Source organism: Neolamprologus multifasciatus, chromosome 10 (genome assembly GCF_963576455.1).
Source record: "Neolamprologus multifasciatus chromosome 10, fNeoMul1.2, whole genome shotgun sequence".
NCBI classification, from domain to species: domain Eukaryota; kingdom Metazoa; phylum Chordata; class Actinopteri; order Cichliformes; family Cichlidae; genus Neolamprologus; species Neolamprologus multifasciatus.
In genome coordinates, this window is record NC_140448.1 from 7,234,424 (window position 1) to 7,522,781 (window position 288,358).

At 41.3% G+C, this 288,358-nt stretch overlaps 8 protein-coding genes and 2 long non-coding RNA genes across 35 annotated transcripts in view; 6 read left to right on the plus strand and 4 right to left on the minus strand.

Annotated features, from left to right (window-relative positions):
* Positions 1 to 7,956, minus strand: part of LOC146509498 (scavenger receptor cysteine-rich domain-containing group B protein) — a 9,488-nt gene extending 1,532 nt beyond the window's left edge. Inside the window, exons 1-10 of one of the 2 annotated variants that reach the window (XM_085175398.1) lie at positions 7,381 to 7,956; positions 6,541 to 6,573; positions 5,902 to 5,940; positions 5,120 to 5,422; positions 4,950 to 5,018; positions 2,663 to 2,781; positions 2,467 to 2,557; positions 2,148 to 2,216; positions 1,748 to 1,825; positions 1,278 to 1,592 (exon numbers count right to left, since the gene is read on the minus strand). In XM_085175398.1, coding sequence (XP_085031524.1) covers positions 1,278 to 1,592; positions 1,748 to 1,825; positions 2,148 to 2,216; positions 2,467 to 2,557; positions 2,663 to 2,781; positions 4,950 to 5,018; positions 5,120 to 5,422; positions 5,902 to 5,940; positions 6,541 to 6,573; positions 7,381 to 7,516 — 1,252 coding nt within the window. In that variant the 5' untranslated portion in view covers positions 7,517 to 7,956. Of the gene's footprint in view, positions 1 to 1,277; positions 1,593 to 1,747; positions 1,826 to 2,147; positions 2,217 to 2,466; positions 2,782 to 4,949; positions 5,019 to 5,119; positions 5,423 to 5,901; positions 5,941 to 6,540; positions 6,574 to 7,380 lie in introns of both variants that reach the window. The other variant, XM_085175397.1, reaches the window with a different exon arrangement.
* A 14,580-nt stretch (positions 7,957 to 22,536) lies between these two features.
* Positions 22,537 to 99,533, plus strand: tspoap1 (TSPO associated protein 1). 18 transcript variants are annotated; one of them, XM_085175809.1, is made up of 36 exons: positions 22,537 to 22,751; positions 23,508 to 24,540; positions 57,590 to 57,697; positions 57,944 to 58,072; positions 60,619 to 60,795; positions 61,434 to 61,616; positions 67,453 to 67,617; positions 72,278 to 72,361; positions 72,503 to 72,592; positions 72,722 to 72,844; positions 72,931 to 73,035; positions 73,273 to 73,323; positions 74,086 to 74,118; positions 77,091 to 77,271; positions 77,744 to 77,848; positions 78,271 to 78,476; positions 79,773 to 79,879; positions 79,969 to 80,078; positions 80,164 to 81,039; positions 81,863 to 81,889; positions 82,076 to 82,227; positions 82,329 to 82,802; positions 84,945 to 85,334; positions 86,431 to 86,586; positions 86,920 to 87,729; positions 88,241 to 88,340; positions 90,876 to 91,018; positions 91,633 to 91,801; positions 92,457 to 92,525; positions 93,155 to 93,202; positions 93,965 to 93,991; positions 94,088 to 94,209; positions 94,295 to 94,366; positions 94,539 to 94,643; positions 94,851 to 94,885; positions 95,160 to 95,275. In XM_085175809.1, the coding sequence occupies exons 2-35, from the start codon at positions 23,650 to 23,652 to the stop codon at positions 94,881 to 94,883; spliced, it is 6,621 nt and encodes a 2,206-aa protein (XP_085031935.1). In that variant the 5' UTR covers positions 22,537 to 22,751; positions 23,508 to 23,649; the 3' UTR covers positions 94,884 to 94,885; positions 95,160 to 95,275. The 18 variants fall into 18 exon arrangements, with proteins under 18 accessions (XP_085031935.1, XP_085031938.1, XP_085031919.1 ...); XM_085175812.1 differs by lacking the exons at positions 93,965 to 93,991; positions 94,851 to 94,885 and adding an exon at positions 30,605 to 30,874 and having other exon boundaries at positions 95,160 to 99,533; XM_085175793.1 differs by lacking the exon at positions 94,851 to 94,885 and having other exon boundaries at positions 22,538 to 22,751; positions 95,160 to 99,533.
* Positions 99,534 to 110,012: 10,479 nt separating this feature from the next.
* supt4h1 (SPT4 homolog, DSIF elongation factor subunit) lies at positions 110,013 to 116,416 on the minus strand. Of its 2 annotated transcripts, none has more exons than XM_085175817.1 (5): positions 116,306 to 116,416; positions 111,868 to 111,974; positions 111,730 to 111,785; positions 110,271 to 110,324; positions 110,013 to 110,180 (listed from the first exon to the last, which is right to left on the minus strand). In XM_085175817.1, exons 1-5 carry the CDS (start codon positions 116,330 to 116,332, stop codon positions 110,113 to 110,115), a joined length of 312 nt encoding a protein of 103 aa, XP_085031943.1. In that variant the 5' UTR covers positions 116,333 to 116,416; the 3' UTR covers positions 110,013 to 110,112. The 2 variants fall into 2 exon arrangements, with proteins under 2 accessions (XP_085031943.1, XP_085031942.1); XM_085175816.1 differs by lacking the exon at positions 116,306 to 116,416 and adding an exon at positions 113,029 to 113,210.
* hsf5 (heat shock transcription factor family member 5) lies at positions 116,331 to 120,297 on the plus strand. 2 transcript variants are annotated; one of them, XM_085175814.1, is made up of 6 exons: positions 116,331 to 116,805; positions 117,437 to 117,757; positions 117,837 to 117,928; positions 118,027 to 118,398; positions 119,491 to 119,602; positions 119,699 to 120,297. In XM_085175814.1, exons 1-5 carry the CDS (start codon positions 116,331 to 116,333, stop codon positions 119,566 to 119,568), a joined length of 1,338 nt encoding a protein of 445 aa, XP_085031940.1. In that variant the 3' UTR covers positions 119,569 to 119,602; positions 119,699 to 120,297. The 2 variants fall into 2 exon arrangements, with proteins under 2 accessions (XP_085031940.1, XP_085031941.1); XM_085175815.1 differs by lacking the exons at positions 119,491 to 119,602; positions 119,699 to 120,297 and adding an exon at positions 118,771 to 119,418.
* Positions 120,298 to 120,398: 101 nt separating this feature from the next.
* On the plus strand, positions 120,399 to 223,132 carry rnf43 (ring finger protein 43). Its single transcript, XM_085175813.1, has 9 exons — positions 120,399 to 122,234; positions 193,110 to 193,223; positions 217,257 to 217,331; positions 217,462 to 217,593; positions 217,747 to 217,848; positions 217,934 to 218,104; positions 218,199 to 218,301; positions 218,857 to 220,365; positions 220,487 to 223,132. Exons 1-9 carry the CDS (start codon positions 122,013 to 122,015, stop codon positions 220,510 to 220,512), a joined length of 2,454 nt encoding a protein of 817 aa, XP_085031939.1. The 5' UTR covers positions 120,399 to 122,012; the 3' UTR covers positions 220,513 to 223,132.
* Positions 152,460 to 155,832, minus strand: LOC146509503 (uncharacterized). 2 transcript variants are annotated; one of them, XR_014876592.1, is made up of 3 exons: positions 154,018 to 155,400; positions 153,699 to 153,794; positions 152,460 to 153,253 (listed from the first exon to the last, which is right to left on the minus strand). It is a non-coding gene; the product is annotated as an uncharacterized LOC146509503 (long non-coding RNA). The 2 variants fall into 2 exon arrangements; XR_014876591.1 differs by having other exon boundaries at positions 153,699 to 155,832.
* On the plus strand, positions 159,912 to 175,462 carry LOC146509504 (uncharacterized). The gene is made up of 2 exons (XR_014876593.1): positions 159,912 to 171,309; positions 172,224 to 175,462. It is a non-coding gene; the product is annotated as an uncharacterized LOC146509504 (long non-coding RNA).
* A 6,052-nt stretch (positions 223,133 to 229,184) lies between the features above and the next one.
* On the minus strand, positions 229,185 to 234,572 carry hpda (4-hydroxyphenylpyruvate dioxygenase a). Its single transcript, XM_085174787.1, has 14 exons — positions 234,468 to 234,572; positions 234,218 to 234,244; positions 233,938 to 234,000; positions 233,521 to 233,625; positions 233,387 to 233,429; positions 233,199 to 233,281; positions 232,255 to 232,344; positions 232,053 to 232,159; positions 231,710 to 231,787; positions 231,276 to 231,438; positions 231,103 to 231,174; positions 230,871 to 230,993; positions 230,664 to 230,780; positions 229,185 to 229,514 (listed from the first exon to the last, which is right to left on the minus strand). Exons 1-14 carry the CDS (start codon positions 234,468 to 234,470, stop codon positions 229,401 to 229,403), a joined length of 1,188 nt encoding a protein of 395 aa, XP_085030913.1. The 5' UTR covers positions 234,471 to 234,572; the 3' UTR covers positions 229,185 to 229,400.
* A 1,534-nt stretch (positions 234,573 to 236,106) lies between these two features.
* Positions 236,107 to 281,601, plus strand: mtmr4 (myotubularin related protein 4). Of its 5 annotated transcripts, none has more exons than XM_085174783.1 (19): positions 236,107 to 236,215; positions 241,232 to 241,336; positions 260,332 to 260,421; positions 264,340 to 264,456; positions 265,448 to 265,477; positions 266,031 to 266,113; positions 266,737 to 267,096; positions 270,395 to 270,508; positions 270,605 to 270,795; positions 273,093 to 273,221; positions 274,004 to 274,115; positions 274,539 to 274,734; positions 274,876 to 275,061; positions 275,305 to 275,475; positions 276,531 to 276,685; positions 276,832 to 278,245; positions 278,385 to 278,495; positions 278,631 to 278,719; positions 279,892 to 281,601. In XM_085174783.1, the coding sequence occupies exons 2-19, from the start codon at positions 241,334 to 241,336 to the stop codon at positions 280,067 to 280,069; spliced, it is 3,729 nt and encodes a 1,242-aa protein (XP_085030909.1). In that variant the 5' UTR covers positions 236,107 to 236,215; positions 241,232 to 241,333; the 3' UTR covers positions 280,070 to 281,601. The 5 variants fall into 5 exon arrangements, with proteins under 5 accessions (XP_085030909.1, XP_085030910.1, XP_085030908.1 ...); XM_085174784.1 differs by lacking the exon at positions 236,107 to 236,215 and adding an exon at positions 239,136 to 239,649; XM_085174785.1 differs by lacking the exons at positions 236,107 to 236,215; positions 241,232 to 241,336 and adding an exon at positions 250,920 to 251,107 and having other exon boundaries at positions 266,737 to 266,903; positions 267,000 to 267,096.
* Positions 281,602 to 286,396: 4,795 nt separating this feature from the next.
* Positions 286,397 to 288,358, plus strand: part of ca4a (carbonic anhydrase 4a) — a 6,805-nt gene continuing 4,843 nt past the window's right edge. The window contains exon 1 of the mRNA XM_085175255.1: positions 286,397 to 286,551. Coding sequence (XP_085031381.1) covers positions 286,488 to 286,551 — 64 coding nt within the window. The 5' untranslated portion in view covers positions 286,397 to 286,487. The remainder of the gene's footprint in view (positions 286,552 to 288,358) is intronic.

Consider the following 288,358-nt stretch of genomic DNA (forward strand, 5'->3'; position numbering starts at 1 on the left):
CTCAAAGTACTATAGTCATGCATTGCAACTGGCCAGCCCAGCAGGGTGGGTGTAGATGACTAGATACATAGGTGGTATGGGCTTTTAGGGGAACTCATGACTTAAGAGTCATTCATATGTTCATATGCAGTGTTGGGGAGTAACGGAATACTGGTACCGCCGTTACGTATTTAAAATACAAGATATGAGTAACTGTATTCCTTTACAGTTACCGTTTAAAAAGGTGGTATTCAGAATACAGTTACTTTGCTGAAATAAAGGGATTACACGGCGGTATTTTCCTGTTTCATATGTTTGGCTATGCCTAACTATAGCCTCTCTATTTTTGACAGAACACGCATTAAGATGCTCTACTGCCTGTGTCTCAATCTCACGGCCCATGTCACACCTACTAGCGGTCCGCATATTGACGTGAAGAAATATTTTAAAAAAATATTCACAAAAATGATTTAATATGAAGACAATAGGCAGAGTGTTACAGGCATCGCCCTAAAGAATGTATCCTCATGGGCAGTGTAGTCCGTGCTGCAGGGAGAATGGACTGCCATACCCGTTATGTGTCTGTGAGCGAGGGAGGGAGAAAAAGGAGAGTCGAAAAGTATGAGTTGTCACAGAGCAGAAGCGGGAGATGGAAGCATGCAAATATAATAACCACTGCAGCCAAAAAGAGTGCCTGACGAGCCCAGTTGTAAGTAAGCTATTAAGACTCGACTGTACACAAAGTTGATCCAGACAACAAAGTAAAGCTAGTTTTCATCTACGAGCCTGACACGGAACCCGACGTATTAGCCAGAGGTCCCTTTACTACGGTTCGGAGCCGTGGACCTGTTTTATATACGCGTGAAACAGTTTTCTATACCAGATCGCTGCAAAAAGTGCAGCCTTACCTAATGTCCACCCTACTGTTACTCATTTTATATTAAGATTTTAAAAATCTAATCGGTATTGGTATGGCGAGTAACATTCAGTAAAAGTAATAATTCACACAGCAATAGTACATTCATGTAGTTGTAAAAAGCATGATAATATAATAGGTAATCCAAAGAATACGTTACTCTCATTGAGTAACATAATGGAATACGTTACGAAATACATTGTGGGGCATGTATTCTGTAATCTGTAGTGGAATACATTTTAAAAGTAACCTTCCCAACATTGTTCATATGACTATAGTACAGACATTACAGACATTTACCAAGTTCAGTATATGCAAGTGCTATAAGTGTATGTTTAATGAAGCCTAGTTTAGTGCTGCGAGAAAATAAATAAGGTCTTACGTGCGCAGATAACTCCAGCATCCTCATGATGGCCACAGTTGTGCTGACCCCACCCCAGGTGGAAGCACTGGGATAGCTCTAGTTCAAATCCACTACATTCCACATTGTCCAGCAAGATTGGGCCCGAACCATGGCCAAAGAAGGCATTGGACTTGGCTGCAATAGGTGCGCCACATCCAAGCTGCCTACACACTACTTTGGCATTGGGCATGTCCCAGTCATCATCACACACTGTCCCCCAAACATTTTTGTAGAGGACCTCTACACGACCCTGGCAGCTACTGTTGCCATTTATCACACGAACGGCTGACGTAACTGCAAGAGGCGAAACACACGGATGCGTTATTGCAATTTTAGACTAGAAATTCTTTTCTTTGTAGATTACATTGCTGATGGTGCACAGTGTTCAATACTAAAAACACACACACACACACACACATTTAATTTTTATACATCAAACAGAATGCTACCTCTTGTTTGGGTGGTTATTGTTGTTGTTGTTGTTGTTGTAACAGTTGTTGTTGTGCTTGGTGACATGGTGACTGGAACTTTTTGTGTAGTTGTAGGGGAAGACAGAAAAAATACAATTACTTGATACATGAATACACCAGACAACCCGTTTATGATGGCAGGGTTAGGTTATGGAACACATGCACCACTTTGTTTTGTGGCACTGTGGTGCAGCATGTATATGATCAACAGGGGAAGAATGGCTCACCCTGTTGGTCATATATCAAAATGCACATTTTGTTCCTATTATTAATTATTAACCCAGGACAACAAATGGAACAGGCTGGTGAACAGAAGCAATAATCACTGAGCTTGTTTGCACAAAGTTGAACATAGTGTGTAGTGAATGGTACGCTTTACCTTCAGTGTTCAATGTTCCCCACAGCCCTTTCTGGGCCCCTGTTGCTACTGGTGGTACAGTAGTGAACCCTAAAGTGGGTGAAAAATAAAATTTATACCAGTGCTTTATGAAATGCAACTAAATTCTGTGCAGACATTTTTGCTGTCCAGCTAAGATGAATCTGACTGATTTTCTGATACTTGCTAAATTTTTGCCATAAGTTTCACTTCCATAACATAACTTTCACTCTGGCAGGCTATCAAGCTAAAGTGTAATTGTGAACTTAATATCTTAGTTGCAGGTGTGCTACTCATGCTAATGTGACAGTTCTAAGAGTACCGGTGCAGGTGACCCCAGCGTCCTCATGATGGCCACAGTTGTGTTTACCCCAACCCAGGCTCTTGCATTTAGTCAGGTCCTGCTCCGTGCCCTGGCAGTTGACGTTGTCCAGAAGAATTAGCCCGGTACCGTAGCCAAAGTAGGAGTTGGTGTGTGCAGAGACAGCACTGCCGCAGCCACTCTGTTGGCATACTACCTTGGCATTGTTGAGGACCCAGTCATCATCGCACACTGTCCCCCAGTTTCCCTGGTAGAAGATCTCGACTCGGCCCTGGCACGAGTTCTGTCCATTAACCAGACGGATGGTGCCATCTCCTAAAGTAAGCAGGAGAGGGAGGGATTTGTAGGCACTAATCTTGATAAAGCTTTTTCTTTACAGAGCATATTTTTATACTGTGTAAGTTTTTATTAGATTCTCTACATATTTCAATTTGGGGGTATCAAAGGGAGCAGCAGCTGCTGTGATTTGACACTGATACACAGAAAGAAGGCAATACAATGCACACTACAGAGTGCAGAGGAAAAACCAAAAGTGAAGCGCTAAATTGACATCTAATATTGCACTAAGCACAGATGTTGTCATCATATGCCTCTTTGTGGACAAAAACAAGGAGACAATAGCCATTCTTATGTGTCCATCATTTAAGAAAGCCCTGAATTTGGAGGCCTTTACTCAATTCCCACAGGGTTACATAGTGGTTAATGGAAAAGTAGCTAGATACGTCAACTTGTTAACTAAATTCTTCTTCTTCTTCTTTTGGTCTCTCACGATTCTTTGGGGGATTATGAGAAAACACAAGAGGATGACTGCTACAAAGGCAAACCCAGCAAACAATAGGTATGACCTGGAATTCATGAGGCCTTTGGGGCGTGTTCAAAGGTTTCCATTATCCCACAAGTCTTTGAAGGTGAACTGAAATAATATATTGCTTCAGTTGTATTTGTGTTCCTTGATTAATGAAGTTGTTCATTTTGTGAGTCTTCCCGCATTTTTGACTGAGCACAATGACAAAATAAACCATTGTTCATTCTTTAATGCAACCTGCCCTTGCATTTCATGGCAACATCTGGCATACCACCTGTCAGCAACAATTTGATTAGGGCGTGAAAACCATCTAAAGAAAAACTGATCTGATGGGGAATTCTTTACAGTATACAACATAAATTAAATGTGTTCCCTGTGGTCTGTGTCATACTTTGTTTGTTTATATACTACTTTTAAAATTTGTATTGCACTGATGTATATGAAAAACCCAATCTGTTTATTTAACAGCGAGGCAGTGTAGCATCTTTTGCTTAAAGCAATTTCATCAGTTTTGTCCCCTGAAGATTAACTCCACATACAGGTGTGGAGTTAATCTTCACACCTGTTGGTTTACATGCTTAAACCTACGACAATAGATTTGCTTGGGTGCATGATGGTATGGAGAAAAACAAAAAAACCCCTCTCTGCTATGTAATCAAACATTCAATTTCAAATTCACACACATCTGCTAGCTGCACATCCAACCAAAACAGAGTAATATAAGCAGGCATGCTTCTGGCCACCAGATGAATTCAATTTGTTGGTTTTAGTTCGTTCTCCCTTTGCTCGGGGTGTCACGGTCCATAGTTTAAAGTATACTTTAAGTTTGAGCAGTTTTTTGTTTCATTTGAATCTTTAGTCATCCCATGACCTGGGTTTTCTGTGTCATATATGTTTAGAGTTGTTGCTTTAATCTAGTTCTTTGTGCTATATTTTGTGTTTTGTTTAGAGTTTGTTTTCTAGGCTTGTTACTATAATCTTTCTTTCAGTTTATGGTTATTGGTTATTCATATTATTCTTTGCTTTCAGTTTACCTTGAGTTTTTGTCTCTGTGCCCCGTTTGTCACTCGTGTCCTGCTTTACTTTGCTAGTTAGTTCTCTCCTGTATTTGGTATTAAGTTTTATATCCCCTGTGCTGTTATCATTCATGTGTTTCACCTGTTCTTTATTTTCCCCAGCTGTTGTTTTTTCCAGGATTAGTCCCCGGCATTTAAAGCCTCAGCTGGGCTTAGTTCTCTGTTGTGTCATGCTGTTTTTGTTCACTGTTTTTTTCCTGCATGGCTGCTTGTGAGTATTCCCTAGTTTTGGACGTGCTATGCTGGAATAGAGGTTATGGGCGTTTGCTTTCTGCATTTGGGTCCACATCCATCATGAGAGAAGGACAAATAGCAAAAAGTGCAGTAAAACAGCAAGTATGAACTGAAAGTGTCTACAAGACAGAGAGAAACTTGAGTTTTGAGGATCATTTTTCTGTAGGTAAATGATTATAATACAGAGTTAACACACTCACATACAAATGACTTTGTATAAACCTATGTATACAAATTAGTGCAGCTTTAATTTTTATATGAACAAAGTGTCAGTCATGACATATTTATTATATTCATTTTCATGTATCTATCTATCTAAACACTGGCAGAAGACCAGTCTCATTTTCATAAAAGCAGAGGGCACTTACGTAATCCAGATATGGACTGGGGTGGTGTGCTGGGTTCCTCAAAACCTCTGAACCCCAGCAAGGTTGGTTCTAGCGGCCGAATGAAAAGAAAAGCAGCAATTTCATTATGTTTATTCCTTTTTCTCCTCCTCCCACTTGGGGTTTTATCCACTTAGAATTTTGCATTTTACCTCTGCAGGTGACACCCACATCTTCATAGTGGTAACAGTTGTGGATGCCCCACCCCAGACTACGGCACTGGCTGAGCTCCATTTCACTTCCTCTGCAGTCCACATTATCCAACATGATGAGCCCAGTGCCCTGTCCAAACTTAGAGCTGCTGGACACTGCCACAGCCACCCCGCATCCCAGCTGACGACACACAACATTTGCATCCACCATGTCCCAATCGTCATCACACACGGTGCCCCACGAGCCGTTGTATTGCACCTCCACTCTGCCCTCACACCTGCTCCGCCCATTCACCAGTTGTACTTCAGAGAGATGAGCAGAAAATATTTGTCAGGCTTTCTCTCTCAGAGGAGACGTTTTGAAAACATGTGCTTCTGATATGAAGAAAAGAGACTGGCCAGGCTCTAATGTAATGACAGGTAATAGGAAAGAAAAAATTCCTCTGGGAAAAAAAAAGTCTAATCCTAAATTAAGGCTATCAATAAGCCACATGACTCCTTGGAAGTGAGTGAAATGGATGCAGGAGGAGGATAGGAGGTTATATAGCAATTAAGTAGGGATTAGAGAAATGGAGAGCTGGGAAAGTGACCTTGTTTAAAGAGCCCCAGGCGCTGTGCTACCTTCTGTACTTTCTTTCACTGACATACAGCCAGACGCTGATAGGTTTTCATGACGTGACTAGGATGCAGATAATTTTTTCACCTTGAATGTTTTAGGCTGTTACCAGATGGATGTGAATGTGTGGACTGGATGTGGAGGACACTGTATATTTCAAACTTACCTTGATACTCCGTCTTCACTGGGCTTTGCACGCCACTGTCTGAAAACAAAGGGAGGATGTGAAAGAAAGTGAGAGTGTATGGTTAAATTATTTGATGAAAGGTGGTTTTTGTTGTTCTATAGTTACTGTACACTATATCTACTATATCTGTTGTCCTGTAACATGAGAGACAGACTGAAATCACAACAGCAGGCCTGTTCAGACTGTACCTGCTGCTACAGAAATATGTTAGCATCCTGCTTTAACTTTTGCAAATACTCTCATCAAGTACAGCTTACTTTATATTAAGCTGACTACATTGAAGCATTTTCATGCTTAAGTATATATATTGCTATGCAAAACACAATGGGTCCATGTGCAACACTGTGATGTGAGGCTACATCCCACAATGGATGGAGGACAGTCTATGCCCGAAGACTAATACAATATCTCAGATTTCAGCACTGAACAAAGACACTGAAGAGATAACCATTGCACCCAATGTGGGTCACTTCACGGGCTGGTCCCGTGTGTTTGTGACTCTGAAACATGAACATACATGAAACCCAAGGTCTCATGCAGGGTTTGCATTTGTTTTCTGGAAGAGTGAAACGCAAGGAAATAGAAAAGTAAGTGGCGATTAACTTGGATGTTACTTACCGGGTAAAGCCCGTCTGCTTATTTTGATGTCCCCTGAAATTAAATCACAAAATTAAAAGGTTAGTGAGGCACACGTTTCGTCATCTGTTGGCTCTGTCCAGAGACAAAAGCAGTCATGTGCTGTCAGCACATTTAAATAAGTTGCTGTGCCCACGTGTTGATTCAGTGAGTCAAATTGATCTTATCTCACTTCAAAATCAACTGCAGGGCTTTTAACCAGCTATTGCTGTGGAAACACTGGCCAGGCAGTGGCTGTGGACACAAAAACACTCATCTACAGGGCGTTTACTTGCAAGTACACCAGGTTCTTGAGCATTATTAGTGCCTCGAATGTGCTTAAACAGTGGCACAGAAGAAATCATCTCATGTGTCACAAACTGGCTCAATTCATCTCCATGGGAACATTTTCTGTTTTAGGAGATGTCCCAAATCTCAAAGTGAATTCATGTATGTTTTTTTCACTCACTGAAAAAAAAAAATCTAATGGAAGTGTACAGCATACTTAAGATTTTAGACTTCTTACAGCCACAGTCCAGTCTTTGGTTAGTGGGAATATGTCCCCTATGGGAAATGACATAATTTAATAAGCTGCTCTATCCAAAACTGGTCACCGAGAATCTGAAAGAAAAGCATAAACTCCTTAAGCTTTTCCTTTTGTCACATTGTAATGGACAACAATGCACAGCAATGATGATGCAGATCAAACATAATTTGTTGTCTACTATCACATGACATGAAGTAAAGCTTTCTGCATTAATACATTCAGGTAGCATCATGAGTGAACGGTCTTCCCTTATGTGCAGCAATTCATTGAATGTACTCCCATTTCCAAGTACTCACCAAGTCTCAACAGAATGCTGACGGCTACCAAGATGAGGGTTCCCAGCAGAGAAACCAGGAGCCAGACGGCTGGGTTCCAGCACCTGCATTCACTCTCCACCACGCGCTGGCCTCGCATGGCTCCCTGACTGGCCATCCGCCTGCAAAACACAGATTCACACTCGCTCAGTCCCTCTAATTTGGTGTCCCGTAATGTTGAGATGTAACCAGTGGGCAACACTTTTCTACTACAACATAGCAGCCAGCTGTTTTTAATCTTGGTTCAGACAAGCCTAATTAGTAGTATTGGATTGTTTTCACTGATTAAGCCCGAAGCTGTTGGTATTGTATTGATGGTAGTCTGAGGTCAAGCCTGATAGAAGAGGACAGCTCAGACAAAAATCTTTCCCAGGAATCACATGACGCTGGTTGTTTCCTAAGTGACACGAAAAGGATGTGAGGAATCTCTGTTTTCATTCAACAGCCACCCACGTTTCACAGATATCAGGACATGGCACCATCTATTAATGGTACTGCCAATACAACAAGGAGAATATAGACAACAAAGTGTTGTGTTACATTGCAGTTTTGTAAGCACAAAATGGACACAGTGGTCAGATCTGGCAGCAGGATGACATCTGTTGCCCTCATAGTTGAAAGTGAAGAAGGTTAGCTTGTGACCATTATCAGCAGCTGGAGAAGTCTTGTGTTACAAGCACAGTTGGATACCTGTGTCATTTTTTCAAGGGGTTTTCCATCAGGCAGAGAATATTGTGATTCACCGACAAATCACTCAGTAATCATCGTCAGATAGTAATGTAACCAGATTCTATATACCCTTCATTCTTCGGAACTGAGAAACTGAAATGAATGACATTTATTTAGTACCGCAAATTAATTAAAAGAAAAATGTATAAGGATGCACAGTAGTGGTGCAAAAAGGTTTAAAATTTTCAACATAAACTGCACAGTAGCATTATACTGAAAATCCAGTTCAATTTTATTTATATCTCCTCCGCATCTAGTTGTAGTAGTAGTGGAGACTTCCTCATCATTAGTGTTATTATTTTTTCACCTTAAAAACTTAAACAAATTTAACAATAAATTAAACAATACTGTTTTTACAACATTTTTAAGGACTTCAAAAAAATAAATGTCAGATGTGGCAATACAAGGCAAATTAAAAATCATATATGGAAATTAATTTTTAAAACAAAGTTGTCAGATGGTTCAATAAACTCCCCATTTTTAAAATAATTCGTTGGCCATTATTCATTTCACAGGTCAGGCTTTAAACAACAATCGCCTCAAGGTGTTTTATATTCTAACTTACAGGACCTACAGTAATACAGAAAAAAATACAAAATTTTTGCATAGTAGTATGCTTTATTAATACCAGTGCTGTTGTCTTTGAAGAAAAATAAATACAAACAGCACATTACTGTGTTATGGTATGTTACAGTATAGTTTCAATCAAAATCGTGCCCTTTTACTTTTTAGAAAGTAGTAGTAGGAGACACCGGATTTTACTTTAATTTCACAGGAAAAATTATTATGAGGGCAAGGACAAAGACAAGGGCATTGCAAAAACTTCTAAAATCTGAGTGCTGTGAAACTTATTTGTTCCTTAAAAACAGGACTGGAAGGGAACACAGTTTTCAGTTAAGTATAGAAACACCAGCGAATTGTGTCGTAGATGCATTTAGCTTAGGCTGGACCTAAATTTCCTGAACTGCTCAAATCAGTTTCAGCCTGATCAGAAGGTTTGTGTTCTGTTTATATAATTCAAACATATAAATTTATTAAACACCCTGATCACTTTTTTTTTTTTTTTTAGTATCCAGTTCACCTTGATGTTATAGGACTGGCGTGTGAAGCCTGTTTTCATTTTGCAGACTCAATTCTTCATCAGTGATGAGGAATTTTGCAATTGCTCAATTCTAAATTTCTCATGGAGCTTTCAAGCAAAGAATCAAGAAGTGTCTTTGCTCATGCAGAATCCCCCCTGACCTTACACAGGAATGTGTATTAGGGGATGATGAGGGGAGAATTTGATATTGGCCCCTCGAGATAGTGGACATTCCGGACCTAGGGGGCACAAAAAGACATTTCTGCTTTCTGTGGTCCCCATCGTCAGGCAAAAACGCTGCTTCCTGCAATCTGTCACTAGAAACCTCCAAAATGCTTAGGCACCTGATGACACTGTGGGGGCGCCTCTAGTCTCCTTGGAGAGCGTTAGGCTAAGAGACAAAGGCATGTGAGGGGGACATTAAAATATTTAGCAGCTCTACGGTATAAATATAACGTTTGGGGGCTCGCCGAGGCAAATTTAACACACCACTTTTGCAAGGCCATTTAGTGACAAGAAAGCGTAAAAGCAGAAACTCTGGACTGACATGTTTTCATCCAGGTCAGTTCCATTTGCATTGTCTCCAAAGGTACAGTTCCAAAGGCCAGAAGCCCACAGAGAAGTCATTGTACATCCAATTGGGAGGTGGGGATTTTAACACCAGCGCAGCACTGGAGAACCACGGCTGTCTCATTTGCAGACTGTACCAACAAACCACTTGAAACTCTGGGACAAATGGCTCAGTTATGAGGGATGAAAAATAATCTAGTCCCCAATGTTATGTTTTTCAATACTCCATTCATGGTAGGATGTAGCGCAGATCCGCTGGGGAATAATGTTGCCTTTTGTGTCAGCTCTGCTTCCCCTCCCTTCTCACAGAAATAGCTGAAAGATCTTGGCCCCACAAAAATACCCCTTAATATCGGAGAAAAAGCAGAGAATAACACTGTCAGTCCCTTTAACGGAGACGTTTTTGTGCCACTGAAATAGAGAATTGGTGGGTTTTTAACATATAATCTCACTGTAGATATTAAAAAAGTGATACTTTTGTAGTTTTTCTGACAAATTATGAAAGAAGAAAGAACTCTTAGAGAAAAGTACCTCAACAAATTTAACACTACATGATTTTAATGTTCTGAGATCAGTGTAAATGTACAGTTATACAGCAATGTGCACTTATCGGTCACTTCAGTGACAGATAAAACGTAGATTTAAAGACATTAACATCCACTGACTTGTCAAGTTCGATTCATGTAAAAATGGTCATGATGATCAAAGACAGCATTTGAAATAAAGCAATATAAACTCAGTATTTCATATAAAAAAATACATACCTGATGTAAAAAATAATCTTGCCCCACAACAAAAAATTAAATAAAAATAAAATGTTTCGTCCCGACAAAAAAAACCTACAAAAATGTCATCAGAGCACAAATAGCTGGCAACTTAATTCCAAAAGTCACACAGAATATACAGAAAGTTTGCGTAGAAATGGAGGCAGGGAGCTCAGAGTATCCAGTGCTACGTGTTTTAGGTCTTTCATCTCCTTAACCCTGCTTGACTATAAGTACCTGGATTTAGTGATAGAGATTACGTAAAACAATAAATACCAGAGCATTGTATGTTAATAGTCAAAGGCCCTGTACCTGTCTATGCTTAAAAGAACCAGGAGGGGCAAAAAAAAAGACAAAGACAATGAAAGCTAACCCTTCACTGGTACCCCCGCATCTCCAGTTTCAGGTAGTGCTCTCAGAAGGTGTGGTCCTACTCATCCCTGCACACACTTGCAGAGAGGGACAAGGCTGTGGCTTAGGTCCTGTGTGTGTGTGTAGGACTCTCCCACACAGAGGTGCTCTAAAACAGGAGAGCTGTGGGATTTTGAGGCAATTATTCCCACTGAAAGCTGATGACTGACAAATAAGTGAAAGCATAAGGCAAAGCACTCTGTACCTTCTTGTATGCATGATGGTAAAAACAAGCCTGTTTGTTTGCTACAAAGGCATAACTTATGTGCAGTGTGGAACTTAGATGAATGTTCTGGGTAAAGATTATGTAAAAACTTATTTTTTCTTTTTTCCCCCACAAATTACTGCCTACCTTCCTTAATCTAATATCTAACACTCCAAGTGAGTTGGCTAAGGTGACTCTGTGATTATATTTCGGATACAGAAAATATTTTGTAACTACTTCTGTTATATGATATTGACAAGGAAATGCCTGGAGCCTCTGAATCACAGAGCAGGTTAACAAATTACTGCCAAAGACTAATTCCTTCCTGAGGTGCAGAGAAACGTGTTGGCTGTTCATAGCCTTTGTCTGTGATTTCAAGGACTAATTCAGGGCTCCTTCCTTGAGTGGCACCCAAAACAGTGGCTTAGCAAAAATATAAGGATTAAGTTACACCAGGCTAACTTTCCAAACCTCTCGGAGACGACAAATAAACAATCACCATACACACAGAGCAAGTCTACATATTTTGAGGTGACCAACTGCTCTGTCTTGAAAATCTATTGTTGGCAACTTTTTCTTTTCCATATATGGTGGGAAGCAAACAAATATGAATATGACAATTAAAGAGTTAAAAGTTAGTCACTTCTACACAGAACCACATTTTTAAATGCATTAAGTTTAAGTTAAGAAAGGGTCATTTGCTAGCAAAAAGCAGCTAATATTTTACATCCAGCTCAAAGGCGCACTGTCTTTCATTTGAAGTCAAGTTTCTGGGGAGATAAATATTCACTCATATCTTGCTAATATTTTCTGTCTTTTTTTGCTTTTTTCCTGTAAATTAATGTTAGGTTAAATGAAGGTTTTCAGAGTCTAATTGCATGCGTGCAAACTGTTTTTAACATGGGTGAAAAACCATAATTTAAAATGCTATTTTTAGTTGTTGTCATCATCATGCGTGAAAAATTGCGGTAGCAACTAAACTCATGGAGCTAATGTTTTATTCCTTTGTATTTTATTATGGAATGCAATCATCTTAAATTAGTTAGGGGACAGAAAAGATACCTTATTTCAATTTTCTATTCATGCCACAATTTTCTGTGGACAGTACAAACATCTGATGCAAAATCTCGGCACACCTGAATGAGTGGCAGTTGGAGGAGGAGGAAAAAAACTTAAAACAAAGAAAATGCCCCCATGCTTTCTGGCTAACTGCTGGTATATTTATTAAGTTGTAAAGATGCAGTTGTGGAAAAGAAAATTTACACAAGACTCTATGTAGTCCTATGCAAAACAAAGTTCAACCCATGATTTTTATAGTTTGTAGAACTTAATTAGTCTCTCTTTGTCAAATCTTTGAAGCGAAATTTTGGCCCACTTTTCTTTTATAGCATCTTTCCAGGTCATTGAGGTTTGGGGGCATTTGTTTATCCACAGTTCTTTTAATACTTTGGTATGCAGAGAAGCTCATAGTCAACTCAATGACTGCAAGGTGGCCAGAACCTGTGGCTGCAAAACAAGCCCAAATCATTACCCTTCCACAGTTGAGGTGACTGTGCAGTGTAATTTCAACATCCAGTAAGAACTAATAAGATCAATCTAACTGGATCATCAGTATGACAATATTAATCTCAACTCACGTATAAGTTTAAAACTATTTCATAAACCCAAACATGGCATTTGTCAGAAGTAGAAATACCAAGTCTTTATGTATTAGAATATATGTAGCAAAAAATAACAAATGGAGTAGGTTTAATCACTTTATTCAATAAGTTGGACAGTGCATTAAAACTGTAAAGTTGAAGGATTTAAACAAATAGAATCTGCTGAAAGACAGTAAAATGCTCCTTTCCAGTTGGGGGCAGATATTGTGTCTTTGTAACTATGAGTGATCATTTCAAGTAGCCATGTGATTGACTATTGACTGGGCACAGATCTAAAATAGTTACCAAATAAAACAATAAGACAGTGGTCTACATTAAATCATTGATGTTTAGCAATTTGTAATCTGCACAGATGCGTTATTTAAAGCTAAAAGGGTTAGACTATAACAATATTAGGAGCAATTGATGGAGTCTGCAGACATGTTATACTAAACAATATCTGTTTACTGGAGGAAGAGACTCCACCCTCTTCAGTCTCATTACCAGTTAGAAGACAGAACATAAAACACAAGGGGGAGTAACTGATGCTCCCAGGATGCTGAGAAATGTCTAAAAGAAGTAGGAGAACGTTTTTTTCTCATAGCTTTTCATTACTGCAGTCAGTGTTAAGGATTAAAAAAATAATGACACTGTATTATTTTTAAATACTTAATATTATCATGTTCCATATCCATTGCGTTATGCTTTTATGCAGCACACAGTATACAGGTGACATGTTTTTTTTAACACATTTTTGGGAATTTGCATAAAATATAAAGGGGAAGTTGGAAGAGCACAACCTGATCTGTTTGATCTATGACCTTCACTACAAGTCAGAAATCCCCCAGGATTTGCCAGCACTTTGAAAAAGAATCCCTTTGTTAACTAGGTGACTATTATTTCCTTTATAGTGGTTTTTCCCTTTTATATTGTTAATGTGAAAGACGGATTTTTTGTGGGATCAGCTTACATTAGATTTACGGAAGCATGAAATTAAAAATTAGGTTCCAATGTTTTCTCTATAGCTCGGTTGAAGGCCATTGTGTGATACCTCCATGGGCTGTTTTCCAGCATGGACAGGCCAACTTTCATTTAACTTCCTACCGTAATTGTACTTGATACTGCTGTAAGTCTAACTTTAATTTTTTTGGGTTTTTTGTTTTTCAAAATATTACATCTCTTCACCTTTCCAACAAAGAAGGATGGAAAAAGTATGCAAAAAGAATGATTGATTTACTGATATTAATAACCGTATAAAGCCTTTCAGTTGCTGCAAGTTGCTGCATGCTATAAGGTGCTATAAGGTGGCTTTTTAAAGCCATACATAATTTGTTGAAATGTTGCCATCATATTCAACTGCTAAAGTAAGACAGTGAGCCAGCATGCACTAGGTTAAGTATGGAGTTCCATGGGGCTCCATGCTAGGACCAAGTCTATTTACATTATACATGCTTCCCTCAGGCAGTATTATTCAAAGGCATTGTATACATTTTTGTTGCTATGCAGATGACACCCAGCTTTGTCTATCCATGAAGCCAGATGACACGCACCAGTTAGTTAAACTGCAATAATGTCTTAAAGACATAATGACTTGGATGACCTCTAATTTTCTGCTTCTAAATTCAGATAAAACTGAGGTTACTGTACTCTGCCCTTCAAATTTAGAAACATAGCATCTAACCAGATTCCTAACTAGGAATTATTTTTGACCAGGATATGTCCTTCATTGTGCATACCAAACAAATACGTACGACTGCAGCTTGCATTTGCGCAGTATCTCTAAAATTAAAAACATAATTTTTAGAGCTGCACTGAATTCATTATTATCAGGTTGTCCTAAAAAACTCCTCAAAAGCCTTCAGTTGATCCAAAATGCTGCAGGGAGCTGCACTGACAGAGATTAAAAAACAGAACATAGTTCTCTAATATTAGCTTCTATTTGTTGTGTCCTTATTAAACCCAGAGTCAAATTTAAAATCCTTCTTATCACATACAAAGTCTTGAATAATTAGGCACCATCTTGCCATTAAGGCTTCATAGTATCATATCATGCCAATAGAGCACTTTGCTCTCTGACTGTTGGTTTACTTTTGTTTCCTAGGGTATTTAAAGGCAGAGCCTTCGGGCCCCTCTTCTGTGGAACCAGTTTCCAGTTCGGATTTGGGAGCCTGACAACCTCTCTACTTTTAACATTAGACTTATAAGTTTACTTTTTGATAAAGCATATAGTTAGGGCTGAAGCAGGTGACCCTGAACCCTTAGTTAGAGTGTAAAAGTCCTAGGTTGCTAGGGGCTTCCCACGTTGCACTGTATTTCTTCTTCACTCACCTTTTTAATTATTAATCATTGGCACTCTTCCATAACTCATCTTCTGTCCTGTCTCCCCGTGGCAGATAGCTGCCTAAGCCTAATTCTGCTAGAGGTTTCTTCCTGTTAAAATTTAGTTTTTTCTTTCCACTTACACCAAGTGCTTTCTCGTAGGGAATTTCTGACATTTGCGCCTTCAGGGAACTGTTGTTGTGATTTGACACTATATAAATTGAATTGAATTGAACTATAATTGGCCAATGAGGTTGAAGATTTCTCTAAAAATGAAGTTATAGTAAAAGCCTTCAACAGCTTCTTTGGAAGAAATGAGACAGAGAGTGCTACATAGAGTTTTACACTTTTCTGTATTCACATACAAAATGAACAAGAAATTGATGTGATGTGTAAAGTAAACCACATCAAAACACTTAAAATGATGTGTGAATCATTATGGAAGATAAACGAATTTAAAATAAAAGAATCATCATAAAAGAATCAGCCATTCAAGTTGACATACTGTATTCAACTGGCCTTTCCTCATTTAAAAAGATTGATTATTGTGAAAACGGCACTCCAGCTGGTTCATTTGTGATGAATTTTGTCTCTCTTTTTTTAAATGATAAGATAGATATTCATCTAGCCATATTCCTTTGAACTCGGTATATGTGCGACTCGGATTCAGAACCATTGCGCAGTGAGCTGTGTGCACATCTAAGCTACAGTTTACAGAGAAAGAATGAAAAGAGGAAACAAAGGTACTACAAACAAAAGGCCTTATAAAAGAGAAGGTTCTAGGAAGCACAGTCACTTCACCTATCAGTGAAAATTTCCAAGCAGAAACACACCATGTAAGCAAATGTACCTTCAGCTGGGAATTAAGTTTCTGGAAAACATACCTTTTTAGCCTGTTGATGACTTGGTGAGGGTAGCAGTTATACATATTATTTGTGTCCAATTGAGTCTGATTTATGTTAGAAGTAGGGCATATATAGATCAGGTCTATTTATGTCGGCAGGTTGGAACAATAGATGTCATAACATACAAAGAGCTTACAGAGAAATGACATCCAACCTTCTGGGGTTATGCCTTTGTAATATGGGGTCATGACGTTGAGTTTTCACAAAGGTATTGATTATGTAAGGGATTTTTTTTAACCCCTTGGGTATAAATGTGAGGTTAGAATACAAAAACACTCAAGTGGATCTTGAAAACTGATAGCATTCAGTGTCCCAGAGGTGGAGAAAACATGGTTAGTTAGCTTACTGGCAATTACTTGATGCGGGCTGTCCTCTATTGTCTCCAATTGTGTGAATCCCTCTTTTAGAATCAAATAAAACTGTAATCCAAGGGCGTAGATTTGGTTTTGGCATTGGTGGGGACGGATGATTCAGCCATCAAACCCTGCCCTGTTTCTTTTTTTCCCTTTTTGTCTTTGCTTCTTGATAAAAAAAAAAAGAAGTAAATATACTTGCCTACATATGCTATTCTACCTGCTTTTAAACCATTTAAATAAAATTCAGTTTTATATGTGAATTATATAATGTTAAATTACTATTAAACAAATGACTAAGTATTTTAGACTTTAGTTCACTTCAGCCATATTTCATATAAATCAGGTATCATACAAAAATAAAAACAGCTTCAAATACAGTCATGACAATAAAAGAATATGACTTTAAGGACTTAACAGCATTACTTCAGTTATAGTACACCAACATCTCTTATAGTACTAAGGGAACACTGAATGACCTGGTGGGTTTTTGTCCATAAAACTACTCGTCTAAGATTACCACAAAGTAAAAGATCTCTCAGCAACATTATGCAACATTTTAGGCACTATTGCCCCAATCAAATCAGTGAGCTGGGATTTTTTTTATTCCAAACATGAACTACTGTTACAGCAACAGACATGTACTACTGGTGCCCCACACAACAACTCAATGTCCACTGTGTGAAGGAGCCAAACACATGCCTGCTCCTCTCATTAATCTATAGCACCAAATCATCAGTCAGTCACCTGTGACCTCGCCTCTTCATCTCTGTCTCAGCTACAACATGGCAGAGCTGCCTCTGTCACCTCATAAATAACAGTGAGACATTCCAAATACATGCAGTCACACATGTGCTTCAAATACAGTCATGAACCAACAAGTCATCATCCAGTTTCACCTGTGATCTTGTGTCACCATTGCTCTCTGAGCTTTGTGTTGGTTCTTCTGTCACCTGACAAATAGGACATACATGACAATAAGAATAAAATGTGTAGCTGCTTCAGTGTTTCTGTCAATGTGTGCAGATCTTGACTCATCAGTAATGTTTGTAGGGTGAGTGCATTTTAAAACTGTTCAAACTGCACTACAAGGTGGAATATTTGCACAATCATGACTACCTCATGACATTTTGTCTTAAAAAGTAACCCTATGAATATGTCAGTACCATTAGGATGAAATTATTGTGTCACCAACATTTTAATGTTAGACATATAATTTTAACAGCCTCTGTAAACTAATATCCTGGCTTGCTCGAGGCTGCCGTTTCAATCAAAATTAGAAATGCTGCTCTGAGACTGAGAGAACTAATAGTGCTGCCTGTTGTGCAGTTAGTTTCCAAAACAGGTTATTCATGGTCACATACAGTTTTAGACTGATGTGGGCCAAAGCCTGGCATAGCCTGTAACGTTATTATGACGGACACATTTTATGAGTGAACTTGGCTTTAAGTGACTTTCTTATATCCAGGTTCTTCCGTTTTGCTGCCGTCCTCCTCTCCTCCTGGCAGCGCAGGCTTGCCGCTGCTAAAACTAAACAGAGCTCGACTCCAGTAGAGGATGTAATTTAACTCTTTCTGCACCGCTGGGTGAATGAGACGTTGACAGATCGTTTATTTTTCTTTCTATCGGGTAGTTTTTCTTTACTCGAAGAGATCAAATTATTGGTGGGGACAATTCAATAACCGCTGAATATTGGTGGGGACACGTCCCTCCCGTCCATGCCAAATCTACGCCCTTGCTGTAATCTGTGTCCATGTACAACATATAGGTTCAATGACAAATTCGATATCACATGTTTGCTTAAAGGATTTTGCTAACAAAACACTGTCATAAGATTATGTAACCTTGAGGATATTAAGTTAACCAAAAACAGTAAGGAAATGCCAACTTTCCCTTAAATGCCCTATTTCTCATAGAGATACTGCTGCATGATGTCAATGATGAATGATACGCTCTGAGGCATGATTCACAATAAAACAAAAAAGGCGACTCAAATATTTTGAAAAAAAGGTGTATGCTAGTTCTGTATGTGACTTGAGTCGGTTGTTTTGTGTAAATGAAAACTGTTTGCAGTTGTTTTACTCCAATAATTATTGTTTGAATAAAAACTCTAATGTTGAATCAGTGTCACATTTTGTCAGCAAAGACTGACTGCGAAAAGGTGAATCAGAGTGAAACGCATATAGGTCTACTGATAAGAAAGAAGGAATCAAGTAGCTACGAACTCTAATCTTTGCAAAATTACTATATAAAAATACATTTCTTGCAGACTTATCAGAATGTGTACTGGTAGTTTTACAGAAAGATATACAGAAGGCACATAAATGTCTTAGTATTCAAAAATATTACTGAGATAACTGCCAGAACATACTGTTCCCTCGTTTATCGCGGGAGTTACGTTCTAAAAATAACCCGCGATAGGTGAAATCCGCTAAGTAGCCGACTTTATTTTTTACAATTATGCAAAACGTTTCGTCAACATTGTTGTGTTTGTTGGGGAGAAAACTTGCAAACATACAGTATAGCACTTCAGAGTCACACTACTAGCGATCGAAGATTTATGTAAATTTGACAAGCTGAATGCATTCTGTACTGTACAGGAGACACGGCACGAGATTGATTGACAATGGTTTACAGCCGATCAGGACGCAGAACACAATGCGCTGTTAAAAAAAGAGAAAATAAAAAGCGAAACACCGAGGCCGCGAAAGGTGACCCGCGTTATAGCGAGGAACCACTGAATATGAAAACATGGGCATAGGCTTCAGGTGAGTACAGGAGAAACAGGGCTGATACGATACAAGTATGCAGAAAGCATGTCCAGAAATCTGGTAATACTGTACAAATCACAACTAAGAGGAGGAGCTCAGGGCCGCAGAGAACGTACATGTTTTTAAGAACAGGCTCAAGACCCACCTTTTTAACTTGGCTTTTACTTAACGTTTATTTATTTTATGCTTATTTATTCTATCCTGTTATTCTATTGTTAATTTAGGTTTTACCTAATATTTATTGATTTTATTCTTATTCATTTTTTAATCTTCTTACTCTATTTATATTTATATTGTATCCCGTTCTTATTTATTTTATCTTTTTACCCAGTATATACTCTTATTAGGTCATATCTCCAGTGTTTCCTCAGAGGGCGCTCTCTGCACCGGGGCTGTGATCGACCGTGGCCGCTGGGGCTCTGGGGGTCCTCTCAGCCTGGCTGGGGGGCTTCTTTGCCTCCCTCCTGCTGTGTGCCCAGCCTGGAGGCTGCGGTCTGTGACCGGCTTCCGGTGCAGACGGCTCCCCATGATAGTGTTTCCTCACTTGGCTCATGCGTACCCAGCCCAATTTTACTTTTTAAGTGTGCGCGTGTGTGTGTGTGTGTGGGGTGGGGGGGGAGGGGGGGCTGCTTTTAACCATGTAAAGCACTTTGTGCTACATTTTTTTTTTTTGTATGAAAAGTGCTTTATAAATAAAGATTGATTGATTGATTGATAAGAGATATGTTTGGAATTATCATCACCTTAGAGGTAAAAGATAATTAAAGGAGTTGCAGTAGCTTATAGTTGGATGGCAGCAGTAGATATGATTTCTCTGTCTGTGTATCAGTTTCTGCCTCTTCCCAACAGTCTGCCACACGTGATCAGACAGAGATGGGAATGAAAGAGGGAGCGGCTCAAGGACACCCTGATAACGCATGCTGAGGCTCTCTCTTTCTGTCTGTCTCTGTATCGTTCATCTTCAAACCATTAGAAATCCTGTCAGTTGCTGAGCTTTCATTAGTGATGATTTAAAATAAATAAATAGTGTAGCTCTCTGCTGATACAAACGCCAAACAGTGGAAAGTGTCTGATGGATTCCGGTAACATGACATTGTAAAGGTATATACATACCTTTGAGATTTTACAATATCAGTACCTTTGCCAAATAATGAAACTCCAGGAAGCATTTTATCAAGGTCCAGCAGATCATTTTAAACAGTGCATTCCTGGTGATTATATTATGCTGACACTGGTTTGGTTGCAAAGGTGGGAGGATAATAATAATCACAGGAATCACAGGCTATTTTCAGGCATTTTTGTTTCTTTCTCTTTTCTTTTCAGACAATATTTCATGGCATGTAAAAGTGTAATCAAACTTATTCTAATGGCCTATGAACTGTTTTTACATAATATTACTTGTTTCTCTCTAAAAAGTAGTAGTGAAAGTGTGTAATTAGATAAAATGTTAATCTCAGCTGTTACTAAATAACGATACGTTATCTGCACCTTCTCCTTTGATTTCCACCCACCCACTCTCTGGCTGTGTCCCAATTTAGGGTCTGCACGCTTGAAGTACGCGCACTGCGCGTACTACGTACGGCATGTACTATAAGTACAAGAAGTGCGGAAGTGAGAGGCTTGTGAAATGGGACGGTCTAGCCTTCGTCGCTCTGTTCAGGTTGCCTAGCAACCATGATACTAACCGCGAGAAACGTTACATACAGCTTTTTGTGACATAAATGAAGGAGAAAAAATGTTTTGTTGGTCATTCATTTTTGTCATGACATCACTTTGATTAGTTGAGTATCTGAGGCTGAGACCACGGGACTGTAAAACACGATTGTTGGGTTTCATTTCTGTACTGAACAGTCATTTAAGATTAGTTAGTAAATAACAATTAGCTCATGAGACTAAATTCATCTCACTGTGGTAATGTAAATATAATATGGCCAATATTATAGTTATTGTCAGATTATTATGATATATATATATATAAAAGGCTTTATGTTAACGTTGAAAGTACAAACATCACTAATGTCACACAACTTTGCCACATGTGGCCAACAGCAATGCTTTAATGTTCTTCGTTATTAAACATTCGCACATAAATAAGTGACGTCATATTCAGTACTTACTTTTGACAGTTCACTCTTCGGCTGCTCCCTTCTGCCTTATTTTGCTGGAAAATTATCCACCCCCACCGCAGCGCTATGAATTGTGGGATATATGGGACCACGAAGCGTGCACCGGACTACGCATTTGAAGTACACTTCGAATTGGGACAGCCGTGGTCGCATGGCGGTGACGTAATCACACTTAAAATGCGTACTTCAAGTGTGCAGACCCTGAATTGGGACACAGCATCTTCCTGTCCATAACTGCAGCAGAGCTATCCAGTGCTGCTATTCCACACCTGTCCACTAGTCATTCCCCTTAGTTCTCGGTGTGGCAGTGGTACAGTTAATTGAGTGTAGAGCTTTTCAGTCTGTCCTTCCCTTCATGTGAAAGTTTTTTTAAAGTCATGTGAGCCTGTCACGTCTCAGCGAGCTTGGCTTTGAACTTTGATTTAGTGAGATTTATTTTTAGCCTAGCCTGCTGTGACTTGTGTCTGCCTTCCGTTTCCTCTTTCCTGTTTGCCAGCGATCATGAACAGTGACACAAGAGAAGGTTTGTCAGTATGTTTACACACGTATTCACACACTACCGATGCTTCTCCTTCATTAAAAGTCTCGCTGGCATTTGCTCGATACCTAGTTGCTGAGTCTGAAGCAGCTAAATAAATATTAATAAAAAATTCTGTTTAAACCTGTCCTGCATCTGAAAATTACTTTTGCATTTAGCATTTTGTTAGATGGATGAAGACATTCTGGTTGTATAAAATCACAAGACATAGTTACACTGATTATAATTGTGTTTTGCTCTTGACGTTAGTAAATCACAGAGTCATATCAGATGCTTTGCAATGGGAAGATAACTAAAATAATGACCCCCATTTATAATATTATTATTAATAATAATAATAATAATATTTATTATTATTATTATTATTATTATTAATACATAGAAAATTGGCGGATTTACATCACACTAGCACTGTGTAACCACTAGTGGTCCTTCATCTCCCACAAGTAGAGAGAAGGACGGCTCAAACTCCATGGTTTGTTGCCTTCCATATCAGTAGGTAATACTCCATATTTGGGAGGAGGGCGAATAAAAACAAACACTTCAAATGAGCCCATGAACTACTCAAATCTTTACATAAAATACAGAAATATAAGAAACTGAAGCCATATAAAAACAACTGAAATCTATCCAACCTTGAAAAATTACCAATCTCATATGTCATGAAGCGTTGACATGGTGAGAAAGGACGTGAAGTACGTGAAAGCAGCATTGCTCCTGGCCGGGCCCCCAGGATGACGCTGGACAGAGGCTGAGTGTGACACTGGTGTCTGTCACATAAACAAACCCCTTCTTGCATGGCTCTGTGGACCTTTAACAACTAACGTAGGCGGTATTAGTGTTATTACACAGCTAATTTGAATGCTGACAGAAATACTTTAGTCAAAAGAAGATGTCCCCATTGATGAAAAGTTCATTATAGTAGTTGAGTCTGCTGAGAGGTGAGTTTGAGACAAGTTATGGATAAAAAAAAAACAAAACCTTAAGCTAACACAGGCTAACAGGACGTAGTAGCCAGAAGTGTTCTTTTCGTTTTTTCCCTTTTGCCTTGTTTTGTTTTTTCCGACTCCAGGATGCTAGAGAGTGTTACTCACATTACAGAATAGGGTAATAGAGTTTAGCGTCACCTATTTGAGGGCATGACAGTAACATGCTAAACCAAGATTAAGCTAGTTAATTAGCTTGAATTAGCAGAGTCCCCATCCTCCGTGTAATACGAACCGTACTCTCGCGTCCATATGGGAACCGCTAAGTTGAGCTAGTGATGGGCAAAACGGGTTTCAGTAACGGCAGCTAAGACAGATCTTTTTTTGCATCATATCACTTGTTGCATCCTCAGCTTAATGTTTGACTGCTGTTACATAAACTCCATTGTTCGTACCTTGTTCTGTGTTTGTTAAAATGTTTGAGTTCATCCAGGCAACGTTAGATAAAAACTAATTATTGAGTGCCATATTTATTCTAGGTAAATTTGAAATCTCTGTCCGAACATAACGCAGTCAGCTACCATCACAATGTCCTTTCCTGGTTGCACAAAGATGTTCAGTCTTTCTTTCTCCCTTCATAACAAAACCCTCCCTAAGAAACGATCAATTTCTTAATAATCTAAAAACACTACATTTCATATTTCATATATTACCTTCATCCTTAACCTTCATCTGTCTTTTTTTTTTCAATTTCTCTTACCCCCCCTCTAGTGACCTTATGTTATTTGCATGCTGAATTTCTAACCCACCAAACCCATCATTCACCTGCATGGCCACTCAGTTCTGATACTTAGCCAATTCTTTAGAAGTGAGAACTGTTTGCCCTTCCATGTTGTGCTGTGAATGAGGCATCATGACTGAAGACAGGGATAACCCTGTGGTACTGTCATCTATGAAACCATGGCAGGACCTGTCGGGCTGTGGACAAGACCTAGAGAGCCTGCGTGCTGACTGGGAAGTGGCAAAATCGAGAACACGACAGGCTCATGAAGCGCTCAGTGCGGAGCTTAGATGGCTACGAGAAGAAGCAGAGAGAGAGCAGCAAAGAGCTGTGAGGGAGCTGACAGCCAGGCGAGGAGACCAAAAGGACAGAAACTATAACAGACACAGGTATCTTCTGGCTAAAAAGGTGGACACTGAAAGCAGTAAATGGCACGGTAGCGTTGACTCCACACGGAAAAAGGCTTTTTGTTTTTGCAGCAGACAGACGTATACAAAGCTGGAGCACTTACTGCTAACTCTGTATACGAAGATAAACGGTGAGCAGGCAGCTTATAAATTGCATCACAGGCAGAAATTTGAGCTAGAAAAGGCCATCTTCCTTTGCCACCTGCTAGAAGCTCATGGAAGACTGTTGCAGGGGGCACAGAAAGCAGCACCCCTCAGGCATGTTTTCAAAAGCCTGTCAAGGAAGCCATCTCAGGAAGACAGCAGTAAATACTGTCAGACGACCCCCCTCCTAACCCCCCAGAGGAGCTTGCTACAGAGACCCCATAGCACCTCCCACTCACCAAAAAGCAAAATCAAACTAGATCAGTGGAAGCAGCCTTCAGAGAGGAACTTATGTGCAGCGGACCCCTGTGCCACTCCTACAGTCTTGGACACCTGTCAGAACAGATCTCCGAATATTTGCCACTCTCTCAACACTCCCCATGCAGGCTGGGACGACCAGCCGTTGTCCTGCACTGAGTCTTCTAGATCTGAGGAGTCCTCGCCGTCCAAATGTATGAAAAGAAACATGGAGGTGAGCAACTTCATATTTCCAGGTTAACCTATCCATGTTTGTTTTGTGTTTTTTTAAACAAGAGGTAAATAAAAAACCCACCACATAAAAAAAGTGATAAAGTTAAAAACATTTATCATCTTGTTATAATGCAACAGTCTTCTAGTTCCTGGCAGTTATGACTTTTTTATGGTTGGCATTCAGTATGTTAGTAGAAACTTTTCTATATGAAAATATTTTCTGTCCTTGGTGTCCTCAGTCCATGCTTACTAGTCGTCCTGACTGTCTTTACTTGGACAGTGCTGCATATCTTTGCCTGATCCTGCTCCTGTTGGATCTCATGAGTCAAAAGCTGCACACATGCCTTCCATAAGCATCATGATGCTTTAGAATCATGTGACCACACATGGAAAAACAATTCAATAGTACTTAAATCTGTAACCTGGCTAAGCAACATGAATCTAGTATGGATGGCTTTGTCATTTCCAAGTCAACTTTGTTGTCATATACTGACATGGAAACAGCATATATGCTGATCTCAAAGTCATTGTACAAAATATTTTACATACAGTACATACAACAGTGTGACTTGTAGTGCGGAATGGTCTCAAGTATCATGATCATCAGATCAGTTTACTTAACAGCCACAGGTGTTAATTATAACAAAGTTTCTCTGACTTTATGCGGTGCTCATTTAACTATTATCTGTAATAATTAAATAAAAAATATATTAAAGGAGAAATTTGCTCATTTTTAAGCTCCATATATTATTCTTATTTATCTTATATGTAGGAGTTAAAGCCTCTTCATCTCCCCCTTATTGTGATGATGGGGATTTGTGTGGCCTAGTGATCCTATGAGCTACATTATTGTGAGTATTCTGCTAGTGTCTCCCTAAGCCAGGGGTGGGGGAACTCCAGGCCTCATGGGCCGGTGTCGTGCAGGTTTTAGATGTGTCATTGATCCAACACAGCTGATTAAATGGCTAAATGACCTCAACATGTCTTGAAGTTCTCCAGAGGCCTGGTAATGAACTAATCATTTGATTCAGGTGTGTTGACCCAGGGTAATATCTAAAACTTGCAGGACACCAGCCCTTGATACCTGGAGTTCCCCACCCCTTCCCTAAGCAAACTGTTTTTTGCTGAAACGTCAGACTTGCGAGAACACGCCACGCCTCATGTGGACCCAATACCTGGTGCAATATAGATCAGTGGCAGTCGAGGGTGGGGACCTTATCGGTCTGATCTGCTGCAACCGGCTTTGCTTACATGGAGCATCACTGCTCTGGTGGAGAAGGAGCCTGAACCGGTGCTTGACGCCGAGAGATACCAGCTTGATATAGTTGGCCTCACCATGATGCACAGCTTGGGGTCTGTAATCAGTTTCCTGGAGAGCGGTTGGACTGTTCCATTCTGGAGTTGCTCTTGGTGATAGATGGTGAGGAGGGATGGTGTCTGGTGTTTATTATATCTTACTCCATTTCACATATCAATGGGTTTTTTTCTCCATGTCTGTGAGAAGTATATAAAAAAGGAAAGCTGTGCCTTTAGGTTGCAGACACATTTTTTGATGGGCTATGCAGAAATTGTTTGTGTGTTTCTGTCATGATATTTTGAGCTGCTTGACGAGTTGCATTTGAAATTACCTGAAAATACTTTTAAATTTCCTTAAAATAAACTTTACTCCATTTATGTTCACATTTCTTCTCTAGCTAGATGCTGAACTACCACAACCAACTTTGTTTACATCTCCACCAAAGAGATCTCAGAGGGATGAGAAAAAAAGATTAATTTTTATTTATATAGCACCAAATCACAACAGCAGTCGCCTCAAGGTGCCTTATATTGTAAGGTAGCTGTCCAACACTATTTTCATGGACCGACCTTTAAGATAAATACAACAAAATAAAACCAGTACCAGAAAAAAGAACATTTATTAATAACACACAGGAAAAGACCCAGGGAAACCGAGTTAATGTTAAAAACGATAAAAAATAACGATAAAAACCCTAAAAACCATAAATGTCACACCTGTGTCTCAACTCTCGTGGCCCGGTCCCAAACGACTCACAGTACCGGTCTGTGGCCCGGGGGTTGGGGACCGCTGTTGTAAGGTAAAGACCCTACGGTCCCTATTAAGACCCTACGGTCTTAATAGTATTGTGGGTGGAAACTGGATGTCATTATTGTGTTATTACTGAATAATTTTGAAAAATGACCTCTTTCAAGAGTAATATACATTAACCTACCTATCATGTGAAGGTGCTCGAACATCATTCTGGATTTTTTCGGCCCATTTTAACCTCCATTTATACATATGCCTTGTTGCAGCCAATTATTTTAGCTTCTTGCTTTAGCTCCATTTCTCTTTCTTTTGAGCCAGCTTTCTTCTGTTTGGCTGTTACTTGCAAAGTTAAGTCATAGTCAAAGAACAGATGGATGGATGAAATCTAAAAGATTAAGCTATCAGGAACTGTATTTTGTATATCAGTTGTGCACCGAAACAGTCAAGTAAAACAAAAGGGAAGAAGCAAATATCAGCAAATGTTGCAGCTTTTTAAAATGTCAAAATGATGCAAGATGTGTTAAATAGTTTAAAGTCTGAAACAGCCATTTTGGCCGATATGAGAGCTTAGAAACTTAATTTTCACACTTTCTTAAGATTGAACCGTCTATTGGAGGTGAATATTGCATGATATGTGCAGAGAGGAGGGTGGAGTGTGTGTGTGTTTATGTGTCTCTTGTAGGACTGGCAGAATTGGGTCACTGTGCTTCCATGTCTTAAATTTTGGATAAAGTTTTCATAGGCATGGATTTGAATAATTAATCAAAGCTTGAACTGTGTCTCAAAAGTGGGCAATTACTCATCTCTCTATATTTTTCTTTAATATTTCTTACACGTTGCTGCTAAGGTATTGGACCCAAATACTAATACTCTAACAAGAATGCACTGACTCATCCCTCTTTCTTTTCGTCATGTCTGATCTGCTGATAATATTTTTCAGCATGTGTGGAAAGGCATATTCATTGTTTTTTCTTTTGGGCTTTTTAATCATTCTATATCTTGTAATAATGTTTAAATTTCAATGTGAAGTGTGTGAGTGTAACATAATATTTATTTCCTTGTGAGATGCTCTTCCGATTGTGCCAAAATGAGCATAAAAGGATGTCTCTGCCATTGATCTATGATGCGCCTGGCTGAAGCTCCTTTCTTTGCAGGGGCATATGTGGTTTGACATTTATTATTTTATGCTCAGTAAGATTTTTCATAGTTACTGTATCTTGTTGTAAGCAGGGCTGTAGGGCTGTTCGATATAACGATATATATCGGATGACAATATAAAAACATCTATCGTTTCATTTTACGCTATCGTTTGTTTCGTGGTGTCGCAAAATAAACTGCGGCAATATTTTTTCATCGTTTTGATGGTCACTGTAGTGGCTATATTAATTTTCTTAAAGTTCTCCCTTTCTCTTATATTTAATATAACCACACTATGGACGGACAAGCGGCTGTTTTCATGCGTTGTCGTTAGCAACAACGACGGTAAAACCACTGCGTGTCCGCTTGTTTATTTTCCACATAAACCTTTCACAATAAAGCTCAAGATCCTGTTGAGACTTTTCAAAATAAACTGAATCACGTGAAAGAGTATGCTGAGTATTTATGGATGAGAAGCAAAACAGAGTCGTCAGGTGAAAAAAAATAAACCTTAATAAACTCAAACGTTAGAACAGGCTTTTTCCCGCAGCACGCTGTGTAATAAATACTCACAAAGAAAACGGCGGCCGTTACAACTTATGTCTAAAAATGTATAGTTTCATACATCGTACAGTGTACACGACGCCCAGCTGGAAACACTTCACGCAAGTCGAGCTGCCCGAGATTCAGAGAATTTACAGAAAATGTTACATTTTGTGATTTATATCGTTATCGGGACAATAGATGTCTTATATCGGGATATGAGATTTTGGTCATATCACACAGCCCTAAGCAGTGGTCATGTGTACTGCAGCTCTCTCACATATTATTTAGTTGTTTTGCTGTCAAGAACACTGCTACTAACAAAGGAGCAAATTTAAACTTTCAAAGGAGTTGAAGCAGAATATAGATGGTGTTCAGAGGCACTCATGTGTTGGTTGGTTTGTCTTTAGGCTACTTAAGGTCTTGTGAGCAAACTAATTAATAATGGAATAGGTTGAAGCTGGGGAAACCGATGTTAGGACAAAAAAAGGAACCTTGTGTGTGTGAGCCAAAAGTCTGTGGGTCTCAATTTTTAACCATTTAATGTATCAAAATCTGCACGGTAAAAGAAATGTGAACTTTAATTTTCAGGATGAACTGTATGTGATTTTACTTTTGATTGCACTGGCAACACACCAGAAAAATACCAGGTAGAAAAAAATCTTAAAAAGCCAAAATTACCAGTTAGTCTTTGTTGCTCCTAACTACAGCCTCTCTAATGTCTAAAGTAATGCTTTATACGAAAGTTGCATTTTCACAACTAGAAAAAAAATGCACAGTAAGATAGATTATTTGTTAGATAAACTATCAAAATGCAGCAAAAAGACATCAACAGCATAGCACAGCTGAGATTTCTAGTAAATTTATTACAGTTTACAGAGGTGAGGCTTGTCAGACACTGATTGGCTACAACTTCCTGTGTCGGGAAAGTAAAAATTATTCATAGAGGCCTATTTTAATACTGCATAATTTCCTTAATTTTGGGATTAATAAAGTATTCTGATTCTGATTTCTTTACAGTTTCACATGAAGAAACTTTACTCTTAAGATGAACTTTTCGCCCTCACTGTCTAAAACATACTTTTTTTTTCTCATATCCAGTCAAGTAAATGACTATACGATGTATTTCACATATCCATCTACTCTAATTGCGTCCATTTCCCTAGTGCACAACTACAGTAAAACATTACAGTCAGTTTCTGCTGGTCATGCTGTCTGTCTGCCTGCCTCCTGCAGCCTCCCTCTGTTGCACTGTCTACTGCCCCTTGAACAATCAATAGGCAGCCAACATCATTCCAGCGTCATCTCCATGGAAACGAGCTCTAGTCCCTGTAATGATTGGGTCCCTTCTCAAAACCTGCCTTTTTGTGATAGGACGATGGATGCAGTCCTCCCAGCCCCCTCCTTTCATAGACACTCGGCATCTCACACAACACACACACACACACACATTTTTCTCTTCGTCCTCCTGCTTCACCTTTATAGCGCAGCAACCAAGAAGGGATTAAGCACCCTGTTGAGTCTTATTGCTTCTGGATGAAATGCTTCTTGACGAGGCAGTATGAATACGGAGAGACTCACAGCTGAGGAGTAAGCATGCCACCCACATCTCAACCTTGCTGAGAGAATGAGGGCTGAAGCGAAGACCTGTTAGTCTGTTCTTTTTTTCTCCATCACACGTCTCTTGTCGTGTTCCACTTGATTTGGGACTGCACGGGCTATTTCAACATTACGTAGGGTATGAGTGAACTAGCGTGTCTTCCCTTTTTCTGTTTATGACAACCCTCCCCCTCGTGCAGACGAGCAGCGAGGCAAGAAGAAATGGGTTATTTCAATGTTGTGAGCTGGACTCTGAATCTGAATGCTGCACTGTGATAAATATAACAGTATGCTCAAGAATGCTGCTGTGCTGTGACATTCATTGATTGGTTTTCACAAGCGAAGACCAAAAATATATAATATCCCTTTGGAGCTGATTGTCCTCATTTTGGAAAACGTCACTGCGCAAAGAGAGGAGGTACTTTAGAGATGGACCAGGAGTTATAACTGCTTTTAATCAACCCTCAACATCCAGCACGAGAGCTGTTTTTGTCAGTACCATTTAGCATGGATTTACAAATTAAGAGCTTGATACCATGGCAGTAAGAGTTATTTGCTTGTTTTCAGACACTTCACCTTAGCCTTGAATAAGAGCCCAGTCCTGCTCGTGAACTGGTGGAAGTCAACCTGCGGTCCATGTAATTCTCCTTCAGCAAATGAAACACAAGCAATGGCTTGGTCTTGGCCGAGCACCTCTTGTGGTCATATTGATCTCCTCCGCTCTGTTTAACTTTGACAGAGAGTGATGTACGACTTGTGCACTCGGCCTGAGCAGCCTGAGCCCACGCCGGCAAACAGAGAAATGGAGAGCCGCGAAGAGGCGAAAGCTTTCGGGGCACAACAGCCGGAGTTGAGGGGGTCGGTGGAGCAACATGATAAGCAACCAGGCAGCCTCTCAGACAAGGCAACCCCAACGACAGCTAATGTCACTACAACATCACTGTTAGGAAAGAGGCACCACTCGCTTTACGCAAACCTCAGTGGCTTAGAAATGGAAGGGATACATAAAGTAAGTGCGGAACACCAATGTGTCTTTCTGATGGTTAATGGCTTGGAAATGTTTGGGCCTGGATAGGTGTCAACCTACTATTAGAGAGAAGCTAATGTATGTAGAGTATTACAGGATCATTTTGACAGGAGATTTCAACTCAATACTCAAGGTAATGTTCAGGTTGTGTTGCAAACCATAATATGGGCTAGTTCTGCATATCCTCTGTAACTGAAAGTCACAGAGCCTTTATTTAAGTACAAATCATTTGTATGGGATTACACTGGTGTTGCACTGCTTCTTTTCATTAAAGCTTCTTTATTAAGTTGCTGTAGTAGAAATAGATTGTTAAACAGGAATCTTTCTTTATATGGTGACTTTTTTTAACCTCTATATGTCCTCTAAATATTCAAAGTCAGCACTGAAGCCACAAGATTGTAGTATGGCTAGTAGATACTAATTCAAGTAGCTTCTCTAAGGAGTTGTAGTATAAGAAGCTATTACCACAGCCAAAACATCCTTAGGTAATACAGCTTTGGAATAAAATACCAACAAATGAAACAAAGCGTATCCAAAAATATTTGGAATAACTGAACACGAGTGGTTTAAACTGCTCTAAAAAGTTGGTCAGTTCTGTTGAAAGTTGCAGGCAGTCCCTCGGAGCTGCAGGAAAAACACATGTCAAAACAGCATCTCCATTAAAGTATACATAGACAGCTGAATCAGTCTGGGCCCCGTTGAGCTGCTATAACTTGCTACACCATTTATCTTTGTTTTGCCATGTGATTGTCTTTAGTTTTATCTCTTCAATCACATAGTGTTCACAGAGAAATTTCCACTTTTTTGACAGCATTTTTTCTCCCCAAAAACATTGGCCCTTCCTTGTTTATCTGAGGCTCTGAATGTTTCTGTAGTTATGACACAATTTCATCATTTAAGCAAAGTAGTAATCTGTGTGCAATATTACCCACTCTCTTCCCCACCCCCACAACTTTATTACCCACAATCACCGTTTAGCAAAAGCCCCTAATGAACTGTCAACACACATACTGGCAGAAAATCTGTGGCCACACACCCTGAGAGGGAGCATAAAATGATGCCTAAGAAATGATTATTTGGTCTTTTTATAGTAGCGATCGGCAGCTGTGTTTTCCACCAGGAATCTGCCAGTCTTACATTACTGTATACTACACTGTTATTTGCTGTGCGGGTACCACAGTTGGCCTTTTGTTTTGTTTCCCTAGTCCCGCCCATAATTGATGACTGTCTGCGGTATGTTGTTGTATGCTAGGATGCTTTTATATAACAATGTACTAAATTGTCCCCCCCCCCCCCCCCCCCAAAAAGAAAAAAAAAGAAAAAGAAAAAAAAGAGTAAAATATTGATGTAAGAAACAGAGCATGTTTTGCACAGCAGGCATTAGAAACAGTGGCTGGAACTGCCCTGTGGAGAAAATTGGTTGGTTTTAATGTTTTGGTGTAATTTATCAGATTTTAATTATACAGAGTGGCTTGGCTTAAGAATCAGAAAGTATTTTATTCATTCATTAATTCACAGAAGTGGTGCAGAACTCATTTTACATACATTTTTTAAGAAGTTGCTGCTGTAAACATTTCCATACACAAAAGAGGCATGGTTTTACTTAAGTCTAACAGCATTGTTGACTTTCTGTGCTCTGTGATCTGCACTTTTTAACACCTGCTTTGATTCCATATGTCTGATTGCTAAGTTCCATATGGAGCTACATACAAAATCCATTTATCCGATCACTCTACTGACGCGTGTATCTTTAAAATTGACCCTGCGTTCAGATTACATTAAAGGTCAACAAGCTGTGGTTTCTGTTCAGTTTTACATCGGTTTAATTCCAGCTGCTGAAAACAATGATTATGTATATTTTTCTTGGCCTGAGAGAAGTGCAGTGGTATGCAGTTGTGTTTCTGCTCTGAGAATCTGCTCAAGCTACTCTATCACCTCAGTCACTCTTGAGGGGATATTAACCGCTTTGTAAAATATCCAAATCATAAGAATATGTGTCACTCGGGTGTGTTGTCAGATGTAGTTTGAAAGCCAGTAAATATAGTTTTTGTTACCTTGTCAGTGTGTCAATTTTCCCGCTATGGATGAAGTGGCATAACTGCTACTCAGCGAAAATCTGGTAAGCTGTTTCTTCGTACTCGGATTAGCTCAGTGACACATGCATGCAGGTTTGTCAGGTTAAGAGGGAGATTTAAAGGCCACGTTTTCAGATTTTTGGTCATAGTCATTGTTCACCTCAGCAATCCAAATGAGTCAATTGAGGTTTTAAGTAGTTTATATTTTTTTGTATTTTGTTCAGATGAATGAAATATGGGTGTTGAGTTGCAGTTACCATGTTTGCCCCTGGTTTGTGTAGGTTTTCTTTCACAAACTAAAGACTGTTTGCAGCAATTAAAAACACCATGCAGAGGACAGATGGACAGTTGTATCCAAGTTATTAGTAATGGTTAGAATCGAAGCAATTAAGTAGTTATGTGAAAAATACAATTTAAATATCAGACATCAGACTAATGTATCTTATTTTCTGGGCAATACAAATACACTTGTAATAATAATTATTTTTATTAATTCAGTTTAATTCAATTTTATTTATATTGCGCCAAATCACAACAACAGTCGCCTCAAGGCGCTTTATATTGTACAGTAGATCGTACAATAATAGATACAGAGAAAAACCCAACAATCATATGACCCCCTATGAGCAAGCACTTTGGTGACAGTGGGAAGTAGGGCTGCTCGATTATGGCAAAAATGATAATCACGATTATTTTCACTGAAATTGAGATCTCGATTATTTGACGATATTTATTTAACAATAACAATGTATTGAATAATGACTTTAAAGATTGTCAAAAAATAATATAAAATAGTGTGCAAATACTGATAACAGTGCAAATGTTTGCAATATAAAAAATAAATGAAAAATGTAAACATCTATGTTTAGTGAACTTTGCAGTGTTGCTCTGTGGTGCAGCTACGACACTGTAGCAAAGTTTACACACTATGTCTACTTGATCCACGTCTGACTCCGCGAACCCATAATGTTTCCACACCACTGAAGTTTTTTTTACCTCTCTTTTCAACCAACGGCAGTCACTCTCTTCTCCAAATAACTTCTGCTTAGCTTTCCGAGCTTCCCTCGGGTCCTCTTAATCAGCGGTCCCCAAACCCCGGGCCTCGGACCGGTACCTGTCCGTGAGTCGTTTGGTACTGGGCCGCGAGAGTTGAGGCTCAGGTGTGAAATGTATGGTTTTCAGGGTTTTTATCGGTTTTTATCGTTATTTTGTTATCGTTTTATTTTGTTGTATTTATCCGCGACACCTCAAAGGCCGGTCCGTGAAAATATTGTCGGGCATAAACCGGTCCGTGGCGCAAAAAAGGTTGTGGACCACTGCTCTTAATTGTTGTGACACGTGTTCGAAATGCAGAGAGGTGCGCTCGATTTACCACACGGAGCAGCGCGAGAGTAAAGCACGAGGGAGGGGCTAATAATCGGCTCAGTCATTTTTAATGATCGTTGAAAGCCCAGATCGTAATCATGATTAAAATTCGATTAATTGAGCAGCCCTAGTGGGAAGGAAAAACTCCCTTTTAACGGGAAGGAACCTCCGCCAGAACCAGGCTCAGGGAGGGGTGGCCATCTGCTGCGACCGGTTGGGGTGACAGAAGGAAAACAGGATATGACATGCTGTGGAAGACAGAGATTGATAACAGGTATGATTCAATGCAGAGAGGTCTATTAACACATAGTGAGTGAGAAAGGTGACTGGAAAGGAAAAACTCAATGCATCATGGGAATCCCCCGGCAGCCTATGTCTATTGCAGCAAAACTAAGGGAGGATTCAGGGTCACCTGGTCCAGCCCTAACTATATGCTTTAGCAAAAAGGAAAGTTTTAAGCCTAATCTTAAAAGTAGAGATAGTGTCTGTCTCCCGAATCCAAACTGGAAGCTGGTTCCACAGAAGAGGGGCCTGAAAACTGAAGGCTCTCCCTCCCATTCTACTTTTAAATACTCTAGGAACAACAAGTAAGCCTGCAGTGTGAGAGCGAAGTGCTCTAATAGGGTGATATGGTGCTACAAGTTCATTAAGATAAGATGGGGCCTGATTATTTAAGACGTTGTATGTGAGGAGCAGGATTTTGAATTCAATTCTGGATTTATCGGAAGGCAATGAAGGGAAGCCAATACAGGAGAAATATGCTCTCTCTTTCTAGTCCCTGTCAGTACTCTTGCTACAGCATTTTGGATTAACTGAAGGCTTTTCAGGGAGGTTTTAGGAGATCATGATAATAATGATTTAAAGTAGTCCAGCCTGGAAGTAATAAATGCATAAACTAGTTTTTCAGCGTCACTCTGAGACAGGGTATTTCTAATTTAGAGATGTTGCGCAAATGGGAGAAAGCAGTCTTACATATTTGTTTAATATGAGCATTGAAGGACATGTCTTGGTCAAAAATGACTCCAAGGTTCCTCACAGTGTTACTGGAGGCCAAGGTAATGCCATCCAGAGTAAGAATCTGGTTAGATACCATATTTCTAAGATTTTCAGGGCCGAGTACAATAACCTCAGTTTTATCTGAATTAAGAAGCAGAAAGTTAGCGGCCATCCAGGACTTTATGTCTTTAAGACATTCCTGCAGTTTAACTAATTGGTGTGTGTTATCTGGCTTCATGGACAGATAGAGTTGGGTGTCATCTGCATAGCAGCGAAAATGTATACTATGTCTCCTAATCATACTGCTTAGGGGAAGCATGTATAATGTAAACAGAATTGGTCCTAGCACTGAACCCTGTAGAACACCATAATTAACCTTAGTGTGGGAAGAGGACTCTCCATTTACATGCACAAATTGGAGTATATTAAATAGATATGATCCAAACCACTGCACTGTAATACCTACAGCAGGGGTCGGCAACCTTTTTGATAATGAGTGCCATCTAAAATTTCCTCAGAAGTCAATGTGCCATATGATTGCATTAGCAATAAATTTAATAACGCTCTATATGAACAGCTACACACTATATAGAACAACTTTACAGAATTATATTTGTTCGCAGATGTTGGCAGCTATCAGTGAATAGTTATCAGCTATTTTGAAACAAAAAAAGACACTTTTTATCCATAACAGCAAATGAACTGTACAACAGAAAATGCAAATGCTATGTATGGTCTCCTCACAACGCTGAAAACAAAAATGCTGTTGTGACAATGATGTACAGTCTCGTTGGTATATCTATGATTTCTATACATTTTACATCAGACAAAAACTTTGGTTGTAAGATTCAGATAATTATTTATTAAAAGCGAGACATTTTAAATGAGAATAAGAAAGAGAAGTATTTCTTTGTGCCCCCCTCTCCCTGTTAATGCCCTACCTGGCCCCCCTGGCAAAACTTTGCTAGACCCGCCTCTGCACAGTTACCAGCTGTCAGCTACGTAGAAAAGGATCCTGGTGTTATTTGTCTCTCAGAAACAGTTCATAACTTCAACTCATTCACGTCATCTAAAAGGTAAACCTGTTTCTCCATCACCTGTTCATCTTTGATGATTCAGTAAGGACATCTCCTGGTTTCATCTTCATGTTTCCCTCTCACCAGATAACCAAACGATATCATGACCAGCAGCTTTTACAGCTGTGGCTCCAGCAAACATCAGCTGATACTAGAAATTATTAAATAAATTCTAACAACAGCTGATCAAGCTTAAACGTGCTGCTGTTGTTTAGCGTGACCTCCGCTGGTTTCCTCTTTCTGGCCCAAAGTGGGAGATAAACAAACAAGAGAGAAAAGCCGATCAGCTGATCATTGATCATTTTCATGATTGAAGTAGCAACAGGAGAGGGAGGGGGAGAGAATGAGAGAAGAAGAGACAAGTAAAGACGCAGAATAACTCCAACTTTGTGTCTTTTTCCATTCTAGCTGAAGTATGGGACAAACTGTTCCTTTTCGGCTCAATATGAAACGCGTAATATTTTGGGAACTCTACTAACTAACCTTATGAATAAAATAAAGTTCACTATCAGTAACATCATAGCACCCACCTAGCTGTATAGAAACTCCATCATGCTAGCTAGTACACAGTATGAGAAATTGTAACTGACGGTAAAAAGTCAGCACAACGAAAATAAACTACACCTAAACTTGGTTTATATCTGACCCAGATAGACTGCAGGTCATAACTTCTTACCTGAAGTTCAGTTCACCTGACACTCGGACCGGCGGCCGCCTCGGGTCTCTCCTGCCTCCTGCCTCCCCTTTCCCTCAACCACCTGCTGGCCTCCGTGGAAGCTCCGCCATAGCCACCACCAAACAACAGAGTTATTTTTACATTTTACACATCAGCCAGCATTTGGCCAGTTCACCACCTTTCATTGTTTACACCGTTACAAAAAAACAACAAAAAGCCATCGGCCCATAAAAACAAAAAATCACATCGGCCTACCTGGTGGCCAGTCCAGCTATGGTCGTGCCATCAGTTAACCCTTCACGTGCCACCCAGGGTTGCTGGCCCCTGACCTACAGCGTGCTCTAATCGCGCTAATAGAATATTATGGTCAACAGTATCAAACGCTGCACTAAGGTCTAGCAGGACAAGCACAGAGATGAGTCCACTGTCAGAGGCTTTAAGAAGATCATTTGTAACCTTCACTAAAGCTGTTTCTGTGCTGTGATGACCTCTGAAACCTGATTGAAACTCTTCAAATAATCCATTCCTCTGTAGATAATCTGTTAGCTGTTTGACAACTACTCTTTCAAGGATTTTTGATATGAAAGGAAGGTTGGCGATTGGCCTATAATTAGCTAAGACAGCTGTGTCTAGGGATGGCTTTTTAGGTAAAGGTTTAACTACTGCCAGCTTGAAGGCCTGTGGTACATAGCCAATTATTAGAGATAGGTTGATCATATTTAAGATTGAAGCATTAATTAATGGCAGGAAAAGACGCGCTGATGGTTTGGAGGAAGTAATTATTGAAGTTAACTCAGAAAGATCAATTGGAGAAAAAGAATCTAAATGAATATCAATGGTACTGAAAGTACTGTATTGTTCTTTCTTTGTGATTTTTTTTATGTTTAAATTGTTTATTGCTGGTTTTTAGTTTCTTTTTTGTCTGTTTGGGAGCTGACACAGTCTCTATGGAGATGGGGTTTTTGGGGTGGGGTGGGGGGGTAACAGGAGGAGAGAAGCTGCAGAAAGGCGTGTAAGACTGCAACTCTGCTTCCTGATCCCAACTCCCCAACCCCGGGGTGGCTGTAGCTCAGGTGGCAGAGCGGATCAGCCACTAACCAGAAGGTCGGTGGTTCAATCCCAGGCTGCTCCAGTCTGCATGCCAAATATCCTTGGGCAAGATACTAACCCCATGTTGCTCTCCGATGCATCCATCGGAGTGTGAATGTGTATGAATGTTAGATACTGCGCACTTAAGTTTAGAAGTGCTTGTGTGAATGGGTGTGATTGGGTGAATGAATTAGCTGTATAAAGCGCTTTGAGTGCTCGGACAGAGTAGAAAAGCGCTATATAAGAACCAGTCCATTTACCATTACCATTTAACTCTGGATAGTCATATTTTGGGGGGTTTAATAAATTTGTCCATATTTCTAGAAATGAGAGCTGCTCCCTCCAAAGTGGGATGGATGCCGTCTAACAAGACCAGGTTTCCTCCAGAAGGTTTACCAGTTATCTATGAAGCCCACATTGTTTTTTGGACACCAGTCAGACAGCCAGCAATTTAAGGAGAACATGTGGCTAAACACGTCACTCCTGGTCTGATTGGGGAGGGGACCAGAGAAAACTACAGAGTCCGATATCGTTTTGGCAAAGTTACACACCGATTCAATATTGATTTTAGTGACCTCCAATTGGCGTAACCGGGTGTCATTACTGCCGATGTGAATTATTTACTGAATTTACGTTTACCCTTAGCCAGCAGTTTTAAATTTCCCTCAATGTCGCCTGCTCTGGCCCCTGGAAGACAATTGACTATGGTTGCCGGTGTCTCTAGCTTCACATGTCTGAGAACAGAATCACCAATTACCAGAGTTTGACCCCCGGTGGGTGTGTCGCCGAGTGGGGGAAAACGGTTAGACACATGAACAGGTTGGTGGTGTACCTGGGGCTTCTGTTTAAATCTCTGTTTATGCTTCCTCCTCACCGTCACCCAGCCGCCCTCTTTCCCCAGCTGCTTGGGGTTTGCCGGGGAACAGCTAGTGGGTCCTACGTTATCTTCGGCTGCACCAGCTACAGGGGCCTGGCTAGCTACGGGTGAATCAAGGGTGCGAAGCTGAGTCTCCAATTCAGTATTACTATTATCTATTATGAGATATTCTTGGGTCACATTTATTTGTGTGCTACACCAATCAGAGGTCTAGACGCCCACCTTGCAGGTCAACTGCAACGCTGTTTGGTCCAACTGGGCTTAAAAGCGAATTGGTTTGCCCAAAAGATCTGATTTTATACTAAATTTGACTGTAACTTCCTTAATTCAGTCTTAAAGAGGATGTTTTCACTCCATCTGACTAGAGTCTATGAATTGTGACTAATATACACGATTAATATACACTAAGGGAAAAAATGATTTAAAACCCTGCCGATTTTGTAAGTTTGCCTACCAACAAAGAAATGATTAGTCTGTTATTTCAATAGTAGGAAAAAATCATTTAAAAAAGTTATAAATTAATTTGCATTTTCATGAATGAAATAAGTATTTGATCCCTTTGCAAAATATGCTTTAGTGCTTGGTGGCAAAACCTGGCAATCACAAAGGTCAGATGTGTTTTGTAGTTGGCCACAAGTTTTGCACATATGTCAGGGGGGATTTTGTCCCACTCCTCTTTGCAGACCCTCTCCAAGTCTTTAATGTTTTGTGACTGATGTTTGGCAACTCGAACCTTCAGCTCCCTCCACAGATTTTCGATAGGATTATGGTCTGGAGACTGACTACGCCTATCCAATGCCTTGATATGATTCTTCTTGAGCCAATCCTTTGTTGCCTTGGCTGTGTGTTTTGGATCATTGGCATGCTGGAATACCCACCCACGACCCATTTTCAATGGCCTGGCTGAGGGAAGGAGGTTCTCACCCAAGATTTGATGAGATGTTCAGTGGCAAACTTCAAAACGGGCCTGTACTGTACTGCTTTCTTGAGCAGGGGGATCTTGCTGGCACTGCAGGATTTTAGTGGTACCAAGGGTTTTCTTGGTGACTTGGTGTCCCATTGACAAATTCCTCCAGAGTAGTTTTGGGTTGGTTCACACCTTTCTCATTATCATTGAAACTCTACGAGGTGAGATCTTGCGTGGAGCTCCAGAAATTGGCTGTTATTTTATGGTTCTTCCATTCATGAATAATCACACCAGCTGTTGTCACCTTCTCACTCAGCTGCTTGGCAATGGTCTTGTCACCCTTTCCAGCCTTGTGTAGGTCCACAATCTTGTTCTGACATCCTTGGAAATCTCTTTGGTCTTGGCCATGGTGCAGAGTTTGGAATCTGGATAGATTGATTGCTTCTATGGACCGCTGTCTTTTATACTGGTGTGAAATACACCTGGGACTTGGAAATCTTGCTGATTGATAGTGTTACAGCCGGTCTAGGGGACCCGACCGCAACAAGACGAATGATCCACCCCCAGTTCGACCCCAAGCAGCACATCACACATAAGTTAAAATAAGAAATGGTTTATTTACAGGAACGAAACAAAAACGGGTTTCACAGGAGTCACTCAGGCTTCGGGGTGGACCCACGCCGGAATAACAAACAAAAGGAAAACAGCTCAGAGGAGCGACTGCTTGCCTAGCCCTAAAGAAACATAACCAAATGACAATCAATTACCTCCCTGCCTAACAAAACATGAGAAAACTGCCCAACTGAAAAGGCGATCCACCCCAATTCCTCCTGGATTCACAAAACTTCAGAGAGTCAGCTGCAGCAACCTGCAGAAAAAGCCTGCACGCATTCATTGGTCAGCATATTTAACTGCCTGATCATTTTTTCATAAGCACTTACTTTTTAAGTATGTTTTTTAATCACCCATAAACCCATGAAGGGCATGTCGCAGCCCCAGCTGGTTGGGGTAAAACCGAAGATGGATGGATTGCCGTCCTCAACCCTGACGTTTTATACTCTGCCTCCAGATCATTATCCAATCCGGGCACGCCATCTTCGGGATCCACCACTCCTGGAGGCGCACCTGCACACTCACATTTACTTGTCAGAACCCCAGCCCATGACGGCAGCCGTAACAATAGGGTATCAAATACTTATTTCCACACAATCTTGCCGTTTCTTCAGAAAGAGGCCAGCGCATATCATTACATATTCTAGTGGCGGCGGGGACACCCAAATCGACTAGTAGCTAATCCGAAGACCCCACCAGAACCTGGTCACATGACTCAACCTTGGCCAGCAATGACCACCACCGATCACTTCAGTAGAGAAGATTAAATGGTGGCACCTTCACGAGTGCAAAAAACAGCTAGTGGACACACTTGGGCACTTCATCGTGGACCCCAATGGTCCAGTAGACACCATCTGGGATAACGTCGCCAGTCAGATACACGACGCGGCAGGCAGACCTGGAAAAGGCTTTCACCCGAGTCCCTCATGACCTGATCTGGCACTCTCTGCGATCACACGGGGTCCCAGAGGCCTACGTCGATTGGATCAAGCTCTTGTACAGAAATGTGACTAGCACAGTCAGAAGCCCAGTGGGAACATCACCATCTTTCAACATTACTGTGGGCATGCACCAAGGCTCCGCACTGTCCCTGCTTGTCTTCATCCTCTGCATGGACACCATGACTGCTGACCTCCGAGCACCCCACCCTTGGACGCTTCTCTATGCTGACGGTCTTCCTCGCAGATGGATCCCGAATGGAGCTGCAATGCCAAACACAGCAATGGAAGACACGCCTGAGTGAGTATGGGCTGAGGTTGAACACCAAGAAGACTGAGTACTTAGAAGCCGGCCCCCCAAACCGACGGCACCATCAGCATCAACGGAGAATACCTGGCGAAGGTATCTCACTTCAAGTACCTCAGATCGATGATCAGCAATGACAACGACATCCTGCCAGACGTACGACCCAGGATTAATGCGCCCTGGATGAAGTTGCGCCAAGTCACTGGTGTCCTGTGCGACCGATGAATGCCTGACATCCTTAAGTCGAAGATCTACAAGAGCGTAGTGCGCCCTGTGGCCCTTTACGGATCAGAGTGTTGGCCGGCCACCTCAAAGCACGAACAGGACCTTCACACAGTGGAAATGCGGATGCTGCGATGGTGCCTGGGCCTGACACGATTGGACCACGTCATGAACATCAACATCCAAAAGCGGCTGGGCATTGCGCCGATCACGGAGAAGATGCAAGGAGCGCGACTGCGATGGTATGGGCACGTGGTCAGAAGTGACGAAAACTCAGTGGCAAGAATGCACTGCGACTCAGCCCCCAAGGCCAGCGACCAAGGGGCAGACCAAAAAGGTGATGGATGGACCGAATCAAAGACGACGTGAAGAAGATCGGCGCCAACCTGAATGGTGCTCTTGATCGTGCCGAATGGAGGCGGCTTTGCAGAAAAGCAGACCCCGCAGGAGGAGGAAGAAGAAGCAGAAGTACTGCTGATTGATTTTCTTTCAGTCAGCAAATTGATTATGGAATAATCATGGAGTTTCACGGTCACAGCAGTTGATTTTCCGACAATTGTATCAAGCAATCCAGAAAAATGTAACATGAATTTAAGATTTATTCCTCCATGTGTGGAAATGTGTGTGTTTTATATTGGCCAGCCATGTTATTTCTTGCGAATAATTTATAGGGGGGTAATCCCTAGAGTCCATATACCAGCCTGCACATGAATGTCCCCCTCTCTGTTGTCTGGCTGAAACGGAGATCAAACATTGCGCTGCTTTTACTAACATTGTGGACCCAGTAGACTGGGTATCTGTTCAACACTATATATGTAGGGTAGGGTTGTGTCCTCACACGTTTACTCAGGTTTACTCAGTTGCTCTGGCAAAGCCTGAAATATATAAAGAAAGCTTCTAAAAACTGAAAACACCATAATTTATGCAGTGCTGGAAATTCTCTGCAGCACTGCAGCCAATCTTTAGTGTACATCCTCCATTAGCTAAGAACATCATTTACATATCTCACACTTGGCAGTAGCATTAAAGTTAATATTCATTTTTCTTTCTTTGCTCAACCCATTTGCTCCCTGACCTTTTTTTTCATGCCCTCATTTCCCCCCCTGCAGATAGGATCGAATCATTAGCTCATTTATAGAGAGTTCTTCACTGGTTGTCTCTTTAAGTCTTTAGCTTATATCACACATAGGGCATCTCGTCATCCCTCCTCCTACATCTGCCAGCCTCTATTCACACTCTTGTGTAGTTGGCATTTTTCAAGCATTCTTTGCTGCCTGTGACATTTCTACATCATTGGGTCGTGCTAGCAAGATTAAACCCATGATTACCTATTTTCCACTTCACAATGGGAAATGCTTTTAGCCTGCACGATGAAAGGGAGTCTCATTTTGTTGATCCTGTGGTCATCAGAAAAAGGTCACCTCAGCCTTTAATTACAGGAAAATCTACCAAATTTGGGGTCAAATTTAACCCCATGGTTTCCCTAGAAAACCAATGGGGTCGGCTCTGACCCCATGGGTTCTCCAGGGTTAAAGCTGATCTTGCCTGATCTAATGTACTGCAGAGCAATGTTGTGTTAACACTTGAGGTCAAGGACAGTCCAATCATTCTTTAACGTGACCGAGAGAGTGAGAAAGCAAATATTCAACAACAGCTAACTATGCTTTACTGTGTTTGCACCTGACCTGTCTCTGTCTCTGGGAATCCTGCTGTGATGACAATGACAGAGTGGGAGGGTTGATTTTTGGCAACTCCAAGAGTAGCGACAGGGTCCTTGTGGGCCTGGTTGGAAGTATTTTTTCAATTAATTTTAAACACTTCCATTTCTGGCTGAATGCACTGCAGCTTGTTGAGGTCAGGACAATCTGTAGAATGAAAGTGGCTGAATGGTGTGCCCATAGTTGTCATTTGCTCACTTTGGTTGCAGATAGATAGGCAGTTTAACCGCAGTTGCGTATGCATTTTGGAAGAATACACATGTGGCCATTGTGTTGTCTCTTTGATATTGATTTTCTAAATTCAATACCATGATGACCAACACAAACCACAGAGTTTGTGTTTTGGAAGCAATACAGTATGGACATAATTTTAATGTACAGTATAAGCAAAGCTGTGGATATGAATATATGAGCATGATCTCTAGTCACTTGAAGCTATCTCCATCACACTTCATAAATCCACATAATGACGTATCTATGAGGTTTTAGAGGTGGCTGTAGCTCAGGTGGCAGAGCAGGTCAGCCACTAATCAGAAGGTCGGTGGTTCGATCCCAGGCTGCCTCCTGGCTGCATGCCAAATATCCTTGGGCAAGATACTAGCCCCATGTTTGCCTACTGGTGGTGGTCAGAGGGCCCGGTGGCGCCTGTGTCCGGCAGCCTCGCCTCTGTCAGTGCGCCCCAGGGCAGCTGTGGCTACAATGTAGCTTGCCATCGCCAGTGTGTGAATGTGAGTGTGAATGGGTGAATGACTGAATGTAGTGTAAAGCGCTTTGGGGTCCTTAAGGACTAGAAAAGCGCTATACAAATGCAGGCCATTTACCATTTACCATTTTAAATATAAATTCCGCAAAAACCTCTCTTCTAATTTCCTCAAATTAAGTTGCTTGCTGCTGGGCCATAGCGGGGGGTTAAGGGGCTTGTATGCATATGCAGTTTTCTCCAACAAGATGAAGGATTCTTTTGACGCCCTTGGCATTGATCCCGTGGAGGGGTGGGGGGAGACACAAATCATCTCAACTACATACTGTCTCCCATCAGTCCATTTTCTCTTGACATTGTACTAAATGAAATAATTTAGTGACCCCTCCTTCTTTTCATGTTTGCCTTTTTAAAAGGCCAGATGATGTTCTCTGCATGTCTGACACCTTATTAAGCCTCTGGGGGACGAGGGGGTTGTGACATTTTTATTTGGGGACTTTGAGATGATGGGAAAGCTGTGCTTGTATGCAATCTAATTACTGTGGTCATCTGTGGTCGTCATCTGCCACCCACTACAAATGGTTAAACACAGTCATCATGGCCTCTATATTTATGTCTATACTTGGATCAAACATGGAATTGCTACTGATTTCAGAGTTAAATTAACATGAATGAATACATCATAATATGTGCTTGCATCAGGATTTCTAGTCTGATCGCCAGATGTAAGCTAGAACGTTCAGATCATGTGAAGGACATCAAGGACATGCATTCTTCTTTTTATCCTCCATATATGCTAAATGAAAAGGGACTAACAGCTATCTCCAGACAATGGATTTTGTTTTTGCACAACCTCACCCAGTGGACGTTTGTATGAGCTAGAGGTAGATTGCCGGACGCCTTGTGGGGGGGAGTAATGGGGTGCCTTGTGTTGGCTCTTTGTTCTTGCTGTATGAGAGAGGACCCCCTAATCTGTCACCGTCAGGTACCCTGGGGGAGGTGAGTCGTGATGAATACAGGAAGGGATTTGAGAGGACACTAAAGAGGGTTTCTTCATGACTTATATATGAGTGTAGAGCAAGAGCTGCTGTTTATAAAACACCCCAGGCCACAAACAGCTTTGTTGCTCTTCTCATATTTTTTTTAAAGAGAAAAGCCTCAGCTTTGCTGAACAGCCTTTCCTTTCCTAGGAAACAGCCTTTCCTACAGGCTGCAAGTATGCTTACGCAGTTGCTGTTGCTGTTGCTGTTTTTTTTGTCCTGTAAGTGAGTTAGATATTGGTGACTTTTAAAACACAAGCTTTGAAAGGATCTTTCCAATGATATAAAAATTATGTGCAGATAAAAGTGTATAATTTTTGTGCATTAGCAGGTTTATCTGCAGATAATCAGGACCATATTAAATAATAATACTGTTAAAATTGAAGGAATATGGGATTCAGATTCATGTCTTTTGAGGGTATTTGACAACTTAGCAGTTTACACAACCTCATTAGCAAACCACTCGTGTTGCTGCAGGCCAAGATAAGGAGCATCACTGATTTGACTTTAAATTGTACCGCTTCACTGATACCATAAAGTCCATTAGTATCTGCATCAGGAGAAGGGCTGCCATTCCCAAGCCATCATTACCGTTTTTCTTTTTCTCGCCTGCGCTGGTAATTAAAGCTGTGTTTATGAGTTGTCTGCGCAACCGCTCAGTGATTGAGGGTTGGGTCTGTGGGCGGAGGCTTTTCCCTCTTCCAGTATTGCTAGAAGCACATGAGGCTTCCATTAATTAAGGCACATTTCCAGATTCAGCAGGCTGCCTTCTTCATGCCAATGAATGAAAGTCAGCAGCATGTACATGGAGGTTGTAGAGTGAGTGTTTATAAAAATGAATCTATATGTTGCTAGGGAGGATATTGAATAAAAAAAATCACCGTTAACCTGAATTGACATAACATATGCAGCTCTTTTTTGTTTATTTCCCTTTATTTATTACTTAGTCAGCACTAAGACAGCAAGCATGATCTAAGCCCAGCAAAGAGTTAAGAAAGGCAAAGCATGCCCGTCTTTGTCTTGTAGTCTCCTCAGAGGCTTATAGCAGGAGATTTTTAGCTCAGCTAAAAATGCTGATGTTGGTGTTTCTGTGAAAACCAGACATTTCCATACGGCGTACAAAAGCTCCCCATGGATACAAGACAAAAGAACAATCTGGCTGTTGCAACCTTATGAATATGTAAGAATAAATCTCTGAACATTTAATGATCTGTTCTATCTTCTAAAGTCCTCTTTTGTCTCAAAAATCTAATAAAATGTATCATCTACTACACATGCTCTTCTGCTGTCCTTGTACTTTTTTATATTAGTTTACCATTCCCAGAATTTGTATGTCTGCACTGATATTTGCCTAATATTGTAGTTTTTAATATGTTCAGCAAACATTGCAGCAGAAAAACTGTGAAATGAAATATTAAAGAGGGCTGAGTGAGAAATGAAATGAAATATGGGGATAAAGGGGGTTAAAAGGGAGAAGGTGAAAATTGGTGCCATGTAAACAGCATGTTTATCTTTTAGTAGTGCTAATAAAACAAGTTCATTAAATCCAAGAATAAATAAAAAACGTTTATTCTCATTACATGACCTGTTTTTAATACTTCCCTATTTGACTCACCTCACATATTTATATTTTTTTTACAAGAGTGCTAAATAAAACCTGTCACACGCTCAGAGTAGTTATTTCAGTACAAAGATTATTTATCATAAATTAGTCTCTCTATGCATTTTTTGTGTTGCTTCCCTAGGTAAGAGTTTCCAGTAAAAACCCCACGAGAGGCAGGCCAGAAAGTCCCTAACCCATTTTCATGTCGAACCTTAGAGGCATATAAAACACCAACTGACCCAGATAATCAGAAGGCAATTTAGCTTGTTCTCTTTAAAAAGCTCAACCTTGTCAGTTTTGGCTTGCTCTCACTAATAAAAGCAATTCAAGGGGATCATTTATAAGATCCTGCTTGTTGGGTTTCTCTTGTAAACTTCATTTTTATTGTTACTTTAGGGTTGTTTGACACGAGAAGCAGACTGGGGCACTAATCACAGGGTTGGGGGTTTGACCAAGACCTCCAACCATGACTCAATAAACTGAACCATATACTGTCTTGCATTTTAGTCTGATTAGGTTGTGTAAATGGATTAATGAAAAAACAACAACAACAAAAAAAACCTTATTCTTTGTTCCTGTTAAGTTTGGATGTTGGATTTGTCAGTAAAGACATTTCTCTTCTTCTGTTTACAAGGTCAGTAATGCTAATATCTGCTGGGATGCAAAACTGTAACAGTCATGTGATTGGCAGAGTTTGCCCTTCCTTTGGCGTACTTACAGTCACTTTCACTGCACAGGAAAGTATGGCAGTGTTTGTGTGAAACTATTTTCTGTAAGTGAGTAGTCATTTTAAAGACCTAAAAGTCTATATTTTTTGTAATAGAAAAAAAACCCAGTCGATCTTAAGCTTCGTGATCGTGTGCTATATCAGTTGAAAGATGGAAAACATGAATGAATAGTGGTGTTATTGGTGGATGTTAGTCCAGACTGTTGCACAGTGAGAGAGCTTCAAAACGGATCATATTCAAGCACTTCTGAAGAGATCAAAACAAACCCAAAAGCATGTAGCACAAAATGTTTGGGATTTTATTAGAGAAGATGGTCTCGTTGAGTTGTTTGTATGATGTATCATCTGACTGTTATGATCGACCAAGGTGGACATAGCTTGGAAACAAGAAGCAGTGGGATAAAAAGTCATGGTGCACAATGAGGGTTGCTGTAATTACCCAATGTGAGTGGTACATTTAGTTAGAGAAGGCACAAGAGAAATTGCCTGAAGCCAAAACAGATTCTTTATTAGTATTTTTATTATTATTATTATTATTATTATTATTATTATTATTATTATTATAGCATAAAGTGTTGTCACAGAGCTGCAGTCAATAAAAGTGCTATATAAGCTTTCAGTTTAATACAATTTAATAAGAATGGACTTGTTGAATGAGTCTCATAAAGCCTTCCTTAATATTGAATTAAATTACAGATAAAATATTTTTTGCTGTAGTTGAACATTTCAATTTTATTTTTTTTACTGAAAGATATTACGTTCTGAAAACACTACTATAAATACAACTGAGGGGGAAAAAAGTTAATGTTTTTTGTGACTTTACAGGCTGTAGACTGTAACAGTACTTTTTTATTACTGGGAACCCCTAAGATATATGTGTGCAGTAATAAATATATTCAAAAAGATTCAAACAGAGCACAAGGAGACCGCTACGTCTGTCCTGCCCAGGGCTCAAGATCTGCTGACAGACGTTGGTGTAGAGACCCATGCCCTCTTGTGACCGAGTTACATCTGCCTTGCTTTCCTGAGCCAGGCCTATGTGGAAACGACACTGCTGCCTGAATGTTAATACGTATCCTAGGTCCACCTGCAGCCCTTTTCTGTGGCACTGAGAAAAGCAGGAGTTTGATTGGTTGTAGTTTGCAAACATCATGCCCACGGAAAGCTTCCGGTGCATTTCTGAGCATGATTCCCAATGAACCATTACGCGATGTGGACAGACTCCAAGATCGTTAGAATCAGAATGGAGCCAACTGGAGGCTGAGTTCACGCTGACTGGCTTCCTCTTAGGTGATTGATTAGACTCTAGCATGTTTGTCCTTAGAGGAAGATTGGGACGCTGGGACTGGTCGACTTCTCTAAGTGATGGAAAAGTAACTCTCAAGGACACAAAAATGTATCTGTGAACTGAGGCTAACACTCTTTGTGCCTTCTTTATCATACAAAGAATGTTTGATAGCCTGCCAGTCTAAGGGCCACAAACAGATATTTGTTACACCTTTTACAATGTAAAGTCATCAACTGGAATCTGAGAAAGTGATGTGGGATACAATAGCTTCTTTTAGAGATCATTTTAGAGCTTCAGCATTATGAAATTAGCTGCATTTATTCCCCAATGTACGAATGGACGAACTATATAACATCATTACTGGACTTGAGAACAAAAATCCAGAAGCTACCTTTATTGTGCTGGGAGACTTCAACAGAGCCAACATGAAGAAGGTTCTCCCCAAATACTATCAGCACATCTCCTTCCCCACAAGAGGTGATCAAACACTGGACCATTGTTACACTCCATTCAAAGAGTGCTACAAACCCCTCCCCCGCTCAGCTTTTGGTAAGGCAGACCATTGTTCCATTCTGCTGCTGCCTGCATACAGAGAAAAGCCTAAAACAGGAAAAACCAGCTTCCAGGGTCATCTACAAATGGGACAGTGAGGCTGAGGAGGTCCTACAGGACTGCTTTGACACAACTGACTGGCAGATATTTGTGGATGCAGCTGATGGCAACATCAATGAACTCACAGACTCTGTCATTGGATATATTGGAAAGTGCATGGATGATACCATCACAAAATCCACTGTCCGCATATATCCAAATCAGAAACCCTGGGTAAATAAAGATGTTCGTGCCAAGCTAAAAGTGCCTTTAACTCCGGGGATGCTGATGCATATAAAGCAGCCAGGTATGACCTCCAAAAGTCTATAAAAAAGGCCAGAAAGGAATACAGGAACAAAATGGAGTCCAGCTACCACAGCTTTGACACCAGGCGACTGTGGAATGGAATGCGCTGCATCACTGACTACAAGAAGGACAACACAGTCATTGTTCAGCCCACTGCATCTCTCGCAGATGAGCTCAACAACTTCTATGCTCTATCCTCAGGAGGACAGTGAGGCTGTAACTTTAACTCTGAAAACAGAAGCTGTGAGATGGACTTTTAAAAAGGTCAATCTTCACATAGCTCTAGGACCGGACGGCATCCTGGGCCGGCTTCTCAGAGTGTGTGCCGACCAGCTGGCAGAGGTGTTCACCAACATCTTCAGCCTCTCCCTGAGGCAGTCAGTGGTTCCCACATCCCTCAAAGCATCCACCATCATTCCTGTTCCCAAAAAATCAGTGGTCTCCTGTCTGAATGACTACCGTCCTGTTGCACTGACATCCGTCATCATGAAGTGCCTGGAGCGGCTGGTCAAAGGCCACATCTGCTCCTCCCTCCTTCACACACTGCACCCTCTTCAGTTTGCCTATCGGACAAACAGAGCCACGGAGGATGCCATCGCTCTGGCATTTAACACCCCTCAAAACTTGCCACGAAGCTCGTCGACCTTGGGCTGGAAACACCAATCTGCAGATGGATTCTAAACTTCCTCACAAACAGTCCCCAGGTGGTGAGAGTTGGTAAGCACACCTCCTCATCACTCATCCTAAACACAGGTACGCCACAGGGTTGTGTGCTTAGCCCCCTCCTATATTCCCTGTTCACACACGACTGTGTTGCTAAACACGAGTCCAACATCATCATCAAGTTTGCAGATGACACAACCATCATAGGCCTCATCACAGACAACGATGAGACAGCCTATAGAGAGGAGGTGATGGCACTGTACGTGTGGTGTCTGGAAAATAACCTGACTCAACATCAGCAAAACTAGAGAAATGATAGTGGACTACCGGAAACGACCAGTCAGGGAACACCAGCCCATCCACATCAACGGTGTCAAGGTCGAAAGGGTCAGCAGCTTCAAATTCCTTGGAGTCAACATCACCGAGGACTTCTCCTGGACCCTTCACACAGACACTACTATTAGGAAAGCTTGCCAGCGGCTTCACTTCCTGAGGAGGCTGAGGAAGTTTGGCATGAATGCGAATATCACCTCAAATTTCTACAGGTGTGCGATCGAGAGCTTGCTGACGAGCTGCATTACAGTTTGGTACGGAAGCTGCTCTGCCAGCAGCCGTATATCACTACAGAGGGTGGTGAAGGCAGCAGAGCACATCACTGGCATGAGGCTTCCTGCCATTCAGGACATTTATCTTCAGCGATGCCTCCGTAAAGCACACAGCATCATCAAGGACCACAGCAGCACATCAGCTGTTCTCTTTGTTACCATCTGGCAGGCGTTACAGGAGTCTGTCTGCTCGGACTACAAGACTTAACCATCAAGCCATACGACACCTCAACCAGAACACTTACCACACACACAACACAGTCCACAGGACGCACTCAGAAGCTACCCTGCAGTTTCACAAGTACTCTGTTTAATCTGCACTGGTCACTCCACTTTACTGATATTTATATTGATATTTATATTTTAAAAAAGTGCAATACTGTAATAACTACCACTAAAAAACTTTTGTACTGTTCAGTACTGCTGCTCATTCCTGTGCAATATCCCATTTCTTCTACTGTACCATTTTGCTGAGTGACTGTCATCTGCTCGTCAAATACATTTCATTGCAATGTTGAGCCTGCGCTAACTTGCATATGACAAATAAAAACTGAACAATGTCATCATAGGCAAGAATGAGCAGCTTTTATTTTTATAAAGCAGATTGTACATATATATTTATTATTTTACAGGCAAAGAAAAGGCATTTTAATGCCTCAATTTTTATCATGTGCACATAGATTTTCATAGGACGGTGCAGTGCTGTGGAAAACACTGGAAGCAGTAAGTACACTTCTTTAGCGTGCTTCTAATCAAATACACACATTAATTATCAGTGTGACCAAAGCGGAGATACACAACAATAGGAGCCCAAACCAAATGTCAAACACAGTGAAATGCTCTGGTGAAACCTTAAATGAGTTGCCCCCAAGCCTCAATAAACTGAAACAATGCTGTAAAAAGAAGAGTGGTTAAAATTTTCTCCACAACAATGTGTAAGACTGATTAAGTCAAACTGAAAACCAATACTTTGATTTTCTGCTGTGTAATCATCGTTGTTGGAGATGGCACCCAACTATAAGCTACTGGATTGTGGGGTGTGCTTAATCTCTTTTTTACATGACTGTAGTAGTTTAATACTTCCTGCATAACCAAGGAGTTACTGTAGTTTGTAGATTGGACCGCTAGCAACAATTCTAACAGCATCACCATCAACACAGGAGCCACTGCTCTACTCCCTCTACACTTCAGACTGTGTGGCCACCCATGGCTCCAACACCATTGTGAAGTTTGCTGACGACACAGTGGTGTTGGGTGCCATCTCCAACAATGATGAGGCAGCCTACATGGACAAAGTGAAGAATCTGGCATCATGGTGTCAGGACAACCACCTCCAGCTGAACGTCGGCAAGACCAAGGAGCTGGTGGTGGACTTCAGAAGGAGTCAGCACAGAGACTACAAGCCCATTATCATCAATGGAGCTCCAGTGGAGAGGGTGCAGTCCTTCAAGTATCTTGGTGTCCACATCTCCTCAAACCTGACATGGTCTGCCCACATTCAGGTCCAGACCAAAAAGGCTAGGCAGCGCCTGTATAGAAAAGCATCCTCACACAGAACATGACATCGTGGTTTGGGAACAGCTGTGTGAAGGACCAAAAAGCTCTCCAGAGAGTGATCCGTACAGCAGAACGTTGCTGCAGGATTGCTCTCCCCCCGCTTCAGGACACCTACACCAGGAGATGCCGGACTAGAGCAGCGCAGATACTGAAGGACCCGTCCCATCCTGGCAACAAACTGTTCCAACTTCTGCAATCTGGTAGAAGGTTCCGCAATCATCCGGGCAAGGACAGAGAGACTCAAGAGGAGCTTCTATCCCCAAGCCATCTGGGCCCTAAACACACACACCCGCCCTCTCACATCATCTATAATTGACTGAGACAGGACTCTCTTCCAAACACTCTAAACCCAGGCACAATGTACATTCCAAATTCCTTTAATTTTAAATATGTTTATATTGTCTATTCTGTAAAATTGTCAGATGTCTATTCATATTAATGTACAGAATTCACCTGCTTACTGCTACTACTGCACAGTCACCCAATGTATATTGGGTGACTATATATATATAATGTTCCCCCCCCCCCCCCCCCCCCCCCCAGTTATATAATAATAGGCATTGTCCCTGTGTCCCTGAAAAATTCATGTGTCATCAGCAAGCAAAGAGTCTGAGAATTTTTTTTTATCTGTTCTTTAGACTTAGGTTAGCAATTGTGCCCCACTCTGTCACCTTTACTATAGAGTATTATAGGGTTATAGCATATTATAGGGTTTGCATATTTTCCTCTGGGTGGAAACACTCTGATGAAGGATTGCAGGGATTTTCTGCATTTATTTATGAACTGTGAACTTGATCTGAAAGAAAGAAACATGTGGGAAAACATGAATGACTATACTGCAAGAGTTTTTTTGTTTTATATGTAAAAGCAGCAGATGTCAGAAGGAGAGAGTCACTAAATGTAACTACCCTGAATGGTTATTGCAGAAAAATGCATTGTTTTCTCAAAACCACAGTTTGCTTTGGAAAATCTTGATGTTATCCTCTTAAATGTGAAGTTTTGAAACAGCTTAAGCAGTTCACGTCGCAAACATTTAAGTCAGACTTGTGAGTAATAAAATTCCTTTTGTCTTGGATCATGCCAGCTTAGTTCAAAGAGGACATTCAGGTTTAAGGGGAATGTACTTGCTGACTCTATGCCTGTATTGATTATAAGAACCGTCCGTGATGCATCTTTTTTCCCCTGCATTGATTAGATCGTGCTTTGACTGCAAGCTTTTCGCAACTAATTTAGAAGGTATTGGAAATTGACTAAAGCACATTTGTATTTATAGCTAAATCATGCCTTATCTAGTAACCCAATGCCACACATTCCTTTTTGGTTTTGTGTTTTTTTTTTCCAACCAGATTCTGAAAATAAATAGTAGTTAGTAACCCGCTAACCAGGTAGACAGCATCTGCATTGTTTTATGAGCACAGGAGCCTCAGCTGCTGTCTTAGTAAACAGCTGGCCATTAGTGTTGACTTCAGTAATAGGTACAGTAGCATTAAAATCCCACCAGGGAGCCATTTGATCACCTGTCTGCTGCAGTTACCAAGACAACATAAATGAGATGATGGCTGCATGATTTTTTTAGTGTTTGTTTCACTTTTTTAATCTGAACTGTGTCATGAGGATGTTTTCCTATTGTCTGTGGTGATACAAAAGAGGGTGGTTTTAGGTTAATAATAAGGAGTTTTACATAGACATATTGGTGAGCAGGTGTTCCACACATGGAGACTTCTGCATGCTTCGTACAGTACCTGAAATATGTCACAGTCTTTTTTTGCTGCTGTCATTGGGTAACCGTGGGCAGACTGTTCCATACTAGTTTAGCATATGCTTGGGATCTTCCATGGCAAATATCTGTCTCAGTTGTAACTGCTTTTTCCTTATATGTGAGCAGCCAAACTCAGATTATGTAAATGTGCTGCATTACAGTAAGGATGGAGCTTTTGTTGGGTTTATAGCTATCTGTTCATCTGCTCTAAATGCAGTCATTACATTTGTGGGCAGCAGCTCTAATCTCAACCTTTACGTCTGAGCCTCAGGGCTCATTTAGAGCATCTCTGGCACAGAGGCAGGGTGGTATCACTTCCATTTAGATGAACAACCAATCTGAGGTTTTCCTCTCTTCCAGGCTTCAACCATGTGGCTGCTAAACACCCATGACAGTCTTGATCACCACATTGACTTTCTGCCACATTAACTGCTGATTTGTTCAGCTGCCCCTCACAAGCTCACAGCAATATTACTGCAGCACCTAATTACACTTTATAAACCTCATGGTGCACTTAATATATAACACCTGAATACAACAATTAAATATACATTAGGACTGGGACATGCCATCCTGATTTCAGAAAGTTGAGACACTGTGAAATAAAAACAAAACTGAACCCTATTTACTTGGTTTATTTATTGTTAAAGTAATTTTGAAACCAACATCTTCTATAGAAAGAAAGAAAAAATGGGGGAAAACACTATGGAAATAGGCAGATTTTAGAATACAATTTCTCAGCATAAATTGTGTTAAAATATAACCAAATAAATAAAAAGTTGTGGCAGAATTAGTACCGTATTTCCCGGACTACAAAGCGCACCTGAATATTAGCCGCGCAAGCTAAAATCAGGGGAAACTCCTGTTTTGTACATGCATTAGCCGCACCTGAGTAAAAGCCGCAGGTGTTTTAATGTTTAGTTACCATATGTAAGAGACTATGCACAAAGGGAATTGTCAGGAAAGAGATGGCTGTTTGGGACCACATCCCTTTTATTAATATTTTGAAAAACAAGCTACCAGTACATATTTGCATAACTTTTTACATATATGCACAAGTACCGGTAATTACAAGTACGAAACATGTACTGGGCTTTATAAACGAGTGTGTAACAATAACCTACAGCACACCAGAAAAAGAAATTTGGCCTACCTTTTAGGCTCAGGTGCAGTAACACGGCTTTAACAAGAAGAAAAGTCAGTCATTCACCACCAACTTTCTCTTCTTCCTGCGCACTAAAATCCATAAAGTCCTCTTCTCCAGTGTCGGAAACAAACAGGCTCAGGATGGCGTCATCCGCGTGGATGACGAGCGGCAATAAATCATTCACCAAAACTGGTCGCATGTGAAGAGCAAGTTTTGCCCAAGTCTGCCAGTGGCATCTCCCACTGAACGTGTAGTGCTACTTTGAACGCACGATTCACACTGATGTCGAGTGGCTGCAGGTGCTTCGTTGTGCCTCCAGGAATCACAGCTGGAATCAAGTTTGTGCTCTTAATGGCTGCTTTCACAGAATCTGTGATATGGGCCCTCCTGCTGTCCAAAACAAGCAACGCTTTTTTTGGCGAAAGAATCCTCCAGGTCACTTCCCATAGCACTCTTGCAGCCATTCCTTCATTACGCTTTCCACCATCCACCCATTCTTGTTGACCTTAACAGAGATGCCGCTTGGGATCTCTTCTCTTGGCATAGTCATCCGCTTAAAGATTACCATTGGCGGAAGTTTAAACCCTGATGCTGTGCAGCCCAGCACACAAGTGAAATTCATTCTCTCATGGCCAGTGGTTCTCACCGTGATGGTTGATTCGCCTTGCTTGTTAACAGTCCTAGTGAGGGGCAGGTCAAACGTCAACAGTGCACAGTTGAAACACCTCGCCCGTTTGCTCTCTTTGTGTTCACCCAGTCTTCAATACAGTCTTCAAGTTTGGGCCATCTGCTCTTATTTCCTCTGAAAGCTTTTTTCGTCTTTTTGCACAGAGCCAGTTCATCAAGCTGGCGTCTCCAACGTCTCACCATTGATTCGTTTATACCAAGGGTACGTGCAGCAGCTCTATTTCCCTTGCTGAGTGCCAAATTGACTGCCTTTAATTTGAAAGCTGCATCATATGCATTTCTTTTGTTTGCCATACTGAGGGTTTGTGAATGAAAGCTTCCTTTGCTCCTGTAATACTCCTCTTGCTAATCAAGTTTGTTTTTCGCGCTCCGGACGGACATGTGACCAGCATACCACTCTTGTACTCTTGTGTGTCTGATCACATGCCCTTCCGCCAGGCAATGTAGTGCCGTACAACAGCGGAACAACCAAAACAAATCCTCTTACGATATCACAAAAATCATGGACGATCCATAGAAAAGCCGCACCTGACTAAAAGCCGCAGGGTTCAAAGCTTGTGCAAAAAGTAGCGGCTTATAGCCCGAAACTTACGGTACATAAAAATTCAGAGTTAGCAAAAATCTCTGTAACAAAGATGAGCTTAGCACTAAAGTGGCTTTGGGTCATTAGGAGGGACAGCTAAAATCAAAAATTGCTTAAGAGAGTTAAAGTATCAGTTAATTTGTGTATTTGTTTTTTTTAATGGCCATTTCACGAAGAAGCTAAGTTGTTATATGAGAATGTGACGGATGGAGAAGGTTGTAGGCTATCTCAAGATTTTTGTCTTCTTCTTCATGATGCAGTGTTGCAGAATAGGAGACAGCACTTCTTCTGCCAAGTTGGTCTGTTATAATAGGTGATCAGTGCCTGTTCTGGACTGAATGAGTTGGTCTAATGAAAAGCCTTTTCAGTGAGATGTCATCTGTCAGTCACCATTAGACAGTTCTGTGTAAACAGTGGCTGACAGCAGAGGAGGTTTTCTGCATGTTAGATATAAAACATGGATTAAGCCAGAATGAAAACCAATCCCTTATTTTCACATTTTAACTGAAGGAGACAAAACAAACAGCTGTGCAGTAGATGGTAAACTCTGCATCTATTTTTGGTGTCATTTTGTTTTTTCCAGAATGGTACTGACTACGGGTTCCTGGTGCGTCAGAATTCTGAACTTCTGCGAGCCCTGGATGAGCTGGAGAAGACTTGTGCCACACTAAGGGAGGAGAATGGTCTGCTGGTAAGACTAAAAATATAACAGAGGGCGTGTAGACTTGAGTGAAGGTTTTGTAAGAAAGTAGGCCAGGTGCACAAACGGTGAACAAAAAGATGTAACTCCCTTTGCTTCTTTTCTTCAGTCATTTTATGCAGGTGTTTGAGTTCCAACTTGCAGATTTGAATCATTATTAAGCCTTTCTGAATAACTGCGTGATTTATTTTTTTGCCGCTGCTGTGTTAGCATTTGCTGCATCCCTTTTTTGTTTAGCGGAAGAGCAGTGCCCCAGAGACTGAGGAGAAGGTCAGGCGGCTGAGGAGAAAGAACACAGAGCTGGCTGTTCTAGCAAAGAGGTTGGAAGAGAGGGCTCGGAAACTGCAGGAGGCCAACCTCAAAGTGGTATGCAGCACATATAAAATAGCTCAAACATTCCCACAGCGAACTGAGTCGCCCAACAGTGTGGCTGCAGTGACTCTGAACCAATGGTACATGGACAGGGTTTTTATATAGTGCGTTTCTACTGAGCACACATACAACATGCCTCATTCACCAATTCATACAAGCACTTTTTCTGTGCTTAAGTGTTTTCTATCTAACATTCACACACTCACACGAGTAAATTGAGATTTAGTATTTTGCCCAAGGCATGCAGATTGGAGCAGCCAGAGATCAAACCACCATACTTCTGATTAGTAGACCTGCTGTACCTGCTGTACTACCACACACACGCAGCAAGTGACTCCTTATCAGTCCAAATCACATTGTCATAATGCCTGATAATAAGTTAGAAACAGAGTCACAGAGCATGTGAATAAAATGGTACAAAAAAAAATTCTCAACACAAGAAAACATGACAAAATGAATTAACACCTCACACACTATTTATTAAATATGAAAAAAAAATGAGTTGTGGAGTGTGTGATCTTCTTTTCTTACATGAATAAAAGCAGCCTTGTACACCAAATATTGTAATGCATAGAAATGAGATGCGAAAGAAAACGTTTTCAAACAAAGAAGTTCCATAAGATGTAATTTACACTTTTATTAAAGAGATCTAGCAAAAGACTGTAACTAAACACAGTTGTCAAATACTAAATCCTTCTGGCCATGCATTGTTATTGCTAATGAGACAGCTCATGAATACTGTAAATCTGAGACAGTAACTGCACTGTCCAATGGACTTCCTCTTTTTCTTCACGATGCAGTGTTTGCAGGATAAGAGACAGCACTTCTTCTGCTAAGTAATCCTATTATATTATATTATATTCCTATTGTAGTAGGTGATAAGTGCCTGTTGTGGACTGTATGAGTTGGTCTAATGAAAAGCCTTTTTAGTGAGCTGTCATCAGATAGTAGCTGCACTGTCAGATGGACAAGTACTGGTTGTTAGTTAGATATCATCTATACCAGTGGTCCCCAACCTTTTTTGCACCATGGACTGGTTTATGTCCGACAATATTTTCACGGACCGGCCTTTAAGATAAGATAAGATAAGAAAACCTTTAATAGTCCCACATGTAGGAAATAGGGAAAATATACAGCGTCAGCAAAATGTATATCTGTATGCCCTTTGCTACCTTATGATATACAGCAGTAGCTTTAGATGCCTGTTCTCTGTTTAGTGGTTTTTTAACATAACAGACATTAGACACTGAAACCATCTTATACATAGTCATCATTGGCACCTACACTGTTTATTCAGTATTGTTTTATAGTTAGAAAATTTCACTTATGATTAAAAAGCACTATGTTTGATAAGCAACATATGGATAATCCATAAAACTGGTTACAGAAATTATACAAATCCACTATTTTTTAAATTAAAAATACTAAAATTCACAGATCTGGTTCATTTTCTCACTGCGCAAATTATGTATAACGCAATAAACAACCTACTTCCTGACAATATTCTAAAATTGTTTTCTAAAAGGGAACGGGGGATACAATTTGAGGGGGGGAATTAAATTTAAAACATCCCTGCATCCATACATCACTAGCAGGTTTTTGCATCTCTGTGTGTGGAGTGAAGCTGTGGAATAGACTAAGTAAAGAACTGAAGCAAAGTCCCAGTATGACTCAGTTTAAAAAACGGTTCAAAAATATGGTTTTCTCAAAGTACAGGGAGGAGGTCGGGCTTTGATCGGGTGCTCTCACCCACTACTTTCACAATAGGGATGTATATATAAGTGTGTGTGTGGGTGCACAAGTATGTTTATTTAAGTATATATATCTGTAAATTTGTATATCTTTTGATGTGTTACTAGGGTTATTAAAAAAATCTTTTTTTCTCTGTTGTTGTTGTCATACTATTTTAACATGTTCAAAATAAAGATACAATACAATACAATCAAGGATCTTGGTATGAATTACAGATTATCAGTGAAGCTGCCATTCTAGTTGATGAATCTATTAAATTACATACCACACCATTATCCAGAGTTAGTTGGAATAGTCAGACAGCCCATGACATCAACGCCAGACATAATCATGATAGATCAGCTCATCTCAGTGCCAGTTCAAATCAGTGGATAAGTCAGCTGATACTCTCTTATGCATCCACATGGCAGATCACATATAGGACATGCTCCCTGACTTTCTATGTATGTGCATCAAAGGGTGGGAGAGTTCCAGAGCAGAGCCATGCCCAAAGATGTAAATCAGTTGTGGTAAAACTACACCAACAAAGACTGCACTGGAACTGATTGGCTTGGTACTGTCCTTTGCTGGTCTTTGCCTATTGATGAATCAGTGAGCTACCAGTGCCAGTACTAATATTCCACAAGAGCATTCCTGCAGACCAGAATGAGACTTGGAAAGTTTAAAAGTATTCTACTGATTCTAGTTCTTTTTACAACTGTTGATCCCCTTAGTTTCCACTCATATCTCATGTGTCTTCAGGACTGTATTCCAACATTTCTGCTGATGAATATGTATTTTCTTTGCAGGTCAATTCCCCATCTTTGATGAGACCTGGGTCAGTTGAACAGTACAAGAGGGCATTTGCCCGTCAGCGAGCTCGGGACCTGGCCCAGCATGCCGATGTACTGCTCTCTAAAGACAAGGAAATTGCTGCCCTGCAGCAGGAATGCAGAGAGCTGGAGGCTCGGCTGGGTATCACTAAGGTATTTATAACTCATCTCCTGCTGAGTAAATTCATCCAGCCTAGATTGAAATGTGGGCACTAATTTGGCCTCAATTTTTCAGCTGAAAGCTGATTTAAAGTTTTAAGCAGTATTCCATCTACCAAACTCATTGTCACCACTGCCACAAGCCTGCTCTCTGCTGGACAGCATGGGTACTGCTCATCCTAACCTCCTCTTAAGCCCCTGTTGCAAAGGCTGCGTCACTGCTGATGTCTAGATAGATGACATTGCAGGAATAGGCTGTTCTTAATTACCAGTGACTTGAAAGCTGATTCTCTTGAGTGTGAACATCTGTTGGGTTTCATAATACTGGATGTTGCAGGGTTAGCTGTACATTGACATAATAAAAATGTGCTGACTCTTGTGTTTATCGGAAACTGTAGTGGAACATCCATATTCTTTTATTCTTTAATTTAATATTTAGTACCTGCAGGATGCAGTTTGAAAACAACACAAACAATAATGTGCTAAACTGAAACTGTTGTCTTGTGGCTGTGTTTAATGGATGTGTGTGTGTGTGTGTGTATATATATATATATATATATATATATATGTATGTATGTGTGTGTGTGTGTGTGTGTGTGTGTGTGTGTGTGTGTGTGTGTGTGTGTATGCAGGGCTCCCCTATTCCATCTGGTAGAGGGGAATTTGAGAAGCTTCTTAGGGAGTCTCAGAAGGAGGTGCTGCGGCTGCAAAGGCAGCTGTCGGTCACACCATCCAGAAAGCAGCATGACCATATTCCTGACCACGATGCTGCAGTGAAGAGTGGGGAAAATGTGAAGGAGGAAGGGCGAAAGAAGGTAAAGTCATTTTCATCACACCAGAAAACATTCAGACTCTGCACTGACCCCTGTTGGTTTTAATCAGCTTTAAAAGGGCAAGTGAACTCTGTTTATGCACATTAAAAGTGAGATAAAATTAGCTATTACAAACAGGCCCCATCATGTAGTTAAATCTAGAAACATTTATGGTCTCAGAGTGTAGTTGGAATTATAGGAATGTAAAACATAACGCTGTGAGTACCGAAACTCAGGGTTTGTTTATGTTGTCATGGATGTTTTCCAGTGTTATATAATGGCTTGTTGTTGGACTCTATACTAATCTGTCACAGGCCATAATGAGATGATTCCCTCTCTTGAACTTGGGCCTGATCAAAGACACAAAAGTTCTACACTCTGATCTTCTGTGCATTTAATGCTGTTTTCAGTTCTTAGAAACAGCTCTACTCCAGAGGAGGGATGCTCTGGATATTAGTCACTGGCTGGAAAGTAGAAAAATACACACATCACCTAAATATAGGAAAAGGTTTCTTGTGTGGATTATGTGGATTATTGTAATGGTAAAATTCATTCTTTATCGCTTAACATCTGTAACAGAGAAAAATGTAATTTCTCTGGTCAATTTTAGAGGTACAGTTGCATCATATCCATGTCATTTAAATGCATACATCTAATAATGTTTCTTTATTTTTTGTAAAATTTTCACTGCCTGTGGAGTGAAGTAAATTCTCTGCCTGTGGAGCTCAAATGAGAATGCCGATTGTGGTAATCTCTCATTTGTGGGACGCAAACACGCACTGCCAGTGGCACACGCACACCCAGAAAGGGGCCATGTTGTGTGAACTCTAATCCCCTCTAACAACAGAATGGTACAGTCCAGTAATCCGCTCGCTGTTGCTGTGGCAGCGGTGAGAGGGTTTTGGGTGGTAGGTAAGACTCCAGCCGCAGTAAAGACTTTTCTATCTCGCCCTGCTCTGGATAACTAGCAGGCCAAGGGAACCCTTGACGTTGCCACAGATCACACGAAAGGGGTAGGTCATCTTGTGAGTTTTGCTGTCTCTGGGACTTAGTAAGGTCTGTCTCTTGTAGTGCTTCTGGGCTAACCTCATATGTATGTGTGTGTGCTTGAAGCCGTGCAGGACTCAAAGTTGAGACTTGACACTGAAAATGAGTCAGTGTCATGACATATTGGGAGGGTGAGAGAACTGGCTCGAGGCAGCTGGTGTTTCATTTGCGTTAGATATTAAAATCAGCTGCTTATGCTGTTACATGCCCCATCTTACTATTCCAACTTGAGTTGTATCTAAAGGGATTTGTCTTTAAGGACTTATAGCTTTTGTTTTTTGCTTCTTTTTTTTTTTAAATATTAATTTCAGTAAATCCTGTGCTAAATCCCACCCTTGTCTATGATGGACTGCCACTTTCTTACAGTGCAGAAAGACGGAGCAAGCGTGAGGCCTAGTCAAGGGCAGCCTGTCAACCCAGTTTTGTAACAGTCATATTTCACAGCTTCCAGATGTAGAATTTAGACAGACAGACTTAGTGACATGGTGCTGCAGCGTTTGATTGGTGGACATCGATATGTTCCGTATTAAAAAAGAAAATCAACGGCCAGGCCAATCCATTAAGGTGCTTTTAAAAGAAGTGATCCAGTTACCCGTTTCAGTAGTCTGCAGGGATTACACCAATGTGCTTATGGCATTCAGGGCCTGCTGAATGGGATCTGACCCTGCTTTAGTACGCATGGCCCCAGGGTGTACTTTAATATACATGGACCACATCAGTGTGAAGTGTCCATACCTCATCATGTGAGGCAGGGTGTGAGGAGAGGTGGGGTGTCTGAGCTAGGGCCTGGTCTGATACAAACACAAGAGGCAAACATGCTGTAGTCTCAGCATAAAACAGACGCTAGGTGCACCTGCTTCCTTCATCAGGTCATTTATTGGTAAATGACTTACATGACTGTGTTTACACATCCTGTAGGATTTGAGTATTTACTTAACTAATTTAATTTTCGTTCTTGACTTTATTTAGGGACTCTTTTTTATTTAAACAGTCATTACTTTATTCACCTCAGTTTGAATGTGCAATTCGATAAGACAGTGTTTCTGATTTCTGCAGGGTCAGACAAACACTACCACTTGACAAGCGCTTGATCAGTTATACATCTATGTTGCATGTAAGCTTGGCCTTGAATGTATTAAAAATGGTAGATGGAATTAAAATCTTTTCATGACATTACTGAAGAAAAGAGAAAGGATAAGGTTGCATTGTGCTTGATTAATGATACATTCAACCTCTCAGGCTCACTGCATAGCTATTTCCATGTGTTATCCAGAAGGATTCAACTTAAAAGTTTCTAAATAACAAAATTATCAAGTATCCAGTTGAAATCTGTAGATGACAGAGGTTGGAGTATTAGTCTAACTGATGTTCACAGCCTGTGGCTGTTAAAGAGAACTAATTTAACCACTGTCTTGAAGTAACAAAAAACTCCTGACTTCGATCTGGATATTTTCTAATATCTTCTTTCTACAAATATGGAAGCTCCTTATTCTAAACTGAAGTTCAGTCTGCTTGGATTATTGATCTCATATTTAATTAGACTTTTCACAGAGAGTCGGACCCCTGAAATTGTAGACATTATCAAAGGATGATTTTACTAGAGTATATGACCATTTATGATCTGCTAGTCTGTGTTATATTGAGTTTGTTTTCCCAACTGGCTCAGATAAATGTGTAACATCAGCGTTTTATTGCGGATAGCTGATATGACTACTTGCAGCAGAGATAATGTGCGCTCACTAAATGTGGGACACAACTACCCAAAGTTTTTACTTTTCAAATTTAAATTGGGCAGATGCAAACCACTGCATCTTAAAATTGGACGAGTTTGTCACCCAGAAACTCCAAGCCATGTATTTGATAGAATTTCTTGCAGATGTGTTAAAAAACCCTAAAGAGAGAAATCTCCTATAGGTAACTCACATCATGCCCTGATTTGATTTACTCTGTCTCTCAAGGAAATATCCAGCCATAAATTTAAATAAATAAAAGTGGCTTAAGATAAGTAGCATTTCTTCACTTAGGTGGTTGGATTGAAACAACTGCCGATTCTTTCCTTCACTTGTTTAAGTAAATACAATGCTCAGAGGGTTATTTTTATTTTTTGTTGCAGGATTTACTTTTGATATTTTTTCAAACTAAATTCAGTGTTGCTCAGTTAAACAAGTAAGAATTCTCATGTATTTCATTGGAATAAAGGACTAGAACACCTGTTATGTAATACTTACCAGGTATAATTAATACTGTTGCGTGGGTACCGCCTGCCTCTGACCAAGCATTTCATAATCATCATCATCATATGGGAAAACCCCCACAATAACACAGTAAAGAGAGCATTAATGTCTAGGGTTTGTCTCTAATTAAGTTATAGTTTTGCTGCTGTATATAGGCCAAGATGCAAAGACTCTCACTAGGCTGAGTTGACCTATCCTCTGAATTGTCTGTATAAGAATAGAGACCGAAACTCAACACCATATCTAAGCAAAATCTCTAAAACAAGAACAGCCTGTTCGGTCATAGTAAGTTTTGTTAGGTTAGTGTGTTGGCATATAAACCTTTGAAATGATTCATAATAGCCTAAGCTGTGCTCTAATGCTCTCTGTCAGTTTGACAGCCGCTTTATTCCCCACAACAGTGCATAAATGTGGCATTATGTAATATTCGCCTCTCTGTGCTCATTCGCCAAAACCATGTCAGAATTATATCACACATCACATGAACTCTTATTATATTTGCTTTGAACCCATCATCTCTTTAGATAAAGGCTTGCTCTTTTAGGGAGCTTGACCTGTATTTTAAAAATAATGTAAACCTCCTGATTTATCTCTGTAAACAACATTTTTTTCATGAAAACACCGCAAACATAGTCACTACTTTTGATAAAGTGTGTTGTTTAATAATAAAAGAGTAAAGTTCAGGTATGTAGCATGCGAGCACAAGTGGACTATTATGTTAAAAAAGTTGATAGAAGAGTTAGAGTGTACCTCACCCACCATGCTGTATGGCTGCCAGGTTGTAGCAGAAACTCCACACACTTAAGCCAACCCACTGAATGGGCGTGTACTCCTGCAAGCTAATTAGAAATGACAAGAAGACTGACTAGTTTAATTATGTCAGACCAGTTACAAAGATGGGAATTTTGCCAGAATGATGGGATCATCTAGCCTGTCCTCACTTGAGAGGGTCATGATGGGATGTTAAATGACCACCAAAAGGAACAAGGAGAACAAAAAGCAGCAGCGAGCCTATTTAAAACCCTCTTTCCTGGGCACTTTTTTTGACCGGGGGCCAATGGATTTAGTGCCTCCTGCTGGCCTTTCGTCACCACTACTAACACCATCTGGCCTTGTATCCAACAGATAAACCAGGGGTGGCTTTGCTTAACTTCACAGGCATGCCACTGATTAGATTCTGTCACAATGACTTTTGAACCCCATAGTCTGTATCCACCGTGCAGCCTGAACGGCTTCTTTAAAAAAAAAAAAGGTGGGGGAAACTAACAGTGTGGTGTCAGAATGCTATTTTCATGCTGCAGATGATGGTGTTGATGCTGTGAAATGAGTATCTTGATGTCTAGTGTCTAGTAGAGAGAATCAGCTGCTTTATACAAAAAAGAGCTGTCTCCAGTTTAGAACACTTATTCCGTTATTGGCATGTTGTTTTTAGTGACAGCTTGTGTTTTCTAAAAATAATGATGACTGCATACAGCTGCCAGAAGACAATACTTCTAGTCATTCAAGGCGAAGGTCCTATCACAATCTTGTCATAGTTCCTAGTGAAACTACAACACGCTTCTGTTCATGATGGACGAGTCTGGAGATCATTTGGTTTCAGTTTTAGCTCACTTTCTTTGTTATCGTATGCAGCGGTTGTGGGCAAGAGTCACCCTTATCTCATTTGAATAGTTTCTTAACATAATAAGGTCCAAGAGCATCTTCATCTTGTGAATATGCTACCACATCATTCTTCTCTAGAGACAGCTGATGCAAACTTTGCACAAATCAAAAACAAATACGTTTTTTTGCAAACAGAATCTTACATACACACATATATATATATCGTGTCAGAGAGAGAGAGAGAGATATGGCATAGATCATACTGTTTTTTTTGGCTGTAAATGTTTTTCATACAGCATATGAATTCCTGAAGTAGTCTGCTGATCCCCAGGTGAATCCTATCTTAAACTGGTGCGTCTAATGTCTATAGTAATAGTCTTCCAGTGTAAAAGCAAAGAGATTGTAAAGGAGAGATCCCATTTGCTGCACGTGGCAGAGCGCCTTTGATCCTGTTATTGGGTCCTGGCCTTGGCTACACTAGCACAGTTCTCTAGGCATAAGTAGGTTTGCTCTAAAATTAGATACTGATTCCCGACTCTTAACCTTTAACCAGTGTTAGCCTGTCCCCCCCCACCTGGATATTCATTAGAAGGATCATACAGTGTATGAAGATAAATATGTGACTGTTCCAGAAGTGTAACCTGCTGTGAAACAGTCTAGTCATTGCACGCAGCCTAATTAGATAGGACAGCCTTCCCACCCGTGTGTTCTAGTCTTGTTGGAAGCCAGAGGGAATCCCCCTGGATTACTCATTGATTGTAGATGGAACACTGGGAAGGAGGCTTGTTAATAATCCCTGTTTCACAGTGGGGAATGCGAGTGTAAAGATAACTTAACAGTTGACAGTTATACATTTGCTCCCCATTCTGTAGCTGTGTCAGAACTGTATTTTTTCTTCTTCTTTTTAAATTTTTTTACTTTTACATGTAAAGTGAATGATTCCTCCTGTCTCTCAGGTTGTAGGAGAGACCCCGTGTGTGGTATTAGATGAAGCTCCATCCAGGTCTGAGAGAGCTCCCGGAGAAGAGGAGTCGGGGCTGCGAGTGACGCCCGTACTGGGCCTTAGCCCGCCCCCCTCCCGTAAGGAGGAAAACACCGAGAAGCAGCGTCTACAGTTTCTGGTAAGTGAAGAGGACTGTAGTTTTCATTTCCCTTTTCTCAGACCAATCATTACACTGTAAATAAAGGGACACTTTACTCCACCAGCAAGTCTTTTCTGTTGCAAATGTCAGTTTACTGTCTTAATGAAGACGGGAAATCTTAACAAAGCAGTTTGTATTTAATAACCTGCTAAATATTCATCATGTTCAAATGCTATGTGTATAATAGAGCTGCTTGCTGATATTTAAGAGTTAGTGATACAGACTGTTATTAGATGTCACCTGAATGGCTTTCAAGTCATTCCCTGTCTCCAAAGTCATTCTTACACACCTCGCATTGGCTAAATCTACATATTGAGTGTAATTATAGGGAGGGTTCTATGTTTGTATTTTTATTTGAAACTGAAGCAAGGATATCAGTGCTGTGACTGAGCTGACTTCCACTGAAGGAAAATCTACAGTCAAATTTGTTATGTAATGCTGGGATTATTTTTGATCTTGTCCTTTGGAAAAGTAGCACATCACCCTTTCTGATGCTTCAAGTAGGATACAAAGCATAAATAGACCTTGTTTCCTTCAGCTCTGCATTTTTTCTCAGAATAAAAAATGCAACATATTGGACAATAAAAAACATCAGATAAGTTACATGTGATATATCAGGAACAGCTGAACGCAATTTCATTACCTTTGACACAAACATTTACTTTAATTCAACAATAAACTGATTATATTCTGTTGGTCAGTGGTCAAGATTTGCCTCACAAAACAAATCACATTTGGATGGAAACTGAATTAATGACACAAATCTTCTTGTCTTGTCCATTGATTAAATTCTTTTAAATATATATATGTAAGTAAAGTGCAACTTGGCTATTCAGTTGAGTTCAGTTCACTCGTTTTCTCCACAGTGTTTTGTTTGACAAATAGCTGGTGAAGCCTTACCCCATACACTAACTAGTTTCTTCATAAAGTGACTATTAGTCCAAGGAGGAAGTGGTATCTTGACAGTGGAATATATCATAACAGCAGAGTAAACACTGAAATTGATCAGAAGGTGATCACCATGCAGGTAATATTTTTAGCTTTACTAGTGACAACAGTCAGATCACTGCTTTAGTCCAGACTGAAATATCTCGACAGCTATGGAAAGGAGTGCTTTGGAATTTTCCATTGATATTGATCATGTCCAGAGAATTAATTCATTAGTTTGTTTTCATCTAGCTTCATCATTAAGTCATAATCTTAATTTGCTTAATGCTTTGATTTGTCACCAAATATCGCCAAAACAGATGGCAGTACTCTCAGGCTGAGCTGTTCTTTGTGTTTAGTGCAAATGTTAGCATGCTAGCACTAGCACTGTCATTGAGTGCATGTTGGCATGCTAATGTAGCACTGTCATAAGTGCACTACTGTGCATTAAGAGGAACACACAGACCTGCTTGGATGGCAGCAGATTTTGTTTTAAAGAGAATTTAATCTTTAGCCTGCAGGCCTGTAGATCCTGTTTGACTATGAAGTATTTGCATACAATTAATAACACATTGGTCGTAGGTCCTCCTTAAATGCTGAATTTCCTTCATCATCATCATCATCATCATCATCATCATCATCATCATCTTCTGTGTCAATTACTGGTGCAGATATCTTTATTTGTTTAGAAGGTAAACACCTGGGCTGTAAGCTCTTTTACTCTCTGGCTTATGTTGTTTTTTTTATGATTGGTTTTATTGTACTGACTTTGGTGGTGATGTATTGTATTGTTATTCAAGTGTGTACACACACACATTTGTGGGGACGAACAGCCCTTATGGAGACCAAAATTCCAGTCCCCTCAAGTCTGAAGGCATTTTTGAGACTCAAAATGTGGTTTTAGTGACAGGGTTACAAGTGGGTTATGGTTATGGTAAGGGTATAAGTGGCTAGGGAAAGCATTATGTCAATTAGATGTCCCCACAAGATATGAATACATGACATTTGTGATTGTTTGTTTTGTTTGTGGAGGTCACTTGTGCATGTGTCATGTGTTCACACAAGTGACAAACTTTACTTCACTTTACCTTTTAATATATCAGTATACCAACATTCCTTAAGTGCTTCACTGCTGCATGGATTGTTCTGCCATTTATCAGAGAACATTTTTAAACCTGCTATCTGCTACCTTTTTGAAAGTATGTCATTGATAAGCTATTGGTTTAAAGTTGGGTAACATTCCTGTCCCTGTGATGGTTTTCACTCTTTTCTTCTTTGGGAAGCCTCGTGTGATTATCAGCCTGGACTATTCCTCCTCAGCCAGAAGACTGAGGATGACAAAGAGTCATCTTTGTCAGCCAACATTTGGCTATAATGTTTTCATTCAGCTCAACTGTTATTGCACACTCATCTCAGAGTGTTAATGGCAGGACTATGCATTCATTGTGTTTGTCCTGACTCAAACAATTTCATCTTAGTCTCAGCTGAACCAAGGAGGTGCTTCCAGGTTTCACTGGACTTTTTTTCGTGTTGTTTAGCAAAGTTTAAACATTGCAGTTGTGTGCCATAGAGCAAACAAGCCTTTCTTTTCTTGGAGACTGTCTTAGGAGGCTGATGTGACAGAAACTCAGATTTCATTGATAATTCTTCTTCCAAACTGTTCTGTTCCATTCAAGGAGACAAGGCCTTTGAAGATATTTTTTGTTTTTGAAGCCGTTCAGACTCAGATGCCATCTGATGGTTGTGGGGCTGCAGTCGGCACCAGTAACAGCCTTAATTTGGGTCGAGTATCATCCAGTGTCTTGACAAACAGGCAATTGGATCCTCTGGCTCAGTGCTGTTGAAATTTTTTGGGGTCTTCCACTTTACTTTTTTGTTCCATAACCCTCAGGATCATTTAGGAAATTCCAAATGACTGTCTTACTGCATCTCACCTCAGCAGCAATGGCGCGCTGCGAGAGACCCTACTTATACAGTTCAACAACCTGACCACGTTCAAAAAGGGAAAGGCTTTTTGAACGTGTGACTACCTGTGTGACTACCTGACGTGACTACCTGACAGAAAATGACAATGAATCCACATTTTTGCACAGATTAGGCATGTGGTCCTAACCCATATGGAAAAGAAATAGTAACTTATATGATTTACTCATGAAAGTGGCCACTTTCATATAGTGAATCATGTAAGGCTTACATGATTTACTCATGAAAGTGGCCACTTTCTCATTACTTTCATATATTGTTTTAGTAAGTATCCAAAACATACAAGTTTCATTTATATAATTTTTCAAGGGATCTTATATCTGTTTTCACTCTTGTATGCTTTTCATACAAGTTTCACACAAGACAGATACAAACTTTATAAGATTTATATATATCTTTTCCATATGGGAAACTTTTGATCAGCTGTAAAACAGCCAGTTTCAGTTTAAGCGTTGCTTTCAATAAATTGCATGCTCAAAAAGTTTTCTCTCACTCCCATTTCTTCTTGTTGCATGTTGAAGCCCTACTTGGAACATTGTTAAGATGCAACCATGCAAAATATGATTTTTTTTTTTGCCATTTTTCAACTGGTCTTAAACTTTTTATTAGGACTGTACGAAAAAAGCACTAAGTATCATATTATGTTATGAGTTGTGTTATCCTAATAAGAGAATTAACAGTGAAATAAGATAGATGTTGGGTCCATGTTTTACAAAACTTTATTTTCTTCCCCCTTATTGTCAAATTGATACTTGAACTTTAGATGAAGTGACCTCTGCAAAGGAAAGAAGTTTTGTGATCTTTCTAGTTTAACAGAATGACACAGGCAACTTAATCTGTCTTGATCAGGTAACATTCTCTGAAAGGATGATCTTGCTAATATCGTTATTTTTAGAGTGAAAAACGACCCCGTGCTGAAGAATAAATTCCCCTCCTTGTCACATTGTTGCATCTGTTTTTCAAAATAAAAGTCTTGTTTTCTTCATATTTATAATGTGTGGCATAGCTGTTTTAAATATTCTAATGGAAGTTAGAAAGGAACAAAAGTGTGAATCAAAGGATACCTGCGGTAGTCTTCACCATGGAGACAAGACATTTAGTGTGACAATGAATGATCAGCTCAGTGAGAAATGTTTTTGTAATGTGACCATGTTGTATTTGAATTCCACACAGTACAATCAGATGTGGTAGTTTAGCTTCCCAGCTGTAATGTGACTGTTAGTCAGGCCTTCAAAAGAACGCAACTCAAACACAATCAAGCAAATCAGAGCACAGGTTGTAGTTTAATTATCTTTATTGTCTTGCTGTGTCATCCCTGGTGAGAGTACAGTGTCTCTTCCAGTCAGCTGCTGGTGGTCTGCAATTAGCCTCTGTCCTGTAGCTCCCACATCACAAACACAGGGGTAATGCTTGATTGAGGTCCTGGAGCCACAGTGAAATAAGCTGATTTCTCCTATGCTGCTCCTGCATGTAAGCTGCATTTAGAATAATTAAAGGATGCTAAGCTTTGTAATGCCTCATTGCTGTCCTGTCACTATGGAGGTCACTATGGAAACTGCAAGGATTGTTTCCCATTTTGCAAAATGTACATGATGCAAATGATTCGTATTTATTGTTTTGTTTTTGTATGATATATTATGTGCATTTTGAGAGTTTTAGTTTAAAGCCTGACCTGAGTTTCCAAATTAAAGATTAAGTGTAACTATCCTTGTTTTTTCTCTTCTTTCAGGAAAGTGAACTGAGCAAGAAAAGAAAAGAATGTGAAAATCTTGAGCATGAAGTAAAGAAGCGACAGAAGAGATGTCTGGATTTGGTAAGTGAACCTTGTGTTCCATTGTTTCCTTCTGTCATACTTTCTTTAAAGCACAGCTGCGATGGACATAATGACAGCAGAGGGGTAGACGTGGATTTCCACATGTTTGTATGAGTGTGGTTTTGTGTTTTTCTGGAACAGGAGAGCCAGCTTGAGGATGAGCGAGGCAAAAATGAGCAACTAAAGGAGGAGGCAGATCTCCTCAGGAGGAAGGCACAGCTGCTCGACCAGGTCGGTGACGCTGCTCGAGATATATAGGTTTTATTTTGTGTATAAAAATCATGTTTTTGGTCATCATCACTGACAGTTGTGATAGCCAATCTTAATGCTATGATGGGATAACCTGTTGCTATTTCCCAGACTCGGGCTGAGAATGAGGAGCTGAGGGAAGATCTCTCTGAAGTGACCGCTCAACGCAATTCAGTTCTCGAGGAGAACCAGAGACTCCGTGCCAAACTGGAGAACCTAGAGCAGGTCCTAAAGGTACTATCTGAGTCAGATGCTCGGTGCGCTATTGTCAGTTTTGCTCCTTAGTGTCCCTGCTGATAAATTCTTTTCCTTCTGAACAGCATATGCGAGAGGTCGCCGAGCGAAGGCAGCAGCTGGAATTGGAACATGAGCAAGCACTGGCTATCCTTAAGTTCAAACAGGATGAAATCAAAAGGTTACAGCGGGTATGAAATACAGCCTTGAGTTTTGGGGGTTTTTTTTGGTTTTGATCTTGCTAAAGTTATGCTCTCATAGCCTGTGGGTTACTTTCAGTGTAGTTAAGAAAAATGGGGCACTTTCTCCAGCAGGGGGCAACCTTTGGGCACCAATAAAGAATTTTGTCAGTGCTGTTTGCTATGCTGTGAAAGTGAATTTTATGATGAAAGTTTACCATGAATTGAATGGTTTTTTTTAATCATCAGGCTCAGTTATTCGCCAAGAGGGAGCATGAAGGAGTGGTTCAGATGCTGGAGGTGAGTGTATGTGACACTATTATGTCTGCACGGGGAAGCACAAAAGCAAGTAAAACAACTCTGTGCCAGACCGTGCTTTTGTACTGCCAGACTGCGTAGCCCTGAGGTGCTTTCAAGCATTTAGGAGGACTTAGGATCAAATCCAAAGCTGGCAGTGTCCCACAAAAGAGTGAAGCATTAAAGAGTAACAAGAAAAAATGTCTCTATGTGACATACACTAATGTATTCCTTTCAGCTTAAATTCACTAAATAAAGTGTTTCTGTCTTTTAAAACAGAGCAAAATTCTCACCAGGTTTTTAGTAGGTTTAAAGACATTTCATTCTTTTTTTAGTAGGTCAAAAGACGATTCATTCTTCTAAAGAAGCCTGGAATTATAATTTACTGGGATCTTTATTCTTATCTAAACACCTGGCTGAGAAGCTGTGGCAGAAAGTACTTATATTTTTGTAGCTCTAGTAGGCCTGAAAACCGTTTGAACAGATGGCTCTTCTGCTGCTTTGTGACGTTTGTGCTTGCTCTCTGTGTCAGCGTAAGAATTCAAAATGAATCCAGATAGCAGATGACAGTTGAAATCCCCCTGCCTCTGATTGGCTGCTGATGCTGAACATTAAAAAAAAGAAACTAAAAAAGGAGGGAAAAAATCAAAAATGTCATCATCCACAGTTGATGACTTTACATTCCTGTTGTCTGTGTTCCTTATTTCTCACGGTTCATTTTGCTGCGAGAGTTTGTTACTTAAAGCAGTGTGTATTTTATTTTAGGAGTTGACTCAGCTCGTGTTGCGGAGAGAGCTGGTAGAGTATAGTTGCTCCTGTTTTCAAAATGCCTTGTTTCCTTCCTCTTGGCTGTGTTTCTCTCACTTTCTGTCTGTATTTAAACCAAAGCATCACAGGAGAAAGTCTCTTTCCCTCCCAAAAGCCCATGTTTTACTTGCCAACAAAACACCCAGCCTTACTCACTCTGTTAAAAAACAGGTTTTGCTAGATTATGAGATGTGTGTGTGTGTGTGTGTGTGTGTGTGTGTCAGGTGTGGGCTGCTATGGGCTGAGAGACATTCTAGTGATTTTGGCTTGTGAGCGGATTTCCTTGCTGACCTGGACTCTGACTGCTGTGTTTCTACTCTATTAATATTTAATTTAGTCTTTTCCAGTTTCATTGCTTCACACACATGCATTCGCATATTTTCTTTGTGCTTTGTGCCTTTTTTGCTAAGCAGAGTACACTGGACTGCATGCAGGTATTTCTTGAACCTCGTGTTCAAGAGCTTTTTATCTTCTCCTCAACAGGACCTCCACCCAGCCCTGGTCCTTAGAACCACCAAAACCCCAGTTGCTTTTATTTAGTTCCTTGAAATTGATGGAACTCTATTCAACATTAATTAGTGCAAAACAGCCCCTCAGAAATGCTTCACTTGTGAACAGTTGCTCATCTGAGGCTGTTGCCTTTCTCTTTAATTTATTTATTTATTTTTTTATGGTTACCGATTTGCATTTAAATCAGGTCATTCATATGGGGTGTAGGGTTAGGGGTTAGTGTATGTGTATAACACATTTATCACTCCCAGCTGCACTGACAGCACTTACTACAATTATCGGGTTGTCTAATCTTATTCCATGTACCCAAATAGTCTCATTGCCATTTAGATTAGATTAGATAAAACTTTATTAATCCCTCGGGTGGGCTCCTCCAGGAAATTTGGTAAATTTCTGATAGTATTCATCTGAGGTTTTACAAATGATTTGCGTCAGTGTTTTAATACTCATTACTAGGGGTGGGTTTTTATAATCGATTTATCGATTAAAATCGATTCTGGCTTGGATTACGTAAAATCGATTCATTAAAATCCTGAATCGATTTTTTAATATAAATTTATTTTGCCCGAAATGCCAGAATCTCAGGTGAAATCTCACAAAATTTCAACAACCACCAAACAGCTAAAACAGTAAATGAGAGCAGGAACACGGATTCTGCACAAAGACTTAAACACACAGCGCAGCCCGCGGATCAGAATCAGTGAGATGTCGCCTTTCTCACAGTCCGGGCTGAAAGCCGACAGCCCGCTGATTCTGATCTGTCGGCGGGTCTGCGCTTTGTGTTCACGCCCTTAATGCGCTGATTCTAAGGCTGTTAGTTTGATGTCTCTCCAAACAATATTGACCGAACCAGCAGCAAAAGAGGATCCAAACTACGCTTCACAAAAACATCGTCATGTATTCACTCTTACTTTTACTGTTTTGCTTCAACCACGATGCACAGCTCTCTCTCTCTCTCTCTGTACAGTTTTCTGCATTATTCGCTTGCTTGTTACGCACAAGACTACCGTTGTTTACAGCGCTATCGGCCGACTTTTTTTTTTTTCTGTTTTATATACTTCCGAAAAGAAAACCTAATTTCTGCCGTTCAATGCTGAACAAATTTAAACTTTTTAAAATTATGCAAAATGCAAAACGCTTAGCCGTGTCTCTAATAAAACCGCTGTAACTTCAGAGGTAATGTTCATATGTTGATTAATGGTTTTCTTTCGTTTTTGATGTACTGCAGAATATTTTTATAAAATCCCAGGCCAGGAAAAATCACCTTCATGTGTTTCTGTGTTTTATCTTCAGCTACTTTGACACAAAGGCATCTGCTGTGACGCTCACACCTTTGATAAAGTCTTGCGTGTGTCAGCTTACTTTTTATAGATACAAAAATATGTAAATGTACTAATCTGAATTATAATATTTCTGACTGTCAAAATTTCCCATATTCAAATCGAAGTGAATCGAATCGAATCGAATTAAATCGAATCGTGGATCGAATCGATTCTGGACCTTGTGAATGGAATTGAATCGATTCTAAAAATCAGTGACGATACCCAGCCCTACTCATTACTCCCCAGCTCAGTGCAGCTAGATAAGAATTGCCTACAGGCTTTGCGTAGGTGAGCACTAACAGGAAATGTTGTTCAGACACTTTCGTGTGAAGGCTTTTGTCAGATCAGCCTGCCAGGAAACTCCCACCGCAACCAGAAGTGAAATCAGCTACATTTAGAAACCCAGTAAGACAGAGACAAGTAGTGTTCTGCCAAATTACCCCGCTGTCATAAAAGTGATTGCAAGTCAAGTGTTAAATAGAAGCAACATGTAACACCTCATAAATACTTTACTCCAGTTTCCCCTCCCCCTTTGCCTGCCTCCCTTTTTCCTTTCCATTTACCCAGCCAGTCTTTGTCATTTGTCTTTGCAGATTCTAACAAATGATGTAGGGACTCGTAACATTGTCTGTCTTGCAGAAACCCATATTTGCGTTGTGGATTACGTTATTTCATGCATTCATTTGTGTTTGCCACATTTTGTTGTCCTATTTGTCCACCTTCCAAAACAGTCATAAACATAAAAGATCAGATGTATCAAAAGTGGCCCTAATCATAAAAAGCTTTTCCATAGTTTCTAAGGAAATTGATTTAATGGCATTGAAGGTTTCTGCAGGACACTGACGGTGATAGATTGCTGATTAAAAGGAGAAATCCACCTTACCGCTCACATCCCTACATTCACACACTGTACTGCTAACTTAGGCAAAGCTCATTTGCTCGTAGACATCAGGTTAAAGTGTGTCCAGAAGAAACCTAAAGTATGGTAACACATCACACAGTTCCACCTGAAATGATCTGATTAACAAATTGAGGACATCACATCTAATAGTGTTGAAAGGTGGATTTTCTCACACACAAGTCACACTGGCACTGTTTGCGTGCATTATATTGGTTCTGCCTTCTGTGTAGTCGAAGGTACGAGAGCTGGAGGAGAAATGTCGAAGCCAGAGCGAACAGTTTGGCCTGCTGTCCCAAGAGTTGGAGAAGTTTCGAATGCAGGCCTCAAAGGTGGACCTGGCCAGCTCTAGCCTCCTCAACAACCCCACCCTGTCGGTTCTGACCAACGGGGTGGGCCTGACTACAGAGCGAGGTAAGTGGTTGCGTCACTTCACTTGCTTAATGACCAAAAAGAAAATCAAACAATCTGACTTACTATGTCTTGTTTCAAGATAATTTGCCAAATCATTGTTTAACAATAATTTTGCTTTCATGTTATAGAATCGTAGTTGGTGTAGTTGACACAGATGATGGCTTGGTAGAGAGCACTGAGCCACTTATAGAAAAGAGTTCTTTAAAATTATCCATATATATAATGATCAGGAATGCATCCTTCCAGATTTTAATTTCGAGATATTTTATCATTGACTTCTGAACAATAAGGACACAATACATAATACCCAGTCCTCCTTCTTAATGTGACGTTCTCTCTTTTTCCACCTTTGTGTGTTATAATGTAACCTCAATTCCAGCAGCAACAAATACATAGATAGTGCAAATCTAGACCAACTCTTTCCTACTGTGTATATCCAACTCTTTTCTCTTACAATGTTCATGTGTTTTAGACTGCACTGGTGGCTCATGGGATATGGTGACTCTAGGTGAAATAGCCTTTTGGAGTCTCGAGGGAGGTGACACAGTCTCCTGCCCCGAGGGCAATGACCCACTTGGTATGCCCGCCGTCTCTGTTACTCATAATATGTGTTGGACAGTGTTACAAAAGCACCGCATGCGTTGACCTGTCATCTTACCTGCACGGTCACCGTTAACAGTCCAGCACCGTAACAGAGCTGATCTGTTACTCTCACCATTGCATGAGACAGTCAGTGTGTGGAGCATGGAGCAGGTTAAGTCTCTTAACAGTCCTCGTGTGAAACATGTTGTCTTTATAGTGTGACCACTGACAGATGGAGATAGGACTTTTTTTCCTTCCTCTTTTTAATCAGCCATGTTCAGCCCTTGAGCCCCCTGCATGTCAACCAGTGACTTCACATGCCTAGCTGCTCGTGGATTCAACCAGGTTATGCATTGAGAGGGCTGATGTATGTTCACTAGATGGTGGATTATCCTCTGCCTCTCTCTCTCTTGCTAGATGTGGCCACTGCACTACGCATGGGGGCTACCCCCCATGCTGCAGGGCTATCCAGGGTGGAGCGATCACCTGTCACCAAGCATCGAGAACTGCCCACCATCAGCGTCAGCAAGTCAGGCTCTTCCTCTAGCAAGTCAGAGACCACACACCTCACGCCCAAGTCTGACACCCATCTCAGTCCGCACAAATCAAGCCCAACTCACGAGGTACCAGCAGTGAAGACGATGTGTAGTACATCACTTTTTTCTCAAATCAGAAAAAATGCTTTCATGCATTTTGTGGTTTTTTGTTTATTTTATACATGGTCCATATATTAATGGTAATATGATATAAATATGTGAAATTTCAACACAGTCTTACATGAAATATAATTTATAGTTATACAGTAAAGTTGTTTTAAAGCTGACACCATTAGCTAATGTGGCTGCTACATTTGAAAACCACCATCTGTATCTAGTAAGTTAGCCTAACGGTTGATAGGTTAGTTTGAAGCACTTCATCTCTTAATCCTGATATTCTCCTTCTTTGTTTCGACACATGAAAGCAGATCGAGATTACCACACTGTTTGCATGGATTTAATGGATTAAAAAGCTCTCCTTAAACTTGAGGTCATCTCACGTTAGTGCACACTGTAACAGAAGAGTCCAGTGGAGTATTTTGGTTTTGCTCCAAAAAATTTAGCATGTTTGTCCTGCCGGTGTGTGGTCCTGCATGGCATGCAGCCTGGTGGTCTTTTTATCCAGTCACTCGACTGCATACAATCAATAGAGCTCATATTTAGTGAGATAATCCACTCAGCTCTGTGGATTATAAAGGGTATACAGTAGTTGTTTGTGATTATCCTTAAAAAGTGCTGTTATTTCATGCAGGTAGCCATTTATACCAGGTATTAACTAGCTCTGTAGTAGTTCTGTTCCTGTTTGTATTCAGTAAAAAGGGCAAAAAGTCACTCGCAAACAAAGTGATTTTCTTTGCAGTCATTTCCAAACAGGCATGGCTTTATCTTGTGGCCTTGTATGATAATATGTGTAAAGCATATCATACTCGTGAAATGTGCTCTCCTTTTGGCAAGAAAATAAAGGACATCTTGATACAGAAGAAAGAGTTCATGCTGGCTAAAATAGGTTAAGGATTTCCACTAAAGAATTTCACTTGTTTAGGTCAGCCGCAACAATAAATGGAGTAAATTAAGCAGTAGAAACAGCTTCTAAAACACCTCTCTGTAATAAACTTTGAAAGATATCTGACCTATAGGGAAAGACTTGTTCCAGGACCATTGTGTTAGCTTGCAGAAGATTTTGATTTGTGTACGTAGCAAATTGTGGCACTTACAGCACAGTGCTTGGTCAACCTAGTTACCTCACTTTTATTGCAACTCCAGTCCTATAGATTTACTTTATTACTAAAGACTAAAAACCATTTAACTTTGCTCTTACTTTACTTTTAGCCTGTTCTTTTTAGATATGTCAGGTGACTGTCTCTCTGTTCATGCTGTTCTCAGGTGGACACAGCCAGTGAAGTAGAGGAGTTGGACATTGACATAGCCCCAGCACCTTACCCAGCCAGCAGAGGAGCAGCAAAGCTTCAGGTGTTTATTGCAAGATACAGGTAAGTAATTAACTAACACAGGGATTGTTCTGGTGAACATGAAAGTATGTGATGGAAACGATTTCATGGAAAATTTTTATCTCCCCCAGCTATAATCCTTATGATGGTCCCAATGACAATCCTGAGGTGGAGCTACCACTCACTGCTGGAGAATACATCTATGTATATGGAGACATGGATGATGATGGCTTCTATGAAGGTATGGGATCATGTAATTTTTTTGTAAATCTACAAATCTTTACTTTCCGGTCTGTAGGACAGTGTTTTATGGTGGCTCCTTTCAGGCGAACTGATGGATGGACGGAGAGGGCTGGTCCCCTCTAACTTTGTGGAACGTGTTTCAGACGACGATGTCATGAGCACTCATCACCCAGAGATGGTGGACATGTCCCATAACTCGCTGATAGACAGCAGCCTGCACAGTGCCAGCCACCAGCATCGTCTCCACGTGGGTGTCAGCACCTCAGAGAGGGCAGAGGCCTCTGCTGCCTCTGGCCCTGCCTCAGCCCCCTCAGATTCAGCATCAGCCTTGGCTGTCCCAGCCCCCCTCACCAACGGCCTAGACTTGGATTTGGAAGAGGTGGGAGTGGACATTGTGCCTTACCCACGTAAGCTCACCCTCATCAAGCAGCTTGCCAAGAGTATCATCATCGGCTGGGACCCTCCGTTGGTGCCGGCTGGGTGGGGCAATGTGTGGAGCTATAATGTGTATGTGGACCAGGAGCTGCGGCTCAATGTGCCCTTCGGTGCCCAGACCAAAGCGGTGCTGGAGCGGCTAGACATAAACCTCAAGGCCTATCGTGTGTCGGTGCAAAGCCTGACAGAGAAGGGTCTCTCGGACCAGCTCCGCTGCAGCATGCTCGTCGGTCGGGACGTTTCCGTGGCGCCCACGCAACTGCGCGTGGAGAGGATCACCGCTACTAATGCCAACCTGACCTGGCTGCCCAGCAACAGTAACTATGTGCACATTGTGTCCTTGAATGACGAGGAGTGTGAGCTGGTGAAGGCTGGCTGCTACTCGCTGTGCCTCAATAACCTATTGCCCAGCCTGCAGTACACCGTCAAAGTGGAGGCACGGCCGCACCGCACGCCATGGGAGTTACCCGTGGAGCGACGTGAACACAGAAGCGCAACGATCACCTTCACCACACTGATGGCAGGTCAGGACTTACTCTTTTATCTTTCTGACAGCTTGTCACGATTTCCGGTATCACACGTGGTAAAAGCATTTAAGATGGACATGTGTAAATGCAGCACATGTAAGGTTTGTTCAGACTCAAAGATGGGGGTTTTTGCAGATTAATTCTATACTAAACTCAGACAAATCATCACATATATCCAGTTAGATGATTATTTAATCTTAACTTGTATAATGAACTCAAGACCTTTCAAATCATTTTATTTGTCTGTGTTTTCCTGAATCTTTGCAACATCTTACCAGAGCTTTGGCTAGATAATTTATCAAGCCAGCTTCCTTAAGACTTTGAAGTCTAATCATATGTACATGTCACTTTGCTCTTGGCAACGTGTCCCCATCAAATTGGTGAGAGAGTTACATCATTAATGCTTGTAGGGAACACCTCCCATGACTGTACTGCTGGTACAGGCAACCCAAATGAAGATGAAAATCAAGACTGTAAGCAAAATAAAGACAGTGTGAAAATGCAGCGTGAAGCAATGCTTCATTTTTATATCAGTATTTCTACTGATTTCTACATTATGTAAACAGTGAAGGAAAGAGAGGTTTCAAAGATCCTGTGGATTTATTTACTTTTGTAAATAAGTAAGCTTACAGTAGTATGTTAGTATAGTCACTGTTCATGCTTTGTGTTTTTAATTATGAACTCATATGAAGTTGGTACCGTTTTGCCAGGCAATAGTATTTAAGATTTCAGAAATGAACTACGCTATATAATGTATAATCATCAGTGTGATATATATTTGACTTGCATCTCTCCAAATGATCCTTCAAATTTGCTTAAGTTCCATGCCCTCATTCTGGGATTTCAGGTATATGGTTTTCTAGTGGCCATTAGAGTAATAGATGGCAACTTTCTTGGTAGAAACATGTCCCAATAGTAAACATTATTCCTCCTCCAAAGCTTTGTATTTTCAGTATGAGTCATTTACTCAGTCCTATGTTCAGTTTTTGACATGCTTCTCTTTATTTTGCTGTGATGTTTTAAATCTCTGCAGGCCCCCCCGATGCTCCTCTGGATGTTCAGCTGGAGCATGGTCCATCTCCTGGAATTGCTCTCATCAGCTGGCTACCAGTCACTATAGATGCTGCAGGGACCTCCAACGGAGTCCGTGTAACCGGATACACTATATATGCTGACGCAAAGAAGGCAAGAACTTTATATCTGTTTTAAACTTAAAATTGTAATCTTGGTTTTAAGCCAGTATTCAGATATTTAACCAAAGTCTGATTATCGTTCTTCTATCCAAGGTGCTTGAGGTGTCTTCCCCAACAGCTGGTAGTGCCCTCCTGGGTCCCTCTCAGATCCACTCCCTGCTGGCAGCTCAGGAGCTCACTGTCCGTACCACATCCGCCCATGGGGAGTCCTGTGACTCTTTGCCGGTTAATGTGCCCTCAAAGCTGGCTGCCATCATGGCAGGCCCGGCTGTCACTGCCCCACTTCTGCTACCTCTGCCCTGTATTCCAGTAGGTCCCAGTAACCTGCCCCCTTCACCATCCTATGGAAACTCTGCTGCCAAAGTGTCCACGCTGCCCAGCTCTTTGCCATCAGAGATACATATCACTGGCCTCACAGTGGAGGCTGCTGCCAACTCGCCTTCTGCCCTCCGTTCAGAAGAACTCTCGTCTTCCTCATACGTGAAGGCCTGGGCCAACCCTTCATCTGCTGCTGCCTTGGCTGTTGGCGAGGTCACATTATCTGTAGCCTCCACCGTTACCCCAGTGGTGAGCCATACACTTCCATCCTCCTATATATGAGAGCCCCTTGAAGGTGATAGTAATAGATACGCAGTTTTTCAATTTCCTGTAAACAGTCTGTCATTGTTGTTTTAACCTCCTAAGACCCAAACTCTTGGCATCATGGCATGCATTTTTAATTTCTCTTTGCTATTTGGCCTGATTGGGACCTGGTGAATGTAAAAACAAAGAATTACGTGAATTTTTTTAAATAAGATTTTTGTTTCTGAGAAAAATGAGATCCACATATGAGGACATTTGCTTTAATTTTCGATAGAATAGTGGCAGTATAATGTCCTCGTTAGTGGATATCAGGCCCTCATAGAGCAAAATTTAGTATTTTGGTCTAGACAACCCAAAATGTGATGTCCACATGGACATCCTAGGAGGTTAAGCAGATTTTTCACAGCACTTTTTGTACATCTTTTTAGATTATCCTACTTAGCTGTGCATTTCTTTGAATCTGAGTATGCTATTTTTAACTATACTATATATATATATATATATATATATATATATATATATATAACTGTACAGTATTCTTTTTTTCTTATCTTCTAAATTTGCCCTTCACACTCTGCACATTTCTTGTTTTTTATTTTAACTTTTGTGTGAATCCTCATGCTCCATCTGCCTCTGGACTGTGCTGCTGGAACACATGAATTCCCCCACTTTTATATGGAGCCAAAATAAAGACTAAAAATGAATTACATGCATCATTAATTCAACTGAAGCCATGTGTAATATGAGCATCAACCATTGCAGCAGTGTTTATATCATACAAAATAAGGAAAAGCACAATAGGTGCCTGAAGGGAACTGTAGCACTTTACCTTCACTACATGAGTTTACAATTTATCTGTAACCACTAATAGATATCTCTGGCTCTTGACAAAGGCGGTCGCACTTTCTCCCTCTCCCTTCCCTTATCTTTCCTGCTTGGCTTTCTCATGTCTCTGTCTAGTCTTGTCTGCTTCTCTCCCTCTACCCTGGAAGAGTCTCACAGTCTGTTTTCTAAAACCTAAAAAAGGAATTATGGATTTGATCAACTGGTCCCTGAATGCAATTGACACACTCTTCTTGACGAGAAACCTGGGTTCGGGAGAGCCCATTGAAGACATCTGTCTTTTTGGAACCATGATAACAGGGTTCTTGCTGATCGGCACTGGCTTGGCCCTGGCTTATCGAAGAATAAAGAAAGCGGAAACAGCTGTTCAAATCCCCACAAGGCTGCCCGCTATGTTGATTGGAACAATGGAGCGAGCCGTGGCTTCTCAGAATGGGCTCATTAGACGCAGCACGGATGACATCTTGGAGAAGCTTGCGGCTGCTTTGAGTGCTGAGACATCTGACAACATCTTGGAGAGGCTCACAGCTGTCGTGAACACTCATGCTCTATTTCCAAACTGGATAACATCTTGGTGTAGCTGGATAACATCGTGGAGAGGCTCACGGCTCTCCAACGGGAATGGTGAGGAACCAGTGATGGACATTAGATCGACTGTAAAATTGACATGCAGTGGTTCGCACTAAAGCAAGAACACCACCATTATTTCATGCGGCTACCATATCGGCGCCAGCTGCGGTCTCAAGGCTGGAGCTGAACATAACAAACAATTTCTCCCCTGATAACAAACTGTGTTTAGACTCTTTGTTCCAAACGCCCTTGTACGCTTATCTCCAAGGCTGAGTCGGACGGCAGGTCTGGGCCCGGCGCTGGATGAATAGCTGCAGGGCAGGATGGCTGTGTCAGGATCGGCTTACTTCTCACCCCTTACCCACCCCTGTTGCTTGTCACATGCTTCATGATGTTGTGATGTGGACATTTATGTGCTCTTTGTGCAGAGGAGTTTTTTTGTTTTCTGTTCTCATGCTGTTCCCCCATAGGAGCCCAGCATGAGTAGAGGTCTCTATTTTTCCCCTCCTCATCTTGCCCATTGTATAGTACATTTCAGTGTTTTTCCATAATACTACCGGTCTCCGACCTGTCTCCCCATGTGATGTCTGTGTTCTGTTGTTGGGGGGGGGGGCATTGCCAAAGTGTAAATAATACGCTAGATTGAGGCGTCCTGTCCTTTTTGACAGACAGAATAATAAACACCTTTGTCTGACTATTTTTTTCCATTTCCAGGTTAATGTGACCTCCCCAGCCAACTCAGCACCTCAGCCATCTCCAGTAGCGTCACCGACACCTGCTCAGGCTCCATCAGTGGCAGCAGCAGCACCAGTGTTGGAGCAGCACAGAGACACCGACAGCCCTGGAACTATACGTCCATTCCCATCTATCACAGAGTTCATCGAGGACCCCAGTGCCAAGCTTGGGACCCCTGAACGCATCCCTACCCCACCCAAAGCCCCAATTACAGATCTCCTTAACCCTCAGGACACTAACCTCATCCGTCCCCCCAGCACTTCTCCTCTGGAGTCAGAGGTAGAGGAGGAGCATGAAAATACCCGCTTGGTGTCCATCGAGGAGTTCCTGACACAGGACCAAGACCCAGTGTACTGCAGGAGGCAACAGGTCAGCTTTGTTTTAACTGGGTTATTACTGTTTACTACAAAATTAAATGTAACATGTACTCTAAGTGTCTGTTTATTGAATCTGATTATAGTTTAGGTATTCAGAGGTGCACCTAACTTCAGTGTAGATTATATGTCATACTTGGTGAAATCAGATTTGAAGGAAGAAGGCATTTAAAGGATATTGCTCTGTGCAACCCTACATTACCCACAAAGACACTCAACAGTCAACATCTTGGCCTGAGATTCTGTTGTATTACTCAAGAAGTTGTAGGCTACAGATATTTTTCATACTCCAAACTTGTGGAGACTGAAGAAGTCACTTGGATGAGTGGCGAAACGTTTCTTCCATTGAAAACGCTTTGTGCAAATGAACAAATCAACTTTTTGAGATTTCCTTATCTGGATGATTGAGCATGCATCAAGACTCACAACTTGTAGTTTCCATAACCAACCAATAGAAAGTGTTTCATATATGCAGACTTTAAAATAAACAGGACGTGTACCTGGAGGTGACGGAGTTAAAGGTGCTAAGATTTTTTTGTGAGTGGCCAGAATATACAAGATTGGATATATGTCTATCAGACAGAGGTGGGATTGTTGTGGAGACAAGGTGGAGGTAGTTTGGACATGTGCAGAGGAGGGATAGTGGACATATTGGACAAAAGATGTTAAAGATGGAGCTGCCATGTAGGAGGAAATGAGGAAGACCAAGATTATGTTCATGGATGTGGCTAAAGAGGACATGAAGAGGGTGGCTGTTGTGACAGAAGAGGTGTAGGGTGAGATGGCGGCAGGTGATCTGTTGTGGTGAGCCCTAAAGGGAGTTGCAGAAAGTAGAAGAGCAACATCAACTCACAACATGTCAAGTTTTTTGTTTTACGCACTTATTAAGAAGCCCTAAATAATTAAAAGTTAATAAATTGGCTGCAAATTTAAGACCATATTGAACATATTGATTGATGCGTTGATGCATGGAGCCAAGGCCATATAAATACCTTCCATGCTCTAGTCTTGTATATACAATCGTTTGCGCCCTTTCAAGCTGTGATGCATAGATATTATTTCATTCTGTGCATGATGCAATGTTTCCTCAGAGTTATGTCAGAGGGATTGTTGAACCTCCCAGTGACTACCATGCAGACAACAGCCGCTCAGATCTGTCAGACATCCTGGAGGAAGAGGAAGAGGACTTTTACTCTGACCACCTCGGTGAAGTACAGGCAAGGGGATGCACAATTGGAGCTAACAGGGTAAAGAAATTATTTCGTACTATGACCGCAGCTGTACACATGCTTGTTTGCAGAGATACTTTCCAAGTTCTGCTTTTTAAATAAAACATGCTTCTTTTAATTTTTCTTCCAGAGTTTAGTTCTCATTTTGAGGCCTTGTTTCTTCTGTTGGACCCATGATTGTGTCTGATTGTGATTCTTGGTTTTTTCCTTCCTCTTTCATTTCTCTTCCTTCTTCATGGTGGCGTTCTCATCCGTTTTGTCTGCACTTGCTTTATTTTCACTGAACATTATAATGTTCCATCCTACCTTCACCGAACCAATCTTGTATGAATAAAACTGTGGCCCTTGCAGTTGTGTAAGTTGGAGGCTCCAGACAGTGATGAGGAAGTTCTTGAAAAGATCCTTAAGTTGCCTCCTTATGTCTACCCCAACAAGCAGCTGTTCAGCATCCCCGAGATGACAGAGGAGGAGGACAGCAGTCAAGAAGAGCATTTAAGTCGCCGCAGCCAGCATCAGCCACAGCCCACCCACCTTCACTCCAGAAACCCAGAACACCTCCATCCTGCCCCTCCACATCACCCTAACCCACACCCACAAATCCCCCCTCACCATCACCACCTCAACCAGGAACCCAGATCCCTAATTAAAGAGCCTTTACCCAAACACGGGGCCTTGCAGGTCAAGCCTAAGACACAGCACAGAGTACACTATGCAGAAACGGTGGACACCGTCAGTTATCCGGAAGCAGAAGACACCAGTTTATATGAGGGTCCTGCCAACAGACGGGTCTCTGCCCGCTGTCCTCCTCGGCCAACCCACACTAGCAAAGACAAAACACTGCTTCGAGGGCTAGGGGACCGCCTTAGGAGGGAGGCCATGCTCAGGAGTCAGATGGCCGTTGCCGCTGCGGCCAACCCCGGTGATGGCCCTACCCCACCAAGACCCTACCCAGTCAGCAAAACAGTACGAACTATGAAGTCACCCATTAGTCCTGGGGTGGAGATTGATGTTGAGTACGGTACAGATGACAATGAGGAGCCTGTGGAATATACTCCTAGGGAGGTGGTGGTGCAGCAGATGAGCTCTGAATGGTGGGTAGAGGGGGCCCAAATGGAGCACAGCAGACCTCCTCAGCGCCGAGGGCCGAAGGCTGATCCGCTGGTAAATGTTGGTCCGCTGGTGTGCCGTCCCAGACCCATCCTCTCCTCTGTAGTTGTGCTAATCAACCCTTGAGCTCTTTAGAGGAAAACACATAACCCTCCCACTCAATAGACTTTGCCAATACATGGCTACACACAATACATTGCTACCGAGTGGATTCAGCTAATGTTCCCCCTCTGCGTGACTGCACTCATTCCTGCTGCTTTCCTATTCTCCTGCACATTGAAACCCCATCTCTGTGTTTTAAACTAGTCCAGACTGCCTTGTCTTGCATTCGTTTACAGTCATTGTGCTTTGGTGCGTGGGTGTGCGTCTGCTAATACTGCTGCAGTGCAAGAAAATAATATGCTTATGTTGCGTGCATGTAGAATACCCTGGAGTGTGTTATATATTAGATGTGACTCTGATCTCTGCTCCAATAAGAAACAGTTTAATAATTTTCCTCTCCTCCCATGTAGTGCTTAAACATCATACCTCATATTTCTTTTCTCTTTTTTTGATTCTTGAGCAGGAGGTCAGCCAGATCCCTCCAGCTGAAGCACGTCCATCATGGAGAGGCCAAGCAGAGCTTTCCTGTAAACCCGCATGCTTGCAGGCTAGGAATCTCAAAGGTCAGAGGCCTTTTCCCCTTTCATGTTTGTGCTTCCCCTCTTTCTCATTGCTTTCTCTTTTCTTAACTGAAAACAGTGGGTGTGAGACGGTGCTGACACACCTGTGGTTTCTGTTGGCAAACCTCCCCCTCTCTCACATGGAGGTAGTCAGATTAGCACCTTGTGTAGGAAGGAGGGGGGTGGGGTGGGGGTTTAGGGAGAAGGAGGTGCTGTAGCTGCAGTGGAGTGAAGTGAGAGAGAGAGAGAGAGGCCGCTAAGCTGAGAACCGGCTTAACCTAAAGTGGCTTGTCATGACAGGAGGAAGTGACAGACATTAAAATAGTAACCTCGATTAGCCAGCAGAGAAATGGCTTGCAGTTTGGACGTACACACCCCTCTGCTTTTCTCTTCTTTCCTCCAGATCTCGTCTCACTTGCTTCCCATTGTTGATTCAACAAGTTGCCCTTTGAGTTAGCAAACCTGGCTGTTCTGATAAATACACAGTTGACTGCACACATATATGCGCAAGTGTACACGTGCACAGATAAGAGGAAGGGCTTAGGGAGAAGTTCTGTTCTATCTACTAGAAAATCAGTGAGGATGTGAAAGTGTGCGAGTCGTCTGCCCGTGACTCTTGCCACAGATGGACTGATTCTCTCTAATGAGATAGAGAACGCATCTCTTGAGTGCAGCTTAAAGCCTCACTACAGCTCTTCAAATTTGTCTCTTGCTGTCACATAGGCTTCAGTGGCAGTGCTTTTAATCACACTGCTGGAATCTTTTGTGCAATAGTGCGTATCTGTTGCCTGCTTTGTGTAGTTTGCGTCATGCACTGTATTAAAAGCACCTCTAAAATTATACTAGGACTGTTTTTTGCATGTTAGGTTTGGTCTGAGAGTAAAGGTGTTGAAAGTTAAACTGGAGAGTGGGTCAGACACCTTATTGCACAGTTGGAGTTTGTGAGCGTGTGCACGTTTGTCAAATGGCTCACACAGCTTAGGATCAGTGGTTTAGCTTGATTACCTCTTTTAAGGACATGCCAGTGCTAGGCGAACGCTGCTCATGGCAACGCAGTTGGTGGGCAGTGGGGGAGGTGCAAGCTTGCAGTTCTATTTGCAGAATTCACTGCAAGCTAAGCACGGCTGCTCTGCAAACTCTGTTGTGTTGAAATAGCCAATATTATAATAGTAAGAGAGAATTGCATCTTAATACCTATAAAATAAATTGCATGGAATTAACCACAAAGTAGCTAATTCAGAATGAGAGTTATGTACACTGTTGGTATCATTTAATGATACAAGTGTGCGGTTGACTCCCTTGTCCCGTGGAGCGAGCTGAATTATCTGCAGCTCAATGTGACAAAGACCAAAGAATTGATTGTGGACTTTAGAAAGACCAGGAAACCTGTGACCCCGTTTCAATCCAGGGGGTCGATATGGACACTGTGGAGGATTATAAATGCCTCGTAGTACACATAGATAATAAACTGGACTGGGTTAAAAGCACCACTGCACTCTACAGGAAGGTCCAGTGTCATCTCTATTTTCTGAGCCGGCTGAAGTCTTTCAACAACTGTTTTTATGAGTCTGTTGTGGCCAGTGCTATCTAGAGAGCTTTAGCATGTCAGGGGAGCAGGTTGAGGATCGTAGATGCCAACAGACTGATTGGCCATAATGTTGTGGGGATGGAGCTGGACTCCCTTAAGGTGTCAGACAGGCGGATGTTGTCCAAGATAAGGACAATACTGGGCAAGACCTCTCAACCACTCCAGAAGGTGCTGGCCAATCATAGGAGCACGTTCAGTGAGAGACTGAGATTACCCAAATACAACACTGAACAACACAGGAAATTGTTTGTGCCTATGCATATCTCCCTGTACAACTCCTCCATCTAATGTACACTACACAATGCAATAGTTACACCCTTTGCACATACTCTACAGTAAAATAACAAAGTTTTACAGAATATATTTAATCTGTAATATTCTGGATATTTATAACTATTTGTATATATTAGAGCTATTTTTATATTTCTAACTATGTAATACATTGTATTATTTTATTTAGTTCAGTCTTGTACTGTTGGGGTGGGTGGCTGTAGCTCAGGTGGTAGAGCAGGTCATCTACTGATCGGAAGGTTGGTGGTTCGATTCCTGGCTTCCCCTAGTCTGCATGCCAAATATCCTTGGGCAAGATACTAACCCCAAATTGCTCTCCGATGCATCCATCGGAGTATGAATGTGTGTGAATGTTAGCTATAAAGCACTTAGAAAGATGTGCTTGTGCGAATGGGTCTGAATGGGTGAATGCACAAGTTGTGTAAAGCGCTTTGAGTGCTCAGATGAGTAGAAAAGCGCTATATAAGAACCAGTCCATTTACCATTTACCATTGTTGTTGTCTTGGAGCAACTGTAACCACATAATTTCCTTATGGATTAATAAAGTTTTATGATTCTGATATCAGTCCTGTGTGAAATGCTTGTTGCAAATTCTGATCATTTTTGTGTGTGTGTGTGTGTGTGTGTGTGTGTGTGTGTGTGTGTGTGTGTGTGTGCAGGTGGTGTGGAATCACCAAAGACGAAAGGAGACAGTGACATACGCATCTTTGTGGCCCTCTTTTCATATGACCCTGCCAGTATGTCACCCAATCCTGACGCTGCTGAGGAGGAGCTTCCCTTCAGCGAAGGACAAATCATCAAAGTATGTCCACACACTGCTCAGGCTCTGATGGCTCAGCATGTTCTGATTTCACAGCATTCCTGTTTTAGACATGCAGCTCAATCTGCATGTTTGTATAGTTGCCAGGGTTGCTGTAGGTTATTCACAAGCCTTAAAGCCTTCTTTGTTATCATCCCCATTAGTTTAGGTTATGGTTACATGAGCTAACACGCTAGGGAGCATTAACCAAAAAACTGCTGGCCTGCTTGTCTTGCAACAGAGTGACAGAAATCTGCATACTGAAATAGTGGAAACCACAGATAAAAGTAATTATCACGCTGCTGAAGGTTTCATAACAAAGAAGTGATTATGGCTTTAATGAGGCCTGAATGTAATTCATCCTTTTGACATTGTTTGGTTTTTATCTTTATTTGCAAAGATTTGAAAATGTATTTTAAAAGGGCTGATTTTGATTTTGGTTGTGCAAATTGTAGCTCAGAGGATAATGCAGCTTGCACATTAGAGGAACATTTAATGCACGCAGGGGTCTCTTTATAATTCATTCTGGAGTATTAATGTAATGCTGACCTGTATAAAATCTATATGCCATCAGTTAAAACAAATCATTTTAGTTGATGCATTTCCTCCTCCTTCAGGTTTATGGAGATAAAGATGCAGATGGGTTCTATCGAGGAGAGTCAGGCGGTTGTCTGGGCTATGTGCCATGTAACATGGTGTCTGAGATCCGAGTGGAGGATGAGGAGACCCGGCAGCAGCTGCTGCAGCAGGGCTTCTTATCCACAGCAGCTTCCATAGAGAAGATAGGTATGTGACTGTGTTAGTCAAACATTTTCTCCCAACACAGCAGTATTAGTTCTGTTGTTTTGCCATTTAAAGGTGATTTGGTTGTCTGTTACTGATGATGTAAATGCTAATATTTTACTCATTATATCATCCCTGTTCATGTTTGAGTGGGAAGTGAAAATGGCAGCACAATTGTTGCAGAACTTCAATGTTTTGAAAAGTGACTTTAAAATATCCTTCATTTTCAATCCTTCTGTTGATGTCTTCATTTTTTGGAGAAAATCTGACAGTTGGTTTTAAGTTGATTTAAAATTGGCCCAAAATATTGAATATGTTCTTATGTTCTTTCTGCTAATAAGGTAATAGTAACCATTGCAGGAGTCTAAAAATGAAATGGGAGGCAAAGTCTCTGTGGCCACCGAACAGAATCAAGCTAACACTTTGCTTCTGTTTCCTGCTTTGTACCCAGAGCTGTGCTGTTGCAGATGGTTTAACCTTTTCACTTCCACTTGTTGTCACTGCTGTGTCAGCTGCTCACTGGCTCTCATGTGTTAAATAGCTCTCCACTGGCTTTTCATTGTCTACTTTATGTGGTCTGCTGCTGTCAAAAATTACATCTGTGTTTCTTTTTTTTTTATTATTATTATTTGGTTTTCCTTTCTAAAACTCCATTAAGGCACTCGCACACACGCACAGCTTCCACGTCGCCCCGTTCCACCGCCGAAACCGAGACGATCCAAGAAAGGTGTGTCTCGCTGCAGATTGCGGCCCCCCGCTTCTCTCCTTTATCCTCCCTTCTGGTTTGCTTCTTTTTCTGTCTCTTTCACTTTAGATTTTGCTCTTTCAGTTTGCTGCCTGCCATTCAGCAACTGGGGCATGGGGGATTTTTAAACCAGCTACTGAAGTAATGAATTCAGACAGCTTCCTAGAATTGTGGGCAAATACTTCCATTATGAATGGAGTATCTGTCGAGTAGTTTCGTACTTTATAATTAAAGCCAAGTATTTAAAGGCTGTTTATGCTACCATCTCTCCACAGGTTAAGTGTGCAACAGCTTTTCAAATGTTCAAAGACACATACATGAGTCCTGTCATTGGCTATGCATGTAATACACGGATATAGCAGCAGGATGTTGCCATGTGTTGCTAATTCATTAAGAACCTCAAAGAAGGTTTTTGTCTCCTGCTCCTGTGTCACAGTTGAATTACATGGTCACCTACAGATCACTTTGTTGAAACATCCATTCCCCTCTGCACTCCACCTGTGACTTTGCGTGCTGCCTGTGTGATGACCTGCAGGATTATTTTCAGACAGTGCCTTGTGTCATTCTGTGACTCTTCCTGTACTCTTTTCCCCTCACCCCGTCTCTTCCAGTCAAATCTGCAGACATCTGCGAGGAGAGTGTAAACTCCTCCAGTCAAGGTTTGTAGCTCTGCCTGCCTCCGTTTGCACCTGCATGATCAGGTGACTGTTTCAGTGTGCCCTGGAGGACAGCATGCATTTACCTGCTGCTGCTGCAGCTGCAGTTATTTTCTGTTATTTTCTATTTTCTTTTTGTTTAGTTTTTTTTAATGGTACTGTATTCAGAGTTGCTGATAATGTCGCCTTCATTCATCCTTTTTAGAGAACGTTTGACTCTTGGTCTTTAAACCCATTAAAAGTAAGGAACACTAACAATAAATTCATCTTCTTTGAGTTGAAAATGCATCAAATGCAGGGGAAATCATCTGCTTGCAAGGGGCAGCCAATCAGAAGAGGGAGGGTGAAAGGAGTTAAAAGCAGCTTGTTTCAGCCAATGGTTGAACTGAGAGGCTCCACTGATTCCCAGTGTGAGAGCAACTGTGGATCATACAAAGATTAAATATCACATAATAGTTACTCTTTAACGGCTTATCATTAACCCTTCGTTATAAAGGTCAAACAGTCCCTTCTGTCCCTTCTTTTCATTTCACAGCTTCATTACAGTGGCATCATTAAGTCATCTAATATCATCCATTTGTCTTCACTTTTGCTAACAGTGTTGCAGAGTAATTTACTCTCCCCGCCTCAGGATAAATATTTGCTCCGACTTATGTTTAATGGGGCAGCACAGTTCAGGCTGCCATCACCTTTTTCATGAATTACAAATGCTAACTCTCTCTGCTAATCTTCTGTTCTTGTTGTTCTGATGTGACTTTCCTTCAGCTGAGCATGATGCTGAGCGAGTCGAATGTACGTACACGATCAGTTTATTGGAAATGCCCATTTTCAGGACTCTGGACTAAAAAAAGTGTTTGTCCACCCACCCCCTTTCTCATTGGCTGACAGATCCCAGCCAGGTGGATCCCTCAGCCACTGCAGCTGTGGGGAAGCCAGCCCCAGGAGCTCAAAGGATGGTCGCCATCTTTGATTATGACCCACGAGAGAGCTCCCCCAACACCGACATAGAGGTTAGGACTGCAGATGCTTTCTTTTTGCTTTATGGGGCTAAAATGTTTGCTGATTACCTGCTCTGTTTGTTACGCCCCTGTCCAGGCTGAGCTGACCTTCAGTGCTGGAGATATCATACATGTGTTTGGTGACATGGACGAAGATGGCTTCTTCTACGTAAGTCTGAAAATGACTAGGAGATCCGACATGACTGCAATATTATGTGGCTCTGAAAAACGTTTAACTTTACTTTGCTTAAAACTTAACTTTACTGGCTGTAGCTGTACCACCTATAAAATACCTTTGTAGTAGAGAGTGCATTTCATCAAATTACCACCTTCTCTTTCAGGGTGACTTAAATGGCCACAGAGGCCTCGTCCCCTCCAACTTCCTGCAGGCTGTCCCAGATGATGCTCCTGTGCAGCCTGCACCTGAACCCAGGAAAGAGTCACAGGTAGCTTTGAAACTGTGGGCAATGGCCTGACCTACATGGTTACAAGTCACCGACATCCCAGATTTCTGTGTTTCTTTTTGTTATCACTCACAAGTATGTCTAATTTCTGGTTGTTGAGTTTGTTGTTTCTTTAAACGTGTTTTGTTTCATTAATTCTGCTCTGTCACGTTTCTTTCATCTCACTGTTTCCTGCATGGCCTTTTCCAGAAGCAAAAACGTTCTGTACACTTTGAGACTTGATTGTAAGTGTTTCTAGGCGATCAATGCTCTCGCTGTCTGTTTACTTCCTCCTTAAAACCTTCTCAACCCGTAGCTGTACACTGCTTCTGTGATCCTGCCCCTAAATGTGAACCACAGGATGAGTTGAAATCTTTCTTCCTCTGTGTCTCCCTGTTACTGTTTCCTTTATCAAATATTAATTCTAATAGAAGAAATGATGAGCCCATGTTGTATAAATGAACTTCAACAGTGTTTTGCTTTGCTGCTTTTTAAACTCTTGATTTCCTTTTTTCCTAGGATGCTTGGACGTCTTCCACAGAGCCACAGGAATCTGGGCCATCAACACTAGAAGAATCTTTGCCCCCTCAAACTGAACCTGCTTGCCCCGCCATGACAGAGCACACAGATCTACAACCCCAACTGGCACCCACTGCAAGCCCCACGTCAGACCTGGACCCTGCTCTGGGCCCAGCTGTAGTGAAGGCCTCAGACCCCCGTCCTGTGGACAGCCCTGCACAGGCCGAATGTTCTGTGCAAGGAAAGAAGAAAAAAGGTTTTTTCTCCAAAGGCAAGAAGCTGTTCAAAAAGCTGGGATCCAGCAAGAAAGAATGACAAACTTTGGACATCTGACACACAACACTTGTGTCACATTAAAAGCACTTTTTCTGTAACTGTAATTCTCAGTTGGTAGTCGGTGCACTTAGCAGCTATCAGATCTAATAATTGATGCTTTAACTGTCAGTAGTTCTACATTTGCCTTAGAGCACTGCTAGACCGGCTGTTAAATATAGAATACCTAAAACACCCAACGGCATCACAAGAGCATGTATAGATGCATGTTGAAGTGAGCAAGTACGTCCTAATAATCTGAGCATTTGCAAAATTTCAACTCATTGGAGGCTTTAAAGCAGTTTGAATCTCCTTTAGGACTGACTTTATTTAGAGCAGTCAATACGGAACAGAGAAGACGTCATCCCAACTCAGAGACGGCTAATGAAGTGTTAGCTTTAATGCTCGTGTACTGGTGCCACTTTATTTATTATTTGAAACAAACAGACAGAGGCAGCACGCCGTCTCTTCCTCTGTGTCATTATTAAGAATGCACTATCTATCCTGAATGGATGCTTCTCTTTGTGTTTCTTGTCTTTAAGAGTATTTATACATTACTTTGTACAGAACGTGATATTTATTTGTATCGGATTCCTGCCCTAACAGTGGTCACACCGCATGAAGTGGCATCGGGGCGTAAAATTAGAGGTTTAGAGCTCAAGGATCCACTTTGGTATGTGTAGTTTAGAGCCAAGATATTGTGGCGTTTGTGGTTAACAGTCCTGACTGTTTGTTGGCGTTCAATGTAAAGAATGTGAAGGGTTCTCCTTCTTTGGCACGTGTGTGTGTGTGTGTGTGTGTGTGTGTGTAGATGAAGCCACACAATCGCTGGTGAGACTGAAAACAGTTGCCTTTCTCAGACATTAATACAGGAACTCTTGATGGCTGTGTCAACAGTCATAACTGACCTAACTGTTACTTGTTTGCCGTCTGTGTGTGAGTGTTAGTGTGCAGAAATGAGCAGTAGCCAACAGAGCTGCAACTGAATGAAGTATTTGTTGATTAATCGGTCAGTCATTTAGTTTAAAACCGGGGCGATGCCCATTAGATCCCTGCAGCTCAGTGCGACTCCAAAAGAAGAAAAGAAGAGTCAGTGATTATGTTTGAGAAGCTAAACTAGAATAAACTCATGTGTGACCCCTTTCAGCCCACTTCCTGCTCTGTGTCTGTGGGACTAACCTGTATATGAGGAGGCAGGTGCTTGAAAAATAATTAGATTTTGAACTTTATTTCCCTGTATTTGGGGGTTGAGCCATCACGCCATGTGTGGTGGCTCAACTGGGTTTTGACACAAACAGCTTCAACATCTCTCAGTGTGAAAACGTCATGATTAATCAACAATTGCTTTACTGTTGCAGCTCTGCTTAATCTGTAGTCCCAAATGAAAACTGTGAAAATATTGTAGCTGGTCATAGATACTGAGCAGTGTTAGCCTGTGGGGTGTGGTGATGTTTGAATGTGGCACACAGAGCAGCACTTTCTTAGAACAGTGTTTAAAATGAGCAGTTTTCAGTCATTGCTGTGGTGGTTAGCTGCACTACTGTAATGTGATAGACTCTGCAATAAGTTGTTGATGTGTGTTTAGTTTTGCCTCCTCGTGTAAATGCAGTCACATAACACCATTCAAATTGACTACAGTTATGTGATCCCTCTTCAGCCCACACGGCGTTTTTCTGTTCGCACATTTGCATCACAATACTGTCAAAGTTTCTTCAAAAAGTAGAGCTTGAGCTCTTGCGTTTGACTGCAGGAGAACAAACACAGAGCCGTGCTGCGCCTGTCTGTGAGCTTCACTCGGCTCACACACACACACACACACACAGGGCTGCTAGGTAGCTTCTCAGGTTTTCACACCTTTCCTTTTCCATGCTGAGCGTGTGGTTGTTGAAAAAGCAACAGGAGATGCCAAAATGTTCGGTGCTTTCCCTGGTTTACTAGCGCTGGCTTGAAGGCCCGTGTGGCAGGTGGAGTGAAGGCTCAAGCTGGAGGCACGTTATTTATTTTCTTTTTCTTTTCTTTAATGTGATGAATGTTTGAATTTTGTCAGTGTTAAAATAAAGGGAGCATGATGATGCCAAGAATTTAAAAAAAAAAGACAGGGGCTGGATTGACACTTTAGATGTGAAGTAGCCGGGACAGAGGCAAGAGCGAGGCTGTACTGTCTGATTTCTTCATGTGTTTCTTTTTTTTTTAAGAATCAAAACAAGGGCGGATGCTTAACAGTTGCCGAAATGTACAGCAACCATTTGTACTTGTGTTGGATTTGACGGCCTTTAATGCACAATTATTTCTCTACCTGCTGAGTAGTAACATAGGCATCCCCCACCATATGTTGTAGGACCCCTGTAGGCAGTATTTTAGCTCAGCTGATCATATTTAGCCTTACACGAAGACCTTGTTTAGTCTTAATCTGTTGTTTACAGGATGTTTATTGACTGCATGCATACTAATGTTACACCCATGTTTGGCCTTATTTATGTTGCTGTCACATTCTCCGTCTTCGCGGGCTCCCTCGTGAATTGTAGATGGTGGATGCAGCGGGAGATGGAGCTGTAGGAGCTGTCTGTATATACTGAACAGTGTTGGGACTATTTTCATACAGTGCAGATTTTTTTTTAATCTTTCCTGAGCTGCATTTATTCATTCATTCATTTGTTTGAAACCAGTGTAAGATTTACCTTTTTATATTATATATAAATATATATATATAAATGTTTTTATTACCCATTTTTGGAAGCTCGTGTGTAAATATTTTTTGTTAATATTGTTTTTCAGATTTTTTTTTCTTATGCATGCCCAGGCAGTGTTGATGGAGGAACGGTGTATGAAGATGTTAGAACTAAAAGGATTAAAATTGTGACGGTTTCTTTCAATATGGATCTTTTTACAGCAATAAATTATGTATATTTTCACAGAAAACACTTGTGTGTGTCATGTGTGGTAATTTGAAAAAGAAGCTGAAACACAAGGTCCCGATTTTTGAATGTTTATCTTTATTTCATATCAGCAGATCATACATTGCACATGTGGTAGGTGAAACAGATGAGATCTAAAGCGGAAAAAGAGTTGCGAGCTTTTCTCTGTGCCGCACGCTGCCCATGTGAACAAACTGCTGCAACACTCTGGGCAGAGCGTGGCCGTGTGAGACAAAGCAGCTTCCTCTTTTGCAACTTCCTGCGCGGGGCGCCATGTCGGGCCTCTGCTCTCCCTGAAGCCAACAGTACACTCATCCATAAAGTAGGAAACACTACACTGTGGCGAGGAGTTTAGTAGTGCTTTCTACTTTATGGATGACTGCACTGTACATCCACCGCTCCTCTTCCGTCTTCTGTCTTCTCCCACTTCTCTGTTCTTTGTGCACCTGCTCTGGCAGCTGCGCACACACACACACATACACACTAACACACACCAACCACCCCTCCCTTCCCCTCCCCTTGACAGATAGACCGACCTGAAACCTCTGTGCTTAACAGCTCAGCAGCCCTTGCTCATGCTCAACCAGAAAAAGCACACTTCCTGATTCCTCTTGAAACACTTGCGTGCCTTCTGTTTCCACGCAATTGTTTCAAATTCATCAGATGTCTGGTTACATTTCTGAAGAACATAAACTAAAAAAATGTAAAAAAAAAAAAACAAAAAAAACCCTGTGAGGCAAAAATTAGTTGTTCTTTTTGTTTTGTTTTTGGAGCGAACTGCCAGAGGAAGCGCTATCTTGAGGAAGCCATTTTAGCAGCCATGAGTAAGCTTTTCTGTCTGAGCTGCTCTCTTCAATCAGGAGACGTTTAAAATAAGTCCACCAATAACACACAACAGCTCTGATCACACTGAAATGGGACCGGACAGAAAGATCCAAAAGACACGTTTAAGAATTTCAATCATAGTCTCAAAGAAAAACTTTGCAAAACCTTTAAGTTTTAAATACAAATGTGTTTCCTCAGTAATCTAAGCCAACCTCTGAACAGAGGCTGCTTGCCTAGAAGTCAAATCAAAGAAGTACAGAATGAACAAAATAAAAACTGTAAATGTTGGTTTGCTTTCCACATCTGACACACAAAAGTAATTTACAAAAAAAAAGATTTCAAACACAAACAATTCAAACAGTTCTAGCATTAATCAAAGCATGTCAACCATTAACACTTTACCTCGACCTTTCCTTTTTTGTTTTGTTTCCTGTCTCTCTGTTCTGAACGCTGATTGTCCTGTGGCCCCACAGGTGTCTTCGGCCTGTCTGAGGAGGGGATGATGAAGAAGAAGAAGAAGTCGTCTCCTTTTGAACCCTCCACAGTCACGTGATGTAACCACAGGAAGAGGTTTAACAGTCACAGGCGCTCTCTTTCTCTTCTTCCGTCTTAACTCTGCCTACTGCAGACGCCTTTTTTAAAAAAAGCAGACAGCAGTTGGACAATGAGCCCACCGTGACATGAGCAACACACACTACACCCTCCCTGGTTGCTTTTAACAAATATGTTTCTCTTAATCCACATCAAGCTGGGAAACGAGGTCAAATTAAAGCATAACGAGGTTATAATGTCTGCAGTGTCAACTTTTACTGGTTCAGCTCACATTCATGTATCACAGTGATGGTTCACTTCCACGGCTTTTGTATGTCATTCTACGTGTTGCACAGTGTGGCAGTTAGGATTTCTCCATAAATGAGATCTATGAGCAGCCAGAGGTGCAGTAAGGTTTGGTGGAGCATTTCCTGTGAGAAGATGGTGTCGGTGATAATCTTAACTAGAGCGGAGAGCTGCTGCAGTTCTTACTGTTAGTCAGTTCAACACCGCAGCCATCGTTGCTCGCATTCTTCTGCACACATCTTAGGAAATGTAATGTGAAATAGGAAGGTGACAAAATCCACAGTCTTTACTTTAGAATGTATTTTTACACGAGGGGAGAATGCTGGGTTTTTGGGTTCTGATGTCAGCAACCATATGAGCATGGAAGTGCTGCTTTAAGGCAAACTTGCTGAAATGTTAAAAAAAGAAAAAGAAAAAAAGAAGTCAGCTGCGACCGCCATTAAAAAGAAAAAAAAAGGCACACTGAGTGACATTTTCATCAATGTGCTTACGTTCTGTTGGGTTTTTAAAAGTGAAAGGCTACAAGTTTCAATTCCCCCTGAATGTAAATGTCCAACTGTAACTGTTTGTTTTCTCATAATTCAAACCCTGAAGGGCATCTGGGTGAACCCTGAAGTGTGACAGCTACGGCACATCGCTACCAACTTCAGCTTTCTGGACTATAATCTTTAATCTACACTACCTTCCAAAAGGAAGCCATTCAACCTTCCTACTGCACTCCCTGTATTTGGCAGCACAAATTCACAAATTTTACATACATAACATAAAGAATCCTAAAGAATAAGATTAGTAAACTACCCAAAATGAACATCACAGCTTTAAAACCTTGAATATCACTGCATCTGTGATCTAACAATCATTCAGGAAATGTCTCCACCTATTTGTTTACATTTTATACCCGTATCAATAACTACATCTTTTGTGGAGAAAAACATTTGACACAATACGGCAGAATATAAATGAATTCCCGCACGTTACATCCTCATGAGGGACAGAAAGAGCAGAGGTCACTCTCTGACATCGACACCTTTAAGGGCACTGGGTGTGAACGCTTCAGTCCATGTGAGTGTTGTCCGCTACAGACACAACAAAGACATAAGAGATAAGATGACATAAAAACCACAACAGATGCACCTGATACAGCAGAAAGAAGACTCTCAGGAGCAACCAAGAACTTTGATCTGCTCCTGAAAAGAGCTACAGCTCCCTGACTATGTATTTCAGTTTATATAATGCCAATTTACAACAGCCACCTCAAGGCATCTCATGTTAGGGTAAAGGCCTTCCAATATTTCAGAGGAAACCTCAACAATCAGATGGGCATCTATGAGCAAGTGCTTGGTGACAGTGGTAACGAAAAACTCCCTGTTAACAGGAAAGGAGTTCGAGCAGAACCAGGGTACAGGAAAGAGTAGCTAAAAACTGATGACAGTCAACAGTAAAAAGTGTGTGTGATATGTATATACATGTGTATATATGTATAAAGCATATTGATGATAATTGTTTTTGCTACTAGATGACTACTTGAAATGAATAAAAAATACTAAGAGGAATGCTTAGTTGGTTTTACACGACAACTAAAAGTGGAATTCTCTGGACCAGCTCTATCTGTTATACAGTGAAAGGCCTCAAACGTCAAACTTTAGCTCATCTTCCTTGTTATGAAGACTGTTATATTATGTTTCTCGGATTCTTCTATTCTTAATGTTTCTACTAATGTTAAAAATAATTAAAAAACTGGTCTCCTCACCCCTGCCCTCTACAACTTCCTGAGTTAAGGACAGAGGACACTGCTAGCACACTGCTAGCACTCACTCGTATGTCATTGAGGAAATGGCCCAAACACTGTGAGGAATATTCTAACACTGGGGCCTTCCCCCCCCACACTGGCTCTTACGATAGACCTTATCTGGACCGGCAGCCATTTCCCCTCCCTGCCAGCACTCGCCAAGCTCCCCCTGGGCCACAGCCTGGGTGTTGACACCACAGAGCCACCCTGATCCCTCGCTGACCTGCAAGCTCCACACAGGCCTGAGCCTGAAATATTAAACCAGCTGTTTGTAACTTTTTTGACTTGTGGCTCTTAACACCAACAAAAAAACTGTGTCTGGCTGTGGCCCCAACAGAGATGGATTTCTCCTCTGACCTTTCACATTTAACCCTCACTCAGGTTCATTCTTCTACCTCCATTCATTTTGTCTTTGTTTAGCACCTTAACCTACATGCAATTTTTCTTAGCACAAACCTAGCGTTAAGTCTGATTTCATAAGCTTCAGCTAAGAGTAACACTGCTCAAAGTAAATGAAAAGGAAAACTACAATAAAATGCGTTCAAAAATTTACTGAAACCAATATTGGGATAGGAATAGCTTGATTTACCAAAAAATCAAACTGTGTATACAAAAGACTACAGGAGAAATTCTAAAAAGGAAATCTATAACACATATATGCAAAAATTTTTATTCCAGTTTGCTTTGGAAATAATTCACAGTTCCTAGCTTATATCAACATACTGTATGAATAAAGCTATGTTGCTACCTGATGAATAAAAATACCAAAAAGGAAACATTTTGTTAAATTAGAAAAGAAAAACATCTGTCCTCACATTCATTAGGTGACTCTTGAGATCTAGTAGCACTCTTGATAGTCTAGTAACACACACAAATACCCACAGCTGAAATACACATGAAGTATACCAAGTGTACAAGTGAATAACACAAAATAATACAAAAGTTACTTTATGAAGTTCCACAGTGGAGCCTAAAACATCAATGCAGCTGTCTCAGGGCAAAAAACAGGTATAAAGATTAAGATTCAAGCAAAACATTTGCAGCCTGAAGTACAGTGAAGATAAAAACAAAGTTCACCGTCTATTAATCCTAGCTTTTATAAACAAGAACATATTAAACACATTATTTAGTCCTTGGCAGGTCTTATTATTAGGACTGGGATTGGACTGGACTTTGACTGTGTCATAGCAACAGCTTGATTCTTTTCTATTTCAGCTCTCCTGTTTAAGATTTGCTGCTGCGCTTGGCATCATTGTCCTGTTGCATGACTCACTTTCAGCCCAGCTTAAGTTGTCGGACAGTTGTCTTCATATTTGAACTCTGATATACAGAGGACGTTATTGTCAACTCAATGATGGCAAGGTGCGTGGGTCTCATGGCTGGAAAACACGACCCCTCCGCTGCCATGCTTGACAGCTGCTATGAGATGTTCGTGCTGGCAGGTTGTGTCTAGCGTAACCCTAAACACAACCCTTTTCTCCAAACATCGCACTTTGAATTATAGCCAGACAACTGTACTTTGGTCTTCTCCGTACAAAGGACTTTATTCAGGAAGTCTTGTGGTTTGTTCAGATCCAACTTTGCAACCCTAAGCCGTGCCCATGCTGCCATGTTCTTCTTTAGAGAGAAGAGGCTTTCTTCTAACCCTTCCAAACAACCTGTGCTTGTTCAGTTTATTTCTAATTGTACCTTCATGAATTTTAACATTTAACATGCTAACTGAGGGCTCTAGGGTGTCAGATGTAGCTCTTGGTTTATTTGCAGTTTCTCTAAACATTGCATTGTCTGACCTTGGGGTGAGATTTCAGGGATATCCATACTCGGGAAGATGGGTATTTGTCTTAAATGTTCTCCACTTGTGAACAATCTTTCCCACTGCAGAATGATGGATTTCAAATTGTTTACAAAGGTCTTATGAGTCTTCCCAAACTGATGGGCAGAAACAAGTATTCTTTAAGATCATTGCTAATATCTTTTCAACCTTGGCACTTTCTTAACACACAGCTGAATGCTCCAGACCAGCAAACCGCCAAATCCTTTGCTTTTACAGAGGTGCACATTTGAATTTCATTATATTTTATTTATTTTTTGAGTCAAGTGTGAACATTTGGGAAATACAAAAGGAAGGAGTCTCATGCCAAAGAAAATAACTTCTCTCTCTGTCTCTCTCTCTCTTGTTGAATGTAAGTCATGGAACAAGGCACAAATAGCGACATAAATAAGAACTTTCAAATGTAGTCTACAAAATGACAAAACAGGTGAATGTACAATGTTGAACATAGCTTTAAGGTTTGTAATAAATCTCAGTGCTCCAAAATAAACAGTATCTAGAATATGTAAGCATTGTGAAGAAGACTACTGAGATAAAAGTGGAAGCATCAAGTCTCTGGTTTTGCCTCGGAGGACAGAGAAGTCTCAATTCTAAAGTAAAAACCCAGTTTCACTGTAAGGTTTTTACCAAATGTACACTGTCATCTAATTCCGGTGTACTTTCAGAGCTGTACACAGGAATTACTGTAGTAATATATGAAAGGTTCAGTGTTTTTTAAGTTTGCATTTGAGAACATCATCAGTTTAGTTTTGTCAGCATATAAACCAGTTCTAAATCACACAAGTAGATTTAGCAGACAGAGAAGATGTTGGGAGTAGAGTAGTACATCATCATATCATCAGCGAAAAAATTAGAGGGTTTTTTATTACGTCTAAAGCCATTTTCATATATAAAATAAACAGCAGCAGTCTTAGAATGGACCCCTGATAAATAACTTTGAAATCATCCAACAGTTTTTTATTTGTTTTCTACAGCCTGTGCACTGACAAGTCTTTGCTTTAAGATGAAGCAAATGGAAATGGAACAAAGCCTGCAAAGTGGTTCAGGCAGTAAATGAGCAACATTGCTTCTTCCAAGCTGCCCTCACTTGATATGCAAATACATCTTCTGATTTGGCAGTCTTCTTGAGTTGTAAAATCTTGTGAATGCAGGGCCCAAACACCAAACTCTAACTAAATTCTGCTCCTGAAATCAAAGATTTTAAATGTGAGGTATCTGAACTACTCACAGACATAGCAGTTAGTTAGCAGTTGACAGTGTCTTCACTTTCAGATGCTACACAGAAAGGTCCACCTTACACACTTTTGTTAATCTGAAACATACAGCCCGAGTGAGGATTTTACTACAGAATGAGTACTTTCATACATGCTTTGATACCTTTTGATTTTCACCATTTGCTTACTTGTGAATATGCTGCTGTTCTTGTATTTGACCAGCGTTAACATACAATCGCTTTGTCCATTGAAGCTGCCAGCATTTGTAAAAGGAATTGAAATCCTTCAGTATGATGAACTGTTCTCAGTTCTGTAGCTGCCAAAGAGAGGAAGCTTTGTAAGCCTTGTGAAACACATTTACACACACACACACACACACACACACACACACACACACACACACACACACACACACACACACACACACAGAGCAAGTTAAAGTGTGTGTGACCTTTTGCTGCTAATGTCCATCCCCCATGCAAAATACATCCCCTCGCTTCCCTAATTCCCGTTTATCCCAGTTTATCGAAACTTAGCTGAAGAACTTTCCACTTGCTTTTTTTTTCTTTCTCAAGAAAGGTTAGTGCAAACCTGAAGTTAACACCTCAGTTCATGATCTATTACTTTCCCCTAAGCTCAGAGCACTGATACATCCAAATAAGGGCAAAGGCACCAGTGAAGCCTCATGGGTGTTGCTCTGTGTGTGTGTGTATGTGTGTGTGTGTGTGAGAGAGAGAGACAGAGAGAGAGAGAGAGAGAGAGAGAGAGAGAAAATGAAGGCCATACTTCACTTTGCTTCTCTCAAATGCTGCTGCAGCACTTAATCTGAGTAAAAGCCAGCACATGGGCGGAGCCGAAAGCCTTCCTGACAGCGCCTGCGGTCGTGGAAGCCGAGTTCTCAGTTTTGTTTTTAGTTTGCAGCTCTCGTGAAATGACTTCACCCACGTGTAGTTTGATGAAGACAGGTTTAGGCCACATGGAAAAAAAAAACACTGCATTTTAGTATTCTATGTGTCACACTGCAAATGGTGGTGGTGGTGGTGTGTGTGTGTGTGTGTGTGTGTGGGGGGGGGGGGGGTGTCAAGGTGAACAACTAAATGATGGTGCACATGCACTGACTGATCTCAGGGCCCACATGGAACAGTGCAAACTGACACTTGTGGTTTATTTCTCATTTGGTTATCAACTGCCTCCAACCACTGGGGGTAAAGCGTCTCTTCAAAAAGTCTCTGTTCTACTTGTGATGGAAAGAGAAGTCTAATCTGCTGTGCATTTGAATAACAGTGATATTTAATTTGTATGGTTTTGTAGGTGAAGAGGGAGGAATGTCAGCAAAGTGGCTGTAATTGTGTTTGAAGATGAGATGAGACTTACAAAATGAGTATTTTCTCATTTGTGTCTTTGAAGTTTTATTGTAGCACTTTATAATATAACCCGTGACAAAGAGTGTAATCCCTCTGTAATTACATTCAATTTCAGTGTATTTTGTTTAAAATAATATTTATCTACAAATACTTAAAGCATACTAGAGTAAGGAAGTAACAAGCCAGGTTTTACAGGGAATAATTAGTGAAATTATTATTTTTTTTACACATTTGCATATCAATCGACAGATAGATAGATAGATAGATAGATAGATAGATAGATAGATAGATAGATAGATAGATAGATAGATAGATAGATAGATAGATAGATTAGGACTGTCCTCTCTTAACCACTTACAAGAAGAACTAAGGACCATCAAAATTCGCAGACCCACGTGATCGTAATGATGAAGCCAAGTCTATTTTTTCCGCGTAACAATCACTGTTCAAACACAAATTTCAAAGGGAGTGTACAGGAAAGGATTGTCTCATTTCCTTTAAAATAACTGGAAGTTAGGCAACTCCACAATATGGCCTGTGTCCTGAAAACTAAACCGTAAATACAATGTAAGCTGGGGAAATATTGTTTGCTTTTCCACAAGATAACCAAGGAATTACACAGTATTTAAAATGATGTAGTACTTAAAATTACTTACAGTATAATTTATGTATCCTTTCCTTTAAAATACCCAGAATCTAGGCACTTATTACATTTACTTACATTGCAATATTTATTTATTCTGTAAAATGCATGAAGTTGTGCAATATTTAAACTTACATAATAATTTGTGTCTCCTTTACTGCAAAATACCAGATGTTACACAAAGCAGAGAGTCAGCAGGTCGCCTGCCATGAACGAAACTGCACAGGTCCTACAGGGTTGGTTGCTGACCCTGACCTCTGACCCGAATGTGGCAGCTGGGGGAATTAAATACATGAATGCAAATTGAATACAGAGTTAACCATTGCTAAAATTAGCTAGAATTAGCTAGAATTTACTGTGTGTCTATGTGTCTATCAGTACTTGACTATGATGTTATACTCCCCTTAGTATACAGAGCACATCATCCATCCATTTTACTTTCTTATGGTAGGGCTGAGGCCTATCCCAGCTGTCACCGGGTGAAATGTGGTGAAACACCAGATCACCAGTCTATCACAGAGAGACAGGCAACCATTCACACACACAGCCAATCGAGAAACACCGATTAACTTCTCCTGCATGTCTGTGGATGGTGCAAGGAAGTCAGAGAACACACACACACACACAAGACAGCCACAGGAGGTCGGAAAGAAGAAGTCATATGTCCAGAACACTGTGTTTTCATTTTTAAAAAAACTGATTTTGTGTTTGGAGTTTGGAGAAAATGATGTGTCTCAGTGTGGTTCAGCAATTGTGAAATACAGGATTTCAACCGGCAGTGATCTTCAGCACTGATCTGCATATTTTCTTCTAGAGAGATTATGTCATCATTATGAATAGATGGAGAAAAAGTTATCCTCTGGTGGATTAACCTTTTTTCTCCAGTTTATGGAGATAAGAACAATGAAAATAAGTAGTTCTTCGTTCATTGTAGGTCATGACATTTGATTAACGTCATCGCACGTCTCTTCAGGTTACCCGCAAAAGTAAAATGAGAAATGCTTTGTGAAACATGAAACCGGCACAGCTTTCATATCGCATCGCATCTTTTTTATGCAGTTTCCTGCCAGCGTTACGGGTCCGCTTGTTGGTCTTCAATATGGCTAAGAGTTCTCAGTGAGTTCTGACAGACTGGCTTCACTAACTGTGCCTTTGCAACAAAATGTCAGGAGCAGGTGTCGGTGTAGTGAAGACTTTGTGAGCATCACAAATGAAGACAACAGGAGAAGCGGACCGAGATCATGTGCAAGGACTTAATGTCCTCCAGGCTGCAGTTAAGTCAAAGGACACACATGGTGTTAAGTGGAGGTGTTTTCTTAAGTGATAATATAATCCAGTAGTGTAGTACTCCACCTGAACTACACCTGATATATGGAACAGCACAGGATGACAATAAAGATGTTATTCTCTTCACACTATTGTGCTGTAAGTGAAACAGTAACCACAGCAGATACTGGATCTGAAAAGGCTTAAATTTAACTGGAGACTATCGCACGCAGCACCTTCAGGTGAAAGGTTGGCCAAATTTACACGTTCACACTTTGGCTGAGAGTTCTCCACCTGTCGGCAGTGTCGGCGGCTGCAGGGAATTCAGGCACTGAGTAAAAAGCACCATCTAGTGGTGCAGCTAAAGAAGTACAGGAAGGATTTTTTTAAAGGGTCTAGCCAACTAAAAAAAACATGATGACCTCTGTGAAACTGTTGCTCAGAATGAACAACAATGAGAATGAACCGCCTTTGCCATCTTAGTGTTTTGTGCCCATATGTGACAAATGGTGACGGAAGAAACAGAGAGAAATCGATTATATAACTTATTGGCTAATGACCCTGAATAATCCTCCTTTCTGACTCTAAGAATTCATCATTTGTAAAAGAAAGTTTTATTCAATATGATGTGAAACTAGAGATTAAAACCATAAAGCTGTCTGTGTTTGCTGAGATTGTAGAGAAAAAGGAGCCAAGGGTCTTTTTGCAACCTGGTTTTTCTCAACTTAGAAAAACCAGTCAACCACCGTTAGATTCCTCTTCTTTTGGACATGACTGCTTGTATTTTCCTCATTTTTAACTTTTATATTTTTTAAATTATTCAACTTCATTCAACAAAAATTTACCATGTCTTTCAATGGGAGAATGTGGGCAGTGGAGTCAGAAAAGATCTTTTCTGACTGGATGATTAAAAGTTACAGTATTTAACTGTCTGTAGTGGATTTTCCCACATTTCAGTCATTCGGGGACTTAAATAATATGAGGTTTCAAATATTTCTTCAGATGTTTTGTGACTCTGAATTTTCTTTTGTCATTACTCAACTTTTTCTACTGTACATTTTAAACATGGTCAGCTACTTTTCAACTTCTTCCTCTGTCTGAAAATCAGCTTTCAACAGTTCTACACTTTTGTTTTCAAGTGAAACATTTTTAACTTAACATCAGCAGTTGCTTCATTTCCGCTCAAAACATTCAGCTATCAGCATCCACACTGCAGTTTCGTTAGAAAATGCATTTTCTAGTTATTATTTGCTAAAGAACTTTAAAATAAACAAACATAATGGCTTGTAGGAGTGGAAAGACTGACATTATATGTTGAAAACATAAAGATTAAATAGGAAGAAAACCTTCAAAAAATAAAATAAATTGAAAAGTCAAAAATGGTCTAAAACCTAAAATCTAAGGTCCACCTAATTTAGGTACCTTTAAAAACAAATAAATATCCAGGTTAGTCATGAATGTGGACGCGTTTATTTGTATTCTCTGGTCAACATATATCAGCAATCTGTTCCAGAAAGGTTGAATGAACTCTGAGTCTAACCACAGTCCTCTTAGAGACCTCACCACCATCATCATTTTAGACTGCAGCTCAAGGTCATCAGTCAGAAACCACATTGTGTGCCCTTCTGCACAGTAGACAGATTAGTCCCATTAAAAATTAACTGATCATGTTCACTCGCTCGGGGACACTGAAAGCTTAGTTAATTCACAGATTACAGGTGCATATAAATCCAATGTATTCATTTATTTTAAGACACTCACTCACTTTTTTTATAAAACAGGTTTTTATTTCACGTAAACTATTCAAACAAATAAGACATATCTACCTTTTCTTATGTGTCAGCAATCTTTGTTCCCCCCCCCCAAATTTAAAAACCTCCAAAAACTTAACATTTCCACAAGACATCACAGACATGGTGAAACAGTATGATCCAGCTCTGGGGACAATCAGCAGGATTTACGTCTTCACTGCAGTGTCTCTGGATTTGTAGATCACCCCTCTGCTTTTCAGCTCTCTCACTACGCCTTCAGAGAAGAGAATAATGAGCAACCGAAACATATGAAGTGAGAAGACAATTCCAACCAATGTGTGTGCCCTGATGTGTTTGAATGTACCTGGAGGTAGTCTGCCAGTCACTGAAACGGCATATACACCTGGCTTGAAGTTGCCTGAAAGACAGAGCAGGAAAAAAATAATTACGCAAATGGATCATAATCTGAACTATGTGGCTATCATTAATAACTAGCAGGTTTTACAAGATTTATTAAAAAGCATGTAAAAAATGCTATAGTCCTGGTTTTAAAATTAGGTAAATAACTTCAGATGAACAACAACATAACATATTAACACTGTGTCATTATTTAACAAAAACTAATCCAAAGCCAAAATCTATAAGCACTGTGGAAAAACTAATTTCTGGATTTTCTGGATGATTCAGTAAGCTTGCTGAACCACCTTTAGCACCAATAACTTAAAGTAACAGTTTTCCATTTGACTATCAGTCTCTCTCATCCTTGTGGAAGAGTTTTGGCTCATTCTTTTTGTTGTTGTGGTTGTTGCTGTTGCTTCAGTTCATTGAGGCTTGCAAGCATTCCTTTACACACAGTCTCTTCAGGTCCCACCACAGCATTTTAGTCAGATTGAAGCATGGACTTTGACTGGGCCATTGCAGCACCTTGATTCCTTTCATTTTCAGCCATTATGTTGTAGATTTGCTGCTGTGGATTATGCAACAGGGTTATAGCCCTGTTGCATGACCCAATTTTAGTGTACATTTAGCTTTGGGGACATCTCCTCACATTTGAATACCCTGGTATACCAAGGAGTTCATAGTCAACTCAATGACTACAAAACAAGCCCAAACCATCATCCCTCCACCACCGTGCTTGACAGTTGGTTCTCTCCAACCAACTGGCTTAGCATCTCCACTTTGGCCTCTTTTGATAGGATTGTTCCAGAAGTATTGTGGATTGTTCAGATGCAACTTTGCAAACCAAAGCCATGCTGCCATGTTCTTTTTTAGAGAAAAGAGGCTTTCTCCTGACAACCCTTTCAAACAAGCCTTAGTTGTTCATTTTTTCTGAGCAGTGTATGGTCTAACCTTGTGTTGACTTTGCTGTGATGTCCACCACTGGGAAAATTTATATCTATCTTAAATGTTTTTCACTTGTGAGTAATCGATCTCACTATAGAATGATGACATTCCAATAGTTTGGTTTATAATCCTTCCCAAATTGATGGGCACTAACAGTTGCTTTCATGAGATCACCGCTGATTGTTTTTCACCCTGGCACTATGTTAACAAACACCTGCTAAATCATCTGCTTTTATAGAGGTGCTCAGACTGGCTGATGATCAAGTGCCATTTTCCCTCTCAATTATTATAAAAGCAGTGTAAGATGTACTTCGTTTTTCCAGAAACAGTGTCTCCTTTTTGTCTTAAATAAATAATGAACAATTTAACATTTCTTATCATGTCCTGATACATAAAACCTGAGAACTGAATGTACTTTCTTCTTCTTCTTCTTCTTTTTTTGTTTTAAACCACGACTGTGTGCTTCAGCAGATCCTTACCTATTCTCTGCCATTTAGCCACCCAGCTATCTTCAGGACTCATCATGGCGATCACACTATAAACATTTAATCAGTGTCAGTAAACCATAGGGAAGAACAGACAAAGAAACACATAGTTACTGCTTTGTCAACACTTACCCATCAAACGAGGAACTTGTGCATTCATACACCATCTCTCGGTTCCCCTTCATCTGGAGGTATGACTCACAGTTGTCACAGCCATCATATTCAAACTGGTCAATGGTCTAAATTGGAAGAGAACAAGAGAAAAGTGAGGTATCAGATTGCATGAGTCCAATAAAAAGAGCCAGAAGAAAGGATAAAAAAATGAGAAGTGAGATATTACTTGAGAAATATTAACTGCTTTAAAAATGCTGCACTTCAGTGTAGCAAGACTATTATTTCTAATGAGGGTCATACATATATTGGAACCCACCATAGATAATGATGCCAACAAACCTTGGCACATCCACTGATAACGGCTGTGCATGGTTAAATAATAATAGTATTAATACTACTACTACTACTACTATAACAACAACAACAATCATAATAATAATAATAATAAGAAGAAGAAGAAGAAGAAGAAGAAGAAAGTGAGATGGGATTGTGTGTTGGTGTTGTGCCAAAGTGTCATTTCTGGTATTTGCCAAAAAAAAAAAAAAACCCACAAAAAAAACAAACAAACAAAAAAAACCCAAAAAGAAGCCAGCATTTAAACTACTGTAAACATGCTATACTGTAAATGAAATCTCTCCAAAATAAAAACCTTTAATTTCTCAAAAATAAAGTCAGATTGCCTGCACGCCCGACCTTACAAAATAAATCACTGAGGAAGCATTGAGGAACAATAAATGTTTCTAGTTCCATTTTTCGTGGATTTTTAACTTTAAAGTTAATCTCAAAATATTTAGTTTCGCTTCAGTGGACAATATTGTCCACCTTGTTTCTTTTCTTATTGTCCACCTTAAGAAAAAAAAAAAAAACCCAATAACTTTATTCTGCGTTTTGTCACAATAATATCACCACCTGCCCAGGCTCTGCCATTCTGTACATTTTTCTAGTACGGCCCCAAGTCGTTATCGTGGGACTAGAAACCAAACAAACTAGCACAGATGTCTTTTTGTAAACAAAAAAGCCCCAGTGAATACTTAGGTATAATTCCTTGACTAAAAGCAACCAAGCGTCATTTCGAAGTTTTAATTCCTGTTAGGCCAAACAGGAGGAAAACACTGCGCAGAGCACCACGTTAGCACAGGAGCTAGCCTCACAGTGTTTTTCTCTCAGATAAAGATTTACCTTCACTAATGAACAAAGCAGACAGGCTCTCAGGTGGCGCAGGTCTTTGGGGACTGTTTCTAGTGCCATTATGTTCGGACGAAATAATTGAAAAAACACTAAACAATCACGCCGACTAATATTATGACGATTTTCTAGTCGCCTAGATATTGCGTCACTTTATAAGGCCCTAGCAACCCGGAGGCGTCCCTGTAGTCCGCCTGAATAAAAGTCCGTGCACACAATCAGAATCAGAGAGACTTTATTCATCCCCAAGGGCCAATTAAAATACAACAGAGCAGCATGACGTTAAAAATAAGGACAGGGCATAAACAGGCAATAAGAATGAGATAAAAAAAAATACTTAAAATATACAGTACACAGTTTTAAAATTAAAGTGACTGAATAAGTGAATAAATAACTGTAAGTGACTAAAAGTGAATAAAGTGTCGGCAGCATAAAAAAGAGTGTAGAGTAATTTATGTTTATGGGTGTGGGAAATGGTCTTATCGACTGGAGTTAAAAAGCAGAGTGGCTTTGGGGACAAAGGTGGCTCTCCTCTTCTCAGTCCTGCAGGAAGTGCAGCAGAGGCGCTGCCCAGAGGGGAGCCATTGAAATGCGGGGTGAAGAATGTGAGAGGGGTCATTAATAAGTTAATTAATTTTTACTATGCCTTTTTACTATGTCTTCCTGGAAAGCATCATGACCTTCTCCATTACCTGCTGGTTCCACTCCCTCAGCCTTCAGAACAGGAACAGACTGCAGCACACTGCACCAGTGTGCTCAAAAATCATTGGCCTGCCTGTCAGAACTCTTGCACAGGTTTTCAGCCAACAAGGCCATTAGCCCTTGGTGGCACCTCCTGAGAATTTCCTCTGTGTTAGCAGAGAATTTCAGGAGGTTGTCAAAGATGGTTCCCAAGTATTTGTACTCCTCAACTACCTCCACAGGCTTCCCATGGATGGTGGTGGTGACTGAAGCAGCCAGATCCCTCTGCCTACTGGAGAAGGTCACCACCATCTCTTTGGTTTTGCTCACGTTCAGCTCAAGTTTGGAGCTGTCACACCACTCTACAAACTTCTGAAGAGCAGGTCCGTGGTGTTGTGAGGGGCCTGACAGCAGTGACAGGAGAACTGTGTCGTCAGCATATTTCACCTGGTGACAGTTGGGCTGTGTGGATCTGCAGTCATCGGTCTAGAGGATGAAGAACAGGGGGGAGAGCACACAGCCCTGGGGGGAGCCAGTGGAGGTGGAACAGAGACCAGAGTCCAATATCCACAGGTGAAATCGGGAAGAAAGTTTAATGGCCAGGATATGAGACTGCAGAGTGTTGAACGCTGATGAAAAATCAGCAAAGAGAAGTCTGGCGGAGGAGTGAGGGATCTCCAGATGTTTGTGGATGGAGTCCAAGATGAAGATTTTTGCGTCGTCGACGCCTATGTGTGCACGGTAAGCAAACTGAAGTGGGTCCATCAGGGGGTCAGTTGCTCTTACAATGTGCTGTTTTATGATCTTCTCCATGGCCTTCATCACCAGGGAGGTAAGGGCCACAGGATGAAGATCATTGAGAGACTTTGGGTTGTTTCTTTTGGGGATGGGGATGACTGTGGAGTGTTTCCACAGCTGGGGGACGGTGTGACTGTCAATTGAGTGTTGAAATAGAGTCCGGAACACAGTTCCTAGTTGCCCTGCACAGTGCCTCAGAACTTGACTGCTGATGTTGTCAGGGCCGGGTGAGCTCCTCTCCCTGGTCCTCCTGAAGGCTCTCACCACGTCCTCAGTTTGAAGGTGAGTGCAGAGCTGCCAGGTTTGATAATAAACTAAAGCAATATTTACGACATAGTATTAGGGCCACCTTAAGAAACAAAAATATTATTAATCATTTTGACAATAAAGTCGAATTTTTTAGATTAAAGTCAAAAAACCTAATTCGAAGAAAGGTCGAAATGTGGAGATTGGAGTTATTGTGTCACTGACTTCAGAATTTGCATACCTGAACAAAGGCATCACGTTCTCCTCAAGCGGTGCTACACACCAGTCTCATGTAATGTTTTTAACAGGTTGTTAATATTACATAGAATTAGCAACACATCGGATTTTGACAATGAAAGGATACAAATTGGATGTATTTTACTGGATTGGCAGTGAGATTTTTTGTTTTCACAAAATGTAGATAGATAATGCTGTCTACATCTAAATACAAATAATAATAATAATAATCACAACAACAACAACAACAATAATAATAATAAACTACTTCCTTATCACTAGGTGGCGACACAGCTCAGCGTGTTTTCATTTGGTACAGTTTCACACCACATGTGCTTGGTGACATCTATTAATTCCATTGACCTAAACACTGATTATGTTACCAGTCAAATCTCTTTCAACAGTTAACATCGTTTTCTCACATTTTGTTTCTTATTTGTTTATCATGGATAATTAACCTGCGTTTGTCACTGCACTGTTGCCGTGCCACATCCAACTTTGGAGAGGCTCATCATCTTGCGTCTTGTATGAAGCTGCAAGTAAATAAACTCAGAAATAAACTCAGATGATGTGAAATGTAAGCTATAAACAGCAGGCTGTGTGAGAACCTGCGATGCATTCACTGGAGCTATTTAAAGTAACATATATTACCTAAAGGCATTTGTGTGCCTGTGACAACAAAAGCATGTAAACCAGAGGCTGTAAACTGTTTTTGGCTCTCTGTGTGATGTTTAGGGCCAAGTTTCGGTCTTGAAATGTGAAAGGATCTTGGGCTTTGTAGTCCCCCAAAATTAAGCGTTGTTTAAAGTAACGGAGGGATGTCACATTGAACTCCAGCACCTCCACCAACGGCAGTGAACTTCCAACGGTTCCCAGTGCGACTTGGTGATACAGGTACAGTTATTACAGTGTTTATTTTAGATTTAACCTTACTTAAAATATATGAGACAATATGGAGATGGATAAAACTTTAACAGCTCTTAACTAAAAAGTTCTTTACTTAGGAGAGGCTGTTTGACAAGATAACACAGCCACTGCTAATGTTAGCTAATGCTAGCAGAGTAACAGAAACAGTGAAAGATAACATTTCACTTTTTACAGCATTTTATTTATAATTTTAAAAAAAGTTTAATCCGTTTTCATTAACAGGGGTAATTATGTGTTTAATATAATGAATGGTGGTTAAATAACTTTGTTAACTTGTTATAACTTGAGTGTATGTAAGACATAAACTAAAGTTAAATAGTAACGTTATAAACATGTAAAGCAGGTTAGCTGCTTTGACCAGGGCTGTTTAATATTGTTATACCTGTCTCAGTTGCACAGGCAGAGGCATGGAAGTCGGTTTAAATTCACTCCCGGACTCAATCAACCCCAGCAATTTTCCTGCAAAGCTGTGGCGTCTGGTGAACAACCCGGCCTACAACGCCATCTGCTGGGACCACCAGGGTGAGGTAATCGTCATTGACCAGCAGCTGTTCGAGAAGCAGATCCTGTCTCCAAGTGCCATCACCGCGGGCAGCGCCGACTCCTTCAAAACCACCAACTTCTCCAGCTTTGTCCGTCAGCTCAACTTGTACGGGTTCAAGAAGGCCGACCCTCAACAGGACCTGGACGGCAAGGAGTATCAAAGCTTTTACAACCCCAACTTCAAGCGAGACCAGCCTGAACTCGTTGCGAGGCTGAGGAGGCTCACCGTGGACAATAAGGCCAAGCTGCAAGCCGGTCTGAACATAAAGTGCCGGTCCCCGAGTGGATATCAGCGCCTGTATCCGGATGGGGACGACAGAGGAACATCTATGAGAAGAGGCAAGTGCTATTAAGGGATAATAGTGGAAATATATGGTTTCCCTGAGGTGCTCAAGTTCACACTAACCGTTCCTCAGCCACAAGAGTAGTTTCTGCAAAAGTGCACAGCAGTTCTGTGTAAAAAGGGTCATCAGCTCCTTAAAAAATACAACACGGTCCCATTTTATGTACATAAACTTTGTAACTGAAGAATATTCTTTAAAATGGAACAAAGCTTTCTGCCGCAACTTTGCCTACTTCCTCTTTAGAACAAGGGTCTAAAGAGGTTGAAGCACAGCTTTATTACTTGATCGACATGTTTGGGCCTGTGGCCTTCATGAGGGATGACCTTGACATAAGTAATAAAGCTGTACTATAAGTGTTGCTGGAGAGTTGACCTCATTTAAGAGTATTCTAAATATATTTTTCTGTTGACCAGAGGAATTACTAAACTTTCATTTGACAATCTTACATGTCACAGAGAAAATACTCAGATGTTTTCAAGAAATATTACCTGCTGATAGGGTTTTCTGTCATATTTCCGAACGCCATATTGAACTTATTAAGGACAATAAGTCTGTGCCCCCCTGTACCAACACTTAAGCCCTCTCGTACTGTCTAACAGGTCGTTGTTGTGCTTTGTGTCTTCCAGTTTCTTCGGGAGGCTCTTTTCTGCTGAGCCCCACAAATCAAAAGGCCACTCCTCCTTACTATCCAAGTAAAACCCAAGCCTACACTGGGACCCCCATCCCACCACGATTCCTGATGAGGACTGCGGCTCTTCCTTCTGCTTTGTTTTCCTCAGGCAAAGAGCTACCAGTACCCTTAAACCGCCCTTACACTGGAGTAAACTCAAGCTCCAATGCTGTGCACATTCAGCAGAATTTCCTGGCCCACGCAAACCATGGAAGTCCAAATTTCACCAGTTATAGTCCTTGTAATGCTCAGTACCAGCCTGGCTACTATTCCCCATGTAAGCATTAAATATTATTTAGTAAAATATAGCCAGTGTACCACTTCACTTAACATGCTATCTTTTGTCCTTCCTGAAGTTGGTCATTGCTACCATCCCAACCTTGTGGCCCCTCATATGGCAGGTGGTGGCCTTCAGACAGGCTTATTCTCGCCTCAGAGTTATTATCAGGTAGGACCACTGTCATGTGACGTAACAAGTCAGTGAGTGGTATAGGAAGATGAGTATTTGGGCCATCTTTAACATATGCTTTTATATCACCTTTTTAGGCAGGATATCCTGTCGGTATGTTGTGTTTCCAAGACAATAACCAATCCCTGCAGAAAAATGAGAAGCAGGAGATGAAAAACTGTGAAATCAACTTGGAGGCAATTTTTAAGATCGCAGATGAGGTCATGCAGACTCCACCCAATACCTGCCTGGTTAAAGTTGAGCCCCAAGACGAGGTGGTCCCTGAGCTAGAGTCTTCATCCAACACCCGTGACAGCCCACTGTGTGACAGCAACGGTGTCATCAGGTCTATCCCTTTCTCTGCTGGACCCACCATAGTGTCTGCATCGAGTATTGCTCCTCTAATTCCATACAAAGAGCAGTGTGTGGAGTCTGTACCAGAGGAAATGCCTGAGGATGCTATCATTGAGGTAAGGCTGCGCATTGAAGAGTTCCTGAAGCTAAAGTGCATCTGTTTTATGTTTTTTTGTAATATTTGACATTGAGGTATTTTTTGATGCATCACCTTCCTGATCTAAGATGTTTTCTACTTTACTGTGCTAGACAGTAAAGTAACCCAAACTTGTAGGAAAGTTTGCAAGGGAAGGCGGGAGGGTGGATCAGAGCAGCACAGTGGTTTTGGTTCTTGATAGGCTGCAATTGACATGCAGCTGATGTTTTGTCAGCTGCATACGATGGGAATAACCTAATAGAGCATCCTGAAGGTACTCTATTAGGTTGAGATCTGGATATTGTGAAGACCAGTTGAGTAAAATAATAGTGAACTCACTGTTGTGCTTAAGAAACCAGTTTGAGGTTTGTGGCATGGTGCTGGAAGCAGCCATCAGAAGATGGGGACACATTGGTGATAAAGGAATGGACGAGGTTAGCATCAACACTCAGACAGGCTGCGGAGTTTAAACAGTGCTCAGTTGGTACCAAAAACTATCCCCCACACCATTACATCACCATCAGCATGAACCATTTATAAAAAGACGGGATAGATCCATGCTTTCATGCTGTACATGCGAGATTCTGACCATCTGAGTGTGGCAGCAGCAATTGAGTGGCACTCTGCGTCATCCTCTAATGTTGTAGTACATCTGCATAAAGGTTCAAGGAGGTATGCATTCAGAGATGTGGAAATCCCAGTAGATCATCAGTGTCTGATGTTGCACATTCTGGATTACTGCAATGTGATCAACTGTTGCTCTAGGTGATCAAACCTGACACTGAAGCTTTTTCCACACACAGATCATTAATAATGGATCTTTCCGCATAGTTAAAAAACGTAGAAAATATTTTGCATACTGTTTTGAAGTTGGTTCTTTTTCACGTTTAGAGCAACATGTAGAAAATGTGAAAATCCGATTATGTTTCAGGATGTTACAAAAAATTATTGATATTGTTATATAATTTGAATACATACATATATATGTGTGTGTGTGTGTATATTTAGTGGCTTTATATATAGTTTAGCAGAAAGCCTAGATTATTTGCCTTCTCTGTGTCCCTACATTAAGGTTACCACAGATCATGAGAGGGATATTGTACCCATTACAGTTGGTGATACTTCCAGTGATTCCAGTCTGAAATTATAACAGCAGCTGCACAGGAAATACACCAACTCTTTAGGTAAGGCTGTTTAGGGTCAAATTCCAGAGTAAAGGCTTTTATGCTTGCTAAAATCAACAGATCCGTGATGACAGTGTCTCATATTTTTCATTATAGATCTCAGCTTGTTGGTTTGATTGGCATGTGACAGGGAGCCTTGAGTCAATCCAGGATGTGAGCTTAAGCTCTTACTATTACCATATTTGAGTCTCGAATTGGAAAGATGATTTATTGTGTGAATGCTTGTTGCTTTGTTCTCTTTTAAATCTTATTACAAAGTCTTTTGCAGAAGTACATATATGTTGTACATTGTACGTAGTTGTACCGTAATGTTTTCTCCTCTTATTTTACACATCCATTGTAATTAACACTGATGCTTTTATTTCTGTAAAATTTTAAATTACATTTTTAAAACAAGTATGCTTTATGTAACTGTATAAAGCATGCATATTTACGCACATGATTTTGTGAAATAGTTTTACCAGATTGTAATGTTATTTTCAAAGAACTGAAATAGAAAAATAAGTCTTGTAAACCATAAATTGGTATTGGAGTGCTTAAAAAGGACTCAAATTATTTTATGAGGGAGAAACACTTTGTCTACTGATTGCTTGCTTTATTGTAGTGATGGTGTTTTCCCTACCTTTTTATTTTCACTATTGATGTACTTTTTGAAATATGTAACTAGAATTTTAAATAAACGTGATTACAGTTTATGGTTGGATGTTTAGTGTGTACTGCATTATTAATAATAAAGGGGTGTTGCTTGTTGTAGACACCAGAGGGAGCCACTTACTTGTTTTTGGTGAAACTGCTGCTTTTCGGCGGATCCGCCTTCCGCTTACTAATGCTGCATTCAGGTGCTCCTCGTTAACTCCACTTACGATAACGTTAAAAGAAAATTAACGATTTTTGTTTGTTTGTATGTTTACGTTCTTACACATGCAAGAAAATTAGTTTGCGTTTGATTCTTACCGCAAAATAGATTTTCAGTGACGTTAGAAAAATGTAATACTAACGCTGCAATTCCACTAATGGCTTATACAAATAACGACGTAAAACACTTGAAACACAATCTGTTTACAGGATTAGGGGTGAAGTGTTGATAAAACTCCCGTCCCCGTTAGCACGTGAAAGTAGCAGGAGAGGGAGCAGGTAGACACTTTCAATGAGATCCCAGAGGAGAGACAGAGAGTCCGGGAGATAAAGTTCTAGAACGGTGTTATAATAGTACACTGTCTCTATGCTTTATCCCCTTCAAACAAACACTACAAGGAGGCTGGGCAACTTTTTTTAATTAACTTTTTGCAGATTTCCCCCCTCCGCTTTCAGTGATAGTTTTGATAAACGAGTCAATTTCCTTCATTCTTCTCAGGAGGATCGGGTCTAATTTCTCACAGTGCAACGGAGGCACTGAACTCAGGGAAAGCCTGCGTGTGTGTATGCGTGCGCGCGCGCGTGTCGCCCCCCTGACGGGTAGATTTAAAAGAAGTTGATGGCCGTGTCACTGAAGCCGCTTCGGACCCAGTTTTAATTACCAGGCTACAAGCAAAGTAAGGCAACGGCCCGTTTGCTTCGGTTAATAATTACACAGAGCTGTGTGCTGAACGGAGCAGCTTCTTCGAGGATTATTTTTTCGCAACTCCTCGGCTGTAAGAAACATTGCCCAACTTTTCGGCGCCGCATTTGATCCGTCAGCATGCCTCATAACTCTCCGGCGGCAACCTGTAAGCCAGCCTTTGAAGTCGTAGACGTCGCTCTCGTGCGTTTTTGGTGGATTTATCCACAAAGTGTTGCGCTCACGGGACGGGTTTAACTTTTAAAGCTTTGCCTCCTGTGTGCTCGCAAAATGTGACTGGAAGGTACAGTGGCCAATGTGCGCTGCATTGTAAAAACAGTCCTAAGGATTTACGGATACACAGTTGCCAGGAGAGGACCCCGTCCTTCTTGGAGAGGATACCGCAGTTAAGCTACCACGTAAACACCCTCCAGACGAGGACATAGACCCGCCTGTGATGAAGAGCACCCCGGTGGAAACAAATGCACTCTTTAAGATCTAATACGGCACGGCTCGTCTTCACAGTGCACTGGCGCATGCAGTGCTTCTCAACCCACATTAATGACACTGGATAACAGTTAATCGGAGCTTTTTCCTCGTATGAGACGTCACTTTTCACGTGAGACATATAAATATCTGTAACGTGTTAGACTGGGAATATTAACTCTAGTGTTGAATGGAAGTTTTATGAGTTACCATGGAAGTCCTCCGGCTTTGAAAGCCCAGATCTGTTAAGCAAGTAGGCAGAAGGAATAAAGCGGGATCTGTGCGTGTACTTGTCGATACCGCTTTCCTGCGTCTTGTTTATCCGCGGTGCTTGCCTGCTTTGAAGTCCAAGATGTGCGGCCGGGACCCGCCGCTACAGCCGAGGCCATGACCGTCCCACAGCGGCGCCCGGCCGGGCTCTGGCCGTGGCTGCTCATGGCGGCCCTGCAGGTAGTGCTGGGCCAGCAGGGCCTGGAGTCCGAGCGGCCGGTTCTCCGAGCGATTATCAAGGTGACGCTGCTGAAGCACGAGCCCACGGGGAAACCCCTCACCTTGGAAGGGGTGTTCGTGGGAGGAAGTGCCGGCAAAGCAGAGGGAAAACTCATGCAGGTAGGGTGTCATCAAAGGGTACCTGCACTACATGACCACATCACTGTCCATTTACCTCAAAGCTCACCTGGTGCACAGGTGGCCCAGCACCTTTGTGGCACCTGGTGCAACAATTTTCCATAGACTACTCAGCTCAGTGAATAGCAGCTTTATAGCTGTTGGATCAATAACTCAATGCTCATATTGTCAATGTCTGATCTTCATTTTGTGTATTGATAGGACAGCTTTACAACACATGTAGTTACACTTCTGCTCTGTCCGATATGGATTACCAGCCTGAAAACGTCTCCTATAGTACACTACTGGGAACACTTAACACAGCAAGTGTTATTCTTTGGACCCCCTCAAGAGAGTCACTTTAACCTCTTTTGCAATCACCGCTTGACTAATAACTTAGTCTGTGTTAAAAGCCTTAATTGGAAAGTTATTTTACACTCCCACCTCTTTCAGTGCACCAATCCCTCTGTAGAGTGACTTATGTTTCCCTACAGTTTACACAGCATCCACTGCCATCAGACTCCTGCAGCAGAGACTATGGGTTACAGCACAGTGTGCCTTTCTGAGAGCTGCTTACAGCAGCACTCTTTCCACTCAACACTGGGCTTGTGATGATAGAACATATGAATTCCTTTAACAACAGTGATGACAAACGTGTTATTGAGGTTAGCTTATTTTCAGTCTATTTTAGCTCTCTCCTGAGAAACAGTGGTTTGGCTCAGTCCGCCAGCCTCTCTAACGTGTATCTTTTCTAAGGTAACTGTTTTGTTTTGCAGTGACTATTTTTGGCATTTGATGCTTTCTCCCATTATATTTAATATCAAGGTGTGGCCAGTGACTGCAAAATGAGAGCATGTCGAGACCAATATAAAACCTGTCATTTAATGTTTGTTTTTTTTAGGTTAAAAATCTTACCTTTAACTGTGCAAATGTGAAGTATGCTCTCTATTCAGTGTGCATATTTAGGATTCAAGAGTGGATTAAGGTCCCTGCGCTGTAAAGCTCGGCCGTGTCGATTTATTTGCCATCTCCGGAGAAACAGAACGAAAGATATTAGGTTCTGTGGGATCTTGTCTCTCTTCACTCACCAGGTGTGGGAGGTTTTGTGAATGGTGAGCCAAATGCTGCAGTTTGCCATAGTTGATAAGGATTTATAATGCTCTGATGGAGAAAAGCCCAGCATTAGTCACAGTGAAAAGCCACTTCTATTTTCCCACTCCGGTTTTAAGCTGATCTGACTGGACCCTGTCTGTGTGGGATGTTGACAACATGTTGCGGATGCGTATCACATAGCTGTTGAGATCAAAGCACTTCCAGCTTTCTGGGATTTCCAGATTTTTGTTGTTGTTGTTGTTTAAGACTTTGCAATGTTTGCAGGGCGACACGGGGTTTTGATGAAGCTGTGTATTCCCCTAAAGGTGTGGATGAAAGGTTGAATGCCACCCTCAAACCATTCTTTTTTATCTCTGCCACCGTCAGCATGGCGACAGCCTAATTTTGTGCTGATAAGATCCCTGCTTTTCCCCCCCTGTTTCTTTCTGTTTTTCTTTTTTTTCGGCTGCCCAAATAGGTTATACATCTACTCTGTTTTCCTTGGGTCAAACCACCAATTGTGTTGCTGTCCGAGGCTGGGAGGGCATGGTCCTGCGAGGCTCTCTCCGCCCTGGCTGTTCTCATACTGCACAGAGGTGGTGTTATGCTGCAGGATGCTCTTTGTTGCACCTCAGGCCTGTTGTAACAGGTCTCTGTTGCCTCTGCAGGCAGCTTCATGGTCCCACTTTATGTTCTTGTCTTCCAGTGGACGAGGGGACTGATGGCTAAAAAGTTCCAGTTTCCATCTTGCATAGCATTCTCGTCTCTGTGTTAAATATAAGCCAACCTTGTCGATCCATGTCTTTTATGAAGCCTAATTCCACTTTTCTGAAAATTTTTATGGACTGACAGAGTTTTCATCTTTTGTCATTTTAGATGCTTGTTCATCTTTATCGATACGTTGCTTCCCTGAGCCTGGGAATTACATTGCATTCTTGCTTTGATCATGTTTGCTACCATGTGTGGGACAAAGTTCTGAAGCCATGAGATTTCACTGTGGTACTTGTCTCCGTCTGATCTGTTAAACTGTGATCTCCCTGGAAGTGTGCCCTTTCCTCTGAATGAACACGCTCACTGGAACACTGGCTGGGGTCTGGCCAGCACTATTTGGACAAATACAAGTGCTGAGGAATTTTGACTCCCTCTCCCTTCCAAAATGAAACTCTGTGATTCAAGGAGAAGCCCAAAAGCTTCTGAAACAATGATGAACTTGAGGATTGTTGTTGGAACTTCTTTTTGAGAAATGGAGATAAACTGTGTTCTTTTAACAGGCCCAATTAAGGTATCCTTAAAACTCCACCTATGTTAACTTAAAGTCATCTTGACTTTCTTTTATTCCTTTTCTGCATTGTTGTTTTTGAAATGTTGAAGTGAACTTTGAGAGCTCCCTCAAATACGTAAGCTATAATTAAGGCTTGACACTGGGTAACTGTGCAACACTTCACATTTTTTCATCTCAGTGTCCTACAAGGTAGTGAATGCCTCCCCGTCTCTCTAAAGCGTCCCAGGCCACTATCTGCACACCCGCCCCTCGGCTGGCCCTCAGCACAGCCGTTTGGGAACTAAGGAGGGGAGGGTGGAGAGGGTACTGAGGGAGAACATCAAAGTGTGTCCAGTTCCGAACGTGAGCTGGGATGATTAAAAGCTGAGACTGTTTACACTGCACTTCCCATATGGGCCCTCTCCTCCCCCTCCCTCTAGATTTCCTGTCCATACTTCCTATCTCCCTGGATGAGATAACAGCCTGTCCAGGACTCCTCAGGGCTCCTCACTGCCTCACATAGTTTCGCTTTTGTGCATGTGGTTTATAACAGTGCGTAGCAGCAAACAATGCAGGTGAGCTTCATGTATTGGAGCCAACATACTGATATGATATAATAAACAAGCTAATGTGTTTGCAAAATTCGTGAAATGAACCCCACATTTGGCAATGAGATTTGGCATTCATTTGCCATTCATGCTTCTTTTTAAAATACAGTAACGGTGAAGCAGCCTGCTCTGAATGCTTCACAGCGCTCATGTCTGGCATGCACAGCACTGCTGTGTCCACCAGTATGGACGCCATATGAGAACTCAACATTAACAGCAGTAGAATCACATCGCCATCCGTCCCACCTGCCCCTCGGCGACACTGGCAGTTGCATAAAGGTACAAATGAAATCCCTGTAAGCTCGCAATTTCCCCCCCGCTTTGCCACAGCGCCTGTTTTTTAAAAATTCTGAATGCTTTATGCAACTACTGGCTGTTTGTGTGGAGGTGGAGGCCATTTAGGAACAAAAGCCTGCTTTGAAGTCATCATATATAACATTATAAACAAGTTCAGTGGTGATCATGCAAAGATTATTGTAGGAATGAACTGTTACACTGGTTTTGTTACCAGCCAGCACTGGCCCAGTTGACTTATATTGGACCACTGGCAGAAAAGAACGTCATTTTATGCTTTTCAATATTTTTCTATTAAATGTTTGACTGTTTCATGAACAGCTAAATTGCTTTAAAACAGGATGACTATGTTTTTTTCCAAGGGGCAACATCCAGGTCTGAAAATTTATGAATCGTGGAAGTTCCACAGGTGCAGTTCCTCCAGCTGGCACTTGAGGCATGCTCCAAAACTGAGTCAATCTCCACAGACTCACATGTTAAAGTGCCAAGCCTTACATCAGCGGTCCCCAACCTTTTTCGCGCCACGGACCGGTTCATGCCCAACAATATTTTCACAAACCGGCCTTTAAGGTGTCGCGGATAAATACAACAAAATAAAACTAGTACCGGTAGTGTAAAAAGAATTTATTTATTCATAACACACGTGAAAAGACCCAGGAAAACCGGGTTAACGATAAAAACGATAACAAAATAACGCTAAAAACCGATAAAAATCTAGAAAACCATACATTTCACACCTGAGCCTCAACTCTCGCGGCCCAGTACCAAACGACTCACGGACCGGTACCGGTCCGAGGCCCAGGGGTTGGGGACCGCTGCTTGGTGCATTATTTTACCCCCTGTGGACAGTTTTTTCAAAGTTTTTCATTGTACCCATACAGTTTATGGATACAGGTTGCTATCCAAGCTTGCCAGTATTAGCTGGTAAATTAGAACACTGCACTTTCATCAATATTAGGTAGCATCTAGCTTCAAAAAAAGCAACACAGTCCAAATTAAATGAGTGACAGCATAGTTACTGTCATTCTTTTAGACAGTTGCAGTGGAACAGTTTAGAAAATCAATTAAAAATAAATGGAACAAAAGTTAAGAGAATATATCATTTTTGGCTACAAGCCCATTTGTTACTTATAATCATTGCATTCCAACATCATCTACTTTATCTCTTTTATTTCCATGTGGTCTTTTGCAATGGTCTCCTCCTTCAGCGACACTACAGTAATGTGTTTCCTCTAACTCATGCATTAAACAGACCCCCCTCATGTGTCCAGGCTATCAAACAAATTGTGGACTAATGGGTTCTCCTGAGCAGGGAACTGAGAGAGCTGCAGCCTGCAGCACAGGAAGCAGGGGCTAGCGCTGTCCTGTCTGCCCTATTCCACAAGAGATGGCTGTGGAGATGTTCCTTAGGGGACATGGAAGAAGGGAGAGGCAGGTAGGGGGGAAACATGGCAAATCTCTTAATCCTGCTGGCCCCCTTCTTTTTTAGTCATTAGATCACGTCTGGAATTCTTGAATGTTATACAACACGTTTTTGTTTCCCCTTTCATAGCTCTCCTTATGCAAATAACCAGGGATGGTCTCTGTTTCTCCGCTACTATCACTGCTTCACTCATTCAGCCACTCCCTAATACATCTACAAAAGAGTCGCATGCTTAATTCCATGTTTTTTGTAGCACACCCATGTAAACACACACACTAAGTCAAGGCTTCATCTGCCTGTTTTCATGTGTGTGTGTTTTCACACACTCCATACACACACTCGGTGGGGCAGTGGAAAAGCTAGAAATGCACACTCTTGAATTAAATGTTAATCACAGAAGCTCTGTCTCGCTCTTCATTTTGAGCACTTTTTTTTGTCCCTCCCTAGTACACAAACCACCGAAGGAGCAGCAAAAGCATGCGGCCCTTTTAAAGCTGTGCCATTATGTAGCCACACATGTGTTACAGTGGAGAGGAATGAGTCACCGCCGACTGTGAAAGCAGACACACACACATATATGTTCCTTTGATGACAGGACAACTGACACGGGGTCCAGGCAATTTCAGGGTCAGCGGAATTTAATTATGTCAAATATCCAAGGTTTAACAGTCGTGAATACCGCGGCATTTTTGCATTCTCTGTGAGATGCGTATCTTGCGTGACCTTTTTTGAATTTGTCCTGACAACTCAGGTCAAGTGAAGCACCTGTCTCTTTCCAGTTGAAACCGATCCACTGGAAGTACAGAGGAAAGCCTGCTGATCCATAGCAGGTGTGGAGGCCAAGCTATCCTTTCCCCCAGGATCAAGGCCACATTTATAGAGATTTACAGAGAACTATGTTGCAACAGATGACAATTGTACCATATGGCATGAGGATTCATATGCTACTGGTGGGAAAGTTGGCTGTCTTTTTTTTTTTTTTTAATCTTCCCACAGGTTAAAGTTTATGCTCACAAGGATGAGTTGACTGAAAAGATGTATAATTAATGAGTGATGATTGTATTGTCTGTTAACTATGTAAGACTTGCTTTGGCACAATTTTGTATATAGTGATAGATGGATGTATGTGCATTTTCAATTAGTGTGACACTGCATAAAAGGTCACCTGCAAACAATTCCCGGCAGTTAACAGCTGTTAACAACGTGTGAAGTCCACATTTGCCTTTGCCAGAAATGACAGAGTTAGAGGGAGGTGTTAATGACTGTAGTTAGAATCTGAATCGGACTGCCTTCTTCTCTTAATGTATATTTAACTGTAATTTAAATCAATCTTATTTTTTTATAATTGACAACCCAGTTTGGTAAGTGCTTATCACAACTTCAAGCACACCAGCACGTCACTAAAACCTGCCATAAATGTTGCCATGAGACAGTTAGTCTGACAACAGTTTGCAATTTAATGGGGTCAGTTGGCAATTATATGCAATCTGTTTCTCATAATACAGCAATAAACTGTAATAAATCATTGAAAAACACATTGACAGAAATTCACATTTAACTATTACATTACATGCTCAGTAGCCTTCAATTCTACAGGAATATAAACCAGAACACAACCAGCTGGTAGCCAGCTGAGTTAAGCTCCCTCAAGTTGTGCTCAGTAAAAAAGTCTCCTTCAGACCAATGGCACCAGGTTGGCAATTTGTCTCTGTTTATAAATTAGATAGTAATTATTTACAAAATTTTGACAATCTCTCTGAGAGTGACTTCAGTCAGTCCAAGTCGGATTGCAACTGTTTGCAGAAAGGTTGCCTCCTATCAGGCAATCTGTGCAAGTCATGCATGGTTCAACATCCTTAAGCTCTGGGCAAATGTTTAGTCATATTGGCTGCAGAATGTGAAAAAACATTGATTACAATCACATATAAGAAGCTCGCTGTCCTGTTTTTACCGACTTAGCTATTAGCTGGCTCTGAATTAGGAAGTTTGATTGGTTGATTTTGCTTGAGCTGAGTTAATGTAAGTTTCCTCGGCTAATGTTCAGGACAGAGGTCCCCGAGGTGAGCACTCTTGTTCATAGTTTTCTTGTTCTTGAGTATTTAGATCAATTTAAATATCCATGTTTGGTGTCCCTGTATAGTGTAATATTGCTGTGTAAAATATTGCAATGCTATGCTGTATCGATTTTTTTCCCACCACCCCTACTCTCAGGTTCTGTCCTCTCTGTCAGATGGTAATGACTCTCTACACATTCATCTGCAGCTAGAACAAAATCTGCCTCACTGCCACTAGTTGTAAACACAACCAGCACAGCCTGTCAGTACTGCACACTTCACTGCATGTTGGCACAAGATGCCTATGAATGTGGTTGAGAAATGGTGTCACATTGACCAATGAAGACAACAAAAGTGTAATCAAATCTGGTGAAGCTCCAGCCAAATAAAAAATGACTCTGTCTTTGTGAGGAAGCTCATTCTGTGACAACAAAATGTAAACCTATCAAAGAACAGTGCATGTAGCCTTTTTTGGCTATAGAGTTGTCCTTCCCTTAAGATGCACTGTTTGTCCTGTAACTGTGCTCAGTACTCCTCTTCAGATGCTAAACAGACTCCTGTTCTGCTTTTTTATGCAAAAGTGCAATTGTGCTGTAAGCCACATTTACACAGCTCTTTTTATTTATTCTGTGCCTTTAGATTTTCTACTGCTATTTTCTTACACACACACACTCTGATTGATGCATCCTGCAGTATTTTGCCCAAGGACACTTCAGCCTGCAGAGGGCTCAAACCACCAAACTTCTGATTAGCACGCGACCTGACCACATTCGCACGAGGTTGTCGCTCGGGAGGCAGCAGTCCTGTGTGTTTTCGAAAGTTAAATATACTAACGTAAGATGTGTTCGTGATAAAATAAGATCCACACTAAACATCAGCATGTTAAACTTCCTACTGTGGTCAAAAAATAAAAATTCTCAAACACTAAATTAAAATCATCAGATTACTTTTTTTCTTTTTAGCTCAGGAATTCCCTCGTGGAGCCATGAGCATGGCGAGACTCTTGATTTTGTGTACATCACAACATTTTGTGGGTTTCTTGAGGGGAAAAAAGAAAATTCTCTTAAGAGAACAGTTCATCTTGGTGCATTCCAATCTCTCTGACTATTAAAGGAGCAAAATTAAACAAACTTCAAACTTCTCCAAAAGCTTTTCATAGCACAAACATTACAACACAGATTGTTCTTGTAGATATGCAGCATATCGCTGAGAGCATACAGTTTGTTAAAGGTTGGATCGGCTTCTTTGCTGTTTACTTTGGATATTTAAAAGGCGATTAGGGGCTTATGAATAATTTTGGACCTCAGTTGTTCTTGTCGTCTACTCAGTCAACAGTATTCGTTTTGGTTGTGAAGCCACTTGCTAATAACTTCAGCCTTGCCTGCGGTGGCGAGAGCAGGCTTAATGCTCGCGCTCACATCAAAGGCCCAGCAGCTCTTCTGCAGTTTTTCATTTCGCCGCCTGTCTCGCTCCTCTTTCCCCCAACAGTGTGGCTTTGAATTCCTCCTCCTCACCTCCTCTGCTCTAACCAGCCCTCTCTTGTTGCTTGACAGCTCTTTAGTTGTAATTCATTGCGTGTGCTTTAGTTTCAAGGACAAAAATGGCTGTTTGAAAAAAAAACAGGCAGGAAGCGCTTAGTTTGCTGAGAGGCTGGAGGAAAAGAGTCATCACCATACCACAGATAAACGCTGCGTAACAAACTCCCTCTTTCTCGCTCCCTCCCTGGCTCCTTGCAGCTCCTTTAGTCACTTTCATGGGCTTTTCTCGTTAATATGGCTCTGAAGAATAAACGCCAACTGCAGCTCCTAGTAACATTAGGTTGATTCAATCAGTGTATGATGAGATGCAAAAAAACCCAGATGCATTTAAATCAGAGGTATGGTGTGGTACTGTTTAAGACAGAATGTGCAGGGAGCACAGAGCAGAAGCAAATTTTCTACTTTTCTGCTTGAACGCTTGGCTCAGCGATCCGCAAGAGGAAGAGCTTTCACCTGTGGAGCGGCCTGATCCTTTATTTGTGTGTGTGTGAAAAAGCATGAGTGTGTCCACAGTGTGTGTGTGTGTGTGTGTGTGTGTGTGTGTGTGTGTGTGTGTGTGCGCGGATGAGGTGGAGCTCCCATACTGAGATCATTTACCAAACTCTATTAAGCGGGATCAAAGTGACTTAGATCTTTCAGTGCTGCATGACTACAAAAGCCATATTGTAACCCCAGAACCAGGGAGATAGCACTGCTGACAAAAAATGCTTTATGTCTCTAGGAGTCACATGGTCACTTCCCAACAACAGACAACATGTCCTGTTTTTGACCTGTTTTTTTTCCTCCTCTGCTTCTCAGAAGGGCTTTAGTGTTACTTTCATGCCAAGCTTGATTTATTGAATTTGCAAAGTGAAATACAAATGTCAGATTTTACTACAACAAAGACGGTTTGATTCAAGTCTCCAGAGCAGTTTTCAGACGTGATCAGATCGGCTGCTTTCATCTTGGCCACGGACCACCCATCACGCGTGCATTAGTGTTAGCTGGACCGTAAGTGAAGTGGTGGATGTGTAAACATTTCAACATCAGATATGCAGCGGCTAACAAGTAGAACAATAACAACCTGTCCAGTGATGGCAGATGCACACAGTTCCCTCCACTTTAATGGAAGTGTTTTTTGTGTGCCAGGTCTCCAGTGTGTGCTCTGGTGTTTGCATTATTTGCAAGCCACTGCTGAGACAGTTAAAGCAGAAAATGCCAAGGTTTCCATGTTATTGTTAAGTCTTGGCTGATAGCGACTTGTAGTTGTCCTTAAGACTGGTTGTTCTGGAGACACCCGTAGTTGTGGTAACGACAGCTGCTGGTTTAATGCTACAGTAGCTTGTGCTCCAAAGCAGGATTTGGGTCTTATCGAGGTAATTTCCAGTGAAGCCCGATAAGGAAAAGATATCCTGGGCAATGCTGAACTTTATTAAATCTGCAAGCCCCAGGTAGATGCTGAATGCTGACTTTAACCCTTTAGCATTCCATGTATCCGTCAAGCTGCCTTTACTTATTTTATAATTTTGGCTGTAAAATTGCAAAAATAATTTTCATCTTTCGAATTTTTTCTCATTATGGTAATGTGAAGCATTACATCTTACATAACGTCTTGGTGGAACTGATTTGTTCTGTCTGTGTTCAGATAGGAGCACCTTTGAGCTGCTGTGATGCACCACATGTTGTCCAAAACTGTTTGAATTTTGTCTCTAGCACAAACAGAGTTATCGTTATTTAAAGAGCACTTGTGAAATGGGTCGCGGGACTGGGGGTAAAAACCAAAACACCAAAAAAAACAAACAAATTTTCCATGTAATTTTGTTAAATTTCATGGAATCTGGTCAAATAATGTTTTCTGTCCTTGCTAACATGTCAGCTCTCACTGTCACCTTGTCTTGTTGATTTCAGATGGCCTGTAATTTGCAATGTAAACAGTGAGGGATAACTTTCCAAAACCTGGTGAGAAACACCCAGCGAGACTTGGGTGTTTCTCACTTTTTAGAGAATGCTGTATTTTTCTCACGGGGACAGGTAGTGCAACAAGTCTTAAGTAGATTCCACTTTGGGCTTGTCGGGAGGCTGTGTGTCTTTGCTCACTGCTGTTACTTGCCTCTACTGAATGACTGCTGTTTGATTGGGAAGGGATTGTTCTCTTATCATACATCCAGTCACATGCCTGCCAGCATGATATATGGCTGTTCTCTCAGTTGGACTAAATGAAAAGTGCCTGCCTTTGAGCTAGACAAAGGGGTAGTATGTCTGCCAGACTTCAGCTAATGTGTTTGTTTCTGTTCTGCAGGGAGAGCTTTCTAGGGAGTGTTTGTAGAATATGCAGACTCAGGCCAAAAGTTCCATGTGACTCGGTGAGAGAATTTGAACTGGTGTCACATGGCGCTACTCTGGCACTACCGTACATGCACCTATGCATGCCCTCATGAATACGGTCTTCTTGTTTACTGCCATCTGTACCACTTCTCAGCCTTCCTCTGCTCGATCAGTTGCGTCCATGTATTTTACAGCATACTGGTTCAGATCCAAGTCACACAAGTGCAACATGATAAAAAAAGAAAACGCTATCACCAATTCTTCCATCACTATCACTTCATTGTACTCTGTCCAACTAAAAGAGAAAGGATCAAAATCTACTGCTATGGCACTCATTTGATTGAAGTGTGTTCTATTAGGATAAACTGAATTGACCAAACATGCTTCAGGTCTGTTTTGAATAACTGATTAAAAGTCTCTCTTTTCTCCCCGCAAAATATGGAAGCACCCTGGTTTGAGGATGGTTTGAGGATGGAGGAGATCTACACCTGGTGCCAGGATAGACCTCATTAAAGATATAGTCACTAATTTAGTTTGGCTGTTGGTGAGAGAAATAAAAAAAAAAAAAACAGAAAAAAATATTGTGCAGTACCAGAATTAGTGGCCCTGACCTACAGGTTTGTGGAATCCCCTTTTGAAGTTTAAAGTAAGTGGTGGATCTGACTGATCTGACAAAGGTAGTCATGTCCTAAATCCTCTTCTGATTTACTGTCTATTTAATTCTGAAAGAGATGAGTGCGATCATAATGAACACCTTCTTGCGTTAAATGAGACCTGAAACTCACATTAGAGAATATAATCTCATGAAGAAAGTGTTCTTTAGTAACATCATAAATAAAGTAACATCATAAATCAGGTTCATTGACTTCTACATCATGTGAATTCATTTTAGTGGCTTGAGGAGTTGCCACCTGCCGGCTATGAGAATGAATGCTTTTAAGTTTAACATCTAGGTTGTATACACAGTATATGAGCTATTAACATAGTTTTAAAAACTTTGTTATTGTGAGGACTCAATCATGGCTCAGGGTTTGAAATCAATAGTGTAAGTGAGTGCCAAACTCTCATTTACCTCCACTTATCAGGGTGAGCCTCTCTTTCAGTAGTCATTTCTGTTTGGGAGCTGTTTTGTCTGCTGACACTAGCCCTGCTGATGTGCCTGTGAGTAAGAATGAATTTAAAAAACAAACAAAAATTCATGGCCATGTAAAGTTCATCAGCTGCCCGAGTTTACTAGATCTGGTGCAGCAGCACATCAACATGAACATTTGTAATTTTAGAAATACAAATTGAAATATTAGTAAAAAGAAAACTTGCTTTATACTTTTATATATCATATTTTTAGATCCCTTTTTGGGGACTAAAACATCACCTGCTGCTTTTTACTTGTCAGTAAGCAGTCACATGCAGTGATTTCAAACATGCAAGTTTCAAACATGCAGAACTATTATAGCACAGAAAATCTAAAAGATATCCAGCATCACCTTGATGTTCTTAAATGTACATGACTCGCTTACTTAATGCTAAGTTACCAACTGACCTGTGTAGCATGAGTAAAACGTCCACAGTGCTGTTGACTTCAAACTCTTATGCACCCCATGTTATAACAATGCAGCTACCTGCCATGCATTAGTCCAGCCCCAGGTGGAAGAACTGATTCAGTACAGGCATGCAGGGACCCTGTTGCATACTCCAAAACCACCTTAACCCACACTAGTCTGTGTTGGACGCACTGTTCAACAGCCATTAAGAGAGGCCTGCGTATCTAGGAGACCCATTCCGATTGGCCGTGACCTCCTGACTGGCTGCTCCTAATTAGAGACAGTCCCTTACAGTGCTCCTCTCTCTTGTCCAAAGTAAATACCTTGGCACCCAGGAGGAATGCTGACAGTCTGCTCTTTAGGGTGCTCTGAGAGAGGCTTTAAGAGTCACTGACTCCCCTTACATTTAACCCTCTTGGTACAGCCAACGCTAAAACCTAACGCCAGTCAACAACAGCAACACAAATGATCTCATTGTTGTACTCTCGCAAAGTACGCGTGGGTATCTCAGCCCTTTCATGTGATTACACCGTGTTGGTTTTCCACTCAGAAAGCTTTGCAGTTGGTTCTCTTTAAATGTAATAGTGGTGGTAGAATATCCTTAACATCTAGGTTACACAACATGTGCATTTACATTTACTCGAACATTAGGCTTCAGATTGTTCCTTTTTTTCTGTTTCAGTTGCCCTTAGTGTGCAGTCACAGTCGACTGAAATCAGGTGGGCGGATCAAAAGGCAGTCTGTATTTGAGAGAACAGGACAGTGATGTGTCATCAGGGCCGTTAACCTGATAACGTCCCAAGTGGGAGCTGCTCCAAAGCAACAAAAAAAATAGTACTTGACAGCAAACAAGGCATGTGTTTTGGGCTATATGGGCTCTTTTTCTGCTTTGAGACGGGCTGTTGGTGGCTCAAGTTTCCAGGCCTGCTATTTTATCCCCTCCAGATTGATTGATTAACCACAGGTTAAGGTTAGCACAAGGTTAGCAGGTTAAGGTTAGCACAGCATTAGACCACGGTAGTCCCGAAGGGCAGCTCCATAGGACTGTGTTTGGTCTGTTTGAGGGGACAGGGCTATGGCTCTCTACATCCTCTTGCAGACCATTACATGGGGAAACCATTTGAATACAAGCGCGCTGATCCACACAGGTGTGCACACGGGTGTTCACTGTTCGTAGACTTAAATTACACCTTTCTTGGCTGCTACTTCAAAGCACATTGTGCGCTGTCTGTCCTGCGTGCTGCACAACAACATTCAATATTTAGTATTTACTGCTGTTTACACTTAGCTAGATTAATGCGATGGTGTTGTGTTTAGTATGTTGCTTTGTTGGTTTTTTTGCTTGTTTTCTATTCTTTCTCTCTCAACAGGTGATCCAGGAGATTTTTTTCCCCCCCTTTCTCACTGTCCCTCTCCCCTTCTGTTTTTCTTTTCCTTCCTCTTTCTTTCTCCCTTTCCTATCCCTCACTCATGTCTGTCCCGTCTGTAACAACTGAAAATAAAATAAAATAAATAATAAAAACAAAGGTCAATCAAATGGACCAATACGGCAATGCCATGATGATCCATTTGGCAAAATAAATCCATTGGGTATCCTTGTTGGTCTTCAGACAACAATTCTGATGGCTAAAGAACCAAATGGGACAGGCAAAAAAAAAAAAAAAAGGTTAGCACAGCATTAGACCACTGTAGTCCCAAAGGGCAGCTCCATAGGACTAAAGCAGAGCTGTGTTTGGTCTGTTTGAGATTAGAGCCGCAGGTTGACAGAGAGGATCGGGTAATGACATGCCTACCACCTTTCCGAGTCCTTGGACTGTCTGTCTGCGGGGCTACTTGAAAGCAAGGCATGCACACACCTCCACACATAAGCATAGCTCTTCTTCCACAAGCAGAGGAAATGTGACCATGAAGACTCAGGCTAACATTGTGGTAACAGAAACAACATAGCATGTATAATCTCTGCCATATTAGTTGTGACACTAATGGGCTTGGACACACAGATGACATATAATATTCCACTCATGTCACCGAGTCAAAACATTGTTTTCCACGGTGTTAAGTCATTGTGGATGTATATAATAGGAGGACCATGCACAACACTGTGGAATTTGGACCTGTTACTATAAATAACAATCTACATGATAGTCTATATAGATCTATTGGCAGCATCAGATGCTAGAGATGTGAACTGAATGTATTTCCATCGCACAGAATAAGGTTTGTCAAAGCCTTCAGAGGACCCCTCTGTCTTTCGTGTAGAACGTTTCTGGTGACTGCTCATCACATCTCTATGCTTTATATGAGTGTTTATGAAGCTCCAGTCCAAATCTAAGAGCGAAAAGCTGAGCCAAGATCCCCACTGCAGTGCCAAATCTATCTGAGAGAGAGCAAGGTGAGTCTAAACAGAAGTGGAGGAGCAGACAAGTGTTGTGTCGCTGCACTTCTCTGACCTACCTCCATGCTGCTGCTGACTTCTACTGTTTGCCCACTCTGTTAACTATTACCAAAACGTTGTGTACCGTAGCGGCAGACCAACACTGTTACACATACTGTGGCCCATTATCAAAGAAGACCTGCACTACGAGCCCTGGAGTCCTTCCAATGAGGTCACAGTCAGTTTTCTTCTTTAAGACCCATCTCAGTGCTGCGGCACTATCCCAGCACTTCCTCCAGTTTAGTCTCCCGCTCACACTCTCTCTCCTTCTTTAACCTCCTCCTCCCATTTAGCCTCTTTCTCCTGTTCCCCCTTGCTTCAACACGCACATGTTGGTTGAATTGTCTTTGGTCTTTGTCTTTTGTTTTTTCAATAGGAAGAGGGCCATGTGACACATCAAACTTATTGGTAATGTCACAAGAAAAACAATGGTGTGCTTGGTTTCAACGTAACTTTATTCTTTCATGAGTTATTTACAAGTTTCTGACCACTTATAAAATGTGTTCAATGTGCTGCCTATTGTGTTGGATTGTCAATGCAACACCGCAGGAGAAATGCCAGCACAGGCATCCAGTACCCCTTAGTTTCAGGTGCTGCACATCTCGTATCTTCACACCATAGACAATTGCCTTCAGATGACCCCAAAGATAAAAGTAACATAAAGAGGGAAACACATCATCATGTAGCAATTTCAAATATCCAGTGGCCTTGAGGTTTCCATTGATGAAGAATGGACCCACTATCGTTGTACCCCATATACCACAGCAAACCATCACTTTTGTTGGTCCAACAGTCTTGGAGGGATCCATCCAATATGGGTTAGTGTCAGACCAATAGTGGTGGTTTTGTTTGTTAACTTCACCATTCACATAAAAGTTTGCCTCATCACTGAACTGATGGTCCTGTTCCAATTTTTGTTTTGCTCATTCTGCAAATTCTGTGCGCCGATCTGGATCATCCTCGTTGAGATGCTGCAGTAGGTGCCATTTTAAGGGTGCCATTTGTGAGTAGCTAATATCCGCCGAAGGGATGTTCGACTAATGCCACTCTCCAGTGACATGCGGCGAGTGCTACGCTGTGGGCTCTTGCTGAATGAAACTAGGACAGCCACTGATGTTTCTTCATTAGTGACAGTTTTCTTGCGTCCACATTTTGGCAAATCCAACACTGAACCAGTTTCACGAAACTTAGCAAGCAGTTTGCTAACTGTAGCACGGGAGATGGGTGGTCTTGTAGGGTGTCTTGCATGGAAATCTGCTGCAATGACCTGGTTACTGCGTTCACCAGATATCAACACAATTTTGATCCGCTCCTCACGTGTCAACCTCTTCGACATGTCAATAGCTGTGAACAAAGAGAAACTTGTAAATAACTCATTAAAGAATAAAGTTACATTGAAACCAAGCACACCATTGTTGTTCTTGTGACATTACCAATAAGTTTGATGTGTCACATGGCCCTCTTCCTATTAAAAAAACAAAAGTTGTATCCAAGATGGCCGACTTCTAAATGGCCACCATGGTCGCCACCCATCTTGAGGAGTTTGCCCCCTCACATATACTTTAATGTCACCAACCATTCCCATGTTATTACGGTGTATCCATATAAATGGCCCACCCTGTAGATATAAAAGATAAAGCAAAAGTTCTTAAAACATTCAATTTGTTTTCTTTTGATGTCTATTCAGGTTAAAAAAAATGTTGTTTTTTTTTAAAAAAAAAAACTGTGTCAAGACAACAGAAAATGTCCTGGATATTATCCATTTTATAACGGTGATGAATTCCTTTCCTTTTCTTTAATCATACAGATTTTTTTAATACTGTGAGTTTAGAACTAGCTGTATTGCAGGAAACTGTCGAGGACGATGGCTCATACAGAAATTTAGAAGAGATTAATAAACAATGAATATGGAGGCAAGTGGAAGCTTTATATACTGAGAGCAGATTTAGTTGCTCATAAATGTTTTATGCCTGTCAGCTCATCACGTCACAGTGGCACAGTCCAAATGTAACTCTGCCACACCTCCTAAAAACCAAAACACAAGAATAGAACCTGCTGTCACTATCAATTTGTTATCACAACTTTAATAATTTAATTATTCCTGATAATAAATTGCATCTTTTTTCTTTTTGCATCTTTAGGCTGTTAGCCCATTATTTGACTATAATGGTTCCATTATATTGCTATCATGGGATATCAAATAACAAGGATCCTATGGTCATGACTTTATTATCTTGTTATCTTAAGATGACACATTGATGGTTTTACTGCGATCCAACCATGGTGGAGTCAGGTCATGAGGAAGAACCCATGGAGACGAGGGAGCGGCACTGTACATCAAATTAGATTTTAGAGCAATTAAAAGATTACAAAAATGAGCTGGCCGACTTGGATAGAATTGCTTTGTAATCCAATTTGAAGCTGGCAAAGCTGTAAATTTTCTAAGACAAGATTTTGAGATATATAGATCACAAGAAAAGGATTTTATATGGAGGTAATTATATAATAATATCATTCATAAGACCTGTGAAGAGCAGAAAATGCCAATTAGTTATTTCCAGATAAGGGGGGTCTGCTCTGAGTTGCATTTTCAATGGGACATAACAGAAGAAAAACAAGAAACTGAGACCTGTTTCAGCGTCCCTAACTTTGTAATGATTATATAATGAGAATAAAGTGCATTGATCACCTTCTTTTGTGAGTGGACTCTGTCTTTCAGAGTTAGTGGGATGTACGCACACAGAGCCATGACCTGTTTTAGATGACAACAAAACAAGCTTTGTTTCCCCCATCTGTCATATAATTTACTATGCATGCTTCAAATAAAAGTCCTGACACAGGGTAATATTTCCAGTTTTATGAAGGAAATTTTGAGTCTTTGATTGTTGTGGTCATGTCACAAGGGTCTCATTACAACTGCGTTTCAAATAAGGACTACTGTTAGGCGCAATTGAGCCAAATATTTATCCCCTTGGTAAAACCGAGATCACTATTGAATGCATTTGCATTCCCCTTGTTGGTTAATACTGATCTGACCTGCCATATTCATCATCTAATTTCAGGCCATTTTTGTATACCTGTAGTATACCCTACATCACTGACAGCAGCCAGGTGAATACTGTGAATAATCTTGTGTGTTATAATGTATTATGTACCTTATTTGATCAGGTGACACCCTCATCATATTTGAACCAGGTGTTCTCTTGTAATTTGAGTTAAGTTCAGTATGTCTGTACACATAACACTCTCTGCGGCATGTAAACATCTCAGACTTTAAAGCGTGGATGGTTGTGTGTGTTTTAAACCTGGACTCTTAATTACTGATATGTAAACATGAGGAGCTTTGAAGTGTGTGTGCAGCACAGACTCTCACTGAAAGTGTGATGTCAGATATCCTCAGGTTACAAGGTATGCCGTTCTGTTGGTTCACTCAAACTGAGTAATGTGAAGAGATAATCGCCACGCATGCAGCCGTGCATCTCCCAAGCCCGCTTTCTTTCCCGAGAAGGAAGTCCTGGCCTTTTTTTCACCCAAGACAAAGATTCGGAGACGGTTACATCTCATCTGATCCTTTTCTCTGCAGCTCTTAATTAACTGTTAGATGTTTAGTCTCTGACCTGTCATGCCTGGGAGGGGTGATTAGAGGTACAATAACAGCAATGTGACAATTTAATCCTTGCCTTCTACGTGGTTCACTTTGTATATTTAAGTCAGCTATGTCATGGATCAATTGTAATGTGATGCAGCACAATATTCACTCACCTTTGGTAGAAATGCCAACACAGTCACATTGAGTGCAAAGTGAGACATGGTGTACAATCTGGGAATTCCAGTTTGAGTACCTGATCCATGAGCCTTAAGCCTTCATGGCATGACAGCAGTTTATAATATTGAGGTGCAACATTATACAATTCTGTAAAGCTGACTTTATTTATTCCATTTATTCATTTAATATGTTTACTACTTAGCAAACAGCTACAGTACAGTTATGGAATCGGGACCATTTGGTGACCATTCAAAGTTTGGACAACTAATATATAGCTACCAAGTCTATATTTTATCCTGCAGATTGTACATATTTTAGGTGTTTTATACTAATTTGTGATAATTAATATACATCTAATATTGAAAATATACATCCTACCAATTTTGTCACACATTTCAATTTTATTTATATAGCACAAAATTACAACAAAAGTTGCTTCAAGGCATTTTATATTGTAAAGTAAAGATCCTACAGTAATACAGACAAAACCCCAACAATCAGATGACCATCTTTGAGCAAGCACTTGGCAACAGTGGGAAGGAAAAACTCCCTTTTAACAGGAAGAATCCTCCAGCAGCTCAGGGAAGAGCAGCCATCTGCTGGGACCAGTTGGCAAATATACAGCGTAATACAGCGTACAGCTTAAGGCAACCATGAATTATGTCTGTTCATATAAAATATCCACAGTCACCTGTTATTGATGGATTTTTTTGTACACTGTTTTTTGTTTGACTTTTTTTTTTTAATTTTAAATTAAAAATTTTAAATTTCTTTTTTTAATACCATAAGTGGATAGGAGATTGCTATTTTGGATATCAATATGCATCCATAGACTGCATTGGTCCATCACAGAGACACAGGCATCTGCTAATTTGAACAACTGATGAATGAACATGTGAAGAAATTAAATTACAAAAGACTTCCTGGATGGGCTATTAGTACAGTTAACATGCTCCAATTATCCTAGGTCCACCTGTCAGTCAAAGCTTTCATTCCCTTAACTGGAGATGACCTGTTTTATGTTCTGTGGATCATTTTGACTTTGAACGCAGAATTCTTTGTAGTTTGTTTTTAACAGTTTCTAAATAGCCCCGTGGTAAGCCCCAGCTGAATGAGACTTTTCTTGCAGAGCTTGTAAGTAAAGAGCCGGCTTCGACTTTGGCTGGCGCCCTGAGGACAAACGGTGGCAGTGCTGTACAGTTTGGTATTGCTTTACAATACAGTATGCACTATGATGCATAGGCCACAGTCTAGATAAATTACAACTTTTGTTCAACTGTCTGCAGTTTGCCCGTCAATAATTATATGTAAAATATAGTTACTCACCACCTCCTGAACACAGAGTTATTGCTTTAAAGAACCTAATTAGGCACAACTTGAAAATTGGTGACTAGTGAGATCTTCCACACACCACCCACACATTAAGCACCGTTCATACACAGACCTGATATGCCCCGAAGCAAAACTAGTGGTTTCAGCCTTCGTGGCGGGCCGGGAGGAGAGAGGGCAGTACCCTTCAGAGGGTTTCTCCTCCACGCCTACGACGCCATTGTTTTCTCGCATAATGATTTCCTTTTGGGTCACCTCTCCAGCCTTTCAGGGCAGTGAAAGTGGATCTGTCCAGGGCCTCTCCATTACATAGCCCATCAGATAGGGAGCACCAGATAAGTCCCCCCTGTATAATAAATGTCTCATATTTGATCTTCACAGGTGGGAGCGATCTCACAACACTGTAGCCAGGGTGCCTCTCCTGGGACAGCTTGCACAAACACCTGCTCTTTAGGAAAAGAAAGATATGTCCGCATTGCTTTTTCACACACACCGTGTCATACAAACACAACTTGAAAGAAAACACACACACACACTCACATTGGTGTTTCTTTTTTACTCTCTCAATGTGTAGGAAGGTGAAAGGTTAACATACCCGTGGTTATTCAGCCCAAGCAACCTTTCAGGAAGCTTTATGGCGCGGATCGTAAACGAGTTAACCCACCACCAACCCCGCAACCCCATGCCCTCTCCACATGCCTCGCCTCCCTGCGCTGTTGCCTTATGGGTTCAAAGTTCATGCACCGGGCCCAGCAATCATTGACACAGTATAATGACACCATTTTAATGGAGGGAAAAGTGCCGGGAAATCAAAAGGAAATATAAGAGGGCTTGGCTCTAGAATAGACAAATGGTCATAAATACAGAGGAGAGTAAATAGTGGAGGCAGAATGTCCGGCTGCCTTGTTAGCAGGTATAGTATTGCAGGGCTGTGGTCTGAATGGGAGGCACCGGAGACATGGGAGGCAACCCTAGCAGTGAGTTATGTTTCGCTAGCCACACGGGAATGCAGTGCCTGTTCCCTCCTCGCATTTGCCAACAGAGAAAGCTGTGGCTTGTCAATAATTTCTTTTTTTTTCCAAGGTGACATTTTCTTTTCAGAGATTGTTGGCCACCCGGGCAGGGTACTATTCCACTAGGCGGCCCACTCAAAGCTCTCTATCTTGGCCCCACCTATGTTGCTTAGATTGACTCTTGGACACTTGTTCTTCTGGCACTGTGAAAAAGGCAATGACCTGCTTTTGCGCATACCTGTATTCTCTGCTCTTTGCTGTTCAGCTTTTCATTCAACTTACCTGTGAAACACCTAATTGCAGTGAAAGTGCTGGAAAAGTATGAATGCTGGAAATAAAAAGCGCAGGGTTGCAAAGGTGACTCTCTAGGGGAAACTCAATCTGTGCTGCAGGCTGTTTAAGCTATAGACTTCACTATACCAAGATCAGGTGCAGTCATTTCAAGCCTCACAGACATTTGTCAACCACACTTTAGATCTGGCTTGGAAACCTTGCATTGTTCATTGTTTTACTGTTATTCAAAATTCTTATCTAATGTAAACAGATAAAAGATTCTTAATATCACTCAGCTATTTTAAATCAGCATTGAAGCTCACCATTTATGTTTCCCTCTTTGTTTCACGAGTCGACTAAAAGGTATTTGACCAGTATTTGCATATGATATTCTTTAGTATGAATGCTTTTGCTGTCACTGAAGGCTAATGTGCACATACATGCTTCGGTCCATAGCCAAGTTGTGTGACCAGGCCTGTTTTGTTGTTGCCATATTTGTATCCAGTAGCAATGGAAACAGGCATTTCCCCTTTTGTCTGCCTGTGTTTCTTCTCCTATACAGATTCAGTCAGTGTAACCTAGACGCTTGCTCTGTCATTGTCTGACTGCTTCTTTTAACCCCTTATATTTTTAGATCTCTTATCTGATATTGTCATGGCAATGCAGAGTAAACAGACCATTTGGATAGGTGCACTTTTTTTGGTTGGAACCTGTCTGTGGGTCCTTTGATCAGAGGGGCCTTTTATTCTGCTAAAGAGCTTGAGAAGCTGGAAGAGTGCTGGAAGTGCAGTGAAGCAGCCAGAAGAGCGGCAGTGTGGCTGAATGTGAGGTGGAAGGAACAGAGCTGAGATTTGTATCAAGGTCTCATATATCTCAATACATGCCCCAAAATGTATTTTGTAATGTATTATGTTACGTTACTCAATGAGAGTAACGTATTCTGAATACTTTGGATTACTTAACCTCCTAAGCCCCAACGCCCCCTGATACGGGGGCAAAAGGCAGGAGATCAGTTAGGCTTGGGGCTTAAGAGGTTAATATATTATCATGCTTTTTACAACTACATGAATGTACTATTGCTGTGTGATTTATTACTTTTACTGAAGGTTGTTCGCCATAGCAATACCAACTAGATTTTTAAATCTCAATATAAAATGAGTAACAGTAAGGTGAACATTAGGTAAGGCTGCACTTTTTTCAGCGATCTCGTATAGAAAACTATTCCACGCGTATTTAAAAGAGGTCCGTGGCTCTGAACCGTAAAGGCGTAAAACCTCTGGATAATACGTTGGGTTCCGTGTCGGGCTCGTAGCCGAAAAATAGCTTTACTTTGTCTGGGTCAACTTTGCTAGCGAGAGACAGACAGAGGCGTTGAAAGGCTGGTTCAACTGTACTACAGTGTACAGTCGAGTCTTAATAGCTTAGTTACAACTGGGCTCGTCAGGCACTCTTCTTGGCTGCAGTGGTTTTTATTATATTTGCATGCTTCCAGCTCCCGTTTCTGGTCAGTGACAACTCATACTTTTTGACTCTCCCTTTTCTCCCTCCCTCACGCTCATAGACACATAACGGGTATGACAGTCCATTCTCCCTGCAGCACGGACTACACTGCCCATGAGGCTATATTGTTTAGGGCTATGCCTGTAACACTCTGCCTAACACTATTGCCTTCATATTAAATACATTTTGTGAATAATTTAAAAAAAAATTTTCTTCACATCATTATGCAGGCCGCAAGTAGGGGTGACGTGGGCCGCGAGATTGAGACACAGACATTAGAGCCTCTTAATGCCTGTTTTGTTTTGGTTTCCACCGTTGTGGAATTCCCCAAAATAGAGAGGACATAGCCTTACATGAAAATACCGCTGTGTAATCCGTGTATTTCAACAAATTAACTGTATTCTGAATACCACCTTTTTAAACGGTAACTGTAAAGGAATACAGTTACTCATATTTTGTATTTTAAATACGTAACGGCGGTACATGTATTCCGTTATTCCCCAACACTGCTAATAGGATCTTGTTTTGCTATTTCTTTTGTCAAAAAATTTGGTTTTGCTATAACATAAAACAGAGCCTCATAGCAAAGGGATCAGAGTGCCTGCATTTTTCAGATATCTGTTCCTGAATGTTTCTCTTTTCTCAACTCTGACGTTGCAGTCATCTAGTTTAAATAAACTTTATTCCAAATGTCACTGGACATAATTCTATTCAATTTAATGCATTCATAGTGTCAAATCACAGAAACAGTACTTTATAATATATGGTAAACATTGTAACTGACTGCTAGCGGTTCTGTGCTGATGCCAACATCAGCATTAGCTTAATCATTAAATTATACAGTATACAAGAGTCTGGAAATGTTTTAATTGTCTTGTACTTTGTGACAAAAGTAACTAAACATACCAATCTGAATGATGAGAGACTCATGAGCCCATTACACTTCCTGTAATGTCATCTCACATGACATCTGCTGGCACAGGGTGCACTTTGGTGTCGTTTTGGACAATCATGCATATCTCAGTTACCACCAATGATATAACAGTACAGGAGCTCAAAGATTTACAGATTATACAGGATGAGATTTTGCAACAGTTTGAAAAGTTTTCTAGGAAATTAAAAAAAGGGTGATTTCTTTGCTTCAGTTTCTAATTCCTCCTCCTATAAGGTGGGGATTTTGTCTGACTGGTGACATACAGTGGGGCAAAAAAGTATTTAGTCAGCCACCGATTGTGCAAGTTCCCCCATTTAAAATGATGACAGAGGTCAGTAATTTGCACCAGAGGTACACTTCAACTGTGAGAGACAGAATGTGAAAAAAAAATCCATGAATTCACATGGTAGGATTTGTAAAGAATTTATTCGTAAATCAGGGTGGAAAATAAGTATTTGGTCAATAACAAAAATACAACTCAATACTTTGTAACATAACCTTTGTTGGCAATAACAGAGGTCAAACGTTTACTATAGGTCTTTACCAGGTTTGCACACACAGTAGCTGGTATTTTGGCCCATTCCTCCATGCAGATCTTCTCAAGAGCAGTGATGTTTTGGGGCTGTCGCCGAGCAACACGGACTTTCAACTCCCGCCACAGATTTTCTATGGGGTTGAGGTCTGGAGACTGGCTAGGCCACTCCAGGACTTTCAAATGCTTCTTACGGAGCCACTCCTTTGTTGCCCGGGCGGTGTGTTTTGGATCATTGTCATGTTGGAAGACCCAGCCTTGTTTCATCTTCAAAGTTCTCACTGATGGAAGGAGGTTTTGGCTCAAAATCTCACGATACTTGGCCCCATTCATTCTGTCCTTAACACGGATCAGTCGTCCTGTCCCCTTGGCAGAAAAACAGCCCCATAGCATGATGTTTCCACCCCCATGCTTCACAGTAGGTATGGTGTTCTTGGGATGCAACTCAGTATTCTTCTTTCTCCAAACACGACGAGTTGAGTTTATACCAAAAAGTTCTACTTTGGTTTCATCTGACCACATGACATTCTCCCAATCCTCTGCTGTATCATCCATGTGCTCTCTGGCAAACTTCAGACGGGCCTGGACATGCACTGGCTTCAGCAGCGGAACACGTCTGGCACTGCGGGATTTGATTCCCTGCCGTTGTAGTGTGTTACTGATGGTGACCTTTGTTACTTTGGTCCCAGCTCTCTGCAGGTCATTCACCAGGTCCCCCCGTGTGGTTCTGGGATCTTTGCTCACCGTTCTCATGATTATTTTGACCCCACGGGATGAGATCTTGCGTGGAGCCCCAGATCGAGGGAGATTATCAGTGGTCTTGTATGTCTTCCATTTTCTGATGATTGCTCCCACAGTTGATTTTTTCACACCAAGCTGCTTGCCTATTGTAGATTCACTCTTCCCAGTCTGGTGCAGGTCTACAATTCTTTTCCTGGTGTCCTTCGAAAGCTCTTTGGTCTTGGCCATGGCGGAGTTTGGAGTCTGACTGGTTGAGGCTGTGGACAGGTGTCTTTTATACAGATGATGAGGTCAAACAGGTGCCATTCATACAGGTAACGAGTGGGGGACAGAAAAGCTTCTTACAGAAGACGTTACAGGTCTGTGAGAGCCAGGGATTTTCCTTGTTTGAGGTGACCAAATACTTATTTTCCACCCTGATTTACGAATAAATTCTTTACAAATCCTACCATGTGAATTCATGGATTTTTTTTTCACATTCTGTCTCTCACAGTTGAAGTGTACCTCTGGTGCAAATTACTGACCTCTGTCATCATTTTAAGTGGGGGAACTTGCACAATCGGTGGCTGACTAAATACTTTTTTGCCCCACTGTATATTGACACATATCACTGAGGAGAATACTGCAATACTTACTTGCAACCACAGTTCTGGATATTGAGCTGCAGTGATCCAGTGCAGCAAATACAATTGGCCCATCATCATCTGAAGGATGAGCGTTATCATTTGGATGTCAGTTAACTCTGTTATTCCTTTAAACACTAATTAACCTCCATAAGTTGCTAAAGATAGTTCACTAGAGTGGCACCAGGGTGATACTGAGGATCACTACCTGTGGATTGGGAATCACAAGGTAAAGGGAACACAGTTCTGAGCGGGTCCTACACAGACACTACGCACAGCTTTGCACAACATGGTTTGCAAAGCTATTGTAGTGATTCGCTGCCACTAGAATGCAGTGTCAAAAAACACAACTGGTTTGTGCTGTTGTTGATCTATTAGCTTAGCTTCCACTCTGGAAAGGGTCGAAGTCGTATTAAAAGGGAACATTGCAGCCACTGTCTTTGTGGCTTATGTGATTTGTCATGCTCCCCTCTCTTCATGGTGTAATCAGCTGTATAAGCCCTCAATTCATATGTGTAGCGTCACAAAAAAAGATTGAGTTTTTTTTTCGTTTGTTATTTTGAAGGGTTACACACAAGTATATCTGCATATGTTGCACACCCAAAATTCTTCACTTGGCATATCTAAAATACCAGCGTACTTGAATCCTGCTTGATTTGTATTACATTACCCATGATAATGTTAATATTGTGGTTCTACAATGCTGCAATAATGTGATAGTTGATACACAAGATAAACATCTAAGGTATATTGTGATATTTGTGCAAAAATTGGAGTGCATTGTAATGTCTGTCCATGTGTGTCAATATTGTCCAATTTTAATAACGTGTAAGTTCAGTTTGTTAGCTCTCTGGTTTGTTTCTTAAACACTATCATCAGTTTTAACCCAAAAGCTTCTTTACTGCAAGATTGTTAATGTTCACTCAATTTTTCCGTTTAATTTGATGAACACCACAATAAGGAGTCATGAATTAGTAAATCAGGTAAGTCAGATTGATGTGAAAAGTTGTCTAAAGCATCATATTGCATTAGGGTCAGAGCTAGTTGGTTAGCAGCGACTACATTACTAAGAGTGACTACAAAAATAAGAGCATCAGAGTGATTTTCACTGGTCGTGGGTAGGGATGGGTATCGTTTAGGTTTTATCCGATACCGGTGCCAAACCGGTACTTTTGAAACGGTGCCGGTGCTTAAACGGTGCTCAAACCGGTGCTTAAAGAATGGAAAACACAAAAGTGGTCCAAAAACCTCTCATGTTCAGCTGTTTTTTTGTAAAAAGATAACAATGTTAGCCTTTTCTGCAGCTATGGGGCATATATGGTATCATTCTTGGCTGGAAGCAGTGCTTAAACAATGGAAAAAAACACAAACTTTGTCCAAAAACCTCTCATGTTTAACTGTTTTCCACTTTTTCTTTGGTCATTTTAGCCTTTTTGGCCAGGGTGAAGGGAGTATCTGCCATCAAACAAGAAGACAGCCGCATGTAGCTATGATGGTGTTTGCTGTTCACCTTACATGCATTAATGTAATAACGTGGTTAGCCTACTCAACGTAAATTACACACGAACAACATTAAGCTACTCACGCAGAGAAGAACGGCTGCTGCTGCCATCATCATCCGTCATCATTTCTGCTACACTGGCAGGGCTAGGGGCCAGGACTCTCCTCTTCGGGTTTTTGGGGGATGTTGCTAATTCCGGGTCCGATAACAGGCAACCCACAAGCAGTAGATGTGCTCGGTGTGAGGTCTCGCAGCAAGCTATCAAATACGGCGCATTTCTCGGCTTTAAAAAAAAACACTATGCGTCGCCAGGTGTTTCATCAGATTTGAGGTGTTACCTCCTTTGACAGCATCACAGTATCACCTTAAAGCACTTGTTGCAGCTGCTGAGTTTGCATCTTTTGCTGTGAAGTACAGCCAGACTTTTGACCGCTTCGCCTTGGACATTTTTAATCTGTAGCTCTGCTCTAAAAGAACGTACGTACCTGGACCCGCCTACTATTCTCGGAAACTTAAAATGATTGGCTAGAATCTAAAGTGTATCATTCCATACCAGTTGGTGGCGGTAATGCACCTTTCAGTTGTTTGCCAACCGCCAATACAAATGTAAGGAAGAAGAAAGTGTATCACAGCTCAGGAAAAAAAGCACCGAAATAAAGCACCGAAATGTGCGCTGCTTTTCGGTCTGGTTACTACCGTTTATGTCAGAACCGGTGCCATCATGGCACCGGATACCGGTACCCATCCCTAGTCGTGGGTGACATCCTTCTCAGGGGTGGAAAAAATTTGCTAACAGCAGCTATTGCTAACAACATATACTTTGGCATATACCAATAAAATCTATGCGTGGGAAATGGTGATGTAACCATTTGACTATTCGCCCTCAGGCCAAGATAAGACCAAACTAATCATATGCAGGGCTCGCAAAATTGCTAGCCCGACGTCCCGGGGCTAGCGATTTTTCCAGTCGGGCTACCAAAATCTATCTCTGCCCTGCCCGTCGGGCTATCAAAGGAAGGAAAAATATATGTCAATGCTTTTGCATTATTTCAGAAATGTAGCTGGGTAATTATGTCATTGGCATTGGTGAGCCACTGTCAATATGTGACATATTGAAATCGCGTTTGAATTTGCGCTTGTTTTTTGCTTTCACTTTGCAATCGCGCAAACTGTGTATAGAGAGCAACAGCACTGATTAGTGAGTGACGATAATTTGCGCACCAATTCCTCTGACATCGTCTTATCAATCGTTAGCTTACTATGCAAACATGACAAGTGAAATCTCCCGCAGCAAGCTTAAACATGTGAGAGGTTAATCGCGCAGAGAATCGCTGAGCGTTATGTGAGTGCGTGTGTAAAAGCAGCAGGATATATATTTTAGTTCTGCTGAGCCAAATAAGACAGGTCAGGGTGAAGAAGTGACAGCCAAAGAAAAGCTTACCACAAAACGGAAAAGTTATGACAAATCAGACTATAAGGCAAAAAGAAAGTGTAGCTTTATGGTTTCATGGACAAAAGAATTTCTGTGGCTGCAATATAACAAGCTAAATAACCAGTGGTGCACATAAGTGGTCCGCAGGTGCGCATTTGCTGTCAAAATAAAAAACGCGCACAAGATAAGAAGTTGCAATGCATGTTTGCGTACATAAGATATTCTGGAGGAGGACAGACATTTGTTTAGAACTCTTAAAGATGTCGAAGAAGCAAGCTCCTTTAAGCAATTACTTTGGTGTTCCTCCACCTCCAAAGAAATGTCAGAAGGAGCCCGAACCGCAAAAGAAGCGCGTATTCTTGGAAAGGTGGTTGCAGGAGGTGAGCTGGCTTCAAACAAATGATGAACACACAGAAATTTGGTGCAGAATGTGCCGTGAAAATCCCACTCTAGCGGACAAAAACAGTGCCTTTTATATGGACGCAAACGCGCGTTGCAACTTCTTATCTGGTGCGCGTCTTATATTTTGACAGCAAATGCGCACATGCGGACCACTTATGTGCACCTGTGTAAATAACATAATGTTCTGCCGGGTGTGTTGTTGGTTTTCCCTCGATTTCTGAGTCGACAAGCGCCTTTGTTACTGGGACCAGTAATTTTAAGAAAGGCCCCCATTAGAACCCATGAGAAAGTCTGTCTGCAATATCTTTCCCAGAACAAACACCAATTGCAAATAACATACTAAAAATAAACCTCTCTTTAGAACAGCGTACTATGTTGCAAAGAGTGAGCTACCACTGGCAAAATTTAGCAGTCTTTGCAAACTTCAAAAAGCAAATGTCCTAGATCTTTGTTCCACTTGCCTTTTACCCGTGACTTCAGTGGAAATTTCAAATTCAGGATCTGACACAAACTGATTCATGTTCTACACAGTTCTTACAAGTTCATAGAAATTTCTGTTAAATTAGAACCAAGTATTTGAGTTGATGATTGTAATTTTTATACAATGTTGTAATTTCTGTTTCAACAATTTTTTGATTGTTTTGTTTCCTTTACAATATTATACTTTAATGTATAATATTGTAAAGGAAACAAAACATGAATCAAAGAATTGCTCTTTTTTATTCGGGCTACTTAAATTTATTTTGGGCTACCAAAAACTGAAGAGTCCCTGCCCGAAGGGCTACCAGGGATTTTGAAATTTTGCGAGCCCTGATATGTGGGTGCAACAGGATGCAAAGTCGGCTGTTACACTGTATGTGTGTTCTTTTTAGCCGCATACTCAGCCTTCTTCTGTCTTCTATGAAGAAAAAGAACAAAACCCAATTCCACATCCATGTGCTCCAAGGGTTTCAGCTTCATTTTGATTCATGTTTACATCAGTTGTTAGGACTGTCAGGTGGAACTATAAAGCCATCTTCCTGTAGTCCCAATCATTTTATATAGATTATGCCATGCAAGCAGTTAAGTTTTTTGACTTTGATGGTACCTACAAGGAAGAAGCAATTATGTATCAAGAGATTAACACAAGAGATGCACGGCAGCATTGTTGCAATGCTTAAATGTTTGAGTGTGTGTCATTCAACTGCACTGTAAACCCGAATAAGTCAAATTTTTCCAGAACATAAAAGTTTGGATTACATGGTACTTGTATCTTTTGAGAACGGTCAACTCAAATATTAACTGCAAATATTTGACTTAAAGTTTCAAGTTTACAAATTCAAAGGAATAAGTTCACAGAACTTATAAAAAATAAGTACACAACCACAACATTTTTATGTTAACAAAACTCAAATGTTTATTAGTTTGTGTTGTCATTATTTTAAGTACACGTTAGTCAAATATGTTGACTACTTGATACTTAAAAACATGCGACCCAAAACTTAAAATTTTTGAGGCAATTGATTGCCTCAATTACACTGAGTATCGATAACTTAATATGCAAAAGTCATAAACATCTGCCATTGAACAGCATCTTGCCTGCTCCCTTTTAGCACATTATGTTGAAATTAAATACATTTAAAAAAAATAATAATAATAATTTAAAAAAATTAACAAAAACATTTATAAATTAAAATAAGTAGACCAAAAATTGTTTAGTCAGGAAAACTGTCAGAGTAATAAAAAATAAAGCCAAATAATAATAAATAATATCAAAATGTGCTTTTGGCTCTCTGGCTAATATCTGAATAAGGCAACAGGGCAGCAATTTGAGTGAATTACAATGCTATTTGTTTTACATTAACCAGTATCAAACAGTGAAATTTAGGTCATCTTGCGCAGCCCACAATGTTTTAGAAATAGTATTACAAAAAACATTAAAACATACAAAACATTAGTGTTGCTTTGCATTATGTTAATGAGAACAAAGGCACGTTGTATAGATTGGACCTATTGGCTGAACACCTGTAGAGTAATGCAATAACGTTTTGAGGCATTATTTAGATAAAAGGAGAGAACTTTGAACTAGCCTTTTATAATGCTTCACCCTGCATCCTTCTTTCAGATGAGTTCCTACATAACCAAGTCATTCTTGAGGGTCTGTAACCTGGGTTACAGTTTACCACTTTCTAGACCAAGTAAAATCTTTTGAGTAAATCCTAAAGTGTTGGTCAGGGCTTTGGGGTAGCTGAGGTGAAGTGCATAGATCAGTCCAAACATTACCAGGAAGTCTTCACCAAATCTGGGGAGACTGACCACGGCATCACTTTCAATGACGACAGAGATTTTCACAGGTTGGTAGTGAACTGGACTTGTCGTGTCATGGTCACTGATGACAGTGAAGAGGGCCACTTCAACACCATCAAGCTCCAACTCATCAGATTCGTCCTGAATGAATGAAAAAGAGATAATCACAATCTAACCCAAGAAATACAACAGACGACATATAATTTCTCATTTTACCAACTCCCATTGAGATCCAATACCTCTTTTACAAGGGAGACCTGGGTCTCACTGTAAGAGGTGAAAAACAGAAGATCCATGTTCTGCACACATAAATCTGCTAATTCACCAGAGAATCAAGTGGTGTGAGATAGACTGAAACTGAGCTAAAGGAAATACACAGGAAAATGTTTTATTAAACATCTTATCACTTTCAACAAAACACCAATTCAGTTCATTCGTAGTGAGGAGACAGAAAAGACCATACATGGAAACCGTATGGGTAGACTAAACAAAGGTAAGTCCAAACAGTGCATCAAAATACATGTTTGTACTTTGATGCACTGTTTATATACACAGTAGTATCTGTTAGATACTTAAGGACACTCACAGTGCAGGTTCTGAAAAATCCAGAGACATCCTCATGCAGATAGACAGGAAGGGCGTGGAGAACGGTAGTGCGCTTGGTGTGGATATCATGGATTTCCTATTGCCAGATAAAAACAGAATTGTATATACTGGTGAGTTTACTGAACAACAACAACAACAGTCAAATCAGAATATATGTCCACAAATAAGAATAAGAATCTATAGGTGGAAAATAGCATAAGTAAAGTTGGTTTAGTAGTTAGTTTAACATATTTTTAAGACAACTCGAGAGAGAGCGAGAGAGGTGATTGGTAGAAAAATTCACAAACAAAATGAATTACCTGGTGTCTTTATCACATCCCCAGTTCTCTTCCTTGACTCTGTCTTAATTCTTGAAGCTGGAACAAAGAGATCCAAAGGCATAAACTGATGAACAATTAAAAAGCATCCAAACGGTGACAAATTATAAATACTTCCATTTATAATTTTTCCCTGTTAATGATCTTTTCATTTAATCCCCAAAGTGTGAATGCATCTCTAGTCAAGATACTAAAGCCATCGAGCAAATATTACAATACTGAAGACAAGCAGCAGCACTTTAACGGCATGGTTAAATCAACAACAACGCCATTTCTACAAACTAAAGCCTTACTGATGAGAGGTTCCCCCAAACATATGTTATTTGAAATTATTTAATGTGCATACACAGTTAATGTCAAAAATGTCAGGCTCCTCATCACTGCTTCTCTCTCTGAACGATTCTGGTTGTTTTGATTGACAGGTTTGTTTTTTAGGACCTTAGTGATCCAAGAGTGCCAATTGGTTGGCAGAAGTTGATTGACAAGTGATTCCACTAATTAGGCAAAGTGAGAGGAGACTATGCGTGCGCCGTGCTCTTTCATTGGCCCTCTAACTCTGGCTTGTGAACAACGTGGCTCGTCAGAGCAGGTGTATTAGAAGGATGAGTTTCCCGATCATTCTACGGCGTAAAGTGACTGATATATATATATTAAAAAACACCTATTGAGACCGTCGCTCAAACGCCTAATACACCTGCACCACTTATTCGCACATATAGTTTAAAATATAGCGTTTCTAACAAGAAAACGGCTTGAAAGCACTCTCACTGCAGACAGGTATCTCCGCTGTGTAACTGCAGGGACAACGGGCTTGTTTGGACCCAACTATTCTGAGTCATGAGGGTTTCAAAATTTAGAGAGATTAAAACACTTTGTTTCATACTAGGCGACCGGGCGCCACCTCTAAAACAAGTAGTATCTAACTTTTTAAACAGCCTGCGACGCTCATTACAACAACTTAATGCTAGCTCTGCAAGCGCAAAGTTTCCTTCGGGGACAGCAGCAAAGCACATAAAAAAACACGGACCGATATTTCTGCTATTCTTTTCGACACGCACCCAAAATACAACTAAATATTCGTATTTTAACAATAAACTAATATCAACGTTGAAAACTTACCAGTGATGCTAGTTGCTGCCGTTAGGTCCAACTTTCTCCAGTCGTCCGTGTTGCCTCTTTGGTGCTGTTTCCCGCCCATATACCTTTACTTCTTCTGTTTTCATATTTTTTCCAAATAGCGGTAAACGATCAGTGTATAATGCTCATTAGCGCCGCCTTCCGCTTCGGAGGGTGAATCAGAGATTAACTCGGAATAAAAATTGATTCCTGCAGCTGCTCAACACTTACAGAAAAAAAAAAAAAAGGATACATTGATAAGACAATGAATATTAAAATAAATACATTTTGTCTTCCACTAATGCATTTAAGACAATTTGATTTTACTTATTTGGTGAAACACTTTGAGATTTTATTGCATTTTAGCATGTGCTACATAAATTAAGTTTATTATTAAATCCTACCTACTTGAAACAACAAAAATAACAGGACTTTACCATTCTTATATGTCCTAACTTAACTGTGTTACGTTGTGCTTAAGTTATGATTTTAAGTGATGCTTACTTAATATAGAAACAGTTCAATTCAATCAAAAATTATTAGTTTCATTTACTCAAAAAGAAGAACATGTTACACGAACTTGACATATTTAAGTTAACAGAACTTTTTAAAGACTTTGAGTATACACTACTTAATCTATTTAATTACTTTGAACATTCGGGTTTACAGTGTGTGGTTAAATTAAACCTGTGGGAGAGGGATGGTGGCGTTGAAGGAGAAGATTCTGATTCATTCTGCCATAATGTGGATTTTTATTGACAAACTGTGTATACGAAGTGTAAAGTAACTGTTCAGTGGCCCTTTTGTTGGGGTGAGGTCGGGGAGCAGTGATGCTTGCTAACAGAAGGGGAGTGTGGGAACAAACCGGCCAGTGCACAGGGGATGGGGGCTGGGGGTAAAAGATGAGGGAAATGTTCTGGAGCCCAACAATCAGCATGTTGATGTCTTCACTGGGTGGCCTAATTCTATGGGTCTGCGGGACATAGCAGATCACTGGCTGTCAGGACGATATGGGTGCCACCGTGCTGGCTAATGCATGAGCTGTGCTGCTTGCTGCAGATGAAAAACAACAACAACAACAATAAGATGGAGTCATTCCATGAGGTGTCAACTACAGTTTGTAGTCTATTTGAACAAGAATCAACAGAAGGTCTATCTGTTTGTGTGTGTGTTTTCAGATTGTATGATAAGCACTGTGATTTCATGCTGAATATCATGAAGCTTAGTGATACAAGGCTGAACACTTTGTTTCTTCAGATTGCATTCATGAAGAATATTTTGCGGTAATAAGAATGTACTGATAAAAGATATATGCAGAGATGTGTGGTTCAGTTCCAGTTGAAGCCTGTTGAAAGAACTTCTTCTGGTTTGTTGACTCCCTTACACAACTGGCATCTGCTTGCAGTTTACAATTTACACAAGTTGTGTGTTAACTGTTTGGCCATTCTCCACGTGGTATGTAGACTATAGAAATTACCAGTAACACTGACTGAATTACAACTTAGACACTAATCTTTCCAACTAACCTCACAAGATAGCATGGACTTGGCAACAGAATGAATGTGCTCTACCAAACAGTGGCCTGCAGCACCACCCTGGGCCTACTATAAGAATGTACAGCATGGGGACAGGGAAAGTCTAAATGGGAATGTAGAAAAACATGAAAAATACAGGCTTATACAGATCTTTACTTTCTTATCTGGGGTTTGTATTTGTTTGAACAACAGCATGAACTCCTCCTGTTTGCCTTCTCTTTTCCATCACCCCGTGTAGCAGTTGTAGCAGCTGGCTGCTCCTCCTTGACCCTGAGTCCACTGGAGACGTCTTCCTGTTAAAAGAGAGTTCTTCCTCCCCACCGTCACCACATGCTTGCTATAAAGTGATTGTTTCATGGTTGGGGTTCTAGCTCATATTTTAAGGGTGTATTATATGAAATGTCAGAAGGCACTGAACTGCTTTTTGGGACATAAGTTGAATGGCATCATCAGTCAAAAGAAAAGGATCTGTTGCAAACAATAACCCTCATGTATAGTCTACTGGGCATTGTGTTTCCTGTCAATACAATTGTTAGTGCACATTCAGTGGCTTTTCAAGTTCTGTTTTTTGAACATTTTTAAGAATACATCAAACAGACCCCTATTTATTCCCTCATTGAAAAAAACGTGTTGGTTTGTTCTTTTTACTCTACCAACATGACAATAGTCCACACAATAGTCTGGCTTTTGTTGTGGATTGGGCAGCCATACTGACATAACATCACAGATTGGAGTCTTAGTGCTGTGATTTGTAGCTTTGGCACAGTTAGCACACAAATAATGATTAGTCTTTGCTTTTCTCCAGAAATAGCATGCCCAGTCATTGTGGTAAGTCCTCCCTTGCAGTAACTCTGTTGAGGCAGCATCATTTCTCCCTGCTAGACAATACAATACAATCCAGCGCTCCTCCCTTAACTTATATTCATATTTCTTTCAAGCACATTTGGCTCCTGTTGGGGCAATGTCAACGCCTCCTCCCACTCTCAAATTCCCTTTTGGAGTGAAATCTTAACTGCCAGAACTCAAAGCCCCGTCAATGAAAGGCCAGCTGTTCCCCGCCCCCGCCTGCGCAGGCCGTTAGATGGCCACCCCTAACTCACACATCGTGCAAACAGACACATACTGATAGGCCCGGCTCGTGTGAAGGCATGTACTGCCATTGCCAGCAGGCATCAGGTTACCCGGGCACAGCACCAAGCTATGTCCCCACTGCTAACGAAGGATGTGGTGAGAAACTTTTATGCTACAGTACTGTGCAAAAGTTTGGAGTCACCCCTCATTTCTTCACATTTTGCTTCCAAGAAGCCAGGCTTTCTTGTAATTTTTTAACAAGATCTCGAGTAATAGTTCTGTATTATTTTTGAAGCTCTTTCCAAGGTTTTCTTTGGACACTGGCTGCTTTTTCGCTTATTTTCAGTCAAGTTCTAATACCTGACGAGGAGGAATTGTTTTCCCTATCCCTGACTTTCTGAATCATTCCAACATAAAAAGGCACCCATTACCCATTTCAAGAGATTAACCAGTGTTGTGACTATGCATATCAGAAAACCTGGTTGGGACTGCACTTCAGCCAATGTTGTTTGAGATTTTGTTAGAATTGATGGAATTATGAACACAGAAAAATCTCATAACATTTTGATCCACCATGCAATACCATCAGGAAATCATCATATTGGCTTCATTTTTCAACGTGCAAGTAACCCAAATGTGCTGCCAATGATGTAAACAGATACCCGAATAGAAAAAAACACAATGGAATGCCATCAGTCATGGATTGGCCTCCCCAGAGCCCTGACCGCAACATTACTGAAGCATTGTGGAATCATCTCAATTCAGCCAACATCTGTTTGTTTCCTTATATACTTTATTTCCATACATGTTTACACATTCATATGTTCATGTGTTTCCAATTTTCCAAGCAATATGTAAAGAAACAACTCAAACCTTTTAAACTATACTGTACATGCTACAACTGCACTTTCACCAGGACACTGTTGTGCATATACACACATCTCATGGAGGCTGCTGGCAGCTGGAGCACAATTCTATAAAATTTAACCATATGACAGAAATAGAACTGAGTAGTCTTTAATGTTAGAGTGTCCTCGAGAAAACACAGGCTGCTGGTGGGACCCTTTGGAATAAAATGAAGGCTTCTGTGGTCGGCTCATATGTTACTGAGAAGGGAGATCTCTGACTGTTTTGAAACTGCGGCTAATCAAACACAGAGGGGAGGAATGTTACTGCGGATAACATCCTATGTGAAATAAAACATAATTACAGTTGACGTTAACCTTGTAGTTTATGGTACAGCCTTGTTAGCTAAATGCTAATATGCTCTTTAAGTGCTATTTTAAAGTGTAGAGTCTCAGAATAAACTTACTAACAAGTTAAAATCAGTGTCTCTGTGTGTGTTTTTAGTTTTTGTTTCCAAATCGTTGTCTTAGTACATTTTTCATTTAATTTTTTTATTATTTTGTTAAGCCCTGTGATAGACTGAGATTAAAGTCGTGCATTTATGAGATAAATGGCAGGTTAAGTTCGCCTCTGTAGCTCACCTGCTTGAACAGGCAAATCCCAAAGGCCATCGAAGGGGCCTAGTTTTCCCCAGACTGCGTGTTTTCCCCTGTGTGTTGTTCTCCCCCTTGCTCTCCTGTCTTCTCTATGTACTATACTCTCCTAATAAATTTTAAAGAAGGAGTGGTATTTCTTTACCTTTGAAGTTTCCATTGGAAAGATAGTCACATATTAGAATTCCTGGGATCAATAATACATAATGAATGTTAAAAGATCAACAACAGCCGTTTCTGATCATGCCTTTAAGACTGAAAACAAACTACAAGGTTGTTTTGATTAAAACAAGTGTCTGGTCTCCACATGCAGCTGGCTGAGAGCACTTTACAAAGCAAAAAGCGAATTTTCTTCTAGCTTTGCCTTAAAAGTGAAGGGATATGATTCCCTAATCAAAGGAACACAATTCATTTAGTCATTCTATCATGCTATTATAACATTGCAGGAAACAGACCTTTCAGTTCTCTATAGTGGTATTTCCCCTTTTTCTTACATAATGATCGGGGCATTTATTTAGTAAAACTACTGAAGGTTTTAAGTAGCCTTATATTAGTAGAACTAGAGTAAATTATCATATTTGTTTCACTATATATATATATATATATATATATATATATATATATATATATATATATATATATATATATATTCATTGATAGTCGCTTCAAGTAATGTAAACCAGGGACTTCTCTCAATCCCTAACCAGAATGTTACAGTACAAAGTCAGCACATAATTGTTAATGTCTCAGCGTGTCAGTTGACAGAAACTGCTTAGGAAGGTTTTTATTTTGAAATTATAGACCTTTAGACTCCCCTGACCATTATTACAACTTTGTAAAATTCTTTGTAAAATGTAAAATTCTGTTTACATTTTAGCATAAAAATATTCAAGGCACAGCAGACAAGTAATTGAATGATTCATTTTGGAAGTATTAACGCAAGATAAAAACATATTAGCTACATGCTGAAACCAATATAGCAACTGACAGCAAAGATTTAAAGTCCATGAAGTGAAGTCTTGATATGATTATGCGCTTTTTGTAACTAGGGTGGGGCTGTGTAGTTAAGATAACACAAGATAGCTGTCAGTGCTGTCATTGTACACATTTGTTTTAGTTACATTATGCATGACAACAGAACAGCATTTGGAAGACTGATATCATGCTGTTGTTGCAGACAGTAGTGCTGGTGTTTTTGACTGAGAGGAGAGATTGGATTCGTTTTCCGCATGTGGGAAGCATACTCTGCACAGCCTGAGGGCACAAAACCAGATATCTGTTACATCTGATATCAGCTACTATCAGTTCTTGAGTGTCATTCATGACAGACTGCATGTTGCTGTTCACCACAAGCTGTTTCTGTGCATTGAGTTCTAGTCTTTATGTGCCAAAGGATAACCAAACACGGTTTACATTTGGTGTAATGTCATTTATTTTTTCGATACATCTGCCTTTGCTCTCTGTCTCTCCTGGCTTTTCTCTTTGTCTGAGGCGGGTTAGCTTTAATGACTGGACTCCTTTGTTACTTGGGCTGGCTGCCTGCTTGCAGCGGTGGCTGAAACTATCTGGTCTGTTTGGCATGGTGCCCATCTTTCAGCCTTAGTTTCTTACAGGAGGAGGAGGCCAGTATATTGGATGTTCTTGATGTGGACTGATTGACAGCAGACAGCTTGCCACGTATTCAGGAAAACAAGAGTCCTTTGCTAATCTACTTAACCAAGAATCCATGGAAACAAAATACTGCTATGGGTGGATGTGGAGTAATAGTAGATAAGAGATTAGCACTTAAAGCAAAAAGTAATCCTCTGTTGCGTTTTGTTTGTTTGTTTTTCAGTTGGTTTGCTTGTTTCACAGTATAATCTGCTTGTACAGTTTTCCTGCTGGACTGTGTGACAACATCAAATGGCAATGTAAACTCTGCATTAACCTGCAGGTTCCCCTATCCCCTCAGTTCCAATCATAGCACATAAAAATGACAACAGACAAAACAGTCTTTATCATTTTAACTGTTTTGATTTACAGTCTTTCCTAGGATGTTTTAAACTTAATAAATCGTCCTTCGTGTCACATCAACATGGTCATAAGACTTGAAGCTTAGACAGATGAAGTTGATGTTATGGAAGTCTATCGGCCAAATAAGATAACAAGATAACATGTAATCTATTAAGTCATCTATACAGTACTTTGTTGAGCTCCACTGATCACTGTTATACTGTTAGTCAGAAGTGAGCATATTTACATGAGGCCATGGACTGTTTGCAATGCACAGAGACAGTTAGCTGTTAATTAGTGCCGATTAAAATTTAAATAGAATCTTAGAATTTCTCCACCAGAGGCATATTCACAAGCCCAGACTTGGATCATTGTACCACACGGAATTCCACTATATTTATCAGATTAATCCAGGAAAAATACGCCAAAGGGTACCAGCACCCCCAAACACGCTGTTGAGGTCCAGCTTAATGCTATAATATAGTGTAGACTGGAAAGTTACGAAGGAAACTAATGCCTGTTTTGTCATGGAGCGGGAAATTGTCTATAGAGACTAAAACAAAACATGTAAACGTGGTGTAAAACTGGATATTTTATTATGGGAGATTGGAGGATTACCTCACTTTTCATGTGGCCATTAGAGAAACTGTGTTTTTTTGACACTTAGCTGTTGTGTTTATTTTTCAACTTTGACATTGATGGGATTTTAATTTAGCTTCAAAACCTCCACCAAAACCCTGAAAATCTCAGAGTATCCATTAGACATGAAACTCACGTGATTTCTGAAGCTGAACCGGTGACTGATAATTAACAGCCTTTAAATCCAGTTAGGTCAGGGTCACATGGTCCCTGTTGCTTGCTTTGCGGCTGTTGTGCAGGTCTTCCAACATCCACTTCGCACCTGCCGTTCCCCCAACAAGATGGTCGTTATAGACACAGACTACCCAAAAATGTAGTCTAATGTCCTACCTGACAACCAGGTGTTTCCACTTTGCTTACCTCTTTGTGTCATATAAGTTCAAGGAAATATCCCAAAAGAAGTAATGTATTTAAAGTAATAAATAAAATAAATAAATAATAAGTAAAATTGTATTTATATGGCACCTTCCAAAACAGAATCACAAACTGCTGCACAAAAGATAAGTCGTAAAAGGTATAAAACAGGCAAAAATTAACCAAAAGCAATTTTAAAAAGTTGAATTTTGATTTGTTTTTAAAAACAACCACTGACACCACAGTGCTTAATGTTTGGGGGAGAGAGTTCAATAGTCTAGGGCCCACAGTGGCAAATAATTGTGTTTATGTAATAATCTAATGTAATAAAACATATCTGGAGTAGAAGGCAGTTTTCGGTAAGATACAAAAGTCCTGAAATTCCACCATCTGGAGAGTTTTATACTTACCAGTATTTTTTCATTTGCATCGCTGTGTTGTTTCATGCTAAGCAGCAATAAAATTCCCTTCAGAGGCCCCTGCTTCTTTGCAGCACCTTTTTGTATACTTTTCTATACCTCAGATTATGTACCGTATATATGTAGACATATACGGGCACCTTAAAGGGTTTTAGGTTGTCTACAGGCTCAGTTGTTTGGCTACCGGAGGAGATCTGACCCTGCAAGGTCTGATGCAGACCTTACTGTGTGTAAAATAAAGGATGTGGATGAAAGAGAACAGATTGCTTATTCATCTGGCCCATTTAGAGCTAGCGAAGCCTACAGAGATGCCTGTCGAAGCACACGAAGAACCCGAGACTACTCACAGGTGCAAGATGCAAACATGCATTTCTTTCTTGTCCATCAAATCTCTCTCTCTCTCTCTCTCTCTCTCTCTCTCTCCCTAACTCTGTATGTTTTTCCTGCCCCTACATTTCAAACGCTTGTGTTTTGCCACCTTGAGCTCAGCGTTTCTTATCACAGACCCTCATCTCCCTGGACTTGGCGCGTTTGTGCATGTACAGTCTTTGTCTCTTATCATCAATCTGCACTGCTTATCAGTCCCCCCTTTTATGCACAGGATTTTTCTTTATTTCCTCGTCTGTTGTTGACATGCTTTTATTTTTCCACAGTTGCTCATAATAAAGTCCTTCATAGGCTGGTCCTGCTCCAAGGCCATTGATGTTTCGCTGCTCACTGAGAGACGGATACTAATGGGATTAGTGGTGATGTCATAAGTTGCACATACAAAGTGGACAGATAAAGATAGACTGGAGATAAGGAAGACCGATAATTGTCAGTGATTGGAAATATGTTTTTTTCTCTATTGCAGCATGCATCTTTAAGCTTTGTTTGCATGTAAAAATCTCTGAAACAATACAGACCTCATAAGTTAGATCTTGTTTACTTGGATTTGTTTTATTTATGATGTTGGCTTTCTTAGGTTCAGTTATGTGCATTGCAGCTGTACTGTAAAAATGCAGTCTGAGTCACAGCAGTACTTCTGTGGTTTCTAATGGGATTGCTGTGATACTACTGGAGATATGTTTTGTTTTCCTTTCCTTCCATTCATGAACAGAATACTTATGTTGTAGTCAGAATTGACAACAACAACAAAAGGTGATCAGCCTAATTTCCTGGTGAGTTTATGGTCTCAGTTGCTGGTTTCAGGTCTTACTCAATCACAACATGATGTTCAATTGGTGAATTGTAGTCCTTATACCACCTAATTGCAATAACATTTGGCTCAAGGGGATTTATATAGTAAGGCAGACCCACTTACAATAAGAAAGAGAAAGCCCCAACAATCAGATGATCTTCTAAGAGCAAGCATTTGGTGACAGTAGGAAGGAAGTGTTTAGAAAAAATGTGTCTCAACTGTTCCAATACTCCTGACACGTACGGGATCACTACAGGTTTTTGCTTAGTCAGCGGTTGTCCTTCTGAGAAGGACAACCGTTGACTAAGCGAAAACCTCTTCTCAGAAGCGGTTTTCGCTTCTGAGAAGAGGCCATCGGCTTCGCCAACCACTGGCGAAGTGAATGGCACAACACAGAACAGCTACCTTGTCAGGCCAGGACTCTGCCGTCTATTCACACCTATAGGCCTGTAGACACTTTTTCAAGGATGAGGATATACACATCCTGGACAGGGAGGGATGCTGGTTTGAGCGCGGAGTCAAGGAGGCCATTTACGTGAAAAGGGAAAGACCATCTCTGAATCGAGGAGGGGGCCTAAGGATACATCTTTCGCCATCTTACAATGCTGTGATTGCAGCCATTCCCCAACTCTCTGGGAATAGTACTCATGGCCATTGATCCGTGGTCTTTGATCAGTGGTTGTTGATCGGTGTTTGTTGATCAATGGTCATGAGAATTTGCATAATCGTGATGAAGGAACTGACCTCCCGGCCCATTGTTCCTTCAGTGGGCTGGTTTCAGTCATTATGGAAATGTACTGTTTATAAGATTGGGGAAACCTGCAGTCAGCTGAGACTGAAGAAGTCACTTGGATGAGTGATGAAACATTTCTCCCACTGAAAACGCTACGTCCAGATGAACAGAATCAACTTTTGGAGATTTACTTACCTGGATGATTGAGAAGGCATCAAGACTTATTCATTTAGCTTGTATTTGAGACACATATTGGCTTGTTTTTGGCCTTCCCCTAATTTTGTTATTGCCACAATCAAAACCCTCCGTTAAAGGCAAAAGCTAATTTAGTCTGTCACACTACTGTCACATCAAAATTTAACATGGAGCCAGCCCCACCATCTGCTAGTATACATGGTAGACATCAAGTGTTTGAGACAGAATTTTTTTATTTAAGGAAAGGAGTGGAAGGAGTGGCAAAGAAGTAGCTAATAAATATGAACCTTTTAGTTTGCCATTTTACTCAGAGTTCAAAGAAAAAAATGCACCCAGTTGTGATAAAGAACATGTCTTTTAGTGGAACAGCTTTTCTTGTCCCCACAGGTGCTGTGGGAGAACAGCAGCATGCAAACCCTTGGCTGGGTTGGGTTTGTGTCTTTGTGTAGAAAAAAAAGTATAATTGGAAAATGCTTATATCTCGGGCCAAATCGAAATAAAAAGCTTTGCAATGTCTGCAACACACTTTGCCTTGTTTTAAAGCAATGGACTTTTGCTGCTTTATTTTTTAACCTAATGACTATGAGTGATTTCCTGCGCTGTTTATGGACTGCATGATAACAGGGTCACCACTGAAACAACATGAATTATGTCTCTTATGACATTATCAGTCAGATTTACCGCCTCTTAAAGACAGAGATTGTGCTCTGGCTCAAGATAAGCTTGGTTGTTGACTTTATGCAGCAGAGTCCAGTTTTTAAAAACAAAACAAAACCAGCGTTTTGAATTTTGGGGCAAAGTCAAAACACCTTTTAGGTGCTTTAAACAATCAGTTTTGACTTGTGATTCTATAGGCTACTTGTTGTTTTTATGTCCACATGACCATGTACATTAAAGTCTAGACAAATCTCCCTCAAAAGCTCAGTATTAATATGTAAAAGTATGACTTGCTGTTATTGTAAAGATTTAAACAGGAGACGCCGTGTGAGACTGGAGCTCATAATGTTTTTACTTCTTTGAAGCACAAATCTATGAACAGGAATGCAGAACGCTGCAGTCTGGCTCTCCTAGAGGGTCTCCTGAGAATGAGGACCCCCTCAAACATGAGTTGCAACATCTCATGGAGCTATCCTTTAACAAATTTGTCTCTCGGCTTGACAGGCATGTTTTTAAATTGCGCTTGATCTTGACCCGCTTATTCTTCTTCCACTTTTACCCCCGATCGGCCTGAAGGGCCAAAACAGACGGCATGCTTCCATGTGGATCTACAACAAAGCAGTGTAGCAGCTCAGCTGTCGCAGGTCTGTGCCTGGGGCCAGATCCATCGCATGCAACCACCCCGGCCTCTAATCAAGCTTCTGAAGGGAGCAACAGCCTTTATTAAAAGTATAGATATAACTTATTGTGCAACTGTTTCCCCAACTTTTGCCTCCTCCATATTTCCTTCCCCCTGCTGCAATGAAGGAAAACAACTAAATGGGGGACACCTTGTATGTAAGCCTCTTTTAACCCTTTTGTGGAGCTTCCTGTGTCATTTTTATGTGCATTAGAAAAATGTGTGTGCATGTGTTTGTGCATGTGTGTGGTGGGGGATCTAATTGTGCTTTTGCATCATGTTGGCTTGTTGTGGGTAGATGAGGGGGCTACAGCCACTGGAGGGGGATAACTCCTCCAGATCATCCTGTGCGCAGCAGCAACAGCAACGCAGCTGGAATTGTTATCTGCTTTGATATTAGGGCTGCATGTAATGTGGAAAACACCCTCGGCTGTCTCCACTTCCTCCTCAGACGATAGGGGTTTCACATGCCAGTTGGTTTTTGTAATCCTCCTGAGATTTGTAGTTTATTCCACTGAATTCAACCTTAGCTATGTGAAATATTTCCTCATTTTACAGTTTGTTTTGCTGTTTCAGATTCGAATCAGTCGCAAACACAGCTTGGCTTCAGTGTCAGATTTGACTCTGAACACACTCTGAAGTTACGCCCAAAGTCAAGGTTGCCACTTTAAAGAAGATGATTTAATTTGCACCTGTGGTAAAGCCGGAAAGTGTTAAAGGGATCGGTGTTAAGTGATAAAATGATAAACTCACTGACCAAGTTGGTGGGGCGTGATAAACAACAATCACGCTGGCATGTTTCCTGTTGGGACCCTGCCAACGAGCTAGCAGCACTCCCATGTGATGAATGTCTGAGAATCGCAGCCCGCCTCCCTACCTTAACAGCATGTTCCTTTGGAAGGAGTACAGAGGAAGTGCTTTGGATGTCATTGCCCTTTTACCCAGAGGGGGTGCATGTTGAGACACACGCCTCTCCTCCTTCCCTTCCCGCCTTCTCTTCACACCCCTTGCATTGAACTCCTAGCTCATCCATCTCTCCTGAGTTGACAGTCCCATCTCAGTTACTAAATCTGTCCATCTGTGTTGTCTCTACATTATGGCAAAAACACACTGGCGCTGTGAAAACCATTAAAACAATAATGCTGACTTTCTCTTCCTCGTGTTAATTATCTGTAATACAGGGTGCATCACAAAGAAAAATCAGATTTCAAAAGGCAACATTTTTAAAGTAATAAAAGACATAGAAGTTTGAGATAAATTTTTAAAAATAACCTGGGTGAATATAATGCTTCATATACAAAACTCAGAATGTTCACACGCCACAGCACAGCATGTCCGTATGATAGTCAAACTTATCCTGTACTTTTGTGAGCATGTCTGGAGTCAAGGCAGCCACTGCTGGTGTTATGCCACCTTCCAAGTGAACTCACAAATTCACTCTTTCTAACAGTGCAATCATTACTGATGAATGTGGGATTAATGCACTTTGAAATCATATGTTTCATTTATACACCCTGTTATAATATTTAGCCTTTAGGGCTTCTGAATAAATGATTAATATCGTCGAATTGAATGTATCTTGAGCACCATCTTCTTTTTGTTTTTCCATTTTAATGTGAGCTAACACACATTTCGCATAACATAAAAGAATATTCTTTGCTGTTATGAAAAAAGATTATTCTAACATCCTACGCATGCACTTTGTGAAGCGTTTAATCAATGAAATACAATCCTGGAGTCAGTAGTTTAGCTTAGCTATGATGGCCTAAATGGGCTTACCTTATCTTAGGTTAGCCAGAAAAACTATAAAAAAGAAGACATACCACTGAGAGAATCCTGAATTGAAATCTGTGGGGCAATGTAGCAACAGCAGAGACAGCTTTAGAAGCATAATTTAAAGCGGAAGAGCTTTTTCAAACCTTTTGGGGCAAAGTCAAAACACCTTTTAGGTGCTTTAAAAAAATCAGATATGACTTGTGATTCTATAGGCTACTTGTTGTTTTAATGTCCACATGACCATGTACATTAAAGTTAATTTAAGTAATGCTTTAGTTTAGCTTGGCTTATTCTAAGAAATCTGGGAGAAAGCACAACCAGACTTCTGTCCACCAGAACCTGTAAGGCGCTTAATTAAATGTTCTGATCTCCTAATTTAATTTATAAATAAAACAAAGTCTAATCATACTGTTAAACCGTTTGACCTCCCTCGGTGACCTTTGGAGGTGATGGAAGGTGGATTTCCTTACCTTTGAAGAGAGACATGTTAGCTGCTTCCCCGTGCTTTCAGCTGCTTTGCTAAAGTGAAATGTCACACGTGAGAGCAGCAACTCTTTGTTGATCAAGTAGTGCTGAATGTTTTTTTGTAGCAAGCCACTTCTGACGGTTGTAGTTTTTAATATTCAGCATATAATAACAAACTACTGTATTTAGTTAGAACAGCTGGGGATTTAGTACCATACCTTCAGGCAAAGTAATGAACCTGTGCGGGAGGTCTGGAGGGTTGGGCTGATTTCCTGCTCTTTAGAAGAAAACCCCTACTATTTTTAATTACTTACATTTAAACCAGAAAAAAGTTTTAAGAAGGAAAAAAAAGAGTTTAGTTTAATAATAGGACTGGATAGGTTTTTTTCTAGATTGAGGATTATAGGTCACTTCACTGTAAACAAATGGTTCCTAGAGTAGTAGTTTAGTTCTGATTATGAAATCGGGGCATTAGCAGGAGGACAGCAAGACTAATGATATTGCATTGTTTTGTTAACCAGAGTGACGTGTTTAGCTGGCACCTTGGCTAAAAGTGTGTCTAAAGTGTGTTTGTGTGCCAAGAATCAGAGAGTGAGAGGAGATAACCACTTAAGTTCGTGGCCATACTGCCTCAGCTCAAGCCATATAGCAGTCTGCCTGTGAGGATGACTCACAATGGGCTTGCGGTGATAATAAACTGGCAGAGAGTCAGCATGACTAAACATCTGCTTGAATCATACAGGTCTGTCGCTATTGATTCAACAGTTCATTCAAGGCTCCAGCATTGGTGTGAATACTGAAATCAAATGAAGGGACACACCTAGAGCTTACCTAATGCTTTATGAGTATTAGACAGAGTTAATGCCTCTGCAATTACCAAGCTTGCAGAATCCTGTGACTCACGTAGGCAGGTGAAATCACTTAAGTTAAACAGAAGCAGATCAGGAGACAAACTGTTGATTAGTGTGCTCACATAGTGAGCGTGACATTTTGAGTGTATCTCAAGGGCGTAGATTTGGCATGGACGGAAGGGACGTGTCCCCACCAATATCCAGCGATTATTGAATTGTCCCCACCAATAATTTGATCTCTTCGAGTAAAGAAAAACAACCCGATGGAAAGAAAAAAAACGATCTGTCAGCGTGTCATTCACCCAGTGGTGCAGAAAGAGTTAAATTGCGTTCTCTACTGGAGTCCTACGTCATGTGACAAATATGGCCAATGTGATTGGCTGTGCCTTTCAGGGAGCTCTGTTTAGTTTTAGCAGCGGCAAGCCTGCGCTGCGGGGGTCTGCAAGGAGGAGAAGAGGATGGCATCAAAAAGGAAGAACCTGGATATAAGAAAGTATTTTTCAAAGAAACCTGTAAGTCACTTAAACTCAAGTTCACTCATAAAATGTCTCCGTCATAATAACGTTACAGGCTATGCTAGGCTTTGGCCCACATCAGTCTAAAATTGATGTGGGCCATTAATGACCATTAATAACGTGTTTTGGAAACTAACTGCACAACAGGCAGCACTCCCAGAGTAGCATTTCTAATTTTGATTGAAGCTGTCGGAGAAAACGGCAGCCTCGAGTGAGCCAGGATATTAGTTTACATAGGCTGTTAAAATTATATGTCTAACGTCAAAATGTTGGTGACACAATAATTTCATCCTAATGGTACTGACATATTCATAGGGTTAATTTCTGAGACAAAATATAATGTAGTCACGATTTTGCAAATATTCCACCTTGTAGTGCAGTTTGCACAAATTGTTGTAAAAATGCACTCACCCTACAAACATTACTGATGTGTCAAGATCTGCACAATTTGACAGAAACACTGAAGCAGCTACCCATTTTATTCTTATTGTCATGTATGTCCTATTTGTCAGGTGACAGAAGAACCAACACAAAGCTCAGAGAGTAATGGTGATACAAGATCAAAGGTGAAATTTGATGATGACTTGTTGGTTCATGACTGTATTTGAAGCACATATGTGACTGCATGTATTTGGAATGTCTCATTGTTATTTATCAGGTGACAGAGGCAGCTCTGCCATGTTGTAGCTCAGACAGAGGTGAAGGGGTGAGGTCACAGGTGACTGACTGATGATTTGGTGCTATAGATTAACTAGTATTTATTATCATGACAATTGTCAGGCTGCTTTTAGTCATCCCAGTATCCTCAGTTGAGGCTGAAAGAAGCTTCAGTGCTCTCAAAAGATTAAAAACATGGCTAAAGTGTGAATGAATAGTGGCATTGTAAAGCGCTTTGGGTGCCTTGAAAAGCGCTATATAAATCCAATCCATTATTATTATTATTATTATTATTATTATTATTATTATTAAAGTCAACAATGACTCAAATGAGATTAAACAATGCTGCTGTATGCCATGTCCACCAGGAGAAACTGGACAGTATAGATGTAAAGCCAATATGCCAGCAGTTTATCTCTGTTAACAAGAGGAGAAGGCATGTGTTTGGCTCCTTCACATAGTGGGCATTGAGTTGTTGTGTGGGACATCAGTAGTATTAATGTCTGTTGCTGTAACAGTAGCTCATGCTTAGAATAAAAAAATCCCAACTCATTGATTTGATAGGGGCAATAGTGTGGCTAAAATGTTGCATAATTTTGCTGAGAGATCTTTTACTTTGTGGTAATCTTAGATGGACATAAACCATCAGGTCATTCAGTGTTCCCTTAGTGCTAATGTATCAGAGATGTTGGTGTAATGTAACTGAAGTAATGTTGTTAAGTCCTTGAACTCATATTCATTTATTGTCATGACTGTATTTCAGGGCTGGACTGGCCATCGGGCATACTGGGCATTTGCCCAGTGGGCCTCTCGTGATTTTTCGTTTTTATGGGCCAATGGGGTTTTCTTCCTTTTCTTTTTTTTAACGGTATAAATGAACAGTGGTGGATTGGCCAGTTGGTCATGATCGACTCTGGGCTGGACCAATTACAGCCGAGGAGGTCAAACTTTAAAGTTAAGGTGAAAAGGAACGCGATTTGTCCCGTACTACTTCAGCTAGAAAGTTGCTAATTCAATCATGAAACTGATCAATGATCAGCTGATCGGCTTTTCTCTCTGCGCCAGAAGAAGGAAACCAGCGGAGGTCGCATTAAACAACAGCAGCACATTTAAGCTTGATCAGCTGTTGTTAGCATTTATTTAATATTAATTTCTAGTATCAGCTGATGTTTGCTGGAGCCACAGCTGTAAAAGCTGCTGGTCATGATGTCGGTTTGGATATGTGGTGAGATGGAAACATGAAGATGAAACCAGGAGATGTCCTTACTGAATCATCAGAGCTGAACAGGTGATGGAGAAACAGGTTTACCTTTTAGGTGACATGAGTTGAAGGGAAGTTTATGAACTGTTTCTGAGAGACAAATAACACCAGGATCCTTTTTCTGTGTAGCTGACAGCTGGTAACTGTGCAGGGGCGGATCTAGCAAAGCTTTGTCAGGGGGCCAGGTAGGCCATTAACAGGGAAAGGGGGGCACAAAGAAATACTTTTCTTTCTTATTCTCATTTAAAATGTCTCGCTTTTAACAAATAATTATCTGAATCTTTCAACCAACGTTTTCATCTGATGTAAAATGTATAGAAATCCATTATTGTATTCGGTAAATATTAAGTCTAGTTAGTATATACCTTAGTAAGTTATAGTATTCTTTACTTTGTTAAGGTACCATCTGTGCAGTCTGCAATTCTGTTGAAGAAAGATGTTGAATCTGTTTAATCACTGGATAAAAATAATAGATTTATGTGCATTTGTTTTATACGTGCATTAAATTTAAATTGGTTTTGTTAGTTAAGCATCTTGAGGCAGAGGGTGCGGGAGTGGTTCCCTACTTTTTTTCTTTTCTTTTTTTCCTGGGAGTTGGCAACCCTTTTAGTTATAGGTATATGTAATTATAAATTAGGTGTTACTGTTTAGAATACCAGAATAGGGAAGGTGGTGTAGGTTTAAGCTTATTATAAAGGCTTTAAAGGATTTATGACTTTTCCTATAATACCATGGTGGGCCGGTCACTAGTCAAAATAACGATATTTTGTCCCAGTCCAGCCCTGCTGAATTTGAATTTATTTTTATTTTTGTATGATACCTGTTTTATATTGAATATGGCTGAAGTAAACTAAAGTCTAAAATACTTAGTCATTTGTTTAATTGTAATTTAGCATTATATAACTCACATATAAAACTATCAATTGTAATTTTAAATGGGTTAAAAGCATGTAGAATAGCATATTCAAGTACATTTCTCCTTTTGTTATCAAGAAGCAAAGACAAAAAGGAAAAAAAACCCTGAATCATTCGTCCCCACCAATGCCAAAAACGAAATCTACGCCCTTGGTGTATCCTGTACTACTGTAAACAATATATCCAACAGTGTGCAGTGATTAAAGCCATAATGGCAGCCCATTGAATGCCTCTTTAAACATATTTTATTCAGTAATTCAGTAAATTAAAAAATAACTCACAGTGTTACACTGACCATTATTATTTCTGACCATTTGCTTCTCTCTTTCAATATCAAAATGACATTTTCTATAACCAAAAAAATCCATACTCCATCTCTTTCCGGAATATTAAGAAAATTAACCCTGATACCCTTTTTACTGCCTTCTCTGGTTGTTTACATTTTAATGACCTGCTCACCATAGAGGATTTGGTTTCCTATTATAACCACAGTCTCAATAATATTTTACTCTGTTGCTCCACTAAAAAACAGATTTGTATCATTTTCCCACTCAGCACTCTGGTTTACATCTGAACTCAGGCGTCTGAAAGCAAAAGGTCGACAGCTTGAACGTCTCTATAAGAAAACTGGTCTCTCTGTCCACAAGGAAATTAATAATCATGTTTTGCATTATAAGGAATGTATCAGTCAAACGAAATCTGCATACTACTCTACCATTATTTGTTCGAACGAAGATTCCCCTAAGATACTGTTTTCACTGTTTAACTCTTCTTTTAGAGCACCAGATCCTCTCCTTGCTCACCTTTACTCATCTTCCTTTTGCGACTCTATAATGTTATTTTTCTCTGAGAAAGAGAAAGTCCTGGCCTCTGAAGTTGCCTGTAGTTCTCCCTCTGTAATTCCTCTCCCATCACGCTGTTTTTCTGCTTTCCAACTTCCCTCTGTCACTGATATTTCAGATCTCATCTGTAAGTCAAAATCTTCTGCTTCTCAGCTAGACCCCATTCCTACAGTTTTGGTCAAAGCCTATCTACCCTCTCTGCTTCCCGTCATATCTGCTATCATTTACTCCTCACTTACCACTGGAACTGTTCCTGCTCCCTTCAAAGTTGCGGTAATGAAAAAAACAGGCTTAGATCCCAATAATTTTAATAATTTCCGTCCTATCTCCAATTTACCATTTCTATCAAAAATTCTTGAAAACATAGTTGCCACACAACTCCACTCATACTTAACTAACAATAATCTGTATAAACAGTTCCAGTCTGGTTTTCGCCCCTTCCATAGCACTGAAACTGTGCTAATAAAAATAACCAATGATCTTCTCATGGCTGCTGACTCTGGTTTACTCTCCATTCTTATTCTTCTCGATCTGACTGCCGCTTTTGATGCTATTTCTCACTCAGTTCTCCCCAGTAGGCTAGCCTCTATCGGTCTTTCCCATATTCCACTAGCCTGGTTTAAATCATACTTGTCTGATCGCTCTCAGTTTATTTGAATTAAATCCTTCACGTCTCAGCCCTTTCCTCTGGTCGCAGGCGTGCCTCAGGGATCTATCCTGTGGCCCCTTCTTTTCATTATCTGCCTTCTTCTAAATACAATATTGGGTTTCACTGTTATGCCGATGACACCCAGCTTTATTTGTCCACTAAACCTGATTCTGCTCTCCCCCATCCTCCCTCACCCTCTGTTTAGCCGAACTAAATTCATGGTTCTCTATCAATTTTCTCAAACTCAATAGTAACAAATCTGAGCTTCTCCTGGTAGGCACTAAACAAACACTATCCAGAACTAATAGCTTTTCTATTCCAATCAATAACTCGCCGGTCTCCATTTCCCCATGTGTGAAAAGTCTGGGTGTCATTCTTGATAGTACTCTCTTTTAACTCGCACATCAATAACATCACTCGGTCTGCATATTTCCAACTCCGTAACATTAATTTCCTTTTCTCTCCCCACATGCCACTGCCATTCTTGTTCATAGCCTGGTCACTTTCCGGCTCGATTACTGCAACTCTCTTCTTTTTGGTCTTAGTCAAAAATCTATCCTTAAGTTTCAACGTGTCCAGAACTCTGCTGCTCGTATTATCACCAGGACCCCTTCTATGCACCACATCACCCCTGCTCTGCAGCAGCTTCATTGACTTCCGGTTAAATACCGCATCAATTTCAAGATACTTTTGTATACATTCCAGGCTATCCATCATCTCTCGGCTTCATACCTCGCTGACCTGGTTCAGATCACCATTCCTTCTCGGTGTCTCATATCCTCCTCCTCTTTCTCTTTCCGTCCCTTCCTCCCGGCTAGCCACCATGGGGCGCAGAGCTTTCTGTTGCTCTGCCCCCCGTCTTTGGAACTCCTTTCGTCCTGAGATAAGAAACATCACTTCCCTCCCTCTTTTTAAGTCCAGACTCAAAACTCACCTGTTCACAATAGCCTCGTGTACAGTGTTCTTGAGTGTTTTGATAGGCGCTTTCTTAAATCAAATGTATTATTATTATTATTGATATATTTGCATATTGAGCAGGTATAGTTAATTGCCTATTTCACACTAGCCCTGCAGCACGCACTTGACCCCTCACTCCCCAACCAGTCGCAGCAGATTGCTGCCCCTCCCTGAGCCTGCTTCTGCTGAAGGTTTCTTCTTTTTTTTTTGTGTCCCGTTTGGATCTGTAGCCATCAGAATTGTTGTCTTAAGGCCAAGAAAGATGCCAAGTGGATTTATTTTACCAAGTGGATCATCATGGCCTTGCCATATTGGTCCATTTGATTGATCTTTATTATAATTATGTATTTATTTTATTTTCGGTTGCTACAAACGGGACAGACATGACTGGGGGATGGGACAGGGAGAAAGAATGAAAGAAAGAGAGGGAGAGAAAGAAAACCAGAGGGGAGAAGAGACGGTGAGAAAGAGGGGAAGAAAGAAAGAAAAACAAACAAAACACCTGGATCACCTGTATGGAGAAAAAAACAGAAGAGAAAGCAAACAAAAAAAGAGCAACATAATAAAAACAGCACCATCACAATAAACTAGCTAGCAGTAGATAACAGTAGATATTAAATATTAAACGATATTGTGTAGCACGCAAGATAGACAGCGCACAATGTGCTTTGAGGCAGCAGCCAAGAAAGGTGTAGTCCGCGTCTGTGAACACCCGTGTGTACACCTGTGTGCACACCTGTGTGGATCAGCACGCTTGTATTCCAAAGGTTTCTCCATGTAACGATCTGCTAGGGAGTGTGGGGAGCCATAGCCCCGTCCCCCAGGGTATGAAGTAGGTATGGAGGAGATCCAGGCCCCAGATATCCAGAGGCCCCAGAGTACAAGGACCCGAGGAGGACCACCAAAAGGGGGGGAACCGTGCCACCCTCCTGGGAAGAGCTGAGTAGAGCCCCAAACGAGAGGTCACCCAGCAGCTACGGAGCAGAGGCCAGAGGGGGTTGCAGTGGCGTGCACGCGGGCTCTGCCAGCAGCCAGCTGTGCCAGAGAGGACCAAGCTTCAGGCCCAGAGGCCAGAGGCCTGAGGGCATCCCATCCCCCGGAAGGGGCCCAGCCGGGCCACAGGCACCAGGCCCCGCCAATCGGCCACCAGGAGTGAGCCGGTACATACATGAGCGCCCAGCCCCAGTTGTCAAGGACCGCCAACACACCAACGTCTGAGGGCATCAGCCACCGGCAGGGAGTGTGGTGAGGGGAGATGGGCGTCTGTACTTTGGAGGGCCTGAGATGTACCCAGAGAGGTTGAGTCCAAGACCCAACCTGACATATAGACACAGACGAACAGGCGCATGCGGACACAAACGTGCATTCCCACCCCATATACACAACCAAATACTCGGCACTCACCCAACGTGTAGACAGACACAAATAGACACTGCACAGACAGTCGCACTCCCCAAACATACTCTATATCCCAGGTCCAGGTACCCCCGCCCCCAGAGGGGCAAGCCGCACCTAAACCCAGGAGATGTAACCCTTCTCTCTGGGGTGGAGGCAAGCGGACCACCTCCTTATCTGCAGTAGCAGTAGCTGAAGGTTTCTTCTTGTTGAAAAGAAGTTTTTCCTTTCCACTGTTGCCAAGTGCTTGTTCAAATGGGGTTGTCTGATTTTTGGGACTTTCTCTGTATTATAGTAGGGTCTTTAATTTACAATATAAAGCACCTTAAGACAACTGTTAATGTTCAAAATATTGAATGGCAGTTACACATTGGACTATAAAACTAAAAATTCAATATTTTATTTATATACAGTAAACAACATGACACTGTCACCTTCTACTACCTTTAGGGTCCACCAGGGGGTTGTGGGTTATACTTCTCCAAACTGTCTTTCTGCAGTTTCTCCAATATGATGCTTTGCAGCCTTTCCATGCTGTAAACCCAGCATGCCCTGTGCTGTGTACTAGCAGTTTCCTGCCGCTGCCCTTCTTAGATACACCATTTTATTTTATAGTTTGAGGTCGATATTATTGCAAACTGCACAATTAAAAACATGCTGTAATGATTAAAGATCTGAAAAAAATGTGTTTTCCTCGCCTTTATTGTTACCCCTATGGGCAAAGACAGCTGTTTAACATAAGTATAACACCCACAAGAGCTTATTTTGAGCTGTTTAATGAAACCATTTAATGCTAATGCACCGCTCTGTTATTTTGTCATTATCCTGCAATGATAAGTAGGTGTGAGCGGGAATGGGAGGGATGTGACAGGCAGGAGGCAGTGAGTGGTCTGAAAAGTCAGGGTCGCTGTAGGTTTGGCTGTGATGTGGTTTGCCAGGAGAGAGCTGGATCGTTGATGTAGTTTGGTGGAGTGGCAGCTGGTACTTGCCACACAGCACCGATTCCTGTTCAAAGCTGACTTTGATTTACAGCCCACCCAGTTTAGAAGGGCCCATTGCAAGGAAAATACTGTGCTTTCCCCACCAGCCTTTATCATTTTCATCCAGTTTAATTTTATGTGGTTATTTGCTGTGGTTTACACTTAAGTTCCATTGCTTTTTGTTTCTCTCTTCTCCGTCTCCTTTCCGCCGGGTGCAGGTGTGTGCTCATTCGACTGTGGAGATGTTGGCTTGACTACAATGGCACTGACATAAAAATGGATCAGGAAATTCTGGTTTCACTTTATACTGTGTCCTCCTCCTCACATAGCAATAAATGCCACAAACTGAGATCCTAACCCTCCCACAGCTCCAGGAAAAAAAACCCCAAAAACGATTCCCACATTGTTGTTGTTGCCTGCCAGCCGCTCAGTAGAGCAGTGCATTCCAGCAGTCATTGTCTTTGTTTGCTTCTCATTTCAATCATCTGTGGAGAGTTTAAATGTCTGTCTGATCACAGGTGAGTTTTTAGCAGTAGTACATGCAAATCCCTACTTTAGAAAAATATAAAATAAAAGTGGAGAATGTGAAGTGCTTTACGGGTCAGGCAAGGTTTCCATTCTGATAGGAATTCAACCGTAAAGATGACATGTGACAATAACTCTAGCAGGCATCCAAGTTTGAACGAGTTAACATGAAAGAAAAGTCAGCGGTGGAGTCAGTAAAGATAAATTAACGACAGCAGCAAATACAAAGCTGACACTTTCAGCATTTTAATAGATGCTGTGTTAGCAGAATTAGTGTGTATAAACAATAATCTGCGCAGAAAGGATTTATCTAAGCATGTAGTAACTACATGAAAATTCATTTTAGTTAGCTGAAATTAAAAAAAAACTTTCAAAAAGACAAAAAAAAAAGAATTGATATTATGTCATACAATCATCTTCTTTAGCTTCTCGCTTTAGGGGACCTACCATCCTCTTTTATCACACGAACCCCTTGCATGTCTTCCTTCACTACATCCTTGAACCTCCTGTGTGGTCTTCCTCTTTTCCTTCTACCATGTAGCATCCATCCAGTATTTCCTCTGTCCTTCCTCTGCACATGTCCGAACCATCCCAGCCTTGCCTGTCTAACTTTGTCTCTTAACCACTTCACCTGAGATATATCTTTGATGTACCATTTTTAAATACACTAAAACTACAAAGTGCAAAATTGTATGTACCAAAGGATCTGCTTCATCCCTTTAGTTTTTTTTTTATTTCTTGATGAACCTGCACTGCTATAGACTGTCACTGTTAGCCAGCAGTTTGGCTCCGACCACAAAACACTCAATTTAAAACATTAAGAAGACAGCAGTACTGTGGACACTCCAGTTGAGTCCAATACAGACAAGGCTCTCAAGTCTGTGTTCATGTCACATGAGGTCACCCTCTTTTGTGTCTTTGCACACAAACCATCACAGAGACTCACAGAGACCTCATACCCTCAGGGCCAGGGGAAGGAGACCCCACAGAGGAAGTGTAAAGGTCTGATGTGGGCCTGCTGAGTGACTCTTGAAAGATATGAGATTAGGTTGCCGGGGGCAGCTAGCTCTGTATTAGAAAGATGAGTTGATCAGTCTCAGTAAATGGGTCTCGCATCCGTCAGTTTGTGTCGCAGATCCCCGGAGATGCCTGTAGGTGCTAACCGCAGAATGGCACAGTGGAAACTTGAATTCCTTTGTGTCTCAGAGGTATGCCATTCATGACTTTTTGACTTGAAAATAGATACTGGTTCCAGTTACATGTTACATCAGAAATTGCTTTTCTGGGCTAATGTCCTTTATATTGAACCGGGTTGTTGGCACAGCAAAATAATACACAATGAACCAAAGATTAATGGTGCCTAACTTAACAATTTTTTATACTTCTGAAAACTCCTTCTGAAGCTTTGGCTTCAATACCAATTGACTGAAATACCGATTTTTTTTTTTTTAGCAAATGATCTACTTATTATTTGTAATTCATTAGCTACAGTACAAAACTAACATGAAGGGTGGATCTCTAACAACAGTGCAGGGACAGAGAGGGGAATGTCTCGTTGGGGCCCAAAAGACTCGGGAGTGAAGAAAGTGACCCCATAAATATTCCAGCAGGAAATGAGTTAAGGAGCTTCCTGGAACTGACCCCAGATGGGTTAACTCATTTCCCAGAGGCTAAGAAAGCAGCAAAGTTAGGGACATACATTCTCTTTTCTACAGAGAGGACGCTGAGGATTCCAAATCTCTGTTTACAAGGAATCCTGGCCAGTGATAGTAAGAATGTAAGCTTAAATACAGTTTCTGTTTTTCTGTGATTGAATTAAAAGTACTTCTCTGTTGGTGCCAGAGATCTGCAGAAGTACAGCAGTGTTTTGCCTGTGGGCCCACAGACCTGCCAGGTCAGGAGGAGACGGAGAGTGTAAGGCATGGAGAGGGAGATGAACTGCCTCTGGGGTTTTATGCACCTTACCCTTCTGACCAAAGTCTCTCTCACTCTGTGCCAGTAGCGGAGCGATGCCTGGTTGTGGCACCGGCTGGCCCCTAAATCACAGGCAGTGAATCAGCTTTCTTCATTAAGATAAGCAGGTACCAGAATACACCAGCAGACCTGCCACACCATGCAGCAGAAGTACCAATTTAAAAGTTTTCCTATGATACGACAGCGCAGCTGTGATGACAGGCCATTCTCTCCTTACCTTCCATCCCACAGAGTTCGGAGACAGTAAACAAGCGCTAAAAAGCCTTTAAAGTACTGCACACTAATTTCGCCGTTGCGGTGGACAGAGCTTTTTTTGACTGAGGCTCAACACACTCATCATGCACTTCTGTAATTATCCACCAAATATATTTTAATGAGGAATGATGTCTACATAAATGTAATTTGTGCAAAGCCACCAGAGGAGTTCATTCATCGGACTTGGGGCTGCGCAGCAGCCACCACTTAACTGCACTTTGTTAGTGTCTGTGTGTACTGTACACATACTGTTACCACATAGGACTAGTGACTTATGTGTATATACACTACAGAAGACTTTATGAGTGTATATATGGATATGTTGAATGCGTGGTGCTGTTGGAGCAAGCAGATGTTAGGCAACGATTCGGGCGTCTGCTCCCATTATTTAAGACTCCTATCACTGTAGATAAGCACTGTTTGTCATGTATTTGCAGAATTTTGCCTGATTCTTGAAAGATCTTGAATTTTGCATTTGGTTCATTCAAGATTCTTTGCGACTGTGTAGCCAAGCACACATTCATTTTGGTACGAGATGTTCCTCTGATTGAGCACAGGCTTTTTTAGAGCGAGTTTTTAAAGAAATGATTTGGCAGGATGTCAGATTGTGGTTAAATGTGGCACATTAGTCAGGTTAGCCAAGCCTGTTTAGCCTGGATCCGCTTTATGGCAAATGCAAATGAGAAGCCAGAGGGGAGCATAAATTACAGAGAATGGAGGAAAAGCGTAACTTCTAGGTACAGTTCCAAGCCAAAAAGAACTAAATCAAAACACTACTGATGCCAGCGCAGGGAGTCATAGACGTGTTTTAGACAACTTCAAAGGGGAAAAAATGCCATTAGGACAAAGTAAGGGGTAAGAATAAGGGAGTTGCTACAGTGACCAAAGCTGAAGGTCGCTCAATCTAGTAGGAAAAGACATGGTGGAAAAAGTTAAAAAGCACACTTGTTCCATCCTCATCACCACTATTGAGACTACTGACCTCCAACTATTTCAGTGAAAGCTATAATTCACATTCTTCACTCACCTCCTATCACTCTTTGTGTGTTTATACCGCTCTGCATTAAATCATTAGTAATCCATGTTATTAAGCCATGTCTGTCTTTTGTTTTGTGTCTCTTGCCTCACCCTCATCTGGCCCTCCCTAAGCCTGCCAGAGGTTTCTTCCTATTAAAAGGGAATTTTTCCTTCCCACTGTCGCCAAGTGCTTGCTCATAGGGGGCCGTCTGATTGTTGGGGTTTTCTCTGTATTATTGTATTATTATTACCTTACAACAGGGGTCCCGAACTCCAGGCCTCGAGGGCCGCTGTCCTGCAGGTTTTAGATGTGTCCTTGATCCAACACAGCAGATTTAAATGGCTAAGTTACCTCCTCAACATGTCTTGAAGGCCTGGTAATGAACTAATCATTTGATTCAGGTGTGTTGACCCAGGGTGAGATCTAAAACCTGCAGGACACCGGCCCTCGAGGCCTGGAGTTCGAGACCCCTGCCTTACAATATAAAGCTCCTTGAGGTGACTGTTGTTTGGATTTGCGCTACATAAATGAAACTGAATTGAATTGAATAAAATCTTTGTGTACTGGGAAGCTTTCACTATGAATATGTAGTTTAAGTCCATAATAGTGAAACATTTTTGTTGTTGTTTCTTCTTTAGCTTATTTATTCCTTATTCCCACAATTCCAATTGGTTTTATTCATTCCTGCCAGAGTGGTCTTACATGATTTACACTTGGTGTAGCCCCTCAGTTTATCCACTGTTTTTTTAACTGCCTTTGCATAACTTTAAGCCAGCTGTCTTCTGATTGGCTGTCCTTACGATTTGAAAAGCAGATTTGTTGGGCTTCTGTTTATCCTCACAGCTACATTAGGGATATCCCCTAATTACTTCAAACTAAACCAAGAGTAGAACATTTGTGTGAAGCAGAGTGCTTAGAGAAATCTGAAATGTGAGCTTTTGGATCACAGGGATTTTTCGCACATACTGTTTATTATTTGCAACTTTGATTATGTTTTATATAAAAATCCAACATTATTACACTGTAGATATTTAAAAATACAAAACAAATAATGTAATAGGATCCCAATTTCAATATACAAATAGAACAAGAATCATATTTTGTCGTCCATTTTATGCAGGAAATCATCCCATAAAAAACACTTTTATATATCGAACCCTCAGGTTTTGAATACCATCACACTTTGTACAGAGTGAATTTGTAGAGCACTTGCACAGGCTCTGCTTCTCTGAGAGAGAAAGAGTGAGTGGCGTTCCAAAGGGCACCGGTGTTTACCTGCCCACTTGAGTGGATTCCTCAGCTGGCTGGCTCAGGCGCTGAGGTGTAGGCTGCGGTGCCTTCGTGTCTGCTGTCTACACTGGAAACATTCTTAGCCTGATATCACTGCCACACGCTCAACAAAGATGTTGAAAGGCCATATTGAAGCGGGAGTGCAGGGAGGGAGGGTTGGAGGAGATAGATGGTTCGTAAAATTCACTGCAGTTAGCGGTCCCGGAAGCCTCTTGAAGTGTCCTGCTTGCAGAGCCAGAGCAGGTGTGAGCTTCTGTATATGTTTGTGGGGACGTGCTGTGTGTGGCCGCGCAGGCATGTGCGTGGGTGTGTATGTTCGCCCATGTGCTGAAGTGAGTGCATCTGTGTTTGAGTAATAAATAGAGTGTGTGTTCCGGCCTGGACATCTTAAATGCACGCATGCTGTACATGCTGTGTTTGGAGGTCCTGTTAGTGCCTCGGCCCCAAACAATGTCCAACCTACCGCTCGCTAGGTAACATCGTGCTCTCCTGGTTAATCACACAGTAATAGGTATTGGATATATATTTGTGTGTTTGTGTGTGTGTGTACGTGTGTGTGATAGGGAGATGGAGCGACTTCAAAGCAGCGGGGCAGCATTCTCTCAGCCCAGCCTGTTTACACTGCTCAGTGGAGTCTGCATTCCTCTGTCTCATTTTTCCATGGCATTCCACGGAGAGCTCAGCACTCCTGGCCATGTGCCATGCAGATTTACCCCACCCCTCCTCCCCTTGCCCCTACACATACAGTATAGAGCATGCATACTTCTCCACACACAACTGTACACTTGATTTGGCCATTAAAACAAGACAGAACCCAGCTGGAACTGAAGCACCCAGAAGCAGCAGCAGGGGCAAGTTTTTGGGAAAGGAGGGGGGGGGGGGGGCGGAAGGAAGGAAGGACAAAAAAGAAAACAAAAAATAAAGGTCTGACACGAACCACAGGAGGGCAGGAGATTGCCCTCACTTGTTCCCACTCCCCCGACGGACTCAGGTGGATATGCAGCTCGAGCCTCCCCGATGTTTGACCGAAACATCTGCACTGGTTTGTCTTGAAAAGCTCTCAGCGCATTCCCTGACCATAAATCAAGTGGCTTCAACGCCTGCCTTGCAGCCAAAAGTGAAATATAGCAGTAAAAAAGAAAACAATTATGCTGCCAATTACAAGGTGTGTTGCAACCAGTCTGCAGGCCACATCAGAGCGCTTCTGTGCTGATGTTTTTGTGACTATTTACTGGTAAGGTTGCTAAGGATGAAGCCATGTTGTCCGTGCAATATGTTTACATAAACATTTGCGATGAGTAAAAATAACACAAAAACTCCCTCTGGTTAGTGTTTACCCACTCTTAAAGCCTTTATGACGGCATTTCTCCGACACTGGCCACAGGTGGTTATGGGATCCCGTGTGGGGTGGGCTGAAGGGTTGGTGGCAGACATTGACATATGCAGAAAAATATGTCACTGTTTTTCTTTTTTCCTTTCCACTAGATCAAATTAGAGATCTTCCATGACAGTGTACTAGGTAATAACAGCTGCACAGCAAAAATATCCATCTGAAAAAGTGTTTTGATGTAGTTTGGAACCTCCAGCTATTTAAAAAATTTGCGGGAGACCATGGGGAGACCACTCGAAGAAGTTGTTTTCTAGTTGAGTAATCTGCCTGCCTTGCTTTAGTTTTATGGCAGATATCTTCTTTCCAGGAAAACAAGATTTAAGGCTGAACAAGCAGCTACGTGAAACTCTGTGGTGTGCAGCAAGTGAAGATACACAGGAGCACATGCTAAAAGAATTATCTGTAGAGTCAGTGGGTTAAGTCATTTTTTGGTTGTCATTTTGTTCAGCGCAGCTGGGAGGATGGGTTGACCATTTCTGGAAAAGGATTTACGGTACAAAGCAAAACCTGGTGCTTAAACATGTCTCTGCAACCGTTTTAGTTAATTCCTCCTCTTTGTGCTGGTTGAACATACCTGCTGTCAAGTCATAAGCTAAATAAAAATCATAATCACACAGACAGTATATATATTATATGTGCTCACTAAGAAATTCATTTTAAAAGCAGTAATCTGCTTTTATTGGTTGGTCACCTAGAGATTGACCGTACAACACTCTCAACCTCTGTGTGACCAGTTTTGTTTGTCATGTGGTCACACAGCAGGAGGTAAGCTGTGTCTGAACAATTGTGGCTCAGACTGACTGTAATCAATCTCAGACAGATTGGGAAATGTTTACAACTAACCTCCATCTAATTTATAAAAGCAGGCAGACTGACAACATGTTTCCATTAATCTGAGTCATTCTGTGTTGATAAGCGCAACTCATCTGTGACATGTTTGTTTGCATTAGGTGACTCAACTCAACTGTTTGCCAATTGGTTATATTCTGGTTAGATTCCAATATAAAAGCAAAGTCTGGATTCTGCAGTTAAACCATCATGCTGCAGAAACTGCTTTGAAATTTGTGCAATTTCTGTTTCAAATCTATGAGGTTCTGGCTGGACTCTGAATGTAAGTAGTTAGTACTTACAACTACTCATCAGGAAAGTCTTTATTGAAGTCGTTACAGGAGCGGGAGCTGGGCTTTTCCCACAGGCTTCAATATAATTATGCTTCTTTTTGAAACTAGTGGTATTGCTTACCACTGGAAAGGTAGCATTACATTTCCAGTCCATGAGCTGCATTTTAAATGGCTTGAAAGCTAGAGCAACAAGAGAGAAGAAAGATATCTCCCTCTCACCTGCTATAATAAAGTTTGACCCCTCTTTAAGAACAGCATATTGCTATAAAAGACACATGATGGTTGGTGGATTCATGGATGCGGGTGGGGTGGGGTGGGGGGTGGGGGGGGTGAGCATGGGATTGTGTTCCAAATAAAAGAGTGGCATTAACCACCACCCCCTCAGCCTACTGTATTTTATTTTATGTGCAAGTGTGTAAAGAGGGCACCTGTCTCTCGTTAAAGAGATCTATAGTTAAACTCTGCGATGGTGCCCCTGACTGTCTGTCTGTGGAGAGGGCTTCAGCTTCATGCATTGGTTCTATTTTGAAACCGCATCCTCTGCCAGCCTGTTTTAACTGATCTTCACTCAGACCCTTATCTTTCCTTAAGGCCCTGCAATGAGCCAAAGTTTCTTGCCTAGTTCGGGTGAAATGCTTAAATTAGCTTTTTTAACAAATTTCACTAAACAAAGAAATAAATGCTATACATTCAATGTTACTATAACCACATAAATAAAAAAAAATAAGTGAAGTGAATAAAAATGGGTTTCAGTAAGGCAAATAACAAAAGCCTGCATTCTGCAGGTGTTTTTGCTGCACTACAATCTTAAAGTATGTTTAAAAAGAATAAAGAAAATAAAATGAATACAGAAAAACACAATACTATTCCCTTAAAAGTAAATACTGCCCAGAGAGTGAGCTGCCTTGGCGGAGATTTTCTTGTAATACTGTACAGATGTCAGGTGACAAGATGATTTCTAGACTTTCTGTACACAGCCATCCTCCAGTCAAGTTGATATTACTTTAAGACCATGGATGCTTTTTACTTGCAAACTCCTGAAACAAGTAGTGTTTCTCTGGCAAAAGATAGATTATTAATAAGGGCTGAAATAATACTTTTTGCACAGTTTGCATGTTTTTAGTTCCATTGAGTGTTCAGATTCTAATGCTAACAAGCAGGCATAGGCAAATTGCTAATATTACACACTAAGGTGATACATCTAATATAAAACTTATTTCAGCTATACAAGATATGTCTTTTTCTTCACTTCCATCCTGTTACGCCTCCACCATATTCTCTTTTTGTCAGCCTCCTTTACGTGTATATTTTGCATATATATTACTCACTGACACTATCCAATATGATCAATAATCAATTCTTTCTGTTACGGGAAAAACAAACCACATGTTGTTGCCTTTTGGCTAGTGTTAACCTTATTTGGACAGGACTTATGGTGTGGATTCTTTGCCTCACATTCCTTTTTGCCTGATTCCTCTCTTTCTGCCACAATGTGGAGCCTCCCATCCTCACTCTCCCCAACTAATTGATTTCCAGATAGCTGACCTTAAGCTCCCAAATGTGAGTGACTGACATATGGAGGCGTGTGGGTTTTCTCTGACTGGTGTGGGTAACCTGAGAGAACTTGAGAGTTGTCCTGAAGGCTGGGGATGTGCCGCAGGAAGCCTGGAGGCTGTGTAGATGTGGCCGCTGTGTCTACAGGGAAGAAGGATCTCTGCAACACTAACAAACTGCTGTGTTGCCGAGCCTCAGATTTGTTATGACAGGGAAGTGCTGTGTTTATGTTTAACTCAGAGCTTTGAAATGTAAAGCGCAGCTTTGGCCTCAGGCTGATGCAGTGACCTGAGTTGTTGGTGGTGTGTACCAACAGTGCATGTGTCAGTGCGTGTCTACTCACTGACACGCTTAGGTAAAAACTTAGGTTTTACCTGGTCAGAAGCAATGAAGGGCAACTTTGGGAGACAGACATTCTCTCTACTTTTAAGTTTACTTCCCTTTTGGATTTAGTTAGGGCAGGATCAGGTAAACCTGAACTTAGTTATGTTGCAGTTATGTGGCTTCTGGGAGCTTCCCATGATGCACTGAGTGTTCCCTCATCCCTAACCAGTTGCAGCAGATGGATGCCCCTCCCTGAGCCTGATTCTGTCTGAAGTTTCTTCCTGTTAAAAGGGAGTGTTTTTCCTTCCCGCTGTTGCCAAGTTGCTCATAGAGGGTCATCTGATTATTGGGTCTTTACCTTAAAATTTAAAGCACCTTGAGGTGACTGCTGAGGTGACTGCTCTTGTGATTTGCTGTATAAATGAAAGTGAATTCCACTGACGATATATGTATATCTATTTTGTGTTCTTATAGCTTTCTATCCAAAGCCTGTTAGACTATTAGTAATATGAGGGGTGCTTTCACACTATGCACTGTATTTGAGTACATTTGAGCCTTGCACAGTCCTGCACATATGGTAAGTGTGAATTCTATGTACCTTACCCAGGAAGTATACATTATTTAGAATTCTCCGCACTGCCAGATTCTTTCGAAATCTACATCCACAGCATACCACTCACCACTCATGTGTCCACTTTATCTGCACACGCAAACCAAAAACAGCAGCTGTATGTGTGGTTAGATTAACATTATGTAAATGTGGATAGGGCGGAGCTCTGGCATAGAGGATTTTCAACAAGGTTTGATGAAAAAAAATGTGCTGCCTTTGTGCACAGGTAAAGCTGTACCCAGCCCAGGTCCTCGGTGTGCAAAGTTCATCCCGGTTGAACTTTTGTGCTCCCTTTTGTGCTTCTATGTGTTTTTATTAGAAACAAGGAAAGCAGGAAAGTGTGAAGCGCCCCACATGAACACTCTGATCTGTGGAAATATGATTTATAACAGTTACTCCCTCAGCTGACATTTTACCAAGCCGAACCGAAAGCTCACTCATCAGTGTCCTTTTTGTTAAAACCATTTCTTCTTCCCTCTTCAGGTTCTTTCTTCTCTGTCTAATCCCTTTAATAGAACAGAGAGAGACAGCCTGACGCGCCTGGAGTTTGGGAGTTTGGGGGTGGGGGGGTATTCGTACTTAAAGAAAGGGCCCGGGAAATTTGGGGCTGGTGGTAATTATTTGGGCCTCATTATGGGATCGTGTTTCCCCAAGTCATTCTCTGTGGTAACCGTTACTGGATATGGGTCTGACACTGTCAATAAAGCGGGAGGAAAGATGACACGTCTTTTGTTTTGACAGGACCAAAGCAGTAATACCGTCTGTTCGTTTGCATTTGCAAAGAGAGACAAGGCGAGGGCCTCAGGGTGTACTTTTCCAGATGCTCTGACAGAGAAAGACCGCTCTGCTCCCCTCAGCGCTGGGCACTGCTCTTATATCAGTCTTTCATGTAAATCTAATTAGTGTAGATACATGAAGTCTGATTGAGCAGCGTGTATCTGTGTTATCTATGGCACTGACCACAGTGTGTGTGTTACGATTATTGATACAGGGAAAGGATTTGACATTTGAGAAAAGGCTCAGCACCTAGACTTTCAGCGCCCCCACCCCTACAGCAATTGCTGAGATTCCGACACACGCTCCTCCACCCAGAGATGAGTTACTCACTCCTCTGCAGAACCAAAACTGTCGATCAACAGGCACAAACTTTTGCACACAGAGGTTCACATGCAAGCACATGTTCAGGTGCCTCTAGCAACAATACATAGCTATGCTCTCACTCATTTGCCCATGCTCTCACACACAGAATTAAAGCAAACGTGCTACCTGATGTGCTCCCAAAGGGTCAATGTTTCAGTCTTTCGTGCCAACTCAGGCTCCCTTTTCTTCTGAAGAGGACCTGTATATATTTCCCTTTTATAGTATTCTATATACACTGTTACAGTAGCTCGGGCTTCTAACTGTTCTGGATGCTCATTTTCACTGTTTTTTTTCCTGTTATTGTAGAATATGATTAATATAATTAGTTACATAATAACTATAATGAAGGGGAGAGTACTTAAGAGCTTGGATGAACAGTATATGCACAGCATAGGAGGGATTATTTTCAAGTGTAAATCAAGCAAAGCAACTTCAGCATAGTCCAAGAATAAAAATATGGAGCTGGAAATTAGCTTAATGGGTCACGTAGCATCCACAACACCTGTTGCCTGTTGCTTAAACAAACATTTGCCTTTGTCTGCCGAGAGAAGCGAGTCTAATTAGACCTGTCGTGCAAACAAGTATTGAGTATCACTTTGAACAGCAGTTTAGAACATGGTTAACTTTAGAAACAAAAAGCTGTGGTCACAATAAAAAAAAAACAAAAAAAAAACTGGATCACATGCTGACTTTTTTCTCACCCTATCAGCTGGCATTGAAAATGTATTCACCCACTGGGTGTGTGTGTATCTGCATGTTTGCATGTGGCAGAGTTGATTGAATTCTTCCTTGATATTCTCTAACTTGGCAGGCTTACTAGGCCCTGAGGCAGAGTTCAATTGATTAAACCTTTTACCTTCCTCAGTCCTAGTCTCGAGTCATACAACAGAAAAAGCACTTACTGGAGTGTTTGTTTCACCTCCTACTAAACGAGCATGTATTTTGATTGGCCACCAGTTTTTCAGAAGCCCTGTGACCTGCACAGCTGTTAATTGACCGGTAGCTTGATAAGAGGTGCAAGCCTTTTCTGTTTCCCCCTTTTAGCGCACACTGACATAACTGCATAGGCCCGGTTCCCTGCTGGCAGCAGATGAACTAGAACGCTCGCTTGCTGGTTATTGGCAGATGAAAAAAGAAGATCCGCAGGGCTAAGTGAGGGGGAAAAATATTATTGACTTCTCACTGTAGCTACTATTTATTTTCCCCTTTTTCTTTCCATGTATTTGTTTTTGAGGCTGTTAAATTCATGCCTGGGAATATTTTGGGGGTAGTCTTTGATTGAGCTGGAAAGGAATGCCTTTAATCGTGGCTACAAAGGAACCGAGGGACATGTCCTCGTCAGTTTTGCAACAGATCTAGACAGATGAGGAGGAGGAGGAGGAATGGAGGAGTGAGCATTGTTAACAGTCTGTGGGGAACTGTTTGTGTGCCCTGTGGTTTCTAGTGCCTGTGAAATAGAGGCTCAGTGATTTGGTTTCCCAGGCCCCTTTTTCTCAGGGCCATACAAAAACCAAATGAAGACGTTTCAGTCTGTCTTGGTTGCTGTTTATAGTCCAACAGCGGAGTGTTTCGAAGTGGTAAATGGTACCAATGGTGGCACAGGGAGCGTTCACAGCCATCCGATCATAAGTTGTGTGGGCATATCTAAAATAGAAGATAATGCTTAGTCTTGCCGACTATGCAAATCATAGACACTGTGACCATCGAGGTGGTTGCCCTCAGAGCATCAGAAAGAGGAAACTAAAAGCAGCCACTCCTTATGAGCCTGCTTGGCTCAGCTTTGGGATTATTATCTGCTTTAGTAGTTACGATTGTACACTCCCATGCATCAACATGTTTAATGTCATGGCAAGAGCCAGACACGATCATATAAGCCTTAAGATACAAATGAGTGTTGTAATTTTACTGTAAAATCAGACTCTGAATGCAGCTCTTCTCGTCATTTCCAAGCAGCCGTTAGCAAAAATGAGCAGAGGTCATGGCATCTGTGAAGTAGTGTCATTAAAGGATTTTTGTTTTTTATTTTCTTTCTTTTTCTTTGTTAAAGGCCAAGTTCAACTGTAGGCCTCTAATTTGGGCCTAGTAAATGCAGACTGGTAGAGGCAGCTGGCAGCCCTGCATGCAAGGCTGGCCAAGAGTCCATGCTGTCTTGTTGCCTGCCTTTCTGTTGAGCAGTGGCTGCCATTAAGGAAGCATGCAAGGGTCTGAGAATTCACAACAGGTTCTGTTTGTGAGGTCAAGCACACCTGTCATCTTCTAGACGCTTTCATTTCAGTGCATTTAAAAGTGGATGTTGAGTACCACCACACAAAAATGTATACTGTTTTGGTTGCCGCTGAAGTGCTAATTAGTCTTTATATTTGACTAGGAAAATGGAAAGTAGCTGCAGCAAAACATGTGAAACAACACATTCATGGAAATAGAGTATATGAACGAACAGATGAGCTTGAAAGTCAGTATTTGGTATGACCACTTTTATTCCCCAACACAGCCTGAACGGTCTTAGACAATCTTTCTTGTCATTTCTTTGAGTAGTATTCAGGAATGGCTCTTAAAGAACATTCAACATCCCATTCATAGTCTCCATAGGATTTTAGGTTATGAGACATAACATAACAATCCTAGGAGGGAATAGGACAAATGTGGAAGAGAGCCAGAGAATAATAGTAATTAATGATTAAATGCAAAGTGCAGTATAAACACAGAGAGAGTGAAAACAGGCAGGTGGAAAAGAAGAAAGAGAGTGCAAAACTTTACTACTCACACACACACACACACACAAATCTAAAAAATCTAATCTAAAAATCTAAAATCTATTATTATACAACACAATAATGAAAAGGATTACATTCAAGAAGGCTGGACGTTGTTCATTGTGGAATCTGGGATTTGCAGTGCATTATGGGATGAGTAGTTCCTTCTCTGTTAAAATTACAGTCGTTATGCACACAGTCTTGTACCTTAGTCTTTTTGTTTTATTTCCCTTTATTCTTTTTTATCCAGATCAAAATCTTTGAATCTTTTTATGATTCACCTCATAGCTGGTTGGCTTGGCTTAAAACTCTTGACCCAAGGATTTTGTGAATCATCAGAAGAGAAAATGAATTGGAAATTTACATCTGGAACCGGACCCCTTAAAACAGTGGACAGTGACTATGTTAATGCACTTCTTCTGTCATGTTGTTTGCATCTTAGGCAGACATTTAGCATCAATACTGGTGTTTCTTATGCCAATGATCACAGCCGATATCTCGATAACATTCTGCGTTATTTCATTTTAATCCATTGCGTTGAACAGCCGCTGTGATGAAGGTCCACCCCCTGTGTTTTTCTTTTATCCCACCCTGATTCCCCAAGTCTGCTTGCTTTCTTCTCGTCTCTCTCTGTTTCTCTGTTTCACCCTCTGACAGACATGCAACAGCCCTTTGCGGGACATTACGTCATTACGCCAGCTGTTGATGTCACCCTTGGGTCTTTTTAATTTAGGGATTTCCGCTGGGTGAGATGAGGGGGAGCCCCATTACCTCAGCCCACAGCCACATGAAGAGGCCCTCCGTGGCAGAACCAGGCTGGGACGAGCTCATAGCAGGGCTAGGAAAGGACAGGCCAAGACAGGGCTAGGGAGGAACCCCAGGGACCGGGTGCTGCAGAGTGATCTGTGAACTTTAAGGACCTGTACCTGAGGTGTTATCATTCATGTCATCCAGGCAAATTAGCGATGCTGTTTTCCCGACTGCCGTGCAACTCCCTGTGCCCGTGACAGCATGTCTGTGACTTGCAAGCACTGCTGCGATCCCTTGAGCTCTTAAATGCAGCCTTTCAGCAGCTCAGAATTTCCTTCCTTTCAGAAGGGATCAAATGTTCCACTAAAGATTGACTATCTCTCATTCTTTCAGTCCTCAAGGCTTTAAGTGGGAGTGAATACTGCCATCCATGTCATTGATTTCGTAGGGTGCCAAAGTTTTCCTCTTGATGTCAGCCTGGGTATGGTTTAGGAAGAAACCATTTAATTTAACACATAAAGGCTTCCATAAATTGCAATTGTTGTTCTCTAGTGGTGTGAAAAAGAGCTTTAGCATTTTTGTGCAGACTGTCTTTTAAAGCATCTTTGTGAACATTTCTTTTTCTATTTTGCTTTTGGTTTGAGGTCACACACTTTAGGTTGTCTTTTGGGTAGATATGGAAAAATGTAGATATGATAACACTGAGTTATTTATCTACTATTTCATTTAAAAAAATGAAATCTAAATTTAAGTAGTCCCTTGTAATGGCAAAACCCCCACCAAACTACACTTGAATATATCAGAAAGCTTTGGTGATTCTGTAATAGTTAATGCCTTAAATTGTCTCTACTGCTTCTGCATGCACTCAGTGTGATTGAGTAATTTTGCCTCATTTACATCATTTCTAAAGAAAGTTCAGTAAGCCGTACATCATTCCCAGATTCATTGTTTGTGTACTTTGTGCTCGTGCTTCTGGAGTGTGCATTGTAGCAAGAAAAAATATTGCTAACCCCTTGCTCTCTCTCCTTTTTTTTGCAGTATCATCCTCTGTCTCTTTGCAACACAAGTGAGGATGAACGACAAGAGAGTGACTTCATCACCATCGTCAAACTGGAGCACAGGGTACATCACTGTCTGCCACTGCCCGACAAGGTATGGATTGCGCACACTGACACACAGGTGGTGTTGAATTTAGCTTATTTTTGTTTGTTTGTTTGTTTAATGGTCTGAGAAACTCCTCCCTCCGTGACCCCCTTCCTCGTCTCAGACGTGGCAGCAGACAGATCGACCGTACTGCCATTTTGTCTTGCCTCCAGCACCCCTCCCGCTCTCTGACTTTAAAGAGATGATCCTTTATTTGGCAGGAGCCTGATGTTTTGTCCAGTACAGTGATCTTTTTGAGTGAGGGCTTGGACAGGAGGGGGTGGGCTTAGCTCAGCGCTGCTATGTAGCAAGTGGCATCGAGCCCTGGCTTTGGATGTAAGGCTTTCAAGCCCCAGCTGTCACTAGTCAGATCCCAGCCAGCCAACCAGAACCAGACACTGAGTGTTCTCCATTTCTGCTTCTCTCTAATATGAACGCAGCCAGAACTCCATAGAGTCCACTGACAGTGGTTCAGATGTATGTGTAACTTTGACGGAGGTGACCTAAATCTCCCTTGTGTTTAAGCATTCTACCATACACACTGGCTGGCATACCCTGACTTTAAAATAGTGTGATTTAAAACTGTTGCTATTTTTTCCCCCGTTTTTCAAGTGGTGACAAATTAGCAGGCAGGAGTATAGTTAAGCGCCTGCCTTTTTTTAGCTTGTGTTTTCTTTTCCCCTAATTTAAAGCCATGTTTAGGAGCTGCCCGCCGTGGCGACGATGTAGAGACATTCCCACATTCCCCGCTCCTTTCTTCCTCCTCCTGTTTGCTCCTCCGGTGGGAACCAAATCGGAGAAAGAGGGGTGTCATTCCAGGCTGACTGCAGAAAACAGTTCTGATTAAAGCCTTAATGGCAACACTGTGTTGTCCCATAAACAAAACACACTCTCCTCCCTCATGCAAAAGTATCCAAGAACAAAAGGCCGCCGCTTCCGAGTGCTTTCTTCCTCCCTGCAAATCGCCTTTGAGAAGCAAGGGAAAGAGGAAGGAGAGAAGTGTGTGTGTGTGTTTGTTTTGTTTGGCTTGTCTGGAAAGTATGTATTGCACTAAACTCCACTCCAGCCACCTGCATCGTCGTTTTCATAGCACGATTCAAAGCTTTTGGTCTGGTGGATTTATTGGGGATTCAGCATGCAGCTGCTGAGAAGTTTGCTCTTGGCCTTTTGAAGGGATGAATCAGATATTTGGGGATGTGCGGTGCTGGGTCAGCCATGGTCTCTGGATGGGCCTTGTTTACAGCTAAGTCTGAGTGTAAACCCGCCTCGCTGATCTATAGATACTCTGACGGCCGCAGAGGGTTCGGATTGCACCACGCACACTCAGAATAGAGCGTAAAGCAAACAAAGTGACGCTCAAAACCCCGAGGGATAGCATTTCATTGTTATTCCTTGTTTTTATTTTGGTTTTCAGGGATTCTTATATCCAACCTTGCAGGGAGATTTCCTTGTTGATTTGCAGCAGTTCGCGCTGCCTCATTCAGTGCATCAAAACAGCTTGGAAAGTTTGTGCTGTGATACTTCCAGCATTGCTGACCATCTCTCAAATACATTCATGAACTTGTATGACGTGAAGAAGAACGTGTGCCTCTACCTCAGTGATTTAAAGTCTATGTTAAAAGTACAATGCTGTAAAAATCAGGGTCGTTTTCCCTTGATTGTTACTCAGTGCGAAACAAAAACTGATATTGGGAAACCTTGTATGCTCATCTCCATTATGTCATAGGAGTGTGTGACTGACAGACTAAATGAACAAAAAAAGCTGATGTTTTACGGGAATATGTACAAAGGGCGACGAGAGAAACGCAGCACGGTTCTCTGACGTGGAGGCACTGAAATATAGGAGAGGGTGGTTAGATCCAGAGCTGCACAGGTGGCTGGAGGTGAGTATGAATTTAATCGGTTTAGGCTTACTTGCACGTGGGGGTTAGGGATAGAGTGAGCATCTATCTGAATGGTGGGATGCATGAAAGGTTCCAGATTTCCCAACCTGGTGATTACAGGAATCCAGGAGTGACAGCACGCAGGTGAGTCCCATGAGTAGTAGCGTTTTTCCAGGAGTTTCCAAGCAGGCTTGGTGAATGTTAGTAGGTGCAGCCAGCATCCAGTAGATTACACTGCAGGTGAGGTTAATTGAAAGCGAGAAAACTAGTGAGACAAAAACATTAACAGCGAGAGACAAGGGCTGTATCCCAATTCAGGGTCTGCAGCCTTAAAGTACGCAGCCTTAACGGTCCACAAGGGCCGCGTACTCAAAGACCGCTAAGGCCGGAAGTGAGAGAGGCTTGTGAAATGGGACAGTCTAGCCTCCGTCGCGCTGCCCAGGTTGCCTAGCAACCATGATACTAACAGCTGGAAACGTTTCATACAGCTTTGTTTGACAGAAATGAAGGAGAAAATCTTTTGTTCATTTGTTTGTTTGTTGCTACATGAGCTTTGATCATTCTCTGTAAGATTAAGGTCAGCTATTGAACGGCGTATATTTTAAAGGCTTTAAAACCAAGTTCGTTCACTAATGTCACATAACTTTGCCGACATGTGGCCAACAGTAATGTTTTAATGTTCTTCGTTAGTAAACATTTGCACATAAATAAGTGACATAATATTAAGTACTTCCTTAAAGTTTACTCTTTGGGCGCCCCTCATCCGCCGTCGAGCAGCCTTTGAATTGGGACAGCCTTCGTCGCGTCGCTATGACGTAATCGGCCTTAAAATGCAGCCTTTAAGGCTGCAGCCATTGGCTGTATTGGGATATAGCCATTGGCTGTATTGGGATACAGCCAATGAGACCTCGCTACTACTGTGAGGTAGCTGATGAATTTTTGGGTTTTCATGAGCTGTATGCCAAAATCATCAATGTTAAAACAATAAAAGGCTTGAACTACTTCAGTTGTGTGTAATGAATCTAAAATATATGAAAGTCTAATGTTTATCAGTACATTACAGAAAATAATGCACTTTATCACAATATGCTCAGGCCAAGAGCCCCCCACCCCACCCAAAAAAAACCCAAAACTTCTACATACAGTGACTTCATTATTTGAGACTTTGGCCAAGCAGCGTAACAGTACATATACAACATAAAACAAAGAAAGCTAGAACGAGGTCAATTTCATAAATTATTAAGAATGATTAATTATTATGAATTTTTTTTAACATTTTAATTGAACATAGAGATGAGGGTTTTATTCTCAACCCTTATAAACTGAAATATTTTAACAGCTTCTTGTAGGAGTTTTTCAGCCTGACTTCACCTTCTGCCATGTATTGGTTAAAAAATGTTTCTGTAAAATAAAAATAAACTCTGCAACTCTGTTTCAGAGGGTATTCTTCCAACGAGTCTGCCATGCCACACCAGTATTGTTTCTACAGTAGACCAGATTGGACAAACCATATACCTTCTTGAGAGGGTTGTTTTTGAATTTGTGTGAGGGTACTACTGTAGGTTCTCATTTTGCAAGGACATGATGAGGTGAGAGGTATTAAGTTGGTTGCAGTATGCAACCTCACCACAAGATACCACTAAATCCCACATGCTGCATTTTTAATAGCTGAAAAGGATTTTCAGTGTAGGCAGAGACAGTGTATTAATGATAAATTGAGCTGTTCTGAATCAGTAAGTTCATTATTAAGTTCGTTATCCCTGCAACACACCTGTTCAAGGTGAACCCCACCTCTTGCCCTATGGCAGCTGGGAATGGCTCCAGCCTGCGCCATGACCCCGAATTGGAAAAGTGGAAAAAAATGGATGGATGAACTTTACAAAGTGAACTTAAACATATTTAATAGAAGTTATAAAAAAGGGGGAAAGCTTTCTCTTTCTACAGTTATGTCCCATCAATCTGTTGCAGCTATTTGCAAATGCCTGAATCAGAACTGTTCACTGCTCCAGTGGTTTTGCATCATTGCAAAATGCGAAACAAGCAGAGGCCACAAGCTCTCTCTTCCTGCATGTTGTGCTATGGTAGAAGCAATCTGTTTGCTGTCTGCTTGTTTCACTTTACACTGAAGCCATGGAAAGGCTCTCAGGCTTAAGTCACAGGGCAACACGTGATTCAGAGAAAAGGCACTGCGGTGGTGCCAGGAGTACTAGACTAAACTCCACACCAAGCTTAATTTACTCTGAATAAATGCTGTAATCTGTGCTTTTTGAAAGTGCGGACATTCTCCCACTCAAACTTCACCTCTGTGAAACACGATGAACACGAAGTGGTTTTGTGAAAACAGCTCTTACAGTGATTGAGTTTGGCCCATGTCTGGACTTGTTGACTCTCATAGAAAGCCTTGCTTATTGATTCTGCTCCTCTCAGATGAAAAGGCTTCTTGGCCTGATTGTTCAGTAATCCTGTTTTCTTTAACTGGGGCTTTTATGTGTGTGTGTGTGTGTGTGTGTGTGTGTGTGTGTGTGTGTGTGTGTGTGTGTGTGTGTGTGTGTGTGTGTGTGTGTGTGTGTGTGGATGCGTATTACTAGGCCACATGAATTCAAGTATGTTTTTGCAAATTTTATCTGGCACAAACACAATGCCGGTCAGATGGGTCAAGAGTCAGGTGACACTGACTGTGTTTGTCTAATGTACTGAATCGCCTGGCATCAGTTTGATAATACTGTTTGTGACTGGTGCTCGAAAAATATATGATAGCAACATCGTTCTGTGGATCATTGTGCTTGTCTGTCAGTCTCTCTACTACTTTGGTCTAACTGAAATATGCCAGAGGGCAGCATTAACAATACATTAAATATGTTAATGTTAGGAAGACAACTGGTCTCAAGGGTCTCAAACACGTTGTGAATGGACTGTGCTTATTATTATTGCTTATTAGCATGTTGTGCTAATAAGCAAATGTTGACCTGCTAATATATAAAAATTGGGGTAAATTGGGGTAAACCCATATACTGTAGCTAAAAGATGGACATAGCCACCACCACAAAATAGTAGAATTTCACTCAGTAAAACCGAAGCACAGATGGACAGTTTGGACAGTTTTAAACCTCATAGCGGGTCATAAAATTTCCCAGATAGTGCAATTAAAATGCTCCAATGACACCAACCCTATAAAAACAGAGGGGACAGTCAGTGGAGGTGAAGCTAGCGACTGTGTAGTTCTTTTCACCTGTATTGTGAGTTAGAAAGTACTGATCTTGTAATTCCAAGTATATCTTTTTTTCTCACTTGGTGGCTTTTAACAAGAGTTAAACTACATGATGTGGATGCAGTTTAAGTGAAGCTTTTGCTGGAGACTAAAGGTGGTTAAGCATATCCTTCCAGTGTAATGGGACGAGCCAAAAGAGCATTCGTTGTTCTCATATCCAGTTTTACTATGGTGCACCTCTGATTTTTCTTGGTATCAGGTGGGATCAGGAGGAATACATTACCATGCATACATACATTAAAATTGGGTGTGCTAGGCTTTTATCCCCTTTTAAGTACAATACCGTCCCTGTGATGACTCACTGCCAGTTTGGGAATTCTATAGTGTTTCAGAGGAAACATGTGGGAACTACTGCAACTCAGGTGTACTGACATGAGCATTCACCTTTTTGAATACACTGAAAATGCCATTTTTATTTGTCCTCACAATAATTCATTTAAGTCCGGCAGTGTGTATACTGTATTCACACATGAACGGGAACTAAATGCAGTGCTAAAATGATTCTCTAACTTGAACTCTTTTTATATACAAAAAAAAACCCTCCAAAACATTGCTGACAATCTGAGTAATTAAATATGTACTTGTTATCTTCAGATTGTGACACAAACCTGATCCTGGAAGTTATCCACCACAAATAAATAAAAACTTTAAAAATAACACTCTTTTGCCTGTGGGGAAGAGCGCCTATAAAAATGAACCCTGAACCCTCTCTGTCGCATCATGTTGGTGATCGCAGCAACATGTCTACCTCCAGGCGACAATTAAAGACTTTTTAAGGAGAAGCTGATGTGTGCAGCTGTCGTCCTGGTTACCTCCTGTTTGGAAGGAGGGAAGGACTTGTAGGAATGGATGGTCCTGAGGGAGAGAAGTTTTAATTGATCTAGGATTTTTCTTTTCTTTTCTTTTTTTTATGAGGCTGTGTGAACTGCTTCCAGTGTGTCAGCATAGAGCACGCCCCATGACTTGCAGTAGAGCCGGCGGAATAATAAATCAAAAACGACATGCTTGAAGTGCACAAAACCAAAAAAGGTTTCTGCGGTTATTTTGAAACACCCTGGTGCTTGTTGCACCGAATTTTAAGTGGAAGCACCGTGTATAATTGTGGCTTGATAGTGTGCAAAACTACTGGTGCGAGAAGGCAGCGGATACCTGCAACCTTCGGGTTTCTGTAGAGTCACTGAAGCTGTCAGAGTAGATAGAGAGCTGGCAAGAATCGCTCATGAATAAAGGGGTTTGTGGGATTTTAGGGAGGCTTACATTGGTTCAACTTAACCAACTAAAGTAACCAAGAGCAGATGGATTATGGAACAGATGTGCACAGACTGTGGGACCGAGATTGCAGTGCATCATAGGCTGCTGTCTCCTTATTTACATCCAGGCTTCTGCTCCTCCTGCTATCTATACTAAGTCACCAGGACACCTGGAGCAGTGCTTTCACACCTATCACCAACAATAAAATACAGCCTTTTGATTTGTTATATTTAATAAGAGGTAGATTAGCCACAGAGTCCAAAAGATTTTTTGCTAGCAAGCTCTGCATGTGTTTAGTCTGCTCTAAAGCTATTAACATGTTTAACACGGGGTATATGGAGTTGACTCACTTTTGGAGGCAGCCTAAATTGACATCAGAGAAACTGAAATTTTTGTCACTTTCTGCAGTTTGCTGATCTGGAAAGGTAAATAAAATATGAGAATAAATAAATTTTCTCCATGTTTTCGGTGCTTACAGACTTACTAGTAAGTGCTTGTTATATTAAGCTATTTTTCTGTGTTCTGTTCACAGAAAATATGTATATGTTTTTTGAGCAAAGACGTTGGCTGGAAGTGCAGTGGCAGCTGCCTTTATCTGCTTTTACTTTGGCAGCCGAGTCTAACATCTCCAGCTCATCTGAGACAAGTTTTTCTGTGTTCTGTTCACAGAAAAATGGGATAGAATATTAAAAAAGTTACATTTGGGTCGTAATGACCACTGAAGTTTGGTTTGCTTATGGGACTCAGTTGCCAGCATTAGAACTTCAGTTCTGTTGCTATTGAAGGATTTCATAAAGAATTGGTGACAGTATAATGCCATAAACACTCCTCTTGTGTCCTGAACTTTCAGACCAGGAAGTGTAGTCTCAGTAAAAGGAAGCATTTTGAAAACAAGGGAAACCCACTAATGGAGGAATGAGTTGTGGTTTCTGTCTCCTTGTGTGTTATTCTCTGTAAGGGTCAACGCTGACTTGGCCCATGTCAGTGGGCATATATGTTTTTTAAGCAAAGACGTTGGCTGGAAGTGCAGTGGCAGCTGCCTTTATCTGCTTTTACTTTGGCAGCCGAGTCTAACATCTCCAGCTCATCTGAGACAAGTCGAGGAGGAGTAACACAGAGGAACATCTGGAAAAAAGAGGATATTTCAGCTTTTGAGAGTTAATGCAAAAAGCAGCAGGTACACAATGGACATTTTGGCTGGTATGAAATGCGTCATCGTTAGCAGACTTCTGGATTTGCTTTGATTTCTCTCCCATGAAAATTCATTATTTGCCTGTCTGTGCCAGACAGTTGCTCGGTTGCCTTCAAAGGGATAAACTATGACTTTTCTGTTTCCTTCTTCAGCTACTCAAAGCTGGATACCAACTTTTGCAACCTTGGCCATACATTACAAGCTGACCGGCAAGGACTGTGCACCTCTTAAACCTGTTGCATGCAGCTTAAATTTTTGTCTTTTATTCTTTGAAGCACACAAAAGCACCGACAGCGTCACATTTTTACTGCTTCCAGTTTGAGATAAACTCTAAATCACAACATAAAAAGTCTGGAAACCACGCGGGGACAGTTCAAAATCAGTTTTTCAGTTGTCAATGCAAAAGACACGGGCCTGTTTTTTCCTGTTATCCTTAGGGTAATATTCCATCAGCTCATTGTGAGATAGGTTTACAAGGCTTTGATCATTTCATCTTTAATGTGAGTGCTTCAAAAGTAATATAGAATTAGCTTTGGGCTTATCTCCAACAAGACTCCCTTTTATCAGGCAGCACAGTGAAAGGGTGGCCTTGTTAATGTGCAGTCTTGCACTGTTAAACATCTCAAATATTTCTCCAGTTTTGACTGTTCGCCTTTTCAGGTACACCACACGCAGAAACCCACACTGCACTCTATCCGATTCTTTATTTTTTGAAATGATGGGATTTTTAAAAAGTGACTACATTCCTGTCTTTGTGACCCAGATGCCTCCGTTTTCTCCTCCCTTTTCCCCATTGCTAAAGTTAGGCCATGTCTTTGTTCACCACATCACTGTGCAGATAAATCAGTAGGAAGTATTTAGTTTTGAGTCCGCTGCCGTCTTTTAGGTCAGTGCACTCATTACTGTGGTCATGATGTAATTTGTACTTTGATTAGCCCGTCTCCAAGGATTTCATTTATTTTGTCTTTGAGACATGGTGTTGTTTCAACACAGGAAGAAAGGTTTTGTTTGCACCTGCGTACTAACTGCGTCTGTATGAAATGAACTATGTCAGACCATGTGACGTAGACACATTCCAGTTATTGGTTGTGTTAACAATCAAGAATTGGCTAAAATGGACAGGATGTACACAGTTTTTCCATAATAAAACATTTTCAAAATTTTGGGGGTTTAGTGCCATAATATCAAAGTAAATAAGCTATTTGGGAAAGTAAATGCTCAAAAAATTTTATGATATTGTTGATACCAATAATGTTGCAAAGTTGCTGAAGAAAACTGTGTTGTTAGTCGGCTGCAGATGAAGCTGCTAGTTTGCAACTGGTGTTGTCCTTTTGACAGTAAATTGAACTTGTAGACTGTATATAAAAGACGGAGCCATGTGACTTAATTGGTTGAATTTCACTAATCAAAACCTGAACATAAACGTCTTGGAATGTCTGTGCTTCAAATTTTCTACCTATAGGGTTGATATAAAGGTAAAAAAGTATGCATAGAGGCCATTTGAAGATTTGTAGTTTTTGGGACTTACTGGCGCTTTGTTTAGTCACACATGGTGCAGTTTGGGTGAAGCGCACACTGCCAAACAACGATTTATGTTGCATTTAGATGCCAACTGGTTAGTCATGTGCACTAGCTAGTTTTTTGGGATACAAGTGAGCACCATTAACATTTGAAAATGAAAACTCTGCATCATTTAACCTGTAATTTTTCTGCAGAAAATTGCACTCTTCTGTTTGTAGTTTAGCACAGCAGGATAAACAATACTGCAGCTACAAGTTGAACGTGCATAACTTCTGATTCTGTGACTTGACAGTGACTGCTCTGTCAAAAAAAGGCAGACATGTCACTTGTACTTCATCCTTTTTCTTATAAAGCATAATCTTTGAGTTTGTCTGCATGATAGATTGTGTTATTTTGCACCTTTGAAGTGGTTAAGCATGACATTTTAGAGGACAACACTATGCTTTTTTCCAGTATAAAGCACTGTCATTTTGGTCTGTGCACCCTTCCTTTTTGCAGAGCCATACTCAGGCACGCTCTCTGAGTAAATGGTCAGCAACTGTACTATAGGACAAGGGAGGAAGCCGAAAACAAATTCTGAGAGGGCAAATCTGCAGCTGTTCCAAGGACAGGAAAATACTTTGATAAGGGAACATGGACAATGAGTCCACGGCTGGACTCATTAGCCTAACATTTAAATGTTGTATTTATACTGTTCTGTTATACTGTGCCGTCAGTGCTGGTGCTTCCTCACTGTTACCTGAAAGAAATTTCCACCTGAGGTTGCCGTCTGGTTAGTATTCTACACACAAGGTGGGACAGGGGAGTAGCAGTATCTATACTGTTTAGTGGTGCACTTTAATGCAAGTTTCTGTCCATCAGGGTGACAGATTAGAAAGCTCTGGAACAAGCCTTAATTGTGTGTGTGTTTGTGTGTGTGTGTTGGGGGCGGGGGTGGGGGGGCTTTGTGGGCTGCCTAACAATGAGAAGAATACTTCAGGTTTCCCTACTTAATGGGAAAGTGCATTCCTTTTTTCTTTGTCACCACTTCAAAAACAGGTGGTGTGCTTTACATTTCACAGTCACGTGCGGATTTTGAAATGGTGATTTGGTCGCCTGCGAGAGGCTGAAAACACTTGTTCAAGTGAGCAGGTGGGACAAAAAAAGGACATCAGGGCATGGTACGGATTAGGTCCTCTAATCTTACCTGGGAACGGTATGAAAATGGGCTGGAATCTTAGTCAGACACTTTTGACTTCTTAATTAATCAAGGAAGTCTGCAGATACGTGAAAGCTGAGTAGTTGTTTAAATTGGTGCTGCATTGGGAAGCAAGCGGGAAGAATTTCATGCATATTACTGTCTGCAGGTACCTGGAAATTTTAGCTTGGCAACAAGAAAAGTCTGAGGTTAGACATTCTCACAGATGTCAGCATTGTTGCTGCTCAGCTCAGTTCACCGTTGTCATCACCTCTGCCACAGAGGTGCGAGTAATTCGCCTGCCTGCCTGTTGCCTGCTGCTCTCTCCCCGCTGGTTCTCTCACATCTTGTCGGCTTTCTAAGACGATGCCAGCGTTGCTAAGCTAAACACCGACCCTCCCTCCCAACATGCACATAAGATCTGGAAGATGTTCTGTTTGCTTTTAGCTGCGATGTGCTTTGAGTGGCCACCGATTAGCAGCTTGTTGTCCCACTTTCTCACTTTCCTGCCCTTCCTATCCTATTCCTATCATTTCTCATTGAAATGATAGAGGGGCTGTGTCCTGGCCCGGCTTGGTTACTGTAGGCATGTGGTGCTAACACAACCTTTGTGGTCCAGTTGGAGTTTGTCGTTAATGGCACCACAAAACTTTTGTACCCAAACAGTGAGATGTCCATAGAGATACACCGCTCTAAAATAGGAACAGGTGGATTCTCAAATATTTGTGGATGTGTGAGGATTGTAAAATATGTCCCTCTTAGCAGGGTCTGCCTAATATTCCTGACTTATATTTCTATGAAAAGTGGAAATGCAGACTTGGTTGCTCTTTTACATGTTACACAGAGGGAAATGGGGACAAACTTCACTAAGTATTACTCACATAAGCAAGTCTTTAACTCTAAATACTTGGTGCATGCATTAAAAAAGTAACCTGGTAACAACCCTGGAAAAAGCAGTAATGACCCTGAACATGTCACAGCAACCTGAAAGAAGACTGTAAAAGTTGACATGAAAGTGAGCCGTCATGCAGAGTGAATAAACAGTACAATTTCACAAATCTTTTTTTGCAAAGGCTATAGTTAGTGATGCTAACAAAAGAACAAACATCCAAGAGATCCAGTTTAGTGACTCTCATTATCGGAGGTGAGGCCTTCCAGATTGATTGCCTAGAGCTCTCTGTGTCTCGCCTGTCAATCTACGGTCCCCTTCGTCTAAAATCATGTATTTAACAAACAGTTGTTGTGAAAAGGAAAATTAACCAAGAGAGGCTAAAATCATTTATTGGATCAGCCTGTAAACATGCTTTTAAGTTCTCCAAAGATGGCCTTTTAAAATGGGGACTCTGTGAGGAGTGACTCACTCTTTTTAGCAACTGCAGTTTATGCCACTTTCACACTGGCTTTATTTCTGCTTGAAGAACCCCGCTAGCAAATTTTAGCAGAAATCACAAATAACTGGATTGTCTTTGATTTCTGGGTTTAATTACAATGGACCTATCAATGTGAAGAACAGGCACATGTTTTTGTAAGTTACACCTGCTTCAAAGCACCTTAACTGCTCTCACCAGCTGCTGCTCCATTACTTAACTGTGTGTTCAATGGGCCAAACTACGCCAACAAAACTTTCTGCAGGCACCTGCTACTGGTACTTGGTGGATCCTTATGCCACTGATCAAAATTTATTTAGTCTGTTATTTCACGCTTACTGAGCTAATTGCATTTGCTTTTTAAAAAAAATACAAACAAAAAAAACCCAAATCACTTTGCTCTGTGAAATCAGCTGAAAAGCATGTTTCCATCAAACCAGGTTGAAATTTTTTACATACAAGTAAACCTTAAAATCGGCCCAATTTGCACATTAAGCAATGCATCTCAGCTTCTGAACACACTTGTTTACTAATAAAGCCATCTAATATATTCCCCGTAAGATAAGGCAGGGAAAAGAACATGTGCATTTTAACTTGCACGTGCATCATACATTTCCCCCATATTAGCATCTATGCATGCTAGGCTGTTTTTTTGCTGCCTGAGGGCAAAATTTGCCTACCTTTCACATGTCTCCCGATTTTAAGGAATGAAAAGCATTTGTCTCTCAAAGCGTTCCTATTAGGGCAGCACATCTCTCACTTGTCACTTCAGTGGGAGCGTGTGAGGGTCAGGGTTTCATCGGGCTGTCGCTGGCACGCATGATGTGACAAAAATGCTGTGCTCAAAATAGGACGCCGTGTCATGCTTGCACAGAATGACAGAGCCCAGATAATGCTGCACTGTGCCAAATTTCTGTTATTAAAATGCCAACCACTTGGGAGACACCTTCAGTTGGCTGCTAAGAAGGGAAGGTGGGAGATGGTGTGGAGTTCCTTATCAGTTGAGATTTTTGGAGTTCATCCTGCGTCCTCACTGAAGATGTTTTTCCACATGAGGATGGCAAATAGGATGATGAGTGCTTAATGGCCCTGCAGTTACAACTGTACTATATCACTGCCTCTCCCTGATGAATGAGGTGTTCATAGGGCAGTAACTTATTATTACTGCAATATTAGTCCTTTGATCTTCCAGCAGTTTTGAACCCTGGAGTTTTTTAGAAGGGTGGCTCATCAAAATAGCTTAGCAGATGCGTTCGGGCCTGGTCTTGCCCCCGCTATGGGGAGAGGAGGCCCGGAGGTGTGCAGAGGCACCAATGTGCAGGAAAACCTGACTACAGAGACGCTGCATTTTGGCCCGTCTTGTTTAAATGGATCAAAGAAGTCGTTTATTATCGTATATTGTGGTTTATATTTATTTGGAGATTGATGATTCTTGTGTCTGCTGCAGAAGGTTTTATTGTGAAGGGGAAAGCCCACTTTTATCTTCAAAGACCCCGAATATAAAGGTGCTGTCCTTGAATCCCTGCTAAGGAGCCCCAATAAACCACAAGATGTCATTCTTGCCAGGGCATTCCTCTATTAATGACAAAGGCGAATGGTAAGTCTCAGGGTGAAACATGAAGAGGGAGAAGAGAAGGGAGCAGAGGAGGTGAATGGGTTGATTTAGGGGAGTGGCAGGCGAGGCCCAGAGGGCGACCCTCGCTGACCCTGACTCCGCCTGCTTCAAGGTCACGTATGCCACGTCAGAAGCAGGACTGCTGGCAGAAAAATTTGTTACTTTTGATTTTCCTCTTTCAAATCTCTTTTTTTCTCTTTTGCGGCCCCTCTGTGCTGCTCACATTCCCTCCTGTTTACCTACCTAATTCTCTTTCCACCATCCCATCCTCCATCGGCGTGTCTGGCACATCCCAGCTCTCATTGTGCAGGCTGAGCCGCTGGCCCTCTTTAAGATCTGCATTAGAATGTTGTTTTTATATAGCAGCAAGCGGAGGCATGTGGAGTCTCTTTTGAACTGCTTAGCAAACAGATGGAGGTTTTTACGCTGCCTTTATGAGATTAAGTGAAACATTCCCATAAAACAGAAATGTCTCCGTGTCCCTTCACCCTGCTCACTCTCTTTGTTTCTCTCTCTCTCTTTCTGCCTTCATACCTTTTTCTCTCTTCATCCTTGTCTTTTTTTTTTTTTGTTCCCCATATTTTTTTTTCTGGCCCACTGCAGGCTTGGGCAAGGGCAGCCTGCTTCTGAAAGTGAAGTGGAAAGTAGACAGGTTTGTGTTACCAATAACTACTTCCCCAGGCAGGCGAGCGCTGAGCATCTCCCAGAGTTTAGACCACAGTGGCAAACAGGTCTTGTGAGTCTGACACTTCAGGCAGAGAGATAGAGCAAGTTCTTTCTCTGCTGCAGTGTGAACCAGTTCAACTCTGACTCAGGTTGGGTAGGCTCAAACGAGGTGTCATTGCTCTAGTGATGACTAGAAATTTAGGAAAAAAAGTTTTTCAACCCACGGGTTTAAAGTGAGTGTCTAGTTGTCTAGTGTACTAGTTGAGTCACGCAGGCATTTTATATGTGAGATCTCACCTGCATTTCACAACACTGGCCGAAATGCAGCACAAATTATGACAGATGTAGGGGGAGGCCCCTACAAATAACTGTAGAAACTCACTGTTGTACCTTTCTCCTGGCCTAATCTGTACATATTCTTAATTTCAACCAACTTGGATTCATCACTCCATCAGACCTGTTGCCACTGATTTTCTGTCCAGTTCTTATGGCATTTGGCATTCCTCAGTCTTTTCTCAATGTTTCCCTTATAAATGGCTTATTGACAGTCACCCTGCCAATGAGAAGATTTCGAATGAGGCTTCATTGAACAGTAGAAGGATCAACTGACAGTCCTGATGCATCTCCTAGGTCCTTTGTCGGGTCTTTGCTGGATTTCTTTCCTGTGTTTATCAGGATATGACTTTCAGATACTGCTCATTTGCTGTAGATAGTTTTATAGGCTGCCACTTCTTCTTTTGTCTTCTGCTTCTCCAGTTTTTGCAAAAATAATGAGGACTCACTGCACACCAGCTGAGATCCAGGTTTTTGGCTAATAGCTCCTTTGGAATCACCTTGTTGGTGCAAAAATACAATTTTATGTCTGTCAAACTGTGTTCTTTGACATTTTTCCTGAATTCAACTAAAGAAGTGTGAACAAACAATGATTTTTTTCCAACAGACTGCTGATAATAAATTGGCAAAAGATACCATTTAAAATTGGTTCACTGTTAAGTCATCTTTTATGTGTATATATAACACTGGTTCATCTCTTGAGTTAGGAGCCTTTTTATATTTGAATGATTCATAGGTAAGTTTTAAGTGGCTTAACAAACAAAAATGAGCACTGTAAAAGGTTGGGCTGCTTAGAAGCAAAACATAAAGAAATGAGGGTCGGCTGAATATATGCATGTATCATATGTTATGTATTATAGGAATGATAAACACAGCAATATAATATTGACATTGAGTGTTTTTGATGGGGGGGGGTTATAGTTTTTAGCACATATTGCTGATGACATGTTAGAGGAATTGACTTTGTTTGTTTGGGTTTAAGTCATCGCTGAAAACGAAACAATTTCCATGTTTGTCTTTGTACTTCAGTCACACGTCTGGATATCAACACATAGAATCTGTAGGCAGGGGACAAGCTTTCTGGTGTCCCTTTGGTTGCATGTAGGCAAGTAGTCCATGTGGAGAGCAAAGGAGGATTCGCATGTAACACAATAAAAAGCGACATCTGCTTTTCAGTAGGTCTTTTTTTTTACCACTCTTCCTCCAGAGGCTAGGTGAACAGAGTAGCTGATCAGAATGAAATGGAGGCACAGCTCATTTTTGTGAACAAACACTGAGGATCATAACTAAAATGTGATTTGCATTGATTTTCAGTAGTTGACCACTACAGAATGTCATATGGTATTCATGTATTGTCATAGTAAAATAAAAAAAGGTGCTTTTTTTCAGCTTTTATTTGTACCTATGTTAACGTCATTTACAAGCAGTGTGTGTGTTCAGTTGTCACTGTGCTGCTTGTGTGTGTGTGTGTGTGTGTGTGTTTGCTCTGCAGAAAGACACGGCTTACTGCACAGCCTGTTCCAAGAATGAATTCCTGGAGGCTTACAAGAGCTGATGAATGAGATGGAGGGCTCAGGGCAGGAATGATGGGAGGGAGGCAGCTCTGCACTGTAGGAGGGGTGTCAGGCTCTCACTTACAGGCCTGATTAAATAACAGGATGCTTTATGAAAACAAGAACATTATCTGCCTCTTAAAAGGCCGGGAAAGGCCCTCTAATTGGCTTCCCCCGAGTCTCTGTGTTGCCGCCATAAGTAAGAGCTAGTCACCAAAGTTTAAAAAAAAAAAAAAAAAAGACCTAGGACTTTTTTTCAACCTCCTCTGCACTCATCAGTACTATAGGAAGGAATTTATAAACATACCGCTATTGAGCCTGCAAAAAGAGTGTCTTTTTTCCACTGAAAGGGGGATTACAGCTAGATGAATCTCTGATTAAGTGCAATGCAAACAGTAAGGAGATAGCGGCTCTTCTGTGGCATCAGAGGGCTTCTCATGTGGCAGGTTTCGCAGTTGAGGTTTACAAAAGGCCCCCCTAGATGTTTGGAGAAGAGCGAGAGGAAAGCATCAGAGGTGGGGTTTGGTATGTTTGTGCATTCCCCGGTCTAGATCAGAAGAGTCCGCTCTTCCTCTTTACATCTCTCCACCTCCGTCAGTTAACCGATCTGGTTTACTTAATTATACTTATTACAGTCAAGTGCTGCTGTATATCATGATAGTTACAATTAATTTTTCATATGCTTGCGCTGCCTTAGTTAATTATAGTAACCTGTCAAATATAGTAGCACAGCCTATTACCAAAGATCAGACATATGTTTTAAAATGAATCAGAGGCCACATTTATGAATGCAGTTTTGTATGGATATAAGCATGCAAAAAAATGTTACTCAGCTGATGATTTAAGATTTTTTTAATCTTTCCTGTTCATCAGCTGATGTTATGCATCAAAATCAAACCAGTGTTCAGTGCTGTCCAACTTCATTAGCTTATTTTACAAAGTGTTGCAAAGCAGCGTGTGCAGAAAACTTGATGTGCATATTTTGCATGCTTGCAGATTTATCGCATGTGCAGTTTGGCAGCTGTTACACAGTGAAACCAAGATTTTGAAAAATATGTGATCCTTAAAAGAAATATGGGAGCACAAATGGGGAAAAGTCTCTAATTGCTGCCCATCAAATCAATAAGAAAAAGTTGGGTTGGTTTTTTTGCTGTGATGCTGGATCATAATAAATCCAATAAGAACAGAAAATATCTAATAGAATGAGCTGCAGCCTTGCAATCACCCTCATCATGTAATGTAGCAAAATTTCATCTTTGCTGTCCCCTAGTGGTGGTGTAGAAATCCATGTAGGTTACGTGTGATTTGTTTTTTATTACTTCTTTCTTTTTTTACTGCATATTTCAAATGTGTATATGTATATACATTATGAACTGTGGAGAAGAGTGTGTGTTTTACCCTGAAAAGCTGGGGATCCTACCAGTGGTTAGTCAGGTGCTGGGATTCAGTCAGATCAAATTAGAAGATCAGAAATGTTTGTTTCTCTTCTTCAAATCTGATGGTTGAACCAGGAGGTAGTTAGCAACTTATACAACAAAGTTTCTGTCATGGTAAATATTTTTCATTTAACATTGGAACTGAATAACTGATGTGACTGTGTTAATTACAAATGCTTGTTGCTTTCTCCCTGCTTTCATCTTCCATGCTTGCTCTCTCCTGGCTCTGCTTCTATATTTAGAGTACGGATATGTGAGTATCAGCCTAGAACTATTCTTCTGGAGCAACACAGCTTACACTGGCTGGCTTTTCTACTTCTTGATACTCTAGCACACTGTTAACCCCCAACTAGACTTGTTGACTTTAAGGAGCAATCAGTGAGGGCACATAGTGGAGTCAGGCCTCGCGGCTCCATCATCGCTGCTTTACTCTCGCTTGCCCCCGCCCCCACCACGGGCTTTGGGCTGCTTATTTCCTTTGATGTCTGCACGATGTGTTTAACAAGTGATAGCGTATCAGATTACACTTGTCCTCCTCTGTCACCTTGTGCTTTGCATTTCAAATGTGTGGAGTAGTTGCAGCTCGGGCGACTGCTAACAAGGGAGGGAGGCCCAGCCCGACCCTCAATGCTGAGAGCTCTCAAAATGACTGCTCCCACCTCAAAACAGGCAGATCAGGTTCATAACTTTTTCCAGCCTCTCTCCTCCGCATGAGAAAGGTGGCCAAGCCCTGGTTCTGGATTTAATATCTCTCTGTGTGTGTGTGGCACAATGAATGAGAGGTAGGAGGAGGAGTGTGTGTGATTCAGGCCCACCCCCTCAGGCTTAATACTTTTCTTGAGAACACAGAATCCACTCACCTGCCCTGACATGCATGCCCCCTCCCCCCTGCCCTCCATACAGTAGCCCCCCCACCCCACATCAAAGTGCCGGTGTGAGTAATGGATACCCAGCAGAGCCACACCCTTCCCTCCTCTGACTGACTCCACTGCTGGTTCAGTCAGTAGCGATCACCCAGCAATCAGCTCACTCACACACAGACATGTTATTCACACACAATTAGACTTAAATACACAGCTCCAGAGTTATAGCTAAACAGTGTTTATAGGAAAGGCTGTGTAGTTCTGGTTCAATTTGATGTAGTTTACACAAAAGAAGTCACAGCAATGCAGTCGCTTAAGAATGCGGTGTGGACACTGGGAGTTTGGATAAATGGACTTGAAACAAGTGGAGCGAGCGCCCACATTGTTCTTATTTTTTGCTAGAATCTTCATTTATAGATGTTTTTGCCACACAGTTTGATTGAAGTACCAACCCCAGTTGGATTTTTATCAGGTTAAAATGATGAAAACACAGATACTGAGATCGTCCACATGCCCACAGTCACGTAGTCTGTGTCGTCTTTTTAACGTGCACTATGTAAACTGACCTCAGTGCTTATATCCGAAATGAAAGTTTATCCGATATTTCATTTTGTGCTCGTAATTCGGTCACAGGTAAAGCGTGCTTTTCTACAGTGCTGTTATTCAGAACAGGCCTCTGTTTTATCGACTGAGCCAAGCCAATGTAGCCAATGTAGATTTAAATGGGTCCAAACATGGGGAAAGTATTTCAGCTGCTAAATAAGTTAAAGGGATCTGCCTGCCTGCCACGTGGCTGCCTGCAGAGCTTTGTTATTAGCACAGGAGGGAAAAATACAGCCTATCTTTTTACAATTTAGAATTCTCCTTAGGTACTTTACAGGTATTTTACACTTTACTGTTGTGGTCTTTTCCAGCTCCATATTTTTATTCTTGGCTTCTAGCTTTGCAGGACTCATCATTCAGAATGATCACTATTTATTCAGTTCACTCTGCCTGAACCAAACTCTCTCCAAACCTTCCTTCTGATTGGCTGCTCCTCATAAACAATCGTGAACAGCAAGGAGCTCTGTACCTGCAAATAGTCAGCTCTCAATGACATCACACAGAGCCAGGAACACACAAAAAAATGGCCTCATTATTTTGCACATTATGCCATGCTTGGTAGGAAAATCCACTGTCACACCATCCATGTGACATAAAATAACAAAACTCTTTAGGCCTATTAAAGGTTTTGAAGACTATCCCAAATCAGATGTCGATTTGAACACTGCACCTATAATAATCCCACCGCAGACTGCACCTGTTTTTCATGCCGTTTCGCCCCTTCTATCATCACCAGCCCCCGCCTCCGTCTGCTCCTCTTTTAGCCGTGCGGCGTGTCCTGGTGCCTCAGTAATGGTTCCAGCGTGCCGGGCCGCTCAGGAGAAATGACAGAGCAGAGAGTCAGCCTCAGACCTGTAGGCCCGGAGCGCTGTACTCTGTCATTAGACACTTTAATGCAGCAGCACCACAGCTCGCCTCCTTCCTGGTTTATCTCGGGGGGGTTTTTTTCTTTCTTCTTTTAGCCCTTTCACTTTCACTCCTTATTGCGGGGTGTAATTTACTCATGTGCTGGACACTGTGGAAAGCCATGCTGGGATGTTAGACCTATGGACAAGTCATAAAGTTGGGTTTAAACGGCGAATAAAGTTCAACATCAGCAGGTTTATAAAGCCTGAATAACTTTTTAAAAAAACTCTGAATCCAAAAGTCAAATGTTATAGAGTTCAAAACTCTGAGTTTAATCAAAGACATTCGACTAATACAGCAGATGTTCCTTTACAGACGAGACTGAATCTGTGTGTCTCAACATTCCCCTCTTCTTTTTCTCTCCATTACGCTGACACATGGCTGCAGATGAATGGAGTTTGGCTGCTGGATGGGCCTCGCATTACACCCAGCACAAACACTGAGACGTTTACAAGCAAAGAGATTGTGTCAGGCGACAGAAAAATCCTCAGCGCGGAGCTGAGGACATCAGAAGAGCATAATTTGTTTCTGCTCCGTTGAAAACACGCTGCGATGCCAGACCTGGCTTGCAGACAGTGCACTTCGTCTGGGATGTAAACAAAAACAGCAGGCCACCCACTGCTGGAGAGAGAAGATGACTGGCTCCAGCTGATGTTTACGCACAATGAGCTGCAGTTAATATGGAGGTTAGATACGTGCCGCTCATAGTAAAGCGGGACATGCGCAGATTTTGGATTGGTTTGTTTGTGTGAGTCACTTTTTCCTGTTAGCTCCTCTCTTCTGCTACTTGAAGCCCACCTCATGTTGTATGATTGCAGCATTAAAGCATGTATTTATTTGCAGCTATGTAATATTGTGTTTTCAGACAGTGTCGGAAAACCACACTATTAGGAGGAGGGATACATTGTTGGGAAAGTCTGGCCTAATATTAATAGAAGTGTTAAAAAATTATTTTTTAGGACAAACTGATGTGATGAAACAGATCAATCTGACATCTGTAAATGTCACCTTATTTGCTGATGCCAGCAAGGCCAATATCGACATGAATGGTAGACCAAGGTATCGGTGCCTGATTATATACGCTTTCTTTTTCTTATCAGCTTCTCCAGTTTGGTTTTGTGGGGAGCTGCCACATATATTGTTTAATCCCTTATTAAAGGGATTGTGGTATAAAGTACTGGATACCAATATTTGGAAGGAATTTAAAGTACATTTTTTATTCTATACATAATGTGAGCACAAAAACAATTATGCTGTGCATTTTGAATGCTTATGTTGCAAGCGGCACAGTGTAATCTGAAGCTTTACTCTTTAAATTAGACTGTTAAATCACTGACACTACAGACCACTAATCAATACTACAGACATAATAAAAAATCATCTGGTCCTCACCAGTTTCTAAAATTATTTAGATCTAATCCCAGTGGATTCCACTATTTTAACAAAACCCCAGCAAAAATGCAGAAGCATTGTGTAGAAAACTAGCGTAAAGCTTATGGAGCCTCCTGTAGCAGCAGTAGCTTGAAGTAGCTTGAAGTTATTTGAAATGATTTTCTGTATGATTTAATCAGTCTCTCACATCCTCGTGGAGAAATTTTGATCCACTCTCCTTTTACAGCGCTGCTTCATTTCATTAAGGTTTACATATAAAAACATCACAATAAGCGTTCAAGTTATAAACCTGTGCTTTTCATGCTGTGGAGATATGTGCTGTGAATAAAGAGCCTGCAGAACGAGCTCAGTAACCAGATTACATTTGCTTCTTTAGTTCTAGGTCGCTAGGGTTGAAAGCTTACCTTCATGACCTCACAGTGCCTCTCTCTGGCTACTCGCCCTCGGGTGTGTTTGTTTTTGTGACAGGAAGGCCCACATTACCTGCTGCCACTCCTCAGCGGCATCTCATCTGAAGTAATTACTCTCAATAAGACGCACCAAAAGCTTCACTCACACCCTTCGCCAACAATCCGTCATCGTCAGAAGTGGAAGCAGACTATTGTGCGGTCTGTTGTTTGTTAGTTTTTTCCCTGACATCCCTGCTGTTTAACTCTGCAAACCACAGTCGTTGCAGCAATTGTTACGGCTCACATGCCAAATGGTGTGTAATCACATGTGCCAAGTTGCACTTCTTGAGGATGGGTGTTTACCAAACTGCAGCCATGTCTGTTTCAGTTCAGATCATAACGAACGTGGAGATGTTGAAACACTTGCATTGCTAGTCCTCTCAACTGTCTCATTAGAAGCAGACAAGTGTTTTCATTTCACTGCGCCAATAAAGTTTAAATATATCTCATATTAATCATGTAACAAGATCCCTCTCGGCCCGCTTCCGGATCTGTAGCTCAGCAGCAGCTTGTGGTTTTGCGACCACACTGTGGTAACACCACTACTAATACTGAGATATAATAAGACCACAGCAGCAGTCATTTGTAGAGCATATTATGATATATTCCCTAACTGGCCACAGTTAGTCTGAAGTGTGTGCGTGTGTGTGTGTGTGTGTGTGTGTGTGTGTGTGTGTGTGTGTGTGTGTGTGTGTGTGTGTGTGTTGGACCACAAGAGTAGTCGTCCCTGCATTTATCACCACGATTAGAGGATATAAACGCTCATAGCGGTGTAGAGAACGTGAAGCAAATTCCCACATGTCAAGAGTCCAGCCTTTTTTTCTTTCTTTCTTTTTTCCCCTCCTTCTGTGTGACCACACTACATTTAAGGCTGATGCATGTACTACAATTACTGTTCAAAAATTGTAGCACCAGAGCTACAAGCTACTTGACCTATTTCTCAAATATAATTCTACATTAATGCTTTTTTTCTGTACACTCCTATTGTGCACACTCCTACCTGCACACCTTTGGTGCACCCGCTGCTATGAGGAAATAGGTGGAGGTGTGATAAGCGTCTTACATTTTGTTTATACATACTAAATGTCATGTGCTGACACTCTCTTCTTTTGAAGTGTTGAGAAGAGATCAGGGCTGTTATTTTATTTAAGAAGCTCTTCATTAACTTAATTAATAAATCAAGTGAGTCATGTTTTTCACTTGAATTTCTTTTGTTAATGTTTTGTGTGTCAGTGTGCGTGCTCCTTCCTGCTCTGGGCCGGGGGCAGTAAGTTGGGAATCACTGTTGAAGGCTGGCCCGTGTCATTAGGTGTTTAAACTCATGTCTTGTCCTTATTAAATGGTAATGGTAAATGGACTGGTTCTTATATAGCGCTTTTCTACTCATCTGAGCACTCAAAGCGCTTTACACAACTTGTGCATTCACCCATTCACACCAGCACATCTTTCTAAGTGCTTCATAGCTAACATTCACACACATTCATACTCCGATGGATGCATCGGAGAGCAATTTGGGGTTAGTATCTTGCCCAAGGATATTTGACATGTAGACTAGGGGAAGCCAGGAATCGAACCACCAACCTTCCGATCAGTAGATGACCTGCTCTACCATTGAGCTACAGCCACCCACATTGGCCACATTAAGCATTGGCAGATGCCAAACACTTAAGAACATGTGATGAGACAGCTGCTATTTGGCGATGGTGCAGAAAGCAATTCTGGGCTTTTGTAGTGGAGCAATTAGATTAAAAAGGGAAAATTTAGAGGGGTATAGAAATGCAGGCTCAGAGAGCAGGCCTGACATGCACAGGACGATATAAGGCAAACCCAGCTCTGAGGACTTAGAACCTGGCCAGTAGCCCGGGTAGTATATTACTCACGTGAGCACACGTATGGTTTAAAACAGTTTCACCAACTGCAATTTTCTTGACTGATTCTACAATAATAAAGAGAAAGCCCCAACAGTACTTGGCAAGCACTTGGTGACAGTGGGAAGACAAAACTCCCTTTTAACGGGAAGAGACCTTCAACAGAACCAGGCTCAGGGAGGGGCAGCTATCTGCCATCAGTTAAGGGTGAGGACTATAGTTTTAAAAGATATGTTACTAGCAATATTAAATTACTAAGTTAACAGCGAGCCACAGATTCGACAACACTTGTTCTAGGGAATAGGAAGCTCTTTTTTGTTTTTGGTTTGTTTGTTTCTTTGTTTTTTGGGTAATCAATCTATAGACAATCAGCAATATATACACCTGCCAAAGTACTCCAAACCTGCTTTGTAGTACTTTCTAATACAATTTCTAATAATCTTGGCACAGACAGATTGCACTATAGCTACACTGTAGCTGGCAGTCAGACAAAATAATGCCTTCATGTTCACCATTAACACACTTGTAGTCTGTGTTTGGCTTCTGGAGTCAGCTAGAGCTCACTTTGTCTATGAGGCCTGAGTCTCATGACATGACTGCCACCCAGTGATGGTTTAAGACACTAACAGTCCGCTGTATATCTGGCCTCTGAAGAACTCACACTGACACACTGCTGTCTCCCTGTTCTGTCCCCTTCAGGCTCGCATGGCACTGGATAAAGGAGCTCAAGCGGTGATCTTTGATATCAGAAACGATGCCAGTGCTGCTGCTGAGGTGAGTGTTCAGACCCTGCTAAAGCTAGAGTTGCCAATAAGGAAAAAGCATGCTGAAGTTTCACATTCAGTATGATGTTTCTGTCTCCTCCTGCTTTGTTTACTATCATATTTTTGTAACACACACACAGCTGCAAGAAGTAGACTCCCTTCCCCGTCCAGTTGTGCTGGTGGAGGATAATAATGCTAAGGAGCTGATGGATTTGGTCAACAAGAACGAGGAAGCCAAAGTTGTCATTGAGATCAAGATGGAGCCAAAATGGGTAAGCATGCAGGAACAAGCCGGATGCTTTCTGCAAAGCTGTGTAAATCTAAAAAATTCAAGTGTCTTAGTTAAGAGGCAACTTTTTATCTATTTATGTCTTTTTAATATGAATCTAGCGAGTGTATAGTGCAATCTTCTTTTCCCTTTTCAGCCACATTATGATGTTGGTATCCTGCTCACCATTGTCCTGGCTATTCTCACCATCATCCTGATCTTTGCTTTCCGCTACAAGTGCAAGTCCAACAGAACTTTGGTGAGTGACAGCAGTAGTATTGGTAGGAAAGCCCACTAAAATGGATTCAAAGGTTTACCTAACGCTCCTCCTCTTGTGCGTGCAGGACTCCGTCCATCAGCAGACCATGCGGGCTATTAGTCAACTGGAGATCAAAATCTACAGCTCTCAGGGCTGCTCGGGCTTGCAGCGCCACCGTGCAGCCTGGGGTTCGGCCAGCAGCTCCAACTCGAGCCCCGTCTGTGCCATCTGCCTGGAAGAGTTCCAGGACGGGCAGGTAAGAGGAGAGGGTGAGGGTGCACCTTGCAGCTGTAGATTTAAGCATCGCTTTTCAGTTGGACATTCTAAGAACCACCTCCTTTTCGTCCCAGCTTCTGAGGATCATTTCCTGTGCTCATGAGTTCCATAAAGACTGTGTTGACCCGTGGCTGCTGCAGCACCGCACCTGCCCGCTCTGCATGCACAACATCATGGGTGAGGACAAGCACATTTCTAGTTGCACACTTCTAGTTTCTAGTTGCTGCAAAAACCGATGGTTTTCTTTGACTTTACAAGACAAACAAAGTTTAACTGACCAATCTAAAGCATCCATCCATCCATTCTCTTCCGCTTATTCTTGTCAGGGTCACGGGGGTCTGGAGCCTATCCCAGCTCTCTTAAGGCGAGAGGCAGGGTACATCCCGGACAGTTCACCAGTCTAACACATAGAGACAGACAACCATTTGCACTCACATTCACACCTATAGGCAATTTAGAGTTACCACTTAACCTAACCCCACTAACTGCATGTCTTTGGACTGTGGGAGGAAGCCAGCGTACCCGGAGAGAACCCACACAAACACAGGGAGAACATGCAAACTACACAGAAAGAGCCTGGCCTGATGGTGGAATTTTGTGATCCAGATCTTAAATCTAAAGCCTGATTTTTTTTTTTAAAATATTTTTGCATATCATAAATGTAACATTCTTCTTAATAAGTGCTATATTTGACAGTAATTGCTTTATTTTACCTTCTGCTTTGGTTCACAGGGCCGGAGCGGCAGTCCCAGAGGAACAGACTCCAGCAGAACACAGAGCAAAGCCAGAGCTTCTTACATCCTCAGCCTTACAGCAGTCCCCACAACCATCCCTTCCCCCAGCATGCTATCCCCTTCTCTATGAGGCCCCACTATCCTCGTGGACCCTCTGGACCTTATCCCAATCTGGGCCACTATAGTGGCTCCTCTCCCATGGAGACTCAGACTGTACGTTTCCTCACCAGCAGGCCGTTGGGCTCAGCCTGTGGGTACCACCTTCCCACGGAGGTTCCCGGGAGGCCCCACAGGATTGGTGGTAACTGTAGGACCTCCACCCACCACTACACCCCCCGCCGGTCCTGCTATAATTACCGCTCATCCTGCCCAGGCCAGCGCAGCGCATCCAGCTCAAGACTGCATCACACGGTCTCGCTCACGCCACAGACCCGTGGGGCACCTGCCCACAGCCGGCAGGACGAGGGAAGCTGCTCGGGTGGCAGCTACCGTACGGAGCGCAGCGGATACTTAGCTGACGGACCAGCGAGCGACTCCAGCTCAGGGCCGTGCCACGGCTCATCCAGTGACTCAGTTCTCAACTGTACTGATGTGTCCCTGCAGGGAGTTTATGGCAGCTGGTCCACCTTCCGTAGCTCTCTGAGCAGTGACTATGACCCGTTTGTTTATTGTGGACCAGGTCCCGGACATGCGCCCCGCAGGAACAGCCTGGAGGCTGGTGCCCAGGCCCGACCCAGGTCCCTGGATTCTGTGGTGAACAAAGCAGGCTGCCCTGAAGAACAGCCACAGACTGTATTCAGCCACATCCACTACCACCGTCACAGACACCACCACTATGAGGAGGGGGAGCACAGCCAGGGTGCGAGCAGAGGTTCAGACGAGGAGCAGGTGGCCGCCGCTGCCACAGCTGCACCTGCTGTTCCTGTCCCGGACAAAGACTCAACCGTGTCCCCTCCTAAGCACAGCCCCTGCCACTGCCCCAAAGCAAACTCCACCGATCGGCCTAGCCCAGGGCCTGAGTGTCCAGACCACGACGCCGGCAGCGCCGCAGGACCTCCTGTGCTTATGTCCCCAATCTCCTTACAACTCCAGCCCCACTGCTGCCACCAGGGACACGGACACCCTCCTGCTCCTCTCGGGAGAGTGGGAGGATGTGTGCTTGAAGGACCCTCTGTTCGCTTCCATCAGAATATGGATCTGCAGGATGACCGCAGCATCCACATCCACTATGGTCAGGGCCCGGGCTTCTGCTGCTCTCCTCCTGAGCTGCACCCCACCTTGCTCCCTGTGCCCCTCATTCTGGACTCTGGTGGGATGGAGGACTGGCCTTGCTGTGCTGGGGCCCATGTTGTGTGGCAAAAACGGGTGCAGCAGGCCCACTCAGAACCTCAGCTCCTGGGGCCTGGGACCTCTATGGACAGGCCACCCTGTAGGTTCCATCAGGGGCCTGCTGCTGAGTGCAACACAGACATTTGTTTATACTGCCAATCATTACAACACAATCAGGGTGGGTGTCACTTCTTTGTCATAAATGCCATTGCTAGCTGTGTGGTCTAAAACTAAAGCCTCTTTATTTACTGTGTTTATCATCATAGAATGAACTAGAGCTTTTTTGTGTGTGTCCACAGGATCAGAAGAGGAGTCTGGAGTGTGAGAACGTATTGCATCCCCATTATCACACTGCTACACAGGAGCCAGACTGGAGAAGCCTCTCATTGGCTCTCATGTCTTCCACAGATGTCTTTCCACCAGCAGTGCCTTCACACAGATGATTCCCCAAGCTCAAGCAATCAAATGATCGTCACTATTAAAAGTGAAATTAAATGAAATTTTAGAGTCATTCTCAACCCTCTATGATATTTAATATCAAAATATACTAAAAGGAATATGTGAAGATGAGGAAAAAAAGTTCATATAGCACAGAGGAAACGCCCTTCTTCTGTGCATTTACTCCTTATCACCTCGTAGGAAGAACGCCCATGCTATCACAAGTTCCCATGCATCTTGGTGACAGCTATCAAATGGTCCTTGCTGAAGGTGTTGAGCCCTCGTGAAGTGAGACTCTGTCTCTGCAGCGTGTCCCAAACTCTCTTCTCTCACATAATAACTTGATTTATCTTAGAGGTACTTCATTTTCACTTCTTCGTCTTCCTTCGCTGAGTCCAGTCTCAGCTTGAGAGATGCTTTTCTCTCCAGCCTACCTCAGCTCAGATTTCTTAACACGCCTCAAACACGAGGTCCTTAAAGGTACTGCTGTAGTGATTTTATTTTTCCTTTTTATGTCACAACCATGTAGCTCCCACAAACTCAACAAAATCTCTCTGCAGTCTGACCTGTCCAAACAGAGAGGAAAGGTTGATGCTCAGCCCCTCAAGCAAATGAGCATTCACTGAGGTTGCTGAGCTTTGCATGGGCCTTTTGTTTTCACTATTACAAATATGGCAGCTGTATATTTTCTTCTTTTTATTTCATCTGTCAAAATGAATCGATTTGACTGAATTATGTTATCGTCATTACAAGCTATCGTCTTGGTATTGTCATTTCTTTTGCCAGTGGTTACATCACATGTTTGACCTCAGTGCTGTTAAACCCCCTGATCTGTGCACAGTGAATGGGCCTCAGCAGAAGGACGGTCATCTGCTGCTTTAAACTCATCACAATGTTGTACTGTCCTCCACAGAGCTCATACTCTCCACTTGTCTTTCAGCACCTAAAGCTGTAGAAATATGGAGTAAAGCCATGCTAGATACACCTAGCAGTCCTGAACATCACTTTAAGGAGCACCAGTGTCCTTCTTTTGCTTTCCCAATGTGTAGATCCCGAGGAATGTCTCAGGAGCAATCAGACACTGGAGAAAAATCAAAATAAAATGCCCAAAGCAGTAAAATAAATTTTTTTTATTCTGTGCCAATCATGAAGAAAGTGCCACCTCAAATCATAAGACATCCACGCTGTGCTGAACACTTGATAGAATTAACTTTTAAACCTTTGTTACCTTGGTTTCCCATCTATCCTCCATAGGCTGTATCTAAAAAATGGGCATAGCCCATGTGGAAGTGCCTTAAACCTTTTTGTAATGGCCACACATCCATCTTTTATGTAAAGCCTATTCTAGCCACTCTGATAGATAACAGTTGGCCTGACGCTATCAAAAAAAATGACCTGCTTCTTTTCTAATTAACCACAGGCTTCTTCTTGTTGTACCAGACTAGAAAATCTGAGATCAGAGCAGTAGGAATTGTGTTTTAGAGTGGAATTCCTCTCAAGGCTCAGCGAAAATGTGAAAGGATTTTACCTGCAGTCAGACTGCAGACTGAGCAGAGAAAGCATGGACATTGGCCATGTAACCATTAGCACTTACTAAACTCTTACCGGTGCCTTATTCATGTAAACAGGAACACACTAAGCTCTTACCTGTCTAACCAAAGAGGCAACTTCTTGAACACAGTGAACTCTTAATATGTTGTGCCTTTCTTTTCTTTTTTTTTTCTGCTCCCACCCATCTTTTGGATCCACTGTGTGCTCCCACTGACAAGAGAGGACATGCTAGAATAGAAGTGGAAATTATTTTTGGAAGCTTTTTTTTGGCCTGCGGTCCCTCGTACCAATACCTCACTTTGAATGTGTCAACTCAGTGTCCTTTAGCTAAAGCATCAGGGTTTCCTTTTTCTGTCCAAATGGTCCCAGAGACTGAGATGGAAATGACTGAATGACAAGCAGCACTTTGGCTCAAGTAAATTTTATAGAAAAAAAAAAAACCCAACATAAAACTTTATATAGTATTAATGGAAAGTAAGCCCGGAACCATCAGCACATGGGAAAAAAATTGCATTAAGTGATGCCACACAATATCTAGTGTGATTTCATCCTGTTCAAGATCTTTCTCTTTGTGTCATTTATGTGTTTGTATGTTTTTTTTTATGTTTTGCAAGAATAATGAGCTGAAACTGCCTTTTCTAATAGAGTGGGGAAAAAAGAAAGCCCCTCCAGAACTTTAAGGGATATGTCAGTATATTTTGGATACTTTGTGTATAAAAAAGTGAACAACAAAAACAAAAATGAAATAGTGTTGTATTTTATATATAATAGAACATTTCAATGTAGTGACATGTCACTAATATATTTATTTACTAATATATTTATCCATTTTGCCCAGGTTTGAAAGTGGTTTCTGTATAGACTGAATGTTCCTATATGGAAACTGACTGGTGCCATCACAGATGTATCAACCTGTCTTCATTCCAATTATATGCAAATAAATTATTTTGAAATAAGTCCTCACTGCTCAATTCATTATTTTGTTATTCTTGTTTTGCTTGATATTGCTGTGCAATACTCCAGATTTTGGTATTGATCTGATACCAAGTAAATACAGGGCCAGTATTGCTGATGCTGATACTGATACTCTCATTGTTAGCCTATAAGGGGTTTATGCCTGGCCTGTATTATTATCATTTAAGGTACCCTACTTTCCAAGTTAAAATAAGCCCCCAAAACTAACATTAACAAACATATACATTTCATCCAGGTAGGGTTACAGAAAAGCAGTTAGCATAAAAGCTAACTTATTTTGAAATGGCTCAGCAGTGATCGCACAGTGTTTCTGCTAGCTACAGCTGTCTCACTCGGAAAAGTTGTAATGGAAGAAATGCATGGAAATATTTTGCAGCAGCAAAGTTGGTGGTAGTGATGTAACTTCCAGGAGAGAAGGCATTTAAAACTTTATTTGTGAGTAACTTTTAAATAATCTTTATATCAGATTTGACCGGACACTCAGTTTTTTTTGTGTTAAGTTACAAGATAATGCTCCATAGTGTCCAGATGTGTTTCAGTTTGGTTTCAAATTGGAGTTGCTTGGGGAGTTGAACAGGAGGGGATTAAAACAATGTTCACATTGAATTTAAATTAATTTAAATATGATGCACACAGCAATGCATTAAGCCAGTACTCTGGCTTTTTTGGACCCCGGCTGCTTTTAAATGCATTTTCAGTCCAGCCATTGGACCTGACTATTTTCACTGACTCACAGTATGAATCATTTAATCATAAAAAAGGCGCTTTATCCAAAAAATTAACCAGTGTTTTATCTACACATTTCAAACTGTAATTTTAGTAGCTTTATTAGGAGCCTGTTGCAAAAACACATCATTTGTTCTTATGTCTTTAGTTGAGTTTATGAAAACAGCCAAAGGTAACACAGTTTGGCAGACATAAAATAGTACTTTTGCACCAACATGGTGATTCCCAAAGAGATATTAGCGGAAAACTTAGAATATCTCAGTATGTTGTGTAGATTTACCTTATAAAAATTGAGGAAACTGAGCAAGTGGAGGATGAAATAAGAATTAGCAATCTACAGCAGATGGAAGAGGTATCTGAAAGTCATGTCCTTAAGAAATCGGGGGAGAATCCAATAAAAGACCTGACACAGAACATGATACACCTGGGCCTTTAGTTGATCCATCTGCTATTCACTGCTTCATCACCAAAAATCTCCATGGAAGCGTGGCTGTTGAGAAGCCATTTATCACAAAGAGAAACAGGCTGAGGTAAACTGCTAAATTAAAAAAGAACTGTACTGAAAATCAGTGGCAACAGGTCTGATGGAGTGATGAAATTTGAAATGTTTTAGTTCAAATCAGAGTCCTTCAAGATGCATGAATGACATTCCAACTATTCCTGAAGACTATGACAAGAAATGACAAGAAAGCTTCCCTAGGAGAGTTCAGGTTGTGCTGAAAAACAAAGTTGCTTGTACAAAAATATTGACTTTCAAGCGTTTTAGACTTGTACAAACTCTGTTTTTGCCTTATAAACTGTGTTTCCTTTTATGTTTGCAAGTTTCAACAAATCACTACAATAGTTTCCCATTTTTCCTATCAAAATATTCAATTCAATTTTATTTATATAGTGCCAAATCACAACAACAGTCGCCTCAAGGCGCTTTATATTGCACAGTAGATCGTACAATAATAGATACAGAGAAAAACCCAACAATCACATGACCCCCTATGAGCAAGCACTTTGGCGACAGTGGGAAGGAAAAACTCCCTTTTAACAGGAAGAAACCTCCGGCAGAATAACCAGGCTCAGGGAGGGGCGGAGCCATCTGCTACGACCGGTTGGGGTGAGAGAAGGAAGACAGGATAAAGACATGCTGTGGAAGAGAGACAGAGATTAATAACAGATACGATTCAATGCAGAGAGGTCTATTAACACATAGTGAGTGAGAAAGGTGACCGGAAAGGAAAAACTCAATGCATCATGGGAATCCCCCGGCAGCCTACGTCTATTGCAGCATAACTAAGGGAGGATTCAGGGTCACCTGGTCCAGCCCTAACTATATGCTTTAGCAAAAAGGAAAGTTTTAAGCCTAATCTTAAAAGTAGAGATAGTGTCTGTCTCCCAAATCCAAACTGGAAGCTGGTTCCACAGAAGAGGGGCCTGAAAACTGAAGGCTCTCCCTCCCATTCTACTTTTAAATACTCTAGGAACAACAAGTAGGCCTGCAGTGCGAGAGCGAAGTGCTCTAATAGGGTGATATGGCGCTACAAGGTCATCAAGATAAGATGGGGCCTGATTATTTAAGACCTTGTATGTGAGGAGCAGGATTTTGAATTCAATTCTGGATTTAACAGGAAGCCAATAAAGGGAAGCCTATACAGGAGAAATATGCTCTCTCTTTCTAGTCCCTGTCAGGACTCTTTCTGCAGCATTTTGGATTAACTGAAGGCTTTTCAGCGAGTTTTTAGGACATCCTGATAATAATGAATTACAGTAGTCCAGCCTGGAAGTAATAAATGCATGAACTAGTTTTTCAGCATCACTCTGAGACAGGATATTTCTAATTTTAGAGATGTTGTGCAAATGGGAGAAGGCAGTCTTACATATTTGTTTAATATGAGCATTGAAGTACATGTCTTGGTCAAAAATGACTCCAAGGTTCTTCACAGTGTTACTGGAGGCCAAGGTAATGCCATCCAGAGTAAGAATCTGGTTAGATACCATATTTCTAAGATTTTCAGGGCCGAGTACAATGACCTCAGTTTTATCCGAATTAAGAAGCAGAAAGTTAGTGGCCATCCAGGACTTTATGTCTTTAAGAAATTCCTGCAGTTTAACTAATTGGTGTGTGTTATCTGGCTTCATGGATAGATAGAGTTAGGTGTCATCTGTATAGCAGTGAAAATGTAAAAATACTATGTCTTCTAATGATGCTGCCTAAGGGAAGCATGTATAATGTAAACAGAATTGGTCCTAGCACTGATCCCTGTGGAACACCCTATTTGACCTTCGTGGGTGAAGAGGACTCTCCATTTACATGCACAAATTGGAGTCTATTAGATAGATATGATACAAACCACTGCAGCACAGTACCTGTAATACCTACAGCGTGCTCTAATCACGCTAATAGAATATTATGGTCAACAGTATCGAATGCTGCACTAAGGTCTAGCAGGACAAGCACAGAGAGGAGTCCACTGTCAGAGGACATAAAAAGATAATAAAAGTTGATATGAAAGGAAGGTTGGAGATTGGCCTATAATTAGCTAAGACAGCTGGGTCTAGAGATGGTTTTTTAAGTAAAGGTTTAACTACTGCCAGCTTGAAGGCCTGTGGTACATAGCCCATTATTAGAGATAGGTTGATAATATTTAAGATTGAAGCATTAATTAATGGCAGGACTTCTTTGAGCAGTTTTGTAGGAATGGGGTCTAAAAGACACGTTGATTGTTTGGAGGAAGTAATTATTGAAGTTAACTCAGAAAGATTAATTGGAGAAAAAGAGTCTAACTTAATATCAATGGTATTAAGAGTAGCTGTAGATAATATTACATCTGTGGGATGATTATTGGTAATTTTTTCCCTAATGATTAACATTTTATTTGTGAAGAAGTTCATGAAGTCATTACTAGTTAACGCTAAAGGGATGGTTGGCTCAACAGTACTCTGACTTTTTGTCAACCTGGCTACTGTGTTGAAGAGAAACCTAGGGTTTGTCATGGTCCTGAGTCTGATTCAGTGGTTTTGGTTTTGATTATTATCTTATGTTTTAGGTTCATTCTTGTTGGTTGTTGTTGTTCTCAGGTTTTGTTTCTGTTTTGTATTTCAAGCTCCTTTTGTTCTGTGTCTCTGTGCCTGCCCTAGTCCCACATCTTTGTGTTCCCTCCCTGTTGCCATGTCTTGTGTTAAGCTCGTGTCTGTGCATACCTGTTGTACTTCCTGTTTTTATTCTGAAGGTTTCTGTCTCATGTGAGTGTTCTCAGCTTTACGTCTGTGTCTCGTCAGCCCTGATTTCTCCCAGGTGTGTTCCCCTCCTGTCTCCCATCCTACGATTAGACCTGTGAATATTTAAGCCCTGTGTGTTCTCCTGCTTGTTGCTGGTTCGTCTGTGATGTCTACCCAGAGTCTCCTTGTGTTTTCTCCGTGGTACGTCCTGTGTTCATTTGCATGTTACTCTGTGAGTTTTGGTTTCACTTTATATATTTAGGTTTTCCCCGTTTAGTTATTTATTTTTTTTACTCCCTGTCCTTGTCATCTCCACCTTAAATAAACTTACTCCTCATACCAACCTCTGCTTGCACTTGCGTCCTCACTTCACGCTTTAGGCTATGTGTTTGAGAATTATATCACGGACTCAGGTACTTCTGATTTGAGGCCTTAGTTTTCACCGGAGCTACAGTATCCAGAGTCGTACGTAGTGAGGAGGTAAAATTATTAACAAGATGATCGACCTCTGTTGGAGTAGCGTTCAGGTAGCTGCTCTGCTCTGTGTTGGTACAGGGCATTGAAGATGATAACAGTGGGTGGATTATATTCTTAAACTTAGTTACAGCACTTTCAGAAAGACATCTACTGTGATGAAGTCTACTCCCCACTGCTGTGTAATCATTATCGTAAATGTTATCAGGAAATGATCTGATAGGAGAGTTTTCAGGAAATACTGTTAAATGTTCAGTTTCTATGCCATATTTTAAAACAAGATCTAGAGTGTGGTTAAAGTGGTGGGTGGGTTATTTTACATTTTAAGAGAAGCCAATTGAGTCTAATAACAGATTAAGTGCCATGTTGAGGCTGTCACTTTTTTGCATCTACATGAGTGTTAAAATCATGACAATAATTATTTTATCTGAGCTGAGCACCAAATCAGATAAAAAGTCTGAGAAATAAGACAGAAACTCTGTGTAAGGCCCAGGTGGACGATAGATGTTAACAAGTAAGACTGGTTTCTGAGTTTTACAGCTGGGGTGGACGAGGCTAAGCATCAGGCTTTCAAATGAATTAAAAGTATTGGTCTTTCGTTGATTAATAGGCTGGTGTGAAAAATTGCTGCCACACCGTCCCCTCTGCCTATGCCTCGAGATTTCTGGTAGTTAGAATGAGTCGGGGGTGTTGATTCATTTAAACTAATATAATCATCCGGCTGCAACCAGGTTTCTGTAAGGCAAAGTAAATTGATTTGTTGATCAATTATTAAGTCATGTACTAACAGAGACTTGGAGGAGAGAGACCTAATATTTAATAATCCACATTTCACTGTTTTACTCTTTGGTTCAGATGTGGATACTGTGTTGTTCTTTCTTTGTGATTTTTTTTTTTTTTTTTTATGTTTAAGTTGTTTGTTGCTGGTTTTTAGTTAGTTTTTTTTGTCTGTTTGGGAACTGGCACAGTCTCTATGGACATGGGGTTGGGGGGGGGGGGGGGTAACAGGAGGAGAGAAGCTGCAGAGAGGCGTGTAAGTTTTAGTAGCTCTAGTAGTACTGTTGTTTCACCTTGAAAAGCAATCTGCACAAAGCCTAAAGTGTAAGATGGACATATGATCAATCCTGGATAATGCTTTTAGTTTTTAGAGGGATTACATGCTACTACATGCTCAGCTGGCTCTTTGGCCTCTTTTCCAGTCTTTGTGCAAAGAAGATATGAAATGAAAAATTCATATCCCACATATTATAGTATGAATGATGTGTGCAATTGTTCCTTTGGTACTGTTGTCTGGTTATTTCTCTCTGCCTCACTATACTAAATCACACTTTAACTTTATTTGGAGCAAAACAGAGAATTTTTTTTTTTTTAATTTATGTACATATCATGGTGATTTTTGATTATATTTCTTTTGAATTTCTGTAGTAATAGTGGTGTGTCGTACAACCATAGTACCTACACACATAGCTACGTACAAAGCTAACTGTCTCCTGGCTGTGGTTCAGCATGAAGATGTGAGCATGTCAGTCTTCACAGCTAACCCTCCACAATAAAGCATAGCAGTGTCAGACTATTCCTTTAATATTTGAACCTCTATTTACAAACCACATATGCCAGCCCACATGAACATTTGTTTCTTTATTTAGCCAAACACCGTGCAATCTCCTGACAGCTAAAAGCATATCTGATAACACTCTCAGCTTGTCACACTCAGATATTCAACACTGCGTAAGTGTTTGCTGTGCTGCAGTCATGGTGGGTGTTGTCGACCGCCTCTGAAACGTACAGCCGAGTAGATAAGAGTCCCAGTGTGGCTTGGCAGCATCAGACGTCAGCGGATCAGTAGAAGGCTTCGGCCTGCCCTTTGGGTGTCAGCACAGTGAGGTTGCCCCTGGCGTCTTGGTCGTTCTCAATAGCCTCAAAGAGAGACTTGAAGTTTCCTGCCCCAAAGCCCTGGTGAAAGAACAGACACACACAGATGGCTAATTACCCAAAGATCTACCTTCTTCTGTGTCATTTGTTATGGCTCTAGGGATCTTCTCTCAGACAACGTTCAGGGTGTTTAACGCTTTGATGTTGGATCACAAATGGTACATAAATATCCTCCCAAGGTTCAAACATCTCCTCTGTGACAGCAAGCTGCGCTCACCGGGCGCTCGCAAATTAATCATGTAAATATTTTCACAGATAATCCAAAAAACAAAGATCAAGTGTTGGTGGTTCCTCTGAGAAATTCTTTGCTGTGGTTCAGATGCAGTTTCTCACTTTCATGCATTGTATCCACATCTGTAGACACTGGAGAGTGACAAGATGAGCGTGTTCTGACAAGCAGAACGGGCGCCAAGTGTTATGAATTGAGTGCCACAGGGTGCAATCCAATCCAGAGATCCCCCTCGCTGTGAAGCAGTGAGCCTTTTAATCTGCATCTATGACAGATTTACTGAGCTTTTACAAGTACGCTGCTCTTGTAGTGTTCATGCTGGGTGGGAGCTGTAAACAGGTGTTCTTCCTCAGGTTCTTGAAGGTGGCAGAGGCATGAAACAGAGCCCTAGGCTTGTAAATCCCACCAGTAAAGGCTAGATTACCTATGCATACTGGGCACAGTGGGCAACTGTCCCAAAGGTCTGGTCCCTTCAAAAGCCATATTTCTATTCAGTAAAAACTTTATCAGAAGTTTGCAGCATTCAAAAGCTGCATCACCTGAGAGAGAATTGTCAACATGTGGTTTCAGTGGTTTTAACTGTGTTTTATGTGTTATATCACATCGCTTCCATCTTTTGATATAATTACCACGCAGAAACTCTTTGAAAATAGATCATTTACATCATAAAATGTCCCAAAAATAGTCTAAAGGACTATTTTTAAATATTCAAAAAGTCAATAACCAAAAAGTGCCATAATGAAGCAAAAAAATCTTCAAGTAAACTGTGAATTCGGTCCAAAAAAACGTATTAGTCAGAGTTAAGTTGTGCCCAACTAAAATATTTGCCCTCCATACTGATGGGGTTAATACAGATGTGGTATGAGAGGCCTTAGATATAGCAAAGCCCTACTCTCTGTTTATACAAGTTATACCAGTAGACTGCCTAACTGGTCACTTACAAAGTGGTTATGTCTCTGAATGACCTCCAGGAAAAGTGTTGGTCTGTCCTGCACAGGCTTGGTAAAGATTTGAAGGAGGTAGCCCTTGTCATCAAAATCCACTAAGATTTTTAATTCCTTAAAAAGAAAAACAAAATATCTTTTAGATTTAAAGACACAAAGAAAAAAGAACAAAAAAAAATCAGCCATGCCAAAAGCAGTCCTCACCTTTAAACGGTCAAGGTCTTCAATCACTTTGATTTTGGCAGTTTTGAGTTTCTTCCTCAGGGTGTCGTAATATGTGTCAGGTACTGAGAGGAACTCCATCCCTCGGGCGCGCAGGTTCACTATCTATTTAGTGACAAGAACAGAGGGAGAAAAAAGACAAATCTAAAACAGGCCCTGCAAGCATGAAGCTTCAAAATAGCCTGGAGTTTTCCTGCTAATTACACAGACTCACAGATTCAATAATGTTCGATGTGTTGAGGGCGATGTGCTGAACACCTGGCCCCCCGTTGTAGTCGACGTATTCCTGTGAGGACACAACACAGGACATCACACACACACATTTTTGTATCAGACCCCTCGGGCTGCTGGGATCCATGTCACAGAGCAAACCTCTGAAAGCCTCACCTGGATCTGCGACTTCTTTTTCCCCGTGGCAGGTTCGTTGATTGGCATCTTAATGGTCTCTTCGTAGTTTGTGACAACTATAGACCTCAGCGCGCTGTACTGTGTGTGGATCTGCTTGTCATCGATTGACCAGAACCGGTGAAACATCAGACATTTCTGGTACCTAGAAATTCAGGAATACGAGCTAAGCAATACTAATCATTGGAGCTAAAAAGGAACTACATTTCCTCTTGTTCCTTCTTTCTTGAAGCAATCTTTGAATTTTATGGAGAAGTCACTTTGTATGAGGGCTTGTTGTTTGGAATAAATGCACCAACATTTTCCAGCAACAGCGGTGGAGTGACTGCTTGTGGTGTTTGTTTACTTTGTCCTTTTGCCCTGTGTGTCTGCTGCACCCGCAGCGAGTGTACGTGCACTGGAGACAGGAGACCTACCAGTCTGAAATTGGCACCATTTGGTCATCTGGCTGGTTTCCCACAATGTGATCGATGAAGTTCAGACCTGTTGGTGGACTTTGAAAGAAAAGAAGAATAAGCAGTCAGGCTGCTTAATGATATACAGATGTGATCAAAATACACGTTTTGTTGTGATTTTATGATAATCTTTTAGTCTATAATTCCACAGAAAAGGGAAAATGTGTACTAAAATGTTATCAGGGACTGACAGTGGTGAAATCTAGATTCATCTTACTTCTTCCATGTGTATGCACAAAAAACACCAGAGGGAAAAAAAGGCACAGGTTGTAGCAGATGAGGTGGTGTTGTGGGAGAGACTCACAGATTAGCTAACAGGGGATCTCTAAACAGAGGCTCTTTGTAGCTCGGCAGGAAAAGGCCCTTGTAGGGACTTAGGTACTCGATGAGTGTGTGTGTGGTATCTCCATACTGAGGACAAAACATTTGCACAGCATTATTATTGGCTTTCAGTTTCTTCAATGTATTTACACAGGGCTTTCTAATGTGAGTCACCCTTTATGTACCGTCTGAATCACTGCAAACTTGACCCTCCCATGGCTGTCCTGCTCCACCCAGGGCTCCTTGACGACCACAGCTCCTCGCTCCTTGGCCGTCTGTCATTGGAGAGATGTCAGGATGGGTGTAAGATAACGGGAGTTTGAAACAACTGTGTTTCTGTGGCTCCTGGAAGCCCTCCAGTGGCCAAAGGGAAAATATCTTCCTAAGAAGCTACAAAATGGTGGTTCAGAGAGCAAAGGCTGTTGATCCCTGCAGTAAGTGCGCGTTGATTCGGTATCTTTGCAGCCACCTGATAGTCCACACGGCAGTTTATGTCTTGCCTGACCTTGTCTGAGGTAAAGAGAGTTCACACGAGCAGCTAAAGCTCAAGGCTGCAGTAGGAGTTGTCACAACACTGCCTGTTTACCCCAATTTCAACACACTCCTCACCCCATGTCAGTATATATAGTATGAGGTAAGAGGATTAAATCTCAGTCACAGAAGTGAGCTAATGTGAGCACAGTGGAGCTCTAATTATTTACTATCTCCTAGTATTATTAATATGAACCTCAGACAAACAGTGGATCAGTGCAGCTACTTTATATTACCCAACTTTTGTCACAAGCATGTAAGTTTTTTATCTTATCTTAGTCTAGATAAGCGGAGACTGAAACTAACAGATAAAAAATGAAACAAATTCCCCATCACTGTCTCTTTATGGCTAATGTTGGTTTACCGTGTAGAATTATCCACAATCGCGCACCACAACCAGTTGCACAGTTCAAGGGACACAGAAAAACACGGAAATTTAGAGTGTTGTACTAAATTTCTGTGTCCTTCAGTTAAGCCAACTGGGACAGGGACTATTTTAACCCCACAGTATCAAAAAGTTGTTGTTGTTTTTTAAATTTTATTTTATTCTCACGCTAGAAAGATTTAAAGTTTATCTGAAAACAATCTGTCATCTTACCTTGAATAAGAAGTCACAGTCCTCCACTTGGAAGGCAATGTCTTTAACTCCGTCTCCATGTTTAACTAAGTGTTCTCCCATCTCTGGGAGGCGGGGGGCAGAATATAAATGATTTATAAAGCAGAATATAAATCATACCGTCATGTCACCTTTTTTATAATCTTAAGTGATCTGATGAGAAAACCTGCCTTCATTTCCAGGATTCAGAGCAGATTCAAATGCAAATATAATCTGTGAGGAGAGCAGAGGAGTAGTTATGTTTTTGCACTGAGGGTGAGATCTTCTGCCAGGTTGAACACTCTGTGAACGTTACTGTTCGTACCTTATTCTGTCTGATGACATGTGACACCACCTCTCTGCTGCCAGACTCCAAACCCTTGTAGGCCAGGGGCTCGAAGCCCAACTTATCACAGTAGAATGAGGCTGCCTGTGAAGTAACCACACTGTTAGTCTGATGAAATCTAACAATGCGAGACATACTGAAGCTAGGACATGCCACAGTGTAATGTGTAGTCTCACCTGTATGCTGAACAATAATCCACAATAAAACTGTTTTTACTGATTATTCTGTTTATTTATTTAATTAATTTGACATTTTATTTTTTTTGGTGCAACCAGCTCTCTGACCTGTATATGAGTCTGTACAGGCTCAAAGTCAGCTCACAGATGGATGATACGGTAAAGATTTGAATAACTAACAGTGAGCTTCTGGTCATGTATAGAGGGTTTGGATACTGACCTGTTTGGCGTTGCCGACCCAGAAGGTGATATGATGGAACCTGACAAACCTTCCCCTTGCAGGCTAGCAAGTAAAAGCAGAACTCAAGATTGACATTGGAATGTGTGCAAATTCTTCAGGTGACAAGTAACACAGTAACCAGTTATAATGGGTAGTTTGAAAATAACTCTGGGATGGTTTATTTTTTCCTGCACCAATTAACCAGCTGTGAATATTACGCAAAAACACAGTAGCACACATAACAAAACATCAGACACCACAGAGAAAATATTAATCTCACCTTCTCTCCTTTGTCTGTGTAGCTTGTCTAAGAAGAAGGAAAAGAGGAAAATCATAATAGCTTCATTAACACGCGGTCAGCAAAAACCTGCAGTCAACTGATCTCGTATTTCTAATGTGACTTAATTGGTTCTTATCTGCTGAAGAGACCATTAGCTCCACAATTACTCAGCTGTGGGAAGGCCCAGAGTCCCACAACTGACAGCATCTGCTCATTATAATTGGCTTTGATTATAGTTGAGTCTCCTTACCATACTGCGATTTCAGATGGGGCTTTGCTCAAGAAGAGAAAGATTGGAAATCAGGGCCAAGCCAAAAATGAGCAGATAAGTACTGGCCTTATCACCAGCTGTGATTGGTCCTTTGGGGTCTACACCCACCTGTCCACCTCCTCGCTTCCTGAAACTTCGGCAGCAGTGACCCAGGTTTTGGCATCTGTCCTGTCATTTTTGTGTCTAATCAGTGTCCAGTCCGTACTCATGCAGTCGTCATAGAAACATAGACATAATAAACAAAGCCAGGGAAAACATTACAGACACAGATCTTTTTCTTGAAACTAAACTTGCCACTTACCACTGAAATAAACAGACAAACTTTTAAAAATGTATTATTTAACTGAGGCTGATGAAAAGCTAAAAAACAATCATAATGCATCCACAGTGTGCAGAACTGAACTGGGAGTTCTGCACTAAGCAAAGATGCGGTGTTGTTAAAGGTGAGGATAAAAATATTCCTGAGTTTCTGAAAGCCCTCTGTGGTTTCTGACTTCCACCACCAGAGGGAGCAATATTGCCGGACAAAATAAGCACTTTCTGTAAGATTAGTTTGTGCCAGCTTGGATGTGATGTGATTTGACTTACTGTCTCCATACATTGTGCTAAGAGTCAGACATTTACATGTTATACATTTACTGAAAACAGATTTTCACTCAGTTTTTTTTAATTTTTGCATTAAGGTATGTGGCAAATAAACCATCCCTTTAAACAAGCATATACTGTAGTGTTTATTTATCGATCTAGTTATGTATTTATATATATGCTTGTAGTGTCTTGGGTGCTTCAGGATAACTGTGCAACTAACTAGTTGCATTGGTCGCATGATTAAAGGTTTTAAGTGTAAATTTAAAGGGTTGGTTGTTCACGCTACAAATTAATCAATACTTTCTAATTATTCTATTTATTGAATTAACCATATTTAATATCAGATATCAAATATATTCCAATATAACTCACATCTTACAGTTATTTATTAGATTTATAGTGTACATGCTTACACTATATGCAAGAGAGTAATGCATTGCGCAATCTCAGTCTTACTGTTTACTCTACTTTAACGTAATTGCATTTTTATTCTGTTTTGTTTTGTTTTTTTTAGTTATTCTCACCCTATTAGGCCTTGACTATGCGCCTGTGGCACGTATGTTTGACTATTTTGTTTATTTATTGTAGACTATACAGTTTTTATTCTTTATCCTGCTGCTGTAATACAACAAGTTCCCTCGTGTAATCAAAAGTTCCCTCGTGTAATCAATAAAGTATCAGTTTATTTATTTAAATAGCTATATTACAAATAAATTATTTCGTTTGATTTCTTGTTTTAAAGATAAATCATCGATAGTTCAGTTAAACAACCAGCTCAAGCGTACATCTCGCGTGTTCCGCTAATGTGAAAACCCTGCTATTTTCCAGGTGGTGTGTGTCTGTGTGCCGAGCTCACGTACTGCACGTTGTTTGTGTGCCTCCAGTTGGTGCCGCGCTGTGATTTTCTATTGGTGCGCTTCAGGAGTGTAGTGGCACCTGGTTGGCTCTGCTGTGGGCGTGTTTGACCCGCTGGCTTGTTTGCTCTCAATTCTCATTGGTTGGTGAGAATTCTGCAGCGTCGTTGGTCTCCTAGTGCTCGGTTACCTACTCGATTATTGGTTGCGGCTTTTGTCATCGGGCGAGAATGCGGAAGTCGTGCAGTCTACTGAGTCACCGTTGTGACAGCTGATTGTTTCTGAGTGAGTAACTCGATTTAATTTTTTAAAATGAAGTAACTTCTAAATGATATATTGCATGTGACATGTTCTCAGGCCGTCAGACTTGTCTCGAACTTGTGGACCTTGAGCGGTTTTGTCGTTTTTGTGGGCAAATGAGCGAATTTTAGTCACTAGCCTGTGTCAGTGTTGCTATCCGGTAGCTAGCACAGTGCTAACATTTACGCGCACACACGCACACTTTCGGTTCACCAACTAATTGGCTCCTAGTATAGTGCCAGGCTGTGCTGGGGCTGTGGTCCACTTTCACTTTCACCATACGTTTTTTTTTTTTTTTTTACTTCAGCCTCCTCGTCATCGGTTAACACCTGTTGTGTTGTCGCCAGTCAAACCGGTCACCTGACATTTAAATGGAGCTCACAGTCAAGAAAGCTGGAAATTTCTAGACCGTTTATGATCAGAGGACAAACACCCCGGAATCCCCCACTGTACTTGGAAATTATTCTTATACGGAAAGTAAAACCGGCTCCCCAAAACAAATGGCTCTTATTGTTGTCACTTCCTGATTTTTTTTAAATTTCCCCTCAGTTTCCGTCAGAGCACTTTTTTTTTAATTAGCAGCTTTACTACTCCTATGGAGAAGTGAAGAAACTAGTACCTAGCTTTTCTTCAAAATGTACTTCTGTAGCTCAGTGTTGCTTTTGTTTCGCTAGCAGTCCACAACCTAAAGGTATTCATTTTGCTGTCACACGAGTCAAAGACAAGATGCTCACAATGCTGTTTTTGGTTACTAGATGTTTGTCCTTTTTGCTTGATGTAAAGTGGACATACAAAAGCTCCATATTTTTATTCTTGGCCTGCAGTAGAGTAGCTTTACGGGATTCCATTTAAAATGATTCTTATTTATAATACTGGCCCTTGGGATAAACTGAGGGACTGCCCCGTCTTGAACAAGCTGCTTTAGCTCCCCTGCCTTTAAGCTAACTCTATTCTCATTGGTGGATCATGCAAACAAAGAGTTCAGTGTTTGAGTTAACTATATTATGGTTATCTCATTGCTATGACATAATAAGGGGCCAAGAGCAAAAAAAACAACAACCCTGAAACAGAGTGTTTAGAGGGAGAGTGTTAAACATGAGGTCCAGGGACCAGAATTGGCCAACAAAAACTCCAATCTGGCCTACTGGACAGCTTTGGGTAAAATGAAGGACGGCATAAACTTTGGCCTTTCAGCTGTAACTTGGACAGGTTTTCCTGTTGATAAATACCTCCCACATGGCCATTCATACTACACTAAAGTATTTAAGTAATAAGAAGTTAGTAGTATGTGAGTAAGGTTAACAGTGAAATAATCTACTGTTTCCGTTTTGTATTTTATTGTGTGTTTTTAAAAAACAAACAAAACAAAACAATGGTTCCACAGTTAAAATAAATAAATAAAATGGTGCATTCTCTGTGACGAGAAGCCTACTTAGGATTAAAGTGGGATGCGTTTGGCCCATCATGTGAAATGAGTTTGACCTTTCCGAATCAGAGGAATGTGAAGCCTAAGCTTCTGGCTCATAGGGATTATCTATGTAAAACTTTGCTCATGTTTAATCCACATCTTTAATGGTAAATATTTGACAGAAAATAAGGGAGAGCGTTACTTAAATTTGTTTTGTCAAAATTATTATCAGGTTGTCTCTTCTTGAGTAGCTTGTAGACATGTTTGTGATTCTTGCATGGAGCTTTTTTTGTTGTTTGGTCAGTTTAGTTTTGATTTGGTCTTTAATTTGGAAATGGGTTTTGTCTTGATTTTGAGTAATTCCAACTGTAATGATCAATTGTGAAATAGGGCTGCAAAACTGGACTATTTTCATCACTGGTTGAGCTGCAGATTAGTATAAATTTTGTTGCGTTGTGGAACATGGCAACATAAAAATTTCATAATTTTGAAATTCCAATCCTTTAAATTATCTTGTTCATTTGACAAACAATCAGTAATCCAGAAGATAATTTGTTTTCAACACCCAATAATCTTCTCAGTTTTGAGAAGAAAACAATTGTGTCAAAAGGACTGACTCGTTTTTGTTTGACCACCTTATTGATTAATGAATGCATTTCTGCTTGGTTGCTGTCATTGCTCATTCCAAATTTGAAGGACAAGAATTAATCAGATTTATGTGTTCAACAGCATACTGCAGTATACTTCAGTTATTCCTTAAATGTGTCCACAGCGCAGAGGACTCAAAGTAACAAATGATGGCCTTGAATGATACATACTTCTGTTTCCCCATTTCACGACACAGTTCCTGATTTCATCCCTTTTTTGAGATCTTGTTACATAATCTGTTTTTGTTAACCAGAAAAATTCAAATCATACCACCCCTTTAACTAATATCAACTACATACTATATAGTTCTTTGACTGTTTTTAACTGAGCAGTGTCTCAAAACAGCATTGGACATGCATAATCATGCACATTTCAGAGAATAGGTGTGGTTTGTACCTGGAATTAATTGTGACATCACCTCCTTATCTTTAATATCAAAATAAACACTGCCGTTTGTGGAATTTCAGTTTTGATTTCCAGATCAGTCATGTCAAACATAACTCACCATCAGCACGACATTACCTGAGCTCAGATGCTGCCTTCAGGGTAATATTTGTTGTCACAAGCATTTCCCGTACATTGGTGTCAGTGAGTGAGAAGGTATTTCAGCACAAATGTAGTCGGTGTTTAGATTTACAGCCTGCTTGCTTTCAGTTTCACAACCGGGATGGTACATGCTAACATTGCTGCACTCAGATTAACTGTAACTGACATTTATATTTAACCCTCAATCTGCTTTGAACTATTTCTGTAATATTGTGGCTCAAATATAAGTTTATTTAATATATAGCTTTAATTTTTTTTGAATTAATAGCTTTATTTAATAGTTTTTCTTCTAAATGTGTTTGTTTTTTGTTTGCTTGTTTTGTTTTGGGGTTTTTTGTTTCTTTTTTTAAAGCTTCAACCAATTCAAATCAGATTTCAGTTTTTGTTTAATTAAATCTCATGGGGCTATTTATGCTGAGTCAATAGATGACTCACATTACCTGAAGAGCAATATTGGACCCTTTTCCTCTCCTGAAAATGGTTGCCTGCATGTGATTTCTGTATTTATTACTGATTAGCAACAAAAGCAGTCCCTTCTGATCATGAGTCACGAGTTTGTTGTAGGTGGGTGAATTGTTAAGAGTGTTTGTCCTGTAGTATGGCTTCTTTCACTTTGAGCAGAGTGGGAGGGAGAAAGAGTAAGCAATAGAGACAGAGCGTGAGAGGGAGGGAGGGAGGCGTGCCATGCACTGGACTACAACCAGTTTGTATTTGGGAGACGGAGACTGCTGCTACTCTGCAAAACTCTTGAGCTTTAATCAACCCCAAAAGCTAGACAGAAGCTTAAAGCAAAAGTTTGATTCGATACTTTGAACAGGTAAGAGAAGTCTGCTTTGAGACAATTTTGAGAGTTGAGTAGTTTTTTGGTGTTTGGTTTTTGTTCTTTGAGCTTTGAGCTGTGTGCAAAAGGGGGTGTGTCGGGTTAAAAAAAAAAAAGCGGTGTAGGGAAGTGAGATGAAGGCACTGCACAATGAGAATCTAGTTCAAAGCTGGGTCCTTGCATGCAATCACTGTGTTGTTAAAGTCTGATTGTTTACCCAAGGAAGTGAAGGCTCTATGTTTTGTCTCACTGCCTGTGTGCCACTCTTTTCATAGTAAACTTCCACTGAACATAGTCGCTCCCTCCTGACTTGGCTCGTATATGCACAGGAAGTAAGAGTGCAATATCAGTGTCACTTTTCATGCAGTCATTAAGTGTTTGTTTTCAGGGCAGTGCTTTTTTTTTTATTGTGTACAGCTGCTGGATCATTGCCTGTCGCTGTACCAATATGGCACACTGTCCAATCCAGGTGCAGCAGATTCAGCCCGCTTATGTTTCTGCAGTGTTGAGATGTAAATGAGTTGTAGGTTGTTTTCTGTGACAAATGCACATCAATACACAGTCACTGTAGAAAATACAAACCTACAAAGTGCAGATTTGTGCTTACAGATGGTGTTTACAGTGTCCTGTCTGTGAGGTGGTTTAGAAGCTATTAGAGGATACGGACATTCACCTCAGCACCTTTTTTTGTTTTTAATGATTTTGGTGGAAAGAAAAGTCGCAGAGTTTGGTCATATCTTCTGTCTAGCTCCCGTGTTGTTATCTGTTCGGCTGCTGATAATCTTCAGAGGAATGTTGAGTTTGCATTTCCTGTAAATCAGAGCTTCTCCCCTCTGGCCACGTCAGATCTGCACCAAAGTCTCTTTCACGTTGTCAGACAGCACACATGTGCCTGCGTGCATGTGTGCCGTGTTGTTACACTGACTTGACCACAACTGGAGAGGGAACTTCTTGACCCAGGCAACCAGTTAAACTTGCATGCCTGACATTTTGTGAAGAACTCTTGGGCCACGAGGTTTTGTGTTGAGTCATTTCTGTAAAATAAAAGTATATCCATACTCAACTTCCTCAACAGGTTTATTATTTTAGTGCCAGCTCCTTATTCTGTACTTTGGTCCAAGACGGTTTGAAATCCGGCCGTTCACACCATGGCACACATTCCATAACCCATCAGACCGTGGCTGAGGGGGTTAGGAAGCGCATCTGTGACCGGAAGGTCGCCGGTTCGTTCCCCGGGCTCTCTGTCCTGGTCATTGTGTCCTTAGGCAAGACACCCTACCGCCCTACCCCACCTACTGGTGTTGGCCTGAGGGGCCGATGGCACAATATGGCAGCCTCGCCCCAGGGCAGCTGTGGCTACAACTGTAGCTTGCCTCCACCAGTGTGTGAATGTGAGAGTGAATGAATAGTGGAATTGTAAAGCGCTTTGGGTGCCTTGAAAAGCCTTGAAAAGCACTATATAAATGCAATCCATTGTTATTATAACCAGATTATAAAATAACATATATATATATATATATATATATATATATATATATATGAATATGAAGGTTGTTGTTTTTTTTTTTTATGTTGGCAGGAGGCATCGCTGTCCCGACAGAGCCCAGTAGGAAAGAGGAGAGGGAGGGATCTGAAGAGGAACACCCACCCAGACTCACTGTCTACAGCACTGGCTGACAGCATGGTGAGCCAATCACACTCCTGACTCCTCACTATTGTATATGTTTATATGTACTCTGCTGCAGATGCCTGACTGCTTTTAAAACAGGTGCCAAACTCCCTACATAATTTTCTTCATGGTAAACTGGCAAGCTGGGACTTTACACTCACACAGGAAATGGCAGAATGCAGTTGCAAGCCAAAACAAAGCACAGACTGTTGCAACACATATAACAATACACAACGCTAAAGCAGTTTTGTAAATGCCAGTTTCTTTAAAAAAAAAAAGTTTGGACATTTCCTTTTATACTGTATCAGTTTGCATTTCTGACCACTTTCAATCAGAAATACAGAAATGTTAGGATTTACTTGCAAACTAAAATATAGCAATGAAGCAGTAAAACTGAAATGATTTTGCTGCAAACAACAGATTTCTAAGCTCAGCATGTTTTACGTGTAGGAAGCCAGTGCATTAGTGACTCCAGCTGGTTCTTAAAGGTGCCCATGGAGAGATATGGTGTAAAATCCCTTCCCAGTCTTAAACAGGGACTTGTGGAACACTATTTAGAGTAGCTAGGTGAAAGTAGATCGTCCTCTTACAGAGTCTCCTCGCCCAGACACTAGTTTTCTCAGCAGGGATCCAGCTTCATTGGCCTGTTGTTTAGTCCTACGTGTTTCTGCTTTCATGAAAGTGCTATGTAGCACCTAACAGATGTTACAAGTCTTTGATGTAGCTTGTTGCCACGTGGCCCTCGTACAACTGTGTTTTGGAATACACTAAAACCTGTTGGCGTCCTATTTACATGAAGGAGCTCAGCGCATTACACGTGGCATTTCAGAATATGAGAAGCACAAGTCCTGAACAAGGCAATGAGCATTTAGTTCTCTAAGAGCTGAATGCTCACTCTCAATGTAGATTAAAATGCTCTTAGTGTAGCCAAGTGGTGAAGGTGTCTACTTCAGTAAATGCTGATTATCTTCTGTTTGCCCTCTAGTGGATACTATTGGCTACTCATTTCTGTGGTTTAACTGAGACTAAATGGTTTCTTTGTGTTATGTAAGGTCATAACAGTAATTGGTATAAAAAAGATGGAGGTGGAATTGTGCTGCTTCAAGCTTCTACATGCATTTTTGTTTTGAATCTGTTTTTGCTGATTCTCACATTTTGCGGTTCTTTGTCTAATCGCACTGCAGATGTTGGCCTGAGGGTTTTAATTCTATTTGAGTACAGAAAATTTAACACAGATCTGAGACTATTTGTGGATAACAGTACTACATGTATTTGAAATGAGCCATGCGACTGTGTATTTTAGTCCTAATTTAACCTGATTAGTGAGTACAGCATATTATTTTCAGATGTTAAGACATGCAGAGCTTCTCAATTTAAGGAGATCCATAACCTTTAGGAGTTTAAGTATCCAGTATACAAAATGCATTTGTAATTTTCTTTTTTTTCTTATTTTTAATTAATTGCTTCATCATAGAGTAATTTAGGACACCCTTAGTCACCTGATGGGCCGTCTGCTTGTGCCTTGTCGGGCAGTGAATGGGCTTCAGAGTAAATGGTGCTTTAAAAGAGCGGGAGCAACAACCAAATGAGTGACAAATTCCTCTTGAAACTAATGGGAACCACTTTTATGGGACAGACATAGGAAGTGTAACAAGAGGATACATATCCCAAGGTTCTGGTCAAATGGGTCCACAGAATGTCACTGTGGCTGGATGCCCAACTCCCAGCCTTTTTATGGGAGCCTTGTGCTTAATTGTTGGCATAGCTGATGAACAAACAATGTGCCCACAGGAGCATACAATGAGGATGCAGTGCTTCGCTGTCTTGGGTTGAAGAGTGTTTATGCATTTATAGGAAAGGTAACCTCTTCTTGGTTTGGGTGTGGTCAGAGGTATGCGCTGCATGAGTAATCAAAGGCTCAAACTGTTATTAGGTGGCATGAATGTTTCAGATCAGCCTAAGCAGTATTTGAAGTACAACTGTGATTTACAAATGTGTACATGATGGTAGTGTTCAATCAAATATAAAATTGTAATCGTTACTGTACATGTTAAGAAACTACATTAATGGGACCTTTTTAAGTTGCCCAGTGGCCACAGTTAGGGAGGACAGATGGGAGTATCATTACCTTTTTGAGCTAAGGGTTATATTCTCAGGTGGGATTGTGAGACAGTTGTTCCTCAGGTAATATGATCGTTTTTAATCCTCTATGTGAAGCAGTGTTTAATTGCTTCCCAGCCTTGAGCTTGCTTTTTTTCCGTCCACTGAAACAAAATGGGAAATATTGAGCTCATGTTGTTGTCCACTCATGCTATTGCATTGTTAGCAAGATAATGGGAGCACGGAAACAGGTACAGCAGGATTGTTTTTACTCTGCCTACACTGCGTGCATCGTAGTGCTACTATATAAGGGTTGTGCACAATTGGAAGGCAAAGTTAATGTGGCAGCACTATGGAAAGCCACATGATGCTCTCACTTAGGGTTGTAGTTAAAGCGAGGGCTGTTAATGATTTGAGCGCAGCCCTACTTGAAGGCACCTTTGCCTCAAACCTAATCTTGGTTAGGTTAAATCATTCTGGCTGGCTGTCTCCGGTTCCTCATTCCTACTTTTCATTCCATTCAGATAATTGTTAACTTTATTTTTTGTTCAAAGCTTTGCGTGTGTGTGTGTCCGCAACACTTCCCATCAGAGCCTGCTTAGCTCAATCTTATTTAAGATGTTGCCTGGCAGCCAGTCAGACGTTACTCTAGTGACAAATGTCAGTGAAATGTACGGCCTACATTTATATGCCTGATGAATTCTTTTAATGTTTGTAATGGATCATATTGAGCTAAATACTTGTCCAGACTGAAGTCACACTTCCAAACACTAACTGTACACCAAACCCCCACACCTCCTTGTTACTGCTTCACTACTTAAAAATTACTTGTTACTTAAGTTTCAAGTACTTTGATTACGTCTATGAAAGGCATCCAAACACATACATGTATTTACAGAAATACTCAATTTCTGAAAACTTAGCTTCATTTGGCCCTCCTTCCCAATGCTTCGTGTCTTTTTCATATCCTGCTTCTATAGCTGTGTGTCAACATTGTAGGCTGACACCCTGCATTGGTTACTGGCTGACCTCCTTTCCTAAAATACAACCTGAAACAGAGGAGCCCAAATCTGGTGCTCACTTCTACGGCTGGTTCAGCCAGTACTGGACAAGCAGAGGGAGAGAATTTATAGCTCAGTATTTGGACTCTGGACCAGTTAATGATACATTAGTCAGTAGTGATCCTAAATACATTTATTTATTTATTTTTAATGGCCATAAATGAACTAAAAAGAGCTTCACAACCTGCTCAGTGAACCGATGATTCAAAACTCTTGGTTGTATATACTTTTTTTTTTTCATTTAGATATTGCCAGTCAAAAAATAACCAGGTTTTAAATAAATACATTTTCAAAGATGTACATGCTACAGTTCTAATATAAGATTTAATGATGAGTCAGAGCAGCTGGAGATCTTTAAAGTTCAGCTAAGCTCATAAAGGGAAAGCCCCCTACACTCACAGGGGTAATGAGGTATCAAACTTATTTGGGACTTGAGTAGGGATGGGTATCGAAACCCAATTCTTGTTGAGAGGTTCCCACTCTTTCAATTCCTTGGAATTGTTTGCCATTTTTCGATTCCCCTATCGATTCCAGTCGCCCGAATGATGTCACCACGTTGCGGAGCGTCATTTACCTGGCAAGGAACATGGTACCTAAGCGGCTCAAATGCTGAAAAGTTTGGTTATACTTTACGAGAACGGATGACAACAGGGCAACTTGCAATACTTGCAAAGTAGATATTTCATTTAAGGGAGGAAACACTACGAATATGCAAAAGCATTTGCTCACAAAACACGCAATAACCTTAAATGAATGTCGTGTTTTTAATTCTGCTCCGGACTCGTGAATCTCAACGCAGCAGCGGTAACGTTTGCACATCCTCTCCCGTTAATGCGGCAGGTAAATAATCAAGTAACAGTGCATACTATGTTAGCACGATCTGCCTTATTACAAAACCTGCCATTACTGTGCATTTAGGTGACCATGATGAGAGAGACAGACAGTCTGGCTGGCTCAGATGCTGGCAGTTCTCGCTGCAGTCTACCGTTAGCGTCTCCTTTCAGGCCAGGATAGACGAATGTGTTTGTGGTCAAAGGCTTGCACCCATTTGCCACAGCAGATGCCCCCAATTTTTGGTAAGTGAATGTGTTTAATTGTAGGCAGGGACATTACTGGATATTCTTGTGTAATTGCTACAGAATAATTTATGTTATACTTTGTTATTGCTACAGAAGAATATTTATTTTATTATTTTACATTTACAATTTTTTTTTTCCTGGGGACCCTGTGACACCCCATTGAAGAGCCGTAGGCTGTGGATCTCTTAAGATCTCACTGTTGAGTTTGTAAGGCCATGTTACTCCTAAATTTCTATCTTGTTCAAAGAGAAGATATAAAACAAAGTTCTAAGCTAATCGACCTTAGTGTTCTCCTTTTTAAAAAAAAAAAAGAATCGATAAGAGAATCGATAAAGAATCGTATTGTTAAACAGAATCGAAAACGGATATCAGAATCGTGAAAATCTTATCAATACCCATCCCTAGACTTGAGAAGTCTTAATCATTGGGATTTTGCCAAAGGAAAGAAATCGCTTTAGACTGAGTTGCTAAGCAGACATCAGAAAACTTAGTGTAGCTCCTAGAGTGTACCACCTTCTTCTCCAAAGCCATGAATGTGTGATAAAGCTACAGTGAGAGGGGCACGTGTTTGGGCTTAGCTGTACTGTTGTATTTCACTTCTTCATTCCACTGGTGGAAAATAAATGTAGTGGGCCACAGTTTCAAACCGTGACATGCAAATGGTTCTCTGTAAGGTTTTGTTTAATTTATGGAGGTGGATCTTATAGCAGCAGATGCATGCTCCCATTAACGTGATGAAATGGAAACCATTCTGCACACAAGTAGATTGCATCCCTTCTTCTCTGCTTCCTTTCCCATGGTCTCTACAGACTGTATACATTACATTAGATAAAGCTTATAGACCTATATAGAACAGAATAACCTAGAATAATCTACTGCATTGATCGATTTAATATGTAACCTTGGGCAGCTTGTCTATTGTTGCATAAACAGTGTCATGGACATTGAGATCTTCTTCCTATAAAAGACTTGCAGAAGAAGCCAAACTGTTTGATGTGCAGGGGAAATATGATTGAATTCCAAGTGGGAATGTCTTGTTTCTACATTGTCAAAGTCTGTGAAATCACCTTAGGCATTAATTCCAATATCATGTTGGACCTCTCCTCCTTGGCTCTTGACAGAAGCGGTCACACTTTCTCCTTCTCCCTTATATTTCCTGCTTGGCTTCTCATGTCTTTTGTATAGTCTCACTTATTCTCTAACCCTAAGAGAGTCTCCCAGACTTGTTCTCTAAAAACATAAAGAAGAATTATGGATTTGATCAACTGGTCCCTTCACGGAATTGACACCCTCCTGGGCTTGGGAGAGCCCGATTGTTCTACGGAGACGTTTGCTGCCAGATACTCAATGGTCGGTTGCGTCGTGTGTCTGGCAACACTCTCGATGGAGGACTTTGAATGACATCTACCAATTCTGAACTACAGTAACAGAGTTCTGGCTGATTGGAGCTGGCTCGGACCTGGCTTATCGAAGAATAAGAAGTGGCTACAGCTGTTCAAAATCCCACAAGGCTGGCCGACATGATAGACGATGGGCAGGGCTGTGAGTGCTCAGACTGTTTTTTTTTGTTTTTTGATTTTTTTTAACGCAATATGGATAAGATCTTGGAGAAGCTCATGGCTCTGCTATATGGATAACATCTTGAAAAAGAACAACGGGAATTGAGAGACCTGGTGGCCAGTGACGGACATTAGACCAAATTGGAAGCAGTTTGTTCGCACTAACCAAAACAACCACCATCTTCATCTCATGTGGTCCCCCTGGATGCTCAAGGCAAAAGCTGACGGGAATAAAAAATTCTCCCTAGATCATGTCTATTCAACTACGAAGTTAGTTGGGCCAGATTTTCAAACCGAGGAATTTATCTGGGCCAGATATTTTTTTTGAAGCCAGTAAGCAGCAGATCATGATCAATTTCAAACCCACACAACTGTATTGAAAAACAAGTAATTTTTTTATTCCTATTCCCCTGTAAATCTGGTGACCTCTCACAAATGCACACCAAAAGGCCCATTTAAAAAAAGGGAGCTATAACTAAACTATTTTTGCACATTTGACATAATAATAATAATAATAATAATAACAAAAAAACATTTTGATAATTCCCTTTCAAATTAAAATAAATATTTCGCTGACCACTCACTTTTCCTGCCATGGATGGAGCCCCATCCGTCACAAGTGTACAGACACGCTTCATATCCAGACCATTTTCCTCAAAAAGAGCTTAAATCTTCTCAAACATTATTTCGCCAGCTGTGTGTCCCTCTAACGGTAGTAAGCCGACCAATTTCCCATCCAAAAAACGGACATATACGCACAACTGTGCATTATCAGTTCTGTCTGTGATCTCCTGCTATAGACATTACATCAGTTTTCTTCAGGTCATTTAACAGCATTTCAAACTCCTCTGACGCCAGAACTTCAACTCTACGAATATTTGAACTGTCCTACAGGGGTACGTTTTTAATAGCAGATGTCACACTTACTTTAATTTTTTCATCACTTTTCACCGCATCCACCATGGCCAGCATGCTGTATTTCACTGTTTCAGAATCTGTGAAAGGCCTTTTCTTCTTCGCCAAGAAGCAAACACGAAGGGAAGATGCTGCAGCTCTCTCTTGGGCTGTACAGGACCCTCACCATGGTAGTACAACTCCGGCTGTAAGATTATTAAACTCGGTAAAATGAATAAGTATTTGTCAGTCCAGACAGGGTTAAACCGACAGTTTTCATTGTCAATTTTGCGCTTTTGGAGTGAGAAAGACATGCTGTTGTCGCATCATATATTACTATGATTGTTTAATATGTTTACATCACGGTGCATTGTGGGTTAAATATTGCTAGGCTACTAGGAGTGTTGCATTCACAGTCTACACTGCACTGTAGGAATTTTTAATTTTTTAATTTTTTTAAAATTAATTAATGAATTAATTTTTTGCATTTTCTCTGTGTTTCTGCCAGGACCACAGGCAGGGCCACTCGCATGTTGCTTTTGGGCCGCCATTTGAATAGGCTTGCCCTAGATAATAAGACTGTTTGTTATGACTCTCTCCCTCCTCATTCAAGGTCACCCGCGTCGACCAAAGATTGTTGACTTTTGCTTAACCGGGTGAAGGGACACTTTCTCTCGGTTGAACACGGAACACACACACACACACACGCACATATACGCATGTACACTGACACAGACCTACACTCACTCCCTGTTGGAACGCAGTCTGGGGGGAGTTCTTTTTTTCTTCTCGACTTTCCTCATGTTGTGCATTTTCCATTGTTGTTAGGTTCCGGGCCACTGCTCGTGCGGCTGACCGGCCAGCTACCTAGCCTGACCTGTCTCCCCAATGTGATGTTTGTGTATTGTATGTACGATCGGGAAGGATTCCAAATGTTAACGCTTAGAACAATTCAAAACCTAGCAGGTGTCAGCATGGCAGTTGTAAGCCCTACTTCTGCCTCTGAGGTTCAAGTTCTGGCCACTAACCGTTGCAGACAGCATACTTTACTCTCTGCTTTCAAAAGCCTAGAACTATGTTGTTCTCTTGGTAGAGAGATAATCAAAATCTAACATTGCCAAAGTGGTGCTTAAGCACGAGAAATGTTGACCATGCAATGACCCAGAGCCAAGGACATTACCACCAATTACTGGGCTTCACATGTATTTGCTGCAGATGCATTTCAGGCTACATTCTCTCACTGATATTAGGACACAATCCACTGTTATCAAAATTATGTTCTCAAGGCAGAAAGTAAACAAATTTAAAGTACATATTCTATATATGTACACACAGTGTATACAGGATTGCATCTATAGTTTTATGAAGCTGCCTGTGAAAATGTCCTTCTGTGTTTATAAATGTGTTAGAACTGCTTGGGTGCAAATGTAACAATATTAGGGATACCTCCCTGTTAAAATACAGACTTCCTGATCATATTGTAGCTACTAGCACACTGCATTACAACCGGCTTCCTAGTTTCAGTTATATCCATCCAATATCCAGGCATATGTAAATGTGTGGACCTCATGATCCACGGTTTCAGCATTGATTTAACTTCCTTTGTAAAGCCAGTGAATAAGACTTATGTCTCTGCACCAGCTGTACACTGTCAGCTGAAGCAGTTCACTTAATACACTTGTGTTGATGGTTTCTTTACACAAATTGCACTTAAGGGCAATAAACATTTACCTCCATGTGGAAATTCATCCTGTTAAAATGAGGCAGCACCTTTTGCTGGTGAAATTAATCCTATTTAATAGTGCTGTGTTTAGCTTATGCTGCATGTACTGCGTTACGTAATGTGGGGTCATACAGCTGTAGGTGAGTGGCTGTCACGACTCTAACAGGAAGGAGGTTGGGGTAAGAGGGAGGAAGAGCTACGTCTCGCCTAGAAGTGTATGTGCAATCAGTGTCCTTGATATGATACAGTGACGTGCAGGATTTATAGTATCTAAAATTGTTTCAGGATAATGTGACAATGACACTCGGAAGTGGGGAAGAATGTCTGTAAAATGCTGTGTCACCAGCAATCTCTGCATTCACCGTCTCTTCTTGTTGCCCTCCCTCCCTCTTTTCTCTGCCACGTATTTGCCGTCTGCGCTACATCAGTAGCTGCTAGTGTGACCGTTTTGTGATGGGATACTGTCCCAACAGTGGGATGCGTTGTGTCTCTCTGTTGTTGGCTTCAGGTTGTGCATTCTTTTTTGGGGGCATTTTTTGCGCATACAGCTATCAGTAAACTGTGTGTGTTTGAGCCACAGCATACTGCAGTCAGTGGCAATCGGAGCATCTTCTGGTGGTCAGCGATGCACTCGAGGCTTTACCACCTTGTTGCTGAGGGAGAAGCATATTTCTGAAGGGATGTCGGTGAAGGGTGAACAAGGAGGAGGTGGGGGGAGGAGGAAGAGATGAGAAGGAGATGGGGAGAAATGCGAGCATGCGAATGTGAGAGAGGGAGGGGGGAGGTAGATGCGCATGCAGAGGGTGGAGCTTAGCATCAGGCAGTTCCCTCCGTCTTCCTTTCTCTCCTGTTTTCTCTTCTCACAGTTTCCCCTGATCCACATCGCTGGGCACATCTGCAGTCATTTCAACTCTTCTGCTTTTGTCTCACTTGTAACTCAGCTGATCCACTGGACTGCTGCGCCTCTCTGTACTGTTTTTCCAATTTTTTTTTATGGACTATCATCCTTTTTGCCAGCAGTGCAACAGGGGCTGTCTTCAGACACCAGCGTGCACCCCTTTCTGGGAGTGGTGGGGGGGTGGGGTGGGGTGGGATCCTGACTTAGAGCCAGGGCTGCTGTGTTGTCCCACAGAACCTCTAGATAAGGGGCAAACCTGCAAAAACTGCGGGGGGGTGGGAAGCGGGGTGGCAGGCAGAGGGGGTCGAAGCAAACGAAGGGTGGAGAGGCTCAGGAGAAGAATGGTTATGCCGGCTCCTCGTGCTCTGGTCGTGCTGCTCCTCCGTAGGCTGCGTGTCATTCAGGCACAGTCCTGCCTCTCCTCGACATGAGCCTCGCAGTAAGGGTGTCCTGCTCCATGCTCAACTGCTTTGTAAGTGTTTCATTTGTTTCCGATGGGTGTGTTTTAGGGCCCTCCTCTCTCTATCTCATCCGCCTGTTTGTTTCTGCCTCCCTTCCAGGTAGTGGAGGGTGGGGGTGCTGCTCAACACACGAGCGCTGCAGTTATTAAGTAACAGCAGTAACTTAATATAAATAATTGAATTATCTCAGAATGTTCTAGAGTACGAGGCGATGAAAAGGTGGTTCTATTGCTGTCATCATTCACCTCTGTCGGATGGACAGCTTTGAGCTGCTGGTATGTTGACTGACAGGGAGGAGAGGGGGGTGGGGAGCTGCTGGGACTAGGATGGGTAAGATGTTTTCATGCATTCTCTGTTGCAGTCCCGGAGCACCAAAGTGTTCACTGCAGTGAAGGTCCTGCTTTGAGTTAGGATGTACATGGGCTATGAGGAAGAGGCATGTAGAACAGGTGTTTGTTTTTGTTTATGCCTTGAGATGGTAAAGAAAAGGTTGACAACCAAGGATGTTGACCTCTGACCCCCTCAAGGTTAGCAGGTAATGAGCACAGGCAGTACAATGTGGCCATTAACTGCTAACCTTCAGGAGGTCAGCTTTTCAACTACGCATTAAATCAAATCACACTTTCCTGCCAAGAGTCCCATGTTAGTAGCCACCTAAAGTTCATTTTTTGAGGCTGATATAAACAATGTCTGGTAAGATACCCAGTAAATAAAAAAAAAATCTTCATACACATAAATGCCAGTAATTTGAGATATACATTGTTAAAAAAATGACACTTACCTTTGAAGCCAGCAGACTTTCCATAGCCAGACTTTCTTTGTGTTAGCTATTTTGTCACTAGTATGAGGACTGTAGTTATCAACTTTCTTTGTTAACTCAGACTTTCTGTTTCATGCTCACATAAAAGGGGGTGTTTGGATTTTACTTTCTTCCCATACAAAATGGGCAGATCAAGAGCCAGCTGCTTTGGCCAGAGACATTATCAGAGGAACAGGTGATGAAACTTTTTAAAGGATATTTAAAAGAAAACAACAAAGGAAATACAGGTGGTGAAAATAATCATTAATCTTGTGAATTCATAGGTGAACGTGTTTATTTTCACCACTCGGTGAAACTTAATTACTCGCAAATTATAAAGCTAGCATTCTTTCAGTTATCACACTTTGAGTATGTGGTCGATAAAAGAATCAGTGAAATTTTAGCCCTTCCACGTTTTATAATATAATATAATATAATATAATATAAAAAATGTTACTTAGCACCAAGAAAGCATCAGTAGTTTTGCAGGTATATAACACATCTAGAGGGAAAGATGTATTTCAAAAACTTTCATGGAAATGATAAGTTGAACAAAATATTTTTTTTCAAAAACTACAAATGTGAACCTTTTGAAAGTTTTGGGAACTATAAAATATGAAAATGAGACTGATCTAGCCACTGGGACACATGCAAGTCTGTACTAGTATTTCATAGTGATCCAAAGTGTTTCAGATGGTTAAGCCACAGTAGAGGACTGGCATGCTGAGATCCTTTCAGAATTATCACATATATTTCACCTAGAGATTTATCGAGCTATTCCTCTGTTTCTTTATACAATACAGATTCCAAAAAAGATTTTAATAATACTGGCGAAAATTATATTGTCACAATTTTTTTTTAAAGAAAGCTTTGTTTGAAAAGCTGTCAGGTAGGAAGAGTACAGCTGCTCATTTTCCCTCTCCTTTCTCTGTGAACAGATGTAGCCAGGCGTTCCGCAATTTATGATCTCTCTCCAATATGTCTGTGACGCAGCTGAGTCGGCACTTCTCCTGCGTCAGTGTCTGTATAATTTAGTATCCCCATCCTTTGTTGCTTAAGTGGATCAGAGCGCTGTCAGTCTTCTCCTGTGGAAGGAGGCTCCATCATTTTCATCATGGCCACCATTGTTGTGATCCCACAGTTGCGGGGGCATCTTCAGTTACTATTCTAATGTACACTGTGCAATGTTGTCTGCAGTAAATGGAACTATAAACATATAATTGAATTGGATAAGATTTTTCCATGACTCAGATTCTATTATTCCCACTAGTTAAATAAATCAGCAGTGTAAGTAAAGCCAAAAGCTTATTGGTGGATGTGCCTTTAGGCTGTATCAGGCTGTATGCTAACTCTCTGCCTAATGCCAAGGTGGAAATAAACGGTAAACAGACTTTGTGTTATGACCCCCGAGGAAGACAACACAACAGAGATGAGGGACTGGGGAAAAAGCAAAGTGCGTAGCAAGTTATTGAAAGGAAAGGTACTTAATTTGTATTTGTTGTCTCAGTATAGCCATACCAAACCAAAGTCTGTACTAACCTATGTGAACGTTTATGCAAACCTTTTTTGGGATAATGCCAGCCAGTTTATTATATTGCTTTGTGGTTCACCAATATAGACAACCACCTCTGTGAATGACACCCAGTCATTCTGTTTTAAAGACAGGCCTGAAATATGGCAGAAACCACTCAGTTCAGAACAGACCTTCACGGGTCCTAGAAGACTTTCAAGGGGTAAAGCATTAAAGGGAAAACTAACACAAATGTGTCCCAGTAAGGGCTTTTGCCACCATAACCCTTTTCCTCATTTGGTGTTTTGAAAGTCAAACCATTCAGTGATGCCTCATGTCCTGTGGATATAGGTATTGTCTTCCTGGAAGAGGATAGAAATGTTTAAGGGGCGTCCATACAGATAGTGACAAGAGACTGTGGAATGTCGATCAACTGCACCATCTTCAAGAGGCAACAGGCAAAGTGATAGTTAAATGTGAAAGTTAAATTGTCAACTTGAAGGCAGTCAGTCGACTTGACTACCAATTTGAGTGACATATACCACTGGTTGATAAGTAGGGCAAATACCACAAAGTAAAGTGCAACAAACAAATCACTTAATATGTTAATGGTCCACACAGGAGAACTTTTTATAGATTAGCAGTGACTTGTCTTGTAAGTGTCTAAACCAGAACACCAACATGTCCCTCGCAAGACATCAGAGCCATCAGACACCTAGACTGTCAGGGCCATCGGTTCATGCTTTTGCTTTAACTCGCTTGTTTGTGTGTTTACCTTGATTGATTTGTTCTTACTGTGCTACAAAGTGTTACTCCAATTTTGTGCATTTTGGATGAATTCTATTCACGTAAAGAAAACCCTGCCCAGTTTATTTTTTCAGTACTTGGAGTACTGCCCAGTTATAACACAAAAATGGGATTGATTGTTTAGAACACAGTGATCGATTGAACATTAATGTAGGCGGCAACGGGACAAGGAGAAAGAAATGTATTTAGAGAGATTTGTCATAGTCTGCCATTTTTGATCTTGACTTTTTTACTTAGAATCTGCTCCCTAGCTCTACTCAGAAAAATATCTTTGGCCTGGTTATTTTTAATGTTTATATAAAATGTTTTTCATTCTGCCCTGTCTCTGCACCCTCTGCCTGCAGTCATTTTCGTCCTTTTTCCCCTCACTTTTTTATTTAGAATCATTGTTTAATATATTTATCATGTCCAACACGGCAAATGACCGAACAGTTAAAAGCAGAGATGTAAGTGCGTGTTGTCCACATATTCAGGAGGTCACCTCGGCATCCTGTAGTGCTTCTCTAATCCGAAAAACTCTGGGACAAAGCACCAGTCAGATTAAGTAAATAATCTGGTGAGTAAGGACAGAAAATTGTTAGAAAAAGCTTTTGGGTGAAAGGGCCTCTAAAAAGAGGCTGTCGTATCCATGGAAACCAGACATTTATTCATGAACACTGTGCCAATGTCTCTTTTACTTTGTCTACCTATTCTGTCCTGTTTCCATTTGCATACATGCAGGACCGTTTTCACACATGTTTTCTCCAGAGAAGTAAAACTTGGAAAAAGTGACTGTGCATTACCAGCGTGCATGTGGAGGGAATAATCTGCCTTGCCACGGCTGTCTCATTGGCTGCTACAGTAGCTGATATCATAGCTGATACTGTTTTGGTTATTATTGTTATCTTGATGTTTCATGTGCTATCAACTCTGACATTTATATTTGGTAAATGCACGGAGGCGTATGCGCGCATGCCTGTCAGCTCCAGCTTTTTGAGCTGGTTGGACAAAGGTGGGGGAGGGTGCACAGGCTCGCAGCAGTGACGAAGCAAAAACGTGTTGGGCACAGGACAAGCTGTGCTCCATCTTTGGGAGCTGTTTAGAAGTGAGAGCATCCCTGTTTTCCTTTAATCTTCTGTAAGCTGATTGTCTGCTTGTGGAAACAAAAATCACAATATGGACAAAATAAACTCCCTCCAAAAAAGTCTCCAAATGTAATGACGGTTTTTAAAGCTAGGTCTTTAAGCATCATCTTTGTGCAAAGAATCTATGAAGCTGAAATGTGCATATATCCATGTTTCATGTAGTTCAATGAGTCTGTTCCTGTGGTATTTAAATCTATTGCTGTTAATATAAGCTAATAGCAGTAGCTCATCAGGTAGTGTCTTGTGCTTCTAGGGCAACACATACGCAACTTTTAGTTAGCTCTTCTTGTCTTTAAAGTACATCGTGTACTTGTGGGAATCAGAGAAATGCTGTGTCATAGCTCTGCAAGAGAAAAGTATAAATGTGGCCAAGAGTCTACCAGGTAATGCTGCCTGGGGTATTTGGAAACCAAACCAGATTAGATGGATTGTTGATGGGAGATGAAAGTGTGTGGCTGTGGTCCAAGTGCGTTTGCTTTTTTTTTTTTATTTGTAAGATATTATGATGTAAATTGACACATTTTTACAGGAAAAACTGATTTGGAGGTTGGTTTTGGTTAACTTTAGAGTAATTGATTGTAATTGAATTTCTCAGAGGGACTGAGTGGCTGAAGTAATTTGATGTGGTGGTCGATCAGCGCGTGATGACCTCATAGGACCCCTCTGACTGATGGCCACAGTCATAATAAATACACCAATTCTCAGGTGAACATAAGTAATGTTGATGTTGCACAACTGCCTCGTCAGTGTGATGCCACCTGTTGGCTCAGGGTAAAAGGTCAACAGATTAGTGGGGTTGCATTTCAAAAGGATTTGGAGGAGGGGACAACCACATTCTGGGACAACCAGAATGTGTTTCTTCTTAGAGAGGCACCACAAGTTGGTGTTTTTAAACTGAGGATTTTAACATTTGATTTGGTGGAAAACGCCATTCGTGTGATACTATATAATCTTAATTACAAGCAGTCAACTGGAGTGAAAACATTCATGCTACCTCTCCAAAAAGTTGATTCTGTTCATGTGGACGTAGCGTTTTGTGGGAGGAACGTTTCGTCACTCATCCAAGTGACTTCTTCAGCCTGCAGTCAGCTGAGACTGAAGAAGTCACTTGGATGAGTGACGAAACGTTTCTCCCACAAAACGCTACGTCCAGATGAACAGAATCAACTTTTTGGAGATTTAGTTTCCTGGATGATTGAGAATGCATCAAGACATTCATGCTAACATTCAAGTTGTGATACCGATTCAGAGCTACTGAGAACAACAAATGAGTGTCATCATGGTGGCTTTGCTAGAATTTACATGAAAACTAAAAGGAGTTTCAACCCATTTTCTATCAGATTTCTGTTTGTTACCAAACAACAACACTCATTAAAGCATATTTATCTGGTCTAAATATAGATGATAGTCACTGAACAGGAGTTTTTTCCTCTTCCTCACACACAGCACACTTTACTTGATCGTTGCATTACAAAACCACCACTCTCCCCTCATTTTGAGTGTGCATTTATATGAAGATGGAAACACAGCATTACCGTGAATGTGAAGGCAACATTTGGAGGAAACGGAGCCTGCAGTAATGCTAGATAGCACTTACCACTGGAGCAACTCATTAGGGGGTTTAAATGCCTCACATGGACACATTCACCATGACACCCACCTCTGTGGCAATCATCACCACCACTGTTTATTGCAACTTATACTATAATAAATTAACAGATGACTTTCAGTTGGGATTTATCACTTTTCTCTCCCATTGTCAGACTTCCACCCCCGTGCCTACCTCAAAAGGCCCTTTTTGAGAGAGGGAAAGCCCTGGTAGCTGGATATTCTCCCTTCCAAGGGTTGCCAAGAATTTGACACCTGTGCTGTTTTGTCCATGCAATACCTAAATCTAGAGCTGCATCCAGCCATCCTCTCCTCCACTGCTTAGCCACCTTGGGGTGCCAACTGTTTTCATCATCGGCCAAAAGTTCTCATCATCCATGACAGCACCTGTGCTATCACAGATGTATGTTTTTAGCTCACTGTAATTATTACCTACTGATGGAGCTATGTCACATAAGCTGAAAAATACTGCCTTGGCATTGTCATTATTACTTGTGATGTGATGCTTTTAGGAAAATGTTGGTGATTGGTGACTTGTAGGTGAGGGGTTGTCACTGTAGGGACACTATGTCCATCTGTTACCAGCCCAATGGGTGGTATGCTTATCGTGTGGTTTAATTACCAGTTTGAGCCTCCGGATTAAAGATGTAACCACTGTAAACACGGCAGGAGTTCTCTGTGGTCAGACATCAGTTGGTTTCTGATATAATTCCTGAAATTTCAGCATGTCCTCCTCTTGGGATGCAGTGTTAAAGGTTTTTCATTTTCAGGTTAATTTCACTTTGTTCTTATTGTCTTGTATTCGAATCCGTATTTTAAAATTAAACAACATTTTCAAACACAATACTGTAATTGATCTCGACGCCTCGTGCCATTTTTTTTGGGGGGGGGGGGGGGGGGGGGGGTTGGTTTAATATGCATGGGATCTTTTTTCATTTTGCTTTTTAAAATTCAATAATTTCACCTAACTGATACTTTGCTGTTGTGTGGTTTATTTGTTTTTTTAAATATACTATAACTATCTTGGTGGGATGCTAGAAGATTCCGTGGATATGATTCACAGAAATAAACCACCCAGTTAGGCCTCTATTTCTGATTTTATCATAAAACCAAAATGACACAGGGTCGTACTCAAATGGAAAAGTAAAAATCCAGCAGAGCAGTAAAGTGGCAGAAATGACACAGCACCTGAACAAGAAGGATTGGAACTTATTCGTGTTATAGCACAAAGCTAGAAAATTGTTGGACATGTACCGCACTAATGCACCATACTATATACTAGGGCTGGGCTATATCATACCGTTCACGGTAATACCGGTGTAATTTTGGGCAACGATAGGAAAATGAAATATTGAGATAGAATATGGGTAAAATGCGCATGCGCAGTGCCTTTGTTAACATACGCACATGGCGGCGACGCAGAATGAGAAGAGCGAAAGTGGATCGTTAAATGAAACGGATCAACCAGAATTGGTTTGTAAAAATGCTGCAACTTCAGTGGTGTGAAACTGGTTTAGCTTTCGTCCGTCAGATACACAACAAAGCACTATTTTTGGTAGCGCATGCTAGCGGGCCGTCGGTATTACCGTGTTGTTTGGAAAATACGGCACACTTAAAATCAATCCTTTGATTTTTCTGAAAATCGACAGTGCCCCTTATAATCCCGTGTGCCTTATGTATGAATTCTGGTTGTGTTTACTGACCTCGAAACGATTTCATGTCGTACACGGCGCTGGAAAATCTGTCAAATGTTTTAGTACGACTTTGCTAAGCTACGAAGCCACACCGCTTGATGGATTGTCAGAGCATTACGGCTATCGTAGGCAGGAACCTGGCGGAGTGATACGTACTGTGCTTCAACATAATATTACCGTATTGTGTGTATAACCTCTTAAGTTTTGTGGATATTAAACATGGTTATGCTGAGGATATGTCGGCCACCAGAAATGCCTTTTGGTTAAACTGTCAGCAAGGAATTTGCACTGTTACATTTTTATATAAATTTAATGCACATAAAAAAACAGCTGCTTGTTTAAGTGAAAATACATTGATGTTTGGGTTTTTTTGCACTAATAAAGTTGTGGAGTTGTAAAGTATTTTGTTTAGTGTCAATTATATTGTCAGTTATAATTAATTATATCGTTATCGCAAATTTTATCGCAAATTTTCAAATGTATATCGTGATAAATATTTTTGGTCAGATCGCCCTGCTCTACTATATACACTATAGAGTATAGAATGGTATATTGGGGGAAGATGTTAATTTGCTTAATGTGCTTACTTTTGAATTATGTAGTTTTAAAAAAAAGATTATAAAAAATTATTTGCAAAACATTGGTGTTTTTAGAATAGGGATTAAAGAGAATAAAAGCCAAGGGCATGTCCTTCAGTTTCATCATGTGATTGCTTTTCACCCCTTTAAGTCCAGTGATTGAAGTATGACCTCATGAACATATTTGCTCAGCCCGAGTTGGACACAGGCCCCTAAGCTTCAAGGACAGACTCGACTGCCCTCTTTGTTCCTCTCGTTCTCATCTCCGCCACTCCTTAAAGTGTTGCAGTCTAATTTTAGCCGACCATCTATTAAAAGAGAAGTGAACTTGAAAAGACTGCAGCTGTTTTTTTGTTTTTGTTTTTTGTTTTTGTAATTTCTAAGAAACTGCAGAAATATTTGCAAATCATATTTGCAATCAAAATAGTTACATTTATTATCTGTATGTATTTTTTTTATGCCCCAAGGAACTTTTTAAACTATAGTGAAGCATGACTCATGAAAAACCTTTTTTTTAAAAAGGTAAAATCCTCAAGTTAATCACAGTATATTTGTTTGCACTACACCCAGTCACCTTTTACACTTGCAGTAACCACCTGCACTGCAGTGCCAAAGCAAACACACTGCAAACATCAAAAGTTGCATTTCTTTTTCAGCATTAGTATTCATCAGGCAGGAAAACTGTCAGTCATAAGCAAGTAATAAACATTTTAAATGGTTTGGCACATTGACCTAACACAAGGTTGTGTACTACTTTTTTTTTTTTCTTTTTCTTCTTCAAATGTACAATTTTAGGGCCCTTGTAGTAAATTTTTAATCTCCTACGTGATGTCTGAGCTGGCTGCAGGAGATTGCAAAACTCTACCTGGCATGTATGAACCAATGAACTACCAAAGCCTAATGACCTGGATAAAAGCAGTGAGAATATTAACTCTGGGTTTGGTTGTATTGATCGTCTCATGTCTCTTCACTTGCTTCAGTATTGCTATCAACAAACTATATGGACTTTGTGTGTTGCTTCAGTTTCTCATATGTAGTCTCACATTGATATGTTGACATGAATCATGACGGAAGTATTTATCTTTCTATCGCTGGATTGTGTTTGTGTCTGACAGGGTGAAGAGGGGCCTCCCAGTCTGGAGTACATCAAGGCCAAGGATTTGTTCCCCCAGAAGGAGCTGGTGAAGGAGGATGAAAGCCTTCAGGTGAGGTGACAACCACTTCTACAGCACGGTCCCGTCTGCTCTCACGCCCAGCAACATGACTTAATATTAGAAAACCAGGAACAAGTGTGGCGCTTCTAGGTTGTGACGTTATGTTAAATCTTGGTGGCTAATAAAATCAATGTTCCTCTGAAACACCCTCACCTTGACGCCTGGTCATCTCATGATTTCCGAGATATTACTGCACAAGTCTCAACCCGACAGGCTTGAGGTCAGACATGGAAGAAGTGATGGTGATGGGGACCCAGAGGAATGCTTTTGTTTTTTTCACTGTCATGTAGCTCAACTTTTTCCTGTGCTAAACACTGACAAAATTAATTAGCAATTAGAATAGCAAGTATTTCCATTTGAATGCAGCAATTGCCCACACTCTCTACAGATAAAGTATCATAGAGTTCTAATAAGAAAACAAATTCTCTTCAGTAAACTTTTTTAAAACTGGTTCTGAATTAAGCCGGCATGTAAAGATAAGGGATATTTTTATGCAAAGCTTTAATAAGGAGAGCAGGAAGTTGTTTTGCATGTACATATGAAAGGACTGAATTGTAGCTCAGGCCTTTCTTTAAGTGCATTGGTTGTAAAGGAGCACTTGTGCTTGACCTACTTTAAAGCATTTATTTTATGAATATAAATGTAAATGTTCATATTATTAACATAAAAAGGCTAAATACATATATGTAGTTGGCCTGTTGAAGATCAACTTCTAAATACAGTAGAGACTTTACTTGAGAGGTTTGTATATGTGAGCCATACTGCAATTGCATAGTTTGCAATAAACTACCCCAAGCTGTTCCAAAAATGTTTTACATAAATAAATTAGAAGCCGCTGCAGAGGATAAAAAGGTTCAGAAACATTTAGGTCAGTTAACTGAGAAGGATTTCAAAGTCTGTTCCATGTGAGGATACAAGTAGCAGAACTGTGATGGCTAACTTGCGCTTGACCCTCTGGTGTTAAGCTGGCACTCTGTGGCTGTCTGCTGGTTAATGGAGCTTAGCATCATGTGTCTGGAGCACTGGACAAAGGAAAAGTGGAGGGAGGAGGGGCCTGGGGTCACTATCTGTTGTTTCTTTTTTGTGGCTTTCAATTGAAGCCACTTGGTTTCTAGTGAACTGCAGGGAGTATCAACCTGTTCAAATGTTTTATTATTAAAGTGCTATGCTTTAAAGGGCTCTGTGTGTCAAAGGTCTTTTGTATATTTTTTCCAGCTGAGCAGTGTGCAAAGGAAGCATGGCTGTATCATAGTCTGCTAGCAAAGTTTATGAGAGTGTCTTTTAATCTGCTGAATTCTTATGGCAGAATCTTTCTGTTTCTGCACTCTTACGCTTGCTTCCCTTCCCCTTGCATTCACACATGGAGTCACACATTGTCTCTGTGCTTTTGTGTGACTTTTTGTGCATGTGTAGGCTCTCCCATGATGGTTTCACTGACAGCTGATGTCTCTTACTGCGGACAAATTGGAGGCATTTCCCCACCCCACTGTATTTATTACCCTACTGCCTTCCCTCCTGCGTGCGTGCAAGTCATGGAGCATGCTTTCAGTTGCGCGTACATTTGCTCACGTGCATGTCCTAACAGGCAGGCTGCTTAAACTGGAAGTCACGACTCAGAAGTCAGTGTTTTCTTTTTTTTCCTCTTTAAATGGGGCTTTCTACCCTCCCTCCCTCCCCTCCTCTCTCTTTCTCTCTCTCTTTCTCTCTCTCTCTCGTCATATTTCTGCTGCTGAAGGCTTCATAGAGGAAACGTGACACAGTATCTTCTGCTGCACTTGCTGGCTGCCAGTGACTCATGCACCTACTTTTGGAGCACAGCTTGTTTAATGCAGCTTGCAGTCTGTACAGCATGTTAACTATGGCACTCCTAGCAACACACTTCAAGTCTTTTCCACAGTAGAGAAATGTGTACACTCTCTACCTGAATTTGTTTATTTCTATTGCCACTGAGCCAGTATTTAATGAAATCGTATACCTTTCCTTTGCTTTTGTGGCGTTTTCCTTTTATATATTGTAAAACGGTATCGTCAGTCCTTTTCCTCAGTCAGTAGCTACATGGTTTTTAAGCTTAACCTAGGTGTCAGCGCCGTTTGTCCTCCTGTCACTTCCAATTTGCTTGAGCTGCAGTTGAAAAACTGGAATATTTTAATCCCAAAAATATTTCAAAGTCCCGCTCTATTATGCCGAAAAGGAGGGGGCTGCTGCTCCTATATTTGGCTCTGCTGATGTCTGAGCGCAGAGTACTATGTGCTCCATTTACCAGTTTAAGCTACACTCTTTTTTTTTTTCCCTCGTCATGCTTCCTGTCTCGATTCATGTGGAAGTTTTCAGTTATTGATGAGCAGCAGGTGCAGTGATAAATATCAGGGCTTTTAAAAAAAACAACATTTTTATGGATCAGCCATCATCAACATCTTTTGACCTCTTGCCACTCGATGGGATTTCTACATAATAGTCCTGCTTTATTTTAGAGTTTTATGCAATTTGGCATGAGAGTAAATAGTCTGTTGGACTAGATGGAGTGATGGGAATATCGGTCACATTTAGCTTTTTGTGCTGTGGAGCTCTTCTTTCAGCAGTGTTAGCTGTTTCAAGTGGGCCTGCTATAGCCTTGCATTTGCTCTGCTGCATGTTGTCTTTTTTTTAACATGCACTAGTGGGTCCTCTTCAGCGTGACTCAGCAGTGCATGCTAATACAGAATGAGGTAATGTTGTCTCTAAGCAACACTTTCCTCACTACTTAGCAACTCAACAACAAGACCGGTGTCGCACTTTTCATTAGTTTGAAGCAGCCATAGCGATAACTGTGCTCGTGCCAATCGCATCCAAGTGACAACTAAGGAAAAAAAGTGTGTTATAGTCAAGACGGAATGGACCTAACACAGTCCCCCAGTTCATCACCAAGCCGAGAGTGTTTCACAAAGTTATTTTATAATCTAACACTTGTGCTCCTGGTCAACACCATTTATTCAAGATCTTTTGTTTCAGTGCATCTTTTTTTAATTATATTGAAAAAGCAGTAAAGTAAGTAAACAGAATAACAACAAGAGCAGCTGGTCTGAAACTGATTAAAAGCTTCCGGTTTTAGATAAATGAAAAGATGTTTTAGGAGTTTGCACGTGCAACCATGTGTCTCTTCCACTCTGTCGACTTTTAAGATAATACCCTGCCTCAGAATGAAATGAAAAATGTTCTGTTAACCTCTGTTGGGAAGCAATTACCTTAATGTCGGGGTCTCGTTGCAGCTGAAGCCAGGGCTTGGCTGCGACTAATCAAATGGCCATGGAATGTTAATGGACAGTTTGGGATCCCTCTCCCTCTACACCGGAGCAGACAGTCTCCCTCCCACCAACCAGCCCCTCTGTGCTAACAAAGGCTCTTCTGTAAAACTCATATGCCCTAATTGGACAGCTACACATGCACACTTTTTCTCATGTCCCTCTTTTTCTTTTATCTTCAATATTACTCTGACAGGATGATCACAAACTGTCTGCTATGCTGGGTATTGCTTATAAAAATGAAATGCCATGCCAATATGATATTTGAGTTTAAGTACCTCTAAAAGTATGACAAGGAGCTTAACAGATCATGTCACATATCTTGCTGTTTTGCTCTGAGATTACTTTTTTTTTTCTTTTTTTGACCATCTAAAAAAATCCACAGTAGTACAGACATTAATGGTCTGGCTTTTCAGTCAAAGTTAAATTTAATTTGTCATTGTCCAAAAATGACATTCCCAAAATCAATATTTAGAATGAGTTGCACCAAAACTGAGGACGCGGCAATAACATAATATGTTCTGTCAGGATTAGACTTCCAGTAGATTGAATAAAGCTGTTAAATGCGTGCTGGTGTAATGTTTCATGCACATGAGACTTAAACAGTTCCATTGTTTTTGGGTCTTTGCAGGTGCCGTTCCCAGTTCTTCAGGGGGAAGGTGTGGAATATCTTGGCCGTGCTGATGAAGCCATCATTGCCATTTCTAACTACAGACTTCACATCAAGTTCAAGGACTCAGTGATCAATGTGAGTGCATGTCTCCAACAACAAACCTAACAAAGAATCACAGAACTGTCACTTCTGCCAGAGCCCTATGCCACCAGCAGAGGAGAGGGAAGGATGTTTAGTTTGGATGCAATTAGACTTTTTCCCTTCCCCCATATAAGTTTTTATTAAGAAATAACTGTGGCAACAAGGAAATAAACTTTCAATGGGGCACCCGTAGAGCACTTTTAGCTTACTTGGCATGTAGTTGTTTGTACCAAGGTGAAATCACAGGAGCACTAGACCCTCTAATCCTGAAACCACAAAGGTTTAATGTGACATCCAGGCTGGCAGTGCTCTCCACCAGCTCGCTCCTGCTGACGTCAGGCCTTGCTCAAATACAAACAGGCTGGTTGTTTGCATTCACTGGCAGTGAAAATCCTTCTTCCCCGATCCATGTCATCTTTTCCAGAAGGATTCAGCTTCTGGAAAAGATGACAGTTTTAAAAACGAAGGAGGTGGCGAGGGCCAATCACCGAGGCACGTCCTCACCTTAACTTTAAGCAGAGGAGAGTGAGATTACCACACAAAGTTCAAATGTCACAGACTAACAGTCCTTATCAAACTGATTTCCTACTTAGACAGACTCCTGCCTTGACCCCAGAAGCACACATGAACTGCATGAATGCCAGCAAACAACCTTTCACCCACACCTCCCCTTCACAACTCTTTACAGCCTCTTACTTTTAAGCTGTTTTCTTGCCCTTTGCTCCCGCCTGTGTTTGTCTTTCTCTTCATGATTTCCATTTGACTTGGCCATGTGCTACAAATAGTGCACAGCGTGATCCGCTCGGTTGTCTTTTCATCTCGCTGCCTCTTTGGTGTTTACTTTCCTTTTAACTCTTCATTTCCCAATGCCTCCTTTTTGGGTTTAATAGTTTGTTGTTTTGTTTTTTTTCCATTTCCTCCTGTCTTATTTCTTCCCTCCCTCCTTCTCTCCTTGTCTGTGCTCCATGGTGTCACTGTGTTTTAGACCTACCCAGGTGTGGACATTGACATATCTGTGAGTACCATATGATAAAACATCACCCTCTGCCATAGTCTAGACAGCTGTCATTAAGCTCCTCTTCACTTTACATGATTGGGATGCACTGAGGCCAAACTGTAATTTACATTCAGCAGAGTGGTAGATGGATTAATCATTTTGTGAAATGACTGTGTCGCCAGCACTCTCTCTCATGAATTAAACTGGCCATTATTTGTAAAAAGTGCACATACATAGTCCTTATGCTCAAAGGTTTGTCCATAAGGGATTTTTTAAACCTCGTCGGGGGTTCATTAACATCTTACTCTAAAGTACCACTTACCTGCTTGAAAAGCATAAGAGACAGCAGGTTTGTAGCTGTCACTTGGTATCATAACAGTTTTAGAGGCAAAGTTGGGACACCAGTGAGGCCTTTTGTTCCTCTGCAGTCAGGTTAAAGGTTTACTTAGTGTGTCTAACCTGGATACAGTCTGTACTAGACCAGAGGGTGGTAATTTCTCTGCCAGTGTGCTGTCTGCTCACACAGTGGGCCATCAGGCTAAATGCACATGCTCTCTGTCTCCCTCTGCAGGTGCCTCTCAGGCTGATAGAAAGTGTAGAGAGCAGAGATATGTTCCAGTTGCACATCATTTGCAAAGACTCTAAAGTGGTCAGGTAAGGAGAGCCCCTCACTTACACTCTCTTACAGCACAGTACTCTGATACACATTTGAATTAGTAATATTATGGGTTCATTTAGGAAACTGTTCATATTACACATTACCAATTGTAAATTGTACACATTACAACAGACTGACCGAATTTGGAGTTCAGTTTGACTTGAGATCAAATTAAGCAATAATGTAAAGGACTTGACATGGAGAAAGAGTCAAATTATGTGTTTTTGCAGAACTGAACTGTACTTGTAGTCATTGATGATTTCAGTCACAACTTGTGACGCACTGTCATTCGCCCACCTTAGATAGGAAATGTAAAATAATATGTAGGTAATACTTCTTTGAAACTAAGGTTTCAAAGGTAATAAAGGGTGTTGGTAAATTCTCATCTTTATGTGTTCATGAACATCTGTAAAGTTTAAAACCAGTGGAACCGTTGCATACTCTGTAGCAGATGTGCCCAGCAGCATTTTGGTTCCTCATTATTAAGCAACCACATTACTACTCTGGTTTAAAGGCTGGAAAATCACAGAACAGCTGATTTATTGTTTTGTTTTTTTTCTCCTAGTCCCCAGTGCATGAAGGGTTTGTTGGATCTCACTAATCTTTCTAATCTCCACAGATGCCACTTTGCAACGTTCAAGCAGTGCCAGGAGTGGGTCAAACGTCTGAACCGGGCCATAGCACACCCATCACGGCTGGAGGACCTGTTTGCCCTGGCCTATCACGCGTGGTGTCTAGGAGGCAGCGCTGACGATGAAGATCAGCACCTTCATCTTTGTCGCCCAGGTTCACACACATTTGTTCACAGTTTTAGAACAAGTAAATGTTTGAGAGGGCATTTTTCATTTATACCCTCGGTCCATGTTCTATGTGTGTTTGTAGGTGATCATGTACGTCAGAGAATGGAAATGGAGGTCAAGAGGATGGGCTTCGATACTCAAAACATCTGGAGAGTGTCTGATATCAACTGCAACTACAAGTATGTCACTGATGCTTAACCATGAAAAGCACAGCAGGTATATCCCGATGACTGCATCTAGTTTTAGTAGTATAGAATGGTGTCATGATAAAGAGTAATGATTGGATAGTTGACGGTGAATGGCAGTGTTTCTGTGAGATTTCTGAGAGCTCTGCCAGAGTGGGAACTCTGGTTGGTAAAATAAGTGTCTGAATTTTAGAGTTAGTTACTTTTTGATGAGATCCAAGGTTTTTCAGAAGGAGAGTGTCACCAGGGATGGGAGGGAAGAAAAGGGTACCTCAAAGTGAAAGGCAACACCTAGAAGCAAATTCCACATCTTTTAGATATGTGATCATCCACTGTGACTAGAAGTCTTAATTGATTAATGGATGTCCAATAGGTACACTTTAAACAAGACAAGCTAATGGCTAATCTAGGATGTCAAAGGAGCTTGCAAAGAAAAGCGCCTGGACTTCTTTAAGTTACTTGAAGACGTTTCACCTCTCATCCGAGAGGCTTCTTCAGTTCTAAGGTCAAATGGTGGAGAGTCCCAGATATAAACCTGGTGGGAGTGTCCCCCCACAGAGGGACAAAAGGACCCCCTGATGATCCTCTAATCGCCTGAGCCAAGGTGTGAAACTGGGTGTGGGTCCCAATCAGCCAGAGTTTCGGGTGAGTTCATTGTGAAACCTGGCCCCACCTTATCATGCGAATTCCTGAGGTCAGATGGCCCAGGGTGTGAGTGGGCGTTAAGGCGTCTGAGAAGGGATCTCAAAACTGGATTATAGATGGCAGAGAGTTGGTGTCGTAAACCACCGCCTCTGTTCAAAGATGGTCGCTCACAGTGGACATAGATGGCTTCTTTCACTCCTCTTTCAAACCATCTGTCCTCTCTGTCCAAAATGTGAACATTGGCATCCTCGAAAGAGTGTCCTTTATCCTTAAGATGCAGATGGACAGCTGAGTCTTGTCCTGTGGAGGTGGCTCTTCTGTGTTGTGCCATGTGCTTGTGAAGTGGCTGTTTGGTCTCTCCAATGTAGAGGTCTGGGCATTCCTCGCTGCACTGTACGACATACACCACATTGTTAAGTTTGTGTTTTGGCGTTTTGTCTTTCGGGTGAACCAGAAAACGACTACAAGAAGACAACTCCTTGGAGGACAGGACCAACTTCACACCCGATCAGATTTGCACACTGTTAGACCTCTGCCTCACCACTACATATTTCAAATACAATGAAGGCTATTACAGACAAAAACATGGCTGTGCCATGGGCTCCCCCGTGTCACCTATTGTAGCCAACCTTTACATGGAGGAAGTGGAAAGGAAGGCTCTTGGCTCTTTCAAAGGAAGAGTACCCAGCCACTGGTACAGATATGTAGACGACACCTGGGTCAAAATCAAGACACAAGAAGTGGAATCCTTCACTGCGCACATCAACGCTGTGGATAAAAACATCAAGTTCACCAGGGAAGACACAAAGGACGACTGTTTGCCTTTCCTGGACTGCGCTGTGCACATTGAAGAGAATGGCAACCTCAACATCGAAGTTTACCGGAAGCCCACACACACGGACCAGTACCTCCTGTTTGACTCCCATCACCCTCTGGAACACAAACTTGGAGTAATTAGGACCCTACACCACCGGGCAGAACATGTTCCCTCTAAGCCTGAAGGGAAAAAGAAGGAACATGTAAGTGCATTTGAGTGCATGTAAAGGAAGCACTCAAAACGTGCGGCTATCCTAAATGGGCATTCTTAAAGTCAGCAAAGATGCACAGAAAAGAAGATCAGACACCAGCGAGGGAGGATAAGAAGGACAGACGCAACAACATTGTCATCCCCTATGTAGCCGGTGTATCAGAGAAACTCAGGAGGGTTTTCTCCAAGCATGACATCCCGGTGTACTTCAGACCCAGCAACACACTCAGACAAAAACTGGTTCACCCGAAAGACAAAACGCCAAAACACAGACTTAACAACGTGGTGTATGCCGTACAGTGCAGCGAGGAATGCCCAGACCTCTACATTGGAGAGACCAAACAGCCACTTCACAAGCGCATGGCACAACACAGAAGAGCCACCTCCACAGGACAAGACTCAGCTGTCCATCTGCATCTTAAGGATAAAGGACACTCTTTCGAGGATGCCAATGTTCACATTTTGGACAGAGAGGACAGATGGTTTGAAAGAGGAGTGAAAGAAGCCATCTATGTCCACTGTGAGCGACCATCTTTGAACAGAGGCGGTGGTTTACGACACCAACTCTCTGCCATCTATAATCCAGTTTTGAGATCCCTTCCCAGACGCCTTAACGCCCACTCACACCCTGGGCCATCTGACCTCAGGAATTCGCATGATAAGGTGGGGCCAGGTTTCACAATGAACTCACCCGAAACTCTGGCTGATTGGGACCCACACCCAGTTCCACACCTTGGCTCAGGCGATTAGAGGATCATCAGGGGGTCCTTTTGTCCCTCTGTGGGGGGACACTCCCACCAGGTTTATATGTGGGACTCTCCACCATTTGACCTTAGAACTGAAGAAGCCTCTCGGATGAGAGGTGAAACGTCTTCAAGTAACTTAAAGAAGTCCAGGCGCTTTTCTTTGCAAGCTCCTTTGACTACGATGACCTGGATGACTGAGAACCTTCAGACATAATCTAGGATGTCTTTAAAGCTGCAATTTTCCCTGCCATTGAAACAAACAGCTTTAGTGTGTGTGTGTATGTGTGCGTGTGTTTGTGTGTGCGCTGAGGCTACCAGGTTGGGTAGTTCAGCCTAAGATAAACTGTATTAAGGCAGTCACCTAAGTAGAAACATTAGACTGAATGGGTGTATGAGTGTGCGCACCTGTACATCGGGGTCTCCTTTGCAGTCTGGGTAAATAAATGCTACAAAACAAAAGGTCAGTCTGTTTGGAGGGCCCAGGAGAACACACCCCACTGAGACAGACACACACATAGGACAACTGGCTAATTAAACAAGTCACAGCCTGCTGAGGCCCATGACTCAGCACTGTATTTTACACACACACACAGTCTCTCTCCCTCCTGCTATTAGACTCTGAGCAAGTGAATAGAATTTGAAGAAAGTATCCTGGGAGAGAAAGAGGAGAAAGCAGAGACAGATGGAGGTTTCTGATTTGTTCTCTGGACTAGCTGAGATATTGATGCTGCAGTGACCCTGAAAACCAGAACATTTTAGGGAATGTCCTTTTGCAGCCAGTTTCATCTTGGTTTTCCTCATCAAAAGATAATGCAGCATTATAAATGGTTTTAAAACTTCCTTTAGAACCTCTAACCTCCTGTTCATCCTGTAGGCTGTGCTCCAGCTACCCACAGAAGCTTCTGATTCCAATCTGGATCACTGACAAGGAGCTGGAGAGTGTGGCTTCTTTTAGATCCTGGAAGAGGATCCCAGTGGTGGTCTACAGGTAACTTTGTGTGCATGTTTTCTTCAGCTTATATGGGTGCAAGCTGAAGAAAATCCATCATTTTAGGTTAATTAACTCTGTAACCTTCGTTTGCAGGCACCAGAAGAACGGGGCAGTGATCGCCCGCTGTAGCCAGCCTGAGATTAGCTGGTGGGGCTGGAGGAACACAGATGATGAGTATCTAGTTACGTCCATCGCTAAGGCCTGTCAGATGGACAGCGGAACCAAGGGTGCACAAACAAATCGACAACGCGGGGAAGCTACTGACTCTTCCGATGGTGATTTTGGTAATCTTGCTGTTTGATTTTCTTTGCATGTCCATACTTGCACTCCCCATACATTTGCACATCTCTGCATTACACGATGACCCTGTTTGTCAAATTAAACCATCCAGGGTCTAAATTCACTTGTTTTCTTAAAGTCACAGCTAGTGATCGCATCATATTGCAGTCTACTCAGGCAGCCCACACACCTATACCAAACAGAGTGCTTCCATTAGTGAGTGTCTGAAACAGACTCTCTCTCTGCAGTCATCCAGATACATAACAGCAGATCACGCTGTGCAAACCTGGCCAAACACTCTCTAACTCTAGACTTCTTTCACAAACTTTGACCAGAGAGAAAGAGATGCATTTATCTGTTGTTTAATTATCAATTTTTACTTCCAAGAGAACCAACACATAATAAATTGTAGGGCTGGGTATCGTCACTGATTTCTAGAATCGATTCAATTCCGATTCACAAGGTCCCGAATCGATTCGATCCACGATTCGATTTAATTCGATTCGATTCGATTCACTTCGATTTGAATATGGGAAATTTTGACAGTCAGAAATATTATAATTCAGATCAGTACATTTACATATTTTTGTATCTATAAAAAGGAAGCTGACACTTTCCGGACTTTATCAAAGGTGTGAGCATCACAGCAGATGCCTTTGTGTCAAAGTAGCTCAGGATAAAACACAGAAAAACATGAAGGCGATTTTCCTGGCCTGGGATTTTATAAAAATATTCTGCAGTACATCAAAAACGAAAGAAAACCATTAATCAACGCATGAACATTACCTCTGAAGTTACTCTTTATTAGAGACACGGCTAAGCGTTTTGCATTTTGCATAATTTTAAAAAGTTTAAATTTCTTCAGTATTGAACTGCAGAAATTAGGTTTTCTTGTCGGAAGTTTATAAAACGGAAAAAAAAAATCGTCGGCCGACAGCGCTGTAAACAACGGTAGACTTGTGCATAACAAGCAAGCGAATAATGCAGAAAACAGTACACAGAGAGAGAGAGAGAGAGAGATGTGCATCGTGGTCGAAGCAAAACAGTAAAAGTAAGAGTGAATACATGACTATGTTTATGTGAAGCTTAGTTTGGATCTTCTTTTGCTGTTGGTTCGGTCAATATTGTTTGGAGAGACATCAAACTAACAGCTTTAGAATCAGCGCATAAAGGGCGTAAAGACAAAGCGCGGACCCGCCGACAGATCAGAATCAGCGAGCTGTCGGCTTTCAGCCCCGACCGTGAGAAAGGCGACATCTAACTGATTCTGATCAGCGGGTTGCGCTGTGTGTTTAAGTCTTTGTGCAGAATCCGTGTTCCTGCTCTCATTTACTGTTTTAGCTGTTTGGTGGTTGTTGAAATTTTGTGAGATTTCACCAGAGATTCTGGCATTTCGGGCAAAATAAATTTATATTAAAAAATCGATTCAGGATTTTAATGAATCGATTTTACGTTATCCAAGCCAGAATCGATTTTAATCGATAAATCGATTATAAAAACCCTCCCCTAATAAATTGTAATGTAACTGCATTTTCAATAATACCTGCAAATACATAAATACATCATCACCAATTTAAAGTATAAAGGTAGCTGATTAACATGAATCGCTTTTATTCTGCACACCATAAATTTAATTAGCTTCTTTTTAATCAGCACTTTGAACTTTGAGAGGAGATCAGTAAATTTCCAGGTTGTAAACAGCCGCTAATAGCTAGGACTCTGGTGTTTTCAGAGCTTTGCAAGCATTCACAGGGCTGGGAATGTGTTTTTTGTTTTTGTTTTTTTCCATTGCTAATGTCCTCCTTTTTAACAGAAAGTACATGCATCAGTGTTGCTGCATTGTAATTATTGTGAGTTACAGAAAATAGGACAGCTGTCAGCACAGCTTTCACAGTTCAGAAAAACAACTCTTTGTATCTTTTTCAGTGGTTTTGCTTTCCTTTTTTCCCTCCATATTAACTTATAAGGAACACACAGATATGTTAAATTACAGAAAGTGATAAAAGAGCTTTTAACACAATTAGAGAAGGGTGCAGAGAGAAGTATTTCAGTTCCAGTCATATTTCTCTGCAGAAGCTGTGGGAAGGAGGCTTCTTGACTTACCAGGTAACACAGTGGTGTTCATCATGAGGAGATATTGATTTTCAGTAGGTTACAAATAGAGTCAGTTTCTCTTAATCATGTTCCCTACACTTCTGACACCGTCCTCCTCCTTTCACACTTTTTCTTTCTTCCTTTCCCTGGCAGGTCGATTCGCATTACACTGTCTGCTCATAATGATCAGAATCTTCTCTTTCCCCAGACTCATCTCTGACGGGTGGCTCCAGCTGCAATGACAACACTGTGACACAGAAGCTGCTGATTCTGGATGCTCGCTCATACACTGCTGCAGTGGCTAACCGAGCTAAAGGCGGAGGCTGCGAATGTGAAGGTTGGCATAATCCCAAACATTTTTGCACCATCTTCAAAAAGTCAAATTAAACTTGAAACATTGTCATCTGTGAACCTTATCTGGAGTGTGTGTGTATCATTTGGCGTCTGATTCTACTGAGTCAAGCAGACAGGAAACTCAGTGAGAAGTAAAACTGTTTTTACTCAGAACTCTAAAATTGCCTGCTTGTGGTGACTTAACATAATTTTAATATCCAACTTTATAATTCCTCTCAGCTCTATGGAGCTTAATTATTTTTTAATTACTTATGTAACAATCAGAAACAATTTGAATAATACTAAAGCCAGCTGAACAAGTATATGGGTAATTATATCATAATTCAATTTTTTCCTTGATCAGCTTGAATATTTAAAACTAATGGCTTTCAGATAGGCTCTGCTATGATGGAAGTTTAGAGCATATTGGTTGTGATTTGTAGCTTTTGCACACACTTTAATTCTTGTCAGTGCTCATGCTGTTAGACCTGTCTTATAGAAATCATCATTTACAGAGCAAGTTTAAAATTAAAATATAAATACAAGCCATTTACCATTTACCATAAAATGTTCTTCGTGTAGCTTTTGATCACACATCTGTTTAACAAAGTGCTGCTTTTCCATTCTGGAAACAATCCCCTCTCTCTACAGTGACTTGCTAACACATTTAGTGCAGTCCAGTTTGACTAAATGGACAATATTATTGCTACCAGTGACTACACACAGTCACTGTTAGATGACTATGAATGTTGCACTGAAAGCAAATTGTTGTTTGTTTGTATTCAGAGTACTACCCCAGCTGTGAGGTCATGTTCATGGGAATGGCCAACATCCATGCTATCCGGAACAGTTTCCAGGCTCTCAGGGCTGTCTGCAGTCAGATCCCCGATCCAGGAAAGTAAGTCGATCTATGTGACCTTTCTCTCTGAGCGGCTCTGGCCTCATTTGCACCTCCCTCCACCTTCTCTGTTTAAGTGGGTTCACAACACAGTAAGGCAACACCACACAGGCACAGGAACACAGTCCTGTTCCTGCTGGGCTTGCCAGCTGTCTGTCTGTACACGTCAACCAACAGCACATGTGTGTTATGGCTGTCCGTTTGTTCCCATGTTTACATGTGTTTTCAGTGCGTCAGCTGTGTGTATTTTACATCGAATGTGTGAAGTGAAGCAGAAAGGCCTCCAGAGAGGTGCCTCCCTGCTCTGTCATAGTTAACCCAAATAACCCAATCCATGCTGTATCCAGTCTTCAGATTACCTCAGTTATGACATATTCCATATAGGTTAGTTGTTGCCTAATCAACCCCCTCTCGTGTTTCCAGCTGGCTTTCTGCACTGGAGAGCACCCGTTGGCTGCAGCACCTGTCGGTCATGCTGAAGGCTGCCACTCTGGTATGTTCAGCAGTCGAGCGGGACGGTCGTCCTGTCCTGGTACACTGCTCAGACGGGTGGGACCGCACGCCTCAGATTGTAGCCCTCGCTAAGGTCCTGCTGGACCCCTACTACAGGACATTAGAGGTGAGCATCTGCACAGTTCAGTATTAATCTAATGTATTTGATTTTTAGATGACATGCAGGCATATTCTCATAGATATAGTAAGCACTTATTTTGCTGGATTCTCTTGTTGCTTTTGGTACTGACTTCTGTGCTATCCACAGGGTTTCCAGGTGCTCGTAGAGACTGAATGGCTGGACTTTGGTCATAAGTTTGGGGACCGCTGTGGCCACCAGGAGAACTCAGACGATGTGAGCGAGCAGTGTCCCGTCTTCCTGCAGTGGCTGGATTGTGTTCACCAGCTGCTCAAACAGTTCCCCTGCCTGTTTGAATTCAACGAGGCCTTCCTGGTGGGTGGTTGGACAGCACTCTATACTAGTCTGTCTTACGCATTAATCTCTATATGTTCTTTAAACTTCAAAAAGTGGCCAGGATTACATGAAACCATACATTTGGCCTAATGAATAAAGTCTTGGGTCACATGGTCATGTTTCACATCAGTCAGCTGTCTCACACACACAGACAATGAGAGTTAAAGTTAATCAGTGCTGTAATTAAAGGCCTGACTTGATGCATCTTCTTCACATGTCCAGGTCAAGTTGGTGCAGCACACATACTCGTGTCTTTACGGCACGTTTCTGTGCAACAACGCTCGTGAAAGGGAGGCAAAGAACATCTACAAACGCACCTGCTCTGTGTGGTCTCTGCTTCGCACAGCAAACAAGAACTTCCAGAACTTCCTCTACATCCCTTCTCATGACATGGTACCTGCCGGTTTTCACAGCTTTTGTACAGGGTGGGCCATTTATATGGATACACCGTAATAAAATGGGAATGGTTGGTGATATTAAAGTCCTATTTGTGGCACATTAGTATATGTGAGGGGGCAAACTCCTCAAGATGGGTGGTGACCATGGTGGCCATTTAGATGAACAGTTTCCTGGAAAATGGATTGGTCGTCGTGGGCCAGTTGAATGGCCCCCAAGGTCTCCCAATCTGACCCCCTTAGACTTTTATCTTTGGGGTCATCTGAAGGCAATTGTCTATGGTGTAAAGATACGAGATGTGCAGCACCTGAAACTACGGATACTGGATGCCTGTGCTGGTATTTCTCCTGCGGTGTTGCTATCAGTGTGTGAAGAGTGGGAGAAGAGGGTTGCATTGACAATCCAACACAATGGGCAGCACATTGAACACATTTTATAAGTGGTCAGAAACTTGTAAATAACTCATGAAAGAATAAAGTTACATTGAAACCAAGCACACCATTGTTTTTCTTGTGACATTACCAATAAGTTTGATGTGTCACATGGCCCTCTTCCTATTGAGAAAACAAAAGTTGTATCCAAGATGGCCGACTTCTAAATGGCCACCATGGTCACCACCCATCTTGAGGAGTTTGCCCCCTCACATATACTAATGTGCCACAAACAGGACTTTAATATCACCAACCATTCCCATTTTATTACGGTGTATCCATATAAATGGCCCACCCTGTAGTTTAGTATAGTTGCAGCTGGAAGTTGCTTCCTGAGTGTTTCCTTTTAAAGCCACTGTGGTTTTCAGTTAGTGTTCAGTGAGGTGACTTGCTGAAGGAAACAGTTGATCATAGTAATGATCATAATCTTCAGTCACAATCTCAGTGAGCACAATAAGTGTTTTGATTAAGGGATAATGTGACTCCGATTTTGAACTTCAGTATGATTAAAGATTAAATCTATCCTACTTTCCCTGCCATCCTTTCTGATGCACGTTCAAAGACTTTTGATCTTAGACGCCATTACTATGTACTTATCCTCCCGGTGTATTTGTCTGCCAGGTGCTGCAGCCAGTCTGCCATACTCGGGCACTACAGTTGTGGACAGCCGTCTACCTGACCACCTCCTCCCCCTGCACTGCTGTGGATGATTCTGTGGATCTCTACCTCCCACCCTCTATCACAGGAGATGAGCTTACCTCCCGTTCCCTGGACAGGTCTGTTTGTCTGAGCAATACTATTGCCGCAGTCTGACTAGTAATGTTAACAGTCAGACTGCCCTCTAGAGTTCAAAATGGAGAACTGTATTACTGCATTTTATACACATTAAAAAATAAGATCTGTATGTACTGGTGATTTACAGACTTCCTAAGACCCGCTCCATGGATGACCTGCTGTCAGGTTTTGAGAATGGGATGCCCCTGACACGAACATCAAGCGACCCCAATCTCAACAAGCACTGCCAGGAGGGTCGCTCTGCACTGGAGCCCTCACCTGCTGTGGAAGAACCCGCTGTAGAAGTCTCCAACGAGCTCATACCTGACACTGCGGTGGACAGTGGAGAGGGACAATCTGTGCATCCGACTCCAGAAGCTGTCCCAGGTGTAGCGGGTGCTGAAGAGGCTGTGGATGGACCCTGTTTCACTACGCAGCCCCTGCCTTCCCTGCCCCTCTCACCTGTTCCCCTCAGTGAGGATGTCACACTTGCTCACACTGCCTTTTCCACTCCTGCCCTCATGCAAGCTTTGCATCAGATCACAGATACTCCACTCCAACAAGCTCCAATGGAGGCTGAGAGCCCTTGTAGGACTGCTGAGAGTATACCATCACCCACTCATAAATCAGAGCCCTGCTTACCTTTGCCCTGCAAAAGCACTCAACCTGCAGCCAACACACCAACCTCTGTATTTGAAGGACAAATTGATAGTCAGTCAAAGAGCCTGCTGGCTTTAAAGCAGCTAACACCACTCCTTCCCATGGGGGACTCCACTGAGACTCTTACAGGTGAGAATGATCATCCCCCCAACTCGCCCTCCGCAGTGACCCAGGAATTTACGCAGAATACTTTGAATGATGAGGAGCAGCCTGAGTTTCAGCCACAAGCTCAACCCCAGAAGGAGGAGGAGGACACGAGGACAAATGGGGCGAGTGGAAGAGAGCGCGTGTTAGCGGCAGCTCCTGTAGACTGCATCCAGTTAACTGCTCGCCCTCTGATCTCCCAGAGCCAGCTCTCGGACCTGTGCTTGCTCAGCTCCCACTGGGAGAGTGTCCAGGGTCTGGTCCAGTCTGCCTCTGGTGCCAGCCGGGCCCAGCACCCCAACATCCAGCAGAGCCGCCGGCTTGCCAGTAAACTCCTCCGTGCCCAGGGCTTTGCCATTGCCAATGGCTCGCAGTGCTGCCGCAGGGAGGCTCTCTGTTGTCCGAGCAGTGCGCTGCAGACTGGATGGCCTACCAGGAGTGCAGGCTACACTGGACTGTGCGGGCCTGCTGCCCTCACCAGCTACTCACTGGCAGCCCATCAGCTCCTGCCAGCCTCTTATTCCTCACCCTCAGCTTCCAGCTCGCCACTACCTCCCCAGGCCCTGGCTTACCTGGATGACGACGGGCTGCCTGTGCCGATGGATGCCGTGCAGCAGAGATTGCGTCAGATTGAGGCAGGTTACAAGCAGGAGGTTGAGGTGCTCCGACAGCAGGTGCGACAGCTGCAGATGAGGCTTGAGAGTCAACAGTATGGCACCCCTCCCTCAGAGCCATACGTCGAGTACGAGGATGACATTGTGAGTGACTTTTTAAGCACAGACTTTACTGAAAGAGCTAAAAGCATTTCTCTTTGTCTTCAGAGTATTTACTCTCAATTATTTTCAGAAGAGTTCTTATTTGTATCCATCCTCTGATCTCATTCTGTTCTCTCCTTAGACATGTCTGCGTGAGTCAGACAACAGCAATGAGGAAGATTCTCTGTCTACCCACAGCGAGGACCGTCTGTCCGAGGGCAGCTGGGATCGAGTGGAGCCCAGGGACACTGAGGTGAGTGTCCTACAGAGCTTCTGTCTTCACTCTTCCTTTCTTGTTCCCACTCACTTCTCACTTGCATGTCCAGGAGCAGAGCTATGTCTCACACTTTTCTGATACTTATCTCTATCTATCTATCTCTGTGTGTAGGTTACGAGGTGGGTGCCCGACCACATGGCCTCCCATTGTTTTAACTGTGACTGTGAGTTCTGGATAGCCAAGAGACGTCACCACTGCAGGTAGAGACTTCTTTTTTTTTTTTTGTTAATTTTTCCAACATGTGCTCAAACTTGGAGGAAAAAATAGATAAATGCCAAGATTAGACTAGATTAATATTAGTGTGGAAATATTTGTGTTTACGTATTTGCTCAGATTAAGAAAGTAAATGTGAAGCCATAAGCCTGTTAGCTCAGGTTAACTAATGCTAGCTTTGCTAGCTGTCAGCAGTGTGAAAGCATCTTGTTGCTGTGTTACTGGGCAATTATGTGCTCAGCCATTCCTTTTATTCTGGCGCAGTTTTGAAGGCAAATTTGGTTGCTGTTTGAATAAAGCCAGACAAACTGTTCAGCCGGTTTTCAGTCTTTGTGCTAAGCTAATCTGACCAGCTGCTGGTTAACATCAAGTACAAGATTAGTCTCATCGTCTCACTCTGAACAAGAAAGAATAAGTACATTTTCCAAATGCTGTGCAAATCCTTTTTAACATTTAAGCCTTAATATTTTTTCGCATTTGAAGTGAAGCTGCTTCACGATTAGCACTTGTCTAAGAGATCTGAGTGTTTCCTTTTAAAAGCTGGTTGTGTTTGTATATTTTGTATGCCTGTTTCTCTCTGCACTCTTTAGTTGCACAGTGACTCTGCCAAAGCAGCAGCATGCCTTTAAAAGACAATTTGCTGTGCATTTCCCAAGCTTTGGTTTCAGCATCAAAGGCTCTTGACTCACTGGGGAATTAATTATATGCTCCACTGAGACATTTTAGGCAGGGGGGGAAATTCATATTCACAGGCAGAGCAGCACTCTGAGCAGGGCATGTGTTCAACTGTTAGATCCATTTTTTATGTAACTTAAACACAGCAAGTTTTCCAACATGTAATAAATAGAATCTGCTGATTTATAATGTATGTAAACAATGACTTGTGTTTCCGTTCCCAAATGCAATAAGACGGATGGAATGCAGTAAAGTTGCCATGTGTGAAAAGACCTTTAAATGTGCTTCAGGAAGAAGCGTAAAGCTGTTTGTGCTGCTCATCAATCCATAATCTGCATTTAGCCTTTTCATTTTTGCCCTCTTTGGGTCCTGAGGATCTTTTATTTTGAAATCTTATACGTTTGGTATCTAAAGTGTCTTAGAAACCTACACATCAAATATTATTTGTCCTATTAATAACGTTACATGTGTTCTCCATTTTCAGGAACTGTGGTAATGTGTTCTGTAAAGACTGTTGTCACCTGAAGCTTCCCATCCCAGACCAGCAGCTTTACGACCCCGTGTTGGTGTGCAACACCTGCCACGACCTGCTCCTCGAGTCCCGCACCCGCGAGATCCGTAGCCAGCAGCTTAAGAAGGCCATCGCTACAGCCTCCAGCTGAGAGAAACCTCTGAAGCATTGTCGCCTCGGCTTTGTCCTGCTCGTATGGGACTGATGAGCTGTGCGCTGTTTTTACCGCCAATCAGCTCTAGTTTGGCTGCAGGGGCGGGAATGAGGGGCAGTTGTTACTCTTTGGGACGCTGGGCTTTAAAAACGGAGGTGTACGTATAGACTGTAATAGAAGGGATTGCTAAGGCATGCTAGCAGGTGGAGGAGGGGGTTGGTCAAAGACATCTTTAGGCCTAAGCGCCGCAGCGTCCTGCTGCCTCCACACGGCTCAGTCCTCTAGTGGTGCCCCCGCCTGAGACACATCTCCAACCTGTCCACACACCTTTTAGTACCAAACACCTGCACCCTCCTGACGGACACCGTCTCGCAGTTCAGAGGACAATCGCTCACCCTTCCACGTGTCGGGGGACTCCAAAGCCTGTACCTGTACTACTGGAGGCTTTCAACTTTAAAAGAAAAGAAATGCTGCTACAGTATTTAAAAGTCTAATTTTGTATTCTTATTTTGTGCACTACTAGCTGTCATGTAATGGAGGGCACTTGTGACCAAACTTGAGCAAAAGGGAGAAATCTGCTGTTTACTTTGCCATTGCATCTTTTTTGCTGTTGTTGTTTTTTTTGTCCTCTCGGAGCCTGAATGTAACATGTGATGGATAACTGGACTGGGTTTATGTTAACGTGCATTTGGTAGGTCGTGTACATGTTCATTGCTGCAGTGTGTTCTGTATGTGCAAGGTCGATGTGGTTGTGTCTTTTATCTATGCTTTTCTCTGGTATAGTCGCGGTGCAACGCTCTGAGGGATGTGTGGCGCACACTGATGTGGTTTTGTGGGGACAGAAGGAGGGTGGGAGGCAGCAGGTTTCTGTGAAGTCTTCTTCAGATGAGTCATTTGAAGGTGCTTGGAAGATGTGACTGAAGGGTTGTGCTGATGTTCCTCTAGTCGAATGGCTTGGTGTCCACATAAAGCTCTATGTCCATCTGACTGACTCCTCCACATGCTGAGGACTGAACAGAGCTCTTAGTTTTTTGTTTTTTAAGGGTAGCTTGGCAACAGTCCCCTTAAAAATGTTTGTCTACTGGTTGTTGAGACAATGGTGCCATATTTTGTTTTGTCTCTCTCTCTCTCTTTTTTTTTTTCTTTTCAAAGGATATTTCTTTGTTATGGATGGCAGCAGGTTTCTAATCGGCCACCTCTCTGTATGTTTAATGGTACAGATAGCTAGCTGCTTAATAACACTGAGACGACTAAAGATTAACTGAGAGTTTGATAACAAGAGGCTAACAGTGTCAGTGGATAATCAGATATCACTGCATTCGTTATCTTTGTAGTTATCATCGTCTAATATTTGGAATCTTTTGCACGGTGTTTATGAAGTTGAAATCTTTGAGGAGCTCAGAAATGTAACATACATAGTTATCTGATCCGTAGTGGTGGCTAAAACCTGTCACTTAATGAATTATTGTTGTAAAGAAATGCACTGTAAAAATGAAATCCCATGGGTTAAAATAAAGGATTATATCATGGATCTGGTTTCCTGTATTTTGTTTTTTCTTTTACAGTATGCATCTCATTTTCTTTTGTCTATAAGTATTTAAATCGCCTCCATAGTGTTGTGAAAAATTATTTGCCCCCTTCTTGATTTCTTTTTTTTTTTTTTTTTTGGGGGGGGGGGGGGGGGGGGGGGGGGTTGCGCAATTTTAATAGAGTAAATATGACTCTATTACTCTGACCTGAGTAAATACAAAATGCAGTTTGTTTGCTTTTTTTTTTTTTTTTTTTTAATGTCCCATTGTCCCTTTGTCTGACAAAGTGAAGAGCTCAAAAAGCAGCACATCATGGTATGATCTAAAGACTACTGCCACAGAAACAAAGTCACTGACATCTGTCGCTCTGGAAAGAGTTATAATTTTTAAGCCTTTGAGACTCCAGTGAGCCATTATTCACAAGTGGAGAAAACTCGGAACAGTGGTGAACCTACCAAGGAGTAGGTGGCCTACCAAAATTACTCCAAGAACACATCAACGACTCATCCAGGAGGTCACAAAAGAACCTCTAAACATCTAAAGATACTGCAGTCCTCACTTTCCTCAGTTAAGCTCAGAGGTCATGATTTAACAATAAGGAGGAGGCTGGGAACTCTGTGGCCTGTCTCTGATGTCCTCATTGTACGGAATTTGACCTTGAATTTGAGATGGTAGTAGGGCTCGCTCCAAATTATGCTGCAAGTTATACTATGGAATGAGTCCTATCAAGATCAGTCAAAAAGGCATGTGCTCCCAGGGGGCCTCTCACAGAGTGTCTGTTTTGGTGAGCAGAGTGTACCTTTTTATGATCTGCTTGGGGAGTGTCACTGAAGTTGGTGACACCGAACTGATCAGGAAGGCTTGCTCTGTGATTGGCTGAAAAATGGACACTTTTGAAGCTGTGGCGGAAAGCTTGCCAAACAATGGTTATGTATCACTGATGTATCTCTGCTGCCACAAGGACACCACACAAAGTTTTGATCCACCACTCTTTTCTTTACATTTTGTTTCTTTATATTAGCAGCCAGACTTTTTTTTATAATGTTTAAACTGCTGTTGTTGAATAGTTCTTCAGTCTTTCTGAAGGTCTTCCAGAGGTTTTCTCTGGACATGGGCTGTTTTGTCACTTATTTTTAGTCCAGTCCTGATCATCGGTACCTGAAGGAAAAAGCCAGTTTCAGGTTGCAATGCATTTTTATTTTATTTTTTTATTTGAAACACTGAATAAGTGAATTAATAAAAGTAGTGGTGGCCCTGAAAAATCTAAAGGAGTGTTCTACTAATAATGATAATAAGAAATATAATGCACACTTTGCAGGGTGTCATTCAGCAAAAGCTTTCGAAGTAAAGGAGATTAATGGATTTGAATGGATCTTCTTTCAGTGCTGAAAGCGCTTTTTTGCATTTGTCCACTAGATGGCGTTTTTTCTCCGCGAAAAACAGAGGTGTGTCTGTTTTCAGCAGCAACTTTGACCCAATTAAGAGAGAGGCTCATTGCACAATTTCACTGTTATAGATTTACTCACTTTCCCCACTTTCAAGAGTTACTAAAATTCATCTTTATCACATGAAACAGTCTGCTTCTTTTGTAGAAGCAGGTACTGAATGGAGGAGGCAGAAGAGGAAGCTTCATTGCTTGCTACTTATTATGTTTTGTGTCTTCACACCACAAAGATGTGTATGGAGCAGGTCCTTCATACACCATACCAAAGCACTGTTTTCAGATGAGCTGCTGGTGTCAACGTTTCTAAGAAACATCAATTCAGGTTCTTTGACGCTTTTTAGCAGGGACTCTTGGTAATGTCCTTCAGTGTACCTGCTCAGCATGATGAATAATGCAGGCTCAGGTTATTCTAGGGTCCAACTTAGTGAATGTAAATAAAGTTGACAGCTCAATCTATTCTGTGAGAAAGCAGAAAAGAAATTTGGGCTTTTTTTCCCGCAAAACCTTGCACTGACTGTTGTGAACTGCGCCAAGAACAAATGTATTGAAGTTTCCACTTTAACATGTTCAAGCTTTTATTTATACCAATAATCACACAGTTTTGAATAATATAGTCATATATAGTCACAGAGAAAATGTCGTGGTAGAAAGTACAATAGCCTGCTGTAATTGATGCAACCATGAATTCTGCGCTATACCAGAAAATCCTGAAGGAGAATGTCCGGCCATCAGCTCATGCCCTGAAGCTCAAGTGCCTTTAAGCTATCCAGCAAGAAATGAAACACAGCAGCAAGTCCACATCCAAACAAACAAACAAAAAGTCCAGACTTAACTCAGATTTTGATGCTTTGGCATTCAACATGCTGTTAGAGAAGAAAGAAAAAGAAATCAAAAAAGGCACATTAAAGGTCCATTTTAACTGTCTATTTGTCTCAACTAGATCTTCCATAGTTCTTATTTTGCGGGTGATTCCCTTCTATACATTGTACTTGTTGTGTCATATTTTTCAGTTTCATTACCTTTAGGTGTTTAGTTTTTACTATCCATTTGTTATTTGCTTTAAAGCTGTTATTCTTAAAATTCTGAATAAATAACTAAATGTCAGTATGTCCTTCCTTTAAATACAGATTTTTAAAACACCTCTTCTGTAAAATTTATGTAGGCACTTTGGTCTGTTTTTCCTATAGTTTCTCCGTCATTGAGAATTTAAGCTTTTACCATTATTAGAAATAGTTTTTAGTTTACATTTATTTTCCAAGCAAAATCCCTCCAAAGGAAGAACCCGGTAAGCGTCACGAAATTTCATGGAAAATGCATTTTAAACCCTCATCAGTTATTTTGTTCCCAACTTTTTATTTTTGTTCTGCCTGATGTTGTTTCTTCTTCCCCCTTTTAAAAATCCATGCTGCCTTGTTTGTGTTAACAAATATTAAGAGGATGAATGTTCTCCATACCTCTCTTCTGTTTGCTGTTTAACATCGTTGCAAGTTTTTGTGAAACATTTTTCATTTCATATGTTTAGAAATACTCTGAGAGGAGTCCATTTCAATTTTAGTGACCAGCGCCCATGAATGACACACATATTCCTGGTATCTCTGAGAGTAGAAACGACAGCAGCTGGGTTTCTCAGAGACGTTTCACCTTTCATCCAAAAAACCTGTTGAGGTTTGATGGCTGCTGGGCACGGCCAAGTTTCGAAGCTTTTGTGAGCTTATTAACTTCTCAGTCTATAAAGTTACAAGTGAGTTACTTACCTGCCCAGCCATGAAGTGAATAGTTAGGGTCACATGCACCAAGTTGAGTAGATACTAATCTGTACTGGTAAACATGTTAGGGCTACATTGTAATGGGCAGATAGTGGTTTCATAAACCACGTCTTTTTTTCCCTCTGCCTCTTTCAAACATTTACTCTTCTCCATCCCTGTGTTTCCTTCAGAAGAGCATCCCTTCAGCTGTTATGTGCATTGAACTGCATGCAAGACATTGCTCTGCTTTTAAGCCTGGGTAGGGTCCATGAGCTTCTGCCTCAGCAGTGCACAGAGAAATGTATTTACTGAAGATCCTTCCAAGCTTTCAACAACTATTGCAGTGTAATGATTAAAATGTGTTTCCATTCTGCTTCTTTTCTGCTTTCTGTTGGTGTGTGGTTTTGCTGGGTTCCCACCATCTTACATGTCCACTGCATGGTCCAAGAAGGTCGCACTTCTCCACTCACGACTTCCTGACTGACCCCAGTGTTGCTCTTCACATGATTTGTGTGTTCAGTGTGTTTTTATTTTGATCCAGCTTTCATCCGTGTACCAGGTAGCAGCTCCTGCAAAGTAGATCAGGGCTCCACACTATTTATAGAGTTTACACAGACTGGCCACTGTTGGCGACAGTGAGCTCACACCTCAGCTGTGCCTCTGTGTATAGGAGCTCCTTTTATTGGCAATGAGTGGAGGTCAGGCAGAGGTTGAACGGGGCACGTGCAGTCTTTGGTCTGGGGTGAGATTAATTCTGTAGGATAAAGTGTCCTGTTGTGTTATTCTTCACACACATTTTCAAAGTAAATTAGCCTGGGAGATATGATATTTTATAACCCATGCATGGGTGTGCATGCACATCATATTTCTTGCATACATTGCTGTGTAGTCCTTAATGAATACGAAACAATGATCTGAGCAGAAAACAGCCCGCATGTGTGAGAAAAATAGCTTTAAAAGCTGATTTTTCGATACTGAAACCCAAACAGGACACATAATTTTAAGCTGTAATTACTGAGGGATCAAAAAGTTTCAGTGGGATCAGCCTAATGCGCTGAAAAATTTGAATATTATTATATTTATAATAAATACAGATTTATTATAGCTCAGGTTGAAACTTCAAACTGTGTAAAATACACAGCCCTTTCTGTTTTCTGCCACATGCATTCACTCAGGCAAAGGGTTTAAATACTGCACTGTCATGAGCGTAAGCGTCCTACAGCTTCTGTCAGGAGCTGCATTAACCTGATACACAATGTGTATAACTGCATGGGGATTTGTCTAACCTTATATGTAAAAGGGACAAGGAGACATGAGAGTTCAATGTACTTTTAAGAACCTCCCACCATTATTTAATCACCTGAAGGCCACCTTGAGCTACCTGTGGAGCAGTCAGTAAAAAACAATGTTGACTAACTCGAGCTGATTTCCCCTATTTCCACAGAAACCTCAGTCCAGGAGCGTGATATTAATGTAAACAACAACGTGTTGCAGTGATACAGGCCCTTTCTCATCATACCTCCTTTCGGTGCGGTGCTTTATCAGAGGCGATGCCCGAAGGGGGAGGGGCCACACTTTCTTCCCTGTCAGGGTTTGGTGATAGATAAGTACAAAACCCCCTCAAGAATGCCATCACATTGGAAAAAAAACCCCAAGTCGCTGTGTTGCCTTCTGTGTCGAGTCGGAGACGCTCCAAAATGCAGCAGCTCATCCTGCCGGTTCTCCTGGCATCCTTTTGGACAGTCTGCACAGGATCAGGAGGTAAGTCTGCTTCCATTCACAGCTCGAGATCATTTGAAGCAACTGCATGTCTTTATTTTTAGTTCTTACATTAAAAAAATCCTGCCACTCTTCCAGTCCTTAAAATTATATATATATATATATATATATATATATATATATATATATATATATATATAGAGAGAGAGAGAGAGAGAGAGAGAGAGAGAGAGAGAGAGAGAGAGATTGGCGATTTATTTATTATTCCGTTATTGTATGGCCGTTTTTGTCTTTCAGTCGTTCTAATTACAGTTAAATAAGTTTATATATACTGGCTAAAAATGTAAATAAATAAATAAATAAATAAATAAAAATAAATAAATAAATAAAAAGCGAACATTTCCGCAGTACCAAATGCCCCTCTACGTGAAGCGCTCCACCTGTCTTGTCCATCACGCCTCGGTAGCAGCGGCAGTGTTGGTGTGTGTGTGTCAGGCTCATCCAATCTGCACCTTGATATTTACACCGCTGAACTGAATGTTGTAGGGCAGGGAAGGATACAGAGATCGTGCATCAGCTGAGTCTGAGTCAAAAACAGGCAGAGCCCACATTCCCTCTGAGGCTCTGTGTTTCGGACACCTCTCTCTTGCGCTCTCTCTCTCGTGCACCTGCTCGGAACCAGGCCGAGCCAATGATAGACGTTTGCGTCCCAGTTGCCGCAGAGAAGCGCGCCACGAGCAGCACCAGTGTCTCCAAATTCACAGCAGTGGGTAACGAGGCGCGGATTACCGCTGAGAGCCGGCTCACACGTGTTTAAACCCCAAACATTTTTATGTTTATCTTTAAAAAAAGAAAAAAAAGGATCAAATGTGTCTTCAGATCCAGTGTTTGGATACTAAAGGGACGTCTGCGATTCTTAAAATAAGCAGCAGACAGACGCATGTGAGCTGATGAATGATCGCTTATAAATGCGCCATCCATAATCAGAACTTGTCAGTGAGAAATCTCTTTGTGTCCGTGCATTTATTCCATGTTGCATGGAGCAGCTCTGAAAGCTGCAGGGTCTTATTTGTGATAGCTGTCCACCTCAGTGTCCCACAGACCGGCGCGCTGGAAGCCTGGACCACATTTCTTTTCTGTATCCATTAATAAGAGACTAAAAAAAAAAACCCTTCTAAATCTTGAGCCGTTTTGGCACGAGTGGGTAAAATCTGAAATGCAATTATAAGCAACACAAGTGTATTTGTCTGTTTGTCTCTATGACACGCTTACATATAGCACAGTGTCATAAAAGCTTGTCTCCCTCTGCCTGTGTTCACATGTCACTGTCAGACGACTAATTAGTTTATCATTTCACTGCCTTTTGTTTTCTATTTGACGGTTTCCTCAGCTTGCCCTCTTGGCACAGCTTTCGGGTCTTTAGAAAATCATTCATATTGTTTACTCTCTCTGTCTCCGAGTCACACGAAGATCAAAGCCGAACGCCGATTGGTGGAGAATTGTGCGGACCGAAATCTGATTGGCCAAAATATGAAGGAGCGAGAGCCGGCCATAAAATTAGATATTCCGTTAATGGAGGAAGTTACTTGGTTTCGCCAGTATTTGGTCAAGGAAAACGACAAACAGCGATCTGTAAAATTACAACTTGAAAATATTACATAAAATTGACATTTAAAAAAGTAAGACAAATGTACTTGGAGTGGTTTAAATAACATTACCCTTTAATGGTCCATTCAATCTATATATAATGGTGATTGGGGGGGGGGGGGGAAGGGGGGCTCTTCCTGATGCCACATTTGGACATCTATGACTCACAATTAAGCCTGAGCTGTGAGAGCGGGGAGCAGGG

Coding starts and splice junctions, on each gene's coding strand:
- hpda (XM_085174787.1), bottom strand. Junction 234,001..234,217: donor ACACAGACAAAGGAGAGAAG/GTGAGATTAATA, acceptor TTTACTTGCTAG/CCTGCAAGGGGAAGGTTTGT. Junction 231,175..231,275: donor AAAAGAAGTCGCAGATCCAG/GTGAGGCTTTCA, acceptor GTGTCCTCACAG/GAATACGTCGACTACAACGG.
- supt4h1 (XM_085175816.1), bottom strand. CDS start 113,097: ATGGCACTAGAAACAGTCCCCAAAGACCTGCGCCACCTGAGAGCCTGT. Junction 111,975..113,028: donor TGCTTTGTTCATTAGTGAAG/GTAAATCTTTAT, acceptor CTTCCAATTTAG/ACCATTGACCAGTTTGAATA. Junction 111,786..111,867: donor ACAAGTTCCTCGTTTGATGG/GTAAGTGTTGAC, acceptor AAATGTTTATAG/TGTGATCGCCATGATGAGTC.
- hsf5 (XM_085175814.1), top strand. CDS start 116,331: ATGGAAGTCGGTTTAAATTCACTCCCGGACTCAATCAACCCCAGCAAT. Junction 117,929..118,026: donor CGCCTCAGAGTTATTATCAG/GTAGGACCACTG, acceptor TCACCTTTTTAG/GCAGGATATCCTGTCGGTAT. Junction 118,399..119,490: donor CTGAGGATGCTATCATTGAG/GTAAGGCTGCGC, acceptor CCCTACATTAAG/GTTACCACAGATCATGAGAG.
- tspoap1 (XM_085175812.1), top strand. CDS start 23,650: ATGACTGAAGACAGGGATAACCCTGTGGTACTGTCATCTATGAAACCA. Junction 77,849..78,270: donor CGAGGGCAATGACCCACTTG/GTATGCCCGCCG, acceptor CTCTCTTGCTAG/ATGTGGCCACTGCACTACGC. Junction 85,335..86,430: donor TGTACTGCAGGAGGCAACAG/GTCAGCTTTGTT, acceptor ATGTTTCCTCAG/AGTTATGTCAGAGGGATTGT.
- rnf43 (XM_085175813.1), top strand. CDS start 122,013: ATGACCGTCCCACAGCGGCGCCCGGCCGGGCTCTGGCCGTGGCTGCTC. Junction 193,224..217,256: donor GTCTGCCACTGCCCGACAAG/GTATGGATTGCG, acceptor TGTCCCCTTCAG/GCTCGCATGGCACTGGATAA. Junction 218,302..218,856: donor CTGCATGCACAACATCATGG/GTGAGGACAAGC, acceptor TTTGGTTCACAG/GGCCGGAGCGGCAGTCCCAG.
- mtmr4 (XM_085174782.1), top strand. CDS start 251,063: ATGAGCCTCGCAGTAAGGGTGTCCTGCTCCATGCTCAACTGCTTT. Junction 260,422..264,339: donor AGGAGGATGAAAGCCTTCAG/GTGAGGTGACAA, acceptor GGGTCTTTGCAG/GTGCCGTTCCCAGTTCTTCA. Junction 264,457..265,447: donor TCAAGGACTCAGTGATCAAT/GTGAGTGCATGT, acceptor ACTGTGTTTTAG/ACCTACCCAGGTGTGGACAT.